The sequence below is a fragment of the Tenebrio molitor genome, chromosome 2 (assembly GCF_963966145.1).
Source record: "Tenebrio molitor chromosome 2, icTenMoli1.1, whole genome shotgun sequence".
Classification (NCBI taxonomy): domain Eukaryota; kingdom Metazoa; phylum Arthropoda; class Insecta; order Coleoptera; family Tenebrionidae; genus Tenebrio; species Tenebrio molitor.
In genome coordinates, this window is record NC_091047.1 from 25101115 (window position 1) to 25306496 (window position 205382).

General features: G+C 34.8%; 13 protein-coding genes and 5 long non-coding RNA genes across 24 annotated transcripts; 8 read left to right on the plus strand and 10 right to left on the minus strand.

Annotated features, from left to right (window-relative positions):
- Positions 1-16039: 16039 nt before the first annotated feature.
- LOC138123981 (brachyurin-like) lies at positions 16040-17270 on the plus strand. Its single transcript, XM_069038869.1, has 6 exons — positions 16040-16210; positions 16265-16415; positions 16470-16627; positions 16683-16769; positions 16828-16976; positions 17027-17270. The coding sequence occupies exons 1-6, from the start codon at positions 16111-16113 to the stop codon at positions 17186-17188; spliced, it is 807 nt and encodes a 268-aa protein (XP_068894970.1). The 5' UTR covers positions 16040-16110; the 3' UTR covers positions 17189-17270.
- A 3521-nt stretch (positions 17271-20791) lies between these two features.
- Positions 20792-36874, minus strand: LOC138122777 (uncharacterized). Its single transcript, XM_069037076.1, has 13 exons — positions 36677-36874; positions 32050-32594; positions 31682-31993; positions 31279-31633; positions 31060-31225; positions 30845-30974; positions 29040-29091; positions 24257-24433; positions 21984-22525; positions 21606-21923; positions 21201-21555; positions 20984-21149; positions 20792-20931 (listed from the first exon to the last, which is right to left on the minus strand). The coding sequence occupies exons 1-13, from the start codon at positions 36800-36802 to the stop codon at positions 20798-20800; spliced, it is 3378 nt and encodes a 1125-aa protein (XP_068893177.1). The 5' UTR covers positions 36803-36874; the 3' UTR covers positions 20792-20797.
- Positions 25968-27367, minus strand: LOC138122961 (uncharacterized). The gene is made up of 2 exons (XR_011156670.1): positions 26465-27367; positions 25968-26406 (listed from the first exon to the last, which is right to left on the minus strand). It is a non-coding gene; the product is annotated as an uncharacterized lncRNA (long non-coding RNA).
- Positions 36875-53148: 16274 nt separating the features above from the next.
- On the minus strand, positions 53149-70686 carry Su(var)2-10 (E3 SUMO-protein ligase Su(var)2-10). Of its 2 annotated transcripts, XM_069039136.1 has the most exons (10): positions 70341-70686; positions 70194-70248; positions 69671-69837; positions 69473-69614; positions 57721-58125; positions 57426-57666; positions 55209-55443; positions 54992-55155; positions 54284-54451; positions 53149-54230 (listed from the first exon to the last, which is right to left on the minus strand). In XM_069039136.1, exons 3-10 carry the CDS (start codon positions 69832-69834, stop codon positions 53932-53934), a joined length of 1818 nt encoding a protein of 605 aa, XP_068895237.1. In that variant the 5' UTR covers positions 69835-69837; positions 70194-70248; positions 70341-70686; the 3' UTR covers positions 53149-53931. The 2 variants fall into 2 exon arrangements, with proteins under 2 accessions (XP_068895237.1, XP_068895236.1); XM_069039135.1 differs by lacking the exon at positions 70194-70248.
- On the minus strand, positions 56588-56991 carry LOC138124195 (uncharacterized). Its single transcript, XR_011157049.1, has 2 exons — positions 56731-56991; positions 56588-56673 (listed from the first exon to the last, which is right to left on the minus strand). It is a non-coding gene; the product is annotated as an uncharacterized lncRNA (long non-coding RNA).
- Positions 70687-70893: 207 nt separating the features above from the next.
- Grip75 (gamma-tubulin complex component 4) lies at positions 70894-73994 on the plus strand. Its single transcript, XM_069039134.1, has 8 exons — positions 70894-71060; positions 71108-71574; positions 71622-71805; positions 71858-72157; positions 72205-72463; positions 72516-72696; positions 72752-72959; positions 73009-73994. Exons 1-8 carry the CDS (start codon positions 71010-71012, stop codon positions 73348-73350), a joined length of 1992 nt encoding a protein of 663 aa, XP_068895235.1. The 5' UTR covers positions 70894-71009; the 3' UTR covers positions 73351-73994.
- On the minus strand, positions 73406-74686 carry Use1 (Vesicle transport protein Use1). The gene is made up of 6 exons (XM_069039137.1): positions 74485-74686; positions 74228-74376; positions 74051-74175; positions 73817-73992; positions 73626-73767; positions 73406-73570 (listed from the first exon to the last, which is right to left on the minus strand). Exons 2-6 carry the CDS (start codon positions 74374-74376, stop codon positions 73533-73535), a joined length of 630 nt encoding a protein of 209 aa, XP_068895238.1. The 5' UTR covers positions 74485-74686; the 3' UTR covers positions 73406-73532.
- A 2236-nt stretch (positions 74687-76922) lies between these two features.
- LOC138124200 (uncharacterized) lies at positions 76923-78479 on the minus strand. Its single transcript, XR_011157052.1, has 2 exons — positions 78292-78479; positions 76923-78239 (listed from the first exon to the last, which is right to left on the minus strand). It is a non-coding gene; the product is annotated as an uncharacterized lncRNA (long non-coding RNA).
- Positions 78480-91333: 12854 nt separating this feature from the next.
- Mocs2B (Molybdenum cofactor synthesis 2B) lies at positions 91334-92405 on the plus strand. Its single transcript, XM_069039143.1, has 4 exons — positions 91334-91548; positions 91599-91865; positions 91914-92131; positions 92180-92405. Exons 1-4 carry the CDS (start codon positions 91509-91511, stop codon positions 92291-92293), a joined length of 639 nt encoding a protein of 212 aa, XP_068895244.1. The 5' UTR covers positions 91334-91508; the 3' UTR covers positions 92294-92405.
- LOC138124197 (JNK1/MAPK8-associated membrane protein) lies at positions 92281-93832 on the minus strand. The gene is made up of 5 exons (XM_069039142.1): positions 93687-93832; positions 93342-93619; positions 93076-93288; positions 92855-93024; positions 92281-92804 (listed from the first exon to the last, which is right to left on the minus strand). Exons 2-5 carry the CDS (start codon positions 93566-93568, stop codon positions 92518-92520), a joined length of 897 nt encoding a protein of 298 aa, XP_068895243.1. The 5' UTR covers positions 93569-93619; positions 93687-93832; the 3' UTR covers positions 92281-92517.
- A 157-nt stretch (positions 93833-93989) lies between these two features.
- On the plus strand, positions 93990-153016 carry wdb (widerborst). 4 transcript variants are annotated; one of them, XR_011157050.1, is made up of 7 exons: positions 93990-94802; positions 119076-119272; positions 139744-140069; positions 147995-148388; positions 150087-150316; positions 150356-150530; positions 151655-153016. XR_011157050.1 is itself a non-coding variant. In XM_069039140.1 (7 exons), the coding sequence occupies exons 1-6, from the start codon at positions 94664-94666 to the stop codon at positions 150485-150487; spliced, it is 1398 nt and encodes a 465-aa protein (XP_068895241.1). In that variant the 5' UTR covers positions 93990-94663; the 3' UTR covers positions 150488-150530; positions 151655-153016. The 4 variants fall into 4 exon arrangements, 3 of the variants coding, with proteins under 3 accessions (XP_068895241.1, XP_068895242.1, XP_068895240.1); XM_069039140.1 differs by having other exon boundaries at positions 150376-150530; XM_069039141.1 differs by having other exon boundaries at positions 150356-153016.
- Positions 106637-107930, minus strand: LOC138124199 (uncharacterized). Its single transcript, XR_011157051.1, has 2 exons — positions 107068-107930; positions 106637-107019 (listed from the first exon to the last, which is right to left on the minus strand). It is a non-coding gene; the product is annotated as an uncharacterized lncRNA (long non-coding RNA).
- Positions 153017-153880: 864 nt separating the features above from the next.
- Positions 153881-157445, minus strand: LOC138124985 (solute carrier family 25 member 45-like). Its single transcript, XM_069040188.1, has 5 exons — positions 157313-157445; positions 154708-154989; positions 154447-154651; positions 154283-154398; positions 153881-154155 (listed from the first exon to the last, which is right to left on the minus strand). Exons 1-5 carry the CDS (start codon positions 157359-157361, stop codon positions 153923-153925), a joined length of 885 nt encoding a protein of 294 aa, XP_068896289.1. The 5' UTR covers positions 157362-157445; the 3' UTR covers positions 153881-153922.
- Positions 157446-157485: 40 nt separating this feature from the next.
- sav (salvador) lies at positions 157486-162503 on the plus strand. Its single transcript, XM_069040187.1, has 8 exons — positions 157486-157621; positions 157678-157882; positions 157931-158060; positions 158114-158363; positions 161546-161726; positions 161777-161958; positions 162012-162144; positions 162193-162503. Exons 1-8 carry the CDS (start codon positions 157531-157533, stop codon positions 162263-162265), a joined length of 1245 nt encoding a protein of 414 aa, XP_068896288.1. The 5' UTR covers positions 157486-157530; the 3' UTR covers positions 162266-162503.
- Positions 158370-161539, plus strand: LOC138124988 (uncharacterized). Its single transcript, XR_011157318.1, has 3 exons — positions 158370-158947; positions 159009-159273; positions 159334-161539. It is a non-coding gene; the product is annotated as an uncharacterized lncRNA (long non-coding RNA).
- LOC138124987 (uncharacterized) lies at positions 162277-162922 on the minus strand. The gene is made up of 2 exons (XM_069040190.1): positions 162520-162922; positions 162277-162463 (listed from the first exon to the last, which is right to left on the minus strand). The coding sequence occupies exons 1-2, from the start codon at positions 162734-162736 to the stop codon at positions 162321-162323; spliced, it is 360 nt and encodes a 119-aa protein (XP_068896291.1). The 5' UTR covers positions 162737-162922; the 3' UTR covers positions 162277-162320.
- Positions 162923-162939: 17 nt separating this feature from the next.
- TTLL5 (Tubulin tyrosine ligase-like 5) lies at positions 162940-179035 on the plus strand. Of its 3 annotated transcripts, none has more exons than XM_069040184.1 (14): positions 162940-163092; positions 163243-163376; positions 163433-163543; positions 164531-164814; positions 164876-165118; positions 165170-165446; positions 173373-173572; positions 173628-173869; positions 173925-174138; positions 176875-177075; positions 177274-177424; positions 177480-177633; positions 177682-177848; positions 178750-179035. In XM_069040184.1, exons 2-14 carry the CDS (start codon positions 163270-163272, stop codon positions 178934-178936), a joined length of 2538 nt encoding a protein of 845 aa, XP_068896285.1. In that variant the 5' UTR covers positions 162940-163092; positions 163243-163269; the 3' UTR covers positions 178937-179035. The 3 variants fall into 3 exon arrangements, with proteins under 3 accessions (XP_068896285.1, XP_068896287.1, XP_068896286.1); XM_069040185.1 differs by having other exon boundaries at positions 162941-163092; positions 177480-177630; XM_069040186.1 differs by lacking the exon at positions 163433-163543.
- Positions 179036-188888: 9853 nt separating this feature from the next.
- Positions 188889-202476, plus strand: LOC138124986 (uncharacterized). The gene is made up of 2 exons (XM_069040189.1): positions 188889-189281; positions 201928-202476. Exons 1-2 carry the CDS (start codon positions 189164-189166, stop codon positions 202179-202181), a joined length of 372 nt encoding a protein of 123 aa, XP_068896290.1. The 5' UTR covers positions 188889-189163; the 3' UTR covers positions 202182-202476.
- Positions 202477-205382: the final 2906 nt, after the last annotated feature.

Sequence of the window (205382 nt, forward strand, 5' to 3'; positions counted from 1 at the left end):
ATATCAATCAAAATAATTAGATAATCAGGTAAAAGTCAAAAACTGTCACCATGTTGGAACATGCACATTTACAATTATTTCCGTAAAATTGGTGAATACAGTAGTAAAGTTATAATGAAGCACTGTTGACACCGAGTATTGTTTGGAAATGCTATGAACAGTTCTCATTTGAGTCTTTGTTCAATGTTATTTTTAGGTAGACGTTTCTTGTGTTGTTTTAAGTAGTCGTTTGTTTTCGCTTTAAATTCGCACTTATGTTGCTTTAACTGGTCGCTTATTTTCGTTTTTTATTCGCATTTACCACATTTATACCACTGGATGGCATTTGCTAAGACATGATTTTTTTCATGCTGTTTTAGATAGCGGTTTTTTTTCGTCTTAAATTCGCATTTTTCACAATTATACCACTGGATGGCATCTGCTGAGAGATGAATTTGCTCATGTCGTTTTAGGTAGCTGTTTAGTTTCGTCTTAAATTCGCATTTATCACAATTATACCACTAGATGGCATTTGCTGAGAGATGAATTTTCTCATGCTGTTTTAGATAGCCGTTTTGTTTCGTCTTAAATTCGCATTTTTCACAATTATACCACTGAATCTCATCTGCTGAGAGATGAATTGTGTTATGCTTTTTAATGCAGCTCTTATATTTCGTTTTGTATTTGCATTTATCACAACTATACCACTGGATGACATCTACTGAGAGATGAATTTTCTCATGCTGTTTTAGATAGCGGTTTTGTTTTGTCTTAAATTCGCATTTATCACAATTATACCACTGAATTGCATCTGCTGAGAGATGAATTGTGTTATGCTTTTTAATGCAGTCCTTATATTTCGTTTTGTATTTGCATTTATCACAACTATACGACTGGATGACATCTGCTGAGAGATGAATTTTTTCATGCTGTTTTAGATAGCGGTTTTGTTTCGTCTTAAATTCGCATTTTTCACAATTATACCACTGGATGGCATCTGCTGAGAGATGAATTTGCTCATGTCGTTTTAGGTAGCTGTTTAGTTTCGTCTTAAATTCGCATTTATCACATTTATACCACTGGATGGCATTTGCTAAGAGATGAAGTTTCTTATGTTGTTTTAGGTAGTGGTTTCGTTTCGTCTTAAATTCGCATTTATCACAATTATACCACTGGATGGCATCTGCTGAGAGATGCATTCTCTCATGTAGTTTTAGAGAGACGTTCCATTTCGTTTTAAATTCGCATTTATGACAACTATACCAACGGAAGTGGTGACGAGATTGTTTTGCGGCCTGGTGTTTTTCCAAAACTGTTGTCTCCTTTGTCCTAAAGAAACAACATTCACTTGGGTACCACTCTTCTTCACTAACGTTCTGACATTCTTCTTTTGTGTCAAAACATGAACCATTCAAGTGTTTAATCCATATTAAAACGGAATATGTTTCAAAAGTGCACTTCTGACAAATGTAGCTTTTTACAACAGTGTCATTTTTTGGTTGATCTTGTACCCAATCAGTGCCCTTTCTGTGATATTCCCTGAGATGTTCCTTGAAAATTACCACAAGATCTGTTTCAAAATTGCAGTCCTTGCAGTAATACTTTTCCAAAACGTTTCTTTCACAACTTGTTGATTCGAATGGCAACCGGTGACGTTTTGCGTGATTCACCATCTCTGGCAATTGTGAATCTTTTCGTTGCCACATTTCGGGATACTCTCGCTATATTCCAAATTTTGGAGTTTGATTTTATAATCTGAAAATTTAATTTCATGTCAATACAAAAAAACTAATCAAAATAATTGCAAAATACATTGTGATGAACCGAGTGGGCAATTCAAAAATCCCACCAAGCGGCCATATTTTTTGTCTACCAACATACGCAATGAAAACAAAAACCCGCGAAATTCAAAAATGTACAAGAGCGCGTGATCGATTAACGAATAATAAACGTCTCGGGAGAGGGCACCCAAGTCTCCCCAAATGTGAGAAGACTACTCATTCGGAACTCTAGCAAAATAGTGAGCACTGGCCATTCCCCTAAACCCCCCAACGAGGCTTCGCTAAAACCCCTCCGGAAAATACGAACAAGTCCGAAGTGACAACGGGGACGTGGAAAGTTGTTGAAAGTTGCGCTAACCTGATCTCATAAGCAACACAATTCAAAATTCAAGAAAAACAGAAGGGTAATGTACACTTCTATTCAAAAAAAAAGCGTACACGTATTGAGAGTATTGTAAATGGGAATAAAATTAATTAATCGTTTCCAAGAAAACGTATTACGGTATTACTGACATTTTATATGTATGTCAAATGTGTGAAAATTGCTTTTTATAAATTTTTAAATTGTTAGATTGTTGAGAGTTGCCTTTTTCTATAAATTTACGAATAAAAGTTTGAGTTGTGTTTGTAATAATTCAGTACATAATTGGTAATACTTGCCTAATAAATAAGGCAAAACATTTACACACATTAAAATTTCTGAAAAATACATCAATAAAATCCAGCTATCAGCATGGGTTTTGTTACAGGTTTCTAAGTAACAACAATTAGAGGATAGGTTTACAATATGACAATCTAGCTAAAATTGTGCTCACTACTTGTACGCTTTTTTTTAATAGAAGTGTACATTATAAACAAAGCAGTTAAAGTAACGCTTAAGGTATAAGATTATATGGCCCTTTAAAAGTATTTGGCCGGAGATAAACGTTCCTTTTGTCGCAATTGCAGTAGGCGGTCAGCCCAGCCATAAATCATGCTTCAAGCAATTCTCTGACATAAAATTGTGGAATAATAAAATTATTAATATTATGATAGAAGATTAAAATGGTCCAATAATAATATGAAGTCCCAAAATTCACGCCCATAAATAAATGTCTTTTTCGCATTAGACACATTAGACGTCGTATGCGAAAAAGACATGTTTTTGCAACGAATTACATACAAGATTTTTTCTAATTCCGTTAAGTATAAAGCTTGTTTGACACGATGCTAAATTTTGTAGAAAATCGTACGACACTCATTATGACCAATGAAAAATTAGTTCACGAGCCATAACCATGGCAACAAAAAAATTTCTTGGAAATTTTTTGTAGGTAGACCAACCTAACTGTGATTAATAAGTGGAAATTTTTCGAAAATCGTACGACACTCATTAATGACCAATAGAAAAATTAGTTCACGAGCCATAACCATGGCAACAAAAAAATTTCTTGGAAATTTTTTGTAGGTAGACCAACCTAACTGTGATTAATAAGTGGAAATTTTTTGCTGTCAAAGATGTTTATTAAATTACACAATTATTATTGAACATACAGATAAAAAAATTAAAACAAATCACTTAAAATTAAATATACAATTATTGTAATGAACATTCCCTCTGGAAAATACATCAGAACTACTGGAAGTTGTATTAGAATTAAGAACAACACGTGATTCAGATTACTTCTTTTTAGGATTTGTGTCGTTACGATTTTCTTACTGAATATGCCCTCGTGCATTGATTAATATCCGGAAATTTTATTCTCATGCATTTCCAAAACGTAATTAGCCCTCGTGTTCCACTCGGGCTAATTAATACGTTTTAGAAATGCATTCGAAAAAATTTCCGGAAATAATCAATGCACTAGGGATATTATAAGTGAAAATTTGTTAGAAATTGAGAGAGACCCTCGACAGGACCAATGAACGATCAGGATCATAGTCTGTCTTTGTCAGATCCTGACCGTTCATTGGTCCTCTCTCATTTTCTAACAAATTTTCTACAAAATTTAGCATCGTGTCATACAACCTTTAGGCAAAAAACAAGAAAAAAGAAATACATATTTTAATTTTTTTAATTCACTAATTTATTACTCCTATCATTCTATCACTCTCTATCTACTCCAATTCATTTATTACAAAAGTGTTATTTATTGTTACAATTTTGTAGCGATTTTCTTGCCAAATGAGTGATTTTGATCTGCGGTATACATAGCTGCTATACAGGGTGATTCATCTTTTACCGCCGGTGGCAAAATGACCCTTAAGAATTGAGAAAAATTTATAAAATTTTCATTTGTCGAAAAATGTACTTTCGACCGGTATAATTTATTTCAAAAAAAATTTTTTTATTGACCAGATATTTATAAAAAACTGTTTTTTAAAAAAAAATTATGTTAAAATTTTTCCATCAGAATGTGGCTAATGGCGTATAAAATCAATATCTGCAATCCGTTTCGAAAAATGTTTGATAGTTTTTGAATTAAATCGATTTTAATGGAAAAGTTGCTTTTATTGATGGTTGTTGGCTTTTAGTGTTGTAAATTTTCTCTAACAATGACTACCTTGTAAAACTGACCTGCTTAGGCGAATTTGTTCGATTTTACAAAGGACCCCCTGCTGTAGCAATAAAAATCCTCTAATAAATCTTATTGTTAAGATATTTGGACATTATGTCGTAAATCATGAAGCAAATACAAAATTGAATATCAAAATGCGTTTATTTCAATAATACCATACGCTAAAATTAATTTAACATGGTAAAATTGTGTGAAAATACCTGAGTGTGCATATGCTACAAGGTTGAATAAATTAAACAATTAATAATGGAGAAAATGGCAAAATTTGACCTAACTTATAAATTTCATTTTTTGATATTATGTGCCTTATGGATAATAAATTAAGTCTGCAAAATATGAAAGTGAAATCATAATTTTTAAGGTCAATTTTGCCACCGGCTGTAAAAGATGAATCAGCCTGTATATCCAGTTTATTACCTGCGAAGTCGCGGCCAGTTTATGAATTGTGTTATCAACGATTTGAGCAATGGCTTACGTTTTTTAAAACTTTCTTTTACATGACGAACTGATGAGATCAATTCAATACTTTGATTGCTTTAGTAAAAGAAAAAAAAGTTTTTATGTAATTTTATACTTCTCACTCTTTTTGGCACTAATGCGAAAAAGTGACAGTTAAAGCATTAGTGCGAAAAAGAACGTCATTGTCAAATGACCACCAAAAAACCACCTATTTTGCAATGGAACTACCTGCATACTCCACAAGGCACAAAACTTTTCATACGATCCTACTTTAATTTATAAATCAATATTTCTGTACTTAATTTGTTATACCGGGTGTATTATGAAAAACCTTTGCTGCTATAAATTTATCCAATTTTAATAAATGATACGTCAAACAAAATTCGTTTTAGAGACACTATAGCTCGACATGCTATAATTTTTTTTTGACATTATATTTTTTGACAGACCGCAGCTAACTTTGTTTTTTTAAGTTGGACTGTATATTTTTTTATCTTTATTCTGATAGATATTCTGAAACACAAACACTAAAATAAAAAATCAAAAATTTGTTTTTCATTTAAAAAAATTGAATTTCCAAAAATCAAGTAACCATAACTTTACTATAGCAAATGTTCGAAATTACCTCCATTCTCTCTAAGGTACATTCGACAGCTTCCGCTGAGGCCTATTGCGGCGTTTAATAAAAATTCTGGTGGTATTTGTTCACATACTGCTACGATTCTTGTTACTAAATCATTTCTGTTATCGGCGGAGTCAAATAGACATTGTCTAGAATGCTCTTTTATTACTGTTTAATGTGACTGCTTGATTAAAAAATAAATACATTATTTTTTAATTTCTTCCTTTTGTTTCTATGCATGAACATGTTGTTTACATTTTCATATTCTAAATAAAAATCTCTATAAAACTGAGCAAAAAAAGTTAATAGTGCAATTTGAAAAAAAAAGTTGACTATCATTTGTCAAAAACAGAACTCAAGAAAAAATATTGGATCAATTCAAATTGTAGCCCATTTAAAACGATTTTGTTTGACATATCAATTATTAAAATCGTATAAAAAATAAGGAAGTTACAGCACAAAAGATTTTTCATAATACACCCGATATATGTATTATATAATGTTAATGACGTTGACGTAATAATGTGCGGACTAAATTAGACAACAATTTATTTATTATTTTTATACGTACATATTTTCAAAAAAACCTAATATTTAATTCCAAAAATTAGTTTTCATAAAAAAAAGCAAAATATTAATTAGCTCTGTACGGTCATAGTTTATATTAGAATTTCTAAAGAAATTCGAATAATACGGGGACAGGGTATTATCTGTAAAGTCATAAAATTTCCTGGTTGAAAAGTGATCGGCGGCCCAAACCGGTGCACACGAGTTCCCGTCAGCATAATATTTTATACCTGGGCTTGGACATAGGCCCCTTTAATCCTGCACACGAATTCCCGTCAAGGTAAAAATGCACCCCAAATTCTAGACTCGAATTCCCGTCAGAAAAAAATCTTGGTTATTGAAAGCACTGTTATGAAAGTAAGATTCAATGATAAATCTTCTATATATGTTCTGAAGTAAAAACCATTTTTGCGTTAAAATTCGGTTAATAGTGACAGTTGTCTGACGTTTATTAGCTGACTTAGCAAAGATACAAAAAATCTGACACTGTCAAAGTCACAGCCGCCCCTCATCTAAGTATATAATTGTTGATCACACGGTATTTATAACTTTTTAAAATTTTAAACTTTTTTTTTGGTTCACGTAATCGTAAACAACAATGGTACCTGGCTACGGCTAGAAGGGTAGGTAAGTAAGGGATTGAAGCGCTCTTTTACCCTTGACGGGAACTCGAGTTATGGATTATATCAGTTGATAATTACCTGACGGGAATTCTTGCATTACTTTATGACAAGAAATAAGTCAGACGGGAATTCGAGTGCGCCCGCCCAAACTAACCCCCAGATTTGTCCCGTTCCTAAACAGGTAGGTAGTTTCGAAATCGGAGAAAAGATTAAGGTACTATATCACAAAGGTATCGCCAACGGTGCGGAGATATATGTTCCTCTCTTTTAATTTCGTTAATCTGTTTGACATGATACAAACATCCCTTAAAATTGTGTATACTTCTATCTTTGTCACACTCACAGGATTTATCGATAATGTCCTCTCTTTTAATTTCGAGGCGAAAAATTGTGGATCGGAATGGCGCTACCTTCTAAAGATATAGTACCTTAGAAAAGATGTGCCTCTACTGCCTCTGGTGGCAAAAGCGATGAACTAAAACCGTTTTTATTCGCAAATTTATAAATGAATAACTTCCACAACTTCTGTTTTTTTTAATTATTATTTAATGTAGTAGGTAAAGGTAAATTATATTGTATAGAATAACAGAATATTCTAAAGAAATGTTCGCCTGGAAGACGAAAAATTTAACTTTTACATTAAGCTCAATATAACAAAAAACCAATGTTTCATCCACAATTTCACAAAGCAGCGGACTCAGTAAACTTATTTAGATTCATTCTACAAAATCTGGAAGCATAATATTGAAATTTAGGTAATAAAAAATCGAATTAAAGCGGCGCAGTTTAGGTTTTTATCATATCATCAGACAATCTTTTTCTCTTATAGAAAAAAGTATAACGCCGCGGTCTGAAGCATTAAAAAACCTTTAATTTGATGTATGATAGAGATATTTTCATATTTGATGGCGGAAACAAAAGACTGAGAAATGTCACAAATATATATTGTCAGTGTCAAATTTCTCAAAGACGTTCGTGATTTCGACAGAAATGCTGCAAATTGGCAACAAGAAAGTTATTCATCATCGAACTAGAGACATAATTTGTAATACGTTTGATTATATGAGAATAACTTTTCCTTTTGAACCACTGACAAAAATTGGTTTCCGGAGAATTTATCTTTCAATCTATTTATCGAAAATTTAAATTTACTTAAACATTCCTTTTTACGGCGTTTATGAGAAATTTGACACTGACAATACAATTTTCTGACATTTCTCAGTCTTTTGTTTCCGCCACTAAATATGAAAATACCTCTACATGACGAATGATTGCGTATTAACTGAGTTATTTGCAATTAATGAAATACGCTCTAGTCAACGCTGGACACCCTAAAACGAGGGGTCGCGAGGTCGTGTTCAACGCTTGGATGTTAGGGGAAACAAAACCCGTCAAACAGAGAGAGACCCTCGCGATAAAGAAGAATTAACATTTACAGCAACTGGAAAAGGCAAACGAAACCGCGACAAAGCTTTGTTGACGGAGTTACTTAAGAACACTTTCAATTTGGGATGAAAAGGTGGTAACAACCAATAACACGTACATAAAAATTTAAAACCACAGTCCGGTCGACCCCAGCTCTTTGTTGGCGCCCTGAATAATATGTAGGGCGCCCGGACCTAAACGGTGGAAATAACTAAATGTAGAAGATCCCTGGATAAGGAAAAAAACCCACGCAGATATAAACACAATTGGTTGCTACCGGGATGGAAAGTGGAAACTTTAACATTTTGATTAAACCGTTAAGCAAAAATACTTATTACCCAAAAGCGTCACTCGGAATAAGTAAAAGGGGATCAAAAATGAGGGAGTGTGCTTATAAATTGTGAAAGCCACAGACCAACTCTAAAACTTGGTGTCCTTTTCTTTTAGGAAAGTTAGTGAACTGTTAAACCTGATTTGACAAAAAAAAAAGTCCATACGATTTTATAAAATTTGCAAAGCTAGAACCAGGCTGCCTTACGCTCCTTCGCAAGCTTATAAATGTTAAAAGCGTAATACATGTGGGTGGTCGAGATAATTGTGGATTTTATAAAACATGGTGTAACCACGTGCGACCCATTCGTGTCTTATTATTGTTACAATACATTTCGCGCGAAACAGAAATAATTTTAGTACCCCAAATACATACCTAGTTCAAAAACAGAAGCTGGACAGCAACATTTTGCACAGTTGAATTAAAAAAACACCTAAAATCGCACAGTTAAAACACAGAAAAATGCACAGCACTTCTGCACTCCTCTGCAGTCAAGACAAAAGTGTCTTTAAGAATAAAACATGGCCGTTCATCCCCTGTCGGCTGATCCGTGATCCGTAAGCAGAATAGTGCGTTCACAATCGACACTTCAACGCCTACTATGAAGTGAAATTAAAAAAAAAAACACTCCATACAAGTCTTGACTTATCTACGTGTAAATCTTGAATTGTTCAATTTACTGTACAACGGGGGGTGATCGAGAAGGACTAGAAATACAAGGAGTTGGCAATACAATTATGAACATTTTTTAATTCTGCTGTTTGCAACACTGCAACCGGATATTTTTTTGTTGGTTTATTTGACAAATATTGTGTGACTCAAAATGATTATGGATAAATATGGCAACTATGTACGAAAATTTATGTGGCAACTGTGTAGGTGGGGTAGAGTTGACATTTGTATGATATGTCATAGGCGTGCATTTGATTTTTTTTATACCATTACACATTGACTTGATAATTTTCCAAACTCGTAACATGAAAACAAAAAGTTGCCGAGACAACATCATAATAAGTACTAGCGATTTTGAGGTAAAACACTTTTTGCATATCGTAATGAAAGTGGCACTTTTTTACATGCGAAATCGTAGCGAAAGTATCACTTTTTTACACGAAAAATCGTAGTGAAACTAGTACTTTTTTGCATAATTTTATTCCATCTCCTAGGAGATGATTGTCAAAGCATACTTATTTTTTTTTAAATAATTTTTCATAAATCCTTTTAGACCAAATTTTTCAAATTACATTGATATGCAAAAAATTACGTGTACAACACGTTATGAAAGTCTCTTTTGTTCACTTATTTGCTTGATTAACTCGGGCTACGCCCTCATTAATTAAACTGCAAATTCGTGAAAAAAAAGTATGTCTTTCATAATTAGTTGTACAAATGACTATTAACATTGGCAACGTTCGCTCGCCGAGTCTATTGCACATTGCACCGACCTGTCCACATGTTTATTTTATTAACCTCTATAACTCTGTTTGTCAACAATCTATCATTAGATATATAGGGTGATCAAGAAATTTGTAATCAAATGTGCCTAAGCTACATTTTTTTAAAGACCCACGAGTGCCAAAAAAGCCCAATTGATACACGAACGAGTTTAATACAACGTTTTTTTGTTCGACGAACCCTTAAAGGCTCCAAATCGCTTAAAATCTTTAAAATTAGCTTGACGTTTCGTTTTGACAAGTGGTGACATTTATCAAAATCCGCTCACATAGGAGAAAATTCTCAAATTCTAACAGTGTCGAACAAAAAAAATTTTTTAAAGAAAAGTTGGTGACTCAAAACAGCGATCTCTGTAATTGTTGCCCCATTTTAATTACAAATGAACAAGTAAAACGAAAAAATTTCGATTCGAAAGGTTTTTATTGTGGCTTTTATAATTTGAAGGCGTAAAAATATTTTTTGAGAAAAGTTGATGCCTCAAAACAGCGATCTTGTAATTATTACCACATTTTAATTAGAAATGAGCAAGTTCAACGACAAAATTTCTATTCGGAACGGTTTTAGTGTGATTTTTTAAGTTTGTTCATATACAGGGTTATTCACCGTAGAGTTCCCGCGAAAATTTAATGTTATGCAACACAACATCCTAAAAGCTCAGATTGCTAGATGCCATGTTTAAGGTTTTACAAATAAGGAATGAAAGTAGTGTCATTTAAAAGTCAAATGACATTTTGTTCTCGATGTAAGGTTATACGAAGAAATATTGGATGAAATCAACGTTAGACAAAAACGTTAGAAATAGGCATATTTGGATATCTTTGAAACTAAGCATGTGCAGGTTGAACAGCATTTTTACAGTACTCACCAAAAATGAGAATCATGTCTGTTTTTCCATCGTTTGAATGAATACGTGATAAAATCGTGTAAAACGTACGATTTTTTTTATTATGTCAGACTATAAAATGATTCTTCTTATAACCTTAGATAGAGAAGAAAAACGTTAAACATGGTATCTAGCAATCTGAGCTTTTGTTTTGCATAACAATAAATTTTTGCTGGAACTCTACGGTGAATAACCCTGTATAATATCATGCTCTGAAATAATCGATTTTTAACACGAAAGCTCTCCTAGGTATAGTTTTCCCATTTATAATTTGGTTTTATGGCAGTGCAATTGTAATTATTAGGGGCTGGGGTTGTGGTTTTGGCGATAGTGAAGATATTGTAACGTGGTCAGACAACAGACCTTCTTTTACAGTCCTAGGATTTATGGCGGTAGTTGCCTATTGTCGGGGTATTTAACACCCTTACAACAGGGCTGGTAGTAAAACCAAATTATAAATGGGAAAACTATAACAACGAGTGTCACTTTGACACCGAAGGTGGAGGGAAATTATGTAAAACTGACACGAGTGGTTACCTTTTGAGAGCTTGAGTGTTAAAACAGATCATTTCAAGAGCTAGAGTGTAATTCGGTTGATTATTTCATGAATTAAATAGTACCATTTGACAACAGTATTTATTTTATTACTTTAGCAATAGGATTGAAAACATCTGAGAAACCTACTTGACGAATTATCGAATTATCACTATAATCCCAAAAATAAAGCCTCACGATTGGTTGAAAACGATGATGAATGAAATAATAAAAAAAATTACCATCACGAATGTAATCCGGCGTGATTATTTTTTAAACTACATATGTCAAATCTCAAAAGCGAAATCTGAATGGTACCTACTTCATAATGGCGACGATGCTGAATTTTTAATGTTTATATTGAAACAAATGGCTGCACTACCTTAGCAACGAAAAAATTATCACTTATAATATCCCAAGTGCATTGATTACTTCCGGAAATTTTTTCGAATGCATTTCCAAAACGTATGAATTAGCCCGAGTGGAACACACTTTTTTTAATTATTTCATTCATCATCGTTTTCGACCAATCGTAAGGCTTTATTTTTTGGATTATAGTGATAATTCGATAATTCGTCAAGTAGGTTTCTCAGATGTTTTCAATGTCACCACTTGTAAAAAGGAAACGTCAAGCTAATTTTAAGATTTTAAAGATTTTAAGCGATTTGGAGCCTTTAAGGGTTCGTCGAACAAAAAAACGTTGTATTCAACTCGTTCGTGTGTCTCGTTTCACTCGCGTTTTAAACTGGCCCACTCGTGCCAAAAAACCCCAATTTACACAAGGACTCGTCAAATAAACTACTATTTAAAAACATCACTCATGTCTTTCACTTCCATAAGCCAGGCTGCTAGAGTCAAGTCTCGGTTCGAGGTGACTCGAACTTATCCCAGACTTGAGTTGAACTTATTGACACTCAAGTACGTTTTATAAAATAAAATTTGATAACTTGAGTCAGACTCATAGTAACACAAACTCAAGTGGCGACTATAAATACCGGCAATATCATCACCCTCAATGGTGATCGCAACATATCAATATGATATCAAAACAACGGTGTTCAAATAAATAGTAACGTTTATATAAAATCATTCAATGACTCGCCATACCAGTGTTGCATTTTGCATTTCAATATCGCCATGATCATCATCAAAATCAATTAGGTATATATTAGAATGGCTGAATGGATACACTTACCAAAACACTAACAGAAACAAGATGCTCAGTGATACACTCACTTTGCGTAAATTAATGTACTTTTGCACAAACTTTAGTAGAAACTAACTTTTATTGAAACTGATTGCACTTCACTGTGTCACAGTTCGCATTCGACTGATTTGGTCCACCCTTAAAATACTGAAAGTAACCAATAAATTATAGAATGGGTCTCAGATTTGTTATGGTCGTAGACTTTCACGCCATTGGTAGTGTACAAAAAGGTCACAAATACGGTGCGATCAACAGTTACTTAGATAAGGAGCGGCTATGACTTTGACAGTGTCAGATTTTTCGCATCTTTGCCAAATAAAGCTAATAAACGTCAAACAACTGTCACTCTGTTACTATTAATCAAATTTTAACGTAAAAATGCTTTTTACTTCAGAACATAAAAGATTAATCTTACTTTCGTAATGGTGTTTTGAATAATGGAGAATGGATCTACCCGGCTATATAGATTTTAAATTAATTTTTCACACATCGTTATATGGACGACAAATTTCTTTTACTAAGATTTCTATTCTAGATTACTTAAATTAAAAAAGTAAACAAACAGTTGAGACAACAACTAGATTTCATATAAATATAAAATTAAATGGTTTACTGATGCAATACAAACAAACATGAACGATGTATTTTGATATCCGTTCAATATAGATTACTTACTTAAGGGTTCATCGAATGTCAAATGTTTTACAACCATTTAGTTAACTCTGTAAAATAATTATCATCTGCTACATTTTACAAAAGAATTAAAAAATTTTGTTTGCCAAAAGTTCTGTCATAGTGAGGAACAGTTTATTTTTAAATACGTAAATTATGTAGATTTTAGTAAACTATGTATTTCTTTCATTTACAATTGTGGCTGTTACTTATGCAATCATATAAGATAAAATCCGATTCAGCATCTGTTGTAACATTGTTTAATAAAATAAACATTCCCATTGTAATTTTTTCTTAATCCCGCAAATCCTTAATTCGCCATTTTCTGTTTTACAATTGTGATTAAATGTGACGTTTGCCGCGATAGTTCAAAATTAGACATGCGTTGACAGTTCCAGTGCCAACTCTAAGTAAAAATTCAATGGATCGCACCGTCGTCCGCGCCGATAATAACAAGTCGTGCCATTCGATGTGAAATGGCCACCAGAGGCACTTGGATCAGTTGGATCGCGAATGAATGGAAACTGTAATAACTACGGAAGGTTTACAACTAGAATAAATGTCAACCATTAATTCGTCATTGATTATCAAAATAACAATAAATACAATAAGAACTTCAATCATAATCGGTGCACATCATTTTGTATTATTAATTTGTGTTCGCGAGAAACAGCTAGACATAAAAAGGGTTTGAAACTCGAATAAGTATCAATTGTCATTGATTGTCAAAATAACAAATACAATAAGAACTTCAATGACAATAATGCAAATCATTTTGTGATATCAATTTGTATTCGCTAGAAACAGCTAGACATTTAAATTTTGACAATTTGAATAAATTTTTCCTTCTGTAATTTCTGTAATACTATTACAGTTTCCCATTACGCGCGAGGTGGTGACATCTACCGATATTTTGACTTTTTTCCGGACGCAGAGTTTTGAGCGATTGGCACGACTTGTTATTACGATCAGCGCAGACGACGGATCGCACGATAGTAAGTACAATATTTTTTGACTAATCTATTAAATAATCTTATCACTGCATTACATAAGAATCTTGTCTAGAAAGCTAACAAAAACCAATACATTTTCTGACGCAATTTACGAAGCAACGTTTGTATAAACCGTCGTCTGCGCTGATCGTAATAACAAGTCGTGCCAATCGCTCAAAACTCTGCGTCCGGAAAAAAGTCAAAATATCGGTAGATGTCACCACCTCGCGCGTTATGGGAAACTGTAATAGTATTACAGAAATTACAGAAGGAAAAATTTATTCAAATTGTCAAAATTTAAATGTCTAGCTGTTTCTAACGAATACAAATTAATGTCACAAAATGATTTGCATTATTGTCATCGAAGTTCTTATTGTATTTGTTATTTTGACAATCAATGACAATTGATACTTATTCGAGTTTCAAACCCTTTTTATGTCTAGCTGTTTCTCGCGAACACAAATTAATATTACAAAATGATTTGCACCGATTATGATTGAAGTTCTTATTGTATTTATTGTTATTTTGATAATCAATGACGAATTAACGGTTGACATTTATTCTAGTTGTAAACCTTCCGTAGTTATTACAGTTTCCATTCATTCGCGATCCAACTGATCCAAGTGCCTCTGGTGGCCATTTCACATCGAATGGCACGACTTGTTATTATCGGCGCGGACGACGGTATAAACCACTACTTTTTTTATAAAGGAATAAAGGGAAGTTTAAACAAGCACAAAAGCGCCCGTAAAAAAGTGTTTTATACGCAAGCTGCATACATAATTTTTTGCAATATCGTTATTTCTGAAAAATAATTAGATGATCAGGTAAAAGTCAAAAGCTGTTATTTTACCATGTTGGAACGTGCACATTTACAATTATTTCCGTAAAATTGGTAAATACAGTAGTAAAGTGATAATGAAGCACTGCCAGATATTTCAGCAGAAATTCATTTTGTATTTGCATTATTTCTGTAGAAAATTAATTTTATAAAGTTTCGAAAACTGAAAAGTAGGTACTTTTGTTTCACAAGCGAAAAAAGGTCCACTTTAGACGTATTACATTGATTATTTCCTTCATGTGTTTAGCAACCAATTGCGTGACAAATATTGACCAATCAAAACGAGAAAACAAAAAATAACCCGATAAAATTTCTCTAAAATGCATGTGCAATAATATGATAAAAAATGTCGGTACCTGATTTAAAAAAAAAATATTTTGAATAAACAGGATTGAAAATAATGCGTTTGGTTTCATTCTAATCAGGAAATAATCAGCCGTATACCCCTCGTGCAAAATTTTAATATCGGCATTTTTTTTTGCTAATGAACAAAACATCCATAAATTATTCGGTCAGAAGACCTCGACTTCGTCTCGTGCTCTTATTTGCTAATAATTGGTCTTCTGACCTCATTTATGGATGTTTTCGTTCATTAGCAAAAAAATTTCCGATAAAAAATTTTGCCCTTGGGATATAATATGTGATTAAAAAATAACTAATTGTAATTGCAACAAAAGTTGTTATGAAAAGAAGTATCCTTAAGAAATTAACACAAAAAACAAAGAGTAAGATTAAAAGTTCATTTCCAAAAAATTACTTTGTTTTTTTACAATAAACCTTTAAATTTTTCTGATGCAATATAGAAAAGTAAACCGTTTGAAATAAATATAATAGAGCCTCTACCTATCTATTGAAAACTATGACCTATTGATTTTTCATAATTTACAAACAAATAATTTAAGTTTCTATAATCAAGATTTATTAAAATTTAAAATAAAATAACATTTTTAATTTACAATGCGAAAATTTCCGATAATAATGCGGAATCTGGAAAAGTGCCCCGAATGCACTTTTAATTATTTAAAAATTATGCTTTCAATATATCAATATTTAATATAATACTTGACTTATAACAGAGAATATTAAATATTAAAAGTAGAACCAGTTATCTCATTGATCTTATCAGAAACACTAGAAAAGTATAAAAGCACAAAACTTCAGACGAACTTATAGTAGTACTCATGATGCAACTTCTGTGTTTAATTTGTCTTTCCGTATCTCTAACCTGGGCTTTGCCCTTGGAGGAAGACCCATCGGAAATAATTCCACCGAAGAACATTGGTATGTACTCGTATTAGAGTTTTCACACTTTTAATTTAACGAACACATTTGCAGGTCCGCGTATTATTTCGGGTAGTGAAGCGTCTTTAGGTCAACTTCCATGGCAGGCGGCACTTTACTTAAGTAATGGTACTCATTCTTGGTTTTGTGGCGGAAGCATAATTAGCAACGTTTGGATCCTAACTGCTGGACAATGTGTCGAAGGGTAATTACCACAGTATACTGTTGAATTCAATAAACTTTTCTTAACAATTTAAAGAGCTGCAACTGGTACAGCTTTAACAGGAGTAGTTAATACATCTGACCAGAGTAGCGCGAATGAAATATACGACATGATCGTCCATGAAGGGTTTAATTCGAGTACTCTGGAAAATGATATTGCTCTAATTGCGCTAAGCCGTCCACTAAAATTCGATGGTATTAATTTATCCAATAAATGTGTAGATATAAAAATAATCATGTTTTTTTGCAGACAACACCAAAGCTGTAACTCTGGGAACAGAATTTATTGGTCCTAATTTTCTTCTTACCGTGAGTGGTTGGGGTACGACTCACGATGGTAAGTCGAAGAGAAAATTAGCTCAAATGTCCAAAAACAATATTTCTTGTAATTCTAGATGAAACTGACTTAAGTCAAGTTCTCCTAATTACGCATTCGAGAGTCATTTCCAACAGCAAATGTCAAGAATATTACCCACCTGGTACCATTGTTGATGGGATGCTTTGTACAATGTCGTCCAGAGGTGCAATCACAGGGACTTGTCATGTAAGTGTTACATTTTCATGGCGGATTATTATTAAATGGATTTTATGTAGGGTGATAGTGGTGGACCGGCAGTAATCGATGATAACACAAATCCTGTTCACGTAGGTATTATCAGTTTTTTCAGTGCCCAGGGTTGTGAAACTACTCGACCCTATGGATACACAAGAACAGCCTATTACAGGGACTGGATCAAGACCAATTCAGGAATATAAATAACAAAGATTTGTTTTTGCAAACATTTACAATATATGTTTATAATCAAATAAAAATATAGTTCTGGTAAAAATTTGTAAATCATTTTCTCTAATCCTTGTACTTTAATAATTGCAGTCGCGGTCTAATTATTCAAACAGCATTAGTTCTTTATGGCACTAAAGTAGAGGTAGATTATTTTCTTGCAGACTTCGTTAATGACAAGACTCTTCAAAATCTTGGATTAAATTCTTTATCGTGAAATATGTATTCATTGTTCATTCCTTGGGGCCCTCGCGGTCGGGGAATCTACCGCCAGTGTCCATCGCTCTCAATTAGCTGTGGTTCGGCGTAACAGCACAAAGAGACGCGTCACCCATAGGTGGGATAATGACCAATTACAGACCAGCTGACATGTGCAGAGCGGTACCCTTTAAGTCTGTTAGTACATTTTTCCCTTTTGTTTTATTCCCTGGATTAAACCAGGCTTGACTGAGGGGTTCCAGGGATGTCGCGTCTGGTTTAATTTAACAGAGGAGACAATTCAAATCTAGACCAGATCACATAATTCACATCATGCTGGTACGTCATAAATTTCTGTATTTATCGAGCTTAGTCATCTATCTATGAGTCATATTTCAATTCACGGGCCGCAAGTCAAATTTCATTCACGCAAACGTCCACCAACGTCTGTTACTACCTATTTATTTGCATCGTTTGCTGGGACTAAACACCACCATACATGATTACTAGTTCAATAAAATTTAAGTGAAATATGTTCAGTCGTTTTAATTCCATTTGGATATTCTTCGATAGTACCGCCTCTCGTAAAACATAATTAAATTAAACTATACACAAAACACAACGTAGGATGAATAAATATTTCTTTTCTCATTATTTTTGTTTCGTATTTTTCCGCCAAAATATTATCCGAGGGAAAAGCGGCAACCAACAATACACCAAATGGGGGCGAAAAGTTACATTGAGAATGAGAAAAGAAATTCGAAACGTTTCAATATGAAACGAAATGAAATACCTAAGAGCAGTCGCAGGTAGGTACTGTTACGTTATAAATTACGCTCCCGAAACTGGGCAACCCTGTTACCGGTTACAAATCCGGAATGTTCAGGGGTATAACGAACAAGTCGTGGCTTCGACTCGGTTTACAATGCGAACCACGAGAAACGCCGACCGAAGCTGAAAAATTGGTGAGAACAGCCCGGAGTACGGGAAATGATACACAATCTTCCAACTAATCGTTTATTCAGATGTCAAACAATGAAAATAATGATATAAATGAAAAAGAAAACAACGAAGCCTGACTAGCCCTATGGCGTGTACAAAATTGAATAACCCTAACTCCTCGGAGGGTCCCCCGGGTCCCAGACATTCAACGAACGAGTACCGGCGAAACAGTAAAAAAAAATTCCCTTCTTTAGCGAAGGAGGAAGGCCGACTGGTCCTACGTAACGTCGCTATTCGGCTACGCCGCCCGCATAAGCGGGGAGGTCCTCCAAGTCTTCCTTCGCTCCAAAAAAAATTGAAGTTAAGATGTTTTTCTCCGGTACGGACCGGTGAAGAACCACGCGCAAAAAATGTTCGGTGAGCGCGATACACAATTCCTGGCGAGGTCACTCACCGATTGATAATCGTTCGTGAATATAAAAACCCGACGGACTTGATAAGGAATTTTTTTCTTAGTTAATACGATTAATGAAATGACGCGCCTTATGACAAAACTGCTACTTTAACAGTGGAACAAATTATAATCCTAAACGCGATATACAAATTAAAGGAATTTGATAGAACTTTTCACCCGTCGAAATAATGAGTGACAATGGAAATTTGACTATAGTTAAATACAAACGCTCAATTAGTTCGACGGAGTGACAAAATACAACCGAAAACTTTGAGAAGCTACGGCCTGTAAAAATTGGGGTGTCACCATTGCTCCGGACTTGCTGGTGGGTAGATCCGGCACCTTCCGGTGAGTCCGGGGACGACCTGGACTGACAGGACTCGACGAGATCCTGATCCGCAAAAGCGTTCGGTCTGCAACCTTCCGTAGTGAAGTCCGTGATCCGCTTGGCGATGTGGGCGGTGGTACTTAGACGAATCGTCTCCAACGGCCCTCGTGAACTCCACTACGTCGTCTCGTCGGCCCTGCAAATTCACTCGATCACTGTCCCCTTGACTCTCCCCAGGCACTCACAACACTCCCGGCAAAAGGTCGTGAAAAATCCCCGCTCTGTCTCTGGTTCCCCCGATTTATAGCTTCCACCCCCTCTGTGCGCAGATTTTTCGGCGGAAGTCCGAGTACGTTTCCGTCGCGATGGATTCTAGAACATTCTAGAAAAATCGCGAAGATTTACAATCGCGCGGCGATTTAAATCGTAACAGTACCTACTATCAGAAGATTCAGAAGAGGCCGTATTAGAAACACACACATAAGAAAACAATTAAATGTGAATAATGTGATTCCAATACAAGAAAAAATTGAAAGAAGACAACTATAATGGCTAGGTCATATAGTAAGAATGGGCAATAATAGAAAAGTGAAAGCAATAAGGAAGGCAGGAAGCGACAAGAAAAGAAAAAGAGGGCGCACTACAAGACGTCTCATTGGCTCCCCACCACTGAAAACAAGCCCAAAACGACGCCATCTTTGCCCCCACTACTCATGACGAGGCCTCTGATTGGTCGAAATTATCGGAAACCACGCCAACGTTTCAAGTCCTAAGGAATTTTATGTCGGGTTGTAACAATCCTTTTCGTATCGGTATCGTCGTGGGTCGACAGCTGCAGCTCCTTCCGGGTTCGGGCCTGACGTTGGGGAGCTGGTCGTAACCTCCTGGTGACGTATCGGTCCGCTCGATTCCGATGCAACGCAGTGGGGAAAACATAAACTTTATTCAATAAATAAATAAATAAATAAATAAATAAACAACAAGAAGGGGTTGAGTGCGGGGGTGAGGGGAGGACTTTCGTCCGACTCGTCCACCTGGGGAGCGTTGCGGAGCGGAGCTACTCAAGGTAGATGTCCCGAGGGCGCTGTCTAATTGGAGCCAAGAGTGATCGTCCGTCCAGCTTCTCCGCTAGGGGAACTTCTAGGGCAGAGCTATTCAACGTCCGGGTAGATGTCCCTAGGGCGCTTCCTGGTCGGAGCACGAGTCTTAGCTCGTCTGCGTGCTGTTCTGCAATTTATACGGTCTGACGATGGAAGAGATGGGCGGAAGGGAGATCGTTGAGAAGGTCAAGTGTTGGGCGAGGCGATGAGGGCGCTATTCTGGTGGCCGCTCGTCGCACTGCAACTTTGGGGCGCTACAGGGTGTTTTTTTAAATTTCGCCTCAAAGTTGGCGTTGAAGAGTCGATTATTATTAACCCATCACGCAAAGTGAGGTTAGGTTTAAACAACTGATTCGTGATCTGTAATCCGTGATGCGTTCACAATCGACTCTTTAACTCCAACTTTAAGGAGAAATAAAAAAAAAACACCTGATGTAATTGTGCAGGGACTAGACAAAATCAAGAAAAACATTCTAACAACATTATAATTGTTTAGTTAACAATAGGGTTCCATATGATACTACATAACATATCATAATTTGATCGCTCGATATTATAACAATTATAATTTTGACGAATAATATCTTTTCAACATCTCATGAAGTTTTCTTCTAAGAATTTTTCCACTGGCATTCTTGGGAATTTCAGAAATAAATATGACACCCCCTCGAAGTCTTTTGTGGGAAGACACCTTATCTGCAATTTAAAAATCACAATTAAAGCAAATATGAAAGGATTCTAAGTTTACCTTCTAGAAATTTTTGCACTTCTTCCTCACTTAAATCGGCCTTAGGATTTTTCACAACAAAAGCCAAAGGTAACTCCCCAGCATCATCATCTGGAAGTCCGATAACAGCGGCGTCTTTGATTTTGGGATTTTTCAACAGTATTGATTCCAGTTCAGCTGGCGCCACCTACGAACCAACACATTACAAACGAATGGCAAAATTTACTTCTCGTCTTACCTGAAATCCTTTGTACTTGATCAGTTCTTTCAATCTGCCAGTTATGTAGAAATATTTTTCTTCGTCGTAATATCCTAAATCTCCCGTCAACAACCACCCATCTGAAGTAAAGGAATTTCTGGTTGCCTCTGCATTCCCGTAATAACCTTTCATAATTAAAGGTCCTTTGAAACAAAGCTCTCCCACTTGATTTGGCCCTAAGGATTTTCCTGTTTTGGGATCTCGCACTTTGCATAAGATACGAGGAAAGACTACACCCGAAGAACCGTGTCTTTCAACACCCGTAGGCATTCCTATAACAGCTAAAGTAGCTTCAGTCAATCCATAAGCTTGTCGAATAATGTTCACCTTCAATCTTTATTTTTATTAAGAGGGAATGACCGCATTAAAATTAGATCAATATACCTTTTCTTAACTGCCTCCTCTGTGTCTTTACTCAGAGGAGCTGCTCCACAACCAACATCCTTTACACTCGACAAATCATATCTATTTACCAAAGGACTCTTTGCTAAGAATACAGCTAAAGGTGGTACCAGTGGCAAAGTTGTTATTTTGTATTTTTCAATTGTTTTCAAAAAGAGATTCTCTTCAAATTTCTTTATCAGCACAACTCTTGTTGCTTTGTAGATACTACCCAAACCGACAAATAAACCATAAGCATGGAAAAATGGCAAAAAAACAAATGTACAACGACCCTCTTCTTGAGGACTAACTCTTGGATCACTAAGAAATTAAAAATCTTACATTGACTGATACTAAATAATTATCGAACAGTGAACTCACTCGCTGTGTGAAAGTTTGACCAATATATTCTTATGAGTTATCATGACTCCTTTCGGCAATCCAGTTGTTCCTGAAGAGTACAGAATAAACGCGACATGATTGTCTACATGTATGTTCGGAAGATCAAATTTATATAGAAGATGATTTGTTTGCAAACATCTTCTAATAAACGAATCCACACATTCCAGATCATTAATGTCTGATGTGCTATCTATTATTATTATTTTCTCTATGAAACTCAGTTGTCGCTTCAAATCGACAAATTTCGGATAAGTTTCTTTGGAACAGAAAATTATCTGTGGTTTCGAAATATTCAAAGAATGTAAAACTTCTGCTTTGGTGTAATTGTTGTTTATAGGAGCCACAGGGATGCCCAAATATAAAGCTGATATAATCGGAATGAAATATTCAACACAATTTTCACTACAAACTGAGATTACGGCGTCTTGTTTATATCCGGATCTTCGCAAACTTTCAGCCAAAGAACAGGTTTTGGAAAAGAGTTCTTTGTAAGAAATTGACCGTTCGGTGAATGCATCGACCTAAAAAATTATTTCATAATTGGATTTACTTGCAAAGAGTGTTCTGTATTCTTAAACACAAAAGTTTCTTATAATACCTACGTAAAAATATAACAACTTTTCAGAATTCCACAAAATCCACTTTAATTAGTTATTATTACTGAACTAACTAAACTACTAAACTAACACCAAACCGTCTTGAAGTTCCCAAGTATGTACTATTATTATATTGGGTGATTCAAAATTATCGTGGATAAGTATGGCAACTATGTATGATGTACGAAAATTTATGTGGCAACTGTGTGGGTAGGATAAAGTTGACATTTCTTTCATTCTTTGATAGTTCATAGTGAAAATTGTCAAATCAACGTGCAATGCCATAAAAAAAATCAAATGCACGCTTATGAAATGTCATAATAATGTCAACCACACAGTTGCCACATAAATTTTCGTACATAGTTGCCATACTTATCCACAATCATTTTGAATCACCCTATATTCAGAAAAAGGAACAATTTTTATCTAACTGAAAGTGAAAATATTAGTTTTACTCATTAATATCGTCGATGATAATAATCATGCCACTTATTAATTTATAGGTGAAAGTCTATCGTCTAAATACTGTAAATAATGAATACGCAAAAACTTCTTTTAATACTGAAAATGTTTTAATTTATTGACAACTTCAGTCAACTTTTTAAATCTAAGTTATGCATTGACAGGTATGAAATGAAAATATTTGCAATGGTGTCGATGTTATTTGTATATTTTGCTTTGATCGCTTCGGCAAAACCATGCCTAAGCTCTGCAGAACAATCAGCCTTCACCATTCATCAGCTGACAGATTTAATAAACTTATGCCAAAAGCTATTTCAAAAGATTTGTTCAATATAGAAGAAAATGCTCTTCTCAAAAATTTAAAATTTGACCTTTAGTGGTATTAAAAAAATTAAGTTACCTTGTTATCTTGCAAACAAATGAAGATATAAAATCGAAAAAATTCCAAAATAAAGAAACTTAACTCTATTCAAATCTCAAGGCATTCAGGTAAACCGTTTTCAAAATGATTAATTATTTCCAACATGTTTAAGGAACGTATCTTTTTTCTAATAAAAGTAGAAAAACGAAATCACTCGTTAATTACATACAGGGTACGTGTGTTAATTTTAACCAGTGGAAGAACTCGCCAATTTATGAAACTTTTCTCTATAACATTTTGCAAAATTCGCAAAAGTTTTCCAAGATTTTTTGCCCCCCAATTTTTACCAAATGAGTAGTTTCACGCAATTCGCGTGAACGAAAGCTTTGTCTTCCTCTCTCGCACTGTAAATAACTATTCCTTAATGATAGTGGAATTTTGAGGTTTTCGATTGTCTATTTGTTAGCTTTGTTCGAGTTAAAACCGTTCTAACATTATAAAAATAAACTTCTATTATATAGGGTGAAAAATAGATTACTTGGATTTCCCCCTGGTTTAAAACAATATCTTATATAAACAAAAATTGTTTAAGGAGTGCGAGATAAAGACAAAATAAAAATACGTTATTATTATCATGACTTGTGCTTCTATAAAACCGGTTTTTGTTATCTTTTTTATTTAAAATTCAAATTTAGAATTGGAGGGAAAACATCAGGTGACAACCAAGATTATGAACAAGTATTAAAATATTTTAAATTTTATTATTTTACAATTAGGTGGTCATGTGTCAAGGTCAACGAGTACAACTGGTCGCTGAACATGATAAAACTTACCATGGCTTCATCTTCCACGCAATGTGTCAATAATTTATCATAAATCAATTTTCCAACCGACACGTCGGGAATAGGGCCCAGAGGAGGAAGTCCTTTGATCACGTGCGTATTGTCCTCAATCATTCTGCTTGCACCGTACCACGACAAGTTCTGTAATGTACTGTCTATTCTAGATAGCTATCTTCAGGTCATTGAATGAAGCGGTCGTAATAAAGGAGGGGATAGTAAAATACGATACCAAATCCACAAACAAATATTTACTAACAAACATACCATACAATATAATAATGCGACGGATTTTCTCTTATTTAAGTTGTCTTTGAACGTGCCATATTTTGGTGCAATTTGTTGTTGAAATTACATCGCCAATATACAGGATTTATTAAAATATGCGTTGAGAAAATGTAATCAGTGATCCTAGAACTCATTAAAACAATGTATTTTCCTATTTACTATTTTTTCGAAAACTTAAATTTATACTCAAATTTCGTTCGAAAAAAGTTAACGCACAAAAAGTAAATACGACAAAGTCCCAGGCGGATAGGCTTTACAAACGCAATTTAGTCACGTCCTTCTCCTGCATGCAGCCGTGTTTACAATTCATTAAAAAGTTGATTTCTCGTAATAATTATTATTGAAAATGGTACAGTACCTACTCTAATCGGGACATGGGGAAGATCTATCAAATGCTAAGGGCAAGTTCCCTGTGCACATACATAGGTATCTTTCTGAATGCTGTCCAGCATTTAAGAAATTATGGTTCTTTTATCATCTTATCAACCGAGATCGAGGCCGTTCAAGATCTCGCCGTATTTTGGATTTGGAGCCTGAAATTCTGCAAGCCATTGAGGAAGAACCGAATGGTAGTTGCCGACTACTTGCATTACGAATGGGCGTTTCCAATTTTACAATTTGTAGGACGCTGCACGAACGGGGATTACTGTTTTCTCAATTTCGTTGTGGGTCGTAAAATTTTATTGCATATTATGAGCGTTTAACGGGCACAATTGTTGAGTTTGAAAAGGTTGGAAAGCGGCGCGTGCCATATTTAGGTATCCCTGATAGAAATATTGACTAAAATCATAAATTACACCAACAAAGAAACAGTTTACCAACCACTTACAGTCTTCCGCGAATTACTTTATCTGCTTTCTTTGTCAAATAGCTGGATAGGGTTCAAAGATATTTAAAATATTTTTCTGAGGTTATTTAACACCCTGCCATAAATTACCAGGGTGGAGTGCTTCAAGATATGTTTCTTTGTTGATGTGATTTATGATTGTAGTCAATATTTCTGTTAGGAATAAATACAGGGTGTCCCAGAACTGGCTCCCCAGAGAAAACAGGCATGTGCCGACAACAAAAAAGACTCTAAATTGACTAAAATAAATTTTCTGCTAGCTCAAATTACCGAGTTACAAAGTTTTTAATTTCACCAATCCCGGAAGCTCGTCCTCAGGTATTACTAAAAAATCCGATCGGTTGCTAAACAACAATAAAAAATCTCTGATATCGCACAAATCAATAAAATGTTTGGGCAACTGGAATTTTGACGTTTTCCGATATAAAAATTCGTTGACGTTTATCTGTCATCAACATCAAGACTTGACAATTGCAAAATTCGAAATCAAGGCCATCTGAATCAAAAAGCTACGCTTATAAGCGTAGCTTTTTGATTCAGATGGCCTTGTTCGAAATAAAACAATAAAAATGGCGATTCTAAAAAGAACCATTTATTTAAATAGGTAACAATGTTAAAGCAGATGTTCGAAATGACCACCATTCATTTGTATGCACAATTGTGCTCTACGTAACAAACTTCTTGTAGTAGCGTTAGTTATCATTTCTTCAGTAACTGAAACAAAGCCTCCTGAATTCAAACTCTCAGATCAGCCTCTGAATTTATGGGCCGCCGATAAATGATTCAGATCTGGAGACCTGGCAGGCCAATGATGCGGTCCTCCTCGACCGATCCAGCGCTGTGGATATTGGTTATCCAAAATTTCCCGAACGTTTCTGCTAAAATGTTGGAACCAGTCATTTATGCGATAAGCAAGAGGTACAATTTCAAGTAAATCAGGTAGCTCTGTTCCAATGAACTGAGCATATCTTGCCCCCGTTAATCTTGCGGGGAATTCAAACGGTCCAATCTAGAGCCTGGGATTCGGAATTTTAACAAATGGAAGGATCCACCACGCTTATACTTACCAAACGATCGCCCAATAGCCCAGCCCACAAATTAACAGAAAACCTATGTTGAAAACCTCTGAGAAATTATTCTCTTGGATTTTCCTCTGTCCAGATATGAAGGTTGTGATAATTGGAACAACCTTACCGGCAAAATAGCGACTCATCAGAAAACAGTATCCGTGACAAGAAGTGTGAAGCATCGTTTTGGTTTATTAACCATAGATAAAAGTCTCGCCTAATTGGATAATCCTCTGGCAGAAGATGTTGTACTCGTGTATAGTGGTATGGATGCCTCCTATTATCAGCTAGAACTCTCTGCACCGAACTCTTGGATAAACCCATTTCACGAGAAACTGTTCGAATACTCCGGGTGCCGTCTTCCTCAAAGACATTCAGTACGGCTTCCTCGTGTTCGACAGTCCTTACATTTCTTGGAGCACCCCTAACTTCTTCTTCGAACTGGCTGCATCTGACCCGTTTCTCGACCCCCGTTTTGTCTTTGTGGAAATTGTCACGGTACAACCTTACTGCTTCACGTGCATTGTTCCCACATCGCGCAAAAGTAAGAATCATATCTACGTACTCAGAGGAAGAATACATGTTAAATGATACACTTGAATTAAATATCGCAGCGAAATTCTATAACAAATGTCAAACTGACGTAAACAATCATTCTAATAAATGTAGTGGACCAAATCAAATGGACAGAATTATAGAGGTTTACGGATAAAAAGGAAACCTAGGCAACGCAAAATTGCGATTATTCCACCTTAATGATGCTCAACTCTAATTGGTCAACTTCAGAATGTCTTTTCTCGGTTATCATTTGAGATAGGACTTTTTTTCTTTAAAATACACGTTAATATATTCGCCCTAAGGCTCCCTTTTTTCTCTGGGGAGCCAGTTCTGGGACACCCTGTATAGGTACTGTAATGATTTGAATACATTACTTTTTCCGCCAAATATTTGAACCTGCGCAAACGGTAACAAATGTGGTCGTGATCGTCATCGAATCGGAGGAGCCCTACGTTGTGATTTTCTTTTGGCGGAAAAGGTTCGGAATGCAAACGGTGAGGGTTCCAGTTGGAAGAGTGCCGCAAATAAAACAAACATGTGAGGGACGCAAAATACCTTTTATTAAAAATGTCTGTAATAACTTTGATGAAAAAGAAATTGGAACGAATACAAAGGACAGAAATTAAGTTTAACGAAGTACAAGAAATTAACTAGTTGAGTACATCACAAAGATAAACGACAAGATGAATGCAACAATATTTCAAATAACAGAAAAACGGGCACATGACAGACAAAATGACAGTTTAAAGCTTGCAAAACAAGTAAACAAATTATAAGACAGTTATTACAGACAGGGACGGATGAAAAACCCTCTTCAAAAACCGTATCCCAGGTATTACTCATATTTTACAATTCGATTAATTACAAAAACAATGTTTAACTCGGAACTACGCGGTCAAGGTACGCCTTCGGGAGCTTAGAGCTGGAGGTAACAAACTTTCGGCCACGAGGGGACTCAGAAGAATTATCTGAATCATCTTGAAATCAAGCGACGTTTATAGATATTCGGGGTATTAATGAAAGTCAGACGATTTCGCCGACCAAGTAAGAGTGACAGAGCGTCTCGGGGTTGTACGATTAGCATCACCAAACAGCATAAGCGAATATTTAGCTCCACCGTCCCCAACCAACCGTTTCCGGACAAAACCCCGAAATCTCTATAACCTCGACGGAAGCTTCACGAAAACATCCCGCCGCCGCAGATGCGAAGACCTAGGTCCGTCTCCGCTAACGGCTTTAAATAACCGTAGCTTCCACAGAAATTTACTAAACAAACCCCACGACTTCCTGATTGTCACCTAGCTCCCACAGGGGCGCACTTACAACATTTTACTTTAACTTTTCCGAAATCTAGCAACAACACGAAGAAAAAAAACAAACGGGTTTAATTCTATCGAACAACGCGTAACATTAAACGATGCGAAAATTCAACACAACAAAGCGCAACATTAAACAGTGATCAAATACACAAACAAAACGCAACATTAAACAAGGATAACATAAGCAAAAACAAACCGCAACATTAAACAATGAGGAAATAAAAGAGAACAACACGTGAAGTTAAATAACGATAAAATAGAACCACTTTAAATGGCACAAATGGCAGTAAACAACATAAATCGCGAATACAATAATCGCTGGTAATGTTAAACAAAAGAAAATGGTGGGTCGAGTGCCGTTAGAAAATGTTAGTTAAGAACAAAAACAAAATGGACGCACGCGGTTCGGACGACGGCTCCGTATTTTCGAAATTACCAGATCGCTAAAAAAAAAAAACCTCCCGGGTGAAAGATAACACTTAAAATTAACAAATGGGCGCTTCTTAAAGAAACAGCATGCAACAAAATGAAATCTACAACATACCCTTACCACGTGGTCCTGGCCTCAAAAACAAAACACAAAAAAAAAGGCAACGAAAGTGGGATAAATTACCCAGGTGAATTAAAACGTTAAATTCCTCACGGGGACACAAAATATCTACCCGGAACGGTAGTGGAATTGTTCAGGTTTAACTTACAAATTTGAGGAACTTGGATCGCTCTTCGCAAGGTGTGTTCGTTTCGAAAAAACTAAACAAAAGTGAGCTACCCCCGTCAACCACCCGCGCGAGCCCGTTTCATCCCCCGCTATCTTTCCGCTCGTAGTGCCTAGTCTAGCCGCTAGTACCTTCACATTTGGCGCGCTGTTGTGGCGGTACCGGAAATTTAAATTTAAATTTTAAACTGGGTCACTACAGTACTATACGTTCCATTTCCAAGCGTAGTAACACCAGAAATTTTCGTTATCTACAACACGTATAAAAGCAAAAACTGTTGTTAAGTTTTGCGTAAAATCAAGAAAACATTTTCTTTCTGAGTAGAGTGAGACTGAGTACAGTATGTACTGTAGATAGATGATAGGTAGTCTTGGTTTACTCAATTTTTTTCGATCGCACGGTATAATCACCTATATCATACAGAAGTTAAGCAATCATAGAAATATATATCTAGGATCTAAAGAGATACAGGGTGTCTCAGCTAATACTTTCGAGCCTAATATCTCAGTTATTTGCCAACGGATTTTAATGAAATTTAAAATTCAGATATTTTAGACCGTGAAGGTTCAATTAGTAATAATAAAATTACCTCAAGTTAAAAAATGTAATTTTAACACATGTTTCCTTTATCTAAAATTATGCGCGATTATTATTAAATTGTTAAACATTAAAAAATAGCGGTCTACACAAACAATTAAGTAAATCACTTGTCTAATTCAACGAAAAGATTAGATTTTGTCGTTAAAAATTTAATGTAAAATTTGAAGGCATTTGAGCAGTTACCTTTTGAAACAATTGATGATTGCTAAGCAACATTTTGTACACCTTTAAAGGCGGCCTTACACCAAGGCAACAATTGGCAACATGTTGCCTGCAACATTTTTTAGTAATGTTGCCGGTCATTACTAAAAAATATTGCAAGCAACATGTTGCCAATTTTTGCCTCGGTGTAAGGCCGCCTTAACGTCTGTCAGAATTGGGCGCGCTTTATTAGAAACGTCAAATTGTGAAAAGAATAGACTACAGCGGCAGAAATTTTAATATTGTTGAAAAAGGAAAAAAGTTTGCCTATGGAGAGTGTCGTAAGAACTTCAATGACACAGTTCGTTTTCTCGTGGAATACTATCCAAATATAGGCTTTACAAAATGTAAGGTTAAGAGAGTCGTCAATTTATTTGAAGACACAGGAAGAGTAACTAAATTACCTTGCTAAAATATCCCGATAGTGTTTTAGTTCTTTATGGAAGAAATGAAGAATTAAAGCATCCAGTATAATAAATTACGTCCAAATGTTGTCTTTAACTTTGTAAGTGTTTGTAAAGTTACCAAGATAAACGTCAAATATGTCACCTGAGCTTCTGCGAAAAGGGATGAGCAAAATTGCGCGTTTGTTTCATACGCGTCTACGGTTTTGCATTTACAGCCACGTTTAACAGTTTTTTGCTTTTTTCTTGCAAACCAGACGTCTTTCAAGGACGAGTTTTTCCCTACAGCATTTTTTATTGACGATCAATTTTTTTTATATAAATCTTAATTGATTCAACATTTTAAAAAGGCATGTAAAAATTACGTTTTTAAGACTTGGGTGATTGCATTAATGGGATTTTATTCTTCACCGTCTAAAATATCTGCATTTTAAATTTCACAAAAATCCGCTGGAAAATAACTGAGTTATTACGCTCGAAAGTCTTAGCTGAGACACCCTGTTTAGATATTTATAAAATTCACATTTTTTCAAAAATAGATTTTAATTTATCGAGCAACAAATTTTACAATAAAAAGTTTACAATTTTGATTTGAGCATTTGCCCTAACAGTTTTCTCAATTCACGACGCAAAATTTTTCCACTTGGATTCTTGGGAATTACGGGCACAAAAACGACACCTCCACGTAGCCGTTTCTGAGATGAGACTTTCTCTGAAATTTTAATAATTTTTAATTTAACATACCTACCTACAACTTGGCAAGGTCATTTGTTAATACATATTATTTTTTATTATACCTGCCACATATTTTATTATGTCATCCTCAGTTAAATTGGACTGTGGGTCCTTGACAACAAACGCCAAAGGTAACTCCCCAACGTCTTCATCTGGCACTCCCACAACACCTACATCTTTAATATTGGGATGGTTTAACAAAATAGCTTCCAACTCAGCTGGCGCTACCTGCATTTAAAACAGTCATTACAAACTTGTACGCAAAGCGTTGAATGTCTCACTTGAAATCCTTTGTACTTGATCAACTCTTTCAACCTGTCGACAACGTAAAAGTAATTATCTTCGTCGTAGTATCCCAGATCACCCGTCAAGAGCCACCCATCTGAAGTAAAAGAGTTCCTAGTGGCTTCATCATTTCCGTAATATCCTTTCATAAGCATGGGACCCTTGAAACATAATTCTCCTATTTCGCCGGGACCTAAAGATCTTCCAGTTTCCGGATCTCGCACTTTACAAGACATATAAGTTACCACTCGACCGGAAGAGCCATGTTTCTTGTCTCCAGCAGACATCATTATCACACCTAAAGTAGCTTCTGTTAAACCATAACCCTGGCGAATCAAGTCGATGTTCAACCTAAAAATTACTGTTATCAAACAAGATAAATTGTATTTTAAGAACCACCTCTTCTTTACGGCTTCTTCTGTTTCTCTACTAAGGGGGGCAGCACCACTAACAACTTCCTTGATGCTTGACAAATTATATTTTTCGACCAAAGGACTTTTAGCAAGAAGCACTACCAAAGGAGGAGCTAGCCATAGATTTTCGATTTTGTGATCTTGAATTGCTTTGAGGAACAACTCTTCTCGGAATCTTTTAATTACCACGATTTTCTGATTTAATACTAGTGCAAAAAAGTTGGTAACTAGACCATATCCGTGGAAGAATGGGAGAATTCCTAAGAAAACATCCGTTTTTATCGTGTAACGTGGATCGCTGAAGTTTGAACAAATGTTAGAAATAAAATTGGTATATTTCAAAAAATGTCCTACATTGTGTGCATATAGCGAACCATAAGATTCGAGTGAGTCTGCATAACACCCTTTGGCAGACCTGTGGTTCCTGAAGAGCACATGAGGAAGACTACTTGTTTGTCAGGATCGAATTCTGCCACAGGAAATCTATTCATCATGGGATAGCCTTTCAAACTGGTATTAATAAAACTGTTGAGTGTTTCCGCGCCATAAACTTTATCATTGCTATCGATTACTACGATTCGTTCAATATATGGAAGTGTTGAATTTTTCAAGAAAACGTATTTTTGGGCGACAGCTTTTGAACAGAATATAATTTTTGGTTTAGAGATATTCAAAGCATGAGTTGTTTCCAGATCGGTATAGTTGTGATTTATTGGTGCCACTATGGCACCAACGTACATACATGATACGACAGGAATGTAAAATTGTAAATTATTCTCGCTACTAACTGCAACGATTGTGTTTCTTCCATATCCATTTTTCAGCAGACTTTCAGCTAAACAACAAGTTTTCTCCAAAATTTCTCTGTAAGATATGGATTCTCCAGTAGCAGCATCCACCTGAGGAAAATATTAAATTAGTCAGGGTTTCAAAACAAGTAGACAAATTGAAAAACAGAAAAGAAAAATAGTTTCATCGTTAAAATTGTACGTAGTGGTATTTAATTCTAAGGCCCAACATTTAGCAGCTGCCTGGCAAGAGAAGAGGAAAGTTTTTTCCACTTCAAAGACCATAGAGAGTTTTCTGCGGAGATTTTTGCGAGGGAACATTATGTCATGTAAATTACTACAGAATCATATGATTCGTTAAAAATTAGTTTCAAAAAATGTTTCCTACTTGTTTCTCACTTATTTGCTAATAAGTTGTCTATTAATTGGTTATTAATTAATTATCTTGGATGTGTCTTTTATTTGAAATAAACTCTGCTAAAACTATGAATTGTTAATTTAGGCGTAGAGTGTTCAATCAGTCACTCTTCCAAAAGTACTGTTTCTGCAATAAATAAAAAAATGATATAGAGTCATTGATTCCTGGTCTGGCAGCGATAGTGAACAGACGTGTTTAGCAAAAAAGTGCAGAGATTACTAACGTAAACGGCGACGAGTGAGTGAGGGGTGATAAGCAGAAGGCAGCGGGCATGAAAGAGAGTGCATGCCGAAATCGCCGAAAGTAAGGAAAGAAAGTAACAATAGAGAAAGAGAAGAGGTTTGGACATCTGAAGAAAACACGAACCCATTCAGGAAGAGTTCCAGAAGGGGACGATTCCCAAGTAGAAGCGAAGAAGAAAATAAAAGCAAGGAAATGGATAAGGAAATGAAAACCATGATTAGAGAGATAAGAGAGGATAAGGTGTGAATAAGGGAGGAAAACAAAGTACCAAGAAAGGAATTAGCGGCAGTGAGAGGAGAAGCGGGAGCTAAGGAAAGAATTAGCGGCAGTGAGAGAGGAGATGAGAGGAAGAGAAGAAAAATGGCAGGCGGAGGAGGCAGATTGATAGAGGAAAAGATGGAACAAAGAGAAAAGGTGAGGAAGAGTAATGTTATAATAATCGGAATAGGGGAAATAAGAGGAAATATAGAGAGGGGGGTGGAAGAATGGAAAGGAGAATAAAAAGTTGGCAGCAGAAGAAGAACATTATGCTAAATAAGAGTAAGTTGAAGGAGAGAAAAGGTGAGAGGATGTGTACAACGTGTCTCAGAAATAAGTACATTAATTTTAACCAGTAACAGTTCTCGTCAAGAACAACAAAATTTTTATGTATCATTTTTTCGAAATATAATTTTCATTTCAGTATTTCCCCTCAGAGGAATGTTGGAAAGAGTGGAAGAATCATTTCGTCGGCGCCGTCATTATTGTATTGACAATAACGGCGGTCACTTCGAACACTTCTTGTAATGGTTAGTGATTACTCTAATTACTTCATAAGAATTTTTACGGATTAATACACTAATATCAGGAGACATTTTGTCATTATTTGGGTATAAGCGATTCATTAGGGTCAGTTTACAATATTTACTACTAAAATTGTTGTACCATATGATTCTCTTTTTTCTCTTCCACCCTTATCATTATAGGTTACAGCAACGGGCGCAGCAATTAACCACAAGAAACAAGTGAAAGTTTTCTTGTATTTGTTTTTTGTTCTTCGCTTATCGGCATCGGCGAAGCAAGTAATCCCCATAGGCGGGTAACGAAATTTGTGCCAAATCTTTCGATCATTTTAATTGGATAACTATAAGGTTTAGGAAATAGCTATTTGTGCTCCCAGGAAACGACCAAAATTGAACTTTTAGTATTGAAATATTATTTCCGCTCTTAGTAGGAAATTTTTCACTTTTCCTAACTCAAATTAGTATTACAATGTTGAAGTTTTCCAAACTCTAGTAGAAAAAAATATATTTAAATACATTCTTACTATTAACGAGTTCTATTACCAGTTAAAATAGGTAATTAATGTGTACTTATTTCTGAGACACGTTGTATAGATTTGACGATCGAACAAAGGAAAACACATAAGAAGTTAAGAGAGGTGGCTAGAGAAGAAAGAGATAGAGGAAAAAGGGTGAAAATAGGATACAGGAAGATACAGATAAACGGGGAATGGTTTATATCGGATGAGAGAGAAGAAAACCTGAAGACAAACCGGCGAGAAAAGGTATAAAGAAAAGGTGAATAAAGAAAACGGAAACCGGAAAAGAAGCACAAAGGGGAAAGTCGCTACCGAAAGAGAACGAATGGAAAAATTAAAGGGCAAAAAGGGAAGAGCTACCGGGTGGAATAATAAGAAGAAGAAGGATGCATGGAAAGAAAAGTTCTATTGGGGGGAGTGGGGTGCACAGAGAAGGAGAGGGGTGGGGGATACGGATGAAAAGGTTATTTTTGGAAATTTTTTAAAGTGTTATTTTATGTTTAGTTATGTGTATATGCATTGTAATTAGGAATCCGAAAATAAAGCATTCGTTGTTGTTGATATAGGCCGGGTTGTATAAAGCTTAGTTAACATCGTGTCAGCTAACAACGCGTCAAGTCGGAAATCCGCCCATTTCATTGGCTGATTCAAATTCATTATTAAACATCACCCAATCAGATCGCTTGACATTATGTTAACTTTAACAACGAACTTGACATCGCTTTATACAACCGGGCCATAGAGTCATTGTCACTGTTCTATCAAGCGTACACAATATATGTAATTATTGCTGTCTAATAGGTCTATTGTTGTATTCAATTTGGAGTCGTTTATGGCTATCTCTTAAAGCACTCGTAGTTTAATAGATCTCTAAGAAAATTTTTATCAATATTTCAGTGTATTATTGTGATTTACACCAAAAAACTTCCAATATTAATCTTCAAACTCTACTTTTTAACATATGTTGCAGATGTAGTTGCATCCGTTACCTTGAATTTGCAATTAATACAAAATTTCCTAGAATTTGAAAATTTAATTTTTTTATTTAAAAATTAAAACAAGGGTGCAAATTCTAAAAAATAACATAAAAAACTTGTTTTATAAGGGCATTGGCGCACTCGTTCCATACAAAACTCCCCTACGGGTCATTTTCTATACCTGGAACTCGTGCGCCAAATCAACCCTTATAAAACTCGTTCTTTAATATACTATTAAACAACCTTTCAAATTATTCACCGATTATTTTTGTATGTCATTTGACGCCATTCTTCTACTTCAAGTTACGTCTGATAAGAAAAGTGTTATGAGCATAACATTCGACTTTGTATTATGAACTGTTACTTGTTTTTAATATAATTAAGTAAAAAATGCTAAATATTATGTAGAGACACCGGTTTAAATTATTACCGCTGTCAACAGGTGTAATGTTTTCATTGCAATCATTTTTATATTCGAACTTGGTTATCATAAACAGAAAAAATGTTTACTGCCATTATCCAAAGGTTAAACTTGGAAGATTTATTTTTGATAATCTTGTACATGTTAGATAAGTTGTTTGCCAATCTAAGACACAATGTACTTTTTTATTTACATTTCCATTATAAGGGATTATTACATTATAATATCATACAAATTCACCCGATACAACATTTGATAATGGTTAATAAATGTTCTAATTATTTTAAAAATAATACAACAGAAAATGGACAAAGACATAATTAACATTAAAGCATGTCATGAAGCATTTTACTCATATTGTTTTATCACATCACCATCCAACTGTCGCATGCTCGCATGATAAGTACCTACATAACTATTTCATTCGTCAGGTACCATTCCAGTTAATGGTTCCTTATCCATAACTGAATAATAATTTGTTTACACAAAAATATTCATGTCAACAAATTACGCTCCAGTTTTCTTTTTAACAACTGACATCCGTTCTAATAAAAACCCAAATAAACTGTCATTCTAGATCACCAATTAATTATTTTCTCCCAAAGTCAGTTTCAAAAACTCACCACAACAACCTTTTATTCTTGTAAGACAAACATTGGAAATTTCCAAATGACTAATGCAAAACATACCCATAATCTTCGCGTTCTTTACACTTTTAAAATTAATTTTTATCTCAATGTTTATTTTAAATATTTGCGCTACAATCTTCAAGGCCTGGCGATATATTATGTTAATAGTAAAATGTGTTATAATGTCAAAAGTAGAAATGCTCACCAACGCTGCATGTTTGTTGGGATTAGTTAGCAAACTGTCGTAAATTAATTTTCCTAGCGAAAGCTTTGGCAATGGTTGAAGTGGAGCAGGTCCGTGGATAACATATTTGTTGTCTTCGGTGGGCATTACGCACAGTACAGGCACAAACAGCACACAATAGTGGTTCAATGTTTAGAATGCTATCATTAAATTATCAGCTGGAAAAAAAAATACAACATGGTGGGGATAATACGTTCGGTTCACATTTCTTATCTGTACACAAAAATTACAAGATTGCTGTCATTTACTTTAATTTTTAAAAAGGTCTCCAACTTAAGGAAATGCAAATAGAAGACTCAGAATACAATGAACAGGAGGTGGATTGTTATGTACAGTCGATGGACAAATAAAACTGGGACAAAAATGACAATCACATAAATTCAAAATTTACAAATCTCCATCGTTTAATTACGGCTTTATCACAAATAGGTTAACTTTGGTATGACATATTGTATACACACTGACAAATATATTGACAATTCAATAGTCGGATTTACATAGATTAAATTTTAAGTGTCCCAGTTTTATTTGTCCATCGACCGTACCTACGTAACAAACATTGCATGTTAAATTCTCAATTATTTCTAGTGGTTGTTGTTTCTCGTAATTTGATTCATAGAGACACAGTAGAACTTACTTTGAATGGTAATCAGTTTATTCAGTAGATAATCACTGCTACAAGGTGATCAAGAAGGACTGTTTGAGTTGGTAATACTGAATTTTATTTTTAAATGTTACAACTGGAGGAACGCAAAATGGGGAACACTTCGAGCATTTCCCATATTTAATTTTTAGATAATTGTTCTGAATTTCAAGCTTAATTTCTTTTTACCGTTAATTTTTAATTTCATAACCTACCATTTTGTTGTTGTTATGTTACGTCAGACATCGGTCAAATAAAGCAACAAAACACACCTACATACAGTCGATTGCAAAAAAAATCGAGTAAGTACATCAAATTTTCTATAGTTTAATTAATTCTTCTTGTTGCCAATTTTGTTGTTACCGAGACAAGCAAAATGTCAAAACTTTTCATTTCTTACGTTAGACATAATGACATTCCTTGTGTCAGACGTAACCTATTTGAAAAAGCATGCCATTAAAAGTCAGAAAACCCTGTTTTACATGTGCTAAAAATAGGAAAACTCAGTGCTCTTGATTTTTACGATGTACTCGATTTTTTTGCAACCGACTGTATATAGTTGCACTGTTGCAAATAGCCGAATAAAAAAATGTTCTTAACTGTATTACCTACCAACTCAAATATAGTTCTTCTTGATCACCTTGTACTTTAATCGTGCTGTAATAACTTTTTACTAGCAGGAACACATCAGACTTCACCGTAATTATTTCAATTAACAGAAACTTCAAGAAAAATTATTATTGAACTTTGGTAATGTGACATTTCTTAACTGGTATTTGATTTTTTTTTTGTACTTTTCACCTTTAACACAGTCATCATTAGACTCAAACCGGTTTCGAAAAGGAGTTCTTTTCTATACCGGTTTCAGGAACATTTAGTTACATTTTTAATGTTGGCAGTGACTGATAGTGAGTAGTGGCTATGGGCGCACTCGAATTCCCGTCTGACTTATTTCTTGTCATAAAGTAATGCAAGAATTCCCGTCAGGTAATTATCAACTGATATAATCCATAACTCGAGTTCCCGTCAAGGGTAAAAGAGCGCTTCAATCCCTTACTTACCTACCCCTCTAGCCGTTGCCAGGTACCATTGTTGTTTACCATTACGTGGACCAAAAAAAAATGTTTAAAATTTTAAAAAGTTACAAATACTGTGTGATCAACAATTATATACTTAGATAAGGGGCAGCTGTGACTTTGACAGTGTCAGATTTTTCGTATCTTTCCTAAGTCAGCTAATGAACGTCAAACAACTGTCACTATTAACCGAATTTTAACGCAAAAATGGTTTTTATTTCAGAACAGAAGATTCATCATTGAATCTTACTTTCGTAAGTGTTTTCAATAACCAAGGTTTTTTTCTGACGGGAATTCGAGTTTAGAATTTCGGGTGCATTTTTACCTTGACGGGAATTCGTGTGCAGGATTAAAGGGCCTATGTCGAAGCCCAGGTATAAAATATTATGCTGACGGGAACTGGTGTGCACCGGTGGCTATGTGATTATTTGACACTTTAAATTGAAAACTTGAATTGTTCGTCTAGTTACCTACCAGTGTTACCAACCCTTTATATTTACCAAATATAATTTTCCTAGCATTATGTTTTGAACTTTTCTTTATTTAAAATTTAAACCTAGCGGCAACGTAGAAAAAATATTGCATGTATTACACTCATTTTATAAGCCATTTTGTCGCACTTGTTTACTTAATAACACTCCTCGCTGCGCTCGTCATGCTCTAAAAAACGCGTGCGACAAAATGGTGTCTTATAAAACGAGCGCACTCGAATGCTTGTCATAAGGTATTCCCGTCAGGTAATTATCAAGTAATAAAATCTATAACTCGAGATACCGTAAGGGTATAAAACGGCGCTTAATCCCTCACTACCTATGCCTCTAGCCATCGCCAGGTACCATTGCTGTTTACTATTACGTGGACAAAAAAAAATGTTTAAAATTATAGAGAGTTACTAATACCGTGTGATCAACAATTACTTAGATAAGGGCGGCTCTGAGTTTGACAGTGTCAGATTTTTCATATCCTTGCTAACTCAGCTAATAAACGTCAAAGAACTACGAGTATCACTAAAATCAAATTTTAAAGCAAAAATGGTTTTACTTCACAACATAAAAGATTCATCATTGAATATTACTTTCATAGTAGTGCTTTCAATCACGAAAATTTTTTTCTGACGGGAATCCGCGTCTAGAATTTACGGTACATTTTTACGTTGATGGGAATTCGTGTGCAGGATTGTTCAAGTCTAGGTATAAAATATTATCCTGACGGGAACTCGTGTGCATCGTATAATACCTGAGACACCCTGTGTACAATATTTTTTCTATAAGTAATTTATTGCTTATCTGAAATACGTGTGTTAATTTCTCTATAACATTTTGCAAAATCCGCAAAAGTATTCAAAATTTTTTTTTTGTTCGACATTGTCAGAAGTTAAGAATTTTCTCCTGTGTGAACGGATTTTGATAAATGTCACAACTTGTCAAAACGAAACGTCAAGCTAATTTTAAAGATTTTAAGCGATTTGGAACCTTTAAGGCTCGTCGAACAAAAAACAGTATATTAAAGAACGAGTTTTATAAGGGTTGATTTGGCGCACGAGTCCCAAGTGTAGAAAACGACCCGTAGGGGAGTTTTGTATAGGACGAGTGCGCCAATGCCCCTTTAAAACGAGTTTTTTATGTTATTTTTTAGAATTTGCACCCTTGTTTCAATTTTTAAATAAAAAAAAATAAATTTTCAAATTCTAGGGAATTTTGTATTAATTGGTAATTCAATGTAATGAATGCAACTACATCTGCAACATATGCTAAAAAGTAGAGTTTGAAAATTAATATTGGAAGTTTTTTGGTGTAAATGACAATAATACACTGAAATATTGATAAAAAATTTCTTAGAGATCTATTCAATCACGAGTGCTTTAAGAGATAGCCATAAACGACTCCAAATTGAATACAATAATAGACCTATTAGAGACGCAGATTCTAAAAACGTTGTATTGAACTCGTTCGTGTGTAAATTGGGCCTTTTTTGGCATGAGTGGGCCAGTTTAAAACGCGAGTGAAACGAGCGTTTTAAAGGCCCAATTTACACACAAACTCGTTAAATAAACTACTATTACCCCCTCATTTTTACCAAACGAGTCGTTTTGTGTGATTAACTAGGCTCAATTTTTTGTAACCATGAAAATTTTAATTTTAATTATTTAATTTTTTCTATAACAATGTAACTTTTTGACAAGGCTCCGTTTCTATCACAACAGAAAATTTTCCCTCTTACCCATTGGCGGATATACACTTTGATGACTAATTTATTCCAAATTTTAAATCAATTTGTAATGCTTTTTCGTAAAAATGTTATAAAGAAAAGTTTAATGAATTAGCGAGTTCTTTCTCTGGTTAAAATTAACACTCGTATTTCAGATACAGCCTGTATATTCTACAGGGTGTTAGGGAATGGTCTCCCAAGAATTTCAGGGTGACTTTATCAGGGAAAATGGGGTCGAAAACCTTTATACCGTTTTTGGTTAAATTAAACCGCTTTCTGAAAACAAAATTGTTCTCTGCTGTTTTGGGACTGCTGAAATATTAATTTGTGCACGAAAAAATCTTATACAGGTGTCCCAGAATTGCGAAAAAGCTCCATAACTTGTTTGTTATTAAAGATATCAACTTTTTCTTTTTTCTAGATGATAGCTACGGAATATTCGGAAAATATTACGGTATATACTGGGTGCTCCAAAATTCGCGGAACAACTCAATGGGGCAATGTTAACTCATGTTAGAAAATAATGAAAAAAATAATAAAAAATATTCAATACCTACCTTTTAAATTTGAAGATATGGAGGCTCAAAAGGTGCAGCTTTGATCTCAGTTATCTTAAATATTAAAAAAGATTTTGACTATTTATCTTTTACTAGCCAGTGGCATAATAATTCTGAACGATTGTGATCAGGTTTACAATTATTTTTTTCATTACTTCCAGCATTAATTTCCAAATAGTAATTTTATGTCCGTTTTACCTCAAATAACGTACGGCAACATGGCTTTGATTTTTCTCTCTCATTTCCATGGATACAACAAAAATGAAATATTTGCAGACTATTGAGACACATAGAATGTTTTTAAATGTTGCCACATTTAGTGTAACAAATAGGTCCATATCTTCGACAAAAAAGAAGATTGATTTTTTTTAAACAATTTTACCTGATATTTTAATGACTACTTAACAACGTACTGCTAAGTTGTTCCGCGAATTTTGGAGCAGCCAGTATACAGAGTATCCCAGTATTATAAAAACACTAAAGTTATGTTTTTTTCAATGGTAGGTACTACAGCGTGATCAACAAGGACTGAAGCTGTTGGCAGCAAATGACAGCAAAATATTCCCAAAGTATGAAAATTTTTTGGGCGTCAGTGTTGGCACCCGCTGCAAGTTGTGAATGTCAAAAAATTTAGGTGATGTTACGGGTTGGTAGTTTTAAAACACGATAAGTACAAAACGATCAAAAACAGTATAATAAGCAATTAGCCATATCTACTTAATTAAATGGCCCACTGTTTCGATATTCATAAAAGCGACAGGCCGTGCCCGCATGCCCCTCCTGAGAAACAGAAACATATTTTATGCGTTATTATTTTTAAGCTGAAAGTCTGCGGGATGCAAGGATTGGATCCGGGAAAATTTGTAAGGGTGGAACTTCAATTTCTTCTTTAAAATGATTAGGCAACGTCCATATGACAAGCCTGTAAAGTAAGGAAAGGGATTTTTAATGGTAAGAATTATTAGGCCCTGCATTAAACGTGCCCAACAAAGAACATTGGATGCGTGTGTTTTAAATAAGAATCACACCCTTTTGGAGTGAAAGTTTTCGCATTGAGTTTCGAGGGCTTTGTTCCATTCTACCTCGAACGTTCTCCACTACATCTTCTGTGAGTGTAGATGTTCTACTTGTAGGTTTTGCCTTTTTCACATCACCTGTTTGCTGGTAACGTTGCACCAATCTCGTGCAATGCTGCCTAAACGCAACTAAGATAACAACTGGCTCGGAGAACATTTGTTGAAATTGGTGAAATGCATCGTCCGTGGTCCGTGGAATACTGCCAACCGTTAGCAGCATCAAAATTTCCAGTCCGAAAGTACGCCATACCAATAAAAATGTCTTGCTCTAGTGTAAAAACCATTTTAATTAATAAATTGATACAAAAATGACACTTGATTTTGAAGTTTGAATTTGCCCGTCAAAATTGACAACTGAAAATGTAATGCTACCAACTTCACTGAAATTTTTATCATTTTTTCATTGTTGCCAACAGCTTCAGTCCTTGTTGATCACTCTGTATTACGATCATAAAATTTTGGACATCAAACTTCTGTCACATTAAAAAAATTACTCTAAATCATGCTTTATTGAAACTGTCACATGAAAGATGAAATTGTTGTCAATTTGACACCGGTTTAAAATAGAATTTTTTTAATATGCGAGTACATTTGGGTATTTGTTTTATATTTTTTATTAATTAAAACCTCGTTCTATTCCATTTGTCTGATTTTTACAACTTTTTGAATATTTTCTCGGTAAATCTGACATTCACATTTTCAAAATTGACACAATCAAAATTGAGGTTATTAATACATAAGGGTCGTTTTAGAATGTATCACGATGACATTAGTGTCCAAAATTTTTTGATCGCAATAGTACCTACCCAGTTTGATTTCATTTTTGGATTCTAAGCTAAATTATGAATCAAATCTAGAGAGGTCGTTTTTACTTATCTCCCATCGTTTTTGATCGGTGGCGCTTTTTTTATCAGAATTCCGAATTGCAGGGGTCCCTTCGAAAATTTGTACTATGGCGGACAATAAATTTAGGCCGGCAAATTTCTGACATTTCAAAAAAGTCAATGCAAGCGGCCATTTATTGTCATTATGACTGATGTGTCAGTTTGTCAGACTGAAGGTTTTCAAGCTGTTTGGCGCTTCCTTCGCCTTTCTCGTAACTTACAGATCATGACGCACTAGCATAACTGATTTGTAGTAGCACTTCTCTCTGGTGCACGCTTCTTTTCCCAATTTTAATTTTGATTATCGCTGTCACGATGACAAGAATGACAAAAATCGAAAATGGGGTTAGTTGAACATAATGCCAGCTTCACATTTTGATGTCAACTCAATGACAGGCCGGCCTAAATTTATTGTCCGCCATAGTAGTATTCCGGACACGGAATCTTGGCCAACATTTTTTAGACATTTCCAAAAAAATGATGTAAACCAATCCTTAGTGTCATTAATAAGTGACAATTATTAAAAATCACTTCGAAGATTTTCTTGTGACATCAAAAAAGTAGGGAAATGGCATGATCGAGTCAAAAGTTGGGTTAAGTATATTCATTAAAGGCCAGTTCACACATATTTGTCAGTTAAATGTCAGTTGTGGCCAAGATTCCGTGTCCGGAATAGTACCTTCCAAATAGTTGCACATAAATTAAAATAATTGACACTGTTCGATTTCTGAATGTTTGCCGTATCGTGGGCCTTTAAAACGCTCGTTTCACTCGCGTTTTAAACTGGCCCACTCATGCCAAAAAAAAAAACAATTTACACATGAACGAGTTGAATACAACGTTTTTTTGTTCGACGAGTCCCTTAAAGGCTCCAAATCGCTTAAAATCTTTAAAATTAGCTTGACGTTTCGTTTTGACAAGTTGTGACACTTATCAAAATCAGTTTGTACAGAAGAAAATTCTCAAATTCTGACAGTCAAACAAAAAAAAAATATTTGATAGGTACTGTCAAGTAGACAATTAATTGACAAATATAAAAAACCAAATTTACATTAAGAAACATTTCATTTCCCGTTTTTTTTTAATTCAGCTTTATATCGGATGTGTGCCTTCATTAACGTGCAAGATGTTTTGAAAGTTACAACAAATTTCTTCAAATGCTCAGAGTGTGTGTTGCACAACGATTTAGACAATTATCTGAATTTAAAAGATGAATTATTATTGGCATAAAGGAGGTAGGTTTACCTATTTACCGGAAAAAGATAGAAGGTTAGACAACACAGAGTTTTCGCGTAACGTTGCGTTAAAATAACCGGTACGCTATTCGCGAGCAATTACCGTAATCGCTTATTGCAAGGCGATCTTCATTTACCAGGCCATGACCACCCATGACACTGACCAAAGACAGTGTGCTATGGAATGGCCTACCACAGTCTGGCAACATTGCTTCACCAACATTTAGTGAAAAAATTAGAAATCCACTAAACCTGTCATTGTACATATTTGCATTTGTCAAATATGAGTGATCAAATTTTACGACAGTTCAAAAATGCGTTATCGCATTGTAATATATAGTTTAAAACCACCTTGGGAACAGAAAAATAACGGTGCTCCTTACTGTTACTGATAAGTGATAATACAGATCATATTTCAAATGCTCTGCGGTGTTCCGGGCTATTGAAACTGCTTGGTTATAAACTAACGCGAGGTGGGTATTTCCAATTTAAATATAACAATTTTGTTCTCGCCATTGTCTAAATCCCACCTCATTTCTTGTAAGTTGCTTCCCAGTTTCATTTCAATATTCGTTTTTAAAGCCAAAAGATTTTCCGCAGTATTTCTTCCCAAAAAGTAATTTCTTCGTAATTAGAATTTTTTTTCCCCTCGATTGATATTAATATCTGTTCCCCTAAAATGTTTAGCACAAGCGTGGCTACTTTTGCGAATTCTTCACTCTTCGATTTTTAAAATGTCTTTCCAAATTGGCTTCAATTCCTCATGTGATGGAAACTTAAATACAGGTACCTACGTACCTAATTTGAAGAAGAAGACGCATAATTTGAGTTCCAATTTGGTACGCAACACTTAAATGACATTTTTAATTCAATTTGACGAATTTGATCAAGGACTTGTCAAAATTTATTTTAAATGTCGAATTAGTTTCAAAATTTTAGGAACATCGTAGGTCATGGAATGGCCTACCAGGGAATGTGGCAACACAGCCAGTGTCCTGGCCTGTAATTTGAGACCGCCTTGCTTATTGTAACGGGTGTTTTTTTTTTAATTTGGCGTTGAAGTAGGCGTTGAACTATCGATTATGAACGCACTATACAGGTTACGGATCACGGATCAGCTGTTTAAATTTTACGCTTTTACACGAGTGGTGCGCTCTCAATCGACTCTCCAACGCCTACTTCGACGCCAAATTTTAAAAAAACACCCTTTAGTAATGAATCGGTTACGCTATTGCCTAGCAACACCAGCGTTAGCGTACACGGTTATCTGAAAAACAACGCGAAAACTCTCTAAGAACGCTTCTACGGTTATGGAGAAGATGGTCTGAGGAACATACTGATATGCACCAGACAGCTTCTGGTAGTGCTAGAACTATCCAAGGAAGGGGCGAACGGTATTAGCAACTTCTTTCTGTTCGAAATCGAAATGAAAACTTTTTACAAGTTCGTGAAGCTGCAGGACGTATGTTTTCCAAAACGATAATGAACAATGAACATAGAGATCGCACGTTGCTTGCAATGTGGCTGCATGTTTGTCGTACTTTTTGCGCTACCACTTACAGGTTACAGGACGTCACAAGGCTCGTTGCTTTGGGTGGCGTCAAGCTAAACTGGAATGAAACTCTGTTTGTTTTAGTCAAATTTTGCTTAGGGGAAGTAGAGCACCTCTAGCATTCGCCAGAGGTAGTTTAACAGCAGAAACTCTTCCTCCAAACTCTTTCTTCTGAATAGGGCTATTCGGGAGGATAACGCTAGACCTTGTAATGATTTGAATACATTACTTTTTCCGCCAAATATTTGAACCTGCGCAAAACGGTAACAAATGTGGTCGTGATCGTCATCGAATCGGAGGAGCCCTACGTTGTGATTTTCTTTTGGCGGAAAAGGTTCGGAATGCAAACGGTGAGGGTTCCAGTTGGAAGAGTGCCGCAAATAAAACACACACGTGAGGGACGCAAAATACCTTTTATTAAAAATGTCTGTAATAACTTTGATGAAAAAGAAATTGAAACGAATACAAAAGACAGAAATTAAGTTTAACGAAGTACAAGAAATTAACTAGTTGAGTACATCACAAAGATAAACGACAAGATGAATGCAACAATATTTAAAATAACAGAAAAACGGGCACATGACAGACAAAATGACAGTTTAAGCTTGCAAAACAAGTAAACAAATTATGGTGCAGTTATTACTGACAGGGACGGATGAAAAACCCTCTTCAAAAACCGTATCCCAGGTATTACTCATATTTTACAATTCGATTAATGACAAAACAATGTTTAGTTTGGCACTACGCGGTCAAGGTACGCCAACGGGAGCTTAGAGCTGGAGGTAACAACTTTCGGCCGCGAGGGGACTCAGAAGAATAATCTGAATCATCTTGAAATCAAGCGACGTTTATAGATATTCGGGGTATTAATGAACGTCAGACTATTTCGCCGACCAAGTAAGAGTGACAGAGCGTCTCGGGGTTGTACGATTAGCATCACTAAACAGCATCAGCGAATATTTAGCTCCACCGTCCCCAACCAACCGTTTCCGGACAAAACCCCGAAATCTCTATAACCTCGACGGAAGCTTCACGAAAACATCCCGCCGCCGCAGATGCGAAGACCTTGGTCCGTCTCCGCTAACGGCTTTAAATAACCGTAGCTTCCACAGAAATTTACTAAACAAACCCCACGACTTCCTGATTGTCACCCAGCTCCCATAGGGGCGCACTTACAACATTTTACTTTAACCTTTCCGAAATCTAGCAACAACACGAAGGAATAACCCGAGTTTAATTCTATCGAACAAAGCGTAACATTAACGATGAGAAAATCCAGCAAAACAAAGGGCAACATGAAACAATGATAAAATAAGCAAAACAAACGCAACATTAAACAAGGATAACATAAGCAAAACAAAACGCAACATTAAACAATGAGGAAATAAAAGGGAACTAAGTGCAAAGTTAAATAACGATAAAATAGAACCACTTGAAATGGCACAAATACCAGTAAACAACATAAATCACGAATACAATAATCGCCGGTAATGTTAAAACCAAAAAGAAAATGGCGGGTCGAGTGCCGTTAGAAAATGTTAGTGAAGAAGAAAAACAAAATGGACGCACGCGGTTCGGACGACGGCTCCGTATTTTCGAAATTACCAGATTGCAAAAAAAAAGAACCTCCCGGGAGAAAGATAACACTTAAAATTAACAAATGGGCGATTCTTAAAGAAACAGCATGCAACAAAATGAAATCTACAACATACCCTTACCACGTGGTCCTGGTCCCAAAAACCAAACACAAAAAAAAAGGCAACGAAAGTGGGATAAATTACCCAGGTGAATTAAAACGTTGAATTCCTCACGGGGACCCAAAATATCTACTCGGAACGGTAGTGTAATCGGTTCAGATGTAACTTACAGATTTTTGGAATATTGGATCGCTCTTCGCAAGGTCTGTTCGTTTCGAAAAACCAAACAAAAGTGACCTACCCCCATCAACCACCCGCGCGAGCCCGTTTCACCCCCCGCTATATTTCCGCTCGCAGTTCCTAGTCTAGCCGCTAGTACCTTCACATTTGGCGTGCTGTTGTGGCGGTACCGGAAATTTAAATTTGAATTTTAAACTGGGTCACTACAACCTCATACAATTTATCGAACTTTAGAGTTTTTACGTATGTCTGGCATAAAGATTCTTGACTGGTTGGAGAGATGTCCAGATTAATCACCAACAGAACATGTGTGGAATAAGATCGGTCGAACTCTCAGTGATTGTCTGAGCTGCCATCAACTTCCAGAATGTTCAGAGCGCACCTGGGATCGCTTACCACAACAAGGTCAACAAGACATAGACGACCTAATTCTATGCATGCCTCTAAGACTTAGAAACTGTTCTAAATAACCGCAGTGGCCCACCTTAATATTAAAATTTTGTGATGTAATGTTAACGTAATGTTAAGTTTCGTAGTAAGGTAGTAGTAGAAAGCTTGTATGCTTTTTTAAATTATTCAATGATTAAAGATTATATTTTAGGATTTTAAATGGTCGTTATGTAACCTAATGTAATGTAATGTTATCTAATACAGGGTCATTATAATAGTAGTTTATTTCATGAGTTCGTGCGTAAATTGGGCCATTTTTGGCACGAGTGGGCCACTTTAAAACGCGAGTGAAACGAGCGCTTTAAAGACCCACGAGTGACAAAAAATGCCCAATTACACATGAACGAGTTGATTACAAAGTTTTTTTGTTTAAAGGCTCTAAATCGTTTAAAATCTTTTAAATTAGCTTGACGTTTCGTTTTGACAAGTTGTGACATTTATCAAAATCGGTTCACACAGGAGAAAATTCTCAAATTCTGACAGTGTCGAACAAAAAACGATTGTACCATCGTAGTAGGCGTTGGCGAGCGTTGGTGGCTAAATTGAATGTGCCGCAAGCTTGATAACATGAGTGAGACTAGCACCGCGGATAGGTGGCGCTACTGGCGGTAGTGGAAATCTGTCTACTAGTTTGTCTAACGTTGCGAAGCAGGCGGCACATCCAAAATTTGTGTGGGTTTTCAACGCCAAGTGCGATGGGACAATCATTTATAATGACCCTGTATCTGTTCACCTTGGAATGAACATCAGTGGTGCAAATGCCCTGACCTGTTACTATGACAACTCATATGAAAGTTAATGCCAAATGTGTGCGATTTGCACCACTGATGTTCAATCCAACGTGAACAGGATATAATTGATAACAAGAACAATATAAAGTTAAGTGTGCAGTTTTGATTATCTTTATTTGTTGCTTATTACAAACTCAACGTCCGTCAAGGCAAAGTAAAAATTCGTTAATATGCAAATGACTTATCTGTCACTGTGATAAGTAATAGGAAATGTCATGAAAAATGTATGTTATTTGTATCACAATGGTTTTTTGATTTTGGCACAGCGTTTAGTAACGAATATCCCTAATTCCTAGGGAGTAATTTATTTTTGACACGATTATAGGTAAAGCGTACAGAAAGATGCCAATTCTTTATCTTTTTTTAAAGAACACGAAGTGAAAAATTAAAATCTTGTATGCACCATGGCGTCACCAAATGATTATGCCTATCAAACGATATCCATCTCTCGAGCTGGATTTCATCGTTCTCCGGGCGTAATCATCGTTGTAACGCCCTTGGTGTATAAATAGCTAATTTAAGGCCCGGTTGTATAAAGCTTAGTTAACATCGTGTCAGCTAACAATGCGTTAAGTCGGAAATCCGTCCATTTGATTGGCTGATTCAAATAACATGTTAAATATCCTCCAATCAGATCGCTTGACATTATGTTAACTTTAACAACGACTTGACATCGCTTTATACAACCGGGCCAAAGTGTATGATAAACATGACAAAATGATTTGACATATTTATAAAAGAAAAAGGAAAACTGCTTTGTATACTATCCATTTACTAAACTCCCGCACTGTCAAAGTGTTTGCAAGTTGCCGCACTGTCGTTCAGAGACTAGTAATTTTTACTTTAACGTTGGTGCAAAAATTAGAAATTTCAAATTTGAAGTTAAGTTCAATAAATTCGGTTTCTTTCATTCAAAATATTACTTACACGAAGTGGCTGCACAAGAAGAAGATATGAAATGTAAAAGAATGCTGTTAACGGCCAGAGAGAAGCAGGGTATTGTCAATTATTGTTTGGAAAGAGGAGAATTAACTCCATTAATATAACCCCACTTTTCTTGTTGACGTTCTTATAACTAGTTAGATTTTGTGTACAGGCAACTGAAAAGGTATGTCACTATAGGTACACTCCAAAGAAAATTCAAAAATTTGACACTGACAGTGCGGGAGTTTAATAAACGGATAATACACAAAAAGACAAACTTCATACCACCTTTTCTTTCTATTAAATTAAATAAAAGTTATCTATATTATGAAAAAATAATGTCATTTTCATTTCCGGCCTAGTTTTAACTCTCACATCTACCCCTATGGTTTGGAATTGACTACGCCATTGGCCACTCGTGAGTGAGTCGCGCAGTACAATTTGATGACAGAAAGGTAAAAGGTGCCGCCGCCGAGTGAAACTACTGATTCTTATAGCTCTATACTGTGTTCATACTATGAGTATATGCTGATATCCATTTGTTTCTTAAGAAGGTTTCTCTTGGAAAACTGAAATCATTTTTTCACGCTGGTCTTAGGTATTTGTAAAGAATCGTACCGGTGAAAAGATAAGTCTTGTCTTCAAGAACTATAAGTAGTAAAACAAATTTTGCACGTTCTCATTATTGCAATTATTCTATTTTACGAATGCAGGAATAATGTTTTATGACACTTCAGACTTTTGAATTAATTTCAAATTTCAAAATTGACATCAAAACGACATACGTATGTAATAACAGAGAGAAACATTTGAAAGTTGTGCAGATATTTTAATCACGAGCTACTGGCTTCATGTAGAACTCGGAAAAAATATTTAAAAAATCCTATGTCAAAAAATAAAATGACATTTATTTTTTGAGCTACAATTTTTTTTAATTGCTTTTAGTTTTCTACATTGTCCTACAACCCCGTAGGTAAAATTTCGGCACATTTTAAAAATATACCCTTGTATATCATGTTTTATCAAATGTACGGCAATGCGAAGTAACCTATAGGAAAAAGGAAATATGCTTTAAAACAAGGAAACCGCATTGGTGTACGTTTTATAAAATATGATATACAGGGTGTATTTTTAAAATGTGCTGAAATTTTACCTACAAGGTTGTTTGACAACGTAGAACACTAAAAGCAATTAAAAGCTCAAAAAATAAATGTCATTTTATTTTTTGGCATAGAATTTTTTAAATATTTTTTCTGAGTTCTACATGAAGCCAGTAGCCCGTGATTAAAATATCTGGTAATTGTTCACTTTAACACTTCTGGAATTTTCGCGTTTTTTTCTGGCTAGACACCGTCAGGGCGTTCTCCTAGATCGTTTCCCACCATTCAGACCTTGTGCAAATGAATTTTCCTTACCTTTTAGTTATACTAAGACATTGGCGCGACCTTCAAACACAACAAGAGAGAAAAAAAGGCATTTGCATAAGGTTTGAATGGTGAGAAACGATCTAGGAGGACGCTCTGAGGGTGTCTAGCTAGAAAAAAAGCGAAAATTCCAGAAGTAGTTAAAGTGAACAATTACCAAATATCTGCACAACTTTCAAAATCACCCTGTACAACGTGATCAAGAATGACTGAATCTATTGGTAACAATGAAAATTTGAATGATTTTGGTACCACTGTAATTTAAACGCATTTCCGGTTGTCAGCTTTGACAGAGTTGATAGGCGAATTTGACGTTTACCCATGTTTACCATCATTTGTCCCGTTAAGTTAAAAACATCCGGTCAGTGCCAATTACGAAACAGAAAAACACCAATATTTTTCAATTGTTTCATTGCCAACCGTGGAGGGAGAAAAGACTGGAGATGGCATTTCCTATGCTTCCCATGTTAAAAATCCGTACCCTCTAAAAGCACGTGCAACAACCTTTTATGACCCAGTCCACAATGCGCTAGATAAAGAAGCACAATGCGCCTGGAAGGAAGGCGAAGGAAGCCATTGGCCTAGCGTCTATATTCAGAAACCTTTTATGACTCTGTAGTTTTCGCGGGCCGGTACACTTATTTGAATTAGTGCCATCTCCAGTCTTTTCTCCCTCCACGTTGCCAACAGACTCAGTCATTTTTGATCACGCTGTATTTTAATACAGATTGGAATAAGACGGGGGAAGGTACCGAAGTCTGTGATATGTTTTTTCAGAGTCGAAATACGTTTATAGGGTATTGGCGTATGCAGTAGGTACTAATGAATCTATGGCTTTCTAGGAACACTTTTATTTTGAAATTGAACCGGCCATAGTGTATATCGATACAGTTGGCCATGCTTATAAGAGACGAGTCTCTTATGAATCTAGGAGGCCGTGCAATACGCAAACCGAGGACACAATTAATCCACCGACTTTGCATTCTATAGTATTTTATTTTATCTATGGATTTTTTGTAAAAACAACGACATCTCTTGGCAATATGAAGAAAAGTGAATCAAATTTTCGTAGCCACTCTGTATATACTTGCCTTTTTAAAACCTAGAGGTAAGAATCATAAAAATATGGCGCAATGGCGCACACACACCTGGAGGGTGCGGGCTTCTGATTGGTTAACTTTAAGTTGTCTTCCCTCGAAAACTTTTCAGGCTAAATTTTATTTTCTTTAAAATTACACATCCTAATGCCTTCTCGCGTTTCCTCATTTTCCCTGGGGCACGAGTTGTGAAAGGCCCTGTATAAATAATAATTTTGAAACTAAATTAAACCGATTTTTTATTCCTTATAAAAATGAAAAATTTCTTACATTATATTATTTTGAAGTAGGTATCTTTTCTTGATAATTAAAAAACCATAAAACAAACATTTCAAAAAAATTCTAAGCTAACAGTCTTAAATAAAGTAATCTCTATGCTCTGGTTCGCTTAATAATAATGAATGTTATCAACTTTTTTCTGCTACGATCACTACTCTTACTCTTCTGTACAATTGTCTGCGTATTTCATTCTGTTGGCATCACCTACAAAAGTTGTAATAAAATGGTCAACAAATGTTTCCATTGGAAGTGCAATTTACAGCAGTCTTGCAGCTTAGAAATTTAATTTTGATTCAGGACACTGAATAGAGCCTTCCATAAGAATTACAGGGTGACGACACATCTATCAAATTCTACACAAACTTTTATATAAAAATTTATTACATTCAAATTACACAAAACAATTTTGCATCAATAATACAAATAATTGTAACCGAAACTTAAAATAAAAATGCATTTATAAAAAAATATAACTACAGATATAGGTCTATTAGATTGTACTAGAAAATTTAAACTTACGACCAAAGATTGCTTCGTTTCGATGACGAAGAACCAGTTTGAGAAAAAATAGCAACGACGCACTGGGGCATAAATACGTGATATACTATATTATTAAACATTTTATTTATTTAAACTAACTGCATCAGAGAACGTTGTTGATTCCTCATTTTCAACTCTATGGTTTTTGTACAAAAATATTCATCACCATTGTTCAAGAATCCAAAGATCAATACTCAACTGAATGTCGCTACCATAAAATTAAAGTTTCTTTTGCAAAAACCGTAACAGTCCAACTTTACACTGCAAAAATAGGCGCGCACCTTACAACTGCACCTGCACGGTGTGAAAAAAGTTCAAATTACAGCAACCTGATAAAATAGTTGAGACGCTCTCATTGGACGAGCCAACAGTTCTTTTTCGTATCTATCACAACTTGTGTAACGAAATCATTAAAAAATATTGGAACCTACGCTACAATGAATTGACCACTGAAGAAACACTAAATGTGGTATTTACAATGAGAAAATATTATTGGTAACACAACTCCCTAAACTACAAAAGAGAAAGAAACGGAAAATACACTATAATCTCTAGATAAATAAACCAGTCGATTCGTACGCGAGTCGATCCCAGATCGTCTTTTCAATACCCAGTCGGATAATTAATGTTAGCACTGGCGGCCTCGTTCTCCAGGTCCAGGAAGGGCATCGAGCCCGGACTGAAGAGCGGAACCGACTGATTGCTCGTCCCGTTTTGGTTGGCCATCATGCAGGAGGCGGGCTGCTGGTTCTGCTGCTCGCTGTGTGGCGACCGCGGCGGAGACGGACTGTCCAACGTGATTATCGACGGACTCGCCGGATAACCGGAACTGGAAACGGACGACGGTCCGGGCGTCGTGGTGACGCGCGACTGGTTGCTGCTTGACGAGATGCTCGTCGTGTCTGCGAACATTCCAAATTCGATTTTCGTTGCTATGGGGATGCGAAACCGTTACCTGAAAATTTGATCGTCGAGTCGGGCTTGGGGTTCACCACGCGTCGCTTCGCCAATGGCTCGTCGTCGTCGGAATCGGAACACGTCAGATCGACGACTTTATCTTTTGGTTTCTCGTCTTTAGCTTTGTCCGTGGATGAGGTGGCCGTAATGCCGGAACTGACTAGTTCTGCAAAAAAATTTAAACACTCTCGAGTAATCTTCGATTGCATCATTATCAACGACAAAAAAGAAAATCATTGTTCTACGTCGCCGCATAAACGCAAGGGCAAAGATGTTTCTGGAGGCATTAAATAATGTGCATTGTGTTAATCAATAAAATGTCACGGTTGTGGGTCCACATTGCTCTTCTCAATGCATTCAGCGAAGCACAAAATTAAATTTCACTTTTTAAAGGAATTCTTAACATTGACAAATGCCTAATGTTTTTTATATTTTCAAAGAAATTAAGGACATCCAAAATTAGAATGTATAAGTTTTATTGAATCAAGTTATCAGTGACAGTGACAGTTGTATCGAGTTGCATTTAAAGTTCGTCAGGGTCGTCCTGCTACGTGAATCATCCTGCATTTTATGGAAAATATGAAAATGTGCATTAATGTCTTGGTGACAACACTAAAGCTTGGGGGGGGCAATACCATTCTTTACACTTTCGAGGCACGGGCACAAAAATAGTAAACTGTTACATAGTGAAATCGATTAGACTTACCAACATCATCACCAATAATTTCGATAGAATCATCTATAGGAACTTTTTCACTTTTTGTAATTTTTTTGTCGGCCACTTGGGTACTCCAAGAACCATCTTTGTGCAACTGAATCTCATTCAAGTCCGCGGGTAGTGTAGGCGAGGCCAACACCTCTTGAAAATACCTAAAACGAAAACAATGCAATACTGTAAAGATCTCATCGTCGAGAATCATTACCCGTCAATAACTAAATTGTCATAGAGTGCGGGTTTATCGCAAACTGGACAACACCAAGTCGGTTTACGTTCGTTCATTTGTAGGAACAACGACGAATCGAAACACTGCAAGTGGTTGCAGGTTATGGCGCGACACGGTGTGGTCATTCTCATTTTTCCTAGAGGACAAATTAAAGAGACCCTCAAGCACGTCGTCGTGATTTCCGAATCCGCATCCTCCTTCAGCTTCTCTTTGACTAAAAAACGACGAATTACGGAAAAATCGTGCAAATTCGTGCAAAACGACATCGCCCGGAGAGAAATGAACTTGATCTTAAATACCGGGTGACTTTAACGATTGAAATTATTTTTGTTCGGTTGGCAACACATTTACGAATTTATGTTGGTACACTGTCAAATTCAAATATGACAGTTCAAAAGCCAAAATGAATCAAATTGTCATTATCTTAACTTAGAATCTTAATCTAGAAAGCCAATCAACAGACAACTCATTGACAAGTGACTAGGGTTACCTACTATTCGGAAGTGCCAACCTACAAAATTTATCTCAATTATTAAAAGTTACCCGGTATTTCCACTGTGACGTTCCAATTAAGAAAAAAAAACCCAAACAAAAAAAGCCTTCTGAGCGAGCTACTTGATCCGTAAAAAAGTACATACTCCGAGTGGAACAAAAGTATCAAATAATCGCTGTAACTTTTTAATTTGAAAAATTATGAAAAAATGTTTAATATAAAAATTGTTTGGTTTATTATCATGCATGACGTTCAACAAAAATTGTCAAATTTCCATGGCATTCTTGATATTGCATTTTATTACTGCTCGTCAAATGTTAGATGGCCGCTGAGATTCGGATGCGCAATGGTAACGGTAGGAGTGGGGACGTCACTTGTTCGAGCGTCGCAGCAGTGGAAACACTGGTACACTCCAAACCACGGGACCATAGCTTTTAGCACAGTGAAACATATTTATCGCGGAATCAGGCGATTCAAAATCAAAGAAATTCCTTTTCGAGAGGATTTCCCTTGCCATTCAACGTGGAAACGCTGCAAGCATTCTGGGCACTTTTCCAGATTCCGCAATATTATCGGACATTTTTGTATTAAATATAAAACAAAAATGTTATGTAATTATGTTATTAATATTTTGAATTTAAACGATTAAATTTAATAAACATAACAGTTTATTAAAATAATGAATAATTCTTTGTGCCTCATCTTACCGTATTCGAATTCTGGGAAATTATTTTCGGCATTATGTAAAAGTGGCTGAAGCGCTGCGAATAACGAACATCTGTTTGTAATTGTAATTTAAGCGAACGGTCCAATCGACTCGTCCACCGACAAAATAGGACAGGTACTTCAATAAAATTTACAGTGCTTTATGATTTTGAAATTTAAGGAGACATAATTATCAAAATGTACAACGTGTGTTAACAATAAGAGCAACTTTATGGGTGTCATTTTCTAAAAAGGAGAAATGTAAAAATTACAATGCCGTCGGAAATTTAGTGGGAAAGGTACCTATTTATTATTATTTAGGTAATAAAAATTGCAGATCCCAAATACGTTGAAGACTCGCAATACGTCAGTAGATTACAGCTACAGGATTAAAATCTCGTCGACAACGCGGAGTTAGAACAAGTCGATTTCTGTATCTGAGTGTACTTTTCAGAATTATACCCCACTTTACCGCTTCACCTTGTCGCATCACGGTTCCACATCTTGCATCGCACTCCCTCTTCTGCGCATCCTTAGCGGCCATCTAAGATTTGACGAGCAGTACTTAGTAAGTTAATTTTATCACCTTTGGTTTTTTTTTTTTTAGATTTTATTCTTTTTCCCCATAATGGCAAAACTGTATTTATGAATACAGAAAGATACGCTTCTTTGAAAATCACACAAAATGTATGGGTGCTATTTAAAAAACCAAAGTTGGTTGCCATAGCAGCGAAACAAAAGAAGATAGGAACAAACTAGAAAGACCAGATGATGCAGGATAATACACCAATCAACTTTTACATTAAACATTTTTTCATAAATTGCCAAATTAAAAAGTTACAGCCAATATTTGATACTTTTGTTCCACCCTGTATATTTTTTTTAATAAATGAAGAAAAACGTCACTCTTAAAATCAAAATCACTTCCACCTCCAACCGTTAAAGATTGAACAAATTTAATCTAAGCATCTGCGACAAGAAAATAAAAAGTAACTCACTCAATCCTCTTGTGTGGTCTGAATGTTTGGCACCTTTGGCCTTCAAGCGTTGAAGCAAATCGGACGACGTCAATTTTTGTACCAAAGCGACAGAAATAGCGTAACCCCTCCCATAATCAGGGGCCCAAGACACCGTTATCATGTTCGCAACGATCGGGCTCAACTTCACCATGGGCGTTATATTGACAGGTCTGGGTGGCCGCTTCGGTTCTACTCCTGGCTTATTCGTGGGAATGGGATTCTACAATTTTACCACTCATTGGTATCGGGCATCGAACACGCAATCCACACTTACGGGCAACGGACACGGCTTGTTGTTCACTTTGACGATGACGTTCGGCGGAAAGAAATCGTCCTGTTCGCAGGTGGTTTCCAAGAGGCAAAACCTCAATTGGACTTGCTTGACGTAGTCGCACTTGACACCGGGTCGAATGTCGCGAGAGCTGGCGATGTCGGTGGCCTGTTGTGGCGTCAGGTGGAAATAGAACGTCGCCTCCTGCATCCTCTGGTTGCTCTGGGGCATGAGGGTCGACGGTTTCAACAGGTCCGAGATGATATCGAAGAACGGAAGTCGGCGGAACTTGACATCCGGATGTATGGGGAAGTTGTTGGTCGGCACGTTGCCTTGTTGAGATTTCTGCTGGGTGTACTGAGGGTAGGGGTTGTACACGCTTTGGTTGTACATTGACGGTTGCCGCGACTAAAAAAAAAAAACAACACAATTTTATTGGATTATTAGAAAATTTCATCATTGTCAATATCTGATTGAGAATACTGTTATTGTAACGTTGTAACAGAGACATGCTCTGTAAAATAACAGTCAGTCCAAGCTCGCTGTAAACAACAGTATAGCAGTACGAAACGATATTGGGAACGACTTATGCAGCTTTTTATAACACACTAATACTTTTATGAGGGTTGGAACGGTTGGGACAACCCATTGCTGTCAGCCGTCATAAATTATTCAAATTATGAAGGTGGGCCGTATTTAAACATTTCTTACTGGGGGTTTTCAACGCATTTGTGCTCTGAAATTTTTGCGAAATTATAAAAAATAAGTTGCACCGATCAGGATTGTCATAAATGTCATTTCTGATAATAATAATAATTTAAAAATTATTCGTCTAAGACCGAATTCACATTAACATCAAACCTCCATTTTAGAATTACCTCACTTTCTATTAAACACTGTTTTTTCCCCACTTCTTGATCTAAAACTCCAATGGATTTCACAAATTTATGTAATGTTTTTTGACAGCAACTTATGACACCCTCAGCTCTCAGTTGATTATACAAAACGGATATAGCTGGAACCGTGCCCTTTTTGTACAATTCATCCATTTTCTTTCTGATCAGATCAGCATGGGTTGGTGTCAATGATTTAAATTTTCTTGTTTCAGTTTCAGTAAGTTTGATAATCATCCTCACGGTTGATTTTGGAGTTTCAGTGACTTGCGCAGTTCTCTCCAAGGGATATGGTTCACCATCGCTTTTCAATTTGTTGTATATGATCAAAATATACTTTTTCGTTTCATATGACAAAATTTTGCGTTTGCTATTTATGGGCGGTTGATCCAATACAGATTCTGGGGGTTGATCTAGTGCAGCTTCTGCTGCAATATTTCTGTCGTTGTTGTCAGCATTCCTTATGCCCTCAAAATCATTTTCCCATGGTCGCCACATGCTGATTTTTTTTTCAGTTTGCACTATTTCACTCACAAAACACAATGTAAATAAATAGACACAATGTAGAAGGACTAATATTTTGGAATAAATTGCTTTGGATGCTTACTGCTTGCTGTATCAGTTAAAAGTATTCTCTCTTAAAATTTTATACCTATTTTCATCGTTGTTACCGTTCCGTACCGTTATTTGGGGGTATTTAGTGGTCCTAGGTAGGTACCTTGAAGGTTTCGGAAAATCCAAAAATTCCTGGTACACATTACGAAATTTCGAGTGCGGACCATTCCGAGCATGCCACAGCGACCGAAAGCAGGTAATATTTAATTATATCTTTACGGAGAAGCCATAAACTATTGTAAGAGGCAATCGACATTCGACATATTTAATATCGAGTTCCCAATGTCGTTTCCTCCTATAGTCCATTCATTTTAAATCTTGGGTTTAGTAATAAAACTTGCCTGCTTTGACACTTGTCCGAAACTCAGTGAATCTAAAACTGTGTTCAATACCGAGTGTCAACTACCAAACCTGACCATAGGAATTTAACATGAAAAATAGTTTTTGCGTGATTTCAGGTACCTACTTCATTAAGAAATTGATTAAATTTAACATTTGTTAAATGGTCAAGTTATTAGAAACATTTTTATTCACATTTATCAAAATGTCGAAATATGTTTGTGTTTAAATTTACTACTAAAATCGCCCAATAATTTGATTATTAAAAATACCATCCCAAACATTAAATTTCTGAGGGCATTGCGTTCTTGTAGTTAAATTTATCCGCGGATTTTCTTGAGACAAATATCGAGTGTTCTGGGTGGCTCATTATTTAACATACATTTGCATTCGTCAGTAAAACATTTGTTTTTAGGTACTATAAATATGTTCTGCTTACCTTATCTATACGACGGGTGCAGGTAATAATAAGACATGCCAAGCGTAGACAGAAAGTACATAATAATGGGGTTTTCCAGAATTTTAAAAATACAGGACCGGCCGGCCGTAAGCCACTAAACAATTATAGTCTTAGTTGTACCGTTCAAGAAATAACTTGTGTTGTGTAAAGTGAATTCAGTGCGTTAATTTTACTCAATATGTCAGGTGGTTTGGGTCATTTGACTTATCAGTCTGAACAAATTATTCTTAATGTGCTGGAATATTTATTGCCAATACTGGTGAATCATCTAGTGAATTTGATTCAGATGACGATTAATTTTCTATTTGTTTATGTAAGTATTTTATTATTTTATTAATTAATTTACTTTAAAGTATACATGTAATGGATACTTTATTAATTACTCTTATTTCTTTATTTAGTAATCTTATTTCTCAAATACAAAATTTCCCAATACAAAATCAACAATCTCTTAACATTTTTTTGGTCACTGATCGCAAAATGTGTTTTAATTTTTTTTTATTTGCGGATACTTTAAGGTCTCTTTCTTTTGCTCGTCGATAAGATGGTGAAAGTACGACGTGGTACCAATTTTATGTGAACAGAGGGATTACTACTTTACAGTACCCACACAATGAAAACTTGCCGCTTTCGTAATTTACGGCGTTTTGAGTTTACAACTTTACCCAAGATTTAAAATGAATGGACTATACTACAGCTCTGACCACATGGAGATAAATTTTCAAATTAATCAAATTTCGGGTAGTATTTTTCTGTCATTTCAACAAAATATCTGAAACCACCTTTTACTGTCATCAAGGCCGGTTTAAAATAAGCCGCCGATATGGACATAATAGTAGATTACATACCGAGGTGGGAAGTGTTCCATTCCTGTCGAGAGCTAAGATAGTTTACCAGGGCGTAGCCGAGGTGAACTAATGCTTGTGACAGGAATGAAACATATTCCCACCGAGGTTTGTATACTATTTTATTCGGAATCATTACATTTTTAGCAAATAAACAATTAATTTGATGCAGTTTCATTTCTACTGTTTTTCGACTTTCAGTAAGTACGCCACTGGAAAAACCTTATAATAGGGTGGAAAGTGGCCTATTACTGACCAAGAGAGGGAAGTAAAGATAAAAAGGAATAGTTAACTTTCCGCCCTCTTATAAGGTTAGGAATGTGTATATTACACAGTGACGTGGGAAATAGAATAGACGGAGCGTAAGATACACCGCTTTGATTCCCACCTGTACATTTTTGCCCTTACCAAGATGGCCACCGATTGTATTGCTGGTTGCTGTTGCGAAAGTTTTATAATGATGGAGATAACAAAATACAATAAAAAGATACATTAAATAAAAACGGACAAAAGCCAAATCAATTTATCGATGTTTAAAAACTACAACCTTTGTTAAATAGTAGTTTATTTAACGAGTTTGTGTGTAACTTTTGCGGGAAGAAATTTCCCGCATACATTCGGTAATAGTTATTTTCATATGAATAGCGTTGTCAGATCACTTTTCAGGTATGAGGCCGAAATTTGAAGCACGAGGCGTTAGCCAAGTGCTGCAAAACAGGCCGAATACCTGAAAACTGCAGCGCACGAATATTGAATAACATTTTTCGTGTTCGTTTAGGCAAAGTCTTAAAAAACATTAATTTATTGTACATTTTGAGGTTATCTTTGACAGATGTCAAGTTAGGTATATAAAGTCCATTCAAAAATCAAAAAACCACCACCTGTTGCTTTAGGTTGGTAAAATTTAAAAAACCCTAGGTAGATATTTTTTCATACTACGCTGGTATACTACGTACTCTGGTAGATTGCACGTTTTTTGACAGAAGACAGACACAGAAACCGGTTTGGCGGGAATTAATCTGCAGGGATACAATGGTTTTCTACATAACGTGAAACAAATGAGATGGAGAGTTTAGTATTTTTCACTGCTTTATGTTTTGGAACTAGAATTTAAAAACGTGCAATCTATCACCGTACGGAGTATAACTATAAATTATGACGTTTATTTGATTCAAAATAAAATTCAATTGCTTTAAATTTCGTTCATATTGTTTTATTAGCAGCACGTTTCATTTATTTATTGATTCTTATTATTTTTACTTAAACATGCCCAGAAAAACAAGACATTTAATAAACACTTAACCTCAAAATTACAATTCTCACCAAATTTTACACCAAACAGCGTTACCGATAGTAATTATCGAGGAAAATGCGACGTTGGTGGTTTTTTGATTTTTGAATGGACTTTATCTCTCGCTGGACAAACAATAGAAGCTTACAACATAGAATGAAATAAATTAACTGTATTGAAAAACATACATATAATCTGTTTCAAAATCAAAAATCCACCAACAGTGCATTCTACCTCGAAAATAAAACCGACAACGTCGCCGACTTTTGTTTTTAGTGTGTCTGTAAGTGTCAGAAAAAAGTGGGGTTATGAGAGAAAACTGTTGGACAGTCGTTTTGGTCGTAGTTCATCGTGTTTTTTATTCTCATTTCACTCAAAAAGTATGATATGGTAGCTAAAACCTTTTTGGTACATAATAATTACTTTGTGTTTCGTAAATAAACTCAACAGTTCAATGTCAAATTTTGGCGGGAGGTTGAGCCAACCCAAAAAAATTAATTTTTTTATAGGGATTTCTTTTTTTCTGCCAACATAATTCAACAGGTGGTGGATTTTTGATTTTGAAACAGATTATACATTCATTAAATTCAATTTCAAGCTTTGATTTATTACGTTGCAAATATTTGACGGAATGTCATTAAAACAATTTTAGCTCTCGCTTTTTGACGTTATTCTCAAAGTTAACAGTAGTTCATGACGTATTATTAAATCCACTGGATTTATCACTTACAGTCGATTATTACAAGTATGACAACGTGTTACGTAAAGAGTCTGCCAGCCTGCGAATGAAATTATTTTCACCAAATAAATTTGGACTGATAAATACCTAAGTCATCACTATATCCTTATTTGCTTAACAGTAGGTAAATCACAACAATATCCGAGCACAGATACTATAAGAAGCTTACGTTCTTAAACAAAATTAGGAACATATTCTAGATGAATACGAATTGAAATAATTTAATATTGGATATTAGTGGGAACGATAAAAAAACTGGAAATAAGCATAAAATAAACAGGAATGTAAAAAACAACGTGGTTTTAGAGATAAGTAATTTTTTAAGTTATCGAATGAATTTATCGCTTCAAGAATGAAAACACCGCTATCGAGGCATGATTTGCAGGTGCTGTTTATCACAATAAGCATATTTATACGATTCACTTTCATGAAACAGCTCTGCTAAATCAAACAATTTGCTCACAATTAAATAATTCAAGATGAATGCTTACTTTGCTTCCATGCTGCGAAAGCGAGGATGTTATTGTAACAAGAATTTTTGTGCGCCCAAATGATGGATTAAGATTTCGTCGAACTACCTATCCTCGTAGTTTAATTTAGGAAGATTCAAAATTAATTACTGTAGTGGAATAAAAAAAGAATAATTCTGAAATAGGCGAATGGTCGTGATGGACGTTTGGTATATGTACAGTTTTTACGTGTCAGCCATGTAGGGAACTGTTTGGTTGATATAAGGGGTGGCTACGGAAAAAGTGCGGCGTTACTTAACAAACTATCACTTGTCAACGTGGACATTTAAATGAAATTTATTTAAACAATGATTTTCACTACTAAATATTCATGGTAAAAACCGTTTTTTGAAATGGGAACGAAAAAAATGGTGACTGGGTTTACCATACACAACTTTCTTTGTTGTTGGTTTGTTTTTCAGAAATTTTGTTTAACTTAGCCTCCCCGTATCTCTTTTTTTGTTGATCATGTTTTAAAAATGTTAAAAGTAGTAGATGCTTTATTTTAAAAACGATGCACTCGTTTTAGATATTATACAAAAATAACTTTATTCAGCGTCTCTTCGTTTCGAGTAATCCTAAATAATCAATTATTTAATTGTGTGTAATTCAACATTTTGATAAACAGGGGCACAACTGTTCTGAATGTGAAGTATGGCCACACATAAACCACCAACCATTCATTTCAATAAGAGATGACTATTTAAATTATTTAACAACCATATTAACGTCAAACGACCAGATTTCAAGTCATGGTCGCAAATAAGTGGTGTAACCCAAATGTGTAGCTATCTTTGTCCTAGACATGAATTACCAATGTGCGTCATCTTTCTCTGTTGCGCCGTTAGAGGTTGTGCCAAATGTCATGATCGATGACCTTGACAAAAGCTGCGCGAAGGCGGAGCCCAATTTTGATAAGTGAAACGTAAAAACGTCGGTCGTTTAGTTCAAATTTTCAGGGTGGCGGCAAATTTGCATTTTACATTGTTCAAGGATTTGGATTATGGATTAGAATGTTCGACATTATCTAAGGACTTGTCGGATTCTCGCCAAATAAATATCAACATAAATTAGCTCACAAATCTGTAAAGCGTGACATTTTGGTTTCTGCGTCATCGATCATGAGAGTTGGCATGAGCTCTACCATGACAACAAGTGCGACCGTCGCAAGTCAACTTGAAATCGGGCCCAAAGAAAGTAGAAAATTACTAAGTAGACAGTATAGTCTGGCCAAAGCTAGAAATGAGTATTTCGAAAAAAACATTCTTTTTTACAAAGTCGATTTAATTAGTGTTTGATTATAAACACCGCAACACAAATTTGCGCATTTGTACAATGGGCGGTAGAGTAAATACTGGACTCATCTGGAAATGTCAAAACAACTACATTTAATTACATCTAATTACAGTTGTAAACCAATGAGTACAGCAGAAACACGAAAATATTTGCCAATGACTAGTTGTAGCTCTCTACATTGAATGTTTTCTTCCGTGTTCATGAAATGGTAGAAAGCTGGAAACAAAAATTTAGAAATTTAAAACGTAGTTGAGGTTTCTGTCGTATCTTATATAAAATATTAAATAATTTAAACAAAAATATCGGTTTGGAGAACCACACGACTTCCTAAGTCACTTTTCAAAGTAATTTTTAACATGATGTTTAAGTAGAATTTTCCAGAAAGAAAGCCCTTACACGATGGGAAATTTAAAAACTCACCCTGTAGAAACGACTGACAATTTTTTTATACTCCTCTGGTTGTTGGTCACCTTATACGATCAACTATTATTTAGATCAAAGAAGGCGTTGGAAATATGAACGTATGTCCGAATCTAGACAACCAGAAGGTCTGGATGCACGAAAGTATTTTAGGTTGGATATACCTGGTTCAATTTAAATTAGAAAAGTTTTACCGAAACTCGGCCAAATAGGCAACAACAATGTACGAGTACGAATATGTCCATTCTCCGTTATTGAAAACACCATTACGATCCCATGATGAATATTTTATGTTCTGAAGTAAAAACGATGTTTGAGTTAAAATTTGATTCATAGTGACAGTTGTTTGACGTTTATTAGCTGAGTTTAGCAAAGATACGAAAAATCTGACACTGTCAAAGTCACAGCCGCCCCTGATCTAAGTAATTGTTGATCGCACGGTACAAATGAACAAACACAAAAGCATCCATAGCTTTTAAAAATAAAACCTGCATATTCATCATCCAAGTTTTTTTTTTGTCATAAATTCAACTAACCCTACGTTGGAATATTTGAACGAAACACCTGAATACAAAAACTGATCTGGCGACAATTGAGAAAACAACTTTCTTCGACAGAGCAGTGCTATGGTCAAGTCACGACCTGCTGTATTATAACCGGCCTGTTCAAAAGTGTAATTTGAGTGATCCCCGCAGAGCGCTAGTGTTCGGGCGCTTTTTGGGGATATTATTCATCTTAAGTTTTTGTCACCGACAGTTTTTCTCGTTCAAATGACTTTCGAATTTAAAATCAAAAATACAATTGTATTCAGTATTGTTTTGGAAAGAAAATTTGTATTAACTTACTGCACTCAATCTTAACTCTAAAATCATGTCTAAACATATTTTTCCGCATTTTTATTCTTTAGAAGCGCCCGTACTGTGGCGCTCTCATCGGCGAAAATTGGCTCTTTCTGGGAAACATTTACGCAATGCTTTTTTAATGAAACGAACAGGCCGGTTATTATACAGCAGGTCATGGGTCAAGTTTACAACAAAATCCTAGGGAATATTGTGTAGTTTTAATTTTTACCACTAGAGGGCACACCAGAAATCTTTCTACAAGGTTGGTAGAACTGACTAATTTGTATAGTAGGTTGCCTTGTTGCCATTTAAAACAATAGTTTGAATTTTTTTCCCCCGCAAAAGTTACTCGTGACGTCATAATACACTAAACTTTTACTACAGTCTGTAGATCACGCATTCAGTGTTCCCTCACTGCCCAAAAAACTACCCAATAAACTCCACAGAGGTTATAAACCTTGGGTTCTATTCGAAAACTCAAAATTTCTGGGTTGATTTTACTTCACGAGTTACTACAGTAATCCACGATTCCATTGCTCTGAGAATTGTCAACTTTGTCTTGACAGTTTTGCTAAAACTTGGTTACGAACTATTATGATTGACTCAAACGATGAGAAAGTGGACGTATGGGGTACTATCGCGGCCAAAATACTTTGGTCGTCACTTTTTGACACTTCAAATGTAAATCAAGTATTAACGTCAATATACATGACAATTTCAAATTATTCTTGTCAAAAATATGGCACATTCAGTTTTTGATAAATATAAAATCGTCTTACTTGCTTCTAAAGGGTTGTCTAAACCGCGACCATGTTGATCATTTGCTTTTGAACCCTGCCCCCGTAGCTGGGATTCACCCCCCCTCGTATGAAACTTACAGATTAAAATCATTTTGACAACAGTAAAAAATAAGGTTAACTATCCTAAAGCTTGCTTTACAATTGAATATCATTTATGTCACATTGACGACCAAAGTATTTTGGCCGCGATAATACATGTCGTAAAGATGCCATGGTCGCTGGGGATCTGTATCTACAGAGGTATCCAAATCGCAGGCATATTTTTATTTTTTATTTATTTACATTTTTTACAAAATAAGAACCCTTATTGTTGGAAAAGTTGGATCTCAATACATGAACAAGACAACAACATATGTGGTTCTAGCAACGCCTCTAATTTTTTTCTTGTTGGGCGTATTACAAGAAAGAGTCTACCAAACGCCAGGGATATTACGCGACGTTCAAAGGTCCTTTTTAAACAGGGTTGACGCGCGTTTACTCCATGTTGAACAATTTTTACGATATTTTCTTTTTACGTTATCATTTTGCTGATTAAATTTCCTACATTGTCATTTTGACGTTTGTAGTCAAAAACGCAACTTTGATTCAATTTATTATTTAAATTAAACGCAGTGTCAAGTGGTAAGTGGAATTAGTATTTTTGGTTGCATCTAAGAAAATTTCATAAATAAGCCACAATTGACTCAACCTGTGTATTTGGACAACATATTGAAAACATTTGTTACAATTAAAATTTTTGATGTCGCGTTGGACCTTTCGCTTTTAATATAGTCTCAATTCTTCTCAATACGGACTCGTACAAGTTTGTACCAATTCTCGCAAAAACATTTTCAAGTTATATTAAAGTCGTTGAAAGAGACAATCTATCTCACTTGCGCTCAAAAATTGTCGGGTGGTTCAATAACAAATTCATTCAACAAAAGATGTTGACATTCACCTTTCTATTGTTCAAACTAGACTGAACAGTTTCAGCTCTCTGAATACGAGTATTGTTGTCAGTTTAAAAGACTGAATCACTGTTTACAAACATCTGGATCGTGGGATGCACTTGATTATCCAGACTGTCCACGTAATCACTTGTATAATGATAGAACACAATACCACGACACATTTCTTTGAGTGGTTCTTCAAAAGTAAATTATTCCAGATGTAGGGAACAGCGTGAAGGACGACTCATTTGACCGTGACGCGTTTCCAATCGTCTCTTAATAGTCGAAAGAGTTTGACATTGCTATTGACGTTGCATTTCCGAAGTGCACGTCGGACAGTTTTATGCTGAGGTGTCTGCGATTTGTTAAAAAATCTCTTTATATGAACTTCGACTTTCGCCCAGTTCCTTTGTTGTTGCTAATGTTTCTTCTCTGGATTTGTGTGTGCAGACATGGCCTCAGAAACTGAAATCGAATAAACCTTCATTTTTTTATTCTTACATGTCACTCAACACAACCACAAATAAATACGCTACGGGAGCTACACAATATAAACAAAGAGAAGAAAAAAAACTGTCTTGTCAACCAAAGTCTTTCTAAACTTGTTTCCAGTATTTTGTCCACTTCCTAAATGCTTAAAATGATTCTAGGCAACACACGAGATGCTAAAGCTTCAGCTATTCTCTCCTACTGTTTCATTTTCACTCTTACACCATTTCGTAACCACGGAAGAAATCTTAAAACGAAATAAGAATCACAACTAGTCTTTGCAAAACATTTGCATTTCAGAGTAATGGTTTACGATTGTGGTCACATAAATCGTCTTCCTTGCTCAGCAGTGACAACTTTTTCTGCTATTCTAAGGTCCAGCTAATATACTCTTCAGTAAACCCAGGTCAGGCCTTTACATTTAATCTTCTAAATGTTCTTAAACTTTGCAAGACAAAAACGGTTGTCCTATTTTGCCATATTCAGTAATCTTTCTTAATTATGTTTTAACTTCCCAAGTCAAACCAGCAGCTCTCTTTCGATACGTAGAATGTACATAATTGATAAAACACAAAGTTTTTACAAGTTCTGTTTGTTTTTCTCCTGTTAGTAGCATTTAGAAATATTTCATTACGCTGAATGTTACTTTAGCATAACTTATTGTTATCATCATCACAAATAATCAATAATCAGTTTTGAAAACAGATAAAGTTGACATATATCAGTACAGCGGATAATAAATTCGTAGTCACGATAATTAAAATATTTAAACACGAAAATTTCAAAATATATAAACAAAACATGCTGCCACCTCATTCAGCATGGTTTCAATAACTTCTTCTACCACCAGATGTTAATTTCCACGTAGGTAACACCACGATAACAAAAACTCAATATGACTCAGGTTAGATTACACCACATTTACGCAATTACCACAAAAGCATTCTCTCATAACGTAAATAATAAAATTTTCCACGCTTTTTTCTTAGTTTTTGTAAAATTGATCCTTCTATCATGATGGGATCAGAGAAGTATTGTCTGCCAAAGTCGTAACAAAAGAAGCTGCAGACTTCAGAAAGCATCTTCTGATAAACCCGTTCATCACCTCCCATCTGAACATCAGAAGGATCAAGTAGGCCATGGAACCGATTCATAGTCAATGTTTTCGAGACTTTTGACGGTCACAAGTAATAACAACTGCGCCATCTATGAGCCGACGTAAAAATCCAGTTTGAACTACTTTTGGTGAAAGCTCTTTTTCGTGAATTTGAAAATAATTATTACTTACGGATAATTGACGACCATCGATGTTGTATGGATGAACGGTGGCGGTTGTTCTCGGTACTGTGCCTTGCGTTTGAGGCATGCTTAAGTCTTTAGACCCAGGTGATACTGAAGGAGTTGGTACGTTATTCAAGGTTCCACTTTGTCTAAAATATCAAGAAATGAAATGAAATCATAAAAAGTAGGCAGAGGCGACACTAACTGTATTGTTTTGTACAAATCTCTGATTTTCTGGTGGATGGGATGAGATCTGACTCTCAAGAGCTCTAAAGCTCTTTGTTGTAGTTCAGTTTTTCTTCCTGATTTATTTCTACCAGCAAAACCCAATAACATCTGCAGCTCAGACACCCGAAACGTTATTAGCATATTCTTAAACAAAGAAAAGACAAATGTTAACAATATCCAAACAGACGATATGTTCCTGCGACCCAATCATTTGTGGAGAAGACCGGAGTCGGAAAAAAGGGACGACAAAAATTTCAAATCACAACTGATGACATTTTAATAACACAAGTGTGATACTTAAGTCAAATTTGAAATAAATTGCTTTTCTGGTGAAAAACGAAAGAGTTAATGGTTGTTTGGGTGGAATCGTCCCTAGGTAACATTCGAGAGTCGCCATTACAACACCGTACAGGGGATTTACTTGGACTAGGGGGAGTTTGACGGGGGGGCTAGCAACGAGGGATTTGGTTCAAGTGATCTAAGAAACAACGACTACTTACATGGACAGCGCGAATAGCAATGAGCAATCAAAAATATTTTAGCGTTTGAGATAAGCTGAAACATAATATTGCCACTATCGTCCAAGTACAATAACATGTTGGTGGGAAGGTTGCTACGTTAAGGTTATAAGAATTTCTGCATCTTACCCGCAACTCATCTATGTTTTCTGACATTTCCTGTTGCTGATCCAGTTTGAGAACAACAAATTTAACGTCAATTCAACCATTTAAACAACTGAATAACACAAAAAATGTTGACATCAAAGTAAACTGGCGTCGACTGTCACTTCAGAGCCAACCATTTATTGCACTTTTAAAAGTTTCATTAACTAAATTGTGTTCTTACTTACGACAGATCGACTCACTTAAGTACTACGAACAAATTAGCCACTCTTTAATTGTCACAATTTAATTATATGCCGCCAAAAAATATCACATCAACCTTTTCACTGCAATCCAGATTCAACTTCACATTACTGGAAAAAATCTTAAGAGCTGCCAATCGCATAAACTAGATAGAAATCATGCCAGCCAACCTCTCGACATAACCTGTTCATCACACTCTTGGTGAGGATCTAACAATATCCACGCAAACTGATCGCTACAAATTCTACTAATATCTATTCCACAAATTTGCAAATCCAAACTGCCGACACTTCGTCTTAGCAATCGCTAATTGTGACTACTGACGTGACGTTTAGCCTGTTATGTTGGTAGCATTTCTGACAAATTAGGTGTGTTTAGATGTAGGACAAAGTATGAAAAACCACAATTAATAAATTTTGTTCAAAAGAGTCATTCAAAAAGATATTTACGATGCTTCACGAAACACTCATCCGCTTGTGGCACAACTGTGAAGATTCAGAAGTATTTATTTTATCATGAGTGTTCAAAATGTTAAAAAACAGTTTTAGGCCTCTGAACTCTATGAATTACAAGAATTCTTGCATCCAGGGGAGAAGGAATTGTTGCAATGCATATTGGAAATAGCGTCAGATTATCACAAGATTGTAGCTTTCTGTGACAAAATTCGGAACACTAAACATGATGAAAGTACCATCAAGGTTGTCAATGAGGCTGTAATAGAGCCCCATATCAGTCCCTCTGGTTTGTACATTCAAGCTTTTGCAAATGGTGTTCTTGAAGTGTTGAAAGATTATACAAATGAAATTATCAGACTGGAGGAATCATTCTTGCAGAACCCACAATTACCACTGATTTTTGTATTTAGTTCATTAGAAAAATATAAAATTCTGTTTAACATGCTGAAATCTGTAATAGAAGTGTTGCAAAAAGATAATCTCAGTGGATGTTTGTTGATGGGGAGACTGCACAAATATATTTATTGTGGTGTGGAGACTATTGCCAATGCAGCTGAAAAGTAAGACCTAAACCTCAATTTGTCTCATTCTAATTTAATATTTTTAGAATCACTCAAAGTCTCAACAGCATATTTTACCGACACTTGTGTAACTGGATAATCTATGGAGATTTGGTAGACATCTATAACGAATTTTTTATATGTGATGGAAGATGCCCTGATGAAGATTTTTTATATCCTGAACAAATTGAAGAAAATTCATTGAGCAGTTCGTGGACAATTGACAGAGTAGTAGGTGAGCCTCATTGTCAGAGTATTGATTTGTAATTGTCTATTTTGTAAGAAAAACAGAATCCGGAGACCTCCTCCTGTGCGGAAATTCTACATCAACTGGAGCATGGTCCCCATGTTTATAAATGAAGACATTGCTGAGAGGATACTATTCATGGGACGAATTGTTTGGATTGTCAGGAATGATCCTAAGAAAGTGAGTCAGGATCAGTATCAGACCAAATACAGGAGGGACATATGGGAAGGCAAAGATATAGAGTATTACAAGAAAGTGCAAGCTCTAGAGAAGCAAGTTTTTAATCAAGTGGAATTTCAACATGCTATAGAGGAGTGCAGAATTAAGTTGACTAAAGTAATGCACACCATCAGATTAGCTCGATCATCACATAATGTTTTCAGTATCTCTGGTCAGTAATGGTAGAGGAAGGCAATCTGAAGGAACATTTGCAACTCATCAGAGACTACTACGCCCTCGGTAGAGGCGAGCTCTTCCACCAGTTCATAGCTGTAGCAGAAAATCACCTCAAGGGTACATCCGTTGAACACAACACATACAATTTAAATTTTATCTTCTTGGAAATCGCTCGGAAAATATATGGGGAAAATGACAAGACGTATCTGAAGTTTGAACTGGCGACATCCAAATCAGACACGTCAAGTTGGTGAAATTAAACTGTAGGTTGAAAGTGTCACAGTTTAATCACTTCCAGGCACAAACCTCTGGTCCCAGCTTCAACTCAATTTTGAAATCAGCTGGCCCTTGCACATCGTGTTCCATCCAAAATCGATAGAATTGTACAATAAATTATTCTCGTACCTGCTGCGACTGAGCAAGACTCAGATTGATCTGCACAAATTGTGGCATTCGCACATGGCCAGCAAGAAAAACATGTAAACCCACATTGTTGTCAAAGCGTTGTTGTATTTTATCGTTCAATTTCTGCAGAGACCGCCGAGTGTGGACACTGCGTCAACATTTACTCTTCCTGGTCAACAACTTGCAGTATTACCTTCAAGTAGACGTGATCGAAGCTCAGTTCTCCGTACTCTTGAAGGCCGTGGAAAACGCCAACGAATTTGAGGACATCATCAAAGTCCACCATGAATTTGTCAGCAACTTGTTGGCGAAAACATTTGTGTTAACACCAGACGAGGTACGTCAACGATAGCGCCTGTCAACTGACTGATTCTGGCTTGTTTTAGACGCACACTTACCAAAACAAACACCGTTTGCACCAGATGCCTGCAGTACAGTTTAATGTGCCTAGCAAGGTCTACAACGTTATCATTCGCTTGTTAGAGTTATGCGACAAATTCTGTTTGGTGGCTGGCACGTGGGAAACTGAACTGACAGAACCTGAAGTGGCCGAGTTTGAGGAATTTCAAAAACGCACTGACACCATAGTCGAAACTCTCTTGTTTATTCTGTATAGACTGCACGAAAAAGCAAACGGACAGCATCTCTTACAGTTGCTGTACCAACTTGACTTTAACCGATATTTCACCAAGAGCAAACCAGATTTTAATTTAACAAATGCCCCATAATCACGCTTTATGATGGTGTATAGTGTACAAAAATGTCAATAAGGACAATACTGAATAACAATAATTGTTGCTTATGTATTTTATCACCAAGATGCCACTTCACTCAAGTAACAAAGTGAATTTATGTTTTGGAATAGAAAAAGTTCAGCCACCACTAAATAGGAACGAGTAGGTCAGTAGGATTATTTTTTCTTCATCACTTTCATAAATAGTACCATGTCTGGAAAAAATATTTTGTTAATAAATTTACGTTGTAACTGATCAATTGTGCCTACTTATAAAAACAACCACCACTACAAGCAGCATGATCCACATCCAACATTTCCAAGCTCTCTTTGAGTGTTCTGCTAATTTATTTGATTCAGAACTTAGCTTCGAATAATTCTGATCAGTTAGCTGAGATGATCTTCCCACAACCTACAAGACAATTTATGTACAAAATAACAATTACACATTTATAACTTACTTCAGTATCTTTTTTAATGATCTTATTAGCTAGTTCTGACTGCTCTTTCAAATTTTTTGTAAGTATAAGCATGTCATTTGTGATTTTGCTCTGCATATTCTCATGGTAGTTTATCACTTGATCTAAATCACCAACATCAGAAGAAGGGCCTTTCGTGGCAGTCCTATGTCTCACTCCTGTAACTCTTTAGGTTTTATTATTGTATTTAACAAATAATAGTTTTAATGAACTGACCTAAAAGATCCTCTCTTAATAGTTCAGATTCATTTTCAAACTCATATTTACTTGTTGTAATTCCTAATTCAGCCTTAATCGATGCTATTCTTCTCTGGTAAGTCGGCAAAAATTCATTATTTGAACTAAGCAAAAAAACAGATAGCAGATCTTCAGACTTAATAACAAAATACCTACTCTGATAATTTTTTCACTTCCTGATACATGTCTTCCAAGGATTCAACATATTTTGGCATTCTTTCATCATCCTTTTGCTTGTTCTTGCACATAAGTTCACATTTTGCCAACAGTCGTCTTAGATTAACCTCTTGTCGTGATAAACCCATCTAAAAACACCGATAAATTGAAAAACATTAGTTGCAAAATGAGTTAAAAGATAAATTGAAAAATTAATATAACTGCCGAATTTAAAAATTGCACAATTCTAAACCTACAGTTTCATCTATATGGTGTAATACAAGCACCCACAAGTTTGATCACTTTCAAATTTCACCATTAATACAGCATTAACTTATTTAATCACTCCCCGATCAATTCATTTTTACCACACTTTGACGTGTGCTGTTCTTATTTGACAGTTTTTGATGAATTAAGGTTAACTGTCAACTTTTGACCGTTCATCGAATCTTTTCTCACCACTACTGTGGATGTGTGGTTATAAATTATAATTAATGTAATCCTTGGATTGTGTTTAGGTAATAGAAATAGATTTACTACAGAAAAAGTTGTCTGAAATCTTCATTGACAAAGCTTCATTTTATATATAGGCTTTGCCATTTCTATTGAAACACCACCTGTTGATTGACAGTTTGGCAACGCTGCAAATATGTTTAGTAATTTTTTGACTATTATTGCCAATCTTGATTTTTGTTGAATGTCATGTCATATTTGACTCAACGCGTCTTTCATTCAATTATAACCCAATAATTATCAAGAATTTATTGTTTTTTCGCGAAAATAGAGCAAAATAGAAAAAAAACACTCCTTATGGGTGCTGACATAAAGAGAACTCTTATTAAATTATATGATAAACTGCATTTAAGTTAGCCAATGTGGTCAGTCGAAAAAATGTGTTGAAATTTCGGAAATCTTTTCCGTAAGTTAAAAAAGGTGTTTTTCTATCATTCTAAAAAGCGTCAGCGTCTTCAGCTTAGAACGTATTTACATTTGCTAACAATGCTAACATTTAGGTATAACATCAAAATTAAATCCCGCACTTTTTATCACACGCCACTTGGCACATGCGCCTTGCGGGGACACCTTAAATGATTGTTCTAAATTGGAATTAATTGTAACTTTGATTTTCATCTCTTCAGCTAAACTTTAAGTGCCGTTTTATTTATTATTAATTATTATAACTCATTTAACTTTAACAGCAGAAAAGTGAGGTTACGTGTTAGTTTCGTCGATCCTCTGTGGTTTCAGTATAAGAAATATTCAATAAAAAAAAAGCATTTCAGCAAGTGTAGTTTATTAAAATACTTAATACATATAAGTACATTGAAATAAACCAAAATTAATTATTTTTTTACTTAAACTTTTCCCCAATTCATTCAATTATGAGTTCCTCAAACTCCAGATTTTTTTTAATCCTTACAATCTTATCCCACATTGCCTATATACCCCCATTATACCAATTTCTTTTTCCAGATAGGTATCTGATATTACCGTCTACAGAATTATCCAATCACACCTGAGAGGCGAAATTCTTCAAAATTCCAAACCTGGCGTCAATCCTTTGATTTTGTAATTTCCTTGTTCATTGATTAAAATTCTTTGAGTTTCCCTTGGGTTTTACCTTCCACGTTCCAGTAGGAACACTAACCACGACAGATAACCACGCTAAAAACCACTCACTCACATTTGTAGTGGTAGGTCTCGCAGGCGTAAAATTTTTAGATTTCCATTGACATTTATATTAAATTAATTAAGAACGCACGATGCGTCGACGAGATAAATAATTGCTAAATGTGTAGTTAGATCATTGATTTATCAATTTATCATACTTATTTTGACAGTGATTTGCTTTGACGTTTTAGGAACTAGAAAATGTCAAAATTTCAAATTTCTCACTAAAAGCCGTTTTACAACCAACCAAACCTGTTACACATTGCTAAATTTTAGAAAAAATCCAACAGGTGGTGTTTCAATAGAAATGGCAGAGCCTATAGGTACAAGTTTTTAATAATAACGGACTACCAAATGTGTTACATTTGAAAAGTGATAAAATCTATGAGTGAGAATAACAAACGTTTGTTAGTTTTTTAACCGGCCGCTTGAAGCGCTGCGACACGGATTTGTTCAAAGATTTGTTAGTACCTTAGATTTGTTTTCATAGTTGCCATACTTATCCACAATCATTTTGAAGCACCCAATATTTAATAATTTGACATTTGACTGTTGACATCTGATTTGACCGCATCGACGACTCGACATAGTTGGACGTTGGACACAATAAAAATATAGGGCCGCACAACTTCACACCACTCTTGACAGTTTTTTGGTATGTCTCATTGATCAGTCACAAGAGGCGCTACGATAACCTGCTATTAAAGTTAATAAAGTTATGTATTTTCCGTACTTTACTACTTTATCCATTTATTATTTATTGTTCACTATCACTCCACGTGACTTGCAAGAATATTGGAACTTGAAATTATACACTTAAAATTAGATTATTGTGATTAGATGATTATGTAAGCAAATACCATTTTTGTACATCTAAAATGCAAAAAATAATAAAGAAACAATATGCTTGAGTGATGATTGTGACCGTTAAAATTTTATTTTTTGCTAAATCTAGAGAAATTGTCGGCAAACAATCGGCACTTTTAGAAGTTCCTTCACATATTTCATACGTGAATTTATTACAGAAAATCGTACAAGAGTTTTGCTTGGAGGACATTAAAAGCAATGTCATCCTTTCCCTCAATGAAGAATTTTGTAACACTGGAGACACAATTGAACTGAAGACTGGAGACGAAATTGCTGTGATTCCTCCCTTAAGTGGTGGCTAGGCAGGCCAAGATGAACCATTTAAAATTTACACATAATAAGCTGAATGTAGAAACTATAACTGATCTTGCCACTTCACCTAAATGTGGAGCAATTTCTGTTTTTCTTGGTACCACTAGAGACAACTTTGAGGATAAAACTGTCCTCAAATTAGAATATGAAGCTTATGAGTCGATGGCAATAAAATCCCTAGAAAAAATTTGTGATGAAATAAGGAGCAGATGGGGACATGTTCAAAATATAGTTATTTATCACAGGTGAACATATGAGTAGTGATTGAAGGTAGGTGTAATAATACTTGTGTTTGTAGACTGGGGGTTGTACCTGTACAGGAAGCCAGCATTGTCATAGCAATATCATCTCCACACAGGACAGATGCAATCCAAGCTACAGAGTGGTGTATTGACACAGTTAAAAAGAAAGTCCCCATTTGGAAAAAGGAAATTTATGATGACAATAAAGCTCAGTGGAAAGAAAATAAAGAATGTGGGTGGTCAAGTAATCATAGTAAATTAACTAATTAAATATTTAATTTATAAGTTAGAGATTTGTTTTAATTAAATCTAATTGTTAAGGGTCTTGGTTCTTTTTACATTTGTTCAACCAAACACTTTATCGTGTTCCTTTCTGGGCTTGACAACCTGTGTCTTCACACACTTGAAAGTAAAACGCCAGCGAACAAATTTTGGACACCAAATTTGCTGTCATTTGAAAAAATGAAATGTCTAGGCTTATTGTCATAATTTCTGACATATTAAAATTATTTTCTCTTCAAAGTAACGTCAGATTAACTGAATCTGAACATCTGAATTGTCAGTGACAACTGAAAAATAGGGTTATTAATATGTAAAGTGTTTTACAACTAATGACATTGGGTGATATTAATAAAAATAAGCAAATGCTTCCAAGCATTTGCTACTTAGCATTAGCATTTGCTTTGAAGTAAAAGCTTTTGCTTCTAGCAATTGCTTGTTTTGGTATTAATAAAGAAATCCTCTTGACGAAAGCATATGCTAGTGACTTGACAAGTAATTGCTTGCCGTTCAACGCAGGGCGCCAGGAAAATGTATCCAAAGTGGTGCCTTGTCCATAATTTTTCCCGTGACAAATTTTACAACATTCGATACAATTGGTTGACTTACTTCCATGAGTTCAGCTACCCCAATCTGAAATCCTATAAATAGTTTAACACTATTTATTACTCTGAGTAATTTAATTTTTTATACTTGGATCAGCCACATATCGCAACAATATTTTTATTTTCACCGAAGATAAAGTACCACCACGCGTTTCTTCATCGTCATTCCCAAAAAAATCAGCAATCCACTGAACACTTTCATTTCAGAAATGAAACAATTTTACATCATCTTCTCTTGTAATGGTATTGTCTTTCCTTTCTTTGATTCAAATGGTGTTAGTGAAACACATCCAGAAATATCCTGAGATTATTTCTAAGAGTCAACTGCCTCAGGTAGTGCATAAAAAGAATGGAGCCCTGGAAGAGTTGATTAAAATATATGAAAATCATACTGGAAAACCAACAACAAATAAAAAAATAATGAAAATGATAAACAACATGAAGACTAGACTTAAAAAAAAATAGACACAAAAAGAACGGGAAACAAAAAAATAATTATGAAAGAATATGAACGTATTATTTTAAAAGTTATGAACGGTGAGCAGAATCCCATCATTACTCAGATTCCTGGTAAGTAGCAAGTCATATACATATAATTATAAATTTATAAACCGAATTTCTCTTCCAGGTGCTAAGGAAGTTGGTTCAGGTGAATCTGCAAGCACCCGCAATCTTTTGGGTACAGTTATGTTGACAGCCACATCATCAGCATTGCCCGAGCCCGAACCTATTTCACCTGTATTAATTAAAAGAAAACGAAAAAATCATGTTTTAAGTGGAAATGAAACTCAGGAAACTTCCCTATCAAATGCTGAACTTCAGCGACTAGTAATGCTGGAGCAATTAAAAACCTTGAGAACACAGAGACGCTTTTATCAAATTCAAATTGAAAATTTGGATCCATAACAATTGTTTATGTAAATTTGTATTATAATAGAGCAGTGTTTATGAATAAATTAATGTAGTTATTGTAATTATTGATGTCTATAAATTATATCAGCCAGTTCATGTCTTCTGATACGTCCCCTTTCCAAGAGCTCCCCTTGATTTTCTAGTTCTTGACCTATATCTTCATTTCCTTGTTGTTCTTCTTCATCGGGAAAATCTTCATCTCTCAAATATTTTGCAATGTTATGAAGAACAAAGCAGCTTATGATAGCAGAAGGTAATTTATCCATTCGTAGTCTGCATATATATTTGATGATTGGAAATCTCCTCTTAACTTGTCCAAAACATCTTTCAATAATAACACGTTCCTTTTTAAGAAGTCCATTGAAAGCATTTTCTTTATTTGTATGACAAATTCTAAAAGGTGTCATAAGCCACGGTTCTAAACCATACCCTGAATCGGTCAGAAGCACAGCAGCACTATTTTGTAAAGGGACCATATTCTCTCTGACATTAGAATTCTTCCATATTCTGCTGTCATGCACTGATCCAGGCCAGCTCGCACAAACGCTTGTGAAAATTTCTTTTGAGTTACAAGTTGCTTGAACATTTATCGAAGCAAACCCTTTACGACAAATGTACTCGTCTCCGTGATGAGCTGGTTTTTCTATAGCAATTTGTGTACAATCGAGTGCACCGATGGCTGTTGGAAAGTCATAAAAATTCTGCCATTCAGCTTTTGCTTCTTGGATTTCACGGTCGTTGCCAGGAAAATGAATCCAAAAATCAGCACGGTTATTAACAGCATGCATTACTTCTGTAATTGTCTTTGAGACTGTAGATTGATGAATCCCTAGCTCTTCACCAATTCCAGATTGAAATCCAGGGTCCGCCAAATACCTCAAGAATGTTTTCATTTTAAGCTCGGGTAAAAGAGCTCCTCCTCTCGTCTCTTCATGGTGACCCAAAAAATAGTTTGCTAACCACTGTAAATTTTCCTCTTGAAAACGATAAAGCGTTTTATAGTCCCGACCAAGAGCCCTTCTCCTTGGTTTGTAAATTTTTTCATTTCTTAATATTATAAACTGAGCCATATGTTTGACAGCGCGACGCAAATGTGATTCTACTATTTAGTGGATGCATTCATTTGTGCATGCTCAACAAAATGAGCAAATAATAATGATTATTCATACAGATTTCTTAAGGCTGAGCATATGGATATTTCACATGGAGCAGATACTCACTTTGGAAATGGAGCAAGGAGCATTGCCTTCCGCTTCAAATTGTTATTCATAAAATACTAAGCATTTACTCAAAAAAACTGTAGTAAAAGCTCTCTTTTATTCATACGGCCCCAGGTCTCACTAGCATTTACTACACTTTTATTAATGGGTGATATTCATAAAAAATAGAACATACTTATACTTATAATTCATAAAATGTAAGTAAATAATTTTGCAGAATTTAAGGAGATGCTATAGTACTTAATGTAGCATTAGCATATGCTTAGAAAATCATAGAGAGATAAGTTTCTACTACTGTCTACATTCATAAAATACCTACTAAAATGGAGAAGTTACTTACTCACAAAAATAAGCATATCCTTATAAAATCACAAGTTTGCTATTCATTAGACTTATAAATCAATTGACTAAACTAGGCTATGCTTGTCATACCAAAAAATCAAAGAACTTATATGATGTAAATATCTGCTCATAAAGGCATGCATCTGTTTATGAATATGGATTCAAATATATACTTTTATGTTGAACTGATACTTTTAACTAAATACTGATGCTTATAAGTATTTGCTCATAAGTAGATACTAATTTTTATGAATATCACCCAATATCACTTAAAGCAATTGCTTATAAAAAAGCTAGCAAAAGCATTTGCTATCTTTTATTAATACTGCCCAATGACATGAAATTGATGTCCGAAATTTATTCGCTGGCAGAGTGCCTTAGCCTTAAGCCTGCCAGGCGTCTCGCGCCCTCACTCGTCGAATAATAGTAGTTTTCCGGAAATAGTCTTGGAAACAACATTTTCCTGCTTATTTACGCGCAGAAAAATTGAATTTTCCGGACTAGTACTGCAAAGACTTTACAAGACGCAAAATAAATTTTTTGGGCCTCCGTCTAGAAACACTGATTTGTCATTCGTCTAAAATCTAAATCGTCTGGAAACTAGCATTTCCCTGCCTACTCTCGTGTCAAAAATAAATTACTCCTTAGAATTCGAACTTTTAGGGAAATAACGGGCCGTATGAATAAAAACGGAGTATTTGCCTGGGAGCACGAGCAAGGACCAAAAGCAAATTGTGGTCTGAGTAAAAGCATTTGCTCAACTTTAAATGAATAAACAAATACTTCTACTCATACCTTGTGCTTTCTGCCATATGAGCAAATGCTCTATTGATTTTTATCAATTATAGTGTGTTGTAGCGTCAGAAATGACATTTCTAAGCTAGGGGTTATTTCACCTGTAATTAAAAGAAAACGAACAAATAATATTTTAAGTGAAAATGAAACCACGAAACTTCTTCCCTTTCAAATGCTGAACTTCAGCTACTAGTAATGCTGGAGCAACTAAAAACTTTGAGAATACAGAGACGCTTTTATCAAATTCAAATTGAAAATTTATGGTTTTTGTTAAATAAAATAAAATACTATAACAATTGTTTATCATACAGCAGTGTTTACGATGTATATTTAATGATTGGCAATCTCCTCTTAACTTGTCCAAAAGATGTTTCAATAATAACACGTTCCTTTTTAAGAAGCCTATTGAAAACATTTTCTTCATTTGTATGACAAATCCTAAAAGGTGTCATTAGCCATAGTTCTAAACCATACCCTGAATCGGCCAGAAGCACAGCACCAGAATTTTGTAAAGGGACCATATTCTCTCTGACGTTAGAAGTCTTCCATATTCTTCTGTCATGCACTGATCCAGGCCAGCTCGCACAAACGCTTGTGAAAATTTCTTTTGCGTTACAAGTTGCTTGAATATTTATCGAAGCAAACCCTTTACGACAAATGTACTCGTCTCCATGATGAGCTGGTTTTTCTATAACAATTTGTGTGCAATCGAGTGCACCGATGGCTGTTGGAAAGTCATAAAAATTCTGCCATTCAGCTTTTGCTTCTTGGATTTCACGGTCGTTGCCAGGAAAATGAATCCAAAAATCAGCACGGTTATTAACAGCATGCATTACTTCTGTAATTGTCTTTGAGAGTGTAGACTAATGAATCCCTACCTCTTTACCAATTCCAGATTGAAATCCAGGGTCCGCCAAACACCTCAAGAGTGTTTTCATTTTAAGCTCGGGTGAAAAGCTCCTCCTCTTGTCTCTTCACGGTGACCCAAAAAATGATTTGCTAAGCACTGTAAATTTTCCTCTTGAAAACGATAAAGCGTTTTAAAGTCCCGACTAAGAGCCCTTCTCCTTGGTTTGTAAATTTTTTCATTCTTTAAATTGTAAACTGAGCCATGTTTGCCCGCGCGACGCAAATGTGATTCTATTATTTAGTTGATGCATTCATTTGTGAGTAAATGCTCAACAAAATGAGCAAATCATAATGATTATTCATACAGATTTCTCAAGGCTGAGCATATGGATATTTCACATGGAGCAGATACTCACTTTGGAAATCGAGCAAGGAGCATTGTCTTTTGCTTCAAATTGTTATTCATAAAATACTAAGCATTTACTCAAAAAAACTGTAGTAAAAGCATATGCTCCCTTTTATTCATACGGCCCAACGTTTTTCATGTTGTGTGTATAGTTCTCCCAGAGCTGCAGTGGTTTTATGGCAGGGCAATAGTAATTATTACGCCTGTTGAGATGCCGATACGCGACATAAACAGACACCTGTCAATCATCATTTTCGTTCTATACCTGTCAGTTTACAGGGTAGTATAGTTCTCCCAGAGCTGCAGCGGTTTTATGGCAGGGTACCATTGTATAAACGTTAACAACACCGACAATAGGTTTAAACCGCAAGTACAACCCCTAATCGTAAATTCGTCCAAGTACTACCCTGTAAACTGACAGGTATAGAACGAAAATGATGATTGACAGGGGTCTGTTTATGTCGCGTATCGGCATCTCAACAGGCGTAATAATTACTATTGCCCTGCCATAAAACCGCTGCAGCTCTGGGAGAACTTTACTTGGACGAATTTACTATTAGGGGTTGTACTTGCGGTTTAAACCTATTGTCGGTGTTGTTAACGTTTATACAATGGTACCCTGCCATAAAACCACTGCAGCTCTGGGAGAACTATAACTAGAATTTTCAAAAAATCATCTATCACTCAGCGAGAAATTAGTCATTTGCAACTGTTACAATTAATTTGCTGTCTAAAGGCGGGTACAGATCAAGCGCGCCGATCCGCGCCGTGCCGTGCAAAACGTTCGCGAATGTTGCAGGCGCGGTCAGTATGGACGGGTTACCGAGCACAAACGTGCACGAACAAGCATTCTCAAACATTATCCGCCTGATGTCGGCACATCAAAGAAATTTGGTTGTTCGTGCGCGCTCGATTTGGACGGATTTTTTATGTTTGTCGGTGAATACGTCAAGAACGAACGCAAACAGCTGTCTAGATATTTCCAATTTAGTTAAAATGGAACACAGCCAAACATCCGCGCATTTGGTCAGTCTGGACAGTTCTTCAAACATACACGAATTTTGTTAGCAAACGCTTTGCACGGCACGGCGCGGATCGGCGCGCTTGATCTGTACCCGCCTTTACATTTTTGGAATATCGTTTGTTTGTCACCAGAAACCACATAGCCTCCAACCTAACCAAATTTATGGCAACCTAGTAACGAAAATGCCTAAATCCTAGGGAGTAATTTATTTTTGACACGAGAGTAGGCAAGAAAATCGACACAGGAATTTTTAATGAAAGATTTTAGGTTGGCAGCACAAAATGTCTGTCACGCGGCATTTTTGACAATTTTTTAAGTGTAAAATATTGATGTCGGGCAAATTTGTATCCTTTATCGCAGCCGTACATTGTGTATAGCAATAGGGGCCGAGGGGGGTATCAAGCGATGGGTTAGGAATAACAGAAACGACGACGACGCTTTTGAATATTTGAGGAATTGGTTGATTTTTGTCGTGACAGTCGCTTCTTGAATCCTTTATGTTGCCAATGGAAGAAAAATAAATTCCATATCTGGTAATTTTTTAATAAAAATGATTATATTTAGCTTTAAATAAATTGTCGGCCGAAAAAATGTTGTGTATTACACGCTATAGCCTCGGCTGACGCCTCTGCCCCACAAACCGTGCTTGCACTTGCAAAATGGCATTTTCTAGCCTTGTGATACAAATAACTAAAGTATACCGGGTCTCCCAACGGTTTGGCAAAGTAGATTTACTAAGTTAATATAAGTTCCTTGAAAAATGTTATTATTTCATGTTATACATACAAGTTATGAGCACGGTTTAAAAATATTTTAGATTATACAGGGTGTTTGGTGTATCGGTGGCAACACAAAGTTATATTTTTTTAAATGGAACACCCAGTATGTTTTTGCATTTTTGGAAAGCTCTCGTCAAAACAAAGAGGAAGGTACCACATTTGATGGGTCTAACTTCTACTGTTAGTAAACTATTCGCTCTTTTGTGTCCGGACAAACCAAACTGAAAATTTGTAAAAAATATAGCAGATGATAATTATTTAGATTAGGTTTTTTTAGAACATTGTAAATATCGTCAATTTTATTGCCTTGTTGAAAAACATTAAGATTTTTACTTAATTATAATTGATTTCATATAAATGTTCATCAAGTGAGCTGTGCATTTGTAAAAGCACCTTTAATTTAGTTACATTACAAAAGTCACATTTATGAAGGTCATGTCCAATAAATCTTTACTTGGTAAAAATACAAAGACAAAAACAAATAAGAATTACTTTAATTTAATCAGTAAAAAGACGTAACATTGCTTTTGAAATTAGCAATGTTAAAATGGTCAAAAACTAAAAAATTAGTCAAATCGGGTTCGCGCAGAGCAAGCAACTTTGAAAGTTAAAGTCACTAGCTTTAGCTTTACTACCAACAGAAAATCAGATTTTCATGGCTTGCTTAGATGCACATTTATATGAAATTGAGTATACGTAGAGGGCGCTTCAAACGCAAACTCTTTATTTAGTATTGACAATAACGGCGATCACTTCTTGTAATGGTCAGTGATTACTGATTAGTGATTGATTAATACGTTAATTTCAGGAGACAGTTTTGTCATTATTTGAGTATAGGGTCATTTTAATATAGGTATTTATTATTAATTAATAAATAAATCTTAATATACGAGTACGTTCTTTTTGTATCGTGCGTTCATTTAAATTTATCCTAAAAGTTGGCGCTGAAGAGAACGCACACCATGGATTACGGATCAGCTGTTTAAATCTTATAGTTGACAAGCTGCAAAAAACTACTTTGCCTTTGCAACAGCACTTTTATGGCATTAGTCATCTGAAATTACTTTAAAACTGTAGTTATATGGAAAATATTCAATCCAAACTATGATTTTCTGGTCCCTTTGTGCCTTTAATTCAAAAATATTGAAAAAATACTGTTGCAAATGACAAGTGGTTTTTTACAACTTGAGTCAACTACAGGGTGAGCAACAATAACTGTTTCAGTTGGCAAAAAAAAATTTTACATAAAATTTTCAAGACTGTGAATTGTACAGTTGCGGCCGTTGAAATCTCAGACAGGAAAGATTTAAACACTCTGTATAAATTCCGAAATTTGATTAGCGTAAACAGGATTTTCATCAAGGATTATAAAGTCAGTGTCAGTATTTGACATATTAGGTCAGAATCGTGCGTAACTTTTGAAATGCCGCAATTATCTGATTTGCAAAAATGTGTTTGACTGAGGGACGGTGTGAGTATACGAGCCATTGCGAGAGAAATTAATGTGGATAATGTTTGAGTGACATTTCGAGAAACGTCACTTTCAGTACCATTTACAAAGCCAAAAGTTTGGCGTTGTCAAAGTGTCTGAGTTTTCAACGGCCGCAACTGTACCTATTTCGGTTTGTTTTATTGATATTATTGACAGCTGGTATACATTTCAAATTTAAACGTCTTGGTTTTTGTAATCTTTTATTCATAAAATGGTTTTCTCGTTGGAACATGACATAAAAGTCACCAAAAGTCACCAGAATTTATTGCCAACTCAATCAGTACTTGTTGCTCACACGGTATTATAGTTGACTCAAGTTGCAAAAAAACACTTATCATTTGCAACAGCATTTTTTTCATATTTTTGAACCAAATAAAGGCATAAAGGAACCAGAAAATCATAGTTTGGATAGAATACTTTCCATATAAGTAGAGTTTTAAAGTAATTTCAAATGACTAATGCCATAAAAGTGCTGTTGCAAATACAAAGTGGTTTTTTGCAACTTGAGTCAACTTTAGGTATTATTTAGATATTTTTGTTCAAAATTTTTTTTATTGAAACAACATTTTTTCTTCCGGGAATAAAATTTGAACATCTTCGAATTTGAAAATCTTTGTAAAATAAATAAATTAACCACGTAGGTTGCACTGCAAACAAATACAGGGTTATTCCAAATGATTGTAGTCGAAGTAGGCGTGAAAACTGAATGTAAAATTAATGGTTGCCGCTCCACATAAAAAAATCATCAAAATGATGTGTTAAATTGGGTGCAAAACAACTCAATATTTTTAAAATTGATTGTAGAACAACTCAGTATTTCTGGATTCAATCGTTAATTTAACAAAAATAAATAAAATCCTCATCACCCAAGGAGGTTCACCAAACTTTTCACCTAAAAAATGACAGTGACAGCGACAAAATTGACAGTTCACATGAAAGCGGCAAAAATTAAATAACATGGGCATGGCCTACTTCGACTACAATCATTTAGAATAAAGTCCGTCTATCGATATTTTAAAACGACCTTTTGCTTCCTTCAGTGGTTTATTGCCCGCTAACAAAGATTGTCCTGGTAAGTAACCGATCCCCAATAATCCGCAGGTACCATCGACAGTTTTTGTTACAGGGTAGGTAAAGTCCTCGTCTAGAAATAGTCAATTTTGACTTAAATTGTAAATCATTTTACAATAGGACAGCAAACCGTCTTATAACTACCATAATACTCTCTAACTTTATTGCCCCTTTGTTGTGCAGTGCCGACTCAAGGAAGAGCAAACATCAGGTATAAAGTAACAGCCCCTATTTATTTATGGAATTATTTATGGTAGTTATAAGACGATTTTCTCTCCTATTGTAAAATGATTTACAATTTAAGTCAAAATTGACTATTTTTCGACGAGGACTTTAAATAAGCCCCTAGTAATGAGACCATCATAAACGACCCAAAATGTTAACTAGTGTTTAAAAAGTCGTTTCAAGATATCGATAGACGCACTATAACCCTGTAGATCTAAACTTTATTTTTCAACTTTTTTACAATTGGTACAATAATTAATGTTTAATGTTATGGGACACACCTTGAGTTAATCGAAATCCGTATCCCACTATAGCAGATGTAGACGAGATCGAAGATGATGCTTCAGAATTTTAACACCAACACAAGCGCGATTTTGCAGGGAATAACGATGACCTCCCTTGCTCTGCGCCCATCCGGACATCGGGAATATCTTTATCGCGATTTTTTATTGATTTCAGTCGTTTATTTTCAACGGAAAGTTAAGTGTTGAACAAATCTGACAAACAGCAGCAAATGTAGACAAGATCGAAGATGATGCTTCACGATTTTAAGACTAACACAAGCGCGATTTTGCAGGCAATAACGATACCTCACTTCCGGACATCGGGCATATCTTGATTGCGATTTTTTATTGATTTCATTCATTTATTTTCAACGGAAAGTTAAGCGTTGAACAAATCTGACAAACAACATTGAAACAATTTTTTTTCACACACAACAGTTGACATGACGACGTCCTCCGCACACTTATTAATCATTCAGTTTTTTCGATAGCGTTGAAAAAAATGTATTTCAAAACGATAATTGTGAACAAATCGTAGAGATATTACAAAAACTATTGTACGATACACGTCCGTTAGGGCCTTTACAGCCTCGCCAGTATTGTTCGATTCGCTCTGCGAGCTCGTCTCACAAAATCTCTGACTCGGCAGTAAAGGCTATCCTAACGGACTTCTACTGTAAAATACTATTTTAATTTTATTCTTTTTCCCCATAATGGCAAAACTGTATTTATGAATACAGAAAGATAGGCTTGGTTGAAAATCACACAAAAAATGTATGGATGCTATTTACAAAAAACCAAAGTTGGTTGCCATAGCAGCGAAACAAAAGAAGATAAGAACAAACTAGAAAGACCAGATGATGCAGGATAATACACCAATCAACTTTTATATTAAACATTTTTTCATAAATTGTCAAATTAAAAAGTTACAGCCAATATTTGATACTTTTGTTCCACTTGTATGTATAAGTACAGCACGCGTTTTAGGATGGTGAGAGCCGGCCCACCACGATTGGTGCTTCGCGGAACGGTTCGGTAAATAAGAGTCGTTGCAGTGGCCTAACAACAAAGAATTAGATCGAATATCTAAGTTTCTTTTAAGCTGTTTGCATTTCCATTTAACTGTCTACCTGTGTGTAAATGGTAGACCTTGCTTTTATCATTATCCGGGGTTAAATAATTCCTGGCCATTTCTTGAAACTGAGTCATAAACCGATAAGACTCCGCCACTAGGACTTTTCAAGGGCAGGGCCGGATTGCGGCGATGGTCAACTTTTAAATCTCCCGCAAAGATTAAGAATTGGTAAGATGGTAAGACGAAGAAGTGCTTTCGTGGAGTGAGATGCACGAGATTCCAATTTAAAGGGCCGTTCGGTATTTTCTCCGATTGCGCTGCCGAATTAATACGACTGACTGGTTAAAATTTAAAAACAACTGTTCGTTATGCTGACGAAATGACGCGTGTCGATCAGTTTGGTTCAGTTAAATTGTTTTAAAATAATAAAATAGTTGTGTGAGACTACCGTTTTCACTTAAGAGTTTGTTCATCCATGTTAAACATTTCCCATTAGACTACTTGGTTAAATTATTTAGAAGGTTCAGATTATTTTATGTATTATGTAATGAAATTTAGTAATTTTAATTTGAGTAGCGACAAAAAAATTGAAAACTTAATATTTTGATGAATTTGTAATGATCTCTCTATTATGTAAAGTTGACTCAAGTTGCAAAAAACCACTTTGTATTTGCAACAGCACTTTTATGGCATTAGTCATTTGAAATTACTTTAAAACTATACTTATATGGAAAGTATTTTATCCAAACTATGATTTTCTGGTTCCTTTGTGCCTTTATTTGGTTCGAAAATATGAAAAAAAATGCTGTTGCAAATGACAAGTGGTTTTTTGCAACTTGAGTCAACTATACCGGGTGGGGCATCGTATACGCGCACGCAAGAAATCGCGACTTCTAATTAAATAAAATTGTCGAAATTTTATATACCTAACTAATTATTGATAAGGTATACTTGCGAATTTAAAAAAACAAAATTTGTTAATAAATAAAACCGTAACAGTTTTATTAGTTTTCTGAAATTAACTGTTAATTTACCTATAAAGTTTTTACACTAAATGAATCTGTATCTGATAGCGCATCAAACCCTGGTGGCACAATTACAAATTTTGACTTGGTTAGCTAAATAATTCGCTTTTTTATTTAAACGCAAACCAGACGCGTGATTTATGGCACAATGGTATAATTTCCCAACAAAAGGTATAACCGACCGTTTTAAACCTTTTTGCCATAAAATTGACAGTTTCCATTGTCACCTAAATTTACAACAGCACAACTAGCAGATCATAAATAAAAATGATTTTGAAAGTTGAAATGTAAAACTGCGTTTAATTCAAAATCTAATTGGTGTTTTTTTCCGCTGATTTCGTAAATAATTATAGGAAGTGAATCTGGGTAGATCAGTATAGAAATCAGAATTTGATTTTTGGTTGAAATTTACATTTTATTTTTTTTGGCTTTGTTTCTAAGTGAAAAATTATCAAAAAATTATTACATGTACCTTACCAATAGCCAAGTAACTGTGAAAAATTTCGACATTTTTATTTAATTAAAAATTGCAATTTCTCGCGTGCGCGTATACGATGCCCCACCCGGTACATACATACCTACTGATTATAAGTACATTATATTCATATTTTCTTATGAAATCGGGTTTTATTTTTGACGTAAAACAACCGTATTAATTTTTCTGTAAGAAAACAATCGAATGATGACGTGAAAGTGTATTTCCACTGGTCCTTATGCGTTTTTGCCCTATTCAATTTTCCCGGTTGCATTTCAATTTAAAGGGCCTATGCATTCAAGGTCACTGAGGAACTGCTGGAAACATCAAAGGCACCGCTCGGAGTGATCTTGCTAGTCCTTAATCTTTGTCTCCCGTTTAAAATGTATGTACCTGGAAAGGTGATGGCCGGATTGCGGCAGTGATAGCATTCGGGTAAAAAGGCACAGGGCCGGATTGCGGCGATGGACTTATAAATCTTCCGTTTAAAATGCACCTGAAAAAGTGACAAAACATTTCGACTTGCGTTTACATAGATTTTGACATTGCAGCTCTTCAATGTGCAACACCAGTTCACACCTTGTTTGGTAGTACTTTTTTCAGAGTATGTATTTAAAAGACTCTAAAAGAATGAACTCTCCACCACGTTTACTAAATACGTAGTGGACTAAATATCACTTCCATCTTTACTTTCCCACTTGTGTGGTTAACTAATATTGTTTTTTTATTCACCTCATAGTAGGCGTTGAAGAGTCTATTGTGAACGCACTATACAGGTTACGGATCACGAATCAGCTGTTTAAATCTTACGTTTTACACGAGTGGTGCATCCACAATCGACTCGTCAACGCCTACTCAGCCTACTGTGAGGTGAAATTAAAAAAAAAACACCCGATATAAGACTAACCATAGTTTTGAAAAGCTTTTATGCTAATAAGTAATAGACGTTTTAGGATTAAATAAAAAGATGCATAGTAATTTCGCCGACCGGCCGCAATCCGGCCCCTACCTTTTCAGGTACAATTTCAAATCCGCCGCAAAACGGCCATCCATGTACAGGTAAGTATGATCATGGCCGCAATCACAGAACACAAACCGGCCACACCGCTTTTCAAACGGCAGGCTGGCGGGCTTTCATTGCGCATCCAAGCCGCTCGCCATCTTAAAACGCGTGACCTCTATTAATTTATGGATCGGGTCAAGGGAGTGGGAAAAGTTGGGTTAGGGTCTTTGTTTACAACTTGACATTTCCTGGATTTTGCATTAAATCACACGTTAAAAGAATCATTAGAAGTGGTAAACAAAGCCCTAACCCTAACCCCGCGTTGCGAATGGACATTTTAGATGGACAAATGGTGAAGTCCCCACCAGGTAAAATTCCTGTAATGTAGCCTATAAGAACTGTTTTATTTTACTTGCAGCTCCTTATCCTCCAAAACTGAAAAAATTCAAATTGGATTTTGAACAAAAAGTAGAAGTTCCGAACGTTTCACCCCACTTAATCCAGATAAAAGCATCAAATGCAGATCTAAACAAGAGAATTGAGAACTTTGTGGAGAGGAAGAGAAATGAAATCAATACTAACAATATAAGAGAATTTTGTACTGGCGATTGCACTTCTGAATTTACCTGTGCCAGAGTGGATGCAGTTTTGCAGAAAAGAAAAGATTCAAAAGGACATTTGCAAGGTAGAAAAATAACTTAAATCAATTTTTATTTTACACTTGCAATTTTAGTAAGTCGAGTGCTCAACACATACCACCGCGATCAGACAAGCGCCGATTATTTAACAAAATATATCCCACCAAATGGTATTGATGAAAGACTGCAGAATCTAGAAATACAACTGAGTTTAACCACACCAGTTCCTAAAAATATTTACGCTCGACTAAAAAGATTGGAAGATAGGATGCTATATTTGGAGTCAGTTTCACCAGAATATATAAATTTTTGGGTATGCATTTTTAATATAAAGGTATCAACAAGACATTTTGTGTTTCAGGATAAAACTCATTTGCCAAATAAATTTGTCAAAAAGAAAGTGTTCAGTGTGCCAGAAATAGATGCTCTTATTGCTGATCTTGAAAGGAAAACCTGTGAAGATAAAAAGAATTGATTTTAATCTAGATATTACATATTTCTTTTAACGTAACAATTTTATTTTTATATATGTATATAAAATGCTTTGCCAAGACTTTATACAAGTTTAATAAACGACTTTTAATTTATACATTGTAGTTCATAAGAAAGAATTTTTTGCAGCTTAATTTACGAAACAATATGACATAATAAATAAGTTAATAAAGTATTTACGAGATGTTTGCAAATTGCTTTGCAAATTCAAGTAAAAATTGTTGGATCAGTAAATTTAGCTGTAAAAATGTAAAACAGAGCTGGCAATGGTACCAGCAGCAACAACAAAGAATGAAGTGTTGGATCTGCAAGTTGAGTGATAGAAATCAGCCCATACGCGTGGAGACACCAGTGCCCCACCAGAATGACAACATTTCTCGGATCCACAACTGTTGTTATAATCAGTGAAGATATTGACTGATTAATCTTGAGAGCAAAATGGTATGCACATGATATTACTGATAATATTACCACTAAAATTGGAAACGCGTAATCTGGAAAATCTACTGTTACACGCTGTTTACATTTATTTTACGTAACTTACATAACAATCCTCCAATTAAGGCATGGGTGACAACTAAGATAGGTATATAATACATTGCAGCATATATAGACATTTTACTCTGTCTTGGAAGATACTCTCGACAGACCCAAGGCCTGATTAATAGCATTATAAGTAAAGTTAATGCATAAAATATGAAGACCAAAGTATACCTGTAAAAATGCATAAGATGTAAGTGTTACAAATATGAGTACAGATTTTACAATGGATAAACTGCTTCCTGTGTGCAATGGACTCTCTGGTCATAATTGGGAGATGGATTATGGAGTAATGTGTACCAATCAGACAAAGTTCTCACTCTACAACTCTGCACTGCAAATTTACCAAATGGTTCAGTAAATAATAATGACAACAGTCCTGATATTAAAACTTCCATAAATGCTGTGAAGTGTAACATCAAAACATCTTTCTTAAAACTGAAAATAAAGTTTACAGCATTAGAGAGTTTGATTTGTTGTGCGTATTATACCTTCTCCTCATTGAAACCATGTCTATGAAGAACCAGTGCAGGACGAGGACTAGCAAAACCATGAAACCTAGATACAACCAGTCGTAGAAGGCTGGAGAGTCAGTGCATGGTTCACAGATGTAACTGGTGTCGTTGCGGCGAAAACCTCTCGGGCAAGAGCCGCAATCGCTCAAGCTACCATCTGAGAAATACTGCTTGCCACAGTACCATCCGGGACAAGAATGCATGTTATTTTCGTTGCATATTTATTTTAGCGAGAATGAGGTTATGTGGTGACACTTTTGACAGATCAAATAAATAAGTGAGGTTCTGGACAAGGATAGAAATATGCACTAGTACACTTACAACTTATTTGGGTAACAGTTTAAATTGAGAAAATCCGTACGTTTTATTAGTCGTGTGGAAATTCTCCGAATCCGACGAAACTAGTTTTTGTTTATTTATTATCATAATTTTCGGTTAAACGCGAAGGCGCGACTGTCAAATCAAAAACATTTTGTCATAAAGATGGAGGTCCTTGAGGCCAATAGTGGACCGTGATTGGTCGGGAGTTTTGAGAGTTGGCGTGTGATTGGTCACGATGAAGTACTCGAAAGTCAGTTCGTTATCTAATATGAGATAAATATGCAAAAATTCGCCTTCAATTAGCACAGAATGACTTTGTAAATTCGACAAATGATATTGGCGTGACGATCTGGGCGTTTGCTTTAACGTGGTTGTGATTTGAGGAGGGGTGAAGTGCGTGCGTCGGTGACCGAGTACCCCCCATCTATTTTCAGCCCTAGGTACTTACGGCATCGGGTCGGTTTGCGTGCAAAAATTGCAGTAAAAAAGCGAATTTCCCGTCTAATTGTGTGCAAAATAGTGTTGGGGTGCATCGATCGGCGTATTTGAGGTGCGAGGGGTATGTGTTTGTGGTCGGAACGTGTATGGATCAATTGAAACAGAGGATTTTGTGTCAAAGTAACCAGCTGATGGCGGGTGAAAATACTGGACTCGCTTGGCAGTTCACCGATCTCTACTGTGTACAATCCGAGTCCTGGGTGTGTTAGTGGTTTCCGTGGTCGAATCCTCCCTCGAATTCGGCTTTAGTCCTGATCGGGGCAGAAGCGTCGCCGTTCGCATTAATCGGTTATTGGGCGTGCACTGAGTCGAGCACACACCTTGTGTCATTGATATTCGGCGATCATTCATGAACCCGGTGCATATGATGCGTTTGAAGGGTGCTGGTGCGGTTTGACGTCGATGTCGAGGTGGTGAAATGCGGTTCGCGACCCCCGTGTAAATAGTGTAAGTCGTTAAACGGAGACTTGGGCACCGCTATGTCGACGACGGCGTTTGTCGATAGGATCGATCCCTTCGCCAAAAGGTCCCTCAAGAAGAAGACCAAGAAGTCGCAAGGCAGTTCGAGGTACCGCAACTCGCAGGACGTCGAGCTCCAGCCGCTGCCGCTCCTCAAAGGTGAGTCGCCCGACCTAGTGCAACGCCGCCCGTCGAAGCGGCCCCGACGAGGGCACGCCGCCGTTGCTGCGGACGCACCGCAAGGTCGGGGCTGTGGGCAAGGTCGATCGCTACGCGAAGTTGCATCTTGCACCAGGTTATGCAAATTTGGGGTGAGATCGCGGCTCTGCAGCCGATCGTCCTCGACGGCTGATCGATAAGAGGATCCCGACGCGATTCTTCCCGTTATTTACTAAATTGCAGACCGACTTTTTGACGATTAGCCTCGTCAACACCGCTGTCTGACTCTCCTGTTTCTGTTTCAGAGCGATTAACGAAAATCGAAACGTGATTCCCAGAAGTGTCAAAGTGTACCATTTTCTCTGAAACTAGTTCGAAAATGTTGCGACGTAATATTTACCTCACTCGCTTGGCAAGCAGGGAAAGATTATATTTATTTGTTCAAAAGATACACTTTCAACCGGATGTTTTGTTGCATATTCAGGATATAATAGTTTATTATTCTACCACATATTCTCAAAAATGGCAAGTCAGAACGTACCTCATTTTAAAACCGAACGATTCCTATCAGAATCCCTTTAAATTGATTTAAATTCAAACAGAATTAAGCTATACCCACACGATGAAACGATCGCGAAGTAGGTTGCATGTGTGTGTTACTAAATGAGTTGTTGTTGTTGCCTTGAGGTGATCGAGTACCATAAATTCTTAAAATTTCTCAAAGAACAACGAAGGTAGGTGGTGATGAACAAGTATGGGTTATGGTAGCAAATTTCTAGTCGTTTAAATCGGGGACATCACAACTTCCTTATTCTCGTTGGAATCTACACTATTTTAAATGTACACAGAACTTCACGAAGTAAAAGGTGAACCTTGGTAAACTGACGACCGTTCAATTGATGTTGTGGAGTTGCTTTGATTTAATTTAGCTGTTGCAGTCAACAGTTTGAAGTTTTAAATTAATTTAAAGCTAAAAGAAACATTTTTTTTTAATTAACTTTGAACAAATTTTGTCGGAGTAATTGGACAAAGTTTCCTTCTCCGACTCTAACCCTTATCATGAAATGTGTCAAAGAATATATTATTCAAATGTGAGTCACTTTATTATTTTAGCCTAGAATCTTAATTACCCCACTGAAGGCATTTTTTTGGTTTCTAATATCAAGAACATGGCCACTAGAATGTTTATTTTACTTTGAAGGTACTGATTTACGATCTTATTTTTGTTTGTTTTCAATTTCATCGACAGATTTGCAAATTACATTGATAAAGTGCAAATTTAGCTCTAAAAATTATTTTAGGATCTAGTTTGTTTGTGTATTTACCTATATTTGACACACATTTCCAATGAAATAAACTACATATTTAGTTTGGTCTTGCACAGAGTACTAATTAATTGTTGATAATAGGAGCTCATCACTCCAATTAGAGAAATAATAAAACAAACGTAACATAATAATCAACGATATATTTTAATGGTGCCTACCAACGTCGTGGCGTTTTCTTTTTTTTTTTTTTTTGTAAATGTGGATTTTCAGGTGGAACCACCTCCGGTCAGTTCAGTGCTGTGGTATTGGAAAAACGGTTGAAAAAGTCAAAAAATGTGCGAGCAATCTGACAATGTATCTATGTATTCAAATTTATAACGTCTGTTTGTGGATATAAGCATTGAGATTGCTTGCGTGGGTGGCTAAGATAAAGCCATACGGTAAGTGGTCGAATACCAAATATGTATTAAAAAGTGGAAAGGTTGTTTGATGACACGGTTGGAATTTAGATAATAATACGTTTTAACGATAAACATATTTTTAAGACTATATTTAGAGACAATTTTTTCTTAATAGGTGTACCTTGACATTTTGACATGCAGCAAGCAGCAAATTGTCATAACATTAAATAAACGTAGTTGTCCTTTGCTAAATAATTATTCTAAGGATGTGTGTAATGGAGGGTAACCTCTACGATTCATTAAGTGACGTGAGCATAATTAAAACTTTGAAATGTTACGTCAGATGGAAACGGAAGTAACCACAAGAAGTAGAATTTTCTCAACTTGACGCTTTTCTTTTTGTGCAACAACACAAAAAAAGTAACGTTTTTCTAAGCGTGACACATGGCATTTTTCGTTTGTCGACGTAAATTTATGTAAAAATACCTACCGGTTACAATTCTGGCTGATCTGGACTGACATTTTTTTGGCAGTGTTTATTTTTACTCTCAAAATTCATTAGTATGATTCAGACGAAATTTTCTTACTCATTTACTGTACACACTATTTTTAAATCTAATTTGATGCATATTTACGAAAATCGCGTCATTATTGTGATTAATGAACGATAAATTTCTTTTTGATTTGAATTACAGCGCATACGACGGGTGAAATGACTTTTATCTGGTGATGAATACAAAAAAAAAACAATAATAAAACACGTTGGAGCTCTGTAACGGTTGGGTACAATGGATTTTTCATTTTAAAAATTCAACATTTTATCTTTGGTTTTTTCCAATATTTGATGTTTAATAACGCACCGAAAGCGTTGACAAAATATAAATTTCATTATAAAGTCTATTTTTAGTAAGTGGAAGATTGAATAAAGGATGCCTATGTGGAACGATCCTTATACTGAATACACTATTACACGAAATCGGGTCAACTGGATCAAATTACTACACATTGATTTTTCCGATGAATGAATATCGAACAGGAACACCTTCCAATTACACTGAAAATGTATCAAGTAAACAAATTACTAAAATAATTTTCGTACTGTTAGGATCACGAGTTGAATACGTTTGAACGAAAATGTGCTTTGCAAATGTAGGATGAGTGACATTGCACATGTTAAAATGAACAACAGATTGCTTTTTTGTTCAAGAGGATAAGCAAATCCGCAACAAGAAGTCGTCCAGGACGAGATCAGACATGTTTAGTTATTCTCTCCTAAAATCCATAAAAACAAACGTCCAGATCCTCAAGGCAAAGGCCTTATCCACATGTATAGGATTGGATCAGCTAATGTAATTTTTTCCGGTCATTTCTTTTTCGATCTTTTTTCTTCGGTCTCCATAAGTGAAGTTGTTCTAATAGTTTATTCTTTACACGTTCGAATCTAAGATATCTGCAACTGCATAGTCCAATTTGGAAATCTGGAAAACTTAAATCAATTTTCTCTTTACATTTGGACCGCTTTTTACTTATTTTTAAACTTTTCACTGTTATTGATTTAATTTTTCTTGATTTTGGTTGTACGCATGTAGACCACATTACAATTTTGTTTGCCCAAATGATTGTAGATCTGCGCATTTCGTTTCTGGTAACTTTTAGTTAGTACATACTGAATTTTCATGTTCCGAATTAATCGTTACTTAATTTAATTATTTATTTATTATACGTCATGATCAACATAAACAATAGGTTGATTACAAAGTCATTACATATATGAATATTGATTGAGATGACGTTTCCTAAATCAACAAGTTCATTTCTTTTTGTTTTGTTTATTGCTTAGATTCCTTCTCATTGCTTATCGATCCTGACTGACTCAATTTCAAAGATAAATGTGCACCAGTCTCAAATAGCGAATTGTCGGAGAATGGTCTCCTACGAATTATGTATTTCAGTCGTTTTCAGCATATAGGTCAACTTCAGCATAAGAAAAGAAATCTTCCATGGTACCATTTCAATGAAAGTAGATAATCTTTTGCATTTATCTTTGTGCTGTCATTGGTTGTTCCATTTAAAGTAATATAAATGCAAAAACAAAACAAACGTCGTTTAAACGTAATTAAAAGCATTGAAGTCAAGGTTAGTGAATGAACGATCGGTGTAATTAGCGAAGATTGGTAATGGGTGGTGCAAAATGTTGCTCTTTTTAATGCCATCGGTTCTTTGTGTTGATTAAAATGGCGTATAATGCACAATTTTTAAGTCATTCTTGATCTCTTGAATGTAAAGTAGGTAAACTCAAATTGACGTTTTAATATTAAATGCTCATTACGATGCAGTAGAAGCTAGTGATTCATTATCATCCTGCCAATTCAGATGAATTTTTTATCAGGACTTTGATGATTAGTTTATTATGCAATGATTTTATTACTGAAGGGTCGGTCGTCGCTTTCATTACATAATCGTGTTCGCTTGATGTGATGAAGTATATCTAAATACATACAATATTTACACGTAAATACCGAATACTCAACTGTCGTTTCGATTAAATAAACGTGTGTTGGAGTGTTTTATAAGTTGGCGACAGATGATCGTTATCAAATATGTTTTGCATTTTCGTTGTTGTTATTCGGTTTAATACTTTGCAATATTCGTTTGAAACCTTCTCTTTTAGACGTAATTACGAATGTAACGAAAATATTTCACGTAGCTTGATGGTACGTTCCAAGATTAATAATAAAGTTGTGATAACAATTTGGACAATACTTTCATACGAGATACGACGGAGAGGATATGATTGACACTGATGTTATTAAACTAATTGTAATACTATACATTAAATTAAAAAGGTCCATTTGAAAATATAGTTTCGTATACAGCTCATGGCTTCTTATAGCCAAACTTTTCAGAATTTTAAAAATTATTGTGGTTTGCGGTTTTGCTGCTTGTAGTCTGATTCACTAATCTCAGAAGTACGTGTTCAAGTATTACTAAAAAATCGGACAGGTTGTTAGACAGCAATAGTATATTATGATACAAGTTTATAAGGAAGCCTTTAAAGCACGCGCGACGAGTTTAAGAGCACGACGCGTAGCGGAGTGCTTTTAACGTCGCAAGTGCTTTAAAGGCCCTTATAAACGTGTATCATACGCTATTTTTTATTATACCTGCACTAAAATCTGAAAATTATAACAAAAAAAAGCAAATTGAAATACCTTTTCCGAAGTAATCTGTGTCATTAATCGTTGATATAGAAATGGTCAATTGTTGTTGTTTCGTTGCTATCATAAATCGTGTATCAATGTCTATTTATCATTGTTCAAAATGTAGGTGAATTTGTTGTTACCTAAGCAACCCTTAAAGCTTTAGTGTTTTAAAGGCCCTTTTTCGCACGCATTTTAGTGTCAAAAACAGGGATTATGATTCAGGTGTAATAAAAAAATAGTTATTGATATCGCAACAATCACCGAAAAGTTTACACGTTTTTTGATGCGGAATAGGTATCCCGGAATCGCAAAATTGCAGTCATCCTACCTTGATGGTGCTCAACTCTGAATGGTCAAGTTTAGGATTTTCTCGATTATCGCTTGAGATGGGACTTTTTTTTCTTTAAAATTCAGATATCACATTTACCTAAATACTCCCTTTTTCCCCTGGGGAGATAGTTCTGGGGCATCCTGTATAAGCAAAGTTAATCGCCAGTTGCATACACTCGGCCGTAACTTTTGATTCTCCTAACTCCTAGACCGCTGGCTCCCAGGTCCCAAAGTTTCTTTCATCGGCTTTGGGTGTGTAGTGATAATTTAATAATATTTTAATGTAAGTTAAAATTAAAAAAAAAACCGTTCTGTGGTCCATAAGATAAAACTTTGTAATTTCCTTTACTTATTTACAAGGACTACGACGGCACATACGCCCAAGACATATTTTTGTTTTAACATCATAACAAAGTCGTAACATTGCCGTCACACATTGCAAATGAATACAAAAGTTTAATTATACACCAGTTTGATTACTTTATAGTTGTAACTAGTTATAATGCAAAAAAAACATTGTTTTCGTTTTAAAAACATTTGTAATGCAAGTAGTTTGTATGGCATTTAATAGATCATTCGGTTCATTAGGACACCATACTTCGAAGTAATTAGCACATTGTCACTAACAATTAATTTCAGTGACAGAAAATTATCTTTGAGCAACGTTATTTAAAAAAAAAGGTTTTATAATAATTTTGCATCCGCGTTTTGTGATGCATTTGGTAGCGCATTGTTAATTTTAAAAGTAAAAGGAACCTGGTCTCCTTTAGTGTTGTTTGCACTTTGCAACTTTGCTTTGGATTAAGTAAGTAATCCTTGACTTAATGATGGAAAGATTTTCAAAAATTCAAGTACGGTACAGTTGCGGCCGTTGAAAACTCAGACACTTTGACAACGCCAAACTTTCGGCTTTGTAAATGGGATTGAAAGTGACGTTTCTCAAAATGTCACTCAAACATTATCCACCTTAATTTCTCTCGCAATGGCTCTTATACTCACACCGTCCCTCAATCAAACACATTTTTACAAATGAGATAATTGCGCCATTTCAAAAGTTACGCGCGATTCTGCCCTAATATGTCAAATACTGACACTGACTTTATAATCCTTGATGAAAATCCTGTTTACGCTAATCAAATTTCGGAATTTATACAGAGTGTTTGAATCTTTCCAGTCTGAGAATTCAACGGCCGCAACTGTACATTTCTATCACCGATAACTTTTAAAAAACATGTATAAACGGCTTTATGGGATTTTGATTATAAACCATAAAAATAACAAGTTAAACCTGAATCATCATTAAAAGTGTACTATCGCCAGCCAACAAAAACTCGTATGTACAGCCAAAATTTTAGTATTGTAAATCAAAGTCTACAACGTCAAACGTTATTGTCAGTGTCAAAGTCAATGCGAATAAATGGGTTTAACTGAAATTCAAAAACAGACTATAGCGCAACGTTTAGGAGACGGGATTTCGATTCGGGCAATTGCTGCTGAGGTTAGTGTTCATAAACGTACCGTTTTATTGCCCAAACAAAAAATCAAACCTATGCATACATAACCTTTATTAAAAAAGCGATGTTTACACAACTCAAATTTTTAATTTTTGAATCTGTTGTTCTGTCATCTGTGTACGAGTTTTTTTTGGCCAGCGATAGTACATGTGGTTGTAAAAAAAATGGGAACTGTCAGAATAAAATTGGCACATTTTTACATTTTTTTCATAGTGTGAAACCCTTTTATGAGAGATAGGTTAGAGTTATTGTTAAAATTCAATGAGGTTTTTTTTGCAACTAACTGGACAATTACGATCATTAAATTTTGGAGGTCATTTTTCTGTCAAATAAAAAATACTCCAAATCATGCATTATTGAAATTGTCACGTGAATGATGAATTTGTTGTCTAAATACTCTAAATAATCTTTATTTGTGGTTTGAGAATATTTTTAATAATGTTTGGTAACAATTTAAAACTATTTTTTATACAAATCAATGATCAATTAAATGTTTTTTTTCTTGTAACAATATGTCGTAAATAAAGACGAAAAAATATAAATCTTCTCGCATATTCTAATGATTGCTTAATTGTTCTTCACCTCCTGAATTTTGAAATGAAAACAAAATTTGGCATTTTGAAAATGCTTGTCCTTTGATTATTATACAGGTGTCCTGAAAATGGCGCACTTCCGATGCACTACGGTGAAGAAGAGATTACCATAAACGTGAGAAAAATGTTTAAAAAATTCTATTGGTCTTTAAAAGTGGTACTTAACACGTCAATTATTTATTTTATATCCGATCCTGCATAATAGAGAATTTAGAAGTTTAGGAAATCGTAAAAATTATCTTAAATCCACTAAGGCAACACTGCAAGGTAATGATGTACGAGTATGTATATCTTTGTTTACATTGTACTATCATTTTTAATAATTGATTTTTTTGTCTGAAAATATTTTCCCATTTTTGGGACACCTGTATAATTTTAAATTTGTTTCAATTGAATCACAAATGTTGGAAGATTTCAAAGCTTCAAACAACTACATACTACATACACACTTGCTATTCTTTTGACACATTTTGAAGCGTTAACTGTCTCACGTTTGAAAAGAACGAAGCCCGATTCGTAAAGTTGGACTAGGAATTTTGGAATGTAAAACTTGGACGACCAAACGCACTCGGAAAAATGCGAAAACATCGAAAAGGTGCGATGACGTCAATAGATCTAAAATAAAATATATAACGCGACAATTCGCGGTCGCCCAATGATGAATGTTGTCTGGCGATTTTGCAACAGGCCGAAGTCTTCGCCTTAACACTCGACATTGTTTGCAAATCCAAATCGACCTCTCCGTGCGATCGCCTCCACCGTCCCCAAAGAAGACATCCTCCGCCGAAACGAGAACGGCCTTCGGTGGTACATACAAAGTCGTCTCTTGGACCAGTTTTCATCTCGACGATCCCATTTTCCTCGTCGCGGTTCTACCCACACGAGCAGACATGCAGGAACGGGGCCGGAGTTCCCTCGACATTGCGAACCATGAATGAACGATGACGTCCGTCACGTTTTTGTCATCGACGGTTCCACGCACGTCCAAGGAGGCGACAACGGTATCGACACGTGTTGGACCCCGATTCTGGTCGGACGTTCCATTGTGATCGGTTTATTTTTGGGGCGATCATTTTCAAATTGCATGCGGAGATAAATTTATGTCGGCGCGAAATTTTCGCGTCTAAAAATAAGATGGCGATCGTTCCGCCCGCGTACGTAAAATGGTCCAAGAAAAATTCATAACATCCGTTTTCATTCAGATTTTCATCGAGCGCCTCGGCTAGCAACCGAGTCTCGACATTTGTCGTGCGACGAAGTTTGCTACAATACTTTTACCTAAAAAAAAAACACGACGGAATGTCGTACAGATTATGAATTTTTTTTGCTTGCACGGTAGAAAATTATACGAATTAGTATTGTTACTATTATTTACTTATTATGTTCAGGAAACGACCATACATTTCTTCGTTTGTCTGGATCCTCTTAGAAAGACTTTCTCTGGTGATAATAAGAAATGTCTTATGTAAATGGAATGGGTCATCACTGCACGTGCTCTTTAATAAAATCCTAGGACATATTTTTCTTGTAATCAGCCAATCGTTTCAAGTCAGGAAGACTCTCACTTTTAGTTTCAGAAATATCTTTTTTCCACGACTGTTAAAGAATGAATGCATTCTTGTTGGATATTGATTGAAAGAATGGTATCAATTCCACGCCCCGTGTAGAATATACTGAATTCCACGACTGTCAGCCAATCACATCCCTCGTATGTATTTTCATTCTATAACGGCAGATCGCCAATCGGATGCGTTTGTAAACAATAAGTCGCGTATCGCGTAGTAACCGCTGAACGAGGCACAATTTTCATTGTCAAATATTAAAAATAAATGTAAAATCAGTTTTCAAAGATTGTTTTTTCTTGGAATAGTCGTGGAGAAAGTATAGTCTTCAACTCGCGTATAATGGCTATTATTCACTCGTATGATTCCACCACTCGCCTACGGCTCGTGTTGGAATTTTCATCTTGAATAATAGCCATCATTATATGCTCATTGAAGAATGTACTATTTGCATTTTCTTTTATAATTTTTTGTGCTCATTTTTCCTTTCAAATATGGTGCAACTAGGTAATAAGGTACCTGTTCCAAATAAGGCCCCCTCGAAAATAAGGCCCACTGATGATATTGACTTAGTTATTGAAATCTCCAAATATACGACAACATAAGGGCTTCGTTTAGCATGAGTGCATAATAGTATATTATGATACAAGTTTATAAGGAAGCCTTTAAAGCACGCGCGACGAGTTTAAGAGCACGACGCGTAGCGGAGTGCTTTTAACGTCGCAAGTGCTTTAAAGGCCCTTATAAACGTGTATCATACGCTATTTTTTATTATACCTGCACTACAATCTGAAAATCATAGCAAAAAAAGTAAATTGAATTACCTTTTCTCAGGTAATCTGTGTCATTAATCGTTGATATAGAAATGGTCAATTGTTGTTGTTTCGTTGCTATCATAGATCGTGTATCAATGTCTATTTATCATTGTTCAAAATGTAGGTGAATTTGTTGTTACCTAAGCAACCTTTAAAGCTCGGCGTGCTTGAATCGCCTGTTTTCGCACGCTCAGGCGTGCTTAAAACGGCGATTCTGATGCAGGCATAATAAAAAATTCGTACAAATGACCGTACCAGATATGTTCAAATTTCGCGGTAAAATAACATTGCAAAGTTCACCCACCAGTGTTGTTAAAAAGCGAGAAAAGTAAATGTAAGATTTTAAGGTATTTACCACAAATTTCTGTTTGAAAATAGAATTGCAGTATTCCTTGGAAAGTTCTTTTTCATTGCATGCATTTATTTCAAATCTGCTTTTAGCTTCTTTTCGTATCATATCTTATACCCTTTAATGTGAGCTGGTTTTAATAAGGCCCGGCAAAGGAGTAGGCCTTATTAAAACAGTAGTGGGCTTTATTCTTGAATTATTATTTTGACAAAAAATCAAATAAGGGAAGTTAGTAAATTGTCCCTGATGTGACACCTGTGAAATGATAAGTATGCGTATGTGCAAGAATTGTTCCGTTTGGTACCACGAAGCTTGTATAGGCCTAATAAAAGATAATGATTTGGATTGTTTGTGTGGTTCATGCAAGTGAAAGTTGTTTTTATTTAAGTATTCTAGAAGAAAATGGTGTTTTATTAACTTATATCGAAAATTTAATGGGTGGGCCTTATTAAGCACATCGTACGCAATAAGGCCCACAAACAATGTTTTTTTGAAAAAGGAATAACTTCTTTGTTATTATTTTTTTATTTATATGTTTATGCTGTTATGTTAAGAAAAGAATAAACTTTCATTTACAACCCGCATCCAAATTTCTTACTTGTTTTTACTAACCGATATTTGAAAACAAAAATTAGGTGGGCCTTATTTGGATCAGGTACCTTACAACAAATTGACGTCAAGTGATCATGCAAAATGTATGTTAACCGCATCGATTTAAATGCGCAAAGTACTTCTTACATTGTTATAGGTGACTCGATTATCACCTTTTGTAATTTTTCGAACAACAATTGGTCTTCCTTCACGTAAATTATCGCTAAGTGAAATTCTTGCAAAGTTTCATTGTACCAATTGTAAACAGTTCTTCATTATCCAAAGCAGAATGGAGTCCTTCAATGCATTGTTCAGATGTGCATTTTTACCATGCAACGCCTATTTTAAAAATGCATTTCAAACCAACGGTGACAGCTATCGCAAATTAAATTGTAACCGCCAATGTACAAAACTAGTTATTTATTTAACGAGTTCGTGTGTAATTTTGGCTTTTTTTGGCAAAAAAGCCCAAATTACACAAGAACGAGTTGAATGCAACGTTTTTTTGTTCGACGAGCCCCTTAAAGGCTCCAAATCGCTAAAAATCTTTAAAATTAGCTTGACGTTTCGTTTTGACAAGTTGTCAAATTTATCAAAATCCGTTCACACAAGGTGCGTTCGGATACTACCTCGGAGATGCAAGCACAAATTTAATAGACTTGAACAGCTGATTGGAGATCAATCTGAAATAAACGAACGAAAATAAGGTAGGTAATTGTTCACTTTAGCTCCCGGTCGAATTTTCGCGTTTTTTCTGGCCAAACACCCTTAGGGCGTCCTCCTACATCGTTTCCCACCACTCAAACCTTGTGCAAATGCCCTTCTTTTTCTCTCTTGTTCCACATACCACATAAACATAATCAGATATAACCCTAGTATTGTGACAGGCGCCAAAATCTCAACATCCTCCGTCGAAATACCCCTAGCAAATCGAGCTTCCTCTAATGACTCTGTCGTCTAACATCCGAACGATTTAGATTTACATCAATTTGCTCATTTTACAATAACCGAACGATTTTGACGTAAATTAGCATAAAAATGATATAAACGAACGCAGCTACAGGAAAAAATTCTCAAATTCTGACAGTGTCGAACAAAAAAAGCTTTTGTGTGCAACCGTACGCGAAATGAGCACTTCGCGTGCCTAGAGCAGGCCGCGAAATTGAATTTCGCAGCGGTTGCCTTGACGACGGCCGTAAAAGTAAAAGTCATTTCAATATTTATTTATTATCACAATTACAACATATCTATCTCTATATTTGCGGTGTGATCTTACAAAATCTGGATTGGGTACAGTTAAAGTTTGATTTATGCCAGTTTTTGTGTCAGGAACGGCCGCTATTAGTACAGAATTTTCATCCGGTTTGAAGTTCCCACCAATTTCAAATGAATGGTCGCCTTATGAATGACGAGTCAGTAAAAAATATCCCCATTATCGATCTAGAACAGACACGTATGAATTAGGTTAATTTTTGACCGGTCAAAAAGGGAAATATCTAGTAACATATCCTGAATCCTGAATGGCATCAACAGACATTTTGGTTTATTTGTCTCTTCGCACGGCATCTGATATTTCCACGATTAAAATAACCTAAAAAGGAGCAGATGATAACTTATCATAACCAAATTTAACATTTACCTGCCACAATAAATAAATTCCAGTAAATAGGTAAGCCAATGCAACATTATCCGACACGGTTTTCACATTCTTCTTGTTACATCAGTCTCAAAGTCACTGTAACATTTTTTATATTGCTGTTTCGATTTTTCAGGTTTCAAATGCGACACTGCACTGCAATTTATAATATTTTTTTAACTCTGGATGAGTACACGGAACAAGAGCTGCATATTTGCGGTATAATCTTACAAATTCTGGATTGGTGACAGTAAAAGTTCGTTTTATGCCAGTTTTTGTGCAGGAACGGCCACTATTAATACAGAATGTTCATCCTTGATGTCATCGATAGACATTTTGGTTAGTTAGTCTCTTCGCATGGCTCCTGATATTCCCATGATTGAAATGACCTAAAAAAGGGCAGAGAGCTTCAACATTGAATATGTGCTCCATAAAGTTGAACTTTTCACAGTTTTTGATTTTTCCATTAAATAAGCCAAAACAACATTCTCCGACACCGTTTTCACATTATTTTTATTACACCGCTCTTTAAAGTAACACTTATCGTACTGCCGTTTGGACTTTTCTGGTATTAAATTGGACACTGCACAATCTGCAATATTTTTTAACTCCGGGGAAGTAGACGGAACAAAAACGTTGTAATTTTCTTGCGACATTTTTTCAATTTTTCTCAAAATGAATTGTTTTATTTATGTCGTTTCCATAGCGACATGTAGGCCGACTTTATTTTTATTGACAGTGAAGGAAATTTTACTTGTTCATTTTATAATTACAAATTTTCGGGTTGCACACAAAATGTTGTGTACGCCTGGGCTACGAGATCCTTTGACGACCTCGAGATTGTCTTGTCTCGGCCGCAAAGCGGCCTTGACGACAATTTTTCTCTCGGTTCGCGAAAGTAGGATTTCGCAGCCTCGCTATACAAATAACTATTTTTGTTAGACACTGTCAGAATTGGAGCATTTTCTCCAATGTGAACGGATTTTGATAAATGTCACAACTTGTCAAAACGAAACGTCAAGCTAATTTTAAAGGTTTTAAGCGATTTGGAGCCTTTAAGGGGCTCGTCGAACAAAAAAACGTTGTATTCAACTCGTTCGTGTGTAAATTGGGCCTTTTTTGGCCCACGCGTGCCAAAAAAGGCGCAATTTACACACAAACTCGTCAAATAAACTGCTATTCTTGTACAGTTTATTTATAATTCAATTAATGCAATTGATGTATTGTTAGTAAAGGGTGTTTTTTTAAATTTGGCGTCGAAGTAGGCGTTGGAGAGTCGATTGAGAGCGCACCACTCGTGTAAAAGCGTAAGATTTAAACAGCTGATCCGTGATCCGTAACCTGTATAGTGCGTTCACAATCGACAGTTCAACGCCTACTTCGACGCCAAATTTAAAAAAACACCCGTTATTATTAGAAATTTTATCCACAACCGATAGGTACATTATGAGGTCATAATTCTACTGTTTTGAGATGTCTTATGGGATTAATAAAACACTAGTGTCCTACATCCACTTAATTATTTATTTCTATTGTTACTTTTTCAAACATCTGGAAAGAGCCATGTGTTTACTGGATTTCTAAAGCCGGGGATCTACTGATATCCGCAACTATAGACCAAAAATCTGTTCTAAGATTTTACAGCAAATCTATTATAATATTTACTCGCAGATACGGTGTTCAGTCTCTTCTTTACGATATGAATTTGTGTCGAGTTTTGCATCTTTTTAGGAGTATGTATGAATCCCAGACATAAGTCGCAAAGTAAAGTAGACAAGTTGATGTTATACACGAAGATACAAGGTAAATGGTTTTTGTCTTATTGTGCTACGAACGAATTTTTCTCGTTCCTTTAGTACAACTACAGAGTTCCACTACAAAGCCTCTTTTATTTTTGACGTTTGTCAACATTTGTTGTGTTGTACGTAAGAAATTCTTGTGCATTAACGATCAAGAAATGCATGGATTACTTTGGTTTTCTCAAGAAATCCTCTAAAACTCGATCTTTCGAAGTGTAAGCTTGGTCAACGTCTCTGTCTATTATTCATTTTTATAATAAAATCCACGACAATCTTCTAAATTGTTGCAATATAAAATTTTGCGCCCTAATTTCTTGTCAGTTACATTACTCATACGACCTTTGAAATTGTTGCTTTTATGTTATAAAAATGTAATTTCAATAACGTTCGTACTTTGTGCATTTTATTCTCTTCTTTAATTAGGTCGCGATTAGGATACGACGTCCTTGTCTGGTTTTCTATTTATAGTACCTATTGAATGAGTCCAAAAATATTTCCTTTCTGTTAGATTAGGCAGACTATTCGTTGAAGGTTTTGGAGTGTCTCTTTTCGTCCATAGGTCGGGTTTCTCAGGTTTTCTTGCATATTAGACGAGTCCTATTGATTATTGTATTTTTGCATACTTAATTTATTTAATATTTTGCAGCACTCTTCACTATAATAATAATACATATTTCTAGAAATCGTGATTCAATAATTATTGCGTACTTTCAGTGGATCTTTGTTTACGTTTGTTCCTCAATTAGTTTGTTTATAAAATCCAAACATTTTTATTTTATTTGTTTATTTTAGTATGTTATATTTTATTTAACTTTTATGTTTAGTACCTTATATTTTCTGAATTAGTTATGTTATGTGGATTATTATTTTCACATTCATTGCTGTTACGTCTTTTTCCTTTTCATGGACAAATATAACGTCACATCTGCCACAACCCTTTGTAGTCATTTTATGACAAATTATCAATTTATTTCTCCTGTTTGTCTACACCTGACGAATCCAGTACGCACAATTGCAGTTTTAGTACCATCTCCCTTTTACAACTGTGGCGGAAACTCTCCGTTTTGGTTGAAAATAAGCTTCAGTTCGTAGAAAAAACGAAACACCTCTCCTGGGGCTCCCTCGCACAAATGCATTAAGCGTGCTTTACGCGATCGTCTTTCGCAACGTCGCGAGTTGCTCGCGGGTGGATGGCCAGCTTCATAGTTTCCGTAGTCGGAGATCACGAGCTCAATTTATGTTATCTCCGTTTGGCATTTCGTCCACCTGACAAGAGGAATTTGTTTACGGCATCGCCGGCATTGTTTCCACCCGAAGAATAACGTCATGTAGAATGACGCCGATATTTCATTAGATCATGAAAGGTGCTATCTGCGAGGGGGTAAATGATGAATCGGATCCATTCAGAGGCCGATTGCAGGGAACGGTGAAGCAGCTGTGTTGGTTGCATTTTGCAACGGGAGCGTTTCGGGAAGATGGTCCTAAGTTTGTGATATTTTTTTGACGGTGCATCGAATCGAATCGCCCATCCCTAATCAAAAGGGGTGGAAATTGAAAGTTGTGTTCCGCTCCGAATCTTGGAGATTTGCCGCCACAAAGTTACATAATTAAGTGTTGTTTGTTTTTCATTTTCATGTCGAAACTCGACACAAGAACGTGTTCAAACAGTAAGTGCCGTTGATTGTTGTTGTTGTTGGTGTGACAAGTACAATTGAGTCTTGAATGTAGTAAACTGGGTCAAGTAATCCGTAATAAATGGATGAATTGAGTACTGTGCAATTTTCTTAATTCCCATTTTGAGTACCGAGAATTACTCGACGGTTTTTATATTACGTCAGTGCTTTTGTCTTCGTTTAATTTGACAGCCGAGCGGAGATTGCTCCCTGTGTATATTGTTAAATAAAATGCACAAGTGAAAATGATCTGTACAAAGTTTTTTGTTCTTATGTGCATTTTAGTGTAAAACACAGATTTTCACTGCAGTTACGATTTTTGGAGTTTGTTTTCCTGTGGATTATTACTTAGTTTTGGTTATTTTGTGTTCATCTGATTGTATACCAAGTGGCTCTCCCAACTTACCAATTTTTTTCTTTGTAGAAATATGAAATTTTATAGATAATATGTAATTGTATTTAATGTAGATATACAGGGTCATTATATCGGGTATTCATTTAAATTTATCCTCAAAGTAGGCGTTGAAGAGTCGATTGTGAACGCATCACGGATTAGGGATTACAGATCAGCTGATTAAATCTAACCTCACTATTTGCGTTGTTTATGTTTTTACTATGCAGATTGACGAGTAGTGAGTTCAGAATCGACTTTTCAACACCCGATAGTTGATATGAGGAAGCAATCACTCGATCCCAAAAAAATATAGTTATCAGAAAGCAAAGCCAATTGCTTTTGTTTATAGATTTAAATGTTTCTCACTGATTCATTCATCAAACATAAACTCTATAACTCGTGAAACCGAAGCAGCACATTCAACTCACGTTGAATCTCCAGTTAGGTTTCATTTTCATTTGTTTCGAGCGATCAAATTAATTTGTAATCGAGTCATCCTTGGATTTGAATCCGTATGTCTTTTGCGATTGATATATCAAGCTGCGTTTATTGGAGCGTGGAGTTCAAGAAACGACATACGATTTCGGATTCATGGATATTGTCGATTTGGTTTTTTTTTTTTAATACGAGACGGTGTGTGTAACTTAAGTGACCAAAAATACAATTTAAACTAAAAAATAAAATACATGTCGGCAAGTTAATGAGAAGTTTGATATTGCGTAGGTAAGTTACTTTATGATGGGAAAGTGTCGAAGTAAGGATGACAAAATGGATTGGCATAAATATAGTTTGTCCAGCGAGAGATTAGTTGACATAAAAATCACTAAATTCTACATAGAGAAAGTAGTATCTAGCGCACGTAAAATTTGAAATATATCCTTCAAGCAGTAACATTTTTGCTCTGAAATGATGTTCTAATTAATGTATTCTAGTGCATCTTGTAGTGTTGGGTTACAAACCTACAATTTAAAATCTCCCAATCTCTCGCTGGACGAAGTATACACATAATTATCTAATAATAACAGCATTTATGTAAAAAGAAAAGAATTCAAAAAAGGACCGTGTAATGTGATTGTGTTGTTAAACCATCAAGACGTTGTAATGTTTGACGTTTGAGTTACTTTTTATTAAGTCATTTTGAGTTACTACGTTACGAAAGCAGTTATTTCACATCATTATGTAATTCTTATTAACGTACGTGTAATTATTCTTTTTACACGATTTTTTTCTGTTTCGAATTTACCTTTGAACCTGACGGAGTCGTCGGGTGTGTAAGTCGAATCTGCCAGGCAACTGTGTATATTATTGATTTGCAACCCTTTATTATTTGAAGAGGGAGTCAATTTTCATTGGGTAAATAATGATAATAAATCAATTATTGTCTCATGATGGTGTTACTTTGCTAATGTTCGACTCCGTTGTTGCTTCGGTGATTGTTACTTTCCAAGAGATTCCACTGTTGACAATAATGGATGATGCGTTTTCGGGTTATACGTTTCAAGGTAAAACCAAAGCAAACAGTTTGTTGTCTTTTAGTGCGAACCTATATTATTTGGGAGTTGTTAATTTGTAAATTTTTGCAAGTTTCTAAATGCGTTCTCGCGTTATCAACGGCAATCAATATTTATTTCTCAAACACTATATTTGTTAACACCTAACTATTGTTGACAAATTGATCTGGCCATCCTTGTACTTATTTGTTTTGATACGGAAAAAAATTAAATTCACTAAATATGGAACAGATGTAATAGAGAATATGATAAATATTAAATATAATTTGGTGAAATCACGATTGTGATTACATTGTGATAAACCATTTATTTATTTATGAACAACGCTAAACATTTTTTTTTATTTTCACAAATATTTTCTGTGAATCACGGTGTACGCAAACTTTTAGTTTGTTAAACAGCGTATCAATTCGTTGTAGAGATTGTGTTTGTTTAGAAAATTCTTGATTGATCCTGCATTAACATCATTATATCGACACTGACCAGTTTTATGTGTGGCCAGATAAAATCAATACACTGTAAAAACAAATACCTCAATTCAAGACCAAAAATAATTGGATGATATTTTTCGTACCACGTGTACAAAATTTATGAAGAGAAATGTCAGGCAGAAGTTATGAGACGAAAAAATATCCAATATTCAGAATAGATATGTTTACAGCAAAAACAAAATTTACTAATGGGTGTTCATTAAAAAAATATATCAAATATTGTGTCTTAAAAATGAATTCTGCGTTACAAATACAATGCCAATTAAGGTAAATTGATTTTTTTGAAGGTGATTAATTTTAATTATCTTTTCATCAAATTTTTAATAACGCATTTTATTTTATTATGAATTATGATGTTTCCCGTGAGCTGTTAAGACAAATGAAAATGTTAGATTGTGACATTTTCTTTCTGAAAACTGTCAACTACATATTCTTGACCTCGACAGTATTTTTTGGCGGAGGTGGTGCATATCCGGAAAATATGATGTTATTAATTGTTTACCAACATAGGGTAATGAGGGAACCTAAAAAAAAAATTGAATAAATTCTAGTGCAACTAGTATACAATAAAACATTGTTATCTCAAATTTGCATATAGGAGCGCCAGGATTTGGTTCACCTCACCGAGTAGTATTTAGGCAAGAAGATTTTCTCATATGATTAAGTGTCATAACGGATCATCATAGTGGGAAATGATAAAGAATTGAGTTGAGTAGAAATTGGTAGAGTTCTAGAAGAAGGATATTCGTACCGATATATTGCATCAAGAATCAATGGCAGTTCTTGTGTACCTAATAATGTATGTTTTAAAGTATATGGAAAAGTATACACTGGACTTTTTTTAATAGTTGCCATAGGGAATTGCATGGTAAAAATTATACCCCCTGTTGACTTTTTTTGGCATTCGTGGGCCTTAAAAACGCTCGTTTCACTCGCGTTTTAAACTGGCCCACTCTTGGCATAAAGAGCCCAATTTATACACGAACTAGTTAAATAATATACATTCTTCCAAGGGGTCTAAACAGTTGGAACTGCACAGAAATACGAACAACTTCTTACAGCATCAAAACGAAAGATTCCGTTTTAATAGAAGAATCGCAATGATTATTGCAACAAAAAACATTAATTTGAAGAAGAATATGTTAAGATGTTGTAGCGACCTTGTCTATTCCATGACTAATTCAAACGTTGTAGGGTTGCCTATGAAGAAATGTTTATTTGGCCAATTCTTTTATCAATCAATTATATTGTAGGTATGTATTGATTTTTCTTCATGTTTATAATACAAAGTTAGAATTAATGTTTCGTTGTTGTGACACCCCTCCTACAGTGGCAGTGAGCAACTTTTCAAAACATTTCCCGATTTAAACCCAACAGAAAACGTGTAGGATAATATTTATGGTTGGTATTGGTAAATGCTAGGATGGGAATAATTTAGATCAACTCTTTGTTTCTCTCTGCCTAAAGTCATCAATAATTTTTCTGATCTACATTCCGGATTCATTAAGTAGTCCATTGGTTTTATGTTGTAACGAAGGAAACTTCATTTGTTGCTTTTTTTCTCCATTATGAAAACGTTAGATGTCAATATGTCGTTCTATATTCTAAGAAATATTTTCAAAAACAATTTAAAAGGTACTTTCTCTTACGTTATGAAATCACCACATACTTCCTGAAGAAAGCTATCTGATCTAATTTTTTCCCGAGGAAAATTGACACCTTTCCTAACCAAGTATTCGTCATATTCGTTCAATATTTACTCTTCACATCAGTGAATATGCCTATCATCGTTTGATCGCTAAACTTGAGATTTTTAACTCCTTAACGTTAGTTAAGATATTTATAATTATCTTTCAAACATCAATTACGAAATTTTTATTATAAAATAAAAATTTAATTTTTATTATTTTTATGATTACTATTTTTGTTAACTATCAAAGTACACAATTTTATGATCAGAATTGTAAAAATCATTATAAAACATTAAAGGAGATTCTTCTTTAGGAAATAATACTATTGATATTGTATTGAGTGATTCAAAATGATTGTGGATAAGTATGGCAACTATGTACGAAAATTTATGTGGCAACTGTGTGGATAGGATAGAGGACATTTCTTTGGCAGTTCATAGTGGCACAATTTTGAAAATTGTCAAGTCAATGTGCACTGGTATAAAAAGAATCAAGTGCACGCTTATGAAATGTCATACAAATGTCAACTCCACCCCACCCACAAAGTTGCCACATAAATTTTCGTACATAGTTGCTATACTTATCCACAATCATTTTGAATCACCCAATACATACTTACTATAAAGTAAAAAAAAATATATAAGAGCTCATGAAAAACAAGTCATTTCGTAGATTGACTCGTATATTATACAGGGTTATTCTAAATGATTGTAGTCGAAGTAGGCGTGAAAACTGAATGTAAAATTTATGGTTGCCGCTCCACATAAAAAAATCATCAAAATGATGTGTTAAATTGAGTGCAAAACAACTCAATATTTTTAAAATTGATTGTAGAACAACTCAATATTTCTGGATTCAATCGTTAATTTAACAAAAATAAATAAAATTCTCATCACCGCACTTTTTACCTAAAAAATGACAGTGACAGCGACACAACTGACAGTTCACATGAAAGCGGCAAAAACGTAATAACATGGGCATGGCCTACTTCGACTACAATCATTTAGAATAACCCTGTACAATCTATAGGTAAGTATTTTTTTACTACATATATTTTATTTTATTCTTATGCTAATATACATTGGCTGGATCTACGGTCAAGATTTCAAGATCAGTAATGGTAGATCATGTAACAAAATTTTCCAACTAAATATTCAACGTGAATTTGTGTATAAATCACCATTCATTTTCATTTCAAGCAGCTCTATCATGGCTTGCAAACTGTTGTATTTTTCTGTTACCATTTGTTACTATAGTTTGTCCATCGAGAGATTGGTTGACATAAACGTCACTAAATTCTATATAGAAAAAGTAGTCCTAGCGCACGTAAAATTTGAAATATATCCTTCAAGCAGTAACATTTTTGCCCTGAAATTATGCTCTAATTAATGTATTCTAGTGCATTTTGTAGTGTTGGGTTAATTTAATACAATTTAAAATCTCCCAATCTCTCGCTGGACGAAGTATATTATACTTTCTTTTTGTTTTAGATGTACGAGTCTTGTGAAATCAGGACCCCACAAACTGTCATTTCAATTTATTAACACTGTTTTCATAACACGTAGCTAAACAGCAAACAAATGCATTTTCACAAAACAATGCGTTCATTTTTATTAGTTCCATCTACAGTACAGGGTGATTCAAGTTTTACTGCCCGATCGAAAACACCCATTTATAATCGATCCAAATTCTCAAAAAATTCAGAAATGATTGTGTATCGCTGTAGAAGATTCTGTAAAAATTTATTTTTTTTTTAATGAAACAGGTAAATATGTACGGTCCTAACAAAGTTAACCTATTTGTGATAAAGCCGTAATTAAACGATGCAAATTTGTATTATGTGATTGTCATTTTTGTCCCAGTTTTATTTGTCCATCGACTGTGCATACATCATTTTAAATAATTTAATAACCGCTACATATACAGGGTGACTGACGAAAAACCTTTGACGCTGTATCTTACTTATTCTTCATCCGATTTGAATAAATGACACATCAAATGAAATAGTTCGAAAAGCACTTCATTATTATCCTATTCGATATTTTTTTCGACATCTATTTTTTGACAGACGATAGCCAACTTCTTTTTTTCAAATTACACTTTATATATTTTTTTTATTCGTTTTTATAAAGAATCTTCTTCTGAATATTCGTGCATTAAAAGAAAAAACAAAAAATGTATTTTAATTGAAAAAAATTGAAAATAAAAAATCAAGTAATCAAATTTGTAAACAATACAAAATCTATTCTAGTTGCTCAAAATTTCCTCAATGCTGTTGCAGACACTATCGATACCTTCTAGAAATACCCCTTTGCATTCAGTAAAAAATTTCGGGGTTTTTCCTGACATACTCCCACTATCCTTTTTCTTAACTCTTTTTGGGTACCTGGTGGGGTCAAATAAACATTGTCTCGAAAGTTTCGAATGAAGATAAAGAAATCCAATGGATTCAAATCTGGGTATGTAGCGGGCCATCGAATAGCTCCATGAGCACCCATTCATCGTTCACCAAAATGATTTAAATGATTTAAAAATACAAAATTCATGCGTGCATTACGTGGTATGGCGCCGTCCTGATGAAACACGACTCTTTTCAATACTGCTAATGGTATCTCATCCAGAAAGTTGCTTATTTCGTTTGATAATAAATAATATGATATTTTGTTTGATCGAGACTGCTATCAATAAAAAAGGGACCCACTAGTCCATTCTATCTCCAAAAATGCCACACCACACGTTAACACTAAATCGTCTTTGGAAATTTTCTTCCACAGCAACATTATTATTATTATCAAACTGTTTTGACAAATGACTATTCAGAGCTTACTTAGTCATTTCGAGCATTTAGATTAGAACAATCTTCTCTCTTGTTTATTTTGGTCACTTGATTTTTAAATTTTGTACATTTACTCTTTAATTTCTCGACTTTTGATTAATGAATGGGTATAGTTCTTTACATTTTTATATTCAGAAGACAAATCTCTATAACACTGAATAGAAAAAAATGTACAATGCTATTTGAAAAAAAGAAGCTAATGTTCATCTGTCAAAAACTGGACGCAAGATTTTTTTTTTGTTAAGTTGGTATTGAAGTGTTTTCAAAATTATTTCATTTGACGTGTCCTTTATTCAAATCGGATAAAAAATAAGCAAGATACAGCATCAAAGGTTTTTCGTCAGTCACCCTGTATTTACATCATTTTTCACTGAGAGTCCTTTGAAACATTTAGGAAAAATTTGATGTCATTGAAATCATGAAAACATCACCAGTTTTTGAAATAAATGAAATTTGATATTAAAGTGCAAAATTTAGCTATGATTTATTATTAAATTGGGCGGTCACTCCCACAGATGAGGTTGACGTGGGTTGTTTATGGTACCCTCTAGGGACTTAAGAATTACGAGAAAAGTTCTCAACACATGTCTACCAACAATGAGGTATTTATTTATGACACTAGTTGTAAATCTTGGTCATTTTTCGCTCTTAATGTTAAAATTGGAATAATTCAAAAACTACTAATTTTCTTTTGATGTTAATTTAATAAATGTGTTCTTTAAATTATGAGCGTGTACGAAAAAAATTTTTTTTGTTCGACACAGAATTTGAAAATTTTCTCCTATGAATGATAATGTCACAACTTGTCAAAACGTAACGTCAAGCTAATTTTAAAGATTTTAAGCGATTTGGAGCCTTTAAGGGGCTCGTCGAACAAAAAAACATTGTATTCAACTCATTCGTGTGTATGTTGGGCTTTTTGGCACTCGTCGGCCTTTAAACTGGCCCACTCATGCCTAAAAAAACTCAATTTACACACGAACTCGTTAAATAAACTACTATTTTTGGTGGTGTTTTTTTTTTGCGACAACTGTACTAACCAATCTACCAATCGACTTTTATCAGCTTAAGTAATCAATTTCTTTTTTGTCATACACCATTTGAACTAAACTAAGGGATTTTTCTTTTCGTGCAACCTGACATCCTTTGATCAGTCAATAAAAATGCAACTAGTCTAGTTCGTCTATTTTTGTCGAGGTTTTATAAATAGATGACGCTTTGTTTTATTCCCATAAGTCCATAATCCTTCTCATATGCTTTTATATGGAGTACCCAATATAGAACCGGATTAATCATTAAATATTATGATTGTGATCTGTAAATTCACCGTATTTAGAGTGGTTAACAAATAGAACCTTGTGAATTATTGCCCATGTGGGTGTTTCGCAATCAATAATTTTTACATACGTACGTTTTGTGCCAATGAGCGACAACATACTTAAATTAATCATTTTTCGAGATGGGGTGGTTCAGTATTGTCCGTTTCGTTCCTGATATCTGATGTTGTCGCTGATGTTGGAGTCGGTATTGTCGACTTTCTGTGAGCAAAAATATGGCGTTTCTTTTCTTTTTTTGGTGTCGGAGTGAACTTTACAAATTTCTGTTTGTTGTTTCAGATGTCCCGGCGTCGGAGCAGGAGGAGTTGTTCATCCGCAAACTTAGACAATGTTGTGTGCCATTCGACTTTATGGATCCCGTGGCGGACCTGAAAGGGAAAGAAGTGAAACGTTGTACTCTGAATGAATTAGTGGATTATATAACCGGTGGCCGGGGAGTTCTCACCGAACCCGTCTACCCTGAAATTATTAAAATGGTGAGTGCAGTAAGAGACGAAAGTAAAAAGATCGCCGGAAGATTTTCAAGAATCCAGTTGGACACATTCTTGCGGCCGTTAATGAGCGCCCTCGATCTTCGCGCAATTCAGACTCGAAGAGTTTGAAAAGTATGCGAAACATCGCGATAATTCAGTCAATGGGTGTGCTAATGTGTTTCCCGGTTTTTAAGCGCAGGATTAAGATACAAATAGGTTGACGTTTTTCGTCTGTTTTAGTTTTAAAATAAAATGTGGCAGGCGTTAAGTGGAATTGGCAGAACGTTTAACTGTGACTTGAGACAGAGAGAAACGTGTCAAGACAAAAAGGAAAGAGCTTTTCCCTATTTGTTGGATAATGGCTTTAAAATACGAACATAACGGTTCTCGTTGTGACATAGAACAAGAAATATTTTATATGTAAAGGACGACGTTCGTTTAATGAATGACATAACAAGGTTTTGTTCTCTAAAATGAAACATTTTATGTGTGTTGGATGTTTTTGACTTGAAGTTAAAAAAAACTCCATGGTTTTTTCCTTATAAAATAGTAATTTATTACACGAGTTTTATCAGACTCCATTTTGTCGCACGCGTTTTTTAGAGCACGACAAACGCAGCGAAGAGTGCTATAAAGCAAACAAGTGCGACAAAATGGTTTATAAAACGAGTGTAATACAATTTTCTTTCTATTTTGTCCCTATTTTAAATTTAAAAAAAAGTTCAAAACATAATGCTAGGAAAATTAATTTGGCAGATATAAAGGGTGGGTAACACTGGTAACTAGACGAACAATTGCAAGTTTTGAATTTAAAGTGCCGTGAAGTGCAAGTTAGCAACTACTCACTGTGAGTCACTGCCAACATTAAAAATTTAAGTAAATGTTCCTGAAACCGGTATCGAAAAGAACTCCTTTTCGAAACTCGTTTGAGTGTTATACTGACTGTGTTAAAGGTGCAAAATAGAAAAAGGATTTTACCTCTATAAGATATGTAACAGATTTTCATTGATGGGCGTTAAACAAACGTAAAGGTGCCAAGTTAACATTTCTGAATACATTTTTGTGACTAATAAAAATAACATGTATTTAAAAAAAAATTGGTCAAGTGGCCTGGTGCTTCCTTTTGTTTCCGTTGAGGTGAGGCGCAGCTTCATCAGCTGTCAAATGTTTCATGAAACAGGAAGTTTAGGACGAAAGAGTGGAATACGTATTTCAGAAACCATTGAAAGAGGTAGGGAAATAATATAAAATAAACCGAAAACTTCAATTTGTCATTTATCACAACGAATAAAGGTATCATCAAAACGAGATTATGCGTCTAAAGGAATTCTCAGCTAAAACAAACTATTTACTTAGGTTTGAAAAAGAGATAGAAAACCACAGCCTCAGCCTCCTTGATCACAAATTTATTTGGACACTCGTTGCGTAATGATTCAAATTAAATAATGAATTGATTGAAAATGGTGTTTGTTTGGATTTCGGGATATAATATGTTTTCTTCAAACGTCCGTAAATTATGACATTATCCTGCTGCATTTGCATTGATAATGCTAAAGTGTCACTTCATTGTCATGGCATCTAACGAGCTGACGAGCGGCAGATAAAGTTATTATCTCCGCTGAGGGCGTCCGTGAAGTTATTATCTCCGCTGATGAGCGGCAGTAAAGTAAACTAGCTAAATCATTTGAAATTCCTACCTGGTTTCTTAACGTGTCTTAAATAATTTGTTATGAAGGTTTGAAGAAAAAATAGTAAGGTACCTGTTCCAAATAAGGCCCGCTCGAAAATAAGGCCCACTAATGATATTGACTTAGTTACTGAAATTTCCAAACATAAGGGGTTCGTTTAGCATGAGTGCATAAAATTCGTACAAATGACCGTACCAGATATGTTCAAATTTCGCGGTAAAATAACATAACATAACATAACATAACAAGTTCACCCACCAATGTTGTTAAAAAGCGAGGAAAGTAAATTTAAGATTTTAAGGTATTTACCACAAATTTCTGTTTGAAAATAGCATTGCAGTATTCCTTGGAAAGTTCTTTTTCATTGCATGCATTTATTTCAAATCTGCTTTTAGCTTCTTTTCGTATCATATCTTATACCCTTTAATGTGAGCTGGTTTTAATAAGGCCCGGCAAAGGAGTGGGCTTTATTAACACCGTAGTGGGCTTTATTCTTGAATTATTATTTTGACAGAAAATCAAATAAGGGAAGTTGGTATCGTCCCCGATGTGACACCTGTGAAATGATAAGTATGCGTATGTGCAAGAATTGTTCCGTTTGGTACCACGAAGCTTGTATAGGCCTAATAAAAGATAATCATTTGGATTATTTGGGTGGTTCATGCAAGTGAAAGTTGTTTTTATTTAAGTATTCTAGAAGAAAATGGTGTTTTATTAACTTTTATAGAAAATTTAATGGGTGGGCCTTATTAAGTACATCGTACGCAATAAGGCCCACAAACAATTTTTTTTTGAAAAAGGAATAACTTCTTTGTTATTATTTTTTTAATTTATATGTTTATGCTGTTATGTTAAGAAAAGAATAAACTTTCATTTACAACCAGCATCCAAATTTCTTATTTGTTTTTACTAACCGATATTTGAAAACAAAAATTAGGTGGGCCTTATTTGGATCAGGTACTTATATGTTATTCGGAGCAAAAATGGTTTTATGTGCTTTGGCCAATCTACCAGCCGCAGCACATAAAACTTCATTTTTGCTCCTCATAACATAATATACTATTAATAATCGAATTATAATAAAAAAAATCGAAAAGTGTATTTTCAAAATTTATTTTTATCTATTTAGGATCTCAATGTTTTACATATTATTTAATTTAAGAATGCAGTACATACCGGGACATTTTTTTAACTCTGAACATAGTCCATACTTATTCCCTATGTTCAATTTTAAAAAACACAGATCAATGCGTTGTGAGTTGCTATGGAACCAACTATACCGAACACCAGAGATTTTGAAATAATGTTAAAAATTGTTCCGATTGATGGAATTGGTCTATCATGTGTTGCATTGGAAATGTCACGCACATTTCTAATGCTCTGATTGGCACAGAATAACTGCATTATGTGTATTTCTTCTTCAAACAACTTGACCATTTTGTTAAACTGTCAAGTACTTATTTTCGTTACCTTGGTTACGTGATTACATACATGCATTGACCTGTGTTTTTTAAAACTGAACATAGGGAATAAGTATGGGCTATGTTCAATGTTAAAAAAATGTCCCGGTATATCAATACTTAGATTTTAATAACAGAAATGAGCGTTTCAAATGAAGCAAAAAATGTTATTCCTCTGACGTTTTTGCGTAAAATCACAAATAAAAATTGTTTTCCTCGTGTGAACTCAATCCGGGGACATACGGTATAAGAAATATACATATACATATTTACAAAATGCATTTCGGGCGTCATTCTGATCACTAATTTTTTTTTTTTTTAATAAGTGATCTAGATGTTTGAAAAAGTGTTAATCGGTGGGTGACAAGTCGGGGAAGTATGGTGGATGTGGTAGAGTTTGTAACCAAATTATCAGATATATTGCCCAAGGCAACGTTATTACTGTGCAATCGTGTAGGCCCTTTAATATTGTTTCTTATATTTCATAATGTACACTACATAACACCATCATTTTCTTATGGTTTTTTGACTTTGAGCAATGGTGTCCCAATATGTAGTTTGTTATTACCACAGAAAATGCATATTTCGTTAAATTAGGTAAAATTTTACTAGAAAAGAATCATTTCTGTCCTGCAGAAACAATGGAAAACAGATTTTGTATTGATTTTTATGATTACCACCTGTCAGTGCACATGGGACCCAATTATCCATCTTTTTGTCTCTGGCAAAAGGTATACAATGTGGAAACTTTAACTGGAATAAAATTTGTAACTTAGACATAGGCAATTTTTGTAAAAAAATCCCGTTCTTTGCCCACATTCTGGCGCATATGGTTTTTGTTTATCTGCGCTCGGAAGTGCGCAACCACCCTTAACTTTTTTTTCAAATGTAAGGGTATGCCAAGTGACATCTCGTTTGAAAACCCACTTCCCAAGGATACAACGCACTATTTGTTTTCTGAATATTTTCAAAGCCTACGTGTTGAAAAAATAAAAACCAATTTTATAAGTGTCTTTCTTGGCAAATTGCAAATCGATAGCATCCTGCACTCCTTACGTTTTGTAACATTTCCGGTGTGGTTGGCCTAATTTCATGCCTAATACGTTGCTTAGGTCCTTAATGTTGTTCGGTTTTGTTACATAGACCTTACTCTTGAGATATCCCCATAAAAAAATTCGAGAGGAGTAAGATCCGGAGATCTTGACCACTTCTTCCAATCCATCGATTGGGGAAAACTTCGTCTAAATATCTACGGACGATGACAGCATAATGGGGTGAATCTAACGGATTTGGAAATGAGGCCGCGAAAGCTGGCATGAGATTTTCTTGAAGCAGCGTAAGATATGTTGCTCCATCAAGATTACCATTCAAGAATACTGGCTCCAATATTCGATCACTTATTATCCCAGCCCATGCATTGAGTTTTTACGGGAACTAGTATGAGTTTCTTGCATCCAATGAGGGCTATGGTCAGCCCAATAACGGTCCAATTGTGGCGATTAACTTCACTACGTAAGGTGAAAGTACTTTCGTCTGAAAATTATAGATACTAAGGACATCTGGTTATTGTCGATCAGGTTCATCATTTGCTCGCAAAATTGGATACGGCAGATCTAAATATTCTCAGGACAGTAGTTCATATCGTAGACTGATATCGTTCTCACGGGCCATTTGCCGGGTTGGAGTCACCGGATTTTCTTGAACAGTTTAGCCTAGAATCCTCTCCAACAGTGGTTTCGCGCTGTCTGGGCACAACCCTTATATGACCCAAGTCCCGGTATTGTGCCTCAATCTTGTTTATTATGGTACTTTGACTAATGGGTGGTAAATCCGGATGCATTTCTTTAGCGAGAAGGCAATCAAGGCTTTTGAAAAACGTTACAATAAGATACGAAATGTACGCCTCCAACATGTTGAACTTTCGCCTATGCCCATGTTACGAATTTTATTCCAGTTATAGTTTCCACGCTGTATAAGCAACTAGAAATTGTTGCAACTACATCTAATGTTCTTCAAGGATCGGCCCACATCTTGGTCTTCCAAACGTTAACCTCAAACATTAATTCAATCCGTCTTGTTCTTTGACATTTTTACCTCCATTCCGAAAATTTACAAACGAACATTGTATGGTACATGCTGCAGTTGGACCTTCACCAAGTACTGCATTCATTTGCGGTTTTGGCAGCAGGTTGTCGTGGTTTAAATTTATGAAGAAAATTTATACACAAAACAATCAAGAAATGCTGTAGCCATAACAAAAGATGCCAAGAACAACGACATCACTTGCAATGATTGTTTAGTTATTTTCAGCATACCATCAGTGAATAATTATGACTGCCTAGAAAGATCTACATTAATAATGGAAGAACCTAATATATTTTCAAAAGTACCTATTACAGTGGTGATGTGTATGTGCTAGAACCAAATGATAAAAAAAGCGTTGTTATTTGTAATATAATTACCTGCATTTAGAATTTTGTTAAACAGTAACATCCTTTGTTTCATGGTTTTCACTTTATCCATACTATAAAAAATATATTCTTGAATCCTATGTTGTGATTGATGGCCAAACGACACTTCTCAGGCAGAGGCTTACGTAAAAATTGCATAATTTTCCCTTAAATTCAGAATGAGGTTTTTCATAGATAACTTTGCTGGAATTTTTTTGGTCATAACGTTGTATAATTAATACAACTTACAAGCGGTTCAAAAACGCTTTTATACGAGTGTGATTGTCAGTATCGTAGAAACAAACGACTACAAACATTCAAACAATTTTATTTCTACTTAAGTCACTTAAGACAATAATTCATTTAAAGTGACGAAGTTCAAGTGCTTTGATGACCTTAGAACAGAAATCATCCTCCGGAACCCGAGTAACTCGAAGGTGCTCTTTTAATTTTGTCTGGGACTTAAATCTGGCTAGCCGAATAATTGCTTCCATGCTTTGAAACTGCAGGTTGTGGAATTTCAGCTCTTGTGCCTACGTTGTTCTGTTGGAACAGCATTTCTCACAAATTTACTTTTATCTATGACAAGTTTGGGATCAGCACTGTTACTTCTCTTGTTACACTCTGAAACGCAAAGACCTGTTTCCAAAAATGTTTCCACAGGTGACAGTTTGAAATTTTCGAAAAGGTGTTTTGCTCCACTCTATACTTTAGCATTTTGGTTCTGAATCAAGGTGACAAACTAAATTGCAACCATTCAAACCCTGGTTAATGAAAATGGGTAAATTTGTCTCAAGAGTTTTCCAATGCTCGTCTGATCTGGCGTTAAACGTTTGGACAAAATGAAACATATTTCTCATTCTTATATTTACGTATAGATAACAACTCAATTTGGCCAATAATACAAATAATATTAAAATATAAATCACATAAAAATGATTTATCTTCAAGCAGTCGAAAATCGCGCCTTTGTGTATCTCTATAGAAACGGTTGAATTGGCTTTTTTTTGTAACCGGACTTGAAACACTTCAAATCCTAGGAGTTGCAATGTCCACAGGCGGCTGGACCGAGTCAAATGTAAGGTAGTTTGAAGCATTTTTCACGATTTATTTACATATCAATAATTAATTACAAGAAAGCCTCTAAAAAGCGAAATAACGAAATTATTATCCAATATTTAAAGTTGACTCAAGTTGCAAAAACTACTTTGCAACTGACGTTCATAGTGTAAGGTGACTGTAGTGAAATTTTTTAAATAAACTATTGTCAGTATCAAAATTAAGTAAAAAACCATACTGTACCACCCTAAAATGTGCGCATATGGGCCAGCTGTATAACAATTTTACACCAAATCATAGTTAAGGTTAAGTTCACTTCCCGTACCTTTTTTCCGTGAATTCATTTTCGGAACAAATTTAATGAGAAATCAGGAGAAATCTTTTTCGAATTTCAATTTCAATTATACAGGTGTCCCAGAGTTGCGAAAAAGCTCCATAACATGTTTGTTATTAAAGATATCAACTTTTTCTTTTTTCTAGATGGTAGCTACGCTTCTACTGCATATTCGGGAAATATTGCGGTATATATACAGGTGTCCCAATATTATACAAACACTAAAGTTATGTTTTTTTTAAATGGAACCTACCCAGTTTGATTTCATTTTTGGATTCTATGCTAAATTGTGAATCAAATCTACACAGGTCGTTTTTACTTATCTGCCATCGTTTTTCATCAGTGGCGCTTTTTTTTACCAGAATTCCGAATTGGGTCCCTTCGAAAATTCGTATCTTCCAAATAGTTGGACATAAATTAAAATAATGGACGCTGTTTGATTCCTGAATGTTTGCCGCATCTGTTAAGTGTTTACTCAATAACGTGCTTAGTCGCATATGCCTACTGCGATTTTTTAAATACTAAGAAACTAAAAATGTCAAATACTCATTTTTTTCAAATGGCATTTATTATTGCAGTGGTCGAAAGCTTTTTTGACAAGCTTTCCAACGGTATAGGGTTTGTATAGTCGAATGTGAAAATCTGGGGTGCTATCTTAAAATCACTAAAATAATTAAATGTTTAATTGTTAAACACTTTTTTGTTGGTTGATTCATCTTTATGGAGTAACCATATTGTGTGATTATCTTTTGTTAGGCCTACTAGATTTTTGTATTGTCTTTTTAACGGAAAAATTGCACCAAATTTAGCGATTTTAGGATAGCACCGTAGATTTTCAGATTTCAGTTATTGACATTTTTAGTTTGTTATGTTTAAAAAATCGCAGTAGGCATATGCGACTGAGCAGGTTGTTGAGTAAACACTCAGCAGATGCGTCAAACATTCAGAAATCAAATAGCCTTAATGATTTTAATTTATATGCAACGATTTGAAAGGTACGAATTTTCGAAGGGACCCCTGCAATTCGAAATTCTGGTAAAAAAGCGCCACTGATCAAAAACGATGGCAGATAAGTAAAAACGACCTGTATAAATTTGATTCATAATTTAGCAGCATAGAATTCAAAAATAAAATCAAACTGGGTAGGTTCCGTTTAAAAAAACATAACTTTAGTATTTTTATAATATTGAGACACTCTGTATATACATATACCACAATATTTTCCGAATGTGCAGTAGCTATCATCTAGAAAAAAGTAAAACTTGATATCTTTAATAACAAACAAGTTATGGAGTTTTTTTCGCAACTCTGGGACACCTGTATGTAGTTGAGTATGCAACAAAAGTTTCGTTAGTGTGAATTTTATAGCGACCCCTTTTAGTAACTTTTTGGTAATTACATATTTATTTGAGGTTAGGTACAGCCTAAATAGATTTAAATTACAGCAATGCTAGCAGTATTGATTCGTCAAAATTACCAAACATGATGACAGCTAATACAAACCAATCTAATTTTTCATCCGTGGTTTTTTGCAACTTGAGTCTACTTTAGGCGGTGCCATTGAGACAAAATCAAGCACCAAGGCACTTGACCGCAAATTTTTTTGAACGCTCTATAATTAAGTTAATCAGCTTATTGCAACAAAGTGTAGTCAGTTTAAGAGATTTGTTAAGAAATTTATTTGAGGACACAAAAAGCTGGCGTGGTTTTCATTGACAAAATGATAAACTTGTAAAATATTTCATTGATCGAAATTCTACGAATGGATGCATAAATTTATTCAAAGTCACAGGTCATTAATTTATGATAATTCAATTCACGGTGCAAAAATGTGACACCTTGAAATAGTTATTTGTGGCAATTAAAAATTTACGTGGAACCCTCGATTCATGCTAGTGCTCCAAATGACGAGGTGAATATTTTATGAGCCCGAGGGTAAACAGAAACGATTGATATTTTAATTTGTCATTATGTACTTTCGTTTTCACGGCGATCGTTCTTGTCTATTCGGGTGTCGCACATAAACAGGGCCATCGGTGCGACATTCCCGAAAGGAAGCTCAATGGTAATGAATTATTTATAGACCGCCCCGCGTGTTCTATTTATTTATGTTCGTTAGTATTGTGCCGAACGTCTGAATACGCACGAGATAAAAATCGTCGTGCATTACAACATACGAGAGGAATTTTTGGCAAACGATCGCCTACAGAAGGAAAAAAGGTAGAAAGTCGAAACGGGAGGTATTACACGGTCGCTGGCACCGTGTCAAGAAGCCGGTTAACTTAATTAAACGTGAATCATGGAAAAAGTTGTTGCCTCCTAGACTGTCGAGCGAAATTTCTGCCGAAAGGTTCATTTCGTTCGTTGCATTCAACAGATGACGGCGATCTGTGGTCGATCGAGAAGAACGGGAGAACTATGTAGTTGGAATATGAAAAATGTACATACCGGGTGTCCCATCACTTGTGTCCCGTAGGAAAATGACTTTAAAACTAAATTATATTTATATGAAGGTATTATAGATGCATAAATACTGTTCACCGCCACAAAAATTGGGTATTACTTTTTTGTTAAACCTAGGTACAGCAAGCAAAAAACTATCACTTTAAAAATTAAATTTTGTTCGATGCAGTTCAAATTTAGTATACGTTATGAAATAGTTATAGAGAAATAAAATCCGTAATTAGAATTTAATTAAAATGTTTTGATGTAAAGATATTTGGTTAATTTAATTTGGGTCCTTCTACTTTATAAAAATTAATGGAAGACAAAGTTAAGTTTGTGGGTATTATTCTTGTCCGCAATTTATGGTACGAAGACCATTCAAGAGGGTTCCAGCGGTACCTGCCTGTGTTACGGCGTCAAACACACTGCACCCCTCATAAATCTTCGTCTGCAATAAATTTTCATAAAGTAGAACGGCCCAAATTAATTTAACCAAATATCTTTACATAAAAACATTTTAATTAAATTCTAATCACGGATTTTATTGCTCTACCATTTTTTCAAAACGTATACTAAATTTGAACTGCATTGAACAAAATTTAATTTTTAAAGTGATAGTTTTTTGCCTGCTGTACCTATGTAATTAATTTTAACAAAAAAGTAATACCCAATTTTTGTGGCGGTGAACAGTATTTATGCATCCATAATACCTTCATATAAATATAATTTAGTTTTAAAGTCATTTTCCTACGGGACACAAGTGATGGGACACCCGGTACATGTCGAAGTAAAAGCGTATTTTCGTCTTGTCGAATTGTGTTTTTAAAAGCCTGATGTAGGCCAAAATACACATCGCCAGCGGAACGGGTATTATTATATTTTTCTTGAATGTTTGATGAAGTTTCATTGTGGTTCGGATGGACGTATAAATATTTCCTCCTCTCTGTCAAAATGTTTTGGGGGAATCTCGAAACTGCCGGCAACGTATTTTTGTGAAACATTAAAGCCCACCTCCGACAACGAATCGCCAAATCATTTCCGTTACGAATAAATCTGTTTTTGCACAAACCTAAATACATATACGGAGTGTCTCGACTAGATTTTCTGTTATTCTCGTCCGAAAGTCTCGACAGGAGAAGATCTGATCGCGTCGGAACCCAAGTTCAGAACAAGTGTTCCTCGATTTTTTTTTGTAGTGGCACATCTGGCCACCGGAGCGCTTAGGAGATTGGCAAACTTTCGGGACTCAGTATCGAGAATATAAATCCAATTTCTGCACGTGAGAGCTTTATTTTAAATGGTGATTATTAAAGAAGAAATCTCGAATCAATTAGTCGATAAACGATCACCGAACTTGGACCGAACTTTCATTAAAGTTCGTCCGGGCTGTGTGTGCGGAGCTCAACGCTGTGAAATTAAAAATCGGTTCGATGTCGACGTGAACGAACAACTTTTAACATTGTCGAAATTTCGCGGGTCGAAGACGTCCTCGGGGGTCCCCATTGAAGTCAGAACCAGGCCGGGAGAGCTTTTGTTAATATCGGACGTCATCATGAAAATAGAAATAACTAACGGCTCTGAAACTTTATCACGTCATAATTCGCGCCCACGCAATTCGCCGGCAATAAAGGCGGGCGAGGATTTCGATCTGTACCAACTCGAATGTGTTTTTCCGTTATTGTTTGTACCACTCGCTCGTAAAATTTAGAATCTAAGTGTTATCCAGTTGGTAGCGAGATTATGGCGGCGGAAACGACCCGAAAAAAAGGAAAAATCCTTAATAGATGCGAGGAACCGCCTCCGTTGGCGTTTATCAATTAAGTCGTTTCTGGTCGACGTTGTTTCACGCTTTTTTCTCTCGCCACATCCGACCATTGAAATCCTTGCAGGATGCACGGCTACAAACTTGGTCCTTTCATGGAAGTGACTCGACTCCGCTCGATCGAAATTAATTTACTCGATAGTCTATTAAGAAACTTCAAGATCGGTGTGCGCTTTAACGAAACCCCCTAGTCGATTTGCATTCGAGACGAGTTTATGCAGACCAACTTTTTAATTTATGTGCGATGCAGTGGCCAACAGAATTGAGGTGATTTTAGGAGAAGAGGGACGAACACATTTCAGTCGTGATAACGTCGGTGTTTTTCTTTTTTCGTTTCGGTGTGACGCGAATGCTGCCCAAAATATTGATTGGCACTAGAGAATTTCTGGCGAACGGCAATTATGTCGTTTGGGAATTGGGAACTCTCCTGCTGTTCTCAAACAAAACCGCAACCGACAACTTCGCGGCTTGAAATGTGAACATTTCGTGATGGAGGGCGCCATCTTTGGGACACTTTTAACGCAGTCATGGGAGGTAGCTGTCAAAGCTTGATTCCGAATTGCCTATGAAATACTATGAATGGATGTTATTTTGTAAAAGGATCATTTTCATTCGCAACTCTCATAATTTGCCGAATGTGATTTTACGTCGAAACACCAAAAGTCCACAGTTAATTATTGTTAGTTCTACAATTAAGCGCTAATGGGTGAAGTTACATTTTAGTTAATGCGTTCGTAAGTGCATATTATGGGCAAACGTCTGAGTTGTGTTTTATTTTGTGGGTGGGGTGGTTATTTCTAGCCGACTATTCTTAGTTCTGAGTACTATATTTAACGCAGACAGGTGACTTAAACTCCTGTTTAATGGAAAAGACTTGTCAACGGGGAAAGGTGCTCGAAATTATGTCCGTTTTAAGGACACGTTCGATCTGTGTAAACAATTACAATTACCTTTTCTTGTAGTTAAAGGAGAAAAATACTTAATCATTTTTGACAGTACCTATTTACAGTTTTCTCCACTAAATTTTCCTTAAATTTTCCTGGTGCTACTTTTGTTAAAGCAAAGTTTAACTGTCAAGGCATTAACTATTCATAATGCAAGAATACCAGCTACAACAGATGATTTAATCCACCAGAGTTTTTTTCCGCTTCTCAAAATTCATCGAGTGCATTTGTAAATTAATCTTTATAGACCGATAAATGGGTTTTTTTCAAGATTTGAACGATAATATTTTCCAAATGTAATCTGAATTTGATGTAGTTGTCAAGATGTCAAGTGATGAGTCCATTCCAAATCTGGAAATAGTAGATAAGTAATGTTTGGGTAATTGTTCACTTTAACTACTTCTGGAATTTTCGCATTTTTTCTGGCTAGACAACCTCAGGACGTCCTCCTACATCGTTTCCCACCAGTCAAACCTTGTGCAAATGAAAATTTTCCTTACCTTGTAGTTATACTAAGTCTTGGCGCGACCTTGAAATACAACAAGAGAAAAAAAAGGCATTTGCACAAGGTTTGAATGGTGGAACACGATCTAGGAGGACGCCCTGAGTTAAAGGGATCAATTACCAATTTTTCTTATGTTCTCACTGATTTGCAGAACCAGAGGCATCCACTGATGGAACACAAAATGTAGTTGTTTCAGTTGTGCATAAAAAATTGACGAGCGATTTTTATAAGTGAATGCGATTCTCTTTTACGCGCCACCACCAAAGAGCTTATCGTTAAGCGACCCATAAAACACTAGACCTCGTGATTGATGCAATAAATTTTAATACGTATTCAATTTATTCGTTGGTCGGTGATAAATTTATCGAGGCACCCTTGAAAGATCTACTTCTTGCAAGGCCTCTCGCACCTCCACACACAGACAAGCTAATATTATCAAATGCTTGTGTGTTGTTATTACTGCGAGCTGTAATCATAGTAAATATTTTGCTTGGAGGTTTTCAATTAATCCGGATTGACGTGGTGGTTTGTTTTATCTAGCTGACTTGCACGCGGTAAAGATATAGAGATGGAGCACTTTTTCTGTTTTTATTTCTATTGGTGCGGTTAACACGACGTAAACGGTATTGGTTTTGCGTGTAAACTTGTTATGACATGCATGATGCTCGAATGATACAAATTTACTGGATCTTGCATAGATGGGGGAAGAAAAGAAGTGAACTAGTTCTTGTTCCCTTTCCAAGATTCTGCATATATTATGACGGGATTAGATTTATTTTTTGGGTTAATTACCATAATTCAGCTTTTTATATGTATATTTTAATAGCAATAATTTTTTAAGAAGAAATAACGTGGAAAATTTTACCTTCGCGTCTGAGAAGACGATAAATAAAAATAATATTCTTGACGTTTCCTGTAAGGAATGAAAAAGTAAAAGTGAGTAATGGACCAAATTATTTATAGTCTCAAAGTTAATACACGAAACCGGAGTTGACTAAAATAATTTCAAAAATCAAGATTTCGAAAAATTAAATATTTACGCGGGCGGGAATGGTGAATGCTCAAGAAAGGTCAAAATGTGGTGGTCTTCCTTAAAAAACTAAAAAACTAAAAAAAAAAAAAACAAACAAAACCAAACCAAGAATAATTGTCAGTTAATCTGTTTTTGCTGAAGAATGCTTTACAACAAAAAAGATTTACTATGACAGTTTGTTTTTTATAAAAACTCATTGTATAGATAAAAAACTGACAAGGTTCAGTTGTCAGATACCGAACTACGATTAAAAGTAATTTATGGTTGCTGGTTGTGGGAAAACGAAATAACAAATCATATACTGAGTTTCTTGTCGATTTATTTACGTAGATTTCAATTTGCGGTAATATGTCAAATTATGTAGTTATTGATTAGTTTGTATCCAATGTCAAGGACAAGGAAGATGATTCTACGAAGAAAAATATCAACACGCAACTCGTTCGTCTGCCTCGATGAAAACATCAACAAATCGAACTCGACAAGAAAATAGAAATGTATTTTTTAAAATGTCCCTTTCAAACGAATTACTTGTTTTGTTCCAAAAAATAACAAGAAAATTGTTTTGTTCAATACCTCCCTAGAAAGTGAGTCTGCATCCATAGTTACCAGTGGGTGAAGGTTCCACTTTCGCTAACTGTCTTTCACTCACGCATAATTGAACTTGGATTTATTGTCACTATTGGGAAAAGGAAGAATAAAATTTTGGTCCGTAATGAGTTAATAACACTTAAATTAGATAGGTAATGAAATTTTATCTAGTTTGTATGTACATATTTTATGTAGTTACATATTTATTATTTATTACATATTACCAACAAAGCAAGAGCTGATTCTGCAAAATAACATTTTTGTTGAAAATTCCATCATTTGCTTCAATGATTAATTGATGACAAAGATAGTTTAGCTACATACAGGGTGTTATGGAAGTCCAGGTAATAATTTAACCACCAATAGGACTCGTTAAAATATGTAAATGTTTTTCTTATTTATTATTTTCTCCGGAAATTCTTCAAAACAGAGTTAAAATTAAATATCATTTGAACCCTAAAATTACTAAAATACCCGCTCATGTGTTTACACATATGTACAGTGGCGGCCATTAATTTGGAAACACCGGCCTAATCTAGTTTACTGGATATTTCTAATATTTGATAGTGTAAGCGTTATGTCATGAACTCATGTCACCCATGTCATCGTTGAGCGCATTCAACAGACTGTCGCAGCCGAAATTGATATGTCAATAACATTGTCAAAGTGACAAACAATTTACAATAGAAAAACTTGGTGTTTCCAAATTAATGGCCGCCACTGTACATTGATAACGAAGCATGAAAAAAAATTACTCGATCAAAATACTGGAATGAAAAACAGTGAAAACTGTTAGTAAACTTCGTCCACCGAGAGATTGGGAGATTTTAAATTTTATTAAATTAACCCAACACTACAAAATACACTAGAATACATTAGTTAGAGCATAATTTCAGGGAAAAAATGTTACTGCTTGAAGGATATATGTATTTCAAATTTTACCTGCGCTAGGTACTACAGCGTGATCAACAATGACTGAGTGTGTTGGCAATGAAACAATTGAAAACTACTGGTGTTTTTTGTCTCGTAATTGGCACTGACCGGATTTTTTAACTTGAGACGACATTAAAAACATTTTTGGTTATGTCGGCTATGTTTATGCTGTTACAAAAATGAACCTTTGATGGTAAATTTCAAATTTTGCAAATTTCATTGTTACCAACAGACTCAGTCATTCTTGATCACACCGTACTTTCTCTACGTAGAATTTAGTGATTTTTATGTCAACCAATCTCTCGCTGGACAAACTGTATTAGAACAGCAGTCGTTCTTTCTTCAAAAAAAACTGTAAAGTTTTTATCGCACAAAAACATTTTTACTCACTCTTTCGTTTCAGTTGATAATTATCCCATGAGCATTCTAGCAGGTCGTGGTTTATGCTATTACAAAAATTACCCTGTGATGGTAAACGTCAAATTCGTCTATCAACTTTGTCAAAGCTGACAATCGGAAATAAGTTTAGATTACAGTGGTGCCAAAATCATTCAAATTTTCATTGTTACCAACAGATTCAGTCATTATTAATCACGTTGTATTAATACGTGAAGAGAAAACATTGTACCCCTTTTTAAGCACATTGCGCACACGGGGGAGTGTGAGATTTGGCATAGTTAGAGTTCATATGGAGAAGGAACTTCAAAAAATCCCTAAATTCAACTTGACGGCTGAAAATTTCCCTAAGACCACTCACCAAGATAAAGAAGAGAGTATATATAGCTGGAACGTTATGGATGTGGATTGGGGACTTGTCGTTAAGATGGCACTACCAGCAAAAGTAACTAAACGCGCCAATAAGGTTATTGGAATTTATGACAGATCTCACTAATGTACAGTTCAATCATAAGTTTTAAGCAACCTTCAGTTTGACAATCCATATCCAAAACATTTCGACTATACCTCATTTTCCCTATCGTTTTTTTTTTTCAAATAACTCGAAAATGAATGCACAAGGACGTATTTGTACACGCTCGCAGCTGCCGTAATAGAACAAAAAAAAAATGCAATGCAAAATTATAGAGATAAACTATTTGACAAAAAAACCTCAATAACGTTCAAACTTAAAAATTTAATGAATGAAAAATTCAAGAAAAGAAAATTTAAGTTTATTTGAAAATAATAGCATTATCCCTTAATTTTGCTGCGAAGTGTATTCTACCTTTCTCGCCATTTTTCGCCACACTTCACACTTAATATAACGGGTGACCATTAAAATTTTCACTTAGGGTTGGCTATGGATCATTCTTTGTTTTCCGTTGCACCTTAGACACTGACAAGTTTGATATTTCAATAAATGTTTTTTCTCTTAATTTGGTCATGTTTCAATTGTACTGACTGACATTTGTCGTTCGTTCTTGCGTGTGTATAAAGTAACAGAAAAAATAAAAACTCGTTCAAAGCCAACTCCAAGTGAAAATTTTAGTAGTCACCCGTTATTATAATATAACTTCAAAACTCAAATGTCAGTTAACCAAATTCATGATATTATCGGCAATCATTCGAAAACTCACATGGAAATAGACACCGTTCTACTCTGAATGAGGACCTATGATTCTCTGACTGGCGTTATGGCTAACTTTGTGTTAATACACATAGTGTAAACACCAAAATTCTTGCTTGTGATAAAATCACATGATAAATCACATAATGTAGAGCGCACTTGAGCTTCAAGCAGGGATGTTACAGGTAATGGTAGTGGTATTTATGACAAAGATTATTACTTCTATTCTAGGTTGTTGTTAAATAAATTTACAACCAAACTCGAATTCTACTAGAGATTCTGTAGGACTATACACCGGGTAATTTTTTCAATTTCACATCTATAGCCGGCTATGAAATTTTTGTTAGAAAAAGACGTATTGCTTACTTAGAACTGGCTTAATGTATTCTGTTTTGAGTTGCTTAAGATCAGCCTACATTTCCATGACAATTTTGACATAACACAAGCTTGTTTCTTCTGCATTTTGTATTTTTAAAGTTCGTTACGCTAGTTGTTTTCTCAGGGGGTTATTCACGAAACTCAGATAATTTGCAAATCGTTAACGAAACGACAAATACAATGCTTCAACAATATCACTTGTCATGGTTTTGAATTTGCAATGTCTTATTGAGCCTTAGCGGGTTTCGTGAATGACCCCCTTTTTTTAAGACTACACTTTCGTTCGTAATTGAATCAAACCTGCGCGAGTATTTTCAACTCGAACATCAGCAAAAAAAAAAATTGGGAGAACACAATATTTATGATCGAATCTTAATTCCGTAACGGCCAGCAAGTTAATGGCCAATAGGTGTACAAAGTATCATCAATTCATCATCATGCCTTCGGATATTTCGTGAAAAATTCCCTGATGGTGCTGTCATTAAGATACACTTTGTAAACCCATTCATTTATGTGGTAAAATTATTCCGTGCAACCGGCATCATTAAGAGAAATCAGGAAGTAGCAGAACAACGAAACAAACCCCTGACGCTGGTAAAGATGTGAAACACATAATGTAAGATTTTTACTAGTTATCATTAGCACATGCCAGAAAATTGTTAAGAAAAGAAAAATTGTATCCGTAGAAAATGCAAATGTTTCAAGAATGTCAACCACCAGATTATAAAAAGAACAACTTATTTTCACTGGTTCAATCAGGCAATGAATTTTGAATTTATCTTTTTTAAACGACGAAGCTTGGTTTCATCTCTCAGGATATCCAAAGTCACAAACACCCTCAAAAAATTGGAGTATAGATTGCCATTTCGCGGAGACGTTTAATTGGACCAATTTCATTAATCAATTTCACCTCGATGACTTACTTAACGGTTACGTCCAGCAGGATGGGGCACCAGCTCATACAGCTCGGACGACGTTAAATTATCTAAGGAAATTTTATAACGATTGTTTGATTAGCTACCACACAGACCTCGTTTATCCACCTTGATCACCTGATTTGACGCCACTAGATAATTTGTTCTCGATTTTAAACAGCCAATAGTCAAGAATGTGCGAGTGGTACCTATTCGAGAATTCGAATGCAAGTTAACTTGTGCACAGACGTTGAAGGCCAACATTTCCAGTAATTACCTACTGCAAAGTTCTGTGAGTGTAAATTTATATAAATAAATAATCCTTTTTTGTATTTCTTTGAGGTTTGAAATTCAAAAACTAATTGTAAATCTAATCTAACTTTTTAAATTAAATTAAATAAATTAACGTTTTTGTGACATAATACAGTTACTGTACATCATATGTTCTTGTTTTGACATAATTTACTGTGGCCATTGCACTTTGTAATTTATAAAGTTACTTAAAATGAATAATAGGGAAACGTCTTTTACAATTGATTTTTCATCATAAATTCATGTTAAGATGATGAACTGCTGCCTAAAGAAAAAGAAAAATTAATGCTGCGGTTGGTCAGATTCAGCTACAGAATACACCATTTGTTTGCAAAATTTTGAAATGAAGATGAAAACCCGGAAGAACAAGAATGTCGAGGTTCTAATAAACTTTGGGACAATCACATATTAAAGACCACGATGGAGGGCAGTCCTCGAATATGGAGCTCAAGTAACGGAGGAACAATTTCTGTCATTTAAATGTTATTGGAAAAAAAAGGATAAATGAATTTGACCTGCACTGAAAGGTAGCAGTCTTAAACGTCGCCGTCGCAACGAAACTATTTTTACAAAAACAGAAATGAAACTTTTCTGGAAAATAATATTTTATGTCAGCCAAGACAGATTCTCTGTAACAACAAGAAACGATCGCCAGAATTCATACACCTTAGAAGCATTGACCAAAACCAAAAAATCTCCAGAAGAAAATGATGGTAACGGTGTGATGAATTTCAAAAGGAGTCTTGGATTATATTTTTTTATACTATTACAACCGACAGTTATTGGGCATAAATTGGCGAAATGTATCAAAATCTGAACTGCACGTATTGGTCGGTAGAAAAAAACCCAGAGGGTGGCAGATGTGGCCCTACCACGTATCTCACAGAATAACCATCCGAAAATCGAACGAGTTAGAACTTAGTTTACCACATTTTTTCAAACATCTGGATCGCAAAAGAAAAAAGCTTTTGATAGGCTAGACGCTTCAGAAAACGCATTTATAGAATATAATTTCTTCCTGAACGCCAGAATTTTACCAAAAACGGATTGTATCTCGTTGACAGAAATGTAAATAGTGCACGTGATTCATATTTTGATTAAGTATAGATTATTGGTAAAAAACCAAATACAACCCATATTTGAATGTAACATGCAAACGATCATCTTGTATTATGGAACAAGTTATTTTTGAAATATTCTTTTTACAAAGAATTCGATTACAAAATACAATTTACTTTTTAGATGTTTATTTTGCAGAAAAGATAAAACAAAGAATAAAAGAATATATCCAAGTTGTTGTAGTCGGGAGTATTCGAGTTGGGAGTTATTTAAACAATTTACAAACTATTCTCGCGCCCATTCATAAATTCGTAAATTTTGCAACATTATTTTAGAGTTCATGAATCATAGAACGGTGTCAGGATTGCACTAGAATATTCAATGTGAAAGGCCTCGCTAATGTTCACGTGAGTCTTCCGATAAATTATTATTACATTTGTAGTTGAATTTTAAATACCACACAAATTATCCCAGGATAGTGTATTGAAATTCATACAGACGTAGGTACACGGATCATGTGTGTAGGTACTCCTCCTCGCCAGCCAACACCTCCATTGTTGTCCGGCATGATTTATCGCTCAAATAATTACCGACAGGAAATGTTGGCGACAAAAAAAAAGGCAATCAGAATCTTCGATAAATCGGTGATTTTTGTTGTCGGCCACGAATCGCGATCTGTGATTCCATTCCAGTGTTTATTGTTAAAATTTTCCGTACATCGCAAGCGAAGCGAACCGTTGAACACAGACCGAAAAGTGGCAGATTGCCAATTACACGTTATTGAAATTCATAACGGCGGCGACATATTTCGTTCGTGTAAAATGCGCCTTGGAGACGAGCCGACACCGTTTCCATCAATGATAAGCAGCCATCGTCCCTAATTGAACCGATTGAATGATGGCCAGAGCGCCGTTGTGACGTGTGCTAATAACGATTTCGTTGTTTTTTTTTCCGTTTTTTCTTCTAATACATTTTTCTGTTGTCAGATTTCGGCCAATCTTTTTCGAACACTGCCTCCCAGCGAAAATCCCGACTTCGACCCAGAAGAGGACGACCCCACGCTGGAAGCCAGTTGGCCGCACCTCCAACTAGTGTACGAGTTCTTTCTGAGGTTCTTGGAAAGCTCGGATTTCCAACCGGCCATAGGAAAACGTGTGATCGATCAGAAGTTTGTTCTGCAATTATTAGAATTATTCGATTCCGAAGACCCCCGGGAAAGGGATTTTCTCAAGACGGTCCTTCACCGCATATATGGAAAGTTCCTTGGGCTAAGGGCCTTCATTCGCAAACAAATAAACAACATATTCCTTAGGTAAAGCTCAACTAAAAATAACCGATGTAGGGAACAAATTTCATTTCGGTCCGGATTTTTAACAGATTTATTTTTCGTTCGGCAATTCAACCCACCTGGAAGCCATCGAATCTGTAATGCTATTTTATTGCTGTAAAGCGGAAAGTAAAAAGTTAATCGTAATTGTAGTTTAAAAGAAAAACAAACATCAATATCTAACAACATTCCAATAAAATGGTTTTACGGGAAGTACAGTCGCTAACAGTAACAGTGTCAACAAAATGCTGTTAATTGGTCAAAATCATGTCCTGAATGCCACATTTTAGTGAAGTAAAAATCGTTTCTCATGTAAGTATATAGGTACATAATTTTGTTCCAATATACGAGTACCTTGCGTTTCACTTAACAAAATGTGACAAGATGAGCATAATGACAATTGATGTCATACAACATGTTGTAGGTTATGCCCGTTTCACACTACAATACTTTCCATTGTGTCAACCGAATGTTACTGACGACCAAAATTGCTCGTCCCTGTATGCTAAAATTCGAGGGATATTTTTTTTCCAGACTTATAAGGGTCTGGCAAAATGGAAAATGTCATTATAAAGTCACTTTAAAAATTAAGTCGGTCTATTTTTTCAATAGATTTTTTGATATATCAAACAAAAGCTTATTGTTTTTCATCATTAATCCGAATTTAATCCATAACAACTTGACTTTGACTTCGAGACAAGGATATGTCGTGCTTCCGAGTTTAAAAGTAAATAACAAAAGTTACGATTAGATTTATCAATATTTTCAGTAATAAAAAAAGTCAGCCAATTGTTCTGTTCTATTCGTGTTATGTAGAGAAACAGTTTTACAGTTTCAAAATCTAAAGACTTGAAGTATGACAGTGTTTTTTCGGAATTTTTTAGAACAAATTAAAAAAAATTTTTTGTTCGACACTGTCAGAATTTGAAAATTTTTTCCTATGTGGACGGATTTTGATAAATGTCACACCTTGTCAAAACGAAACGACAAGCTAATATTAAAGATTTTAAGCGATTTGGAACCTTTAAGGGGCTCGTCGAACAAAAAAACGTTGTATTCAACTCGTTCGTGTGTAAATTGGACTCTTGATGGCATGAATGGGTCAGTTTAAAACGCGAGTGAAACGTTAAATAAACTACTATTATTTTTTCTATGACTGTTAAAAGCTGTATTATATTTCATTGTTTTTAGTATCTACATAAAACAAAGACTGCACCATTTTTACTGCTTTTTACTTTTTTCACTATTATCATAAACAAATGCAGAAAAAATGTTGTATGGAACTCATGCATAAAGTGTCTTTTTTTCATTCATTGGGATTGCTGCACTCGTCTGTGGCTCTGGCGGTCAAACTTCCGATTCGTGGCAAAAAGTACTATACTCCATTCTTTATCTTGATGAGTGGTCTTTGGGAAATTTTCAGCCGTCAAGTTGAATTTAGGGATCTTTGAAAGTTCCAATGGAAAAGTGCGTTGGTAGTTGTTGAAAAATATTCAAATATTACAATAATGTAGGTACTTACAGAGACGCCGCAAACTCTTTCTATTTATTATTTTCCGGGTTAAATTGCTCATCATTCGTACGCACCGAGACATAACCTCAAACGTGTCATCTTCATATCGCATCGTTTTCTAAAATTTTAATAACTTGCTTGGGAATTTCAAAATGTTCTACGCCGGCCACACACTTTCCGGTCAAATTTGGTCCGGTTTATGGTTTAAGAATCCGGTTAATTTCTCACACCCAAACTTCTTTGCAATATTGCCCGGCACGGGACGGGAATAAATGAATAATGTTCGATTGTTCGGTCGACGCGACGGTCGGATTGACCGACGACGGACGCCGATAATTTTCATATCGAGAACGGTTAAATTTAAGAATCGATGTGTAGGGCTTACATATTTACATTTCGCGACATAAGATCGTGAAATTTGGACATGAATGCTTGACGAAGATTCTGAATCTGAATGACAGCGATGACAGTTAATATTTGATTTACACGACACACAAATTGGGTGGAAAAAGTAAAACTTACAAAGCTACCCATGGCTTGCTTGATCGCATCGACCACTCACCAAGATAAAGAATGGAGTATATGTACAACTATTCATTGCATAAGTTACAATTTGAGTCAACAATGTGCATCAAATTTCAAAAATACAAATACAGGACTATTATGGAAGTTGAAATATCTTAAGTTCAACGAAACGTTACAAAATTGGAACTTTTTGCAAAAACTTATGTTTAATTTTCTCAGAATCTAGCCTCCATATAAATACCCACTGTAGATAAGTAAATATAGTCTACATATTTATTTAAACAAAGTAAATAGTATATTTAAAAGTTAATTTTTTTCATTTCTATCGATAAGGTAACTAAAAAGAAACTACATATTCATTCTTTATACAAATGTATGGACGATCGTTATTAGACTAAAATTCTGTTGTGTTTTTAAAATTATTATTCACAGTAAGTAACAACCGAGTTTAATAACGCTTCCTGAATTGCTGACAACTTGGGAATGTAAACAGAGCATTATTACACACGTAATGTATTTTGACATTTTTGAAATAAATTCAAAATAAGATAAAACAATAATTTATTATTTATATGCTTCCAAAATTGGCAAATACAAAGTTGCAAAAAATATCTGTAAAACAGTTGACTCTTCATTCTTTTTTTTTTCAACAATAACAAGATCATTTTCGGCTTAAAAGTTTGTATTACAGCACTGAACTTTGCAAATTTAGAGAAGAAATAGTTATTTACGAACCGAGTGTGAGAAGACATTTTTCGCACATGAGCGCATTATTTGTGGCACAAGCGACGAAGGAGCGAGTGCTTCATTTGCGCAAATCTGCCGAATACGTCTTCGCGCATCGAGTTTTGTACAATATTTTTTGAAACGAACATTAGCATTTTAAAATTATCGTATGAACAAAAAGGCTTTGGATCGCGGTAGCCATTAAGGATGAACTGGAGTAACAATCTCAGCAAAAAGTTGCGGAATTCTTATAATGCTATGAAACGTTTATTACGAGAAATCAATATTTAACAAAAACAGTTTTTAATTTTTGGAAACGAATTGTAATGAGTTGCAAGTAAATTTTGTGTTTATTTTCTTGATATTTAGATAATTACTTACATGTGATTTTACAATCTTTTGACTAAGACTGTACGTGAAAGTAAACAAAAGCACACTGAATTTCAATTTTCATTGATTTCTGTTAAAGTTCTAAACGTAACTGTAGTAAAACGTACGATATGAGTGTAATGTTGCATACCGACGTCAATTATATGCATTTTGTTCACTTTTATTGAAATTAAAACAGATACATAACCTCAAAAACCGTGTTTTCCACATATAATTAGCGATTACATCCTCGACCAACTTGTTTTGTAAATTGATTAGAAAATTCTACGATATCGATACTTTATGTGTGAAAAATTTAAGAAAAATTGGCCATTTTGAAATATGTTTTTTATCACTTTTTATGCGACCATTGCTCGATTTCTCATAAGAACACGTGTAAAATATCCAGAAACTTTAGAAGGTAATAACTTTAAAATTCCTCGATCAATTTTTTTTTAAATTTGGCACAGTACTTCAGAATGAATGAAAGGACTATTGTACCAATTTTAAGCAATTTTCGCCATTTTTCAATGTTACTCCAGTTCATCCTTAAATGTAAAAACCATCTATAGAATTATTTACGTCTACTGTCTACTGTGTACTGTGTACTTCAAAGTAGTGCTAATCTATCACGGAATTCGTTTAAACATAAACGAGGCGAATAAAGCCAATCACCATTTTCACCACGATTTCCATTACCGTAGTATGATTTAATAATAAAAATTGTATGTTCTCTTTGAAATATTTTGAATTATAACCTGCTCTTGAAAGTTGTCAAATAAATGTCAAAAATCATTGAAATAAATAATTTCCTAGATAGCTTGTTAATTCCACGGCTACTCTGATCCAAAGACTTTTTGATCATACTATATTTCCAATAGTTTTCAATTTAGTGAATAGATGGCGCTTGCCCAATTTTTTTATTTTCATTCTTTCGAAATTTTCAACATCCAAAATTGGAGAAATGACGTTTTTTAAAGCAGATTTTATTATTATCAAGTCAAATTATTTTTAGAATGCTCAAAAAGGCCAGTGTTTTTCGGATGATTTTGAAGCACCTGTGCGCGAAATCTAGGTTCGCGGTTAACTGTTGCGTTTGCGAAATGTCATTTTGAAGTTAGTGAGTTCAAAAATAGTATATTATGATACAAGTTTATAAGGAAGCCTTTAAATTTAAAGCACGCGCGACGAGTTTAAGAGCACGACGCGCAGCGGAGTGCTTTTAACGTCGCAAGTTCTTTAAAGGCCCTTATAAACGTTTATCATAGGCTATTTTTTATTATACCTGCACTACTATCTGAAAATTATAACAATAAAAAGTAAATTCGTTGCTATCATAAATTGTGTATAAATGTCTATTTATCATTGTTCAAAATGTAGGTGAATTTGTTGTTACCTAAGCAACCCTTAAAGCTTTGGTGTTTTAAAGACCTTTTTTGCATATCGTAATGAAAGTGGCACTTTTTTACACGCAAAATCGTAGTGAAAGTAGTACTTTTTTGCATCATTTTATTCCATCTCCTTGAAGATGATTGTCAAAGCATACCTATTTTTTTTTTTTTCATAAATCCTTTTAGACCAAATTTCTCAACTTACATCAATATGCAAAAGAATAGTGTGTACAACACGTTATGAAAGTCTCTTTTTTTCACTTATTTGCTTGTTTAACTCGGGCTACGCACTCTTTAATCAATCTGCAAATTCGTGAAAAAAAGTATGACTTTCATAACTAGTTGTACAAATAACTATTTTCGCACGCATTTTAGTGTCAAAAACAGGGATTATGATTCAGGTATAATAAAAAAATATTTGTATCACATCGATTATCTATTTATAAATATCAATGTACATACATAGTTTAGTCTGTTGAAGAAACATTCTAAAAAAGTTTCGGCATAGAAGTTTCGGAGAAATATCCACCGTAGTATTCCTTGAAACTAATGGTGGATAATTTTATTATGAATTTTTTATTTTATGTTAAGCAGTTTAGCAAGTAAATATGAATGTTGGAAAAATGCAATAGTCTGTTGATATTCTTTGTGAGTCATTAAAAGTGTTAGAAATTGAAAAAAAAATTAAGCAGATCTGTTCGGAGTAATACGAATTTGTGTCAAAGATAAACTTACGACTTGATGACTCGAAAAAGGGTGTTTATCTTAATATTTTGGGTTAATTACGATTAATGTTTATCTGGGCAAAGCTGGCGATTGTGGGAATAGCTAATTAATGTGTACGTTAAATAAAAATTCCATAGTGTGATGAAACGCGTCACGTAAAAATTTTAACAAGACCGAAAGATTGATAAGCATTTGATTATGTTAACATCGTATACAGTTTTGTGTAGGCACATAAATTACGTAAACTGTCGCGCACAACAAAAAATAGAAGGTTGACCAAAATTACTAATTAGTTTAAACAAAAGATTTTATTGTGCTTGCCCGAACGATGCAAGCTCTCGCAGTAGTATCGATTTTACCTCTGCCCTAATTTATGGTCTCAGTCAAACTTTATATTCTAAATGACTTAGTACCCGACACAGACTACTTTTAATTGGGATTAAAATTGTATGACGCTGCGGGATGATCGATTTCGGTTAATTTTTCATATCTCACGCCCACGTACTCACCGTCTCCTTAGGTAAATGTTAACGCGTGTCGATTTTTGTCGAAAAAAAAAATGCTTAATACGCGCCCGGGGCTCAAGTTACAATTGAAGTTTTGACGCTCGTCAAAATGCCCCTCGAAATCAATCCGGTTTTGTTTAAAATCGAACTGCGTTTACGGATCGGATATGTAATTAAAAATTTACAAAACGGGACTGACTGTCTAATATTCTCATAAATTTGTAATTGAAAAGGTGTGAAATCATCTGATTTATGCAAATATTGATCCTATCGAATGAACACACCAGGGACAAATATTTCGCAAATGTTGCAATAAAGAATTCTGTTTTCATTCGATTTGATTTAGTCGTTTGGTGTATCAGTCGGTGTCTTACAAGCTTATGCAAATTGGAATTTTTAACATTCTTTATAGCTAAATTGATGTATTTGCCAAGACCTTGTCTCCAACCTTTGGGTCCATGTTTTATGAACGTTAAAATAGATTCATAGACTGATTTTTTCCACTAGCAGTTTTATTTTTGCATTTATCGCGGCTCCAAATCGCAACGTTAAAAATTACTGAAAAACGTTAGATAAGAATGTACGTCCTTGCAGGTATTTAGAAAACGTACAAGAGCATAGTGGAAACGTCATGTGTCTCGGGATATTTTACAAACAACAATAAATATGAATAGAATGTGTGCCTAGCCTACCAATATCCGCAAAATATCTTCCGAATGTGTTTATTGAAAAAAAGGAATAAAATATTCATGTTTTTGCTATAGTTGAACATTTTGTGGCTTGGTAATTCGTATTGACCTGCATGATGTAAATAAATAATGTTTAAATAACTATTTTTCAATATTGCCATCGTTTTATTTGTCACTTTTAAATTATTCACGAACATCCGAAACATGCTTCTTAATTTTTTTTGCGGAAAACAATAACAATTATGATCAGACAAATCCTAGATTGTTTTATAGTTCATTGAATTAATAAATTAATGCTAGTGAACTTCGAGGTATACAAAACTTAATTGGAGGACAAAGAAAATTATTGTGATTATGTTGCTTGCTATCACAAACAAAATGGCATGATTCGATGAACGTTGAATTTAACGTTTGCTCACTCCGTAGATCCAATTTATTGTGGGGAAAGAGGTTTTATTAATTTTAATGTTTGTACATTCCCTAGTTAACTCGTGAAATGTTTGTGTGTTGGGTATGCAACCAATTATACACTATGAAAAGTATAGTACACAAAAAGAATGGGTGGTATTGTTTTATCCCCCATCAGTTAATCTTGACTAACAAAATTTGTTAATGGTTTTAAGTACATTTATTCCTTTTTATCCGAAATGTTTCAGCTGATGGGCGTAAATATCATTGAGTTAGATTCACGCTTTCGTTTTTTTTTTATGTCATTATAATTTAATTATTCAAATTACGAATAGTGACTGAAATGTGTTTTGGTTAATATATTTTTGTTTATCTGCGGATACCTAAAGTCATCAATTAGAAACTTGTTTATTGATTCAGTATCGACATCTGTGCTTGAAGTAAACATTTAGACGGCTTGAGGTGAATTTGTTTAATTTGATCTTTTTTTTTTACTTTTATATAAATCGCCGATGATGTAAAATGATTATGATGATAATTAATAGGTGTTGTCAAACACGTGAAGTCATCGTCTTTGTGCTCTTGTTCAACTGACTGTAAAAACGTACGTTATTAATTTTCACTTGGCTGCATAAGAAAATAAATACAATGTGTATGTCTGTCAAGCTCAACTCCCTTGAGTTGCACAAGTCTTTTTTAATGCTCTATTATACCAAGAATTTTTTCTCCGAATCAACAAGAGAAGTTTTTATTAAGTTCTGTTTACTGTAGTCCAGGCGTAACTATTTTACAGAGAGATGTAGCAGCATTTGCCATATTTAGTAATTAAGTGGATATATTCAAAACCAATTCAGTAAAGTTTGGGTTTATCATTAGGACGTTTTTTGATCAAGCTGAGTAAATTATACTTGGATTAAGTCAATTATACGCGGCAAAACTGAAATTATTGCATTTACAGTATTCATCAATGGTTCTCGAAGTCTAGAATATGACTCTGTAGGGACTCTGTTATTTGTGGTTATGAAATGTATATTAATGTGATGATGTTTGGTTGCAGGTTCGTGTATGAGACTGAACATTTTAACGGGGTAGGTGAACTGTTGGAGATTCTGGGGTCAATCATAAACGGGTTTGCGTTACCTTTGAAAGCCGAACACAAACAGTTCCTGGTGAAGGTGCTCATTCCTTTGCACAAGGTCAAGTGCCTGTCGTTGTACCATGCACAGCTTGCCTACTGCGTGGTCCAGTTTCTGGAGAAAGACCCTACGCTTACGGAACCGGTCGTAAGAGGTCTCCTCAAGTACTGGCCGAAGACGTGTAGTCAAAAAGAGGTGATGTTCCTCGGCGAGATCGAGGAGGTGCTCGACGTTATCGAACCATCGCAATTCACCCGCATCCAGGAGCCTCTGTTCAGGCAGATATCGAGATGCGTTTCCAGTCCACACTTTCAGGTAAATGCAACAAACTGTGGTGCATTTGTGATCGTTGATGCAAAACGTTTCTTTAAAAATTGTGCGAAGTTAAATGCAACGAAAAGAATATTGCAGATAGACGAAATAAGCATAAAAATAACAGACAAAAAAATGTATATATTGTATTCATGAGGCGAATTATGATCACATCAAAAACAAATCATTCTTTATTCAGAGTATCTCACCCAAACAACAACATGAGAGGAAACGATTTTGTTTTACGTAAAATGAAAATTTAGTGCAAACTGGTAAATTCCTCGTCATTCATTGTAATAAGTTTAATCAAGATTTCATCTTGTAGTAAGTGGTAGTTATAAGTAGTAAGAAAGTTCTTATTGGACAAATTAAAGAGAGAAAGATATTATGTTTTTAACAATTATATGAAACTATTAAAGGAGTGCTTTACTTCAATAAAATAATTGGTACTTTTTTTTATTTATTATTTAATTAAATATAAATTGTCAAATATTGAAACTGGTGAGATAAATTGAAAAATAAATAATACAGCGTGATCAACAATGACTGAGTCTGTTGGCAATGAAACAATTGAAAAGTACTGGTGTTTTTTGTCTCGCAATTGGCACTGATCGGATTTTTTAGGTTGAGACGACGTTAAAAACATTTTTGGTTATGCCGGTTATGTTTATGCTATTACAAAAATAAACCTTTGTTGGTAAATTTCAAATTTGCCAAATTTCATTGTTACCAACAGATTCAATCATTCTTGATCACACCGTATCAATCGTAACAAACAAAAAGAAGGAGACACCGTAAAACATAAAATAATGCTAAAAACAAAAGAATGTGAATTGTGCAGTAATTCAGTACAGCACAAATAAAATGCCTTTCAGTTAGTTACTCAGATTGAAAAAAAAACTTTTTGTCACCCAGTCACACCGTTAGAGTATTTTGAGAATCAAACAACAGGTAAAAAAGAAAATCGCAGTTTAAAAAAATGAAAAGCTCAAATTTTGACAACTCCTTTTGGTCATTTGCAACGAATTATCTGATTCTAAATTAATTTCTCGCTTCGTTGTATCATTTTGGCAATAATTTTTATAAGTAAAATTGCACATAATCTTCCTCCATATGTAATTTTGTAACTTCTTCGGTTGATACTGTTTAACACTTCTATGGGCAAACAAATTGTTATTAAAGGTCTGTCTCATAAACTCTATTTGACATTTTGACACAAATTACATTTTTGTTACTAAACTATGAGTACACTCTCGGCAATATTCCAATCATCCATTAAATTTATAAACGGTACAATTACTAAAGTTTGGCCGACCTTGAATTTGACGATTCTGGTCCATAATGAATGAGGCGGATATAGTTTGGATTGATGGATTATGTCATATGTCTTAGCTTATACGTGTGGTCTGATTACTGAATCTGTGGAGTGATCACGTGCACAACATCAAAGGCAGTCATTGTACATTGCTTACGAAAATGCAGAGTGTACATGCGTTCAAAACAGACCTCAGGTTGACAAAAGTATCCAATGGCAGAGTGAGTTTCGAAATGCACGTGACGGTCACGCGTTTTTGTTACTCCACAGCTGCTGTAACCGGACCACAAGTTTATTCCGTCATTTTACGAATAAACAGAGTTAATTATAAGGAACTGAAATAGAATTTGTGATGTGTACGCTTAATTTCGAACGTTTTCCGTTAGGTGGCAGAGCGGGCTCTGTATTTCTGGAACAACGAGTACATAATGTCACTGATGGAAGAGAACAATCACGTCATAATGCCAATAATGTTCCCTGCACTGTATCGCATCTCCAAAGAACACTGGAACCAAACCATAGTCGCGCTCGTCTACAACGTGCTCAAGACCTTCATGGAAATGAATTCCAAGTTATTCGACGAACTGACCGTCAGTTACAAAGCGGAACGGCAGAAGTAAGTATGAAATAAATGTTTCCTGACTGTGGTGATTAGGTTTCTGTTGTGTTTGTTAGAGAGAAGAAGCGCGAAAAAGAACGAGACGAATTATGGAAAAAATTAGCTGAACTTGAACTTAATCACAACAAAAATATACCGGCACAAAATAGCCCTCCCAGCAAAAAGTGATACAACAGCCTAACGTTCCCCGCCCACTCATAGCTCTATGTTGGTAAGTTAGTTGAGAGTTCGGCCATTGGAGCATGCTTCAAACACCAAAATGTCAGTCTTTAAACTCACCGTTGTCACTTAACGACTGTAGAATTAAATTTTCGTCTGTAACATTTTTATTAATAGAACTAGTCTGTTTCTGTGAATTGTTATATTTTTCTTTTTGAATGTAATTTTACTGTACCAAGGTTTACTTGATTGTTTACCCTTTTATAGTCATCAGCTATAGATCAGTTCAGTGGTCGTAAATCGTACAAGATATGCCAAAATAGATGCATAGTTTCAAGGACTGACTAATTTTTTGTAAACAAATTTACCTCCACTGAATAACATACTCAGATTTATTATCGATAATGTAATTCGAGACTGTGGATCATTGACAATGTTCATGTTTTTGGTGTAGTGGCATATTTCAATGTGAAAGGTGCCGACGCATAAAGGATAGAAAGAAGAGCGTCTCATCGTAAAGTTGGAGTGTACATTTTAAATTATTGTGAATGTCTACTACTAACAGTCTATCTATGGTGTTTTGTAGCTGTGAACAGCAGAACTATGTTAATAATGTGCTATAGTATAACTGGTCAACTGTAAATAGCTAAGCAAATGTGGTTATGGTTTGTGTTTGGACTGTGGTTGATTGTCCCGGTGATTTACTTTTTACTCCCACCTTGTTTTGTACTTTAAGTATATTTTTACGACTTTTTTTTTTAATAAACTGTAACATTTCATGTTTCGTTTTGTTTCCGTTGTTCTTTTTAAATCGCAAGATAAGTGCCAAAGTTATTGTCAAAAACACAGCTAGTTTGGATGAGTCAAAAGTGGAAATCACGTAATAGAGGCGCTGTCGGTTAATATATATATATTTTTTTTTACACGGAGGCTTGAACAACTGCACCCATCATTTCCCAAATAGCAACAGAACAGCTAATATTACGAGCTTTTGATGTTCCAACAAACCGCAAATAACTTTGGGCTTATTTGAATACATTAATAAAATAAATGTGCTTCTTAAAGTTGTAAAAGGACCTAAAGAGTACAATAGTATGTTACATTTGACAGGCCTTTTATCTATTGAATACTTTTTTATGTGTCTGTCAACTGACTGTTTTTACATTGACTTTTAAGATCCTGATGTACCATCCAATGTACAAATCGACCAAGACTTTCACCAGTACATGTGAGGCACAATTGTGATCTTTCCTGAAACGTTTATTTTTAGAGTTTATGAGTTTAACCTAGTGCGTCTAGTTTTAGGTCTCAACAAGTTTCTCATCGTTTGTAACAAGTATTTGATCATAGGTGATTCTCGATGATTTGTTTGTTAATCGTTAAGTTTGATAATAGAACTGAGATGTTTAAAATTGTGTGACGCGTGTCAGTTCCAATCTATTTTCAAACACAATTTTAACCACAGTTATTTTGTATGTGCTAAATTGCACGAGTTGTGTGCCAGGATGGGGTGAATGATGATGTAATATTAATGTACAGATGGCTGTATAACTTGTAGCATACTTTGTAAGCTAACATAAAATATCTAATTACTTAGAGAGTAAGTCGTAGTAGTTGTCATTATTTACTCGTCTTGGTTGAGTAGTCTCTTTTTTTATATTAATATTACGGATTGTTATGTAGTGCAATTATTTTATAACAAAATCATTTTGATGTTGTTTATTTTTGTTTTATTTTTATTTATTGTTTTGGAAGTATTGCAAATGGAACGGAAACAAATCTTTATTATTGTTGTAATAACTGGATCAAGATTCACGATCGAACGTTACGGAGGTCTGAGGCGGCAGTTTTACACTTGCGACTACTTTGTTCTATTTCAGCAGCTCTATTTAAGTTTGCATCACTTCTGAGATAGTTTAAGGGAAATTAAGACGTCAGTTTAGGCATTGTATGTGTAATTTACAAATTATACAGCCAAGAGACTTTTCTATACAATGGTGCCACTTCACTACCAAACTTTTTTAGAAGCACTATTATGTTCACTTAGAGAAAGCTTTATATAAGGAAATATAGCAAGTTGTGTTTTAGATAGAAAATTAAGAACGTACATACATTAAGTTGTGCATGACGAGCTCAATTTCTAGTTACGACCTGGAAATGTTATATTCATAGAGCTACTCGCCGAACAATGTTTCACGTCGTTATATTATCGACTAGACATTGGTACTTTTTTAGTGAGTTTAATGTACTTGAGGGTGATGTAAGACCTCGAAGTTTTGTTGTACTATCATTAGCTATTTTATAATGTAGGCATACATATAAGTTGATTTTGTGATGCAAAGTGTGATAAAATAAATTCCAAATAGTTGTGTCTGAAAGAGTTGAGTAGCTCTATGAGTACTGATGCATAACCTTTGCTGCTGTATGAAACATTAGGGCCACACTATTACGCCCATCCCTCATTAGACTAAAGTATGTAATATATAACTAAATCACTATAAATCTTGTAGATATATGAAAAATATATTGTTAAATTTCGATTGTTTTTCTCAAAACAAAGAGTTAAACTAAGTTTTTAGATTCGTAAGAATGGTTTTCGGTTTGGAGTATTTCATCTATACAGAGGGAAACAACATCAGCGCATGAATGCTCTAAATCAAAAATCATCACCTAACACTGTTCTGTTATTTTCTAATTAATTATTTTGTGAGTGTAAAGCAAATGGATACATTTGTAAACCTTTCATAATAATTTCTATATGAGCTACTTATTGACCTCGTTTATTGAGGATTATAGTAACTGCAGTTTGTGAATGTACGCACTGTTGTGCGTAAATAAATATTGTCATTTTGAACATCTTTTCTATTCTGAAAAAACCTACGTAGTACGAAATTTGATTTTTGTAAAAAAAAATTCGGTCTTGTTCGTTTAAAAATGTCAAGAGTTTAAGAGTTCAAAGCCAGTCGATTAATAAAGTACCGACACGATTTGACGTTTAGATAAAAGGCAACCGTAACGATTTTTTCTCTACAAGAGGCGCTGATATCGCTATTTTGACTGGCTTTGGCATAGATTTATTAGTAATAAATTACTAATTATTGCTAATAAATTACTAATTATTACTAATAAATCCATGGACTTTGGTGAACAAATGTTCACCAAAGCCAGTCAAAATAGCGATATCAGCGCCTCTTGTAGCGAAAATATCGTTACGGTTGCCTTTTATGTAAACGTCAAATCGTGTCGGTACTTTATTAATCGACTGGCTTTGTAAGAGTTAAGTGGACAGCGCCATCTGTAAACAAATTTTTGACAGGTGTCGTTAAATACAATTTTCACGTAAATAAATACGGGGGGTGGAGCACCGTAGTACTTTTAACACCACCGCCGCAAAATACGAACTGTCGTACTGAGCTTTATTAATGTGTACTACAGATTTTGATATCACCTAGCCGCGGCTAGTGTCGCTTCATACCCGATGAACACAACAGCATTTACCAGAAATGTTCGTACGAGAATTGCGGGCGCCCCTCTAAAGAACACACTAAAACCATGCGACTTGTACGACTTGTAGAAACAATCCACCATTCCACGATATACGGGATTCGCGGGGTTGTCTGCTTGGATTCGCGACTTGACGACGTCTAGTGGAATCACGAACATCCACGAAGCAACACCTTCAAAAAGAACTTGTATTAATTCTAGTCTTATTGAGTCTCACACGCAATCTGCTGGTTCAAGTAACGTCTGTGTTCGTGTCAAAACTGACATGAAACCAACACACTTGATCTCAGTTCTCTTAACCTGCGCTTCCTCCAGCGATGCTTTGTTTGACCAAAACCGGAGTTTCACACTTACTAAAGTTATAGTACATCAACATTTCGTACGTTAAAGTGTACAGACCACTAGTTGGTACATCTCTGCAAGACCACATTTTTTAACATGCTCAACTTTACGTCTATTCTGACCTTAACATCATTGGAGTCACTCCGCGAAAGAGTCCTCTAAATCCTCTGTCTCGTACGATTCCCAGAAGGGCGTCGATGGAACCGGTGTAGGGTACTTCGTAGTGTTTCTTCCAGGATCCTCGGCCGCCAGTTCTTGTTTGTAAAATTGTCTTGATGTACTCAAATGGACACGTAATTAAGACTTGGAAGACCCCTCCTGCGACTCCTACAAGTGAGTAGTCCCTTCAGGAACGAGTATTGTTGGTGAGATGAGTGTTGTACCTGCTACGTATACGCGTCTTATTGCGACTTGATCTGTTATGGAGATGTCGTGGTTGCGTTTGCTAGTCTGCTGCATTACGTTAATTACGTTTCCGTATACTCCAAAAAACACAGCGTTTGATGGACCTACTGCCAATAAAGGAAAGAGCATCCCTTTGAAGAAACCACGTATTCTTTCGTATTTAAAAGTTCTTCGGACGGCGACGAACATGGTGGTACCGAGGGTTTGCTGTCTCACTTTCATTGTATCCAGAGGGTGACCAACGATGACTCCACATATCCCTAAAATTGTTTTAGCACATTCCAATAGTTTGACCAAAATGTATAACTTTCAGTAAAGGTTCTACTTCTTAAAAAAAAAAAAACAAGAAAGCACAGTTTAATGGTGGTGATCATACCAATCAGTGGATGAATCTGAGACAACAGTTTTTCATTCCACAAGTTGATACGTATTTGTCACTATTTTCTTGAAAGTACACAACAGAAGAGAAAAATAGCCAAAAGTTTTGGATTTAGTAAATAATATTTTTATTTTTACAAAATTTGTTTAGAGAGATCCGTTGGTATAGTGTTCCCATTTCTAATTTGGTTTTACTACCAGCCCTGTTGTCAGGGAGTTAAATACCCCGACAAAGGCAACTACCGCCATAAATCCTAGGACTGTAAAAGAAGGTCTGTTCTCTGACCAGGTTACAATATGTTTACTATTGCCAAAACCACAACCCCAGCCCCTAATAACTACAATTGCACTGCCATAAAACCAAATTATAAATGGGAAAACTATACCAACAAGTTCTAGGTCCAAGTGGAAGTGGTACTGTAACTTAAATCACGATTAAAGTATAACATACTCTTTTCATATCTTGATATATATTTTTTTATCAAATCGTATTTTCATTAAAAGCTAAAGATTTGAATTTTAGTTAATTATAGCCAGGTCCGGCTCTATAGACAGAGCAAATACAACCTCAGGTTGTCATTGTGGCGCGTGGAGGGAGAAAAGACTGGAGATGGCATTTCCTATGCTTCCCATGTTAAAAATCCGAACCCTCTAAAAGCACGTGGAACAACCTTTTATGACCCAGTCCACAATGCGCTAGATAAAGAAGCACAATGCGTCTGGAAGGAAGGCGAAGGAAGCCATTGGCGTAGCGTCTATATTCAGAAACCTTTTATGACTCTGTAGTTTTCGCGGGCCGGTACACTTATTTGAATTAGAGCCATCTCCAGTCTTTTCTCCCTCCACGTTGTGGCGCGATAATTATAAAAAAAATAATTATACCCTAGATCTTAAGAATTATAATCTATCAGAATATAAATAGCCACAACATTTTTGATTGTGTGCTTTTAATAAACATTCGTTAAATCCGGTTTAATTAATAGATTGTCATTTTTACATTTGTTTGACTAATCACTTTAAAAAAACTATGAAGTTGTAAGTACTAAGAAAGAAGGAAAAATAATAACATTCTACTGAAAATCTTGTGAACAAAAGGGGTGAAAGATTTGTTTTTAACAAGGGAAGTGTCCTGACCTACCAATACGAGAAGTGTATAAAATTGTAAACTGGCTAAAATAGATAAAGAATGAGATGAAATTAAGCTTTGCGAAAAAGATGAAGATAAATAGATTAGAAGTATGGAGATAAAAGAAATATGGTGCGAATAAAAAATAATAGATAAATTTTAGGATTTGATAATGAAATGCTTGAGTAAAGGTGTTTGCAGAGTCGAGACTCAAAAAAGTGCAATGAAGAAATAAAGGCAGTGAATATTTGGAGAGAAGAATGATGAAATAAGGAGCAGTAAATGACTAAAAGAAAAGAACAAAGACATTACCCAAGAAATAGGTATGCATGTTTAGAAATAAAATAAGAAAAAAAAAAAGAATTGCCAAGTTAAAATAGGTGCCAAATATGTGATGTTTATTGCAAATGAGTGTTGATAGAAAGATGGAAAATGGTAAGTGGAAAGGTCTTGATATTTGAAATATTAAGAATTGGCATATATTTTTATAATACCTATATTTTATTTTCGGATTATTGTATGTATCTTGTTACAAATATAAAGTAATAATTCTTCTTTCTACTGTTGCCATTTTAAAATTATAATTCACATTTTAGAGCTTTTAGACTATCATCTGCTATCATTGATTTTAAAATTAGCCTCAACGTGTTTGAGAAGTTCAAAGATGTTCTGAACTTATATGCAGACGTTAAGAATCACTTTGGGTCTTGAATATTGAGTAATATTCCAGTCTATCTGTTAAATAATTTTCCATTTCACATTATTGATAGTTAACATTAATTTTTATGATAAATGTACTACATCTAAGGTTGCTAAGTACAGATTCAGAAAAGGGAGTTGTTACATACTATGTGGGGTAGTGCTAGGGTCTCAAAGATAGACAACTGAAAATACATCGTGGAATGTGTAATGTCGGGTTTGTCGGTTTGCGCAGGTCAAAAGACAACCGATGTCGTGAAAAGAATTTGTAAACAATGGAATTTGTCTCAAACAGCAGTAAAACATTGTAAATTAGTGTGATGCAAAGTCAGTCTTGAGGTATAATGGAAATAATTTTACATGACAAGACGTAATAGTACCTCCAATCCATCCTGCTATGAAATCATCAATAGTAAGACCCATTTTCATTTACTCAACACATTGATAAGGTCTTGTGGTTTGAAATAAACGATCCAAATCAGCAGGAACCCTCCAACAGCCCCGAGAAACCCGCATCGACGACCTTGATACCGATTATTTTTGACATTTATATGAGCACAGAGGTATCAAAATAGAACGTGATTTTTCACAAATAACCATGTTATCACGAAAAAACAAGGATTTGAAGACGATCAAAGAAGGGGTGGTTGGAAAATACGTCAAAAAAGACACCCCCCCTGAAATGCCAAGTGAGCCAGAATACGCATTTTTGACATGCGATACATAACCTATATTTCTTCCTCAGTCATAAATGTCTGGACCACGGAGCCAAAGAGGAGACTTTCTAATCAAAGTCGGTCATCCCTACCTCCGTCTTTGAACCGGGGGATGAACCAAAATAGTATTACAGTGCAGAAATTTGGCAATCAAAAGACTACTATCAGTTCTGGCTTGGGGGCGCACCAAGGCAAGTACACTCCCAGCTCTTCTGTGCCTGATCTAGCGACGAGGTTAGTGGTTTCCATTGATAGAAGTAGCGTCTAGTCAAGTTTTTGTAGATTTGCCAATCTGTCAACAAATAATGAAAATAATTCATTGTACATAAATGCCCCAAGTTCCTCAACATCTTCAGCACAACATATCTATATGAATCAGCATATAAGCCCAACATACAGTGATAATTCAGCGGTATATTTTTAAATAGTGGAATAATAACGTTTTCATGAGGTTCTCGGTTGTAGAATGCAAATTATGTGGAAATTGACCAGATTTATCCCTTGACTTCTCAGGATAACAATTTAAATTATAACAGAAATCATTCGCCCATTTATCAAAATACCAGTGACAGTGCTTGCAAGAGTCAAGATACAACACCTATTTATAGTAACACGAATGTGGAAAGATACTCAAATCCTTTGCAAGGCATGTCTTATGGGGAATCCCTTGCACATCACCTTCGACACACTTTGGGAAGAAATGAAAGTAGTCAAGGTAAGTGCTGTGGTCTGTTCCAGTTTAACCAAGTTGCTTTGTATTAATGGTTGCGTTATGTATGCATTTGAATGATCTTTCTCAATGTGAAAAAAAAATGCGTTCAAAACGGTATCAGATAAAATAGAAAATTAAGATAAGAAGATTAAGTGTTGCGTAGATGTGCACCGAACAAAGGAAAATTGATCTAAATCTATATAATACGTGATCTAGATAAAAAAAAAAACGGAACAAGGCCAATTTTGTTGCATTAAAAGTGTTTAAAATGCCAATTGTCACTGTGACTAAATGTATAGTCTGTTTTTCCCTGCAAGGCCCAAGCCGTGGCGGGAAATTTGAAATAAGCCAATAGGATTAGTTAAAAATCGGTTATTTTACAATAAAACAATAAATTAATCCTGCTAGCAGGGGATGTATCTGTCACATGTGTTGTCATTTCTGCTTTTTAAAAATGAGTGAAAAGATCAAAGGCAAACTTACCGTTAATGAGAAACTGATGATTCTTAATGTCTTTAAAGGACTAGAACACGATCATCCTCAGTTTAACAAAACTGTTTTATTAAGCAAGTGTTGCGAATACACAGGTAACATATCTTTTATTCTCTTCATTAATGAAGACTAACAGAAATACTTCTAATCTAATAGGTCGTTCTGTGCGAACAGTTAAAAGAGTTTTGGCCGAGGAAAAAAACACTGGTTCCCTTAGACCACCGAAAGTACCTCAACGTGAAGATCTTTTAATTTTAAAGGAACATCAAAAGTATTTAATACGACGAACTGTACACCAGTTCTTTTTCGATAATCTTCCCCCAACACTAAATTTGATTCATGCCAAGATACAACAAAATGAAGAAATTCCAAAAATGAGTAGATCCAAATTATATAAGATGTTAAAATCTCTAAATTTCGCGTGAGTAGACAACAAAATGAGATTTTGATTAATTAAAAGCGTAATCTTTACAATTAACAGATTTATCAAGAGAGGTAGGAAAAGTATATTATTAGATAGAGAGGACATTGTAATGTGGAGAAGAAAATACTTACGTCAAATAAAAGAATTACGAAAGCAAAAAAAAAACATATATTATTTAGACGAAACATGGGTGAACTCGGGTCATGTCAGATCTAAAATATGGGTAGACCAGAACCTAATGAGCAAAAGAGAGCTGTTTAACCAAGATTTGTCAGCCGGGTTAAAAAATCCTAGCGGAAGAGGAAAACGTCTAATAGTGGTACACATTGGAAACGAGAAAGGTTTTGTTAACAAGGGGTTGTTAGTTTTTGAAGGAATTAAATGTGGAGATTATCACGACGAGATGAATTCTGAAAAATTCGAAGCTTGGTTCACTAAAATCTTAAGTTTGATTCCTCAGAACTCAGTAGTAGTATTAGATAATGCTCCATACCATAGCCGAGTTTTAGAAAAATGGCCAACTTCAGCATGGCGAAAAGAACAAATTAAAGAATTTTTGGAAATAAAACAAATTCCTTTTGAAAATAACTTACTCAAATGTGAACTGTTAGATTTGGCATCTCTTCATAAGCCAGTCCAGCCACTTTATACAGTTGAGGAATTAGCAGCAGCGCATAACGTCAAAATTCTGAGAACTCCTCCCTACCACTGTGAACTCAATCCAATAGAAATGATTTGGGCTCAAGTAAAAGGTTATGTGGCTGCTAACAACAAAACATTTAAGTTGGAAGACGTTAGATTGTTGCTAGAGAAAGGTATCCAGAATGTAACACCAGAGAGGTGGGAAAAGTGCGTGCAACACGTAATTAAAGAAGAAGACAAAATGTGGAACTTGAATGGCTTAATGGAAACTGTTATGGAACCATTAATTATACATTTACAAAATTCCTCTGATGATAGTGATAATAGTGACATAAATTAGTTTGAATCGGTTGTCCGTTTGTCTGAATTTAAAAGTTTTTTTTTTAATCAATAATAAATTTCTTGTTGCTTTAATGCTTGAAACTCTTCATTTTTATTATTTTTCACATTACTGTTTCAACCCCTTGAAACCAACAACCAGTTATACAATGTGTTTTTCCGATTGCCTAACTTCTCCCCTGCAACATCCTGCGAATTTTCAAAATTTTAGCGGTGTAAGTTGTACTGGGCTTTGCAGGAAAAAACGAAGTTTTTTTTAGACTTTTCATTTTTGTAAAAAATAAAGTTTTTCTACAACTGTCAAAAAAACGTGACGTTTATGCATCGTTATCAAGTCGCAAAGTATGTCATTTTTGATAGTGAAAAAATATTTGTCAAAAAGTTTCCTTGGATGCTAAAATAGTAGTTTATTTGACGAGTTTGTGTGTAAATTGGGCCTTTTTTGGCACGCGTGGCCCATTTTAAAACGCGAGTGAAACGAGCGTTTTAAAGGCCCACGAGTGCCAAAAAAGGTCCAATTTACACACGAACGAGTTGAATACAACGTTTTTTTGTTCGACGAGCCCCTTAAAGGCTCCAAATCCCTAAAAACCTTTAAAATTAGCTTGACGTCTCGTTTTGACAAATTGTGACATTTATCAAAATCCGTTCACATAGGAGAAATTTCTCAAATTGTGACAGTGTCGAACATAACTTTATTTTTTGGCAAGTTTATTCACTGAAATTCCAGAAATGCCATAATTAAAATGTAATGTAATGGCAGATAATAACATTAGAGAATGTTTAAGGGGTTGCTATTTATTGTCCAACACTTCAAAGCTTTGCGTTTTTTCTTTGTTAATTTACAAAATTGTCTTGGTATTTGTATACGTAATTCGGTGATGAAATATGTATTTGTAGAAAAAAGATCTGAGAAGGAAATCTTGTCTTTAATTTGTTAATAGTTTTCTGTTTTTTTTTTTTTTTTTTTTAATATAAATAACCATTGATACAACAAAATTTGCCGTTACATCGTTATACCTGAATCCATTAAATAAAAAGAAAACATTGTAATTAATGACTGGTCATTTTTATGTATACGCCTTGACAGTAAAACGAATGCAAGAAATATGAAAAAAGAACCTTGTAAAGCGCTGCCAGAACAGCGCAGACAGATGCATATTGCTTACATCACTTACAATACAGCAAACCTTCATTTCAATCTTATGCAACTACTTATACAAGATAGTGGTGTCAACGTGAGCCTTACATTGAAACATGGTGTACCACAAGAAACAAATGTTTTCAGAGCAATCGGACGAGTTGCCGCTGCCCCCAGGATGGTCAGTAGATTACACTTTGAGAGGCCGCAAGTATTACATCGATCATAATACCAAAACTACCCATTGGTCACACCCTTTAGAACGAGAAGGTCTTCCAACGGGGTGGCAGTGTGTGCATTCGCCCCATTACGGCATATATTATGTCAAGTTTGTGTGATTTGCTGGTGATGGAGTAGTTTTTAACGTATTCTTTGTAGTCACATTACCAAACAAGCTCAATACGAGCATCCTTGTCTAGTGCCTTGTTATAATTATCAACCAGAAGTGAGATATTTAGATCCTCCGAGGACGACTCATTACCAGCCACACAGTGTCTTAGTCCCAGCAAATCCATATTTACTCCAAGAAATTCCTCATTGGCTTAATATTTATTTTAAGGGTAAATAAACACAGATTATTTTCAGACAAAATAGATTTATTTACGATTTTTAGCGAGTCCCGATCTGGATCACAAGCTGAGGTGGGACATGTTTCGTCTCCAAGAGTTGGATTGTTACAACGGTATGCTGACGCGCCTTTACAAGCAAGAATTGCAGTATATTGTAATGCGATATGAGACCTACAGGTACTCTTGCTTCTTCCAAGTGATGAAGTGTTAAGGTTTGTGTTTTAGGTCTGCTTTACTTGTCGAGATGGAAAAGTTTCGAAACAGTCGAAACAACACAGGGGCTGTGACTGGTCAATAAAAAGCGACATGTTCCTTTGTATTTATAATTTAACAAAAATGTGATTTAAGTCTATTTATTCTTGTACTGCTTCATTCCCAGTTGCATTATTCGACGCTTCATCGAAATCATTGTGGATTTCATAGTTAGATACATTTAGTCCAGATACTTTTATGACTTTTGCATCCTTTATGCCTAAAGTTCTTGACCATTGTTGCGCTATTAAGACAGGTTAATAAATGAATGCTTTATTTTATAATTTGGTGTTTTCGTACCTGGCGTTAAACTTAATTCTGCGTCTGATTTGTACTTTCTGGCCCAATCAGAGTTGCCTTTGTATATATTGTACACCACAAAGCCGAATGCGTTCCACGCCACCAACATGTACACCACGGACAGTCTTTGTTTCCAAATATGTGCCCTCTCTTCAGGTACATAACTCATGTGTTTTCGTATAAACCTTCTTATCCACGGGAAGTTGAACATTGCCATTGTTATTGAGTGTTATGTAAAAGTGAGGTTAACTGTGGACTCGTTTGAGGTTATGTTCGAAATATTAATTATACCGTCTCAATGGTTTGAAGTATTGAATTAACGTGACGATTCCTCTGTTGTGTGTTTATTGTGATGCAGAAGCTTTTACCTATAAAAATTTTTTGAGTGAAAACTGTACAGTGTGACAGTTACGATTTCTACGTTACCGACGACAGGCATTTAAAAATAAACAAAATGGCGTTTCTTTAAAAAAGTAACAAAATTTGAAGTGAAGTGTTGTAAAATTTTAGTGTCACACTCAAAATCATTTAAATTAATATGAATCATTAATTTTCGACGAAACTTAACCAAATGTACGTAAACTTCACCTACATTAATATAAAAAGTCGTTTTATTCATGTTAACCCCGTTTAAAAATGTGTGACCATATTTGGTATTATGCATAACCTAAATTTTGTCCATTTACATCGACCGTTTTTTTAAATGAAGGTCGTTTTCTTCAGTTTCAGTTTATCATTGCAGTCATCAAGATGGAAAAGCACATGGGAGACACTATCGATGAAGTTTCAACATCGAGTGCTAGCAGTTCAGATTCTCTAAGTTTTCCCACGAAAGTCCCCCAAATTGAATTAAACCGGTGAGTGAACCCCTTGATTTTTTTGTTGCATGTATTATAACTTATCATGTCGCCAGGAGTATATCAAAACCTATAATTTTTGCCTGGCACCCAAATGATTTTACTGAAGACCTCCTAGAGAAACCTTCATCCCAGTCTGTCCTTTTTGAGGATTCCTCTGATAAAAGGTTACCCCATTTTTAAATTGCGTTTTTAACCCTAAAAATTTTTGAGAAATTAAAAAAAATTTTTTTTTCTACAAAATAGACTTGAAACTTGTCAGGTCTCTATTGGCAAATGTAACAACCTGTCTGTTTGTTGTGTAATTACTCGTCACGATTTATTGTTTTCTAGGTCTGTTTTTATGGCTGAGGGGACAAAAACAGTAACTTTCTCATTTGTTCAGATTCAGAGAGATTTATCTATTTTCTCGATAGTGATGTCATTGCGTGATTATTATCTGTTTAATCAATATTTTCATATAATTAATTTTCATGTTGTGATGTCATAACACCAATTAGTATGATAAAGACGTTTATTACTTTTCCATTCCTAATTGGTTGATACTGCAAGTCCCCATAAAGTGTAATCTATATTTGGAATTAAAACTCTATATAAGGTACCACATGCAAATAGACAGTAGCGTAATTTTTCCGTTACATTTTCGATGCAAGCGTTAAATTGTATCCGCTCCCGTTTTTGTTTGTCCGTACGGGTTATTACGATAATAAATTTATGAGACGGCAATCAAACGAGCTATTTTTCAACGATGTTCACTCGGGAAATGTAAAAATAGTTGTGACTAGGACAATGCATCACTGCTTTTAGAATGTTGTGCTTTCGTAGCACTCGATCGCGAGCGCAACAACATATCCTTTGCAATTCATCATTTGCAAAAAAATCTCCAATTAACTGTTTTCAAAGGATAACTAAGCATTTTTAATAGTCCTTGAAGAATTTACAGTACCGTCAGCATCATTTATTTAGTTTTTTTCGAATGTGTTGTTTCTTGTAAAGATTTTCGTGAATCCCTACGCCGTCAATCTATTTTTGTCGAGGACGGATTTGCAATTGCAAACCTGCCTCGACTGGACATTTTTTAACATGTGAAGTCAAAAAGAAGGGACTCCGGATTTTGGAATTTTGTGTTTAATTTGCCAATAACCCATTAACAGTAAAATAATCACCCACGAGCCAACACTCCCGCCCGATACTTGGTTGCTTGGTGGTACTCTGGGTTGTCGGAATGCCTGTTTGGTGTTCAAAAGTTCAGCTCTAGCCAACTGTACCCAGATTTCGATCCAAGAAAAGCCCGGTTACAAGCTCCACATCACTTACAAGGTCTTGCAAGCCGAGACCAAGCTCCTATCGAAGCTCCTGGAGTGTCACGGAATAACTGAAGTGGCACCAAACTCTTCCGATTTTAACTTGCTGTGGACCGGATCTCATCCGAAACCAGGTCCGTTGACCGTAGATGTTTTGTGTCGATCGTTAACGAGTGCATTTTTTCGAAAATGAAGGAGCACTGAGGTCCATGGCTCCCCACCAAAGAGTCAATCATTTCCCTAGGTCCTACGAGCTGACCCGCAAGGATCGCCTGTACAAAAACATCGAACGAATGCAGCATGCCAAAGGTTACAAACATTTCGACTTCATCCCTCAGACTTTCGTCATGCCGACCGAGTACGGGGAGTTGTGTACCACCCATCACAGGATCAAAGGTCCCTGGATTGTCAAACCTGTGGCTTCGAGCAGAGGGAGAGGTAAGGGTCGGAGGTTTTGGTCGACGACGAAGGGTGAGACTTGGGTTTTAGGTATTTTTATTGTTGAAACACCAAATCAAGTGCCTCTAGAAGAACCAGTCGTCGTGGCCAAATATATATCGAAACCCCTTTTAGTAGCCGGTCACAAGTGTGACCTACGCTTGTACGTGGCTGTCACTTCTTTTGACCCTTTGCTAGTGTACATATACGAAGAGGGCCTAGTGCGGTTCGCCACCGTCAAATACGATTCTAGTCATAAACAGCTGTGGAACCCCTGTATGCACCTCTGTAATTATAGTATTAACAAATATCATAGTGATTACGTCAAGTAAGTACCTCCAGAGTGTGCAGATTTTTCCAGACGTTAAATACCAACCGGATAACTTGACGAATTTAATTTATTGTTACCAGAGCAAATCTAGGTTGGATATTTAGCTTGCGTGCAGTGGCGGCTCACTGGGGAATTTTCTAACGAGATCCCCCGATATTGTGTAATTATTTAGTGGAGAACGTGACGAACACGACACGATGATTAAAAACACGAACATTATTACAGGTCGGTGGAATTACTCGGTAGCACTTGTGCTTTGACGTCGATAATTTAGGCATGATTCCGTTCTCGTCCCAATTTACGTAATATTTTTGGCGGCAACGTTCCGCTTGTCCGAAAGCGAATGGACGCGGTCTGATAAGCGTTTCATTCGGATTTCTCGGATACGCTCAATTTATGTAGCGGCACAAATTTTTCCCAATTAAACAACAGTTAATGACTCCACGACCGATCTTAACTGGGTGTGGAGTATTTTTTTTTGAACGGTGCACCTCGTGAACGGATACAATTCGAACAATTGAAATGTGCCACTCTTGAATAATTCCGCATTAAAATGGATCGAGCAGGAATGCATTCATAATTTCGCTAATGGTAAAATTATCGTCCCACATGGTGATGGGTTGTTTTTTATTGTCCAATTTGTAACGATATTATTATCTGTAATAGAGGTAATTGACGTTAAAAATCGATCGAAAAAAGTTGAGAGCCACGGGACTGTTTCGGAATCGGGACAATAATGACGACGCAAAAATAGCATTTGGCCTAAAGTGGATTGAAATCGAAACACGAGTGTGAAAGGAATTTATTTTCTGAAAGTAAATGTTCAAAAATTAATTAAAATCGTTTCGATATTCCACATAGAGCGATTTCGTAAGTGCGTTATTACGTAAAAATGTGTATGCACTTAAATATTTGTACCACCAGATGTGCTTATATTGCACCACGATTTGGTTTGTTCTCCTTCAAAGTTGTTGGGAGAATGCACAATTGTGTCACTTTTCGTGACAATAATTTTTCATTGTTTTAATTTAAATTGTTGTAGACGATGTTTGTATGTTTTAACGATGATAAGACGAGAATTATCACATTTTTCAGATTGTACTATCTGGTTTACTTACATTAAACAAAAATATAATTAAAATGCATTGTCAATTATTTAAAACTTTTTTAAATGTCGTCACATCATATTTTTATTAATTTATTGTACGTACAACAAATTTTTCTTTTAGTACGGTTTATAGTGCCTGGTTAAAAAGATAATACATTGTGAATTATTTAAGAGATCTGTAAAGTAGTGGTTCTAATGTGAACATTGTTAATTTTTATTTTGAAATACTTATACTTAACGTAAAGGTACAGACAGACTGGAGATACTATACATTCTAATTATTTTTGATGTACACTATGGTTCAAAAAAGTAAGTTGACTTTGGTGGAATCATTAAGAACTGAATAAATAAAATGTCCGTGGACAATGTTCTTGCTATATGTATCGTGTGATCAAAGTTTGTAATCGGTTTAAGTTTGGAAATAATAAATAAAAAATTAAATTAAATTGTATTATTAAATATTTCGATTGAAAAAATACTACGAGGATATTTGTTTTATTACATTGTTACCATATGTATTGCATAAACGACAGCCAGAAAATACGAATCGGGAAAGTAAGGTTAAAAAATTGTTTGTTTACGTTTCGTGTAAACATCCATACAGCAGAGATTCCTGTTGCATGTTATACAACGAAGTACCTACCAAAAGACCGACGAAAGATTTAAATTAGCGTCTAAAAATAAGTTATAAGGGCTGCGATTTCTACGTACATGTTTAAAACATTGAAGAATATAAGTTGCGTTAAAGTGTTCCAGTGACGTAGGTAACTTTTGTTGCTATAGTTAAACATATCATTCGGAAAAGACATGCAGTTTCAACTCCAAGACTAACTCCATTACAAATTATACATTATACATGATTTTATCACTCACTCATTCATTTATAATGAAGCATAAATCTTCCAGTTAAAAGTTTCATTTTCGCCCAACTTCAACAGATAAACTTGTATTTGTAGGTTTTTGACTTGCTCATAACACCAACGTTTAATTAGCTGCCTGTTAAATATGTTTACATTTTATTAATTTTAGGAGATTTTTAACCGAACGGTGTAAATCTGATTTTTTTATGTGCCTACATAATTTATTTAATATCAAAAAACCCAATTTTCTTATATTACTAGTTAATTTTACAGGACATAGTGTTCCTTCACTTTCCATCAATCACCTCTTGTGAAAACGATTTTGGACAGCTTTTATATTGAATTTGTCTCAACAAATATTGAAGAATAGTTCACGTTGTATCCAACTCAAACATTTGCTATTCCATTTACTTCATCACCTTTTGTTGGCTCTTCTTTATTGGCTATCGTAATTTAAATCTAAAATTGTATTATGTTTTTTTGCAAAATTAATTTTAGTTTTTTGTGAACCTCGCTTAGTTTTTTGCGACTGCATTAGATGATATTAAAGTGATTATGTCTATTATTTCTTATTTAAGACCCATTACAAGTTAATTACTAATTAGGTGTATTTTTGAGGAGATTAAATTTTGGCGATGAGTCGTCAGAAAATTAATTGCATGAACGAACACATTGATTATTTCGACGATGTCTTTCCCAATCGATAAGAAAAAATGTGATATCCTTAAAATGTTTCATCACATAATTTATAGTTCGTACAATATAATTTTTTAATTAAATTTATTTCTTGTTATTGCAAATATGTACAATATTTTATGGTTACAGGAAAACATTATAAATATTTTAGTATCTAGCGGTTTCATTACCAGGTTAATAAACTATATACATACAAAAACACGAATGAATTTTTGTGTAGCAGACAATATACATACTTAATAATAGTGCTAGAAAATGACAACGTATCTCCAAGGTTTTTTGAGAGTACAGAAATAACTGGGACATTATTCTGAACCGTTGGTGAATTTCCCACGTGAAAACTAGCTCGACGAACGTTTACAAATTATCGACTTTCATGAACGACCTCTTGAGATATATACCCGTGACAAATTGTCATATCCTAGTTGAAGAACCCGCCACGATAATATATTTTTATCGACGACATCGCAGTTATTGCCGAAGTTCCCCCGAGTTTTATAGGGAAACTCGCTCGCGTTGCACACAAATCATTGAAATGTCGACTGAGTCACTCTCGAACAAGGACGTAGTTTTCAGTTTGTCACGATTCTCTTTTCCAGGACACGTAATCTGATTTACTCCTTAGGAAATCTCGCCCAGAGTGAAATGCTCGAACGTTCGTGTTTCAGGTTGCCACCGCAAAACGTATTTTTAGACGGCAATTTTATCATTAGACGTGGTATCAAAGAACGATGTTCCAGTTATTAATTACATCGTGTGATCGAGAAAATTTGTAATTGAGTCTATGGATATTGCGGTGTTACGAGTTCACCTCGCTTATTTCTGTTCTATATTTAATCTAAGCCCGCTGCAATCGTGTCACTTCACATCTTATGTTTTTTCATCGCAGTCTTAAACGTCAGATGTTACTTTTTATGTTAACCCTAATATGGTCTAAAGGCAATGGTTCTTAACGTGTACGGCGTTCCCCCAGGGGTCGTGATGTCCTCGTAAGGGGTCCACGAAGGCTTGAAGAAATGTGATGAACTTTAGCAGTTAAAATGGAAAGAAACAAACTTTTGAAAACTTTAGGGTTTTAAATCTTGAGTTAAGTCCAGATCTAAGAATCCCTGGGTTACAGGGGGCCTGGCTTAAATAAGTGCACGAAAATAATATAACGGAGAAGGGGTTCAATCGTGAAGAAGGTTGAGAGACTGTGTTCTACCTGTAAAGCTAGTTTGACACGATGCTAAATTTTGTAGAAAATGAGAGAGACCCTCGATCAGGACCAATGAACGATCAGGAATGACAAAGACAGACTATGATCCTGATCGTTCATTGGTCCTGATCGAGGGTCTCTCTCATTTTCTAACAAATTTTCTACAAAATTTAGCATCGTGTCAAACTAGCTTAAAGGCTGTATGACACGATGCTAAATTTTGTAGAAAATTTGTTAGAAAATGAGAGAGGACCAATGAACGATCAGGATCTGACAAAGACAGACTATGATCCTGATCGTTCATTGGTCCTGATCGAGGGTCTCTCTCATTTTCTAACAAATTTTCTACAAAATTTAGCATCGTGTCATACAGCCTTAAGATTATATGAGGGATTTCTGCTAATTTCTTAATAAATATCGTTTCTTACTTTGTTAGTTAGTTATTTTTCCTTTTACAATGCTTCAGTAGTTGATAGAGAACAGTTGATTTTAAGTTAGACAATACATTTTTCATCATTTGTAGTGAAGGAATTATTCACTTCAAAGTTCAATGGAAAAAAACTCCACAAAATTTTCCGTTATGAAGATTTTGTATACTAACGAAAATAGATGGTCGGTAGAATAGCACAAACTTGCAGAAAATCCAATAGATAAGAAAACAAATTTATTAAAATATTATTGATAATAATTTTTTAATTGATAACATTGATAAGGTATATTCTGGAAGAATGAAAATGTGTTCCACAAATATTTTTGCTGTCATTTATTAATTGGCTGCTTGATCATGACCTGCAGTTGAGATATTTTCAGCAGGTTTGTGCAAAAGGAACTAAACCCGCTTAGCACGTCGAGAGCGCAATGCTTCCTAGGATCCAGTCAGGCATTCAACGTGTTAAGTAACTACGATAAACGTAATAAAGTAAATACACATTCAGAAATGAAATTAATTTTGAATAACAATTCTAAAGCGTCTTTTTGTAAATCGTAATTTGACATGTTGGAGTTATATGTACAGGGTGAGTCAAGTTTTATCGCCCGCACGATAAACCCTATTAAAAAATTAGTAACAATTACGAAACGATAGGGTTACATTCCCTTGATATAAGGCTTCAAATGTGTGCAATCAATTTTCCCGTATTACTTCATTCAGAACCATTAAATGAAAAAAATCTATTTTGACAAAAAAAAAATCGTATACGCTTATAATTCACAATTAATTCAAAGAACACATTTATGAAATCTGCATCAAATTCCAATTTTAACATTAACAGCAAAAAATGACCGTGATTTACAGCTAGTGTCAGAAATAAATATGTACATACATACCTCATTGTTGGTAAACAGCCAACAAACATCTGTTGAGAACTTTTCTAGTAATTCTTAAGTCCTTAAAGGGTACAGTCAGTGCCACCTTTACTTTGTAAAGTAAAGGTGGCACTGGTATGTACAGTTGCGGAATTAAAATTTCGGGCACTATTGTGAATGTCATGATATAAACTCTAAAACAACCTTTACGTTAATAACCTTATTTTTTACTCTTGTCGTGTTTTTGTCTTTTTCGCATTCAAAAATTGTCATTTGTGGCATAATAACGGGTAGGCAACATATCAAAGCGGTGATTTAATTACACTCACTGCAACTAACTGAAATCTCAAAATTCAAAATTGATTAGGTGACTGACACAGAAAAGTTTTATTTTTGAATGTCAGTCATGATGACAGTAGAAGGTGCTTTACAGAGATTTTGTTGAAGTGACAGAAAAATAGTGCCCGAAATTTTAATTCCGCAACTGTACTATAAACAACCCATGTCAACCCGTTTTGTGGAAGTGACCGCCCAGTTTAATATTAAATCATAGCTAAATTTTGCACTTTAATATCAAATTCCATTTATTTCAAAAACTGAATGTTTTCATGATTTCAATGACACCAAATTTGTCCTGAATGTAGCGGTTATTGAATTCTACACCGATACACAATCATTCCTGAATTTTTTGAGAATTTTAAATCGATTAGAACTGGGTGTTTTCGATCGGGCGGTAAAACTTGACTAACCCTGAATAGTGACCGCCAAAATTATGGATTAATGGAAATGTTTTCTTTCCAGTTGTGTTTTCGAAAATAACTCGAACATACAGATTTTCTTTTTATAAAATAAATATTTTTCGATCATTTTTATTCTTCTGCCCCTTTCCGTTTCCGCGCAATGGCATTATCGCAATTTTTTTAAAAGACAACCCCATTTTTTGCAGATTTGAATACACTAGTAAATTTCGATTTATGCCCATGTACGATGTATAACCTTTAGATTCATGTTTCCTGAGATATCGAGAGTTCGAATTTTAAAAGTACATAAAACAATATTTTTTTAATATGAAAATGATGCTTCCACGGCTGAATTTTACTGTTTCAATTCACAATAAATTAAAAGATCATTCAAAATGCACATTTTGGAAACTATAAATAAATCCTAAATAATTGCATAATTTAGGATTCTGAAGAGGATTTGAGTAGCCTGTCCCGTCTCCCAATCTCACCCTGTTACATTTTTTTATGGCGTTATGTAAAAAGCAAGGGGTTAATTTCAACTGGCCAGCTACAATTGAGCAAACAGAAACAGTATAATTTACTTTGGTTGTTTAAGAAAATGTTTAATGTAATGTAATTTGTTGTTTTAGTTAATCTCAGAATTATTTCGCTGATAGCGAAATATTAAAATTCAACCATGTGAAGATCATTTTCTTCAAAAATTTATTTTTTGTGGAATTTTCGGTGTAAAATTATAAAATTTCACTGCCACCTTGTTTTGACTTTTAAAAAACGATATCTCAAGAACCATCAGTCATTCCAAAGGTCATACACAGGCGTAAATCAAAATTTAAAAGTCTATGCAAATCTACAAAAAAAAAACGATGCTTGTCATAAAGATGCGGAAACGGAAAAAGGCGGAAAAATGAAAATACATAATCGAAAACTATAAAAAAATTGACTAGTTATTTATGAAAAATTCAACAGGAAGGAAAATATTCCCATTATTCCTACTTTTGGCGCTCACTGTGTATCTTTTGAATCTTAAATACCAATCAAGCTCAGAGATACTTTTAACAGTAAGGTTTTTTCCGTAATAGTAGAAAGTCTCTAATACGGAGATTTTCATTAACTCAAAACACAAAAAGTACCACGATTTCTAGCTGTACTTTCTGAACTTAAAAAAAGTGTGTGATTTTGCAGTCTTGCACTCTTGGAGTGAGCTGCGCAAATATTTTTTTCTACATACGATGAAACGCAGGGCTTTAGTATAGTGTATAATTTTTCCTTTATCTTCAGTTTTTTCTTCATTTTCTATTCGCTCCGCCAATCATCACATATGCTTGATTTTGAAAATGAAAGGAATAAATTCAAATGTTTCAAATTTCGTTTTCTTCGGGACGAGCGCCAAAGGGTTACTCACGTTACGAATGATTTTTCCTTTTCGAATTTCACTAAATAAATTATGGTAGGACATAATTACATAGTTTTATCCATCCAGTCACCCTTAAAAATGCAGTTATTTTTCATAAAAATTATGTAAGTAATCTTTTAAAGAATATATCGTACGAGTAATTTCGGGGGTTATGATGGAGCTTAATGTAAGAGTGTGTAACAAAGAAGATTTAATTTTAATCTTATTAGGGTGTTTGCGGAAAATTCTTTTCTCTGCCATTGGGAGGCTACACGAATTGTCAGTAATAAAAAGGTGCTCGATATAATTTGAAAATATTTTAGTGTTCGTGATTGTAGTGGGAACTGTCTGGATTAGGGAGTTTTTATTTGTTTTCTTATCTGGATAATTTTGCACATAAGAAAACCTGTCCGTAATAAGAAAATTTGTACGTATTAGCAGCACACTTTTTATCGTACGTTAGATTATCGTGCCAAAGCATTAAATGAGAGTTTAGCCAATTTGAGAGAATTTATCGCGAGCCGCCACTGCCAGCTGGTCTGTACTCTGTAGTCTCCCCAAATCGCCACCCACCACCACTGCGTTCTCATCATCCCCCTTTCATTTCTTTGTCCTACCAGATCCGATGACCCAAGTGCTGAAAACGTAGGCCATAAGTGGACTTTAAGCGCGTTATTGAGACACTTGAAGGCGGAAGGGAAAAATACCGCTTTGCTGATGTCTCAAGTCGAAGATCTCGTTATCAAAGCAATGCTAGCTTCGGCGAATTCAGTTATTTCCGCCTGTCGAATGTTCGTGCCTAATCCAAGCAATTGTTTCGGTGAGTCTGACCGATTGTGGCGATACACGATCTAATCCAGTAACCGTCGGAACAGAGCTTTACGGGTTCGATATCTTGATCGACTCCAATTTGAAACCGTGGCTGTTGGAAGTAAATCTGTCGCCGTCTCTGGGCTGCGACAGTCCTCTGGACGTACGGTTGAAGTCGGCCATGCTGGCCGATCTTCTTACTCTCGTGGGAATCCCCGCTGTCGATCCGATCTTGAGACCGACGACCAACAGCTTGACTTCGGCGTCGCTGAAAATGAACAGCAGCAGCAAAATGAAACTGGGAAACGTAATGATCTGGCGGTTCGCAATTAAATTTTGACGTTATTGTCGTTTTATTGTAGTGTAGAAGAGTGCACTCGGCCGACGGCTTGAGCAGTACTCTCCCGAAGAAGAGTTCGTCGGTGAACGCGGACAGGTTGTCGTCGAGCGCTTTGACTTTGAGCCCCGAAGAATCGAGGGTTATCAAGATGGCGAAGGCCCAGTTTGACAGGAGAGGAGGATTCGTCAGGATATTTCCGGCTGTGGACAGTTGGACGAAGTATTCTCAATATTTAGGTAATTTATTTCTCGCAACACGTTTCGTTCCTTGCCATTTTACAATGTGTTGTTTTATTGTAAATTTTCAAACTACATACTTTTAAACACATGTTGCCTAATTTGTGACCTTAGAATGTCGTAAATCATCTCCGAATGAGTTACAGATGCTCCTCTAATGCACGGTGGCAATTTCGAACGCGATGGGAATAACATGACTTTTATCCGCACGGAAAATGAGAATTTAATTACGATAACCGAAAAAACGTGCAAGTCACTGACGCATAAAAATAACAGGAAGTGTTAAATTGATTGGAGGAATGTTGTTGTTTTTCAAGTTTACACAGAATTTTTGTACGGATAGGTAAATATTAATAAAACCGGCGAGGAGTTGGTTTTTACAAATGCAGTCGCGTGATACGTTGACATAAATTGTATTGAACAATCCACGACATATTTCAGGAAGGTTGTTCACTTTCGGTGAAGTTTGCTGACATTTTTATGACGTTTTTATATAAAAATGGGAGAAAATAAAACACCGTTTCGGGTTGATACAATTTTTTTATAGGTACTCGTATCTTGGTGAAAATGTGAAGATAAATTTACGAAACTGACTTTCCGGAGTTTCTGTTTTGTTCGATTAAGTTTAAATCTCGTCTTTTTGTGTTTCGTGACTTGACGTGAAACAGATATCGCTGTATTTTTCATGGTTGATGCTGAAAATAGTTCATTTCAAATAGACGTGAAGTGGTCTAATTACAGATGAAATACCAGACATTATTTTTTTTTCTTTTAATTAATAAAAATTAATTAAATATTTTAGCTAAATTATTATACAAAATCCTAGTTGTAAACACGTTGCATATAACTTTGACAATTTTGGTTACATAAAATCGAAGTTATCGGGTGTCTAAATAAAAATCTGCTCAAAAGTATCGAGCGATCAAATTAATTTGTAATTGAGTCATCCATGGATTTGAATCCGTATGTCTTTTGCGATTGATATGTCGAGATCTAACCTGTGTTTCAAGCTGTGTTTATTGGAGCGTGGAGTTCAGATAACGACATACGATTTCGGATTCATGGATAACTCGGTTACAAATTAATTTGATCGCTCTTTACTTTGGCACAAGTTCTGCTCATTTCCCGTATGTTGTAACTTATGAAACCTACCACTGTCACTCGTGTCACTGTTATCAAGTTTAACCTTCAATTTATGATTAAGTAATTTTCATTTTTTGCTCCTATTATAATTTAAAAAAAAAAAAACATTTTTTTACAAAACCAGTTGATATGATATCTAATATTGCAAAATGGTATGTACAGTCATGTTCAGATAAATTTGGGACAATTTTATTTTTCGAAGGTAATGTGGGCAATATTTCCATGGATTTTCTGCTGCCAGAACAATTAGCAGATTTCATTTATTTGTCAATGTTGACAAGTGATTATACTTTTTAAACCAATTTTACTGCAAAATGCCTAAATGATAATAAAATAACAACCATTGAATTGTTAATTTTAGTCACAATATATTTTTTAATAAAATGTTAATTAATTAACTGCTTGAAGTCACATTTAAAACCCAAAAAAAAGTTGGCCCAGATTTATATGAAGAAGTGAAATTAAGAGTTACGTTACAATAATTGTCCCAGATTTTTTTGAACATGTCTGTACATTCAGCTGTAATATGTATAACAAGAGTATACTACGTTTATTACCGATGATATCTACGAGTGAAGTCAGGCTGCAAGTCCTACGGATTCCTTCAATGTGCTGCCCCGGTTTCATGAGTCATATCATTGATTATTAATTATTTTGACAAATGTAGTTACCGTTGGAAACAGACCAAAATGAGTTCTTTTGTTTTATATTCTTGCTGTGATACTCTCGTTACCCATTTTAGCGACTTTAAAGCGTTAAAAAGGGATCGTGTCACACAAGAATTATACATATTCTCGATTGAACTTTATGGCAGACAGTTATTTTATCCAACACCTACTCAGAATAAGCATATTACTGTAGTAATTTCACAGAAAGTCACGGAGAAATAGTTATTATAGGTTTGTTCATCTGTATTGCTCAACAAAACAGCAAATAACAAACAACTAACGGTAACCGAATTTGAAACAATCGTGAATGCTATATATTTAGTGACTCGTTAAGTCGTTAGAACGAAATGCTCATTAAAACTCTGAGGAAAAATTTAAATTAACGCCAAAAAATAAATGCAAAATCTGCAGTTTCTAGATTTTTATGTGAGTTTATTAAAATATGTACAGTATCAGATAGAAACAGAATTTTGTTAAATTTTTTTCGAGAATTTTCAAAATCTGTTTTTTTTAATCTCCAATACTTTTAGGAAAAAATATAATTATTGCTCTTCGTAGGGAATTTTATAGAATTTATTTTTGTTAATAGACCTGTCGCAGAATAAAAAAATATTTGAAATTTAAAAAAAAATTGTTGCAAATTGTACACATTACATCATACAGGATTGCATAATTTGCATAACTAATGTTTTCCTCATTACAGCCCCGCTAGAATAAACGAAGCAATTTATGTTACGCTTTAATTCTGTGACAGATTAATTTAGTTTTGTCTCCTCATATTATCATTTTTATTTGTAACTTTTTTTTATGTTTTACCATTAGATCTACATTTTCAACATTTCTGTATTTATAGCAATAAAGTTTTTTTTTTAATAATTATTTTTCTCCACGCATTTTTTTCAACTTTGTCGAAATAAAATTTCAGATCCTGCAACGGGAATCCCGATTTCAGGCAACAACAATTCTTACAGCAGCTACAACATCTCCGGCGCCCACAATTACAATTTGTTACTGTACACGCATTTATTCCCGGAAGTTCCTATCAATACCAAAGCATTTGACAAGTGTAATTTGAAGTACAGTTCGTTGGACAGAAAGAGAGACTTATCGCTAGACAGTCACAAAGGTATGTAGAAGTTCGTACGAGTTGTTAAAATTTCAGTTATGGCGTGCATGTGAAGTGGTGACAAGCCGACTATGTATTTAAAATTCCCCACTTGTAGTTAACTTATTCAAGTGCACGCAACGGTTGAAATTCCGTGCACCTAGTACATCGCACTTATTCATTGATTTTTTTTTAATTGTTATGAAACATTGTGTGTAGGCACTACGCTCGCACGACAGGACAGATATGAGAGAATGTTGAGTCAAGGTCACAGGTCAGCTCTGGCCCCCAAAAAAACACCAAAAGACAGTCGTTCCGCTGAACTGAGGAAACAAATCATCGACATGTTGAGAAACGGGAAGAAGATGACGTAATGTGAGGAAAAGTGTGTTTAAGACGACGCTAACGATGTGTGTGTGTTTCAGGCAATGCGAAACGAGGAGAACTTTCAGTCATTATTTGGGGTGCGTCTTGCGGCGTATTTCTGCAGGGCCCGATCAGGAGGACCACATGGAAATTGTGTTGAAGTTCTTGCAGAAAGCGTCGAATTATCTGCGGACTCCGTACACGGTTAAGGTGGTATGTCACCGTTTATGTGCGCTAAGAAGAGTAATAACGTAATTTTAGACTCCTAGCCAGAGTTTGGATAGTAAGGACAGAGCTGCCGTCGTGGCCAAACAATTGAACGATTTCTTGTATTTGTATAACAGAGAGACCGAACTGTTCGTGGACAAGACGGAGAAACCGAGCCAAATACCGTCGAAATTATACGCTGAATTTTTAGAAAATGCAAGGTATGTGGTTAAGGATAATATTTTTGACGTTTGATGGATCTTGTAAGTTGTTTAAAAATCAATCGACAGGAGGGATGACTTTAGTACCGTGGAATAAAGGTCAACCTTTGGTTTGGGACGTTACTGTCGTAGATACACTTGCAGACAGTTACGTATTGAAAACATCTGAAGTCTCAGGTTTTGCCGCTGAAATGGCTTGCAAACGCAAACATAACAAATATCGTTCAATTATTTCGTCAAACTACATATTTAAAGGTTTAGCCTTTGAAACCTTAGGCCCTTGGTGCAAAGAAACAATAGATTTCATTAATGTCATCGGAGACCGACTTATCGCGGAATCAGGGGATTCAAAATCTAAGAAATTCCTTTTTGAGAGGATTTCCCTTGCCATTCAACGTGGAAACGCTGCAAGCATTCGGGGCACTTTTCCAGATTCCGCATTATTATCGGAAATTTTCGCATTGTAAATTAAAAATGTTATTTTATGTTAAATTTTAATAAATAAGTAAACATTTAAAAAAAAAAAAAAAAAAAATCGACAGGAGGCGTTGTAAAACAGACGGATTTAATTGTTAGAGTTTTTGTCGATAATAAATGGTGTTTAACTGTTTAGTTGCAGAAATGATAACGTGGTGCTACAACAACATGTTTTCACATGTTTCTAACGTTTGAAATTATGAAAATATATGTAGACAGATGGCGCTTTCAATAATTGTTGCACGATTCGAGTAGGTCATGGAAAAATCTTCGTATCTATGGTCGAAATGTCAAATGTCAGATTCAAAATTATCGAAAGTAACCTGTCTGTGAAAGAAGTAATTTTTTTTCATAAATTAGATATTAATTTTCACGTTGGAAATCAATTTAACTTGATTGCATCTCTTGAATAATTATTTTTCAGGGAATGCGACCTGGAGGAGATCCTGATACATCAGACTACTCAAACTGTGCCAACACACGGGGGCAAGACTGGGTTTCAGGGTGTACTAAAGTGCATACCCAACGTCCCCAAATCCTACGGTCTGAAGCCGCCTTACAGCAAGTCGGCAGCTAAAAGCAAGGGCCTCAAGGTGTCATCCTTGTCCTGATTGTTTTTATTTATTAAGGATCATAATTTAAGCTTGACTTTTATTGTCCGATTGCTACATTGTAACATGTGAGAATATAAGTATTTATTTTTTTATTAACTAATCGTTATACACATTTTCTAGTAGATATTCAATGAGAAGGCCTCCAACAGAGGTCAGAGATTGTTTTGTTACGTTGATCAACTTTATTTATTGTAGTACCTACTGTAAGGGTTGTGGTTTTTCTGTTATTTTATTTTGTTTCGTATTTTTGATAAAAGTGTTTATATTTTTGTATTGCCAAAGCTTTAACCAGTTCTATAGTTCATTCCAAACCTGCCATATTGTTTAGTCAGAGTTTAGTACTGTATTATTTGCCAAAAGTACAATTCACGAAATTAACGTATCATTTACAATTAGAAAGTTAACTGTTACTCGATTAAGATTGTGATTATACGTCAACGAACTTGAACAAATCAAAGTGATACTATCGGAGTTTTTGCTTGGGTCACTGTTTGAACTGTTTCCACGGTTTTATGGTAGTTTTTTTTAGAGATTGATGCTTTTAACGACCAACTTCTCAAATGGCGTTCGATAATTTGTGAAGTTGGATTTGATGTGTTTTCAAGCATTGTGTGCAAGTTTTGCTGCCAAAACGAATTCATATAAATATTTTTAATACGTATGTAAATGTGAAACGAATCAAGCTTGACTTTATACTTGAATAGTGTAAAATAGTACCTACTAGTATAAATTTTTACACAGTTCTTTGTGATAACTGAAAATGCTTTTGCTATTTTCTACACTTGTTCACTGCTGTTTGGCGCATCATGACAGCTTTTAGCTATATTTAATCACTGGTAATTGAACCGTTGCATTTTTTCATGTCATGATATTTATTTTTGTTGGACTCATGACATATTGTTATAATGGAGTGGGTATTTTTTGTGGTCAGACGTGCGTACTTAACACTGGATTCTTGCTCAAATTTGCTCTACTTCTTGATTACAAATTTTATTGTTATAGAACGTTAATTGTCGCATTGATTTTTAACAGAATTTCCGTATTTACAATTATCAATGTTTTGTTTCATTGTCTAGTTGTAGTAGTATATTTTTTAAACGAAAAGCTGTACACAGTCTAGTTTTTATACTTTGTGCACAATAAACAGTTGTTAATGTGGTTGGATGTTGTATCGCAAAATAAATTTAGCACAATTGAAACGAAATTATTTTTTCATATTACCATTCATTGGACAATTTTTAATTTTCATAATTTTCAGTAATTACCACTCAAGTCAGTTCTAGAAATTTTTGCAAACGAGTAAGTTTTTCAGGAAAACACAATTTACATATACGAAAGAGTATGAAGAGTAATTTTTCTAATATATCAGTAATAATGGAGTTTGTCAAGCTTAGACCAGTCAGAATAGTCTTTGTCCTTATCAGTGTTCAGTTAAATTTCTCCTCAAAGTGAATGACACAGACGCATAATTAGAATCCCAAGGAAAACACCATCAATGAGATGGCACCAACATTTCAAGACATTGAAATGACCTATGACCTAAGACAAGAAGAAATATAACAAAATTTTTCATATAACTTTTCGACCCTGACGAAATTTAAATGCAGCCAGTAATACGTTACTCATTCATAACTTGATTTAAAAAACATGAATCATTTAGAACTTTTTCAACTTTAATGATGTCCATTATTTTGCAAACATCATGAGTGCGCCTCAAAAAAGAGTGCAGCAAAACGTCAACATAATTATGTATATCAATGACCTTTCGTCATTGGAATACATTTTAATTTAAAAAAAGATTTCTGAATTATACAAAAAAGAATTGTCAAGTGATTGATAATATTGCCAGGGGTGTAGTGAATAAAGGTATCAAACTGAATTACTGGCTGCATTTAAATTTTGTTAGGGTCGAATTTATGTGAATCAGTCTGTATTAAATGAGATTAAAATTATCACAGACACTCGAATATACCGTGACCTTAATACCGTGAGATCGAAAAACAATTGAGTTGGCTGTGACCAAGAATTTCAGTTGGCAATTCGTTAAAATTACAAGTTAAATTAGTGATTTTGAGAACCTAGAAATCTTGATTTTCATAAAGGGTGCCTTATGTGTGACCTGTCGGTTGTAAAAGAGTCATGAGGAGCTCCAATCGTATTTACAAACCAGAGTAAATGTTCGAAATGTCTGCCTTCAGCTTCCAAACATAATGTTAGCCTCTTCGCTTCATGTTTTCAAATGACCTTCGCAAAGTCGGGACCGGGGACATCAATTAAATTGCAGTTTTCAGTAATTACTTGCATTAATTCGGGAATTGTGCCAAGTCTGTTTTTGAACACGTTGTTCTTCAGGTATAGAAAAACAAAATAATCAAGGCAAGTTGTTGATAAGTGCCTTGAAAGTCCGGAATTACAGTTACAGCTGCTTTCCAAGTGGGAGTAATTTACTCCGAACAGTTCTACGCCGAACTGTTCATTGGTTTGTGCCGCTTGGAACGCTGAATTTACTCCTGCACTGTACACTGTCATTAGTGTCATCTGAGTCCGATTCCCGCCGTATATTTGACATTTCTTAACATCCCCACCACAAAAAAACTCCGAGTACCAAAATTTAGGTAGGTACTTCAGGGGGCAGGGGAAGGGTATAACGGAGTAGTTCTGGAGTAGTTCCACAAATTACATGGAACACTTGTTGTACTCCTGGAGTAGTTCGGAACTACTCGCGTAGATACCTGGAAAGCAGCTTTAATTAATGACATCTGATGACATTTGAATTAAATTTTTACGTGCTGCCAACTGCCAACCATGGCCACCTCGATTTTTTTTATTTTCGATCGCACGGTATTATAACATCTCGTTTCTCGAATACAATTCAATAAATTCAAAATAGCATTTGTTTAAGAACTCTTATAAAGAAATACAGATTATTCACATGAGAGTATAAGCCTGGCATGCAACCCAAATTACATTCACATAAAAATCATGGTGCCTGTAGTGTAATTTGAGTTGCATGCATGTTAGGCTCGTACTAGTTGTACTCTCGTACTCTTATGTGAATAACATTGTATTCTTAAAATGTATGAGAGCCATTTTATTATACCGTGCGATTAACAATTACTTAGATAAGGGGCGGCTGTGACTTTGACAGTGTCGGGTTTTTCGTATCTTTGTTAACTCAGCTAATAAACGTCAAACTGTCACTATTAATCAAATTTTAACGCAAAAATGGTCATCAGCGAATCTTACTTTCGTAATGGTGTTTTTAATAACGGAGAATGGACATACAGCGCTGTTGCCTGTTTGGCCGAGTTTTGGCAAAAATTTCCCTCACAGACATAACATTAATTGCATCATAATAGCGCATGTAATAGTACCTATATTACATACCGAGGAGGAAAGTATTCCATTCCTGTCGAGAGAACTAATAGTTTACCGAGAGGCTTGCCCTCGAGGTGAACTAGTTCTCGAGGAATGGACTTTCGCCGAGGTTTATATACTATTTTATTCACAATCAATCATTTAATAAAACAAGCAACATTATAATAATAAAAAATAAATAAAAACCAACCTCCGTAATTATCGTTTATTTTGGCAAAATAAAACTTAGTACGCGCGCACGATTGAGATTGTATTAAATTTTAGTTTACAAAAGTCAAACCAAATTGACATTTGCTCACATTTTTTAACAAACAAAATGTGCCACAGTGAAATAGAGTGTACCCTCTCCAGAATTGCGGGAATCCGCACACAAATTAACACTCAATCTCTTACCTGAGAAAAGCAAATTAAGATATCAGAAAAACGTATAGTTTGTTTTTTAATCAAAGAACCACGACCTGTTGATTTAGGTTTGCAAATATAAAATTTTACTAAATTTAGGAAATTTAATGATGTTGGCTATACCAGCCAATGCCTGTCATTTTTAATGTCCTTGAAAGTACGCAAACTCACATCTAAAATTTGAACGTGTTATTAAAAATGCTTCGCAAAGTAAGACATTTATTAAACTTTCAAGTTAGTTGTTATTAGTTATTGTTAACTTTATTAACATGCTGCGCTTCTAATATCTCTAATAACCTCAATTTCTACATGATGAGATTTTTCACCCTAGGACAAAAGTTTACAATGTTGTCAGATCTATTTTAGGTGTAAATTGCGGTGTTGTGGTTCTTTGATTAAAAAACAGACTGTACAGAGATTTTTGCGATTGGTGCTACAGTAGCGCCACCACAGGTCAGTTATGGGTTTCATTACTGACTCCTCTTTTCATCATTACTGACCTCAAGAGGTTAGAAAATCTGTAGGTACTTTACTAACCGATTGTGAATAAAAAATATTAATTTTTAGTAAAATTGTTCTGTATGATTTTGTACCATATTTACCAACACAATCACCTAATCTCGAATCGACCATAACCGCAATTGTTTTTTTACAGGGGAAAATAAACAATAAAAAGTTCTATTAATGGTTAGGATGTAATTTTGGTTGCATAACTAGTTCAAAATAAATTTCTGAACATTTAATCCCTCCCGTCAGTGGGGGTTAAGAAAGGTTGTTGGTTGTTGCCATCTTGAATGAAAGGTACAAAAAACACGTTTTCACAGAATAACTCGATAACGGATCATTATATGAGAAAAATTTTCAATTAAAAGTTGTAAAGGATAAAAGGATAGCATATTTTTGTATTTATATTATTCTTGTGCTTAAGTATAACAAGGACTGAGGTACAGTCGATGAAAGATTCAATTTAACGAAATTTTTACTCCAAAAAACGTCAAACTTTATATCTAGTTTATAATTAAAATTTTTGGATCGTGCAAATAATAGTACCTATCTGCACCTCGGGACTGCATAATTGTTCCAGCGAAAATTTAATGTTATGCAACACAAAATACCAAAAGCTCAGATTGCTAGATTCCATGTTTAACGTTTTTGTTCTCTATGTAAGGTTGTAAGAAGAATAATTTTATAGTCTGACATAACAAAAAAAATCGTACGTTTTAATACAGAGTTAAATGATTGTAGTCGAAGCAGGCCATGCCCATGTTATGAAATGTTTGCCGCTTTCATGTGAACTATCAATTTTTGTCGCTGTCACTGTCATTTTTTAGGTGAAAAATGCGGTGATGAGAATTTTATTTATTTTTGGTAAATTAACGATTGAATCCAAAAATGTTGCGTTGTTTTGCAACCAATTCTAACAATATTGAGTTGTTTTACACGCAATTTAACTCCTGTGTGTGAACGGTGTGTACTCACTTATTCACGTCACTTTGATGTTTTTTATACGGAGCGGCAACCATAAATTTTACATTCAATTTTTACGCCTACTTGGACTACAATCATTTAGAATAACCCTGTATTTGTTCACGTTGGAATGAACATCAGTGGTGCAAATGACTGACCTGTTACTATGCCAACTCATATGAAAGTTAATGCCAAATGTGTGCGATTTGCACCACTGATGTTAATTCCAACGTGAACAGATATTACGCGATTTTATCGTGTATTCAAACGATGAAAAAACAGGCATCTCATTTTTGGTGAATGCCGTAAAAATGCTGTTCAACCTGCACATGTTTAGTCTCAAAGATATCCAAATAGGCCTATTTCTAACGTTTTTGTCTAACTTTGATTTCATGCAATATTTCTTCTTACATAGAGAAAAAAATGTCATTTTGACTTTTAAATGAAACTGCTTTGATTCCTTATTTGTAAAACGTTAAACATGGTATCTAGCAATCTCAGCTTTTAGTATGTTGTGTTGCATAACATTACATTTTCGCGGGAACTCTACGGTGAATTACCCTGTAAAGTCCATTCAAAAATCAAAAAACCACCACCTGTTGCTTTAGGTTGGTAAAATTTAAAAAACCCTAGGTAGATATTTTTTCATACTATGTTGGTAACTATAAAATTATGACATGATTCAAAATAAAATTCCATTGCTTTGACTTCCGTTGATATTGTTTTATTAGCAGCACGTTTAATTTATTTATTGATTCTTAACACTTAGCTCGGTGGCCGCATGGCTGTCGGAGACAGTGCTCCGAGGTCGCGGTCCCGGCGCTAGTGGGTTCGAGTCCCACCGAAGGGGGAGGATTTTTTCGAAGGAAGGAACCTCCGCCGGGCCATGGATGTGTGTGTGGTTCGAATCCCAGGCCGGATGGGCCTCCCGTGGATGTTGTGTGTTGTTGTATTCGTGTTGTGTCGTCCAGAAAAAGGAGAAGAGAGAGGGCGTGGGTAGCCGGGGAAAGTACCCCGAGCCCCGCCGCACCACAGGAAAGATGACAAAAACAAGCCGACCGTAAAAGGTACCTGATAGGCCAAGTAAGGTGAAAGGGGAAAGGCTAAAAAAAAAAAAAAACACTTAACCTCAAAATTACAATTCTCACCAAAACACTAAACAGCGTTGCCGATAGTAATTATCGAGGAAAATGCGACGTTGGTGGTTTTTTGATTTTTGAATGGACTTTATGTATCATAAAAGGTTGAATTGGCTATGGTTTTTTGCCCAAGGGGAAAAAAGATGACTAAAAGCTTGAGTTGGCCATGGTTTTTTGCCCAAGGGGAAAAAAGACCCGGTTCACTGCATGTAAAGTTGCTCATTATTTACAGGCGTGCAAAAAATTATTATGTATATTGTACACCCTCAATGTTTTGTAGAACCCTCGGGCTACGCTCTCGAGCTACAAACTGCACCTCGGGTAAAAATCATCCATTTCACTCCCTCGGTGCATAATATCCCTACTATTTTCTTCATTTTTTCGTCGAGAAAATGTTGAATAAAATTATTCTGATTATTAGTGACATCAAAGAGTTAAAAGTCATACGTGCACAGTTTATTTGAGGATCCGAGAACATAAATCCATTTCGTTTTTACTGTATTAATTCTAAATAAATTTATTCTTACCAAAGTTTACATTGACCAGATGCAAAATAAACAATAAGAATGATTTTTTACACAAAGCTAAATATAAAAATAACTGCATTTATTTAACACAATTCTAATTTTAAATATCTGCAACACTTCCATCTGTTCATGTGAGAAGACAATAATATGTAATTTTATTTCCTATACAGGAAATAATAGTAGTTTATTTGACGGGTTTGTGTGTAAATTGGACCTTTTTCGGCACGCGTGGGCCATTTTAAAACGCGAGTTAAACGAGCGTTTTAAAGGCCCACGAGTGCCAAAAAAGGCCCAATTTACACACGAACGGGTTGAATACAACGTTTTTTTGTTTGACGAGCCCCTTAAAGGCTCCAAATCGCTTAAAACCTTTAAAATTAGCTTGACGTTTCGTTTTGACAAGTTGTGACATTTATCACAATCCGTTCACATAGGAGAAAATTCTCAAATTCTGACAGTGTCGAACAAAAAAATTATTTATACACAACGTCTCGCTGAGGAGTACTAAGAAGAAAGTGGTCGCAACGCGAGGGAAGAAAACATTAATTATGTTCGGTTTAATTAAATTCGAAAACATGTGGCGGGTACAACAATTTTTAGAATAAAATACTTCAATTTATCATTCATACCAGAATTATTTCAAAATTTAACGTTCGTTTTAAACAGTAGCTAATAGTATATCAATGGCAATATCAGTCCAAATTTTGAATTATCTACAGTTGTTAATTGGTAAGGTTCGTTTAGTAATAGTACATTCTTCAACGAGCGGATAATGATGGCTATTATTCAAGAGGACGAAAATTCCAACACGAGCCGTAGGCGACGCTGTTTGATTCCTGAATGTTAAGTATCTGTTGAATGTTTACTCAACAACCTCCTCAGTCGCATATGCCTATGCAAAACGCTTTTTTGACAAGCTTGCCTTTAGCGGAAAAGTTGCTCCCAATTTACCTAGTGATTTTAGGAGAGCACCCTAGATTTTCACATTCGACTATACAAACCCTATACTATTGGAAAGCTTGTCAAAAAAGCTTTCGACCAGTGCAATAATAAATATGGGATGCCATTTGAAAAAAAATAGTACACGAATTTTCGAACAGATCCCTGCAATTCGAAATTCTGGTAAAAAAAGCGCCACAGATCAAAAACGATGGCAGATAAGTAAAAACGACCTGTATAGATTTGATCCATAATTTACCATGGAATCCAAAAATGAAATCAAACTGGGTAGGTCCCATTTAAAAAAACATAACTTTAGTGTTTTTATAATAATGGGACACCTGTAGGTACATATACCGCAATATTTTCCGAATGTGCAGTAGAAACGCAACTATCATCTAAAAAAATCAAAAAGTTGACATCTTTAATAACAAACAAGTTATGGAGCTTTTTCGCAACTCTGGGACACCTGTATGTACTGTATGTACACCATGTGTTTTAGTTATTTTTCCTAGAATTTTCTATAATTCGTCAATTTCCGTCAATTCCGTAATTATTTTGTTTTGTACAGTCGCGATCAATAAGTTTTGGACACTAGTGTCATCGTGCTGTCATACATTCTAAAACAACCTTAATGCTTTAATAACCTTAATTTTAATTGTGTCAATTCTGAAAATGTGAATGTCAGATTTACCGACAAAACATTCAAGAAGTTTTAAAAATCGGACAAATGGAATAGAACGAGGTTTTAATTAATAAAAAATAGAAAATAAATAAATAAAAACTATAAACTTAATACTCGTATTTTGTCATCGCTCATGTTGACAATTTGTAGATAAATTTGACAACAATTTCATCATTCATGTGTGACAATTTCAATAAAGCATCATTTAGAGTAATTTTTTTTATATGACAGAAAAATTATGTCCAAAATTTAATGATCGCAATAGTACGATGGGCCAAACGGAAATTGATTTATAAAATACTAATCTAATATCCTGCCAAATTTCACTTAAAAATCCCTATTAAAAAGCTTGTTAACAGACCCTAAACATTTTAGCATGTAAATCTCTATGGCCAGCGTTAAAAAAAAGCCACTGTATATTCAAAAGTATCATGAGCGGTATGAACTGTTGTTGAGTCCTGTTGGAAATATCTGTCAGTTAGTTCGTTGTTACGTAATGACTAATTAGTTAAGAAAAGGTTCTAAAAATAATGTCCGATAACGATGTTCATTAATGGTGTCATTAAAACAGATAGCTCCGATTTAGCTTCTATGAGACATGATGTAATAATGTAATAGCGACTCTTTAAAAATATGAGTATTCTCCGTGGATCAAGTTCGATCATTTTAAAAATTTACATACCTTGAGAAATGGAACTATGCCTCGTCCGTTAAATCTAATGTATCGTCTTTATTTGGATTATTTTATATGGATGTATGTGTTTTTATTTTTTTTTTTTAATTAAAAATTGAAATGTTTAATGCACCTGGAATTCTGGAAACAAAAGTTTGTTTACATTACCCTGTCGATAAGTTGTCTTACAACGATTATAAACCAGAATATGCTAGTAGGGTGCTAAATTATATTTTGTTAAAAGTGTTTGGTGTTTACTCTATCAAATTTGTACAACTCAAATTCTTATCGCTAAATAGAATTGAAGCTAATAATTAACTGTTGTTGGTGTTATTGTGTTGCACTGATTTCGTAGCTGTTTGGCTGTTTCGTATCTTTACTAATTTATCAATTTGTCTTCTCACTCAGTATATCAAGATACATACTTACGAGTATATCACACCTAATTTGAAATGTACTAATACCTTCCGATATAATATTCTGTTTGAACGTAAACGAAAATTAGAAATTTTGGTGAGTTGGTAATGCTGAAAATGTGAAATTTGTTTTGATAAAACATTATGAAAAATTGTCCTTCGCGTGCTCCTCGCATTTGTCACAAAGTTGTCAAGATAAAAGCCCGCTCGAGTGGCGAAAATTTGTCACACATCTAAAAATTCTTTACAACTCAATAAAATTATCAAAACGTACGAGTAAAAATAAAAATAACTCAACTGTCCCAGCGTCGATTTAACTTTGTGTTCGCGCCTAAACGTTTCATTACTACCCCGGCGATCACATGGTTATAATCAATATCGGACAAAATTACAACTTTGCGAAAGTGATAGATGATAATTGTAATTTATAACGTGTCGGTAATTCCTCATATTAATTGTGAACCATTCTATAATAAAATTTGGGCCGGTGCCAAATTGCAAATATTTAGCGTCCGTTAAGTCCGTACTGTTTGTGTGTTTGGTGAAATAATATTTACGCGAGGAGACAATTTTCCCTTCAGTGTAGTTTCCCGTGGAAATGCAGCGCATCATAAGTCTCGAGGCCAGCAGAAGTTCAAATCTGACGTCGGAGTTCGTCACCAAAAGGCTGTGTTGTAGTTTCATCCTCACTGTGGCTTTTTTCGCCGTTGTGGGAGGTAAAAATCGCATTTTTGCTAGATTTCATTGTGTTCTTGAAATATTTCCGTCGAAATATTATGACGAGTCGCGTCATCGTAATAACAAACAACTTGTGGAATGCATTTATTTTACTTTAAATCATAAGGACTAAGAAACATCGTTACAGTGCCGGATGTTTTAGACTCCAGGTCGAGATTAATTTGTACGAATTATAAAATAAACAAACACGATTTGCCCATTATTTACGTTAGCTTTCCAGTATTTTGAAAACGCGATAAACTGAAATTAGTTTTCGAAGCGCTGAAAGCTGGAACGGCTTCCTGGGACATCTGAATATACCGTTGCGTTTATACATTTATTTTTACTGTTTTCATTTTCCTGTCTTTGGAGGGTAACGCGGATATTAAATCGAGTCGGATTATTTTTTCGAGTTCACTGATACAAGTAAAAAAAATCAAATTCTAAGAAATTTTCATTCTACACATTTTTCAACTGTATTTTAAAAAACGTCAGTTGTAATAATTAATGAATTTGAATTCAGGAAGTAGCAGTTGTACTCGTAGGTACTTCAGATTACTCAATTTGATTTAAAAAACATAATTTGTAATTCAGTTTAGTAAATTTGATTTCAAAAAATATCATTTGTAATTTTATTTAAGAAATTGTTTTTCAAAGACGTTAGTTGCATTTTAGAATAGGACAGCTTTAAAATAAGTAAACTACTGGATCTACAGAGTGCTGCCCAATTTTGGGATGTGGTATATCAATATATTGATATTGAGTCAAAAACGTTAACAATACCTATTTTCAACTCTGAGCAGTCAAAAAGATGTCATAGCAAACATATTTTTCAACAGCACTGACTGACAACAACTGAAAATTAACGAAGATAATAATTTATAAATTGGTCAGCTTCAGTTCCATTTGGTGTAAGAGTTTGAATTTGGTGCAATGTGTATGCGCATATGTATGGGTACTCAAAATATTTTGGGAAAATAAGCATAGGTTGTAATTTTATTGAACATGTTGATATATTTTTAATAAAATTAGCGCCTTACTCGCATATTTTAGTTTATAATCGTTGTAAAACAACTTGTCACATGACAATGTAATAGTAGTTTATTTGACGAGTTTGTGTGTAAATTGGGTCTTTTTTGGAACGCGTGGGCCATTTTAAAACGCGAGTGAAACGAGCGTTTTAAGGGCCCACGAGTGCCAAAAAAGGCCCAATTTACACACGAACGAGTTGAATACAACGTTTTTTTGTTCGACGAGCCCCTTAAAGGCTCCAAATCGCTTAAAACCTTTAAAATTAGCTTGACGTTTCGTTTTGACAAGTTGTGACATTTATCAAAATCCGTTCACATAGGAGAAAATTCTCAAATTCTGACAGTGTCGAACAAAAAATAAACTTTTTCTATAATTGATTCAAAAAATTGAAATTCACGCATAGTTATCTGTGCCTGAAGTGGGTCATTTTCTGACGTGTATTTTTTTTTTGCATTGTTAGTAAGATCGAAACCATAGAAACCATACAAAACAGTGTGTGAAATGCAATTTCACGCATACGACTATTTCTGTTTTTCATTTCACGCACTGTTTTTTATTAGTTACCTAGCAACATGGTCACTGCATTGAAACTTCAGAGTTCCTTCAAAAATTTGAATTTTTAATTTCAATTTTTTGAATCAATTATAGAAAAAATATCGACCATCGTCTCGGCGTAAAAGACCTTTTCATGCACAAAAAACACTCTCTTCGCGCACTTAATGTAAAAATATCTATTTTCTTGAAACATCCGTAAATTATGACATTATACTGCTGCATTGATAATGCTAAAGTGTCACTTCATTGTCATGGCAACTAACGAGCTGACCAGCGTCCGTGAAGTTATTATCTCCGCTGATGAGCGGCTGTGAAGTAAACTAGCTAAATCATTTGAAATTCCTACCTCAAATTGTAACAAATCCGTGTTTGAATGTGAGATATTGAAAGCTTAAGTGAATAAATAAGGTTTAATCAAGAAACTTGTACATTATTGCAAAACGTACTTTACAAAATCTATCCAAATTAAAACGGGTTGACAGACGCATAATTATTTCGCATTTTGTTCACAGCGTTGTTTATACTAGTCATAGTCATAGTAACGCTTTGCGAAATGAGCTATATTAATTTATCAGGTTTCTTAACATTTCTTAAATAATTTGTTATGAAGGTTTGAAGAAAAAATATTATATGTCATTCGGAGCAAAAATGGTTTTATCACTGCGTTCGGCAGCCAAACTACCAGCCGCAGCACATAAAACTCCATTTTTGCTCCTCATAACATAATATACTATTTATTTTCAGAAGAATCATAACATTAAATGTTTTAATTCAAAAATTGTGGTTTCTGAATTACAAATGACGCACTTTGAATCACAATTCACGCAATCTGTAAAACAATTTACCAATGTGAATTACAATTGATGCTCTCTAAAATACAATTTAATTTACTAATCTGAACTCCAATCAACGACTTCTGAAATACAATTCACTAGTCTCAATTACAATTTATGCTTTCTAAAATTACAATTTAATTGCAGTTTATGTTTTCCAAAATACGTACCTATCTCTTACCTTTACTGAAAATACAGTTGAAAAAGGTGTAGGTCTACAATAAATAACTTTTAGTTTGTCAGCATTCTACCTACTTTGTTGTTGTAGAAATAAGTTAGAAATTAACTTCTCATTATTTTTTGGCAATTAGAATAGCTATTTGTGCAATAAGTTAGGAAAAGTGATTTTTTTCCTTACGAGATGCGGGATTTTTAATCGAGACGAAGTCGAGATTAAAAACGCGTCGAGTACGGAAAAAACACTTTTCCTACGAATTGCACACATGATTTTTTCTACTGGAGTTTGGAAAATACATAAAATTTGGATATTTTTAATATACTATTAATTATTTCTAAATTAAAAAGCGAAATCAAAATTGTTCTGCTTTCGTTACCATAGAGAAACAATTTATTAATGAAAAATTGTGAAGGCGTTTAAGCTTTTGTCTCAATTAAATACCAGTTTTTACGTTACGTATCCCAGGAGACGACCAAAATTGAACTTTTAGTGTTGAAATATTATTTCCGCCCATAGTAGGAAATTTTTCACTTTTCCTAACTCAAATTAGTATTACAATGTTGAAGTTTTCCAAACTCTAGTAGAAAAAAAAACGTAATACACATATGTGTTTAATTTAAAGTAATTATAATAATATCAAATTATTCTTAAAACATGAACGAGTAAAAAACCTGAACATTTTTTAGATTTTGATATATCTTTTATGGGTAAAGTAATGAGAATTTATGTTGCAATTAAACAAAATATGTAGAATATCCAAAGGAAGATAAGAGAAATTTATGTCAGTATGAAACTTAAAGGACATTAACATTCTAAATTATTGCTTATTACACTCAAAATAATTGCTATTACTTTAGACGTAGCCACTTTTAATCAATAGACTTCTACGTGATACTTATTCTTATGCTTGTTTTACACGGTCAAAGAAATTGACGAATAAATTCATAAATTAATTCATGAAGAAATTCATGAATAAATTGAAAATGTGAAAGTGTTTTACACGATCACAGTTTTGCGCACAATAAACTAGGGACTTCTGCACTGCCAATGTGTTGCCAACCTTATCCACTAAACTTGTCGGGGTGACAATGTTATGACAATGCTATATTATTATTTAAATTACCTCACCTTTCAATATCAAAACAAATAAACATTACAATATAAACGATGACAATAATACGCCGGTTGCCGAAACGATACCCTCACATGTGACTTGACAGTTTTCACACTAAAGTTGGTACAAGTTTATAAACCGCAATGTAACTAGAATTCTCCAAAAAATTCATGAAAAATTAGAGCTGGTTCTATTTTGACAATTTATTCATCAATTTATTGTCGTCAATTTATTCACGACAATTTTGTGTATTACATGCAACAATAAATTTAAGGTCAAAAAATTCATCAATTTCTTTGACCGTGTAAAACAAGCATTAATGAAGGTGTTTATTTTGAAACGAACATGGTTTTTACGTGTATACTATTCCTCATCAAATAAGATTATAATAATATGGTCTGTATCTCTTGACATTAAGGCACAATAAGGTTTATGGAATAATTAGGTACGGTTGGCTTCAAAAAAAACGGGAACTGTCAGAAAAAGTTCTGTCAGATTTTATTAAATTTTTATAGTTTGACACGGCTTTTTAGAATTTAGGTTAAAAAACTGCACTTATATGTCAGAAATACTACTGTCAAGCAGACACAAATTGACATAAATTGACAAATTAAATTTTCAGTTGACATTAGGTCAAATTTCATTTCCCGTTTTTTTGAAGCCAACTGTACAACCTTATTCTTTTTTATATTTAAGTAGTTAAATTAGATTAACTAATTCAATTGTTAGACGTTAGAGCTACAAATGTGTAGTGTGTATTTTATTGTGTTTAAATTAAATACAATAACAAAGTTTTCATTTTAATAGTTATTTGTATATCATGCTTTAAAGTACCGAGAGAAAAATTGTCGCCGAAGCGCTTGCAGCCGAGGCGGACAACATCGAGGATGTTAAAAAATTTCGCGGCCAAGGTGTACCTAACATTTTTCTTGCAATCGAAAATTGCTAGGCGAAAGTAAATATTTGCTATTTTATTGGTTAATATTTGAAAAATGACAGGTGAATTGAATCGTCATAAAAATATTTTGACTTTTCCATAATGTGATTCCAATTTAATAGAACTTTTTGCTGTACTATCGCGGCCATCCAAAAGTGAACGTTTTTTTTTATAGTTTGATTTTTACTTTAAATCATAGGCGTCCTAAAATGTCAAAGTTTGACACTAGCGATAAAAAAATTATGAAAACTATTTTTTTTAAATGCTACATCAGCCACATCTCACTCCGATGCAGACAGCTGGGGCTATTGCAAAGCTAAAAGAAAATTGGTCGTTGGCTGCTGTCGCGAGAGAATTACATTGCAGTAAGACTTGCATCTTCAATACGTATAAAGAGGGGTTGGCAAGAAAACAGGCTTGAGAGGCCAATGCGAATAGGTGTTGAAAAGGTTTCTTTACTAAAGTTTACTTTCACTTTAATAATGTATTAATTACTTCTTAGTCTCATTTTTACTATTACAACTTTTTATTATTAAAATAGTAACGCCTGCTGCACGAACGCCAATGAATACAGCCTGATTTAATCATATATAATACAATAAGTGGTCTAATTTTTTCCGACAAAATTTGTCATTTAAGACATGAGTAGCTTTTGCAACGAAAATTACACGAGTCGACGAAGGAGACGAGTGTAATTTTCCAAAAGCAAAAGCTACGAATGTCTTAAATGACAAATTTTGCAGAAAAAATTAGACCACGAATTGTATTCGACTTGACAATCCACCGAGAAAATTTTTATCGAGTTGACCTAATAAATTTGACGTTTCATTTTGACATAAATTTTTTCGCTGAAAAACCACTAGTTGTTTTTTCACTCAGCGGGTTGTTTTTTCACTCTACTCGGTGTTTTTTCACTATAAATCAATTTGATTGGTCCAAATTTGAAAAATGCTGCAATTCGATTGGTTAAAAATTTTCGAGTTGGATTGTCTAACAAAAAATACGAAAATTTTCGCAAGCAATCGTTCACTTTTGGATGGCCGCGATTGTACATGTAGATAAGAAAAAATGTTTTTAATCTACAAAAATCTCGGTAATTGTTCACTTTAACTACTTCTGGAATTTTCGCGTGTTTTCTGGCTAGACACCCTCAGGGGTCCTCCTAGATCGTTTTCCACCATTCAAACCTTGTGCAAATGCCTTTTTTTCTGTCGTTGTGTTTCAAGGTCGTGTCAAGTCGCGCCAATGCCTTAGTATAACTAAAGGGTAAAGAAAATGCAATTGGCTATTTGCAAAAAAGGTCAGGAAAGCTTTTTGGAACTATCATTATATTAGAGTTCACAAAGTGATTATTAACAAAATTCTCATTTCAAATAGAATTAGGTGCACTGCAAGTCAGTAATTTTCATTTAAAAAATTCCTAAACCCCTTTAGTTCAAAATATACAGGGTTATTCACGAGAGGGGTACTTCTGAATTTTTATTTTGGCGCAACCAACAATACCAATGGCAGTAACTACTAAATCAAATGTGTTATTTCTTTTAAATTAGAAATCAAAGTAAGTTGGATAGATTTGTGTGAAATGTCAGATTGGCAGATAACCTGTATTTAATCAAAATTCAACAAATAAATTAGCAAATTAAGTTAATGTAAAAGGTGTTCGAAGTGTCTACCATCGGCTTCTAAACATCCGCAGCGGCGACAGAATTCTTTCCACACTCTCCATAAATGAGGAGCATGTCAGTCTTTTCGTCGTTATTATAAGAACACATTTTTCGAATTGACAAATTTTTTTTGCTTTAACGTCAAAGAGACAAAACTAAGAGCCATCGTGGATTCAATTACAATTATTTTCAAAATTTGAAATCAAGATATTGTTGCAATGTGTATAATGGGTTGCAGTAAAAAGAAATTCAGAAATACCCTTCTCGTGAATAACCCTGTATATCATAAAGTGAAAAATTGTGTTATAATTTCGTATGGAGATTTTTAATTTCGCTAAAACGTTCTACGCCTTAGTATTTATTAAATCTGTTTATATGGAAAGCTAACAGTGTAATTAGTAAACATGAATTTTATTTCTAGGTATCCAGGTCTAAATAAAAACCTAATCAAGACAAGAATGTTTCGTTACAAATTTTGTTTATTTTCCCTATGTTGTAGCTTATAAAACATTGTAACTATCACTGTTGACAAGTTTAATCTCTGATTTGTAAAAGTGTCTTTCATTTTGGATTCCATTTTTGTTAAAAACAGTTACTCTTTTGAAAAATTTAAATCACAATCAATATTACAATATTGTTTATTCTACTGAAACAAGAGATTTATGATAGAAATAGTAGTTTATTTAACGAGTTTGTGTGTAAATTGGGCCTTTTTTGGCATGAGTGGCTCAGTTTAAAGCGCGAGTGAAATGAGCGTTTTAAAGGGCCATGAGTGCCAAAAAGGCCCAATTTACACACAAACGAGTTGAATACAACGTCTTTTTGTTAGACGAGCCCCTTAAAGGCTCCAAAATGGCTTAAAATCTTTAAAATTAGCTTGACGTTTCGTTTTGATCAGTTGTGACATTTATCAAAATCCGTTCACACAGGAAAAAATTCTCAAATTCTGACAATGTTGAACAAAAACTTAATTTCGTCATGGCTGATTGGCATGTCACGTAGATAAATGGAACATCCTATGCTAAACATACGTTCATAGAATTTTTCAAAGCACTGCTCAGATTGTTATTTTATATTGACAACTTTTTTTTATAATTGAGTGGCCCAACAAGAATTGACAAATCGACAATCTAGTGTTCCAAAATAGGGAATAATTATTAAGCAAATTGGCGAGGAAATGAATCTTTTGCATCATACAGGAATGAATTGGATATGAACGAGTTAACCGAATGATTTATAGGCATTTTTTTAAATGTATTTCCAAAAACATATACAGTGAGCGGCAAAAGTATGGAATAAATTCATTAAAAATTAAACAAAATTTTTTTCAAAAAAATCTTTGGACAGCTGAATTTTAGTTTATAAAAATACATATTTTAATACAAAATAAAATTCCAAGCAGTCATTTGTTTTCGAGTTATGACGTCATCGATAGTTTTTTTAAATAGCAATCCCCTATTTTTTTCTTGATTCTGATAGCCCTTTTAATTGTCTAAACGCCAGTATAAAAATTTTGTAATCTTATATAAGGAAATTTTTGAGAAAAAAAATAATAAAGTTGGAAAAAATAAATTTTATAACAAACAAAAACAAGTCAAAAACTGTGTTACTAAATACTTAAAATTATGGAATTAAATGTTCGAATTGCCATCCCCCAGCTTGTTGACAATAAGCAAGTTTATGAAGAAATTTCCCATGTTTTAGTTTTATCTAGTTTTATGCCCGCACTCAATCAAAATTAAAATTTCTATACGTTGTGTTTCTGTTAAATGAGTCATTTTCGAAAACGTTTTGTAAAACAAATAACACATACGAATGAAATTGACAGTAACATTTGACTGTTTGATTTACCTACTTGATTTTTTGACTTGTTTTTGTTCATTATAAAATTTATTTTTTCCAACTTTATTATTTTTTTTCTCAAAAATTTCCTTATGTAAGATAACAAAATTTTTATACTGTCATTTAGACAATTAAAAGGGCTATCAGAATCAAGAAAAAAAAATAGGGGGTTTCTACTGAGTGCCCCAAAATTCGCGGAACAATCCAATGGGGCAATGTCAACTCATGTTAGAAAATAATGAGAAAAATAATAAAAAAATTCTATGCCTCTTAAATTTGAAGATATGGGGGCTCAAAAGGTGCAGCCTTGATCTCATTTATTTTAAATATTAAAAAAGATTTTCATTATTTGTCTTTTCCTAGCCATTGGCATAATAATTCTGAACGATTGTGATCAGGTTTGCAATTATTTTCTTCATTACTTCCAGCATTTCCAAATAGTAATTTTATGTCCGTTTTACCTAAAATAACGTACGGCAACATGGCTTTGATTTTTCTCCACCATTTCCATGGATACTACAAAAATGAAATATTTGCAGACTATTGGGATATTGGGATACATAGAATGTTTCTAAATGTTGCCACATTTAAGTGTAACGAATAGGTCCATATCTTCGGCAAAAACGAAGATTGATTTTTTTAAACATTTTTACCTGATATTTTAATGACAACTTATCAACGTACTGCTAAGTTGTTCCGCGAATTTTGGGGCACCCAGTATTTAAAAAAAATATCGATGACGTCATAACTCGAAAACAAATGACTGCTTGGAATTTTATTTTCTATTAAAATATGTATTTTTATAAACTAAAATCGACCTGTCCAAAGATTTTTTTGAAATAGATTTTGTTTAATTTTTAATGAATTTATTCCATACTTTTGCCGCTCACTGTAGAATACTTTCACAATAAATGAATCGCGCATTGCTCAAACCAAAACTCAAAACAAAGTTTGGAAACGTTCAAGTTATCCATTGTAATGAAAATTTAGAATTGTCCTTTCCCTTGGGAAAGTTTTGATATCCATATGGAATAATTTTAATTGGTTGGCATAAATAAATGTTTATTACATCGAATTGTTCACTAAATTGCAAGACAAATTGCGGCAAGGTGTGCTCTTCTGTCAAGACAACGCGCCAAGTCATACATCATGTGTTGCAATAATTGCTATTGTTCAAGCAGGATTCGCATCTGTGGAACATCCACTATCTGACTCCCAAAAATTATGGATTCCTTCCAAATCTCGAAGAACAATTTAGAAAACAATGTATAAACATACTTAAAATTTTAATAATTATTGCTATGGATGAGTAAGTTTGAAGAAGTTGGACAATCTTTTTTCTAGAGGACCGGTTCACCTAAAATAATTATTATTTTAGGTGAACCGGAAAATTAAATGAACTAATTAGTTCAATTAATTTAGTGTATGTATTTTATGAAATCAGTCACCAAACCAAGATTTCACTTTGAATTGCTTCAGGACCAGGTGTTTTAAAAATTCTATTCCTGTGGCTTTCGAAAACTTCCTTCTTTAGGACGCAGTATGAGACGAAATGTTGTTCTGTTGTCCTATTTCAATTTTAGAACTCCAAAATCTTCAATTTTCACTTTTGGGAGACTGCATTTATTCCGCTTTAATGTAGTATTTGTCTTGTTTTTACTGGTCTCGAATAAGCGAGATCTTTAACCACGCGCTCAGGAAAAAGTCAAGACGGTTCAAGTCGGGTGATCTAGGAGGCCAACAAGGAGATCCACCACGATTAGTTTGAAAATATTAAATAAATAATTCACAATAAAGTTAAAATTGAGGAACACGCCATCATAGTCCCTATTGCGAGGCCACTTTGGTTTGGTGGTTTGTTAAATTTATAGAAAGGCGCTGGAAACAAAATAAATCACTATAATCGTACTGAATTTATTAGTAACATCTGTCAGTTGGTTGTTAATCTCCCTGTATGCAGGTACTATAAAATGCATTCACGTTGTTTTGGCATAATGGAAGGCCATGGAAATTTTGCATTTAATTTGGAAGTAAATCTGTCTGTTGAATTAGGTTATATTTTTCAGTTTGAGGTTATAAATAGCGTCAATGTCTAGTGCATTGTTGTCAGTTTTACTTGTTTGCAGTAGAAGAATACTCAGACATCGCGGGAAATTCAGCAACATGTTATGTTCATTTTCCATTTTGATATGTCAGGAACTTTAGTGATGGAAATCAAAGAGTGTGTCCAACGTTAAGAAAATAAATCATGGCCTCCCATTATGCCAAAACAACGTGAACGGTGTTTATACACTGGAGGTTACAGCGAGAAATACAATTTTCCTCTTTATCCTCAATTATGGTTTATTTAAACGTCCAGATGAAACTGATTTCTACAAAGTAAAGACAACTAGATAAATACGATTTCCTCATAAATTAATCAATTCTAATGTAAGCACATTTTTATTTACTGGAAGCGGTATAAAGTTTACTCAAAGTGTTAAAAACGTTTGGCAAAGTATACGTTTGGGCGTTTTGTTAAAAGCTACGTTGACTTACTGTTTGACTTTTGCTTATTGACAAATTAGAAAATTTGTCTCTCAAGAAAACTTTTTTTTTTGGAACGTCAAGTAAAAATCTCAACGTTTTGGCTTTGATTCATCAATTTCTGTTGAAATTAATTTGCGAAAATAATTAACAAATTCACTACAGTTGGTTGTAAAAAAAAAAACGGGAACTATTTATTGCAATGAGATTTTTGAATAAAACTTCAAATAAAGCGATTGCTAAATAAAAGACAAGAATAATTTATTAAAAAAATAGAAACTACGCCAAAACGGCTGAGAATAGGCATACACAATGTTAATAAAAGTAGACTTAAAATTAAATTTTACATTTACGTCTAGTATCAGAAATGGTAGCTGCCATTTAAAAAAATGAAGTCTTCGACATTTTTTGATTATCAAATTTGAAAAATTGCAGTAGGCGTATGAAATATAAAAAAACGTCACTAACGACGCAAAAGATCGGCCAAGCCTTTAGGAACTCAACACAAAAAAATTAATTATTCATTTCCAATGGATAAGGAGTTATTAATTTTTTAATGAAGCCCGTTTCTTTGCGAAAAAAATGACAGATCAAAAATGATGACAGATCAATATTGACAAAAGGACGTTCCAAAATCAAAATTTTACGTAGAATCCAAATTTGAATTCAAAATGGAGCTTGTCCGTTTTAAAAAGCAAAGATGGCGTCGATTTCCGGTTATTGCGGAAGTGTCGCCATTTTTTAAATATTTTATTTCAATTTGGAGCAGCCGATTATAGTCGGCTACCAATTTTCATCAAACGGGTTACGTGAATCAGCCTGTATACTAAGCCTTTTAGAGAAGTTTTTGAAGTATAGTTGGTGTAATTAAAAATTAAACATACACATGAGCTTTAATTTAAAAAAGTAACAATTGTTGTGACAGGTTCAAACCGATAACAACTTGCTTGTGGACTAATTTCCTTTTCCAATATTTTTCTACTCGTGGGATTGCCGCACCCAAACTTTCTATTTATGAAAAAAGTACTGCTTTTTGCGCTTGTTGCAATATTTCGCAATATTTGACAATATGGAAAAATGTTTACTGTTAACTCACAAAGAAAGTTACCTTACTGTAGCTGCAAGGGGTGATTTTACCCTTGAAACAATTTTATTTGCATTTCAACAGCTAAATTTTTTGTGGGGGTTTATACTTTAGAGTTGAGTGCAAAATATAAAAAATCGATTTGTAAAATAAGCCTCCCTGTTAATAACATTCTCTTGGGTGGTCTCTACGTTATTATTTTATTTTGTTAAATTGTTGTAATACAATGAGGGGATTAATACAAAAATCTCGTCTGCGACTCCTGTTTATTTCAGGAACTTGGAAAAATGTTCGAAAATAATTTATGCACTAGGGAAATTATATCCGAAAATTTTATCTTCGTATAGTCACATTTACGGGATCTTTGATGCGTTTTATGTTTTTGAAAATTTTCCAGAAAAAACCGTTTACGTAGTTTGTTCGTCATAAACCTGAAGAATCCGCATTGTCTGCTGACGATCCCAAGCGGGACCATCTATAATTAATTTATATCGACTGCGTAAACCACCATATTTTTAGGTTTCATTGGACAATAACTCCGGTTTATGTCGTGTAGAGTCATAGGGAGAAACGGTGCGTGAAAACACAACTCCCTTGCCAATGCTAATGGAATAATGAATGTTATTAATGAGACACCAGAACCCACTTCACGTGCTACGTGCACCAAGGACCAATATGATAACGGTCGCCCTAATTCCGAGTTCTACTCAAGATAATTAAAAATATTTGCCCCCGCTCAGCACAGTTTATTGCCAGACAAATTAATGTGTTTGGCCATCAGACATTAAATTAGCAAACAGCTTATTGTTTATTTGGGCGAGAATGTCTTAATGGCGGTGTTTGTTTTCGATTCTGTTAATTAATCTTAAGTGTGTTGCAGGATTCTTCCTTGGACGATTCGCGTCGGATAAGACGCTCCAAAAACTGAAGATGGACAATCAGGACATTTTAGTGAGGCTCAAGGAGCTGAACCGACGTGTGAATAACACAATCCAGGACAGTTTAAGCACGAATTGTACCACGATTGCGTCGAGGAGGAAATGCGAGATCTTCACTTTGACCCCGCAAGAAAGCTCGCCGAAAAGCATACTGGAGCTGCTGGAGAAGCTCAACACTTGCTTCAATTACGGATGAACAAGCCAGCTGGAATTAATCTCAGAAACATTTCCATTTTGTCGCTGCCTCATTCACATCATTCAATGTTATAACACAAGTAACGATGCTACTCGGCTGTCGTTGATCAAATTGGTGGAAGGTTCTACGAATTTTTTCAAATCGCACATTTGTAACATTCTAGTCATTCTAACAAATTCTGTTTATAAAGATGTAAATGTCGACTGTAATTAGTTATTGTGATAAATTACGGTGTATTTTGTAACGGTGTCTACACATGTCTAGTTGGAAATAAATATATTTTTGTCGAATATTTCTTTCTGTGTTTAAGTCTGCCGCTTTATAAATAACAATTATTTTTAAAGTCGAAAGTGCAAGAATGTTTGGACATGGGCGATAGGTAATGGTACCAGGAATTCAGATCTCAAAATAGTTTTACTGTTTCTTTATTCGAATATGATTTCTAATAAAAATTCTTGAGAGATTTATTTTTCAAGAAAAGAAGTATGGGAACCAATAAATATTTAAAATGTATAAAATGAGCAATGACCGTTGAATTATATTTATAATAAATAAACACAAACTATGCAAAATTTGTGACGTATTATAATTACAAATATACAGAGTGATTCACATAACTTTCCGACCCTAACGAAATATAAATGCAGCCAGCAATACGTTTTTCATTTATAACTTGATTCAAAAACATGAATTATTTTAAAGTTTTGTATGGTTTGGACATCCCTCACAAAAGTCTCAATTATAGTCTTTGCCAAAACCAAATAACCACCAACACTGGATTCTACCCAGAAAATCAACCGACAACGTTGTGTACTTGGATTTGATTGGTCTAGCACCCTAGTAATATCAAAATTGCCATTATACAATAAATTATTATTATTGTATAATTACGTTTTAACCATCTACCACCCGGCGGCACGGCAATTTTGCCGGAGTACATACACTATTACGGATATTACTATCAAGTAATAGTGCAGTGCTAATCAACATAATTACCGGCGTCTCGCCTCCACATTTTGACTTTTTTGTGTTTTATGTTCTGTGTCAATGTTAAGGAATTTCCTCACGATATGACATGAGTATAATAATATACCTTTTTGAATTTCAACCACCAATGTGTTCTCTATGTCCAAAATTTTTAAATTTTTAAAAAGAGATTGCGGTAATATTCCCGTTGCTGAAATTATAAGTGGTAAAATCGAAATTTTTTGTAAACACCAAAGATTTCTCATAGCAACGGAGAGTTCTAAATATTTATTAATTTTTGTGCTATATGTCTGTGCTATATTTTGTGAATTTGGAGCAGTTATATCTAAAAGATATGCTTGCTTTTGTTGTTTATTTAAAATAATAATGTCTGGTCTGTTATGCTGAATATGAATGTCAGTTAAAGCTGTACGATCAAAATATAATTTGTAGTTGTCATTTTCCAAACAACTTTCTGGTCTATAAATACAGGGTGTTTGAAAATTGCTAGTACAAAAAAATACCGGTAATTGGTGATGGTGAGTTAAGGTCATAGGCAAAAAATTTTTTAAATAAAAGTCCTCTAGTTTTCGAGATAAAAATTACTAAAAATTGGGTTAAAATTGTTAGTACCATTGTTAGTTGCCAAAATCTTGCAAAAAAATATTTATTTTTCATATTGTTGTATAGTCCTTCATTATCACGCTTGGTTACCAAGGTTTAAAAAATACTGCCCCGCCTGAGGCGTAAAATATGCTGGGATAGGGTTACTTTACCCCTTTTGTTTAAAAAAATTAAAATTTGTTTTTTTGGATTTCTTAGGGCTTCTAGATGCCACAGTTTTTTTTTGTACTAGCAATTTTCAAACACCCTGTATAATGTAGTTGTGTATCCTTTAATAAGTTTAATTTAACTGCTAAATTCATGTGTATAATTTTTGCGAATATATCATGACGTTTCTTATATTCGCTTTGAGTCAAAACGGTGCAAGAAAAAATGATGTGTTCATTTGTTTCCCCTTCAGTTCCGCAAATCCTACATTTATCAATGATCGATTGCAAACCGCATATGTGTTTTTTATAATTTCTTGTATTTATAACACGATCTTGTGTTGTAAATATAAAACCCTCAGTCTCAGGGTGAATATTTGATTTTTTAAGCCATGCATGAGAAGCTTGAATATTAATTTCTGGTTGTTCTAGTTCTTTAAAATATCTGTTTTATATTTGCTATAGTGTCAGGTATATTTGGCCCAATATTATTATTATTGTATAATTTATTATTATTTGTTTTCATCAACTTAATTCAACAGGTGGTTTTGGCACGGCCTATATAAAAATTTGAAAATGGCAGTAATCGACAATAAATCTACACAACTTAAATTATATTCCTTTCTCTATTATTATTATATGAAACAAGCTTCCCATCATAGTAGAATCCTTTGGAATATAATCAATTACTTAGTATCATTAGATCTAGATCACTTTGTGTACCATTATTGGTTATTATCCCATAAAAAATTATTTCTGGATCATTCGCGTCTAGCTCAAAATAAATCTTATAAATTTTAGTCTTAGCTTTCGAAAGACGTCAAGAGGTGCCCAGATGACATCAATATTGCCCCCAGCAAACGATTACAGAGGACCTCATCAACCTCAGCAACCTTTACTAATCTCCAAGTCACAAACCATTTAAAAAAAAATATTTTAATATTTGAATCTGTAACGATAACTTTTGTTATGCTCATTATTTTCAGTTGACTACAGTTCTTGTGATAATATTTGGATCCACCCTTTTACTGTTATTTTAGTTTACACATCATGATGGTTAAATTTTCTAAAAGAGATTAAAAATTAAGTTGATGTTAACATGAAGATCGAGATGAAGATTTAGGTGAAGATGAAGATCAAGATGAGGAGGTGAGTCAGCAGGTAGTAAGTAGATGCTGAAAATTTTCTCATGAAGTTCTTCGGCAGATTTATTCTTTGCAATATACTTATTTTTCGCAGTACAACAATTCACCTAATATGTATTATGTTAATTAAAATAAATAAAAAATATGTAGATACTAATAAACAAAAAATAATTCTTTACTCGAGAACTATCCATGTAAAACTTCATTTACGCACAGCTGCATTAAAATTGTCTCTTTATATGTTGGTTACCATGGCCGAAAGTTTGACAGTACATTAAACGGGCTGTAAAGAAAACGCATAAAACACATTATTGCCAACT

What these genes read in the sequence shown, in the direction of transcription:
- LOC138123981 (XM_069038869.1), top strand. Translation starts at nt 16,111, where the DNA reads ATGATGCAACTTCTGTGTTTAATTTGTCTTTCCGTATCTCTAACCTGG. An exon ending in GCTGGACAATGTGTCGAAGG is followed by an intron (nt 16,416 to 16,469) that starts GTAATTACCACA and finishes AACAATTTAAAG; the next exon opens with AGCTGCAACTGGTACAGCTT. An exon ending in CCGTCCACTAAAATTCGATG is followed by an intron (nt 16,628 to 16,682) that starts GTATTAATTTAT and finishes GTTTTTTTGCAG; the next exon opens with ACAACACCAAAGCTGTAACT.
- LOC138122777 (XM_069037076.1), bottom strand. Translation starts at nt 36,802, where the DNA reads ATGCCCACCGAAGACAACAAATATGTTATCCACGGACCTGCTCCACTT. An exon ending in TCAAGTACAAAGGATTTCAG is followed by an intron (nt 21,150 to 21,200) that starts GTAAGACGAGAA and finishes GTTGGTTCGTAG; the next exon opens with GTGGCGCCAGCTGAACTGGA. An exon ending in AGTGCAAAAATTTCTAGAAG is followed by an intron (nt 20,932 to 20,983) that starts GTAAACTTAGAA and finishes TTTAAATTGCAG; the next exon opens with ATAAGGTGTCTTCCCACAAA.
- Grip75 (XM_069039134.1), top strand. Translation starts at nt 71,010, where the DNA reads ATGCTTCACGAAACACTCATCCGCTTGTGGCACAACTGTGAAGATTCA. An exon ending in ATTGCCAATGCAGCTGAAAA is followed by an intron (nt 71,575 to 71,621) that starts GTAAGACCTAAA and finishes TAATATTTTTAG; the next exon opens with AATCACTCAAAGTCTCAACA. An exon ending in CGTGGACAATTGACAGAGTA is followed by an intron (nt 71,806 to 71,857) that starts GTAGGTGAGCCT and finishes CTATTTTGTAAG; the next exon opens with AAAAACAGAATCCGGAGACC.
- Use1 (XM_069039137.1), bottom strand. Translation starts at nt 74,376, where the DNA reads ATGGGTTTATCACGACAAGAGGTTAATCTAAGACGACTGTTGGCAAAA. An exon ending in TCATTAAAAAAGATACTGAA is followed by an intron (nt 73,768 to 73,816) that starts GTAAGTTATAAA and finishes ATTGTCTTGTAG; the next exon opens with GTTGTGGGAAGATCATCTCA. An exon ending in AGTGGTGGTTGTTTTTATAA is followed by an intron (nt 73,571 to 73,625) that starts GTAGGCACAATT and finishes TATTTTTTCCAG; the next exon opens with ACATGGTACTATTTATGAAA.
- Mocs2B (XM_069039143.1), top strand. Translation starts at nt 91,509, where the DNA reads ATGGACATTTTAGATGGACAAATGGTGAAGTCCCCACCAG. An exon ending in AATGGTGAAGTCCCCACCAG is followed by an intron (nt 91,549 to 91,598) that starts GTAAAATTCCTG and finishes TTTTACTTGCAG; the next exon opens with CTCCTTATCCTCCAAAACTG. An exon ending in TTCAAAAGGACATTTGCAAG is followed by an intron (nt 91,866 to 91,913) that starts GTAGAAAAATAA and finishes TTGCAATTTTAG; the next exon opens with TAAGTCGAGTGCTCAACACA.
- LOC138124197 (XM_069039142.1), bottom strand. Translation starts at nt 93,568, where the DNA reads ATGCATTCTTGTCCCGGATGGTACTGTGGCAAGCAGTATTTCTCAGAT. An exon ending in ATGGTTTCAATGAGGAGAAG is followed by an intron (nt 93,289 to 93,341) that starts GTATAATACGCA and finishes CTTTATTTTCAG; the next exon opens with TTTTAAGAAAGATGTTTTGA. An exon ending in CTTAATTGGAGGATTGTTAT is followed by an intron (nt 92,805 to 92,854) that starts GTAAGTTACGTA and finishes TAGATTTTCCAG; the next exon opens with ATTACGCGTTTCCAATTTTA.
- wdb (XM_069039139.1), top strand. Translation starts at nt 94,664, where the DNA reads ATGTCGACGACGGCGTTTGTCGATAGGATCGATCCCTTCGCCAAAAGG. An exon ending in ACCCTGAAATTATTAAAATG is followed by an intron (nt 119,273 to 139,743) that starts GTGAGTGCAGTA and finishes TTCTGTTGTCAG; the next exon opens with ATTTCGGCCAATCTTTTTCG. An exon ending in TACAAAGCGGAACGGCAGAA is followed by an intron (nt 150,317 to 150,375) that starts GTAAGTATGAAA and finishes TGTGTTTGTTAG; the next exon opens with AGAGAAGAAGCGCGAAAAAG.
- LOC138124985 (XM_069040188.1), bottom strand. Translation starts at nt 157,361, where the DNA reads ATGAAAATGGGTCTTACTATTGATGATTTCATAGCAGGATGGATTGGA. An exon ending in AAGACGCGTATACGTAGCAG is followed by an intron (nt 154,652 to 154,707) that starts GTACAACACTCA and finishes ACTCACTTGTAG; the next exon opens with GAGTCGCAGGAGGGGTCTTC. An exon ending in CATCGCTGGAGGAAGCGCAG is followed by an intron (nt 154,156 to 154,282) that starts GTTAAGAGAACT and finishes TTCTTTTTGAAG; the next exon opens with GTGTTGCTTCGTGGATGTTC.
- sav (XM_069040187.1), top strand. Translation starts at nt 157,531, where the DNA reads ATGTTATCACGAAAAAACAAGGATTTGAAGACGATCAAAGAAGGGGTG. An exon ending in GTGCCTGATCTAGCGACGAG is followed by an intron (nt 157,883 to 157,930) that starts GTTAGTGGTTTC and finishes AAGTTTTTGTAG; the next exon opens with ATTTGCCAATCTGTCAACAA. An exon ending in ATGCGATATGAGACCTACAG is followed by an intron (nt 162,145 to 162,192) that starts GTACTCTTGCTT and finishes TTTGTGTTTTAG; the next exon opens with GTCTGCTTTACTTGTCGAGA.
- LOC138124987 (XM_069040190.1), bottom strand. Translation starts at nt 162,736, where the DNA reads ATGGCAATGTTCAACTTCCCGTGGATAAGAAGGTTTATACGAAAACAC. An exon ending in AGAATTAAGTTTAACGCCAG is followed by an intron (nt 162,464 to 162,519) that starts GTACGAAAACAC and finishes CTGTCTTAATAG; the next exon opens with CGCAACAATGGTCAAGAACT.
- TTLL5 (XM_069040184.1), top strand. Translation starts at nt 163,270, where the DNA reads ATGGAAAAGCACATGGGAGACACTATCGATGAAGTTTCAACATCGAGT. An exon ending in GGCTTCGAGCAGAGGGAGAG is followed by an intron (nt 165,119 to 165,169) that starts GTAAGGGTCGGA and finishes CTTGGGTTTTAG; the next exon opens with GTATTTTTATTGTTGAAACA. An exon ending in CTCCGTACACGGTTAAGGTG is followed by an intron (nt 177,634 to 177,681) that starts GTATGTCACCGT and finishes ACGTAATTTTAG; the next exon opens with ACTCCTAGCCAGAGTTTGGA.
- LOC138124986 (XM_069040189.1), top strand. Translation starts at nt 189,164, where the DNA reads ATGCAGCGCATCATAAGTCTCGAGGCCAGCAGAAGTTCAAATCTGACG. An exon ending in TTTTTTCGCCGTTGTGGGAG is followed by an intron (nt 189,282 to 201,927) that starts GTAAAAATCGCA and finishes AGTGTGTTGCAG; the next exon opens with GATTCTTCCTTGGACGATTC.